Source organism: Bombyx mori, chromosome 5 (assembly GCF_030269925.1).
Source record: "Bombyx mori chromosome 5, ASM3026992v2".
NCBI lineage: Eukaryota > Metazoa > Arthropoda > Insecta > Lepidoptera > Bombycidae > Bombyx > Bombyx mori.
Genome location: NC_085111.1, coordinates 18,258,247 through 18,507,602, shown reverse-complemented (window position 1 = coordinate 18,507,602; position 249,356 = coordinate 18,258,247). Strand labels below are relative to the sequence as shown.

Sequence of the window (249,356 nt, the reverse complement as noted above, 5' to 3'; positions counted from 1 at the left end):
GGTTACGCTAATATTATGGTCTCTGGACCATCAGTTTAGGTAGGTTAAGAAAAAAAGTGAATTCCGCAGGATGGTGTCCCTGTGAGTACTACGTTCTACCGATAGCTGCCTGTTCTTTATGTTATTAAATCGGTGTTATTATGTGTAGTCTCATAAACAAAATAATGTTATTTTATTATTGTAGTGAAGAACTTGCATTTATATCTATTTTCATTATAAAGTATGCGCGGTGACTCAATCCGTCTTATTATTAATAATATACACACCTAGAATATATAAAACCGCGCTTGTATGAGCTAATACGGATGACTAGGCCAAAATGTATCTTGGCTGCAGGTTTTACGTCTTCAGTAACATCGTCACTATAATTTTACTAAATGGACTTGGATTATTAACAAATACTAGTTCAATTGATTTAAGTTTTTTCCATTTCTTCATTCATTTGTAAAACAAAGTCAAAACTGATTTAAAAATGCAACATCAAAGTGAAGGTTTTTTTTATGATTGAAAGAATAATGGTGGCCCGAGGTCTTTCCAGTTTCATCAGGACAGGTGGGCAAAGGCTCAGCTAGGAGGGGTGGGATTTGCTAACAACTGCCCGAGCGCCACCGAAGGAGACCTAACAACTCAAGAGCAATTGCTTCGCAAATGAATTGAAGTGAAGTGCTTCTGGCCTAATGAATAGGAGGTGTATTATAGGACCGAGCGGGCTAGTTTCGCAATCCTGTCTATTTCTGCCACGAAGCTTATAAATTATTATAGACACTGTACTATAAAATGCTTTAAAATTGTAAGATAATACCTAGTCAGGTCATAAATTCTGTCACATGTTTAATGTAAAATAATTGAAACAAGTTTATTCATTATGTAACCATTCATATACCAAAATGATCTTAACAAAACGTAGATTCTTATGACACTAAAGTTTATTCAAAATGACCTCCGTGATTTTGAATACAGGCCTTCAATCTGCGCGGCCAGTCGTCTATCGCAGCACGAACGAGGTCCATGTCAATATCGGCGGCTGCCTTAATCAAGGATGTCTTGAGTGACTCCAAATTGGGATGAGGCTTTGAGCACGTCTTTTCCTCCGAGTGTTGCCATATCTTGTAATCTAACGAATTCAAATCTGGACTGGAGGAGGGCCAGTCTTCGTGCCGGATGAAGTCGATTTCACGCGCCGCCTGCCAGTCTTGTGTGCTCTTCGCTCTATGAGCTGGCGCCGAATCTTATTGGAATACCCAGTGCCTGTTATTGAACATGGTATGAGAAACAGGTTCCACAAGGTTCGTCAGGACTGTATTTTGATACACCACTGCATTCGTTTTTACACCTTTCTCACAAAAATGTACCTCTGTTAAGCCCCAATAAGAAACTCCCAACCATACCATGAGCGAGGATGGAAAATGACCTCGTTGGACACGCGGAATACGGTTGCTCGCTTCTTCACTACTGTGTGTGTACAGCTTATCATTATGTTTGTTGTAGCTCTCTTCTATGGTATAAACTTTTTCATCCGAAAAAAGAATTTCCCGATATTTTTTTCCCGCGTACCGCTTCAACAAAGCGCGGCATCTCTTCAGTCTCAGGTCCATTAGACGAGCATTCAAACGATGTCCTGTTTTTCTTCGATATGCCCGAAGCCCTAAGTCTTCATTTAACACCCTTTTCACCGTGGTTCTGCTTAACCCCATCTGAAGGGCCAACAGTTTCTGCTTACGTTTGGGTTTCTTTGAATTCGCGCCTTCACAGCTTTTATCACTGCTGGAGTCCTAACAGACCGAGGGCGACCACTTCTTGACCTGTCATCTACACTAGAGTCTTCATTGTATCGTTTGATGGTACGATAAACGAATCTTTTGGTTATATTAAAATTTTTCAGTATGTTAAAAATTTGAATTGGCGCGTAACCGCAACGATGCAACGCAATAACTGCAACACGGTCTTCTTTAAGCGTCCACTCCATATTTAAAAATGAGTAAAATTCTAAAAGTATACATTTTTATTTTCATGAACAATTCGAAATTCGAATTCAATAACCTTTTTTATGGCCAGCATTCCAAAAGAAAAGTTTTTACTGTGTGACAATACTTATGACCTGACTAGTTATTAATGAACCCATACTAGGGATGAATAAGAACACGTTATTTTATAATGTTTCTAAAAATGTGCCACAGCGCTTTTTTTTTCTATTGCCCGTGTAGGCAGACGAGCATACGGCCCACCTGATGGTGAGTGGTTACCGTCACCCATGGATTTCAGCAATACCAAGGGCAGAGCCAAGCTGCTGCCTACCTACTTCAAATAACTTTAGATAAATTCACAACTGTTGCTTTTGTACCTACTTAACTGCCCAAGCGCCATTTTATATATTGAGCGGCAACATAATACTCGAAATGTGTGGAATATTCTCTATAATTCTAGGGATGTGGTATCGGCTATAAAAGCATTGCAGAGATGGCACGCAGCCAGTCAGTAATCGGAACTACTCGAAGCGAAACAGCGAACGGATCACCTGAAGCGAAGCGGAAGAAGCGAATTGAGAGTTTTAAAGTGTTTGTGAAGTATTTTAAGTGATCTAAGTGCTAATACAGTGTTAACTTGTAATTCGATAGAATTTTTTATTTATCCCGAACCCCAGCGCGTAACATTACTATATTATTTTCGACATTGCGAATATTTTACAGTCTTCGTGATCAACGGACGACTCCTCGCAGATTAGCCGTAAAAGCAGTATTAATTATCTCTGCGACTAACGAAAAACGAGGAAAATACTAATAAACATCATAGTATCTCTCTGTTGACATGGTGGTGATGTCAAGCCTTCCATTGTTCTTCTCTCCTACACTATTTTCTGTTTTACATGTCATCGGAAACTTTTCACTCTGCAATATACAAATAAATATTACCCATTTAATTAGTGTATCTAATAAATTAAAACAATTTACTGTTATCTACGTTGACAATTAATGCAAACAACTTAGGCAAAGAGGTTAAGAGATGAGTCATTCTAAATACCGATGCATGTATGTATTCAGATAATTAGTCTATATTATCTTATAGTCCAAAATATAAACAACAGGTGGAAAATAATTAATGTTTATAAATTCAATTTAAATTGGTTTTAAAAATACTTTACGATTTTATCACACATTTATAATTTAAAATTTCTGATGTTTCGATTGCTTTCCAGGACTGTATTACATGCGAAAACCTAAGAAAATACTGAATGTCTTTTTTTGTAACCACTCTTATCTGAAAATGATTGACGGATATTAAAGGATGGCGTGGACGTTTCAATGTAAAGAGTAAAAACAACTGTGAAGCACCAGTGAAGGATAGAAAGAAATAGCTGTTGGAATTAAGCAATGTCCATTGTTTGACCAGACTGATGGTTGGATAGATGCTGTGTGTCTGTGTGAGTGCACGCAGGAATGGGTCTGTATAGTGGTATCTAATGGTATTGTAATGATAGCACAGAAGATATTTGACAGTTGCTTGTACCGCACTTACGATATTTTGCTAAGCTCCGAATCCATTGGGATCGTTAGTCTACCAAATAATTGGACACTAAACGGCAACTTCAACTTCAACCTAATAATTACCAAATTTACTTATCAGGAAGGCGTAGCTAATTCGTTTGTTTCAGTCAGAAGGATCGCGTGGGATTCGCAATAGCTATGAGTAGTGTGACTCACGGACTAGGTTTGTTTCATTCTGTATTTACGTAACCGCATTCTATATGTGTTCGTTTTGTAAGCCATTTTATTAGCGTAACATAGTCTTATAGTAAGAGGTTACTTGAGAGTATGAGTCGTCGTGGTTCGATGGTTACAAATGCTACGGGATATCAGTGTAAGCAAAATGACCGACCTATCACGTGTTGACAAACAACCTTATGATTTTTAACTAGAATAAAACCGTGTAATTGTATGAAAGAAAATTAATAAATTATATAAAGTTAGTGGTGGTATGGCATTTTTACAAAGTTTACCTAAATTTGGAACAGTAAGAATCGTCAAAACTAAGTAAACCACACGCGATGCGATTTACCGGAGGCCGGAGCGTGTAAAATAATAAAATTGTGTAATTTTTTTTAATTGCACAGGCGACAGTAAACTTGTTAGTAAACTCTTTCGAACTACATCTTGTCAAAGTGTTTCAATTCGTCACCTTCAAATTTCAACTTATACCTCAAGTTGACAACATCTGTAAATGTGCCAATGTGCTTTTAATAACCAAATGATACATACAACTTTTATTTGTTTATTTTATTCATTGTAGAGATGGCTGAACGAGCTCATGGCCCACTTGCTCTAAAGTGGGTACTGGAGTCTACAGATAGCACTAATGGACCGATTGACCAACTTTACACACTATGTTTCTTAATGGATTTTTTCTTTATTGACTTTATAGGCAGACGAGCATACGGCCCACATTAGGGTAAGTGGTTATCGTCACTCGTGGACGTCAGCAATGCCAGGGGCAGAGCCAAGCCACTATCTACTATTGACTATTTATTATTTATTTACTACTTACAAAAATTATATTGTTCAAGTATACTATATTTGTTAAATTTATTAAATAAAAACTGTTGTGCATAATTAGCTAGGATTAAAGCCATTGCGATGTTTCATAAAGCGTGTTCGCGATACGCAGTCGTTGTCTGTGTGCTTAGTGCGAGTTTCTTAACGTTCTCGATAGCGTAAAAGTTAAGCCAATTTTGTATGCAGTTGGAACAGCGCCCCTAGCGGCAAACGTACGCAAACGATCCCATCCCATACAAATATGAGCTAACTTTTACGCTATCGAGAACGTTAAAAAACTCGCACTAAGCACACTGAAGTCTGTGAGGAATTTGCATTGATTGTTGGGAGCATGGATTACGGAAACATATATGGCATAGCTAAAATCACAAGGATGCTTCACTACACCATAATGAGTTGGAAACTTTGCATAGCAGTGAACGTTATGTAAATTTATTCATCTTCCTTGATCAATAATTAATTAAGTATAGAACTTGTCAGGCCATAAAATTAAATGATATTAAATAATTTACGATACGAATAGGTACCTAATTGAATTATTGTTCACTCAATGTTCCATACGATTGATAGAGATAGGTATAATATTAGGTTGTATGGGGTATTCACATTTTACTCCATTGAATTTTAATTTAAAAATTACTTCATAAAGGATAAAGGTATATTTTATTTTATTTAAAATCTCAGAGTATGCATAAAGGCGCTGCGTTGATTAAAATAAATAGACATCAGTTTCTTCACGTTACAGTAAGCATTTGTTTTTTTATTATCTATATTATTTTATTAAATTTTAAATTTATTCATTAATTTAATGTAAGAAATTAAAAATATGACAGATTCGAACGTACTTATTAGATCGTAACAGAGTCCGTAAACTTTCGTCTCGCAGAATATATTCAACCATATTCAACCTTACTGGTGGTAGGATCTCTTGTGAGTCCGCGCGGGTAGGTACCACCACCCTGCCTATTTCTGCCGTGAAGCAGCAATGCGCTTCGGTTTGAAAGGTGGGGCAGCCGTTGTAACTATACTTGAGACTTTAGAACTTCTATCTCAAGGTCGGTGGCGCATTTACGTCGTTGATGTCTATGGGCTCCAGTAACCATTTAACACCAGGTGGGCTGTGAGCCCGTCCAACTATAAGTAATAAAAAAAAACATTCCTATTCGCTGGTAGCTTACTTCAGCCACGCCCGGACGGGTAAGTAAGCTCATGGGCTCAAGCTGAGAGAATTTGCTAACAGTATTCAGCCATATTTTATGTTGTACATCTCCAAACGCGCGTGTGGGATTCTTTTCGTAGCTTCATGCACTTTTTTGCCTACTTATCCTGTGAACCTCGAGAGGATAGATAAGGTTCACCGAGCGTATAGGCAAGTTCACGAGTCCCAGCCTGGCGGTTTTGCTAACATTAGCCTTAGCAAGGGCAGTACTTCGCTGAATCTACCATCGAATCGGATTCACTACCCAATGAGAGCATCCGACAAAAACACAGTGGCTTGTGACTCCATGTATTTATAGACTAAATATGATCTACAAATGTGCCGTGCAATAATATCTCTATATATAAAAATGAATTGCTGTTCGTTAATCTCGCTGGTCGGACCAAATACGCTCCACTCTCAATACCTCAGTCCACGTTGCTATCCACACAGCCGAGGACAGGCAGGAATGGCGCAAGATGATGCAGGAGAAAGTGATTAGAGGAGGCCACGACCCTCAGCACTGAGGATTATCGACGCAAGGAGGAGGAGTCTCGCTAAAACTCGAGAACGGCTGGACCGATTTGGCTAATTTTGGTTTTGAATTAATCGTGGAAGTCCAGAGAAGGTTTAAAAGGTAGATAAATATGAAAATTCTCGGAATTAAATAAAGTTTAGGTCTTTTGTTTATCGATTGAGGCACTACGAAGTCTGCCGGGTCAGCTAGTTTTCAATGAGAATCATGGTATCACAGCAATTTTGTAATCGTAATTTTTCTACGCATTCCTTTTCGTTTTTAACTTTAGTTTTCGTCCGACAAGTCGAATTATTTTTCAGATTAAAATTTAGGTACATGTCGGAAGTGTTCCAGCGACTAACGAGTCATGCGTTCGTTTGTAGGGTTCTACTTACTCCACAGACGTCATTAATGTTGTGAGCGTTTTGTGCGGAATTGCTACCGCGACGGAATTCGCATTCTATAACTATTCGTGTTTTTTCGTGTCCATATTGAGGCAAAAGATACAAATCTAGTGAAAATAAATTAATAATCAATAAACAAATTACTAAATTGGAAAATAATTCTATATTTTTAAAATAAAATTTATTTTCAGCCACATACATTACGTTCCAAATGGCTAATTTTGTAAAACGGCTACTTCATAGGTAAATTATTATTAATACAATTTAAGCATGGAATATACGACGGTTAGAACGCGAGTCTACATTACACAGGTTATTTAAAAAGCGTGGGCAACACTCTATACTAAATAATACCAAATTAATAAAAATATCAAATGTAAAAGATTCGTTTTTATTGTTCTTTATAAATTATATTAACAATTAAGAGATGTTCGCGAGCGACATAATAATGGAACATGAACTTTTGTTGCTGACCTTTCATTTAAAATCGTTGTTGTACATTTACACAATCACATGAAAAAGATAACTTCGGCAGTCGGGTAACAACTTTTTTTATATACAAAAACATAGACTATATTTGTACAGCCATAAATTTATTAAATAAATATTAAAGTCTATGGCTGTTATTAAAACATTGTTCAACCAAAAATACACGATTTAAAATTGAAACGTTAGCAACACAGACCTAACTAATTACATTACAATAAAAACTTAACTAGTGTCCCTTTTTGGGTTTTGAAAGCTTCTCATATTTGCTCTTTGATGAGTACCAAAGGCCAAATGGAATGGCTAGGGACGGGAGGGTCATAACTGCGAATGCCGCCCAATCGAGGATGTGCGAGGAGAACTTTCTATCATAATCTTTGAAGGCTACGATGGCTCCCTCTCCTGGAGCACTGCTGATCGAATATTGGACCTGTAATTAGAGGAGTACAGTACAGATTTTTTTTATATAATAAATATAAAAATAATTGTCTTGGTTCGATATTATATGGATAACTTTAATTCTAATAACTATTTTGTTAACATATACAGAGCCACTCATGAGATTGTGACTGTGATTAAATATTGTGATACATAGCCATACCTAAGATAATATGTAAATTGCAGTTATGTGACTTATGTTTTATTCTCTAGGTGAAGCATTTTATCAAGTTATCTAAGTTAATGATAAAAAGCATAAACCTGAATTTCTATCCCACACAGAAAGTATGCGAACTGATCACAGGCCAGTGCACAATAATAGAGACTTTTTTCTTCTATTTCAAGTTATTATGTGTACTGATTTAATAATACCTTATAAGTATTCTATATGATGTACATTAATTCGGAAAAGAGCAAGCCCACAAGCTTCTTGCTGATACTTCTTATTGATTGAATAGAAAATTTAATTGATGATAAAGTCACATATAATGGGTGTCTTACTTTCCAAATTTAAACATGATATTTTTGCAACATAAATAAGGCAGGATGGTACTACTCACTTGTAGAAAGGTACAAAATTCACTAAATATAATTGTGGTGATTTTAGTGCACCAGTATAATACTCAAAGAAAACTGATGTCCTTTCTCCAATGAACCTTTTAGATACCTTTCATGACACCTACTAGATAAATGGTGATATAATAGGACCACAAACATGTAGCCTTGACTACGCCAAGATTGAGCCCACATATAAATAATTGTGCATTCATATTGAGTAATATGTCTATGCCGGAGTTTCAGTTGTGGAGCAGGTACCAAATTTTCTAAGCACATGCTTACTCAATTACATATCTAGGAATGATTTCAACAATGAAGAACCACATTCATTTCCAAATTCAATGTAATCAAAGCCAAACCCTTTTGTTTCTAGTACTACTGTGAGCTCTCATTGGTGCCACCACATTCTAAATTACAAGCAACCAAGCTTTAAAAATTGAAATGTAGGCTTTAAATACATTTAAGTTTACAGCCTCATGCCTATGGTGGGTGAATGGATTCACTATATATAAAATTCCAGTAATCTAGGTTGGGAGATTTTTAGCTACATAATGTAAAAGAATAATAGAAAGAAAAAAACTCACGTCTGTGGCGTCTTCGCTGGCTTTGTATGTGACTTCCGCCGAGCTGAAGTTGAAATAGCCGTACTTATTGGACCGGACAGTCACTACATGGGATACATTAGTTTGAGGTGCAATCCTATCGATTTCCGCGGTCAGTTGTCCGCCTACTACAGTAAACACGTCCGGATGGAAGCCGTTGTCCACGAGTTTCACTTCAACAGCCGGTGCGCTCCCAACATTGAACAATGTGTATTTTACTAGTATATCCATATTCTCTACTAAATATTTGTTTAGCACTTGTTTTGACACTAGTAGTCTTGCTAGCACGGGTTCATCATCCGCAGACACTGCGGCAGCGATGAAGAGTACAAAATATAACAGTTTCGCTGCCATTCTATCTGAAAATTGCAATAATTCAGTGAGATTGTTGTCTTCCGAGTTTTGCGGATATCTGTTTATTAATGAATAACAATGTAATGGATATGTATTAAATAAGAAACATTCCAGATATCTCAATATATTTTTTTAGTATATTTCATTTATCTTACCTTAGTTTGGATTAATTAATAAATATTCTAGTGAAGGATCGACGATCAGTTACAATCGCCAGCTGACAGAAAAAGTACGTGGCTGACGTTTCACTCCACGCGTTCAAAATCATTGCCAGATTTTACAATTGTACAGTTATGTTGCGTTCAGTCTTCAAAGTTACTTTCTTTTTTTCTGTAACAGTTGTATTCTCGTAATATGAATTGCAAGAAACCTCTACTAAAATTAATCATCAATTCGAATTTACTGAATAGTTTTATGTTTTAAATCCGTAATTGAAAACATCTTAGTACTGGATAAAAATTGACTTCAATAGAGAACGGAAAACGGAAATAATGCACTGGAACATTTCAACATTTTCAACCTATGTAACTCAACAGCAGTCTACTCTATGTTTCTCAATCAAGGTTGTCAAATGGTAATGTACGTGTTTTGTTTTCTTGGGAGTAGAGGATTTTTAAAATGGATTTTCAAGGGATATCTTAGCTTTTAATAAGCGGACAGAGTTTGATTTTAATTATCGCCTTAAATAAAACTGTAATTTGTATAAAAATTATGACAGATAAAGAAGATGTCGACAATAAACCTGAAAATGTTCCTATAGATGACGAAGCCCTAGAGAAGTACGTATTTCTATGTAGGTAAATAGTGTTGCATCAATCGATAATCCATTATTAATGGATAGCAGTGCGAGTATTAATATGAAATGAATTTCTTCACTGTCTGGTTTTATTGATCGGCTAGTAAACAATGGCACATCGAACTACTGGATTCCTTATGTTTTCAGGTTGGCTGTTGAAGAACTGATACGTGAAGCTGTTCAAGGCGCCGCTAGAGCTGAAATCGTTGGTCCGTCAGGTTGGGTTAAAGCCCCTCCTCAAAAAACCAACAAACGTTTTCTGGTGAATACCATAAGAAATGCAGTAGGATCCAATAAATATCATTTTAAGAGCCACCGCCGCTCTCATAAGTCTCCAACAAGAGAGAGACGTTCTGAATCTTCTATTCACAAAGATAAGTCAAAAAGAAAACGTTAAAATGGAGAGTTATGATATAGAAGAAGTTTTAAAAAATATATTTGATTGTAATGAAACAAACTGGAAACCAGCTGACAAAATACCCCTTCTAACCAAAGAAATAGAACTGTTAAAAATAGATTTAAAATCTTATTTGGAAACTTGTGAGTATAATGTAGATTCAGTTTTGGAGGAGAGTAAAATATTGTTTGTGGATAGTAAAGCCGTTGTTGATGAACTTGAAAAATGCAAGAAGGAAATAGAAGAGCACACAATGGCAGAAGTGCTCAAATCCATCGAAACCCATGACCAGATCACTAAAGAGTTGCAGCATGTTAATTTTGCACTGAACATTGTGTATGATGTTGGACAGTGTGGTAAACTTGTGAAGCAATTTGAAGAAGGAAGACAGGCACAAAGTTACACACGTGCTGTGGAGGCTGTGTATGATTTACTCCAATATATAGAGCTACCTGCTGAAGGTTTCAAATATTTAGATATATATGCTAACACAAAACATACAGCTCAACTTATACTGGATAAACTCCTGCAAGACCTGTATACAGAATGGACAAGACTTGTGTCATGGAATACTAAAGTCAGCTCAAAGAAATCAGTAGTTAAAATTACTTTGAAAATTGAAGATACACCATTTGTTATCGATGTGATAAGAGCATTGGATAAAAATAAAAATTTGAAAGAAAAAGTTAGTGAGTTCTCTCAGTTCTTGTATAAAGAAGTTCTACAGCCAATCATTTATAACGACTGTATAGTTTTCCCAGAAACTGAAGAGCTATTGACAGTAACAATAAATTACAAGCAAAATTATAAGCCTCCTTATGATCAAGTTATAGCCAACTTTAGGTTACTTTTCCATCACTTGAGTTCCAAATTGAAATTTGAATATGATAAGAATTGTAGTATTATGAAGTTGATTGGGAATGAAATTAGCGGACCGTTCAGTGAGCTGATCATGAAAGACTGTTTCATAGACACAATCCCAAATAATATTATAGATCTACAAACATATGGTAAAATTACTTCAGAGATAGAAAAATTTCAGCATTTCCTTTTCATTGTGAAGTTCTTTACAGAAGATATATCTATATTAAAATACATAGAAGATATAGATATCTTATTCTCAAAGAAATCTAGTGATCACTTCTTGAAGACAGCTAGAGACATAATGCTGAAAGACCTAAGTGTTTGTATGTCTATTGGTGTTGAGAATATTTCTGATGAAGAAGAATCAAGTGATGATTATGGAAAGGCAGCTGAAGCCTTGAGAATACTTGAAAAGACAATACCAAAGAGTTTATTCTACTTTCCGAGGTGTATGATATCAAAAACAGCTCAAGAGCTTCTAGATTTGATTTATGTCATAATGGAGCAAGCTGTGCAGTGTTCTGATGTAGTTTGTAAGAAATTATATCAGACCACCAGGTTAATATTTGAGCTCTATGATGCAGTGATGCCATATCACCATGAAAAATACTTGCAGACTATTCCTCAGTATGTTGGTAAGATGATAATAAAGACTACATTACACTCTATTATGACTATTACCTTTACCGACGTACGCTTTTTCTATAAATAATCTGTTTGTATGCTGACTAGCATTTTAATCAGATAAAGAGCATTTCAGAAAGAGTATAAATATATAATTAATTTCAACAGCATTATTCCACAACAACTGTATGTATCTTGCACACAATATGATGACCTTTGGTGATAAGTGGTTAACATTGATGGAGGGTCGAGACATCGATTATCCCATTGGCTTTGTTGATTTGGTTCAGAAGTTACGGGAACTGGGTTACAAGCACCTTACAATACATCTGCAGCAGCAGAGGAAACAAATCTTGGATAACATACGTTCTTCAGGTGAGCAATAAATTTGTACATATGCTAGTACAATTATGATACATGACAAACACAGCAAATGTGATGAATAGCAATACCTCATTTAATAAATATGAAACAACATGACATAGTGAAAGATTTTAAATTGGTGCTTTTTGTGCTTTCTCAACAGTTTGTGGTTTGTGGGTATCTCTTCATTGCTTTTACAGAAACATTTCAACATTTGTTGAACTTTATCAGAAAATATTATTTTAAAGATCTCAACTGCATGGTGGTCAAAGAAGTGTTAGGCTCCAATGCTGAGGCCGCTATCCGCCAGTGCTTGCGGCAACTACAGCTTTTGAAAAATGTGTGGATAGGAGTGTTCCCTATCAATGTCTTCACAAGGTACAGTCAGTCATTGTAATTTTTTATTGCATAGGTATTACAAGTTAATGTGTCCTAGTTACTATAATAAAAAAGTAAAAAAAGAGGTTGGTTAACATGCACACGGCCTGCTTAGACTTTTTGCTTATAATCTTCTGATTGAAGGTTGATGGCGACCCTAGTCAACATGTTCATCGAGGAACTCATTCACCGAGTGTGCACCGTCGAGGACATCTCAATGGAGATGGCGACACAGCTGACCGAGATATATACATTAGTAGTGCAAAAGGCACCACAATTGTTCCAGGTAACTAACATTAAATCAATTTGGGACTTGCAAATGTTATAAATTTTGATTGGAGACAAGCTTACTGCCACTTAATTTGTTTATTTGTCTTTAAAATAAAATTTGTTATAAGGTGAGCGTTTTGAAGACTGACAGTTAGTTACATATCAAGAATTTTGAAAATTTAAATTTAGTCATTTCTCTTTAAGTTTACTTCCAGCAATTGATATTCTGCCTTAAATAGTGTTCTAGTTCAGGGCTGACCAGGCAAAAGACGCATGTTTTATTCAGGAAATAGTATTGAATATAAATATGTAATTTGGTTAATAGAATTCTTTGTCAAAGCATTTAATCAATATTTGGTATAATTTATCTTTATTCTTGTAACATTCCATTCTGATATCATCATTGTTAAGTGAAGCTATCTTTTACTAATAGTATTTTTTTTTCTGCAGCCCTCTAGCTTTTATAGTGAATTTAATTAGCCCGCAAAGATATGTAGTTTGGACAGCCCTGTTCTAGTTAATTACATGATTACTTTGGCTGTTTCAATGTTCAAAGTTGTTTACATTTTTCGTTTGCAAGATGATATAGGCGATATTTGCTTAAGAAAGTTCTGGAAATAAAGTCAAATTCCTTGTTGTATTTTGCTGTTGAAGAACATTCGTACACAGAACAACTGTGCACCATTACATCAAGAGCTGAAATGCTATTTGGTTTAAGCGACTTTGCAGCTTTACAGGACAGCCATTTAGAGTTTAAAATTTGGGAAAAATATCGAAACAAAAACACTTCTTCAGCTATTTTAATGAAGTAAACTTAATTAAAATTCAATAAAATTCAAAACATCGGACTGTTAATGCTAAAACCAACAAAGATACATGTCTCGTATTTAGCGAAATCTCGTTTAAACCAAATAGTCTTTCACCCCTTTGATATCTGGTGCTTGTAAAAAAAAGGTGTATGCACCTAATTAACGATCCTCCTAAAATTTTGTTGCGATGAGCATCTGTAATCACCGCTTGAGTGCGCAAACTAAGCGCGATTGGGGGCTGCGATGCGCGCCCCTTCTCTCCGCCAGATCCCATTCGTTAATCTTATTTTTATTGCTTAAATGGGTAGACAAGCTCACAGCTCACCTGGTGTTAATTGGTTACTGGAACCCATAGAAATCTACAACGTAAATGCGCCACCCACCTTCAGATATAAGTTCTAAGGTCTCAGTATAGTTACAACGGCTGCCCTGCCCTTCAAACCGAAACGCATCACTGCTTCACGGCAGAAATAGGCAGGTCGGTGGTACCTACCCGTGCGGACTCACAAGAGGTCCTACCACCAGTAAAAAATCTACGCAATTACATTCTTTTCCTAACTATGTAGATTTAAAAACTGTGACAATAGTGTTTATTTACCTATAAGACTGCTTATAATTTTAGTAATCAAGTATAGCACTTTAACTACAGTATTTATGATGAGAGATCTCGATTTCCTAGTGGTGAAGTTTCACCACTTTTTTATCAGTTGATAAAAATTGTGCATAATACCTAAAAATATTTGATTCTGAATTTTGTGCTTGATCGAATCGATAAAATTATTTATGTCATTCTTAGGGAAATATTTTTTATCCGAATTTAACTTTCTGCGTACTTTTTAGAGTTCAACAGATATAGAAACTCACGTCAAATCCTGGATAAAGCTGCAGGAGCTAATCTTTGTCCTTGGAGGGTCTCTGAAGGATATCGACAACCACTGGAAGGATGGTACCGGTCCCTTGGCGGTCCACTTCAGAACCGAAGAGTTACGGAATCTAATTAAGGCTCTCTTCCAGAATACTCAGATTCGAGCCAACTTGCTGTCTAAAATAAAGTAAAATGTAACTATTGTGTTTAAATATAGGATTTAAAGGGGCGTGGTGGTTTTATTTTTTGATAATTGGGCCTCTCAATGTTTTTTTCCTACCTAATCTTTGGTAGCCTAAGGGGCTATTCCAACTACGCACGGTTTGTTAGGTGAGCTTACGTGGTCAACCTGGGAGGCCTGCTAACCCTAGCCCTAGCACCTGAAGCTAGCACCGGATCGGAATCGAGAAGATCCGGCGAAAATTTGTTGTGTCTTGGGTCCAGTGGTCAACTGGGTCCACTGGGTCCACTGGGTTGTGTCCATGTTTCATGTCGAACTCTTCGACGAGAACGGTGATCAGTGCTTGTAGTGCTTAAAAGCTTACTGAAAGTGGATCGGGAGGATCCGAAGGATGTGCTTAGGGCAATGGCGGCTTTGCCCCGTCGTCTGCTTGTTCAATGATGAAAGCGACTGATGTTTATAAAACCCAATAAGCCCAATGTATAATTATATTAAATATAACATGTATACTGATGAAATAATGTATACATTCACATACAACGTTCAAAATCTAATTTATAAGCCTTCACTTTTGGTGGAGGTTCTTTATTATTGTAGTTTTGGTGGAATACCGAATTTTGGTTGAGTTTTGTTGGCGGATTAAACTTTGACGTCTCTATTCAAAATAGTTCGATCTCTGTCTATCATGAACTTATTTTAATGTGTAGCTATAACTAGTTTCATTTGTATTGAAAAGCTTTAGTAAACGTGGTTGTTATTGTTGCTAATTAGTAGCCTCGAAATCTGCCGAAGTTTTTATCACTAGGTTCATGAACGTTTTTACAAAGCTTATCCCTACGGCAACCGTCAAATTGATGAGTGAGTCAAAATATGCACTTTCTTTAAAAATAATCAAGGTAACTGAAAACTGCACAATATTTGGCTTCTCGTTTAAATAAAGTAACAAGAAATAAAAAGACCTCTAAAAAAAGATCACGGAAATAATTACAATAATGCTAAGGGGTCCTACTGCATAAAGAGTATATTTTTCGAAGCGGTTTTCGAGATATTTCATTGCAAAGTACGGTACGAATTCCGTAAAATTGACCGATCCCTTAAACCTAGTTTTACAATCGGTGACTTTTAGGAGAATAGGAATACTGATATAGTGTGAATTATTTTCTTTTATTCTTTTAAGTTTTAACCAAATTTAAGTGTGGGCTAACACATGTAGCCACGTAACCTATTTAGTATTCGAATAAGTTCACGATTGTGTGAAATGGAAGAAAATGGGAGACAATAGGTTGCTAGAGCATTGTGAGCACTATACAAAAACTATTATATCAGTCGTCGTGGCCTAAAGGATAAGACGTCCGGTGCATTCGTATTGAGCGATGCACCGGTGTTCGAATCCCAGGCGGGTACCAATTTTTCTAATGAAATACGTACTCAACACATGTTCTCGATTAGCTTCCACGGTGAAGGAATAACATCGTGTAATAAAAATCAAACCCGCAAATTTTAATTTGCGTAATTACTGGTGGTAGGACCTCTGTGAGTCCGCGCGGGTAGGTACCACCACCCCGCCTATCTCTGCCGTGAAGCAGTAATGCGTTTCGGTTTGAAGGGTGGGGTAGCCGTTGTAACTATACCTGAGACCTTAGAACTTATATCTCAAAGTGGGTGGCGCATTTACGTCGTAGATGTTTATGGGCTCCAATAACTACTTAACACCAGGTGGGCTGTGAGCTCGTACACCCATCTAAGCAATAAATAAAAAAAACAATATGTGATTATAAGTTCGGGTTGTAAGAGCTGTCTGTTTTGGTTTGTCTGATAAATATTACGTACATTATTTATGGTCTGGGTTCAAAAATAAAAGTCGACTTTTTGGCGGAAACACGAGGAGTGAAGTTGTGTGATTAGTTTATTTTGTCTATTTAATGTTTGTTCGGATTTAAATGTGTAATAACGGTGCTTTATTGAATGTTTAGTATCTGCGAAAGTGAACAATGTGAGAAAATTAATTAAAGCCGCTGAATGTAGGTTCTCGTGATCCTCCAAAAAGTCCACTGAAAATCTCAGTAAACGACCACTATTCTATTGAGATTATATTTCATCCAATATCATATTTTTCTCATTCATTTCATTACATGCCATGCTTCATATTAATCAACGTCATTTCATTTCATAATATCATTTTTCATATAAAAAAGTTTTCATTAAAATAAAAATAAGACTTGACTTAAAGGTCTTAGTTACCAGGCCATAAAATCCCATAATAAAAGTCGACTTTTCGGCGGGAACGCGAGGAGTCAAGTTGTGTGATTTGTTTTATTTTGTCAATTTAGCGTTTCTTCAGGTTTAAATGTGTAATAGCGGTGGTTTATTAACTGTTTAATATCTGTGAAAGTGCACAAATGTGTGAAAATAAAACAAAGCCGCTGAACGTAACTCCTCGGGATCCTCCAAAGCGTCCACTAAAAAAATCTCAGTAAATGACCACTAGTTTACTGAGATTATATTTCATTTCATATCATCTCATCTCATTTCATTTCATTTCACCCCACTTGATTATTGTCTCAAATGAATCATCTTCATTTCATTTTACTCCACTTATCATTTTTCATAAAAATAAGAACATGAATTAAAATAAGACGACCTAAAGGTCTTAGTTACCAGGTCATAATCCCTCATCAAAACAAAAGTCGACAAAATATAACCTGAAATAAAAAAGTGCTTCGCGTTAAATACACTTGATTATTATAGATACAATTTGTTTTTTGATTGTGGTATGCTTGGAAATTTAATTAATATGTATGCAGCTAAATTTTTAATACACCGGCGAAGTCCTGTTTTCTTGTTGAATCGAGTTTCCATTACGACTAAGAAGAAAGTTCATGACCCAAGTGAAGAGGAGCTTTTACCAAGTAAATAAATACACAATCAATACATACTTTTTATAATATCAGTTTCATAATCATCTTTAATTAATATAACAGGATCAGGCATAATAAATAAAAATGAATTAACTCTGCATTCTAGACTTCTTACAGTCCTTTTGTATTAATCAAAAAAACTTTTTTTTTCAAGTTTTTAATTCTCAATATAAATAGAACATTAATTTTAATAAATAAATTAAATTATCAAAGATAACATTATAAGAAACTTCTCACTATTTAGTTAGGTTATAGAACATATTAGGGCAGTTGGCACAAATTATTAAATGTTTACATGATGCCGAAGTAACAATACTACTGGGGCCTATAAACAGATACCAATATAGAAGTGACTTTTCATTTTGAGATAAAGCTTAGGCAAAATAGATCAGAGTTTTTACTATGAAATGAAGTACATACTATGTATTTCTCTATGTCATAATCTACGCTTTACAGTTTTGAAGAAAAAGGGATAGGAAGTTGAATAATGGATGAATTTATTAAAACAACAAATATTTAACTTACTAAATGAAGAATGATTCCTATTACTACAGTAATATAATCCTATAGGATTGGAGGTTACTTTCATTCTGAATTTAATTAAACAACATGTAAGTTCCTGCTGAGACAGTAAATCGACTTTAAACTGTGTTGTGTGTCCCACAGTATTCCAGTATCCAATAAGCAAAAGTACAGACAGACGAGTCTATGTGTGGGGATTTGCTGAGACAGGTGCTCTGGGTATCCACCTCCCACGTGGCAAGAAAGGGAAAAAAAGTTACAAAAACAACTTCAAATTGGTTTGGCATCCAATGAGGTCTTCTTTTGCAGAGAGATTTGATGTAAGGACTTTTAACTTTAATTTACCAATACTTGTTTAAAAGAAAAATAAACAATTTCTAAAAAGTTGAGATAATTAAAACTACATTTTCACCATTTAATTAAGGGTTTTTGTCGTTATATTATTTCTGAGTTATTGAATACTTTGGTTATTGTAGTCAGTTGCTCATGACAACTGTAAAGTTAGAAACACTTTAAATACTACACATATATTTAAACTTCAGAATGTCTTTAACTTTTTTCATTGCTTAAATAGGTGGACAAGCTCACAGCCCACCAGGTGTTAAGTGGTTAACGAAACCCACAGACATCAACAATGTAAATGCTGCCATCCACCTTGAGATATGAATTTTAATGTCTCTGTTTTTAAAGTAATGTGGCTGCCTTACCTTCGAATTGAAACACATTACTGCTTCACAGCAGAAATAATTTGTTATGTTTATTATTGTGTAGGAATAGGCCTTTGAAAATTCTGGCTGTTATATAGCAGATAGATACTAGTGCTAAATATACAATTAGTGTAATCATATACAATTCTTACCACGACATATGCTTAACATTGCATCCTCTGTCCCTGTCCAGCAACTTAAACTACCTCTAATGGAAGCATTCAATGAAAGTGAAGGATCTGTCAAGTTTCCAGTAGTATATCAGGCCTATAACCTGAACAATATATAATTTACGTAGTAACTCAGATCTGGTTACTTGCAAAAATCACTAGACAATAGTATTAATGCTAAGTCTAATTTAGTAGATTTTAAGTATACGCTGTGCACGCTAATAAAATTCAATCTATTACATTAGATTTTTATTTTATATTCTTATATCATGTATAACATTAGCTGAATAATGAAAAACTGAATTTTCAGATAACAAACATAGCCTGTGGCTACGGTTTCACAGTAGCCTCAATAAAAACTTCAGAGCAGCACAAAGTTTTCGGTACCGGTATCAATACAGATTCCCAAATTGGATACCATTCACCACGACGAAATCATCCTTTGGAACTTCTGCTTAGCTATGCACCTATTTATATACCTTACAAGAGCTTGGAGTGTGAGGTTAGTAATAGTTTTATTTGCCGAAGATTTAGTGGTATCCATAGTGACTCAAACAACAATTTTGTAGTAATAAAAATAATAAGTATTCAGAAGGAAATGTTAAAGGATATTAAATAGAAGTAAGATCAGAAATGTTTTGATACTTTTTACCGATTCGCAGATTAAAGCAGTGGCAGCGGGACGTGCTCACACAATAATCCTGACCGACAAAGAAGGTGTCTATACATTAGGTAACAATGCATATGGTCAGTGCGGTAGGAAAGTAAATGTCAATGAAGAGTATAAAGGTAGTATGGTGACTCATAACATACAAAAGCTTGGAAAGGAAAGCATAATTGATGTATGCTGCGGACAAGATCATAGGTGAGTTTATTTAAATTTTTAAGTGCTTTGCTTTTAAGAGCTGAGATTTAGTATCGAGCCATGCGACTGAGCCGGTGTTCGAATCCCGCAAGCTGTTATAAATTTTTCTAATAAAATATGTACTTAACAAAAGTCCATGAATTACTTCCACAATGAAGGAGTAACATCTCGTAATAGAAATCAAACTCGGTTTATACTAACGTATTATTGGCGGTAGGATAGGTATTTGGGCTCACGAGGCATGCAGAAGGTTCCACCATCCTGCCTATTTCAGCCACGAACCAGTAATGCGTTTTGTTTTGAAGGGTATAGGAACTGTTGTACTTTAAAACTGAGCTTAAGAATTCATGTCTCAAGGTGTGTCCCGTACAGTATGTTTTATTACACAATGAAATTTGTCTGAATCAAAATTATGCCATCCATAAATTAATACATTCCAGTCTGTTCATAACAGAGTCTGGTAAAGTGTACGCGTGTGGGTGGGGAGCCGACGGTCAGACCGGACTGGGAAACTATGACAATCGATCCACTCCTACCGCTGTCATAGGCGATATCACCACGGAGAAGATTGTCAAAGTCGCTTCCACTGGAGATTGTGTTTTGGCTTTGAACAGTGAGTTTCAGACAATTTATCAGTATTATATTATGACTTAAGATGTAATATGGCTAAAGTAAATGAAATGTGATACTCCTTAATTTAATACAGGTAGGTACCACCACCTTGCCTATTTCTGTGAAGCAGCAATGCGTTTCGGTTTGATGGGTGGGGCAGCCTTTGTAGCTATACTTGAGACTTTAGAACTTATATATCAAGCTGGGTGGCGCATTTACGTTGTGTATGGAGTCTATGGACTCCAGTAACTACTTGACACCAGGTAGGCTGTGAGCTCGTCCATCCATCTAAGCAATAAATAAAAAAATAAAAAAATACATGACACATTTGTACATTAAATTAGGGTTTATAAAGCAAATATCCATATTCAATATTATAAATGCGATAGTGTTTGTTTATAGTGTTTGTTTTTTACATTTTCAACTCATGTATTGCAGAATGTCTAACTTACGGTGCTCATGTGAATTAGTTGCTGGAATCTCACAGTAATGATGAACGGCTGACAACTTTTAGTGTGAGGTCGGGCGAAGTCTCAATTGTGTGGTATTGTCCGTTGGCTACGCGGCAGCACTGTGCTCTATACTAGAGCGAGCTCACCTACTCGCCCTGTTTAAATTTGTAATTTTACTGATTTTATTTCTACTCCACATTTTTCGTAAAAGTTGCAGTTTTACAAAAAAAATATTAGATAAAATTCCTTTGATACGAGAACGCCGGGTATAAAATCCAATCTGTATAATAATAATAATAATATGTCTACAGACAAAGGAGAACTGTTCGGTTGGGGCAACTCTGAGTACGGGCAGATCCCGATGGCGACGACACAACACCAAGTCAACACGCCCTACGCGCTCCTCAACTTCACCAGGGGACTCGGCAGGATTGTGGACATCGCGGCGGGAGGATCCTTCTGCATGATCGTTAATGGTTGGAACTATAACATTTCTTTTGAAATTATACTTCTTTAGGCGTGTTATGAAAAATTGATGAGAGTGAAATTTTACAATGCGCGCGCACCGTGACACAAAATTAACCGAATGGAGTTGCCCACTAAATCGCTCATTACAATACGACCGACGTAACTTGGCGAGTCTGAATATAGCCGCAGGTGAACTTTCGCGCATGTACACTAGTAATAAAATGTGTTATTAGCATTCATTTTTTAGTAATATAAATGACAAAATTATCATTTAATATAATTCATACTAAATATTATTAAATTATTAACGTTAAATATTTATTATTAATTATTTATTAATAAAAAAAAAAAAGTAAATTTAATAAAAATAAAGTATAATTTCTTACGCGCGTACATAAGTACACGCACCCTTTTTAATTCATTGCGGATGTCTGTCTGTCAGAGTATATCGACAGACGAGTTTACGGCCCGCTTTATATTACCGTCGCGCTCGACATATTGAATGAAGAAACCGAGTACTGCTCTTTACACTGTGGTCCTAAACTGGAACGCATGACTGCTTCATAGCAGTAATAGGCAGGATAGTGGTGCTGGGAAAATAACATACATAATTAACAATGAACCGATATTTCTAAGCAAATTGATGTCCATGAACATTAGATTAATGAACCTAACCTAAACGTCAACCCGCTGAGTTTCTTGTCGGATCTTCTCAGCGGGTTGCGATTCCGATCCGGTAGTAGATTCATTCGCGAAGCAGTTACTATTGAGTTGTTAGATCTCTTTCAGAGGCGCTCGGGTAGCTGTTAGCAAATACTACCCCTCCTGGCTGAACCCTTGCTCGCCCGCCTGCCCTGGTAAAACTGGAAAGGCCTCCGGCCCACCAGTAATCTCTCAAACATAAAAAAACTAGGTTAATGTATCAGGTGAGAGAGGTGAGAAGGCAATCTCCTCCCGGTGAAGGTCACAGTGCGACCTGAGAGGATCGATGCTGCGCCGTACGCTACCGTCACTCCAGCACGTTGGGCCCGTGGTCCGCTCCCAACATCTGCAGACCGTTCAGTCCCACATACACAGCGCGCCCTCTAGGCGCGTGGAACTCGTAGAAGGGTCAGCACGGCCAGAAAAAAGCTATCGAGAGGGAGACTAGATTACACTTCGACTAGAGGAACTGAACTTGTTTTATAAAATATTTACTATTTTACTTCCTTTTCAATATCTTTCACAGACCAAGGAGATGTCTTTGTCTGGGGATTCGGTCTTCTAGGACTTGGACCAAACGTGCAGCACACGGCGACACCTAAACAAATACCACCAACATTGTTTGGCCGAAATGAATTCAACCCTGAGTGTGTGGTTAAAAAAATTTCCTGTGGAATCTCCCATCTCGCAGCTGTCACTAATAATGGTGATCTTTACATGTGGGGCAGGAATAGGCAAGGCTGCCTCGGTTTGGGCAATACAAATGATCAGCATTTTCCCTTAAAAGTGGCGATTGGTGCTCATGTACTTAAAGTGGCTTGTAGTGTGGACCATTCAGTTGCAGTTTGCAAACCGTTTGTTTAGTTAAGACAGTTCTAATTATTACCTAATTTAGCAATAAAATATTTAGTAAAATTCTTTTTGTTTTTATTGTATTACTAGCTGACGCGGCAGACTTCGTAGTGCCTTAATCGATAAAATATATAAGACCTAAGCTTTTGTATAAAATTAACTTAAAGCAATCAAAAGGGATCCGTCCGACGGGGGACACATCGAAGGATAAAAAAAATTGTTATTTTCATTTAATTCCGAGCATTTTCATATTTGTCTACCTTTTAAACCTTCTCTGGACTTCCACGAATAATTCAAGACCAAATTGGTCCAGCATTCTCGAGTATTAGCAAGATTAACGAACAGCAATTCATTTATATATATATATTAATCTAAAGTTTTTGAGAGCCTCTAAACATTTTTTGATAAATTACGATATCTTAGAGTAGTCTCTATTTGTGTCATAATAATTTGGATTCATTGTTAATATGCTGCAAATTATGAGCTCTAAATTAGATAATCTTTTGCATTCTTGTATCTTGATTAGTTCTTCAGTTCGTTTGTTGGTAATGTCTGTTTCAACTGAATAGTGAAATAATATTTTTTTACATAGTGAATTTCATGATCATTTAAGACACATGTATAGTTAAATTACAATTTCATTGTCAATGAAAGAATATGGTAAATTTAACTAACTTGTATTTCCAATCATAAATATTGCTGGTGCGCAGGGTAGTGAACATTTGGGTTTAAAGGGTAAGACTTAGGAGGCCTAGTAGTAACCGAGAGTTTATACATTATTTACATGATAAAAGACAGATTTTCACTACATATTATGTCCTCTTCTGTTTGCTCTAGTAATGAGTAAATGTATCTCTTTCTATGGGCTTTGGTCATCTTTTAAATACAGACAAAACACAGTGAAATTGAGTACTTTGAGTATGCTAGCCAGTGCAAGTTCAAGTCAGGGGTTTGGTGAATGTTGTTAGAAAAATTAGCTGAATGATCTTGAATCTATGAGTAATTTAATTTTATTAAGTTGATGTTATGTAAGTTTATAATAGTAAGTGTATTCCTTTTAATATTGCAATTATATACACTTAAGTAGAGTATTTATTTTGGTGTATTTATTCAATTTATGTTTCAATGCACCTACCATTATATTCTCTACATTACCTTTAGTTGACTGGTAGATAATGCCTAAGATATTAAGTTCGCTAATGCATACTGTAGTGTATTAGTGAGGGTACTTGTTCTCCTTTCAATAAAATAATTGCTAAGATTCGGTTGTACAAAGACAGAAACAGAATGAACTGATTTGTTACCCAACACATGTGCTTAAGTTCATAATTAAATAAGAAAACATAATGTATACAAATGCATAAATTGTATATTGTTTATTGTAAATTGTGTATTGTAAATTTATAGAAGATTTATGACCCATTTGAAAATAAAACAATTAGTTACTGTACATACACAATTTAAATTATACATTTTAATACAATATTCTTTAGAATTTATGATGCTATAATATTCAACCTTGCTTATCCAGATAATTACATACACTTTATTAATACTACAGTTTAGGTTTATGAATTCTAATTGACTATAGGCAATAGTGGCTGCAAAATAATTGGCCCTTTGTTCCATCTCAACATTAGTTTAACTATTAACACTTTCTTACATAATATTGTCCATTTAAAAAATTTATAGTATTGAACGAGAGAACTGGAAGCCCCCACATTCAATACCACAATGACTATTGCTTGCACTCATCATGAAATGTTTCTAATGTACGGAAGTCCCTCCACGCTGGTGGCAACAGAGATGTGTGATGTAAATGACAACTGCATCGTTTACATGGCTCACTGAAAAGGTTCACATAACTATGCAGCCAAGTCATGAATGACCTAACTGCTAGCTCTGGTAATGTCGGTGAGTAGAAGTGTAACATTGCTGCATGGGCATTTTCTGTTACTTTCCTAAATACATGGTGACGTGACTCTGTCCACAGGTCGAGGGTCTCTCCATAGCCTTTCACCATGACCCACTCCATCAATAAGCCCTTAAAAGCAACAACAGCTTTCAAAACGTGACTTAGGTTGATCTGTACAACTGCATTACTTGCAAATGGTCTTGATATGGTAATTTTCATATCGTTATAGGATCTGTCTATGTTGTTTATGACATTATCAACTTGTATAGGAGCAACATTGTGATTACTTTGTAGTTTGCCTCTTCTTTTCGTACTCCCAGAATTAATGTAAGACCTTTTGAGAGAGTTCTGACTCAGTAACGTATGAGCGAAGGAGCTGTATTCGTGAATCTTATCAGTCCATTTGTAGCTGTTAACCAACTGCGTGTACAATGTTTGCCTGTCTTGTGAGGTTTCTTGACTCAAATACGTGGTATTACCAAGATTCAGCGGAGCAGTGGGTATCGGGAGACCACTCACTGTCTGTTCCAAGTCCCTCAAGTTTATATTAACGTTGTTCAGTAGTTCTTGAAGTTCTAATAGAAATTTCTCCTTGCCGTCCTCGCCGTGGTCGGCGCGTAGTCCATTAGATAATGTTTCGAATACATGGCTGACGCTCGATCGTAGTGTCCGTAGTGAATTTAAAGCGGAATTTAATTGCTCTACGTTGATAGTTTGATTCATTTTGAAGACCTACAAGATCGTTTGAAAACCAAAAGTTTCTAGTAATTCAATCTGAAAACAAACAAACTTTTGTCGTAGATTAAACAACCTTCACGGTTGAAATGTAAATAATTGACATTGACAGTTGACATCAGCGCTATTTTTCAATATTTTTTCTATGGGATTTTAAGCTTGTAACCAAGATTTAAGTCATGTCTTATTTTAATTTACATTATTATTTTTATGAAAATTGATAATATGGAGTGAAACGAAATGAAATGAAATAAAGATGATTACTTTGAAACATTAACCAACTGTGATGAAATTAAGTGAAATGAGATGAGATGATATGAATGAAATATAATCTCAGTAAAATGGCGGTCAGTTACTGAGATTTTTTAGTGGACTTTTTGGAGGATCTCGAGAAGTTACATCAAGTGGCTTTGTTTCATTTTCCCACATTTGTGCACTTTCACAGATATTAAACAGTTAATAAACCACCATTATTACACATTTAAACACTAAATAGACAAAATAAAACAAATTACACAACTTCACTCTTCGCGTTCCCGCCAAAAAAGATTTCAAGATTTAGGCCATTAACCCAAGAGATTGATTGATTCAAGATTTAGTGTTCTGGCTAGGGGACCTTTAAGCCATTCTTTATTATTTATTTAACTAGTATTTTTAATTTACATTTTCTATTTTGTTAAACTATGAAAAATGACATGAAGCGAAATGAAGAACCGAAAAAGAGATGGGATGAAATGAAGTCTCAGTAAAATGGAGGTTATTTACTTATTCCTAAGAATGGTCTATAACCTTATTCAGTAATACGAGAGCCTGAGATATCAAGTCGATTATTTCAATTACAAAACATTTTGAAAGTCCTCGGTGGTGTTCTCTCACAGCTGAACAATGAAGTTGGCGTTGGTCAATCAAGTTGGTGTTGGTCACGAATAATTATTGGAATTGTTGTTTTTTTTTATTCCATGGAACACTGATCACCGCAGCGTGAGTTAGTAAAAGTATGATCAATACGAAATCCTTTTCAGTTTGCAAGTACTTTCTAATTAGAAAATGGAATTCGTGTAATTATAATTTCCCTCGCTTAAATGTCTAATTTAATCTCGCACTTATTATATCTACGAACGCTACGAATCTTGAAAAATTTAACACGATTAGTCGCTTAATAAACTTTGTGATCCCCCAAAGGTACGTACTGCTCTATCGATTTCTCTCGCGTAGCAAGCATACGTTTCGGTTTGAAGGGTGGGAGCAGCTGTTGCACACAATTAATAAACCTTGACCTCATGATTCAAGTTTCAATTCAGTATTCGCGCTTTAATATTTATGGTCTCCGGTAATTACTTAAGTTCACTTATCCACAGGTAGGCGATGTCTCTGTATGGGCTTACTATACGCCCCGCAATAAGAAATACACATACAGTGATTTATAGATACAAAGGAGGTTTATTTTCGTCTAATTTCTTCGTCGTTCTTTAATTTAGCTGTTGTTATTTTTCGTTTGCGCCTAATAAAATATATTATATTTGTTGTATAATAAAGTATGCTGTACCTACTATACAAATTAGTGTTTAGTAACAAAATCGCGTCAAATGTAAAATACTTTTTTTTTATTGCTAAGATGGTTGGACGAGCTCACAGCCCACCTGGTGTTAAATGGTTACTGGAGCCCATAAACATCTACGACGTAAATGCGCCACCCACCTTGAGATATAAGTTCTAAGGTCTCAAGTATAGTTACAACGGCTACCCCACCCTTCAAACCGAAACGCATTACTGCTTCACGGCAGAGATAGGCGGGGTGGTAGTAGTACCTACCCGCGCGGACTCATAGAGGTCCTACCACCAGTAATTACACATATTATAATTTGCGGGTTTGATTTTTATTACACGATTTTATTCCTTCACCGTGGAAGTCAATCGTGAACATTTGTTGAGTACGTATTTCATTAGAAAAATTGGTACCCGCCTGCGGGATTTGAACACCGGTGCATCGCTTCAACACGAATGCACCGGACGTCTTATCCTTTAGGCCACGACGTCTTGACCTATTGAATACCCATTAATCAAATACTCGTACCTATTGAAAATGTATAAATGCTTAAAAGCTTAGATGTTGAGTCCATCCATTTTATTGATAAAAATCGCTTATTAATGGAATCTTTAAATATTTAACTATGATCGAATAAATTCTAGATTTTAATCTGATGTTTTTGTCAGATTAAAATTTAGTAGTCATTTTTTGTAAAGAGTACGTAGGCATCAGGTATTTGCACAACCAAAATTAATAACGATATAAAATTATTTATTTACAACCAAATTTTTCATCTCGTTCCTCTTGTTCTTAAGAAAAATAATGACGGCTCTCATTCTTAATCAAGGGGGCAAGAAGGAAAATACGTCTCATCGCTTTTCAAGTAAAATTACAATTTTTCCTTGGACGTACCGTGAGAACAAAGCGTTCATTAGCCGACCCCTATCCCTACTTAGTATTCAGTTCAAACAATACTAATATTTCAGCTCGTCGCTGTAAAGATGTCAGATGGTACATTAAGAAAATCATTATTGATGTTAGAAAGTTTTGTTTAGGTACAATATAAATAAATAATATTATGAACGGGCGCCGGTCATTTCGCGATCGTTACAGTTTCCCCTGCGACTGTAGCGGTGATACCTTGGTATTAGCGCTACGTTCGGTCTTGGCTTATGTCGGCATAGGGTCTACCGTTCTAAGGAAGAACGAGATACGGTAAGTCAAATTAAATTGCAACATGTATACAAGGTTTTTGCTGACTACTTTTTTAGAAGAGAATAATTAGTATGGAGAATCTTTGTTAATTTTTTTAACTTTTATTGTTTTGATTTTTTACCTTAGGATCTTTGATAGGCAGATCAGCTTATTACTCATAAGCTTTTGCAAATTACAATGACGTCACTCACCATGAAACGTGAGGTGCAGTTCTCTATTTTATTGTCATTTAACCTTTTAAATTCATCTGAAAAATTTTACTTAATTTTAAGTTAATTACGAAAATTTATAAAATTTGTAAGTTTGTACTTTTAATACGGGAGTGTAAACTTTATCTGTGCTTTTCATTGTCGAAGTCTTTCGTGAACGCTTGTGAGGCTTCAATTAATAATTGAGAAAAAAATTGTTCATGCTTGGGTTTTAATTCCAATATAATTGCAACAATTAGGTACTTGTAACTTGTACATGTGTGCGGATCACGTCTTAAAGTAACTATATTTGTTATCGGTTTTTCTGAAATATCACAATAATGCATATTTATGTAATGTGAAGCACGATCAGGAGTATTCACGGTTAGCAGTGTATTAGCAATGTATTTAGGTTTTTTTATTGCTTAGCTGGGTAGACGAGCTCACAGCCCACCTGGTGTTAAGTGGTTACTGGAGCCCATAGACATCTGCAACGTAAATGCGCCACCCACCTTGAGATATAAGTTCTAAGGTCTCAAGTATAGTAATAACGGCTGCCCTACCCTTCAAACCGAAACGCATTACTGCTTCACGGCAGAAATAGGCAGGGCGGTGGTACCTACCCGTGCGGACTCTCAAGAGGTCCTTCCTACCATCAGTAAAAAAAGTTTTTAGCACATTGTTTTTAATCTGTTATAAACGATTATAGTTCAAGTCGGCCTTCCCGTTCCACACATCGGTCACTGTTTTCGTCAAGCTCGTCGAATGAAACAAAGGGCTTGACGTGCAATTTAACACACAGACAGCCTACTGAGTTGCTCGCTGGATATTCTCAGTGGGTCGCTATTCCGATCCGTGGTAGATTCAGCGAAGCACTGCTCTTGTTAGGACTAATGTTAACAATCTCACGCTGAGGCCGTGAGCGCACGTACATATCCAGTGAAGGCAGTATAACCCTATAACCCCTCAAGGTTATTGGCAGTATCAGGACAGAAAAAAGATGTGTGGTGTCGTGGGACACCGGATAGGGACGAAGTTTCTTATTATAAAAATATTAATTTTAAGTTCTATTCGAGGTATAAAGAAAATAATTATTTGGGTGTACATTTTTTATTATGATTTTTTTATTGATAAAAAAAAAACTACCTTACAAACTTATCAACTTTATTTTATTCACAATGATTTATAAAAAATATATAATAAAAATATGTTATTTTTTGTACGTTATTACAAAGTTAAGTCGTACACTGCGTGCATTACTAATAAAAATCTTACGTTACGGACGTTTTTTCCCAGTTAGGGTACCCCTCCGCATCGTCCCATAAGGAACTTCGTTCCAAAAATTAAAAAATAAAAACATGATGACAGGGCTGCTCGCTCGTATCTCGCATCACGGTCTGCGGTTCAATTCACAGCGTGACCTAATTTCGGATGATCGTGTCACGCGGCCGTGCGTATGACAAGCTGTGAATTCATCGTTGTTCAATTCGATTTGCGGTAGGCATTTTTTTAACGGGTAAATAATCGCCAATTTACTCCTTTATGAATATGTAGGCCAACGAACTGCAACATATTCATTTATAAGTAACACTGCCAAAATACTCTATTTGAGTATCTTGACTTCTAAAACGTACCAGATAGATGAAGTTTTAAATAGTAATAGATTGTATGATTAGGATCCTTCCAAATTGAATGCCTTCGAGTTTTTATCTGTGGCGTGTTTGTCATCAGAAACAATTATGAGGCAAATATCAATAAGAAACATACTGACTCGATCATCATTCATTGATCGGCAATCAAAACCAGATTGTGTGGAGTATTAACCAAGGTCATCAATCAATAGATCAACGGGGGTCAAAAATAAATAAAGTTGCTTTAAGTCGCGTGACATTTCTAAACTGTAAGAATTATTAACACGTTGTTGGAAAAAATAGGCCTCAAAGCATCATGGACTCGTAAGAGATGTTTACGTCGAGCTATCACGGACTGTTTCACGAAATCTGATCGCCATAAGCAGTAAGCGATACCTAAAGCGTTGTCACTGGACCAATCCAAAAAAATTTTTTTTTGTTTTAAATCAAGAAGTACAGAAATAGAAATATATTTTTGGGCAGACGAGCAGATTACTGTCTATTTTAAGGTAAGTAGCACAGCCAAGTCCATCCGTGCGATTCTGTAAGCGTTGTTTAACAAACTCGCACGTGAATTTGGTGTGAGTTTTCAAATTGGCATTCTGTAAATTTCATTGTAGTGCCGAATCTACACTAGCGCCCCTCGCGGGTGAATTGAACTAGCAAGCGTGAGTTTTTTTTACTAAAATGTATGAGTTGACGTTTGAAACGGCATTCTGTAGTGTAAATCACGTCGAATTTCGGCAAGAACTTCGCATCGCAAAATCATTTTATTTGTCAAATCAAAAGTTAGTGTTTTAAGTGTTTGTTGTGAGTGAGAATATACGAAAACGTTATAAACCGCTGTTAATTATTAAAAAAATACTATTAATTAACAAAATTGCACTTTAAAATAACTTTATTCTTCATCGATATTTTATGGAGCATATGTTTTTATTGAAAACATTGTTGAAAAGGCTGACGCTACGGATCAGCGTGAAATGCGTCGACAAGCCTACGAAATTCACAATTTATCACTTTTAACTTGAGATGACGACTATGTAAAAGTATAAAGAAAGTGTATAGATTGTCGAAGGATCATATGAACCAGTTAGGGTGTGAATTACACCCTTTGACGAAGACCACTAAAAGCCATTGAAAAGGACTTTCAACTCTTCTAAAGGTAGGTATTCTATGTGGTAAGATTTTGTCTATGTACAAAATAGGTACTTTAAAACATTATTAAAGTTTGCTCATTTGTTTATATCCAACTCTCCCATTATTGTAAAACAATACCACTAAACTAATCTACCAAAAATATCTTGAAAGAATACAAATTAGATTCTCTATTAACTATGTGTATTGTATAATGATTATTTCTTAGTTTCAGTTACTGTGCACCTTGTTTATTTGGGCAAATGAAGTTACCAAAAAAATCATAAAAGAAAATATAAGAACATATTTGTCCCAGATATCCCAGTGTATATCTGAGGTTGTGGAAGCTCTGAACAACCCAGCAACTATATATAAATATTTAAGATTCCCGCAGAATGCTCAAGAATGGCAAAAGTTGAAGGAAAACTGAAGAAAAAAGAAGAAGGTGGTTTAAACTAAATAAATATCTTTCTTCTTCATAAAAAAGTACCAATATTAATCTAATGCAAAATATTGCAGTTTTTGTAATAAAATTAAAATCACTTTGGTTGTTGGGTGTATTGATGGGACGTTGGTGGCCTTAAAAAGACCTGCTACCAATAAAAAATGGTTTTACTGTCACAAAGGCTATCATGCCAGAAAATGTACAATTTGTAAAGCCATTAATATTTTTCGAAATTCTGATGATATGTAATCCATAAACGAAATGTGTATTATGAACTATGTATTCAGATTGTATTCATTTCAGTTAAATTGAATTGTGTATATTGCTTTAAAGTTATTGTGAAATTTAGTATTTATATTAAATAAACTTTATTCAGTTATAAAAAAAACAAAATAAAATCTACTAAAGATTAGTCAATGACAGCAAGTAATGACCATTATAATTATTTAACATCTTTTCGGTCTTTCTGTATATGCTCAACGTTCCAACCTTACGAAACCTTTTGCTAATTTTTTTTCATTTCACCATCTAAATGGTTAGACGAGCTCACAGCCCACCTGGTGTTAAGTGGTTACTGGAGCCCTTGGACATCTACAACGTAAATGCGCCACCAACCTTGAGATATAAATTCAAAGGTCTCAGTATAGTTACAACGGCTGCGCCACCCTTCAAACCGAAACGCATTACTGCTTCAGAAATAGGCGATAATGCTATGCTAGCTAATACCTGCTAATAATGGCTAGCTAATGCTAATACGGAGAGAGATACTCCTGAAGCTTTGTAGCACCACCTTCATTCCACTGCCCATAACTCAGTGAAAAGAACAATAGTTCTGTTAGAGTAGATTCAGGTGTTTGCTGATCCATAGGGTGCCAATTTATCACCCTGATAAGGTAGCAAAAATAGCTGTTGCGTGTTGTGTTTTGCACAACATTTGCAATTGTGCAGAGCTGCCAGTTCCCATAATCTCAGACTATGAGATTACATTTACATTATGGTGGTCATGTTGAATTACTTTGTTAAATTCTACTAATTAGCTTACTTATAGTGTGAAGTAACTTCAAATATAAATTAATGATTTATAAAAATAGTTTTATTATAGTTTTATTCAATAGTTATATACAATAATTTTGAAATTTGTTTGCATCAGTAATATGTGGAAATACAGGTTTAAAATTCGTAGCTGCATATGCTAATTCCACCAACAGTTCATCCTTCTTGCAGACTGTTGACTATTTATTCCCCCATGGTTGTTTAAGTTATATATCCTGGTACTGTGTAATTTGTTGTAATTTGAGTACACTCTGCTTTTCATTGAAAAGTGGTGAAATAGCAGGTCAGGTGTTGAGGTGCTGAAAAAAATAAATTTATTTAAAAACAAGGTTAGTTAAAATACAATGTTTAGAATACATACAAGAAAAGGTTTTTATTAACAAGTAACAGCATTATGCACAAATCAATGTCCCTAATATGGTTGTTCAATGAATAGGTACTTTGACCTGAATAAACACCTAACAACCCAATCTCTTGACTAACATGAGACCTACTGTGGCTGGAGCTACTAGTAGTAGCATCACAATAAGTAGAAGTCACTTGCATTTAGTTAGGGGAGGATGACTGCAAAATAGGTGATTCTTGATGCAATGCTAAAAAGCCAATAAATATTAATTTTTAAAATGCAAGTTTTGTTTAGGTATTTATTTAAGATAATTAGGTATAACATACGTACCTGTATGTTTGGGATTGTTCCAATACTGATACATTTTCCGAGTTGGCAATAAATTCTCCTTACAATATTCTGATGATGTGGATTAGTATTTTCAATCTGTTGTAGTTCCTTAAATATAATTAAATAGGTTATGCCTAAATTTTGTTCATTTATTTTAAACGGAGTATGCAGCCTTTAGCCTACATAATGTCAGTTTAGTCAATACTCTGGAACTGCCTGCCACCCCTGTACCAATATGCACACCCTTTACCATAAATACAGTCACCTCTGCATCAATAAAAACATTCCAACAACATCAATCCAACTTGCAATACCTAAATTGTTAATGATTTGATTTATTTAATTCAATATATTTTTTTTGTTATTGGTGAATTTGAGATACAGATAAATTACCGATATTCCCTGTTAAAATAGAATATCAATAAAAACGTAGTAGATAGATTTATCATACATAAATAGATGTTAACATGTCCTAAATATCTCACCGGGAATGGATCATATCTGACAAGAGAATTTAGTTCCTATATTTTTTTAATATCCTTGTTCTCTTATTCAACATGTTGAGATACGATTAAACCTTTTGTTTCGCTAGCTTTTAATCCAAAACGTCTATCAATGCCTCTATTTGCACCAATGTCGGATGAGAAGAACGCTCGTTAAATCTGTTGGTAATATATTGAAATTTTAGATTAAAAAACAAATGGATGAACCATTGATAGCCTGAAAACTAACTTTTACTTACCTCATAATTTTTATTTAACGTTAAATTCACTCACAAAGTAACAAAAAAATTAGAAAAAGTAAAATAAAAACTTCCGACCGCTCAAGATTGTTTTGAAAACAATTAAAATTTTATTTTTTAATTCTGGTATTCGCTAGTGCACGCAAAGGAACTTAGCGTGCAGCCAGAAATTACAATTAATATCATAAATATATGACTTTTAATTTTCTTTTTAGTTAAATTAGATGTGGCTTTAACACCAAAGCTTAAATTCATAGTATTTTCTTACAGAATGCTTATAAATACAACGAAAAACTGAAACCGGTAAGCTTCGATTTACATTTGCGTGTTAACGGCTATCCCTAGTAGTAGTATAAACAAACTTCGTTGTCACTTCACTTCGCTCGAGGCAGGGTAATTAAGATTAGTGTTTACAGAATGCCAATTCAAGGTCATTCTATTTCGAATGCGAAGTGATGGAGAATTTCGTAGTGAGATGCGAGTTCTTGTTTGACTTTTAGAGAATCGCAAGGCATGTCTACTATACTTAGTCTGGCCATAAATACTGTTACAATTAAAAATAAACAAAATATTACATTTGAATTTGGAATCTGTCATTTTTATATGATTGCTCATTGAGTTTTCTCATTTTGGCGCCAATACATTGTACAATATTTTGCGATATTAAAATGGAGTGGGGTGATAAAGAGAACCGAATCGCTGTGATTGCATTACACAAAGTAGGTATGGAGCCAAATGCAATTTTTAAAACTCTCCATACGCTTGGTATTAGTAAAATGTTTGTGTACCGGGCTATTAATAGGTCCAATGAGACCTCCTCTGTTTGTGACAGAAAAAGAACTGGCCGTCCACGTAGTGTTCGTACGAAAAAGGTGGTCAAAGCAGCAAGGGAAAGAATTCGAAGAAATCTTGTTCGAAAGCAAAAGATTTTATCTCGGGAGATGAAGATACGGGAGATGAAGATACGGGGGAAGATACGGGAGATGAAGATAGGGGATGTTACGGGGTGGGATGATGGAGACTTTTTAAAAAAACACTTTTTACAGAAACTAAAAAATGTAATTTTATTATATGGAAGTACACGTTTTAGATAAGTGTCCACAACGAGGTTTCAAACCGATCTGCTTTACTGTAGTAACGGAAATGCTGACGAAACTTTTGATTTGCGTCATTACTTAGAATCGAAGTAAACAACTGAGGCTAGGTCAGCAGTTTACTTTATATTGACCATGTTGTAATCGAATATTATAACAGCACCTAGAACCATGTCGCGTATTTTAAAAGATAACTTAGGACTTGCAGCCTATAAGAGACGTACTGGTCATTTATTAACTGATAATTTAAAAGAAAATAGGGTGGTAAATTCGAAACAACTACTGAAGCGGTACGCAAAGGGAGGTCATAGAAAAAATTTGTTTACGGATGAGAAATTTTTTACAATTGAGCAACATTTTAACAAACAAAATGACCGTATTTATGCTCAAAGCTCTAAAGAAGCTTCCCAATTAGTCGACAAAGTGCAACGTGGGCACTATCCGATTTCACTGATGGTTTGGTGGGGTATTAGCTATGAAGGAGTGACTGGGCCATACTTTTGTGAAAAATGTATCAAAACATCGGCACAAGTGTATCAAGATACCATTCTTGAGAAGGTAGTGAAGCCCCTTAACAACACCATGTTCAATAATCAAGAATGGTCCTTCCAGCAAGACTCGGCGCCAGGTCATAAAGCTCGGTCTACGCAGTCTTGGTTGGAAACGAACGTTTCGGACTTCATCAGAGCTGAAGACTGGCCGTCGTCTAGTCCCGATCTTAATCCGCTGGATTATGATTTATGATCAGTTTTAGAGATTACGGCTTGCTCTAAGCGTCATGATAATTTGGAGTCCCTAAAACAATCCGTACGATTGGCAGTGAAAATTTTTCCCATGGAAAGAGTGCGTGCTTCTATTGATAACTGGCCTCAACGTTTAAAGGACTGTATTGCAGCCAAGGGAGACCACTTCGAATAAGCTTTTTATACTTTAAATTCTTTTATATTTATGTATTAAACTAACACACTGTAAAAGTAATAAATGTTATTTGCAATAGATTTTTTTTTCCGTTGTCTCAGTATTTATGGCAAGACTAGGTAGAATGATACCTTCATTATAGAATACAAATAATATTTTCACTAAATGTCAGAAGCTTGGCGGCAGTACCCATGTTGCACTACGTGGCTACATAACTTATCTAGTGTTGTAAAAAAGTATAAGTCTTATTATATTTATGGAGGTTATCGAAATAAAAAAAAATCTGTTGGGATGCAAGACCGTAAAATTGTAAAATAATCGATGCGTTTAAAATTAACTAAACTAATGCAGTTTCAAATCATTTAGAGAGATTTTATAATAAATACAATAATTTTAATTATTATTATTGAAACTCGAAGCAAATCCAATCGAAATTCTTAATAAATTATAGAATTTCCGCCTCGCGCGTCCAATGCGAGACTTAGATAAAATGTCTTTTAAAATTAGTTATTTTATTGTAATTTTCTCGTTGCTCGTGCTGAATGAAGGATATAATAATAATATAGGGATTACACCCGAGCACCTAAGACTTAAAGGCTATTTATTATGTTAGCCTTATTAAAATGCGACTCTAGCCTCATGTGTTACAAGGGAATGGCAACGGTTGTGATGTTTCTGGCCGGTAATATTTTATGGTGGACTGCGAGCTTGTCTTTGTGCGCACAAAAATGATTTGTTTTGTTGGTTTTTTTTTAAATTAATACAAGCGTTATGTAATGTAGGCGATGTGAATTCGCCGGCTGCCGAAATTATGCAGTCGTTTTTAAACTAATTTGAATAAGGAAATGTGGGAGTGCCTGGGAATCATCGTGCAGAGAATTTCAATTCGATAGACTGTCAGCATGTGTCAGAAATGGCTTCTAGAAGCCTATCTATTTATTTATTGAGGTTTTCTACTAAAGATTAATTAATAGCCGGTTTATTACATGTATACTTCCTCAATTATAAGCAAACACATGATTTACCAATTAAGAATGAAGGATGAATTGTATTGTAAGAAAGAACGTGGTATTGTCAAGTGTGATCAAAATCTAATTTAATTAAATTGATATAAAGTGTTTTTTAAATAAGGTAAGGCTTCAGAAGCGATTTTAAATCATCGTGACCTTGCTACTGATTCGGTGTGCCCTATAACCTCTGAAAGAATGTTATACATACTAGTATATTTTATTTAATATTATAATTATAACGTAATATACATAACATAGAAAATTTACAAAATGTTATTAAATCAACACGTATCAATAATAAGGATGCTTTAAACGAGATGACTTACTTCTTTCTATGGTATGAAAAAGGTTGAAGTGTATGCCTGTAGTAGGGATGAACTATACTATAGTAGTAGTATTGTAGTAGTGTAACACTGTTATATTATGTCCAAATGTTGACAGCACCTGCATTTAGAATTCTTTTGTTCTTGAATATATAAAAAAGCGTGCAACCAATAAAGCCACTCCAGTCACCGTCCTCGTCGAACCCGTCGATTGCGACGAGTGAATTAACCCATAAACACAGCTCACTGAGTTTCTCGCTGGATTTTCTCAGTGGGCCGCGTTTCCGGTCCGGTGGTAGATTCTGCGAAGCACTGCTCTTGCTACGCCCAGTGTTAGCAACACCTCCGGCTTGAGCCCCGTGAGCTCACCTACACGCAAGGAGAAGCTGAAATAGCTTCTCAAGGCTATCAGCATAGGTAGGAAAAAAAGCCGCTCATTCTGAAACCGTGCTTAATATTTGCAATAGATGTCTAGTCTACACATGTTTAAATAACTATTTATGAATGGTCATAATTCAAGTTGTTTAATAGTGCTCGATTTATACTATCGGTAAGTTTTAAATTATCATTTTGTCTGGTCTCTGTAGATTCTTGAGACTTATTGTGTATAATTAATAAATTAGTTAATTGTAGGGTTCCAATTGTCCCGTTATTCATGACTTTATTTTTGGTTGGAATACGCTCCGTGGATTGTGTTGACTTAGTACCAGACTTAGTACCGTCTAATTGTCACTTCACGCCAAGGAGCTGGAATATCCTCATTGGATCCCAGATCCCTAGGAAGCGTGGGTCAGAATCCACATTTTTTTAAATACGTATAATTCTTTATCACTATGTAATATTTCACCATCATCATTCGGTTACCTTGAATTCATTTATTCATATTTTATGTTGATTTTATATACTTTCATTTATTTATATTTTGTGTGTGTACGTGCTATATGCATTAAAGGTCTGAATTGATGCACTTATGTTTTTTTTATGGCGCCCTGGGAAACCTTATATTAAAGTTGAGTCTTATCTTCACCACTGTAACTTCAACACCGGTTGGTGTAACAGTCAATTATTCACTTTTACCCTTACAGTAGGATACACTACACCAGTAGGGCGGTATGGTGAAAGGCGGTGATGGAACAAACAAAAATTATTTCTCACAACACTCTCCATGGAACATAAAGTACCGAAGTATATCCGCAGATTCAAGCGGTTAGGTTCCAAACGACATATAATTCTTTCACTGTTCAAATCAGGTCGCATTTTATTTCATAGATCGTTTGCTCGAATTCAGTTAGTAAAACGTTACTGGCTGCTGGGGTTTATTACCGATATTATTTGTAGCCACTAAAACGGATATTGGATTTAGTTTTTTTCATAATAAATGCAATACGTTCTCTAAAACTGCAAAAGTTTTCATGAAACTAATATGCGAGCTAGAAACGAATGAAACTTTAAGCAAATAACTGTCGTGCGTTGCTCGTAAAATGCTTATTAGACGGGAACTGGGTTGAATTGCTTTGATCGCAGGCGCGGGTTCAGTCGCCTGTACAATTATAACGTTTTTCATTCTACATTCCTCTTGAAATGCGTGAATGAAGTTTTGAGAACGCAACTACGCGGAAAACATTTCAAAGTTCCACAGAAATTTTTAATGAAACGTGTGTGATGTGAGCGCGGGGGGCTAGTGCCGTTAATATCTCAGCAGGGCTGGGCGAGCTCCGACCGCGGCGAGATTACAGGGCGACGTCGCATCCCGCGGGGAGGCTGCACCGACCTTGAAACCCCTGCCCCGGTCATCTCCCGACACTTATCGACTCTTTAACCTGCCGTCAACCTCACATCTGAGGTTCGGTAACGAGCCATGAGATATTAAGTGATTATTTGAGCGTATCCTGAGGGGCAGGGCCGGTCCGGTCCGCGCACCTGCGCAGCGTGCTACGGGAGCGGGGGTGCGCGTGAGGGCGCGGGGAGCAGCGCAGGTGGGGTGGGGAGCGGCTGCGGGGTGGGGCGGCTCAGTCCCGCGCCTGGCGCTGCAAGGGCTGCACGTGTGTCGGCAGCCGTATGAGCGCGGCGGCGTGCTAGCGCAGCGAGCGCGGGTGTGGTATGCCCGCGCGGTGCCGCTATGGTGCCGATCCTGGCGGCCTTCGCGCTGCTGGCTCTGCTGCCCGGTGAGTGGCGTGCAACAGGCGACACGCGCCCCTCTTGTTTATACCATCGATTTTCCCTTGTGTTCTGAGCCGAGGTGTAGTGAGTGTATCCCGTGGGATAGCGCTGCATTAGCTGGAGCTAGACCTACTGGACAGACCGGAGATGGTGAGATGTATCGTATAGGCTCTTTTTCCAGCATGCCGACTTCAATAAATGAAGTTACTTTTGTTTTATGTTTTATACGGTTACTTCTCTCAATTCTCACATGTCGAAGCCATTTAAATCTATCTAAGAAACTATTTAAACTTTCCAACCAAATGGTCACAACCACGATAGTAAGTTTAATAAACATTCCAAATATAATCTGATTAAGGTAACAAGAGCATTTTCTAAACTTTCAAGTATAAAAACACGTGTGGGATCTCGGTTATCCTTCATGAAACATTTCGTTCATAGTAATAAAAACCTATAGAAAAAAGTCGAGATTTTACGAGGCTGCAGACGCCAGAGCGAGTCTTGCTTCGGCTCCGGTTTTATTGCTCCGGTATAAGATTGAAATTAACTAACGTATTTAGGGAGGATTGTTGCCGACTGCGCGAAATGGTGATGATTCGCTCGGAATGAGCTCTGAGACGAGGTGGGAGTTTTACGATCGAATCGAAAATATTGAAGAATCAGGGGTGTACTTAATCGCGTGTCTGGGGGTTTAGCACCTACACTTCGATTTGGTAAATTAGTTTTTTTTTAATTGCCTCTTGTATTAAATATGCTATAGGAAAACATTCAGTAGGTATCTTGATTTTCTGCAGGGTTTTAAGGATATTCACAATAATATGTATACAAAAAATCAAAAGGTTAAAAGCTAATTAAACCACAATTACATTTAAGCCTTGCGTTCAATTCAGTTATTTTACATTTCTTACGTGATCAGTATATAATATACCTATAAATACTGACTGTGATAGCGTTGTCATGTAAATTTTGAGTAAAAAAAAATTGTTATAAAAAAATCGATACTCATTCATTTGTCAAAATTCCAAAAAAGTCATAATTCTTGATATTTATATGTGTTAAAACCAGTATGCTAAATAAGTTTAGTTCAAAACATTTCACTCAGAATCGTTTAGGAGTATTTCTCTCTGTTGCTCGCCGCAGCTACCGTCGACGGTGGTGGAGTCAGCTTTCCGAGGCTTTTCTGTTCCCTTTGTCTTATATTGGACGTCTGCTGTATGTGAGGTGTGTCTTCGTTACATTAATCTTCGGTCGGTTCGGATTTCGGTCTTTTTATCCGCACCATAAAAGTTCGTAATGAACAAAAAAGAAAACAAACTTTAACAAAAGTATGAATTATGAATTATTTTACTAACTATAACTAAAATAAAATAATATCGAAACAATATCTTTAAAAAAAAAACAACACTAGTTTACTTAGAAAAATGAAACATTAAAAGAAACACTGACAAGATCTATCGTTCTACTAATCTCTCTACGTTTTTCTACTAATCTCTCTACAGTTTCTCTAATCTACGTTTATATCGCAATCTATATTTGCGTAAAGTTTTCGAGTGCTTAAAGTGCATTCACATTACTACACTTAAATGTTTTTGCAACAATTGTAAAGTAAATACTCTCAAAAGTTTTTTTTTCCAAATTAAAGACTCAAAAGTTTTTTTTCCAAATGAATTAAGGTGGAGTACTAGCAAGTCTCGATTGATGTTCCGATGGCCTCAGATAAAACAAAGGTCGCGCCTTTGTCTGGCTCGAATATAAACTCTTTGACCTTTTGACAGGAGAAGGTAGATAAAAAAATAGTTTTTTAACGTTGCTCCTTATATGTATACATCATAGACCTATATAGTAGGGACACGACATATTGTTCTATACGTACAATTGCTTATATAAATAGCATCCATTTTGAAGGCACATACATAAACATATATCTATCTCGTTCTTACTCAGCACTTTAACTCGCAGGAAAACAATATAACAGTATTTCAGTGCGTACATAAAAGGAAACATGAATATACGTAAATGTCTCCGTCTCCGTCTAATGAGGCCGAAAATCCGCCATGTTTAGCGCGCCAAATGTCATTGTCACGTCAGTTCGGCCGTCTGTTTTGGGTTGTACATTATTTATTGACTTTGATATCGATTTAATATGATTGCTTATATAAAATTTCTTATTTTATCATGCTTAAAACATACAAAAATAATAATTAAAACATATTTTATAGGATCTCAAGAAAGTCGATGCCCCAAAACTATTATCTATATATATTTAAATTCATTATGGAGCCCTCATCCGAAAAATCGGAAACCATTTTTCGGTCGGAATCTATTGATCATGACACTAATCATAAATACCTCTTTAAAATATGTCATCAAAACATATTTAGACATTCTGTTTAGATATTTCGGGAAAAAGGCTACCGACAAAATCTCTTCGGAACTATTTAAATAAAATAGTTTTATTCCGCAGTGAGTAAAACACTATTGTCAACTCGTTAAATATTTAATAATTAAGTTAATTTAGAGAGGAAGTCACAAGGAATGACGTTTGTAATTTTATTAACGAATAAATGTTCTGTAGGTGTTTTTTTTTTCACGCGGTCCCTTGATAAGTTTAAAATTTGAATCACTCTCAAGCGAAAGTGATTCAAATGGTGCGGCGCACCTTCCTTGGGGTGCGCTGCGGTAGTATGTTACGGACTTTAGAGTCAGCAAAACAATTAAAATAGATTGTAATAGTCTAAGAAAAACACGTACTCAAAATACGATAACATTTAGCATGCTAGAAATGGGCTGATGGCTTTGAACTACGCCATATCTTTATGTTTTGCGACAAACGACAACTTTATAAAATCAGTGTAGCAACTTTTAAAAATCATCATATCGTTTACTTGGCAAATTCGAAGGACGAACTCGTCTTAGATTTCACATAATATCTAAATCACATCATCTTTGCACATAACAATATACCTACTTACTTCCCATTAAAGTATAAATTCTACAAATAAATAATACTCAACAATACTTAAAATAAAATGAGCCAAGAACGTTTATCGATAAAACCTGATAACATTGAAATCTTTTGTACAGCACTAAAGCCGCCATGTTTTGTGGCCAGATGACGTCACACTGGCACGAAATTTTGGTTGACGTTTCATTTCCATAGGTTTCCTACTTCATTGGTATACATAACATTAAAATGTCTACAGATTGAACTACGTAGCAGATGCTACGTTTAGGATAAGCTTTAAGATAAGGATTCCGATTTTTTTATATTTTAAATTAATTTTTAGTTTTAGGTTATCTACGTAGAGAAATACTTGAAAGTATGTTTGAATGGTAACATTATATAGTTTTTCGAAAAATCATTAGTCTTTAAATTCAGATTTTACCATATTTTATTATGCCGACCTTTGTGGAACTTATTCTAGTATCATCATGACAGCTGAATGAATGTTGATTTTCGTTGTCGCATTTTAAACGCCATAAACCTAAGAGATAGATAGATGTGTATTATCTATGCCATAGACAACCATAGATTGTATGGTTGTCGCGAAGCAGTCGCGCTCTTTCGTTTGTGGGCGGAAGAGGCGCTGTACAATACAGTAGACAATTAATTTTTACAATAAAAAAAAACATGGCCGATCACTCAGAATATATAATTTGACCCTGATATCCTTTATAATTCAATAACTACGGGTAAGCAGCTGAAATGAAACCATTGTCCATGCGTCCACTTAAATACGTTAGCACTCGTGAGTGTATCTCTCTTTTTTTTTTCTTACCTAGATGATTAGTCTTGAGAGAATATTTCAGCGTAACCTTAACTAGTCGGTGAGCTCACGGAGCTCAAACCTGACGTCGTTGCTAACACTAACCCTAGCAAGAACCGTGTTTCGTAGAATCTACCAATGAATCGGAAACGCGACCCACTGAGAAGATCCGGCGAGAAACTCAGTGGGCTTGCATTTCCCATTACGTACACTAGATGAGATTTCAGACAGAAAACACGTAGCACACATTCGGCACAAAACGATCATGCCCAGTGCTACGAACAAGCGTAGAGCATGCGCCAGTTTATAAAAGCATGCAACAGCCGGAAACGGATCAGGCGATAACACGCATAATGCTACGCGCGTTATGCTCTACGCGGCGGCGTCGTCTCGCATGACAATTATTCCGAAATTCAGTTACGTGAGACGCGAACAGACACTCTACGAGCGTGCTACGAATACGCTACGATAACCCGATTAATACATGAATTATTAAATAGTTCCATAAAATTAATATTCTATTGGTGGTAGGACCTCTTGTGAGTCCGCGCGGGTGGGTACCACCACTCTGCCTATTTCTGCGGTGAAGCAGTAATGTGTTTCGGTTTGAAGGGTGGGGCAGCCGTTATAACTATACTTGAGACCTTAGAAATTATGTCTCAAGATGGGTGGCGCATCTACGTTATGGATGCCTATGGGCTCCAGTAACCACTTAACACCAGGTGGGCTGTGAGCTCGTCCACTCATCTAAGCAATATAAAAAAATCATAATATTAAATTAGCTTATTATTCCATATAATTGACTGTTTAATTCATTACGAAAAAACGACATTTCCAGTACTTTACAATGATTATTTTCACTAAACGAGATCATTGTCCGAGTCCTTATCAGCGAGAAAAAGCCCCAGAAAAAGTTTAACTAATTTAGTACAGTTTTTGTCGTTTCACTGGAGAATATTAAGATGTGGTCCCAATTCAATTGTCCGTACAAAGTTAATTGACGCTCCCCGGGGATTGCTTAAACGGACTCATTTATGTTTTATCTTTGTTTTTATGTGAGTATTATTATTGTATTGTTATAATAACTAGAGGTCCCGCAGTAGTCGAAATTCGACTATAATTAATTGGAATTGTAAGTTTGTACACTATTATGATTGTATTTTATACTTCTATAATCACAAATTTCGCCAAGACTACACTATAAAAATATTAACAAAGACAAACAATATTTACTCTATTCTCAATTGGACAACAGACGTCAAGAACAAAAGTTTGACAATAAATAGTATGCATGCGTGTGTGCGTCAAATACATGGTATGTAGTGTGTGTAATGTTTTCTTTATTGATTTAATATATCTTTTATGCATTATTTTAAAAAAATATTAGCATTGTGCACTTCTCTATATTCTCTATAAGTGTGGAAAATTTCATAGTCCTCCGTCCGCGCAATATTCGTAAAAAGGGATACAAAGTTTTTACTTCACGTATTAAATATATAGATTACGTTAAATGGTCGCTTTGTTACTTTACAGTCATCACAGCTGGTGCTTGTATGAGCCAATTTTGCATTCATTTTCATAGAAAGGGTTTGTCAGTTTTTTTGCCTAAAATTCAGTAGTTGACTAATTTCTTTTCTATTAAGAGCAGAAGATATAGTGGAGAACATATAGTTTCATGAAGGTTTTGAGATATAAGTGCTCAAATATAGGTGAAATTTCAGAGTATGTCTTGTCATACTATAAAAAACGTTGTGCTACATATAGACTATGAATTTTACGTATTTGGCAAGTAAAATTTTTGAATTTCTATATCACAGAACAGATTTGATGTTCGGTTGCGTTTATCGTTAAGAGATAACAAGAAAACGATTAGTAATTAATCAAATTGTAGTTTTTTATTTATTTTTCTTATAGCCCCTAGCGCAGGTGGCTCCTGCGTGTTTCTTACGAACCAGTTGTGGGGTTCGATACTGTGCACTTACTAGGTATACCGTTGTTTTTCAGTTTTTGGATAAAATAAATGGAAATAAGATTTATCTCTAAAGATTTCAATGTTTTGAGGAAGTTTTCGAGATAATTCCTTCATTTTTACCATCGCCCCTCCCGCCACGAGAGCAGAGTTCATACTATTTGGACTCGCTGTCTTTACATAGTAGACAGCGGTTTTTTTTTCTACCACTTACCGTCTGGCTCTGAAATGAATTCCACGGTGTTTCCCGAGCATCCTGAAATTTTCTTCATCAAACGTGGCTTGAAGAAAGACTTGAGCTGTAGGTGGCGTCTTCGCATTGCTAGCATTGTTGATGTCCATGAGCGACGGCGAACACTTACTAAATAGATAGGCAGGACCTACTTAGAAACTTACGCTCGTATTCACAAACTATTTTTGCTAAGAAGTAACTAACTTCCTGTATTAAAAATCAACAATTCAGCAATTAGATTAGTAAGAAAACTTACTGTTCAGCTTTTTTTTATTGCTTGGATGGGTGGACTAGCTCACAGCCCACCTGGTGTTAAGTGGTTACTGGAGCCCATAGACATCTACAACGTAAATGCGTCACACACCTTGAGATATGAGTTCTAAGGTCTCAGTATAGTTACAGCGGATGCCCCACTTTTCAAACCGAAACGCATTACTGCTTCACGGCAGAAATAGGCTGGGTGGTGGTACTTAACCGTGCAGGATCGCAAGAGGTCCTACCACCAGTAATCAGCTAATTTTAAGTGGTTATAAGGGTCCACAGCCATACCAAAGTGTCCACCTTAAGAAATGAGGTGCATTACAGATGCAAATATTGTGGACTTGCCAATTAATTCGTCAGTAAAAAGGTAGAGAAGAAAAGCTAATGATACCATAGATGAGTTGATGGACGGAATTAGCAGCAGCTACCGGACCTTTGACTCAGAAAATCAAAGCTAGAGACCGCTTTATGTGGAACGTTTATTTATAGCTTATTTTATCAATTTCAAATCCGATGACTAGCCGTCGTAATCACAAAACTGTAAAGTATTCAAAAAGTCTAAAAATTAAAAAAAAAATAGGCAATGGCGATTTATCCCTACAGTTTTAAATGTTATCGTGTTTTTTAAAGAACTGTATGTGACACTGGAAAGAAGAAAATAGGTGCGTGCAGTTTTTTTATATTTATAGATAATTTTCAGGATATTAGGCTATTATTATATTGTCATCAATCTTTGATACGTGTTGGAAACTTAAGGTTTGTCGGAAAAGCCACAATTATTAACACCATCGTCAGACATCGTAGGGGCGAATAGGGCGATCGAGCTAAGAGAAATATTGAGTACACCTATCACGTTTGTTGTCTTAGAACAATTTAGAAATCTTCTTTTGACGTTAGTAAACGAAAACGAATGACAGTTCTTAGGACGGAGGCACCGCTCTTCAAGAAGGCTGGTTAGTATGTGTGATGGCGTCTACGCGCCTCCATCGGCTAGGCTCTGTCGTAGCACGAAATTAGCCGAGTTCCGACGATACCGCGATCGTGCTGCCATCTCTCGGGAATCGTGCTGCGTTTCGTTTAGCTTCCAAACTAATGACCGTCTCCGACAAGTTAATAGGCCGGGTTGAAGTCGGTGGGTAAAACTTACACTTAAGGATTCTGTTACGGACCCAGGTACAGGTAAGTTTAATAAAGAAGTCGTGTTCAAACGATACGATGATTACCGTTATTTTTTTATTTTGTATCCGTAATCCCGCAATCAGTCTCAAAGGGTTTTCCTCGTGTCCGGTCCGCTGTGATTTATCATCGCGCTCCGAATACAGAGGCGGCTGGTTCAACGCCATTACACACGTCACACGATATTCGGTTGATAAATAGTTTTACAGCTGCGTTCGCTGTAATAAAAGTATCCGAGTCTTTTGAGAACTTTTGTAAAGTAATGTTCTTTTTACTTGCTGTTTGACCATCTGTATATTTCTTATTGCCTTGGTACACAGCCCACCAAGGTCATCAGCAATGCCTGAGTCGTAGGTAAGCGGTTGCTGAATGCTGAATTCTTGTCGCGTACTAGTTTTGTGCTAATATTCCGAATGATCGTTACCACATGGGCGACGCCATGCGCGTTCTGGTCTCCATCCAGTTTGATAACCACCAGGTGAGCCCTGGGTTTTTCAAACCGCCCAACAAGGAGTACTTGGTAGATTTTTCGAATTTCGCGAGCTGTAGGTATAATTAAAACTACTCTCTACTACCATTTTGCTTCGCGTTTGTTATTTCTGACACTTCGATTACAATACATGGTGCTACGCGCTGGGGTTCGGGGTATTTGCACTAAGAACAATTAAAACACTTCACTAACACTTTAAAATTCTCAATTCGCTTCTTCCGCTTCGCTTCAGGTGATCCGTTTGCTGTTTCGCTTCGAGTAGTTCCGATAACTAATTGACTGCGTGCCGTCTCTGTAACGCTTTTATAGTCGAGACGAAATCGCTAGAATTGTCGAGAATATTCCACAAAAGTCTAGTATTGTGTGTTTCCTCTATCTGACAATAGATGGCGCTGTACTTCTCGAGCGTTCTAGATGCTACTAGATCCTTCGATATTCATTCGCGATATTCATTCGACTATTCGGTAATAGATGGCGTTTCTCTTACCGGCGTAACAATAGTTACGTGTTCACGGACGACTAAGGTATTATTTGTTGATATTTGAATATCGTGCGTAAAATGACGTTACCGATTCACAGTAGACTCGATCTTGGTGTTTATTCGCATATTTACAAATTTTATTCATGTGATTATAGTTGTGTGAATCAAGCTATTTATTTATTTATTTAGACACACCGATTTAATTTATTAATTAATTTAATTATTTAGCTATGAAGAGATATTGATTGGCTTTAATTCTGCCTCTCCCGTCATTTGAAATTAGTGATAATTCTTGTAGAGTTTTTTTCGTCTGTTTAATTTCAGACATCTGATAGACTATGGTGTACCTTAACTAAACTAAAACCGTAATGTCTATAAAGCAATAGCGTCTAAGAATACTTTTAGATAAGAATAGATCTTTGCAATGTTTAAATTTCATGTAAAAAAGCATAAATATTTTTGAGTAAAACCTGGAAAAACTATTGTATTTTATTCAGTTTTCGCGAATCATGGACATAGTTAAAACAACTACGGTTTATTCTGTAATAATAATTAATTATAAATTATCTAACAGTTTATCACCCGCTTCGCTCATATCGCGAAGATGAAAACCAGAGTCAAAGAAATTGTCAGACTGACAATTTTCAGCCTCACACAGGTGAAGTTAAACGTAAAAACAATAGAAATAATCTATACTAATATTATAAAGGGGATGGATTTGTTTGTTTGTTTGTTTCGAATAGGCTCCGAAACTACTGAGCCGATTTGAAAAATTCTTCCACTGCTTAGGAGCAACAGTATCCCCGAGTGACATAGGCTATAATCTATTTTGAAAAAAATTAGGGATCTTTACTAAAACTCCAATAATGTAACCCAAGGTGTAAAAAATTACCTAAAATATTCTTTACATTGCGTGTCCTGCGATAACTATTGATGATAGAATAAAATAATGTACTACGACTTTGTAGAACTGATTATTGATTACAAAAAGTGTCGCGACAGCATATGTCTAACTATTGTAGTTATACGGCAATAAGTCTTTTTTTATTGAAAAAATAAAACAACGTCAAATATCGTTGAAAATTTTGTTAAAGACCCGAGCGGAGCCGGAGCGGGCCGCTAGTACAGAATAAAATTGTAGACAGTAGTTGGTTGGCATCACAAAAACTGTAAAGCGTTTGAATCGTCGGAAATAATATGGACATAGTAAAAAACGCGAGATTTAGCCGTAAAAGTAATTATTTTATTATACAAAAAAATTAATTACTATTTTACAGAATTTACAAATGTAATCTGTCATTTCGCGGGATTTGCAAACCGCGCCAGTTATTCCGCCATTACGCTCAACAGACCACAGTATATAAAACATTGACGGAAGTAGTTGAATCTCTGACAATGCTACGCCTCTATGCTTTTAATGTTTAATTAAAATTGCAATGTACTTATAGAACTACATGTTGTTTGTATTTAAATTTCAGTGGGTTTCGACGTACCTCGTACTTATCGATGTTCGGTTAAAAGACAAAGCTATTAGGAAACTCGTATTTAACATGAATTACGATTCGAATATACAACCTGTTTGTTACATTACTTTAAATGTCTATTTTATTAGTGAATTGAATAAGGTTTTTTCTCAGCGTTGTTATAGACAAAGGGATCCGAACAAAAAGAAAATACCAAAATGTTTATGACATAATTAATTGTCATTTTTTTTAATCTAAATTTATTTCATAAAAAATTTTGTTGTTTGGTATTTTTCGGACTCAGCTAAATTATAATATTTTTTTTTCTGTTGTCGACCGAGGAGACTGCCTTAGATTATTAAGTGAGTGTAATCAAGTATTGTGTTCAATAAAATAACAAAGCGCTTTTATAGAGTATTGACTGAAGTTGTTGCTCTTATCGTTTCAGTGGGAAAGTTTGAGTAGTAAGCTGACTAGGCAGAGGGTGGCTAGATTTGTCTACTCTTAATATCATAGGCGTTGTCTTCTTCAATACCGTTTACCGGGAATGCTCTATGACTAAAAATCGTTATAAAAATTCTTTAAATAATGTAAGTTATAAAATTAAATAATTGCTTTCTAGAGAAGATAACCATCATACTGCTTAGAGTTGTTTGGATCTACATCTACTACACTAATACAACGATAAAGAATCGAGTCAGGTAGCAATTACTTACTTAACAGAATAATAAATTGGAATCGCGGCCAAATGCTATAAAGAGCAACAGAACGTTTAAATTATATTAGTAACATAGACAATAATCAAGTTTTGTCTGAAAACCGCAAATTAACTGCATAACCAAATCAAACTCGGCCGAGCTTATTTATTTTGTGGCTGATTTTGTCGGAGCTGCGGCCTGGAGTTAATTGGTATTGACGCAGATTTATGTTTTGTTCCGTTAGTGGCTTTTCGGTTGAATCCCTTTACAAAATATAAAACAAAAAAAATAAATGTTCGATGACAAAGCATTTTTCTCGAACCTTCAAATGATGTTACGCCATTTTTGAATGTCACCACGGTTTAGTTGAAAAATGGCGCCAATTTCGTTCCAAGATGACGTATTGTGAGGCATGATCGGTTTTTTTTGCGGACAAAACGGCCATTACAGAGATATGTTTTCTAATAAAGTATGACAAATGTCTTAGATGTAATGGTGTAGTAAGGAGAACAAATTTGGGATCCATTTTTTTGTTGTTCATACTAGCGAGGGCTGTTCCAAGAATTTTCTAATTTAACCGACATATTTTAATTATACGTATAAGGGAGGTATCAAATTTACAACATTAACGAATTGACATGTCATTCGAGGCCAAAAGAGGCGACATGCTAAATTTAAAACCCAATCTAATATATAATATACACAAAAATTAGAATTTACCATGCATTGTGAGCGGTAGGCTCTGCCCTGGCTTTGCTGAAGTCCATGGGCGATGGTAACCACTCACCATGAGGTGGGCCGTATGCTCGTCTGCCTACAAGGGCAATAAAAAAAAATTGATGTGGAAATAGTTCGAATAATTATTAAATTATAGATTTAATTTCTATTTTAAATAATAGTAGTGTTTTAGATTTAGAATCTTCTGATGTATTGCGTTTACTATTACATTTTGTTATTGTCATTTTATTTTGTAAATCAAGAGCGCGCAATATGAAATATGCTTTAACCGCTTGAAAAAGCGATATGATAAAATAGACCTTCTAATAATTCAGGGGAGCACTGATTCAATCGTTCAATCATTCAACTTTTGACACATCGAGTGATATACGTTAGAACGGATGGAAAGAATTTTATCGGGAAATAAGATTAATAGCGTGAGACTTATTTAAATGTCCCACAGACGCAACCTACTGGGTTTCTCGCCGGATCTTCTCAGTGGGTCGCGATTCTGATCCGGTGGTAGATTCAGCGAAGCACAGCTCTTGCTAAGCCAAGTGTTGGCACCCCCTCTCAGGCTGAGCCCCACAAGCTCGTCTGTCAGCCCGGTGTAGCTGAAATAGCCCCTTGAAGCTACCGGCGATTAGGTAGGAAGAAAATATTCAGAGATGCTAAGCCTAACACTTAAAATTCACGATGATAATTTTGAAATTTGTTCGTTCTTTTTATTTTCTTCATGCTTCTTTCGATAAATAACAAGGAATGAAATCATGTTTCAGTAAAATAGTCGGAACTTACTGAGATTTTAGTTCCAAAAATGGAAGAATCCGAGATACCACATAAAGCGACTTTGACTTACCCACACTTGTTTACTTCCACATATGCTAAACGGTTAGTCAGCCATTCTTATTAAGCGTTTTGACCTTAAAAAACCATTCAATTAACAAAATAATACAGTTCATGCCGTTCTTCGTTTTCGTTTTCCTAAAAGCTATAGGTTCATAAAATTAAGTAAAGAAGTAGACACTGGTTAGCTTCATACTCAGATTTCGACGAACAACATCTCAGACACGTACGACCACGAAAACTAAAGCATTAGAAACGTCTGGCACAATATAATGACAATAAAAACGTGATATCAAACGGTCGAGTTGTTTAAATTATGAAAAACCGAAGAAAATACTATACGGGCGCCATATTTCTTCTATAAATTTCGAGAACATTGTTATAAATCATGGAACCTTTTAATTATCACTTCCAGGACCCAGTTTCAAGTTCCGTAAGGCTTTAATGTAAGGGATTATTATTTCACTCAAGTATCTATTCCAAACTTTGTATTGGAAGGCTCCATTATCTTCAAGTTATTGATGGCCCATCAGTTTTGGGTTTAGCTATCAATTCGACCTATATATTTCGATCCCTTTTGGACTGTCAACCCGGATCAATGAGTAAGGAGTTCATTTTTGAAATGTACCATATGCCCGTCACTGGATTTGAACCGAGGCTTGCCGAGAGCATATTTATGTATACTAATTATCATGTTACGGTGGTGGTATTTTATGTGAGGTTTTCACTACATTTTCAATATATCAAAACATGTTCTGTATTCTTAAAAACGCAAATATTAAATTTTTTTTTTAAGACACGTAGAAAACAAGATGTGCTTTTTTCGACTGAAATTGTCAAACAGTGGCTAAAGAGCTTCAACAAAATTCATCCCTCTGAAATGAAAGCATAAATTTCGCAATTGCCTCATAGCACAAAATTTTCAACATTGAACTGGCTACTTCATAGTAGTTCATAGCATGTATCTACATTGTTAATGTCACGGGGAATTGTTGCCTCTGTAAAGCTTACCTTGAGATGTTATTCTACTATCTTCCTTTCTTTGGGCTGCGGTGGCAACCCTCCCGCCTTATTTCCTGAGTTGTCAGTCTCAGATCTACCATTCCAAAGGAGCATTGATGTCGGAGAGGGCATCAATCGTAAAATATAAGTCATAAAAAACTTTAATATGAAACAAGTGAATTTCGATTATTATATCCAGCTTTTGTGCTTATATTATTATTAACATTTGCTTATAAATAAAAATAATTAAATTTCTAGAATAGATATACAAATATGCGCTTTTACTCGTATGTTCAATAGCGCGAAGGATAAGAATATAAGATATTCATTATAAAATTTGAATTTATGTACTTAAAATTTATTGATTTTTGTCGAATTCAATTGTTATTAATTGATTAGAGTAAATAAGCTGGATAGGTGTTAATATTGACGTGCTTTGAGCGATTGCCAGAGCCGGTAAACTCACTATTTCCATTCCATGAAATTGGTATCATTGATTTGCGATAGAAATAGGTAGGGTATGGACCTCACTCCCTACAATCTCACGACATGTGTTAATACTGGTGTTTAGGTTCCGAATTGCTCTTGCAATTAAGCGTTTTGTCCATTAGACTAAAATTGTTTTTTTTTTTCTTTATGTTTAATACACAAGTGTTCGAAATTGAAAACCTTTTGTTCCAAAGTTCACAAACGGTGTTAATGGAATTATTTTCATGTGTGTTTTGGCAACACCAGGCGGATTTCGTTTCACCTCAGCGGTTTGCTGTTGGTTACAGCGGATGCTCGAGAACTTGGCAACGACCGCGCCGGGTGTGGTATTAGTGACGGGTATCGAACAAAACTGTACATATGTGGCTTTTTATTAAAGTCGTTTCAGCTTCTGATTCTCTTTTCAATTAAATTTTGCTCGGTTTTTGGAAAAAAAGTAAAGTTTTTTAAAAATTAAAATGGTATCTTATTTTATACCTTTAAACGAGCAATTCTTGTATATATAATCTGAATCTCGGAAACGGCTCCAACGTCATTCATTCAACTTAGTATACAGGGGATTTCGGGGGCGATAAATCAATCTAGCTACTATTTATTTTCAGAAAATGTTGTTTTATTCGTGTTTTCAATAATCAACTTTATCGATAATCAACTTTATGACTCTTCCCGACATCTATTGGCGAATAATAATACTATTTTTCATCATTGAGAGCAACTAACTGCCTTAAAGACACAATAACACTAAAGCTATTTCAGCAGATGGCGTTGTTGAGCCACCCGAAGCCAATGAGTCTTTGGTTTTAGGCTAGACCAAGAAAATGAATTGTATATTTATATTATTTGTGTCTTTTTAACTCACGTGTTCACTTAAAAATGCCTAAACGATCTTGGAATATTTCATCATTTTATCAATATGTAATTCGTATTTAAATATAATTTCAAAAAACACAATTTACCAAAAAAAAAACCGAGCAAAGCTACTCGGTCACCGTCTAGTAATTTAATTAAATTAAAAAGGTCCAGCAAAACTTAATCACCTTCCGCTGAGATAATGAAATATTATATTTCATTGCTACATATTTCTTGAAATATTTTCTTAAAATAAAAACTTTCCATAAAATGACAACCTTGATTGGATAAATTCGGATTAAGGACGCTCCAATGCATGAAACACGACACAACAAATAAAACAAAGTCACAATTATTTCTCTTTGACAAATGGTGCCATTAGGCGATACAAATTTAATGGAAGTATTCAATATGACAAATAAAACGAATGAACAAGTAGATCGTTTTAAAATCATTTATCTCTTATTTGAAATGAAAACTTTTTTGACGCCGTTCTGATTTGAAAAGTGATACTAAAAAGAGACAAACTTATATGTACATCTAAGTGATTAATCGATTTCGCTCACTTATTGAGTTATATAGTATGAGTTAGAATCCTTTTGCAGGTTTCGCTAAAATGTGCAGTACACGTGCTTTTTATAGTTTTTTTTAGTGTAGATCAACAGATTCTCAAGGCTCATATAATGTTAGGTGTCATATGCGGAAATAGGTGTGTATACCTACGTGATTGCTACTGTACACTGTCACATGTCAAATATGTCATACATGTCAACTTGGTCACGGCGCATTTATTTGAAGCGGATATTGCGCGTAGGCACAGGAACATAATGCCGCCCACCTTGAGACGTGAGGCCGAAGAATAAAATGTTTGTGTCCATATCTCCCTTGAAACCACAAGAGCTGAATGCTTTAAAAAACGTTGCTTGTGATTGTCACTTAGCACAAATGAAATATCTTCCATGGGAAGGTGTTTTTACTCCACAGAAATTTGTGTTATGAACCTTGAGCGTTATGAGTTTAAATGAGCTACAGTCGCCATCAGACAAACGAATCGTAGACTCACCGGTCTTAGATAACGATGAAAATAAAAAATATTTTTAAGTCAACAACGTGAATTATTTATCAGCAGCGCAATCAGTAAAGATGCCGGACTAATAAAAAAAACGCTTCAGCGAAACAATTAATTGGAGCGCTCTTAAAAACCTTAATGAATGAAATCAAGTCCGGATTAATAAACATTCCCCATTGTCTAATTAAAGACTTTGACTTTGAATTCGCGAACTTTTCATAATTCCCATTCAATTTTATTCTCGCGGGAGCGAAGACTTCAATTCGAACAGTCTTATTTCTCTTGAGCCTCTCTCCTACGATTGTCATGTTCTTTAGTTGAGAGACAGCGAAATAACTTTTGTTCTTTTCTCATGGGTAATGCTGCGAAGAATATGACATTCTTAAAAGTGAAATTTCCTGTAAACTTCACTTCGGTTTTTATTAGCGGTAGACAGCGGCTTGACTCTGCCCCTGGCATTGCTGAAGTCCATGGGCGACGGTAACCACTCACTATCAGGTGGGCCGTGTGCTCGTCTGCCTACAAAGGCAATAAAAAAAAACTTAATTTTTTAATTTTTTTTTATTGCTTAGATGAGTGGACGAGCTCACAGCCCACTTGATGTTAAGTGGTTACTGGAGCCCATAGACATTTACAACGTAAATGCGCCGCCCACCTTGAGATATAAGTTGTAAGGTCTCGAGGATAGTTACAACGGCTGCCCCACCCTTCAAACCGAAACGCATTACTGCTTCACGGCAGAAATAGGCAGGGTGGTGGTACCTACCCGTACGGACTCACAAGAGGTCCTACCACCAGTAGACATGGCGGCGTGAATACAGTCAACTACTTCGAGGGCTCACGTCCCACTAGATATGAAGTAGTTATCGGAGCCCATAGACAACAATGTCAATGCTGCAGCCCGTATACCTATTACTATTAGAGTTTACAGTGAACCTGGGTCACATATACGTACATATTTTCTAATTAAGTGTTGGGAAGGTTTACCATATTGGAACATACTTGTGAACGCACTGTAGGCGATTAACTTGATTCCCGCACCGGTAATTGTGTTCGAAAAGAACCACTGGTTATGTGAACGACTTACGTACTATCGCTACGAAGCAATTGTGACGTCAGCTTCGTGCCTCAAAGGGAGAAAGCCGCCATCTAAATTCCATTCATGGAAGCATTCGAATTAATCACGTGATCAGATTTCTCGCATCGACGATCACTAGACGTGGTCCCGTGCTGACCTATTTCTTGTCGACACTTACCGTAGCTATAGAAGGCGATTGTGGCCCGCGGCGCCGCACGCTTGGATTTTCCACACTGAACACATACCATTTCAATTTCAGTTTATCTAAAAGTCGTATTTCTTCTTGCTTCGGTTTTCCCAATACTGAGGGTCGTGACCGCCTCCTCGCAACAACAGTTTATTCCGGATCATTCCACGCCATTTTCCTCTATCTGCCGCCGAGTGTAGAGCATCGTGAGCTTTGGTATCGAGGGTAGTGCGGATCTGGTCAGTTGTGTATGCGTATTTAAATAGAATAGTGGCGACGAGGACTTAGCAAGCGGGAGATCCGAAAACCTGGTGTGTGACCAATCTAAACTGCTACCTCTCTCGTGCCATGACAGTTAATTCATTTCGAAATACCCCGAAGAATACGGTGAAAATAATAAGTGATTATATTTTATGGACTGTTAGTGAATACTGATTTTGCTTCGCTGTAATTTTATAGATTGGAAGTTTATTTATAGCTTATATTTTTTGCTTAAATGGGAGCAGGCTCACGGCCCACCTGGTATTGACCAAAATTTAATCGACAAAAACTATCAGGTGTTGCAGGACACGACCCTATGACCTCTGGTTGGTTATAGGTTCCTGTATTTCATTGAAACACTTTTCAATTTACCTGTTCCTGGTATTTTGACTATTTCATGGATAAACTTCATAGAAGTCGATATGTTATTCGAATTATCACGGCTGACACGTACGTAATTGGTTACGACTCTATTATGAAATGTACGATTTCTAGAAGCATCGAATGATTCGGTGCGACACGTAATATTTACGAGTTTTCGCGTTCGCCATGAAAAGGGACTACGTTTTTATTTGGTATTCGGTAAATTTATATCACCAGCAATAAAGGGCTTAATACGAGTTAGTGAAGTGTGTATTTGTGAAATCTCATGTATGGTCTCATACAATTTGTGATCTGCATACGATAAAGATTTCCACTTGTGGAAGGTAGTGTTATTTTCCGGTATACGGTTTTCTAATAGCTGGAATTAAATGATGTAAAGTAGAGCTTGCTAATGACGAGTAGCCTAATATAATGATTGGTAGTGGGGTGAGTTTTAATGATTGGAGTGGTATGGTCCAGCGCGCCGTTTCCTATGAATCGGTAACGTAAAGCAATAGTGCTATCTGATAAACGGTTTGTAGTCTAAATTAAAAATGATCCTGTAAAAAGATATTGTCATACAAAAAGTACTAATTACCCTCGCGTTACGTAACGACGCGGCCATGAGTACAAGGAGCCGTTCATTCATTCATTCATTCGCTGGTTTGTAATTTGTTGAGTCTATATTAATTAGTTTCTCCCCGGAAGTCTGGCTGTTTCCACCGGCTTCAGGTGATTCACGTTTACTTATGTACATACATTACATTCTTTTATGTCGACATAAAAATTTTGGAATATAAATTTTTTAACATTATCTTATCGTATATAATGCTTCAGTGGCTTAATTCATATCGCTCGTACGAGAAGAAGCAGTTTTGATACTGCAAGTATAAGGGTTGCTAGTTTTTTTTTCGTAATTCGTAACACGATTGCACGGCAGTAAATTGCAGTACATGTAAGTGAACATTTAAAAGTGAAAAACTGCAGAACTATCACAAACATTATATTCATAATTTAAGGTATTAGACCTTTAAATATCTAAAAACTTTAGTAACAGAACCTTCCTTTCTCGCATACTCGGCAATTTCCATATATTTCACACAATGTACGAATGTTGGGTTTGAATCCGGTTCTTTGAAGTTGGCAACATTAATAGAATACCAAATGTAATGTACTCTCTTGTATAATATTGAATATTTCATGCAAATTGAGGTGTACCGGGAGCCCTGCCGCTCACAGGCTCAACCGACTAGTGCTACAGGACTATTTAAGAGAAACTAATCTACAAAATAATAGTTTCACGAAATAGAAGATTGGTTTTTAAACGATTGCAACTGTAATTTATTACTGAACGAAACTTTTCAAATTTAGATTATTAATTAAAACCTATAAAAAAAAAAAAATTCAAATCTAGATTATTAAAAAATGTGTGGTGTCTGGGACACCCGATAGGAACAAGTTTCTTATTATAAAAATATTATTTTAAGTTCTATTCGCGGTATAAACAAAATAAAACTGGAAGTTTCACAACAACCCACGGTCATTCTGTAACGTGCGAACTTATAGTGGTACACTTCATTCACGGTTGTTTGCATAAGAGTTAGTGTATTGCGCAAACGAACGCGCATATGTTATTTTTTGTACGTTATTGTATTTGTATACCCTGAAACGTGAGGCCGAAGTCACAAGGGTGTGGAATAGCGATTGTTCCACGCTTCAAAGTTGAATGTAAGATAGCTTAGCGGCAGATATGCGGCAGGCGATACCCAGCCGTGCGGGCTTGCAAAGCTCTGCCAGTAAACCGATCACTGTTTGCCGTTATATGGCCGATTCTTTAATTTCGTTATATCGAGTTCTAACTTCAGTCTGTATTTGCAAAGCAAGTTAAGTCGTTGAATGCAATGAGATTTTGACCTTATTTTTCGAAAGGGGTAATCTCGTTTTGTCTTCTTTGAGCTTTAGTAACTATTTAGGCACAAAGCTATTGGCTTGTTCCGAAATATAACCAATAAGAAGAACGGTTTTACGAAAATGAGGCACAGCTTAAACTGTTGGAATATGAGAACGCACCCATATTTATTATGTTGCCAGTACTGATTTTGTACCAATTATATTGGCTATACTTTTGTCTTGTCACTTCGTCTGTTCATGTACCTATGTAAAGTGTTTTTCTATATTATACGTGAGGCATTTTTTATTCAAGTTCAAGTTATTTATTATCAACCCAGTTCTTCCCATCATAAACGCTTCGGTGACCCCGCTCCAGAAGGCGGTCGATTTATGACTAATTAAACATCTATCTCGGCAACGACTTTAATGATTGTTTGATAAGCAAAATGTTAATTGGTGTTTACGTACGAACAGCTGCGAGACGTTCTGCTGCCTTCGGATTCGTTGTCGAGTTCCGAGAGACACGTACCAAAGTCCTTTTGTAAATTAGAACGTAGCTCTATTCAAATTGATTTAATTTCAGAATTGAACATTTGTAGAGCGAGTGCGTTGCCAAGCAGTTCGGTAACTACTTCATTGAATTAGTGATGTCCATCAAAATCCTCCTCCGTGCGTCGTATTCCTCAGTTCTGAGGGACGTGACCTTTACTGAGCACTTTTGTTAGAACTATGTTCCTCCATTCACTTCTGTCCTCCGCGCAGTGGATAGCGACATTGATGCTGGATTCCATCAAAATACATATATGTTTTCTTCGAAGCGAAGAAATGGTATATGATAGAGGAGTATGGAAGAAGAAAACATATTACGCCGACCCCAAGTGACTGGGAGAAGGGCAGGAGAATGATGATGTTTTTTTTGTAGCGCAGTAAAGGGATATTGGACAATTGACATGGATTACAGAGATCTCTGCAGTAATTGCCTAAAATTAAAATTACCAGTAAAAATAAGGCGGCAGGGATTTGGCTGTACCCCTTCAGGGGTTCACCGGTCATCACCAGGTGAGTCGCAAAAAAGGACCGATCCATAGTTTTGCAACTACAGACCGCAAGCACAATCCATTACGTAGTGAGCATTTCTCGAAACTTCCGATTTACCACCGTTTCCGTATCTCGTTCCATTAACAGAACGTTCACAAAACATCAAAGATAGATTGTTGCACACGATAACACGTTTGTATCGCGACAATAGTGATAAAAATCCCAAACGACCGATATTGAAACAACAGCCAGTAAACGGGAAGAAACACAAATTGTTTTATGTGAGACAAGGGGCGCATGGGAGCTCTTGGCATGGGGGGTGTGCCCTATGAATTTTAGTAGTTAATAAACGGTTATTGTGATTGTGATGTACTCATTTTTACTGTTGGTAGGACGTCTTGTGAGTCCGCACGGGTAGGTACCACCGTCCTGCCTATTTTTTATTTGGAGAGTGGGGCAACCGTTGTACTATAAAAACTGAGACTTTAGAACTTATGTCTCGAGGTGGGTGGTCGCATTTACGTCGTAGGTGCCTATAGGTTCTGGTAATCGCTTAAAATAAGGTGGGCCGTGAGCTCGACCACCCAACCGTCCAAGCAATAAAAAAGAAATTTAAAAAAAAACTAACAATATCTGAGATTAACTCTGTGTATTATGGATGGTCTTTTCGTCTGAAGATGAGCTGCAGTACTCTTGGTGTGTCTATGGGTTCTGGGGATCGGTGGGTAGCCAATTGGTCGTGTGTTCTTTTGCTATTCTATGTTTTTTAAATCTCCTATCATATAAGATTCGCGCGGCAACGTTTCATCATCCTTGCCCCACAACCTAATTTTCCAAGTACGTATTGTAGCAGTGGAAATAAATTGGATGTCGGCATGTTTACCGTTTGTCATCTGAAGCTTTGAGAACTTTTAATTTGTCTCGCCGACGAGTTGAATCGAACCTTCGTAAGCACGCTTTGAAACGTCAGTCTTTTGTGTACAAAGCGAACGGAATTTAGTTTTAAATGTCGTATGGTTTTGTTTTCTGGTAAACAAATCTCTCTTGTTTTGCTATTTTTTTATTTGGAATATAACTGATTTGACGGTGGCACCGGATATTGAAACCGAACAAAAGGAAATATAAGATAATACCTTGATAGTGAATTCAGCGGTTTTGTACTCAATCATGATTTTAAGTCATTCACATTGTCAATTTATTGTTGACTGGTTGTCATATGTTTACAGATGGTTTTTTGGTACTGGCACATTCTCCGGTCTTCTTTATAATTGCAAATGAAACGCATAAAGGAAAATAAATAATAATAAATAATACAACTAAAAAATAGAAAATAAATTTGAATTAAAAATAGTGTAAGGATAAATTATTTTATTGTAAAAAAAACGTGGGGTGCTTTTCGGGATTTTATCAAAATAACGATTCTACTCATATCTGTTCATAAAATATTTATAATTACTGATACCATGCACCCCATGCTTTTTTTTTACAATAAAACCATTTTTTCTTACACTATTTTTAATTCAAGCTTGTTAAAATTTATTTTCTATTTTTTAGTTGGATTTTATTTTATATTTATTGTTAGTTCTTTTAAACTATTATTTATTTTTATTTTTTTAGTTTCAACTATAAAAAAATTCAAAAATATTGAATTGTCATCGGTCCTTAATAAGTATACCAAATTTCGAGTTAATCCGACGTTTTGAAGAGGGTCCAAATCATGTTCAAAGATTTCGTTACAAACATACATATGTCTGAAGCTAATAAAAGCGCATTAAAATTAACAAATAATCCGGAATATAATAATACTCGTAGTAAAAAGCTCAACCCTATAAATTTTGCGGAAAATATGAGCTAAATCCTTATGTGACCGTCCAGCGGACAGAACTACCGACAAAGGGCTCACAAATTATGTAAGGAGAGCTCTCGTGGCGCTCTTGATGCCCTACCACGTACACGGAAAGGGTTTAGGGATGAAATGGGAAATGCTGATTTTATATTTGAAAGATTCTCATGTTTTGGATCGGTGAAGACTTATGAGCCGCATAATTGAATGCTGAATGCGTGGCCCAGTCTGAACTGCTGCAAGTTTCTTGTTTAAACATATCAAACGTTACATTGCAAGGCGAGAGGAACAATAGTATTTTTTTCTAGATAAAAGATGAGGGATATCAGTGTACAATTAAGTGGTGCTTTATATTTTTATTTTGGAATCTATAAGTATTACATATACTAAGTTTGGCATAATTCCTCTCTCGATGACGTAGGGCTATATGCAAAAATTGAAAAAACAGTTCACATCATTAACGCCGGAAGCTGATGATAACCGTGATCACAGAATGGAAACCGTGCTATATAAATCACGAACATTCAACTTGTGCAGAATTCATTACACGACGCAGTACCGTTCCTACAATGAGGCCTAAAATATTTTATTTAGCAAATACGTCGCTAGCGGGAAAACGGGTGTTTGAAGTGGTTGTTGCGAAGTGTAGTGTACATAACTGTCTGTTACTGTGTTATAAGAGAAATTCTCTACCAGCCAATAAAAGTCCTCACGAAATCGGTTCAGCTATTCCGGAGATTAGTCCCCGGATAAGCAAACAGGGCAGCGACAGCCAGACGACAAAAAAAAGCGTGTTTTTGTTTTGTTCAAATGCAAATACTACAAGCTTGGATAAGGCTTATGTTGAAGTTTACAGATAGATATGTGAATTTTATTGGTTGTACGCTATGTTAAAGCCCGTCTGGTGTAGTGGTAAGTGACATGGTCACTAAACAAAGGGGTCGCAGGCTCGAATCTCGCCAAGGGAAGATATTTGTATGATAAATATAAAATGTCTTTTCCAGGGTTAGGGATGTATATTAAGTATATGTATGTGTATAATAAAAATCTTACATTTATTTCCGTTATCTGGTACCTGTAACACAAGTTCTTTACGAACTTAGCACGGGACTAGTTAACGTGGCGTGATTGTTAGTAAATATTTATTTATTTTATGTTTTGTATCTTATGTTTATACGTTTGTTATCTATTAACAAACCAACAACCACAAAAAAATACATATTGATCGGCTTCAAGTTATGCTATTGTCGTATGTTACGGGTGCCGAAAACTCATGAAAAGCGAAAAAGATAACTTTTCACAAAGAGATTGACTCCGACTGGAAATAATATTCCGATATAAAAGTCACTGACCCTTTAATCGACGAGGATGTCTAAATCTATCTTTAATATTGAATATTTTTAATGTCGAAGCTATCTTTGGAAGCATGCTAATCACGTACAAATGACTGAATAGATTTGAATGAAATCTCCTACAAACATTATAACCTGGATTAAAATACACGATACTTTTATATCACAGTAAACCACACAATCCGGGCGACAACCAGTATGTGTGTCATAATAAATACGACAGTGAGTCCGTTGGTTCGTAATTTTACGTACCTACGGATGTAGAATCGGTAACATTTACTGGCATTTTATGGACCAACCAGAGAGCTACACAAGCGACTCTATCATGGAAAAATGCACTGTTCCTTTAGAAAAATAAGCATTACGCAGGTGAAACCACAGGCTATGTACCTATATATGGGCTGACCACAGGCGGGCCACGTATTGACATCTCATTTATAATATCAATAAAATGAAAATATATATTACTAGCTGTACCCGTCCGCTTCGCTGGGCATTTAAAATTAACATTATTATTTCTCACCCCCACAAAGATTCTCATCATTAACGCCCCTGCAACTAGTGTAGGGAGTCCAACACTTAGATAAATATTAGCCTATCCATCAATTATATGTATTTTCTACATGGATACCAAGTTTCAAGTCAATGGATGCATGGTTCAGTAGTTATAACGGAACATCCGTAAAAACCACTGTAGATTTATATATTAGTATAGAATATATATATTTGTACTCTATGTTTTCATAAACAATTCATACGATCGTGAGGAAACTTGGTAGAGTTGTTAGCGCTCCAGGGTAGATCTCTTTCAAGAAATCGACGCTTTTCATACAATTACAAAAAAATTAGATAAAAATAGACCAATTCTGTTCGGAATTATTAATAAAATACTTGTAGTAAAATATAAAGGGCTTAGAATAGCATCTCCCCATTTCGTCCCATGGGAGTCGCAAAACGCGATAAATGGCTTTACTGGACAACGGACAGCGTTCCCGAGTGTTGCCGCATATTGCTTACATATTCCTTATTAGTGTAACTAGGTTCTATGTCGCGAGTGTACACGAGCAGGTTCCGCGCCCTACATCTAGGCTTTTGAAGGGAGGGAGAGTTATATAGTGGTAGTGTGAGTTCGACCTCATGTCTCAAGAGGGAGGTAGCTTTGATGTCTTCACTTCTGGACGTCAAGTAGACGCGAGCTTGTCTAATCACCTACACTAATAAAATTAAAGCTGTAATTTACAAAGCGAGAAGGTATGAGGCTGCTTTTTTTTTTTTTTATTGTCCTTGTCGACTGACGATCATACGGCCCACCTGATGGTGAGTGGTTACCGTCGCCCAATGGACTTCAGCAATGCCAGGGGCAGAGCCAAGCCGCTGCCTACCAAATACTGCTAATCAAACATTTGTTAAACGATTGGCTCACCTTACCTATTGTTAATGCATTTATTCTCTACTAAAAGTAGAAAAATAAACTTTAGCTTCGCGTAAAAATATTTGTGAAGTAGCAACGAAATTTATTTTTCGATATTCCTGTTCCAATACCTATATAATATCACTTTGCGCTTGACATTTTTATGTGAGGACCGTAGATTGAAAATATATTATGTTTATGTGCGCTTAAATTTGACATAACTGTTATAGTCTGGCGGCATCTTACGCGCCTCGTAAATTCATATCGGATGTATACTCGGCTAGTAAAGAAGCGTTTTGATATTTTCGTGGATAAATAATGAATAATAAATTATAATTGCAAGTGTATTACGCGCATAGGCATTAGAAATAGCCTTTTTATTGCCCGTCTGGCGTTATGCTACCAGCGCTATGAACAGAGCACATAATCATTTTGAGAATTTCGCGCTTGCATCAGCTTTATCAGTTAAGAATTAAAAAGCTTTTAGTTCAGCATTCCGCTCTTCAAAATGGAAACAAAGGATGAATCAGTGGTTCCGTCATTCATCACTGATCAAGCGTACCCTTCAAACTTTTGAATAAATTGTTTCCGTACTTCGACGAGTCAAGGAACTTGAAACCGCCAAGTTATAAACACTCAAAATAACGCCAGACTCGGAACGACCGAACTTTCATTGTTTAACCGTAATCGACAAATTAGACAATCACTTACATCATTCCATTCATAAAGCTAAAAATGTTTTTTAAATTTAATTTAACTTAAATGGCTTGGAGGCATTTCAAAAGATGTTTGCCGTGAACGCAGCCGATAGGGGAAATGATTTATGTCGATATAAAATAAAATACCCCGTAAAAAATAGAACTAATTATCAAAGCCAAAAATTTCGTCAACCCTAGTAAGCTGTCATGTCAGGGAACCAGATTATTTAACAGAAAGGCCTACGTACCTGTTTTACCTAATAATTGTCTACTTTAATAGTTTTTCTATTTTTAATTCATAAATGTTTGGTATCTTAATGCAAGGATGTCGTTATACTCAAGTACTGGCATAAAAAAATGTCAAGTTGGGAAAAAAATGTACGTCGTCAATTTCAAATCTTCTGATCGATATCCTACAACTGTTTCGAGCTTTTTTCAAATGTAGGTACATTCTGCGTAGTTTACTTTTTAATTTTACTGAAATAGGGATTGCACAATAGTGAAAATAATATTTATTTATTTTTTTGGGGTATGTTATACAGCGTTACTACGGTTCTTAAATATTGTGAATGGACTCGCTATAAGGCCTCATTTAACCTCTTTTCGGCTTTACGGATAGTTTTGTAACACCCTGTATATAAAATAACAAGAGCGTCAAGTGAATTTGCCATCTTAAGTCGCGGATGGAGCACTGCTACCGCGCGAGAGACGCAAAACTCTAATTTCGATTGTTACTCATTTTTCTATAACCAAATTCGTTAACATGAATTACTTTATCATCTACCCAGCCCTCGGTCTCTAGCCATACAGATCAATGATTGGTTTCAAGGCCCCCTAAAATTGTGCTAATGCTTCTTTTTGAAATGCAATATCTCATCCCGCTTGTTGGGGGTGTCGGGTGGTATGCCTGAGTTGAACCCACTAAACAACCCCTCCCTCGCATTTCTACCCCTAGCTTCCTGTTGTCTTTTTGTAACTCGACAGCAGTAAATACAGGAGGGGATTATAATTTAGCACAGTAATGAGAATTAATTTTAAATGAAAATGTATAATCCAAAAATATTAACAAAGATTAATAGAATAAGATTTTTTTTTAAATAAGCTTCTAATGCTGATACTCAGAATGGTTTCTTATAATTGAATACGCCAACAACTATTCAATTCTGTGCTAGAAGCCATCGAAGGGTTTCCTAGATCTCTAACTCTGAACTTAGCAACCATGTCATGGTAAATATCTAGCTGTGCAGTGTCTGTCTCAAAGAACATGATCGCATCATTTCCCGTAATTGCCATAAAAGGTGGTTAACATTTTTTTTTATTGCCTAGATGTGTGGACGAGCTCACAGCCCACCTGGTGTTAAGTGGTTACTGGAACCCATAGACATCTACAACGTAAATGCACCACACACCTTGAGATATAAGTTCTAAGGTCTCAGTATAGTTACAACGGCTGCCCCGCCCTTCAAACCGAAACGCATTACTGCTTTACGGCAGGAATAAGCAGGGTGGCGGTACCTACCCGCGCGGACTCACAAGAGGTCCTACCGCCAGTAAACTTGTATAAACAACTAAGTCATCGGTGAGCATTGAGCTCGTAATGTTTGTTACATGATAGTTTTGTGTACGCTTATTATTATGTAGCCGGTTTTAAGTTTTATTTGTTTATTGCGTAGACGAGTGAACAGGTTCACGGCCCACCTCGTGTGAAGTGGTTACCCGAATCCAATGACGAACCGCAATGAAAATTGATAGACTATTCTATGTAGTATAAGTGTTTATCTAAGCGTCTTAACTCAAAAGTAAGTTGTTTGGAGTTTGTTTCGGGTTTTTTTAAGCACTTCAATTCATATCGATCGTGCCAGCCACGTCAGGAGACTTGCCCTTTCACCGGTAACCAGGTGGGCCGTGAGCTCGTCCAACCATCTATGCAATAAAAAAAATTAATAAAAGAAAGCTTTTTTACTTTTTTTTATTGCTTAGATGGGTGGACGAGCTCACAGCCCACCTGGTGTTAAGTGGTTACTGGAGCCCATAGACATCAACAACGTAAATGCGCCACCCACCTTGAGATACAAGTTCTAAGGTCTCAAGTGTAGTTACAATATTATAGATCAAGCTATTATAGATCTTAAAATTATCTCAAGTCTAAGGCGTGTCTACTCTACTGTAGTTTCGATGCCAATCGAAAGGCAAATCAGCTACAGCATCAAGTGCTATAAGAGATAATTCAACACAAATAAAATTTTACGTTTGTTTGACGAGCCCCTAACAACCCTTACTTGTTCGTGAAGATATTAAACATTGAGTACTATTGGATTTGTAGCGATAAAAGCTTTTTATGTCGCATTTATAACATTTGATATTTTCTAATGGGTTTCTTGTTTTGCAATCAAATTGTATTTTCCGTTTGAGATACAAATGGAGTTCAAATGTAGAAGAGTTTTGTTTTGTTTTATTTATATTATATAGTTACGTTTTATATATGTCTTTTATTTGTTGTATATATTTAGTTACACTATACATATGAGTAACGCCAACCTATGAAATTTCCTGAAGCATTCATTGGTTGACTGGAAGAGATTGTAATTCACTGTAATTTTAAGTTGAAAATGTTCTCACTCACTTTGTATATTGTCGTTTGGTGTAGTCAAGTGCCATAAATTGTTTTTTTTATGTTAATATGTTGAGTCGTATTCCCATAACTCTTTTGTTTGGCCAATGTAGTTTCATATAATTCTCCTGCTTTTCTCCCAGTCACTTGGGGTCGGGGCAACATGTTTTGTCCTTCCATACTCCTTTATCATATACCATTTCTTCGCTCACTCCCCTCTTACACATATCGTCATTCACGCAATCCATCCATTTCTTCTTCTACCTCTTCCTCTATATCCTTCATTTATAGTTAACACTTACCAATCTCATTTTCATTTCGTCTCATCACATTTCCATACCATCCCAAATGCGCATTTCTCAGCTTCTCTGTCACAGGTGCCACTTTCAGGCTTCCTCTAACACATTCATTCCGTATTCTATCCATTCTCGTTACTCCACACATCCATCGCAACATTTGCATCTCTGCTGCATGCAATCACCTTTCATCCGTCATTTTAGCGGTCAATTGAGAATTTGACAGTGTAAAAAATTATTAATCATATTAAAACTATAAGGTTTGTTGACGTAATTTTATAAATCGTATATAGCTTTGAGATTACCGAGATTTTCGAGGGATTTGTAATGTTAATTTTGCGAATAAGGCATTACCTATTAGTGCTGCAAACACATTAACCCCTTTATTAACCCGGTAATATTGTAGGTAATACGGAAGAGATGAATGCGACCTGCAAATAAGGACATTTATATTTTACGATCTTCAATATGGCCCTCGTAAAACGCGAATGAATTTATTTCGTGTTAGAATTATTCCTTACTATATTGTTCTCAAGGAATACTTCCAACGTTTTATAGCAGCTTGACAGAGACTCGTGTTTTTGAAATTAAAATGGAATAAGTAAGCGAGAAATTACTTCAATTTGTTTGTTCCATAAAACGTTCCAATTTATTTCTATAAGGAATTGTGCTAAGCGAAATTCTTCAGAGAGCAAGTCACCTCGGTTTTCAAAAGTGTCATGTCACACAACATTACTAATATCGGGAGAAGTTGTTAGTGAGCACGTGTCAAGTGCGTACTTAATAATAAAAAGTTACTGGCCTGCGGTCATTGAACCTAGGCATAGTCTTATTGTTTGATTGATCGCTCTTTGATTCTTTAGGCCATGACGACTTTAAATGTCACAGCCGCATAGTGAGTACATTTTTAAAGTTTCTAAGAAGAAGTCTAAAATGTAACAGCGTTATGTTATCGTCGTAACAATGTTAATATTTTTATAAAAAGCGTGTTGCGCAAAATAGGATTCTTTGAAACGGAAAAAAAATCCTTGAAATATTTGATTTAATGCGAGTTTGTCAAAGCAACCTTTTTCAACAAAGCGATTCTTTTGTAGCGCTTCACGCTGTACCAATGGAGTGTTTTATTTTCATAAATTTCCATTATGTCCATTCTGTTTTTTATTTACTTTAAACTCACAATACTTGAATAGTTCAATTTCGTGTTTTTCTTCTTACTATCTTAAAAAAAACAATATTTCTCATTGCAAACATTTTGTATTTTAATAGTCATACATTTTGTATTTTATTTTAATAGTTTAGTAGTCGTCGTGGCCTAATGGATAAGACGTCTGGTGCATAAGTGTTGAGGCGATGCACCGATGTTCGAATCTCGTAATAATAATATTGGTCAGTAATTAATATTCCTCAAATATTTATGACTTTATAAATTTCCTGAATCGTGTAAACTATGAAATTAGTTCACATGCTTGTACACTTTTTGTGAACTGATCTCAAACTATTAATTTTATCTATACTAATATTATAAAGAGGAAAGATTTGTTTGTTTGTCTCGAATAGGCTCCGAAACTACTGGACCGATTTGAAAAATTCTTTTTCCATTAGAAGCCGACATTGTCCCTGATGAACATAGGCTACTTTTTAAAAAAAAAAAAATTTTTTATTTTTTTTGTTTCATGTGTGTTTTAATGTTTCCGAAGCGAAGCGAGGGCGGGTCGCTAGTTCATTATAAAAAAAAGAACATAATACTCCTAACCTAAAAGTACACGTTATTATCCGCAACACGCTTCGTCAGATTACGGAAATAGAGTAATCAGCAACATGCTTCGTCAAAAAGTACAATACTTACTTTCAGCTACAAGCGTCGTCGTTTTGTGAACTTACAGTTCAGTATTGCCTGTACATCGTGTTGGGTTACCAAATAACCAAAATAAACCAAAACAAAAACCCAAATAACCTTTCCCTCGATATAATAATTCGCTTTTTATTCTACTAATTAATTAGCTCTGCCTTTATTGTTATCGATTTACTTATACAATAATAAGACTCGTACAACAAAAATGAAATGGTAAAAAAAAACAATGAAAAAAAAAAACACTGTGTGATTAGAAGAGTAACAAAATTAAAAAAATGTAAATTTGGGAACGTCGGCTGATGAAGGGGCGAGCTTTCGGGATCGATCGGCCGGTACAATGGCCCTTTTCGTCGCAAGCTTTGCAAGCTTTTGAATCATAGACTTGAAAGCATAAATGCTTTTGACGGATTTCTATTTAAAGCTTTCATTTTGTTTTAGATCACAATGGACTTTTAATTAAATAAATGCGTGCAAAAACGCTTACAAGTCTCAAATGATTATATGTATGTAAGCTTGTAGACTGCATGTTGTGTATGTACGTGGCCATAGAGTAAGATTATATATAAGAATGACATTGGCACTGACACACTCAGATAGAGAATTTGATCTTGACCGTGAAGTGATTTATGAAATATTGGAAGTAAAAAACCTTTAATTGTCGATTTTTGTATTTTTAGGTGAATAGATTCACAATGTGTAAATGTTTTTAGTGTTTAATTTTATAATAACAATAAACTTTTCTATTTTTAGATAAATCAAATTTGCGTTATTTACTCCAGTATGATCTAACATATTACATGTATATTGGTATTCTGTATGTATTCCCGAAAAACTAATTAAGTACTGTTGAAATGTACATTTTTTTTAATAGAAAAGCCCGGATTTTCGTACATTTCCTTCTGACTGTTGATTTTTTTTAAATTAGTAAATATGAAATGACTACTAGTGCTATTTAAATCCTTTTGAGACTTCGAAATAATATCGTAAGAAAGAAGTATTTGGCCAACAACTAATTAATTCGTATTTGTTAACGAGAGACGGCTATTCATTCATGAGACCCCCTCACAACCCTTCAACGCTGACAACCTTGTCAACACATCGAGTACATAAACAAAAGACGTTCCAAGATGTATGCACCTGCAGAGAATCCTGAATTATTCATACGACTGCATTGACTGAATCCCAAGTAGGATTAGATTTATACACTGAAAACCCGTGCTGTTTATCACTCATGTCTGTTTGCCTTCTCGTAACTTTTGTTTGGCTTTTGTCTGGTTAAAGTTAAAAGATTTACAATAGCTCACTTTGAGAAATGTCCGTGATTATAATATGTGGTATAACTTCTTGATGACGTAAAAACTCAAAATATTGAGAAAAGCTCAAATTCGAATCACAATGCAAGAAAATGTGGAAAAGGTAAAAAATAAATTTGCTAATTAATTTTATTTAAAAAAATGCGGTACGTAGAATTCGGATATATGATAACACACGTGAAATCCAATCCACATAATCGTTCATTTATATGAATTTAATTATTCATTCGAATTATGTACGATTTGGTGTTATGGTACCAGTACCAGAGTAACTTAACACCAAACAACTGGTTTACTGGTGGTAGAATGCTTAGTGAGTCCGCGCGAGTGGGTACCACCACCCTGCCTATTTCTGCCGTGAAGCAGTAATGCATTTCGGTTGAAGGGTGGGGCAGCCGTTGTAACTATACTGAGACCTTTAGAATTTATATCTCAAGGTGGGTGGTCGCATTTACTTTGTAGATATCTATGGGCTCCAGTAATCACTTAGTACCAGGAGGGTTTTGTCAGCTCGTCCACACACATAAGCAATAAATAAAAAAACGAATACAGTTATATTGTTTGTAAAGGTAGTTAGTTAATTGAAAATAAAACTTCGAACCCAAATCTCAAAGTTGACAGTGCCATAAATGCAGCCATAAGCACTTGATATATTTTTTTTTGTTTTTTATTGCTTAGGTGTGTGGACGAGCTCACAGCCCACCTGGTGTTAAGTGGTCACTGGAGCCCATAGACATCTACAGCGTAAATGCGCCACAAACCTTGAGATATAAGTTCTAAGGTCTCAGTATAGTTACAACGGCTGCCCTACCCGTTAAATCGAAACGCATTACTGCTTCATGGCAGAAATAGGCGGGGGGGTGGTACCTATCCGTGCGGACTCACAAGAGGTCCTATCACCAGTAAAGAAGTCCTACCACCAGTAAAGAGGAACCAGGAACCAGGAAAAGTTAGAAAACGTGGTACGTCTTGAACCTGTAACTCCTCGTACCCCGTTGTTATAATATGCGCGACGTCCTTTCATAGAAGTTAAAGCAAAGTATACTTGTACAGACAAGCGCTCCAACTCCACTCATCATCTATACGAATTCAAGAACCAAGTCGTTGGAAACGAATGAATCCGCCGTCGAGTTGAAACTTTTTCGACTTCAGTCGCTTTGATGTGACCGGAGAGGGTATTTTTATCGTTTTTGGCTTCTCAAGTGTTTGTTATTTATTGTTTTCGTTTTACGCTTATTTAAAACATGCATTAAATAAATCTTATACCTTTAAACGAGCAATTCTTGTATATTAATATATATATAATTTGAATCTCGGAAACGGCACCAACGATTTTCATAAAATTTAGTATACAGAGGATTTCGGGGGCGATAAATCGATCTAGCTACGATTTATTTTCAGAAAATGTTGTTTTATTCGTGTTTTCAATAATCAACTCTTCCCGACATCTATCGGCGAATAATAATACTATTTTTTTTTAATTGGGGGCAACTAGCCGCTTTAAAGATATAACAAGATGGCGTTATCAAAAAAAAAAAACAAGCAAAGTTCGGTCATCATCTAGTGAAATTCTAATTGTGATCAACCACAATCGATCTGATGTTATTCGATGATAGCTCATCTGACATTACGGATGGCATCGTGGCTGAAACGGGAGAAACAGGTCGGTGGGATGGCGGTTCGCATTAATAAAAGTTCTGAACAACAACATTCGAACTACCCAACAGTCTACCCAGTAATGACACGCAGTCACCAGTAGTTTCAGTAAATCCTTTCTGCGCGACCCAATTATATAAGCATGTGAAGCGATGTCAGCTACGTAACACATTTACGCTACTAACATCGCCGTAACAATACCTTTTGCTTTCTTCAATGTCAAACCGTATTGAATACGTCAACAAAAGCGAAGGGTAAGCGCACCCTCCCTTACCTTACAGCCCTAGGCCCTTGAGAGGGCGTTGTATCGCAGCCAGAGATCTGAGCGAGGCGACGAGATGAGTGATATCCTCCAGGCGGTTGCAGATGCTCACTGGAGCGATGCTGTATAATTTGATATTTATTTTGGAAAATATAAAGCGTGTCTTTCATACAAAAGGTGCGATACTGAAGAACTAATGCCACACTGAATAACTTTTGTATTTTTTAAATGTGTACGTACATGTTATGGAAATGAAAATTGATTTTGTATGTTTGATTGTCTCTTAGCGAACGATAATTCTCCATAATGGTTTTTTTTTGTAATGCAATTTGTGTTGTTTTAAATCGGCTTAGAACTAAAAACATTTCTTTGCTATAGCATGTACCAGGATATTTAACTATACCTTTGAATAACACGTTTGTGTCGGTTCGAGCCATTCTGTTTTATTGTCTTTTAATTTCTCGGTGCGTCATTCTGAATTACGCGTTCAAAGAAGAAATGAAATTGAATTTAGATTAAAACGGCTCTCGCTTAAAATTTTTTTTTTTTCAGGAAGCGACGAGGCTCTGTAGTTAATGTTTTTACTGTTTATTTTATTCCCATTTTCTGTGATCGTGGAAGTTGTGAAGTTTTGAAATTTCACAAATTGTAAAATAATTGGAATCCATTGAAATTACTTAACAGTTTTTGACGGGAGCGTGAGTAGCAAAATTGTATGAAATGTTTTGTGACTTCTCGGGTTTTTCCAAAAAGTCCCCTGCTGTCTCACTAAATTCTCACTCATTATATTGCGACATTATTTCATTTAATTTCAATTATCTATCTGATCACGTATCCATTAGATATTAATTATTTACAATTTCTAGATAAATCAACTGCATTTCATTTAAAACAACGACACACCGAAAATGAAAAAAAAGTAATACGTAACCTAAACGGAAATCAAAATTTATTCAATAATTATTGATCTGACAGTATCATGACTAATGGGTAATGACGAGAAACTTACAATGATGCTAAGGCGCGTCTCAATAAAAACGACAATTTCGAAATCGATTTGATTCCAATACAACTAGATCGAACGCAACAAAATTAATAGAAGAATCCAGAGGCCTTTTTTTTCTCAAGTTAGTTAAAAGAGCTTTCTTCTCCCGACCCTGAAAACATTTGAGTCATGATTTACGTTCGTACTTTCGCCTCCTAATTATAAAGTACTTAACCTGGAGAGCGTTCCTTTACATCTTCTGATATCAGAGGCCCGCGACAAACTTCGCCACCCCAACATTACTTTGCTCTTTTGAGTACTTTTTTATGTGCGTGTAAAGTACTATAGCGCTTTGGTGGAAGTTCCTTAAATTGTACGGTGCGGTGTGCTTAAGCGCGATGCAAGTTTGTGCGAATATGGGAATGCTATTAGGATTTTTTAAATGTGATTTATGTTTATGACTACCACGAGTAGTTAACACCGCCGATAACATTCGGTCATCGTTCTTGTCGAACGAGTAAATTAACCCACAGACACAGCCCACTGAGTTTCTCGCCGGATCTCCTCAGTGGGTCGCGTTTCCAATTCGGTGGTAGATTCTGCGAAGCACTGCGCTGGCTGGGGCAAGTGTTAGCAACGTCATCAGGTTTGAGTCCCGTGAGCTTAGCTACAAGTTCTGTAAATCTAGTATAACCCCTCGAGTTTACTAGAAAAGGTAAGGAAAAAAAACTACACCGCCTGTTGTTACCACGAAAGAGCAGCGGTTGCATCGGTGCGTGCGGATTGACCATAATTGTCTAAGCGATAAGCCGCCGACAGCTCGACTCGTCCCGTATAAGTTGTCAGAGTGAGGTAATAAAAAGTCAAATTCCATGTCTAAAATTCCTGTTTGACAGATTGCATTGCAGTATCTTGGAGTCTATCGAGTAACTTCATTTCTTTTTCTTCTGTAAGGGACTGCTCTAAGGAATAGTATACGTTGATACTGTCATGCCTTGTCTACAGTCGCATAACCGTCTTCATCATTTCCCTGCCCTTCTGTCAGTCACCTGGGGTCGGTCTACTTGTAAAAGGGCCTACTTTTAAAAACTTCTCTAATCCTGATAACAACGTACCTCTTCTGATGCAAAATAATGATGCGTTCTGATTTGGAGAGTAACGGTTGTTGCAATCAACGAAATTTATCATTGACAAACTCGAGACCTAAATATGCCAGCCACACATAAAAATGACCAGCAGATTGTATCATTTCATTATTCTCCTGCCTTTCTCCCAGTCACCTGGGATCGGTGCAACATGTTTTCTCCTCTATCATATACCATTTCTTCGCTCACTCCCCTCCTACACATATCGTCTTTCACGCAATCCATTCATATTATTTTTAGGTCTATCTCATCCTCTAAGTCTGTTCACATTCATAGTTAAAACTCTCTTATCAACCTCATTCAGTCGCATAGCCGTGACAATTAATATATATGACCCGCTAACCAGGTTGGTCGCATGAGCGTCTAACTCTACGAATGAGAGCGCTCAATGTAACGAAAAGGTTTCTGTGTGTTTCGTTTTTGTTCAAGAACGCGGAATCGAGTTGGAGACGATTCATTCATCGATAAGCAAAGGGATGAGTGATTTTGTCTTCGTAGCCTAACGCTGGCGGATTCAATTGTTACCCAGCGAGCGAATAATTTTCGATATATTTAAAAATGCATTGAATTGTGTACCGTTGGAAATCTGGAACTCTCGCTTGAAAGATACAAACGTAATGCCGTTGTCCCATGAGTGCGCTACCATCAGATTCCTTTGGGCATGGCTACAGAAGTTTACCCATTATTTATAATTGTTAATTATAAAGTATTGCCGCTTCTGTTTGAGGGGCGGGGCAGCTGTTGTAACTATACTGACACCTTATAACTTATATATCAATTTAGGTGCTTTTACGCTGTAAATGTCTATGGGTGACCACTTAATATCAGGTGGGGCATGAGCTCGTCTACCTAACTAAACAATAAAAAAAAAACAGCCTGGAGATCGTTCCTTTAGATCTTCTGATATCAGAGGCATATACCGTATACCAATAATAAGGATATGAATCCTATAACATCATCTTGCGAGATTGTATGTTGAATATAATTTATGCTATGTAGTATTCCAGTAGCAAGCCAATGTATATGAATGTTAAGTAATATATTAATTAATGTTGCAATTTAATTAATATCTCCGTTGTTATCAGATGCTGCGGGGCGATTCATTTATCAGCCCTTCATTTTGGAATCTTCATTACGAAATTTGTCTTAATTATTTATACTCTAACGATATAACATAGAGTAGGATACAATCTCTTATAGGCGATTAGGTATTGAATTAAATTGATTAGCGTGTGACGTTGAAGCAAAATTGTCAGTAAATATTTTTTTGATTACTTTTAATTAAACTGAATAAATTTGAGGTATTTAATATAATTATATTTTTATTATGATCGACTCTTCGTTTATTTACATATACCTACAATAATATACATATTTTGGCCCACTTAATGTTAAGCGGTTACCATAGTTGATACAGATACTGGGTTATTATTATATAATATATATATAATTATTATTAGTTATTATTATTATCCTATTTTTAATCTGGCACTCTGCGGGTTGATTTTAAGGCCTGCGCTAAAAATAGTATATAATAAGACTTTATTGCTGTTTTACTAACTAATAACTAACTTAATAAATTACTTAATAATAACTTAAATTTAAATCTAACTTATAATTAAGTATTCCGTTCGGCGTTCGGTGTGGTTTTCAAAACAGCTTGTCTCTCGACAAAAAATAGTACTAACGTTAGAAATAACTAAAAATAAATAGTACACATTGTTTATTGGTGTATAATAAATTACAAAATAAACCTTTGGATGCCAAGAGAATCCGCGCGAGTACAATAGTACGTGTGCTGTGGTTGCGAGGCCAGCGCTGTGTTCCGTGAAGTGAAGCTTCACGCTTCGTTTGAAGACAGACTGTCACAGCGCTGCTGAGTGCAGCTCATTTCCGAGCTTATAGAGAGAGCTTTTATAAAAAAGTTCACAGAAAAGCTTTTAATAACGTATATGTCATGAACCAAATTTTTTTTTTTTTTTTTTTTTTTTTTTTTATTGCTTAGATGGGTGGACGAGCTCACAGCCCACCTGGTGTTAAGTGGTTACTGGAGCCCATAGACATCCACAACGTAAATGCGCCACCCACCTTGAGATACAAGTTCTAAGGTCTCAAGTATAGTAACGACGGCTGCCCCACCCTTCAAACCGAAACGCATTACTGCTTCACGGCAGAAATAGGCAGGGTGGTGGTACCCACCCGCGTGGACTCACAAGAGGTCCTACCACCAGTAATTACGCAAATTATAATTTTGCGGGTTTCATTTTTATTACACGATGTTATTCCTTCACCGTGGAAGTCAATCGTGAACATTTGTTGAGTACGTATTTCATTTGAAAAATTGGTACCCGCCTGCGGGATTCGAACACCGGTGCATCGCTTCAACACGAATGCACCGGACGTCTTATCCGTTAGGCCACGACGACTACTATAATATAATTACTATAATATAAATATAATATAATTTTGATTAAAGCTTTTACCGTTTGATGTTGTCCTTATTTGTACAAAGCATTGTGACTAGCATTACAAGACACTATGAACACCGAGTCGATACTATCAAACGTTGCCATCACATAAATAGATAAGTATATATTTGAGGTATAAATAATAATCCTGTACTTATATAATATCCTAATCGCATTAATATAACAAAGCGTTAGATTTGCATTTTTTATGGATTGCTGAACAAGCTCTCGTCCCACATGGCGTTAAGTGGTTCTTGAAAAGTATAAGTAACATAACGCTGACACCTGGTGGTGGTACCTACCCGTGCGGACTCACAAGAGGTCCTGCCACCAGTAAGTATAGTTACAACGGTTTAGAATTTTGTCGTGGTGCCTGACGTAGTTCTAAGGTTTAGCAATGCGTAATTCATCGGAAAACCCGCGAAGACATGAGCCGATCCACTTCAATCGTTAAAAAAATCAATCCGAATTCATCTAAATCCCTGTCACGATGATGGATCGTTTGTTTGAAATTTCGCGAATATCATGTAACGATTTTATTCCCTTTTACACTGAAGTCGGTTAAATCGACGTCCGGTTAAAACGCTGTCATTCTCATTCAGCGCCCAAAGATGACTGATCGTTTTAACGTTTAAATATTATACTGGGAATCTTTTTACTGATGATTTGGGTTTTAAATAAAACAAATTTCAATGGATTCGTAATCTTGCGGTATCATGATTATCTCTCAAACGAGAGGATTTAGGTTTGTGATTTGGTATATATCATTGATATATTTTACAATTAATACGTGAAGCAAAAACTTTGTATCCCTTTTTACGAAAATTGCGCGGACAGAAGAGTATGAAATTTTCCACACTTATAGAGAATATAGAGAAGAAGTGCACAATGCTAATATTTTTTAAAAATAATGCATAAAAGATACATTAAATCAATAAAGAAAACATTACACACACTACATACCATGTATTTGACGCACACACGCATGCATACCTACTATTTATTGTCAAACTTTTGTTCTTGACGTCTGTGGTCAAATTGAGAATAGATTAAATATTGTTTGTCTTTATTAATATTTTTTATAGTGTAGTCTTGGCGAAATTTGTGATTAAAGAAGTATAAAATACAATCATAATAGTGTACAAACTTACAATTCCAATTATAGTCGAATTTCGACTACTGCGGGACCTCTAGTATTTTACAATTTTTTCAAAGCTGCGCAGTCTACGCGTAGAAAAAAGCAAGAATATGTCTTATAATATCTTTAACTTTACCACTTTTTTTTAAATTGCCATCAGTCAGTCAGAGCTAATCGTCAGCTAATACGTTTTTCATTCATTAAAAAAAGGCAATTTGTACAGTATATACATATAAAAACATTCAATAAGACATTAGAAACTAATTTAGAATTCCAGTAATCCATCAGATCACTTATTACTTTTAATACATTTTTGTTATTGCCCTTGTAGGCAGACGAGCATGCGGCTCACCCGATGGTGAGTAGTTACCGTCGCCTATGGACTCCAGCAATGCCGCTGCCTACCGCTACTAATACAATTAAAAGTATAATACAAATTAAAGCGTCGTAGCCTAAAGGATAAGATGTCCGGTGCATTCGTATCTTGCGATGCTGTGTTCGAATCCCGCAGGCGGGTACCAATTTACCCAATGAAATACGTACTTAACAAATGTTCAAGATTGACTTCAACGGTGAAGGAATAGCATTGTGTAATAAAAATCTACCCGCAAAAATTATAATTTGCATAATTATAGCTGGTAGGACCACCACCTTACCTATTTCTGCCGTGAAGCAGTAATGCGTTTCGGCTTGAAGGGTACGGCAGCCGTTGTAACCATACTGAGACCTTAGAACTCATATCTAACGATAGGCGGCGGCATTTACGTTGTAGGTGTCTATGGGCTCCAGCAATCACTTAATACCAGGTGGGTTGTGACCTCGTATACCCACATAAGCAATAAAAAAAAAAAAAATTATTTTACTGTTTAATCTCGTATTCTTTATTCCTTTATTAGTTCGCCGTGAGCACGAAAACTATAAACTATTCGAAACATCATATATATTACGAGTATTATATAGTGGTAATAATAAACGAGATTAAATCGTAAAAGTTATTTTAATTATGTCTACGACTCGCTGCCATTTTAGAATGTGCTAATTAAATTACTCTGAAATGTCCTTTATTGTTTGTCCTTTATTTGTGTTGATATAAATAACTGTTTTTTTTTTCTCACATGTTAATTTTATTCATTCGAAAATGATGATGTTGTTTGTTTTTTTACTGTTGGAAGGACCTTTTGTGAGTTCGCACGGGTAGGTGCCATCACCCTGCCTATTTCTGCCGTGAAGCAATGATGCGTTTCGGTTTGAAGGGTGAGGTAGCCGTTGACACTATACTGAGACCTTAGAAGGTGGGTGGCGCATTTACGTCATAGATGTCTATGGGCTCCAGTTACCACTTAACACCAGGTGGGCTGTGAGCTCACCCACCCATCTAAGCAATAAAAAAATAAAACATATTTCAAGTTCGAAAATGTTACCGGTATAGTTCCATTACAATAAGCAGAGCAATAAGAGTAGCAAATAAACCAAGGACCCTTCACCGCCCATTTAAAAAGATAAATTTCAACACGCAGCGTCTAGTTCAGGTAACTATGTCAATTGTAGTATGAGAGCGGAATGCAAGCTCAGTTACTGTAAGCTCACTGCAAAAATACATTACTACAGCTCCAACGCTACGGCGTAGAGTGCTACGGCGTAGCAGTTGTCGTGAACTAAAATATTTGAGTTCATGAATTTTAAATGTTCTGTTTTAATTTATTTTTTTCAGGTTTTGTTGGTACTTTTACATTATTTATTGAAGTAGACTTTTTTTTTAAATGTATATCGTGCGATCTATAGTAGACTGACCTAAAACAAAAAAACAAATTGTTGGGAAATCGCAGAAGCATTTTGTCGTTTACATGTTATTTAGCTGTTAGTATATCTGTATTTTATGAAATGTTTCCCTTAAACTTTTTTTTTTATGTTACGCTATTATATCACGTTTTGTACTAAATAGTCCTAATAAAAGAAATTGGTTATTGTTCCGTTAATTATTTAAATAAAACTTACCCGATATTTTTACATTGGACGAACTCAATTATCAATTAGCTCGTCCATCCATCTAAGCAATAAAAAAATAAAAATAGAAACGTAATTTTAAATATAAATTAAATACCAGTAGACGTAATCTCCACTGCAAAAAACACGAGACTTCAGTAGCCGCACGCGACTTAAGCACTGCATCTGTAATAACACAGTGTAAGTACACAATTTTTTTTTTTGTTTATAAAATTAGCCGGATACAAGTCCATTGGCCGTCTACATATTATAATACAATAATAAAGTTAATATTTACGAGATGTCATACAGTATACAAAATTATTAAATTCCCGGTTTTTTCTCAGGTTTTCATGTTATTTTTTCAGGTCAGATTTTTTCTACAGTCGCTGTAATAAATTTATATAGGCTCGGGAAGTACACAAACTAGAAAAGCGGTAATACCAGCTAAAAAAATCGAAACTGAAAAAAAAATATAGGCTCTTTCGTTTTGGAATACGGTTTGAATTTGAATGTAGTCGATACGAGACTAGAAACATTACATCCATAAATTCTTAATAGGTATACAGATTGCGAAAACTTTGAAATACAGCACGAGACGCTTAGATGAACAATTCTATGGGAACTTCATCACAGAAAACGGCCCGAGTCGAACGAAACCTTTTCTCGTAAAGAAATAGGTGTCATTTCTCATGGACGTACGCACATACAGCCTTACGGTTCTGTGTCAACTTCTTTATTGGTTCGATCAGAGGAATCGTCGGTCAACGGCGCAGTTCATCTATTTGACGGCACGTAACGTAATACTACAGTGTTGCTTCGTAATGAAAAATGGATGTTGTGTTGAATTAAGTAAGGATTCTTTTAATATGAAATGTCCTATGTAGTAGTTACCGTCCACTCTGCCGTGATCGCCACTAAATCTTTAAAGTTCACTGATTTGTATTTTTTTTTTTATTTATTTATTGGGTACCGACATCTTATACATCAGCACAGAACATTACAGGTAACAGGCAAGTTTTAAATATGAAATTCAAAGAAGAAACACTACAATCATTTATTCTTCCTTCTTGCTACAATAACTAATTTGATATTGATTGTTGCACACAAACGAACTAAAGTTCACTCGGGAAGCTTTATTCTGATCGCGTCTAAAGAAGCTTTTCTTCAAATCATAAAAATCTTTAGTCGGGTAATAGAAGGGCATACAACCTAGTGCCGCTTGGAGTGGGTTTGCAGGGACAGCCCGTAATGGGACGATTACGGCGCCATTCCCGCGAATACCGCGACGAGATTTTGTGAACACAGCGCTTTTACTACGACATTCGAGTTAATGGTTTTCTGGAAAAATCCTTATAATTTATCTTAAATGTATCAAGAATTATGTCTTTGAGCTTAATTGTCAGCATTTACGATTAGGTTATTTTTACTGCGTTGATGAGTAAATGAGAATACGGCCCACCGTGCTAAGTAGTGACCGGAAAATGCTACACATCTTGAGACATGAGGTTGAATTTGCAAGTTAATGGTAGAAAGATAATGTTACAATTGGATAGATTAGTTGAATCTCGCTTACGACATTTTAAAGATAAGCTTGCATATATACAAGTTTCGAACAATAACATTCAGACTATCGGCCTACCGATATCACTCGCTCGGTGGAAGATCTTCCATTTGTCGATAAACCTCAATCTATACATATAGATAAAATTAGAGTGTCTGTTTGTAATATTGAAGTAACCGCTTTTTACTACATGCAAATGAATATATATATACGGTACATACACCGAAATAACATTTTTTACAATTTTTGTCTGTCTGTCTGTTTGTTCCGGCTGATCTCTGGAACGGCTGGACCGATTTTGATGAAACTTTCACTAATAGGTAGCTGATGATATAAGAAGTAACTTAGGCTACTTTTTTTAGACTAGCTTCGCCCCGCAGCGTCACCCGCAGTTATTGTCGTAGCGCGCGCAACATGGCGGGCTTCGCCTATCAATAATAAAATTAAATGTTCCCGAAGCGAAGCGAGGGCGGGTCGCTAGTACTAAACGAAAGTCACATATTGCTTGTTCATTATTAATGAGCTCGTCAGATTTTCTAAGAAGAAAATTAAAGTGCGTTGTACTTTTAGGGTTCTGCGTTGGCTTTCACGATCGCTCGGTTGGTCCTGTCCTTTTTCATGCACCATTTCTGATCGAGTGGCACTTGGAGCAGGAATACGAAGCCACAACCATGCGTTCTGTCGTCACTGAACGTGAACAGCGGCTTTGGACGTAAATCAACGTTAGAACCAGACGGCAGTTAGGGAGAATTGTTTTTTTATCAAAACATATTTCTGAACGAATTATCTGATAATTAAATTATATGTATTAGTAAGGACATGTTCGGAAATAGTCTCTGTTCTCTACGCTCGAGTTATGTAAGCTATTAAAACCAATGCGTCGTACAAAAGTCATGTCAGAGAGTTACATCTTACGTGAGAATATCGCCTGATCGACAGACTATTAACTAGAATTGAACGCGTACTACAACAAAAAAACTTCCCAAATACCAGGTCTTTTACCCATAACAATAGCACCTAGCATGCCTGGATTACCTTCCTTCCTGCCTTACCATCTAAATGGTTTACCGTTCACTTTTACTTCTCTAATCATTGATTTTTTTCTATTGGTGTAGATGAGCCTAAGGTTAAGACATCGATTGAAATCAAGTTAATCTGTGAAATAAGCATCACAATATATCCATGTTTTATTTTTATTTTTTTATTGCTTAGGTGGGTGGACGAGCTCACAGTCCTCCTGGTGTTAAGTGGTTACTGGAGCCCATAGACATCTACAGCGTAAATGTGCCACTCACCTTGAGATAAGTTCTAAGGTCTCAGTATAGTAACAACGGCTGCCCCACTCTTCATACTGAAACGCATTATTGCTTCACGGCAAAAATAGGCAGGGTGGTGGTACCTACCCGTGCGGACTCACAAGAGGTCCTACCACCAGTGAGTGAAACGCAACTTAAAAAATAACTAACTCTACTCTTGAAACTCTTAGTACGGAAATTTATTTGTCTTTCTAGTTTCGGATTCGTTAACAGAAATTATCAAATAAAATCACTTTAGAAGAAACACAGCGTTTATGTTTCAGTATCAAACACGAAATCCAATCAGTCGATCGCGTGTCCCCGGCGGGGCTGGAAGCAACAGCCTGGGCGAGAGGGGGCGTTGCCATGGTAACGGACTACCTCGATTTCTGCCCTAGTTACAGCTCGAGCGTTGCAAGCCCAGAGCTTTGTACGAAGCTCTGTGTAACGGTGATCGTTTCGTGATTTTTTGTCGTTGATAGCTGAAAAGCCTTATTGATTCATTCTTATTATTTATTTGTGAAGTTGTCTTTAATAGATTTGGTTTTAGATTTGGATTTTATTTTTGTTATAAACTTGTTATGGATACTAGTTTCGTGGTATAGGTGAAAGTAATGGACGATCAGGTATTAGGTTGCCATTAGAACTCATAAACATAACAACGCGAATATGCCATTCAAAACTTTTGGTTACTCAATTATCTAAACCCAAGTTGGACTTGACTATGCAATATAGAGTCAGTCAAACAGTAGAGCAATCTGGGTGTGCTAGAAATGGTCTAGACGTATATTTTCAAATTGGTTTGTATTATAACTGTCATTTATTAAAATGTTAATTTGAATATTAATTTTTTAAAGATATTTTATTATTGTAATAGAATCTACCTATTTTATCACCTGTGAAGTCTTTTTTATTTAACTTTTTAGGAGCGCTCGCGGGATCAAATAGCATTTTTTTTAATACCCAGGATCATATCTTGACTGGCGTCGCAGGACGTGGACTGTGTGTTCGTTCACCAATTTAAGAAAAAAAAACATAAAGATCAAGATTTGAATATGTAATGAAGTTAACATCACCGAACCGACCAGATGTCACTCTGATATTGAAAATACCTGTTACAAGTTAGTTATTATTAATGATTATATCGTTGCGATCAATAAAATACTATAATACTAATACAATACTAGGAAACAGAGAAGGATTTTATCCACGGAGGACCACAATAAAAATCAACTAATTATAATTGTTAACTTTTAAAGTTGTAAGTCAGACTTTAAAGAATTTGTCAGACTTTAAAGCTAATATCTAAATTAATCAGGTACCCAATTCATTCGTTAATCGCCAATGATGCGAACTGCCAAACATCGCACAATAATACTAATACACATAGTACACTAATATTTACACATATCCCCCCACATGCGCTCATAAATAGAACTATAATTTATATAATATCTCAAGAGTTGAGTGCACCGTTGGCCAAAGGACGCCTCGAATCTTTTCCAGAGATAAGTGTCTAGACAGGCTCTTCTCCAGTTCCTTTGCCGTCAGTTTAATATCGTCCTCCCATCCTTTCACTGTCTATTACCAATGTGAAACCGTTTTACTCCATTCTTAGAAATGTTCACGAGTCCAGTCTATTTCCGAAATGTTTTTGTGTTTCATTGGAGTTGGTATTTTGGTTTTTGACTATGTAAAGAAGACCTTGCGCCTTTTTTTACTTTTCCTGGTGAAACTGGAAAGGCCTTAGGGCCATCAGTAATAATTCAATCATAAAAAAAGTAAATAAAAATGTGTTACTTTAAGTATATACCTTAGAAGTAGATACCTTAGTTACATGACTATATTTGTCGCTAGCTCTCTGGAAACTATTTTTCCATTAAGTACTTATTTATTTATGAAGGTATGAGTTGTAGTTCACCTGAGGCTTGGTGGTCATTTTGGGCTAATGTATATTGACCATTACCGGGGAATGCCTTCATGAAGGGTTCAGTTTATGGTTCGGTCGGGATTAATAGTTTGCATGAAATTCATGAAATATTACTGGTGTATTTATAAAATTTTTGTGGGATGTAGCTAGGGGTGTTTGTTTTAAATAGGCTGCCAACTGAAAATTTTTAATAATAATGTTTAAACTGAGCAGAACTTATTTACGAAAATAATATTGATTGATTGAAAAGGCCTGTTATTCAAGGTACAAAAATATTGTTAACAGAGTCCAAATAGGTGAATGACCGAATGACAGATATGACATTAATATTACTTTTACGATTTAATCTGACGACGGTTACTCACGGTCAGTTTTCCGTGACCACGAAAACTGTAGTGTTTAAGTCCTCGGAAATAATATCATAACGAGATTAAGCCGTAAAAGTTGTTCCAAAAAGTTCTGCTACTGGCGATAACCTTTGAAAATGCTAAATATATATAAGATCATAATAAAAAACCAATATACAGATATTAAACATATTAGAAAAGTTTGATTATTTCAGTAGAAGATTAAATAGTGTTATATTAGACGTATTTTTCATTGCTCCATAACCAGAATACATTGAGACGCCTCCTGCACTCTGTTCTCGTTAACATTATCAACAGCCGTGCGCAAATAAGAAGTTTAATTAGCTGACTCTAAGAGTCCAAGTGCGGTTGGTTTGTTTGAACAATGGATGTGGAACGCTCCTTTGTTTCCCGCTGGCACGTAGACATTCGAGATTGGAAAGACATAGACCAAACGACCAAATGTCGATGAAGCTGTAATTGAAGCCATGAAGGGTGAGACCAGAGTAGCCTAATTGCTATTTTGATAATACTAGTTTGAAAATGAGATAAAAAAAATCGGTTGTCTGTAAAGTCGGTTTACTGACGATAGTTGAACGTGACAACGTCATAAGAAAATACTGATGGAATGGTTTCATTTTTCAATTATCGCAATTGTCATTGCTATAAACAATTGACACCACATTCACTTTTCACTGAACTTCATACTTGACGAAAACATGTAAATGTATTATTGTATAGCAGCTGTCCACGCGGATGCATCGCTCACTCAAGTAGGAGAGAGACATATGTCGAAGCTGCCGAACACGGAGGCCGATTGTGCCTCTTTGTCGCTCGTTGCGCGCTCTCGCTTGCACTTCAAGCCTTAAATGGAACGCCTAAGAGCGAGGTAACGCCGCATGAGTCATATTTTTTCGTGCGTGCAGCCGGCTCAATCGAATTATAAGACGTTCGTCACGTCAAAACACATTCAGGTTTTATTTTTGTCTTATCAGAAATCGTCTGAAAAGGGAAGTATGTTTGCAAGTGCTTTACGATCGCTCTGTGTGCTTAGTACGAGTTTTTTAACGTTCTCGATAGCGTAAAAGTTAACTTATATTTGTATACAGTTGGAACAGCGCCCCTAGCGGCAAAAGTAGGCAAACGTATATTTCCACCTGCATACAAGTTTGAGTTAACTTTTACGCTATCGAGAACGTTAAAAATTTCGCACTAAGCACACAGTGGCCTGTTTGTTGGCAGTGAGAATGATTAAGGTAAATCGTTTGCTCTTTTAACAGCACAAGCTAATTCTAAGCTTGGATAGTCGTTTGATAATAACGATAGATCGAAAATGCTTTTAAAGTTTATTCTCGAGTTTTTTTATTGTTATTATATTGTTTCGGAAATTTCGATTACTTTACTGTTTTCGTGGTCTCGAGTAACTAGTTTAGCCGTATATTAAATTGTTAAAGTATTTTTGGTTTTGTTTAAAATTGAACAAAACACTATGATACTTCAAATTTAGGGGACAATTATATAAAACTAGTATTGGTTGTGGCTTTCCAAACCAAATACGTAGCACAGTGAGGGTTAAAGTCAGAATGAGCCGGTATTGAGTATTGGTAGCAGTAAATACAAGTCAAGATGTCGTTAGGACGTTTTAGGGAATAGGCCTTAGCTTAAATTTTGTGCTGTGATACTGAAAATATACACGAAACAGTAGGACGATCAGTTAGTTATAAGAAGAAACATAAACTGTCTATATCGGCTATTAAATTATAATAGTTTTATAAACAACAAAGCTTTAAATTCCATTAAAACAAATCCAATTTTTAAATAATAGTAGAAAGTGGTACATACTTATAAAAAAATCGGTGCATAACCAATAAAGTAACAACGCGCTTGAATTAATCCCAGCCAGTCCACTCGAAGCGTTAATATTACTGTCTGCAGCGCTGCAGCGCTTGCGTGGATTAGCCGTTATTGCTTGTCTAATGTAAGCAATAAAACTCGAGGCACAGGCCCCGGTCCTCGTACAGCCAGACGTTACAGTCTTTTGTGCAACTCATAACCTTAAAACTGAAGTGGCTGTTATGGATTAAGTGTCGTTAGACTTTATTTACGCTGTAAAATAAGTTGGACACAATATTTTTTTGGATTTGAATTTCAATCAGAAGAAATTGTCTGAAATACGATTTTTTTATTTTATTGTACTGATTAAGATATACAAAAAGATAATCCTTGGACGTATATTTTATATATATATTATATATTATACGTATATTGGTATCACAATAGAGTTTTTTTTTAATTAGAAAAATGCTAATAATAAAATCGCTGTAACAAATTTAAATGTTAATTCAAAACTTATTTTCTAACGATTTCTATATTATATAACATGAAATAAAAATCACAAAATCTAGACATCCAAACAGATTCTTAAACGATCTTAAGCAGTACACAATACGAACTAACAACCCATACGGAATACTAAAAGACGTTTATATAAAGTGAAATCGACTTAAGCGCCCGTCAACGTACGCCAGCGAAACGCCACTTCGCGCAATACAGAACGACCGTCCAATTCCGCTGAGCACATACTGAATTATCAGAACCGTCGACTGTGTGTAGTCGTGTACATACATACGACTCCCCTGTGTTACCGGAAATCCAGGGCTCAAACAAAGATAAGAAAGTTGCATTTGAATTTTGTTCTTCGACGGTACTTTATCGCTTTATATCGCGGTTGATGTTATCCTGACCTTAAAGAATAACAAAGGTTTTTGATTCGCGTTATATTCGTTTATTGTTTGATTTTTCGAAATAAATAAACTCATATTACAAGATGGCCGCTAATTCTAAAAATTAAGATGGCCGCTAAAATGTTAGCAGGCTTAAATGGTATACAATGATTCAGTTTCATAGATTTCGCGCGTAAAATTAAGCTCTCTTAAACGAATTTCTTAAATTTTTAAATAACTCTGGTGCCAATACGAAGCAAAGCTAATTAGATTGTCCCTGATCTGTATTAAATAGAATGAATGAGTAAGGTCAACGAATTGTGACAGTTTGTAAGTCAAGAGAAAATTTAAATGGGGAAACTGTTAGTACCCAATAAATATGGTGATCACACTATCTCAGATTCTATTGGAGTGCTATTAAAAAAAATATGATAAAATAATTATGTTCGGTAACTTGCGACAGCATTTAAAATGCCAAATAATTTTCCTGAAATTCTGTGTTATCTTCTGCACGATGGCAACACCCGCAAAACTCGTTTAGCTTAAGCTGTAAAAGCGCTAATCTCGCCACAGATTAGTGAGGTTACGCGCACCCTTCGAGGGATCCCGATACTATGCCAGATACGACCCTTGGAGTGATTTAGAGGTACCTTTTGTCTGTTTCAATTACACAACTTTAGAAACACAGTTTGTTGAATCTTGATTTGCTGTGGCCATTTCCGAAGTCAAACTTCTTTACGCCCCAATTGCTTTCATTTATATTTTAACCGCTTAAGAACAAGACCAGGATGCGGACCGCACATTGTGCTTATGAAAGAAATAAAGTGAGATATTCTATTGTCGGCTTTTTCTGGAAAAAAAAAAAAATTTTGAAAAAAATTAAACATTACTTACCATTTTTATATTTATTTGAATTGGGTTTTATTGTCGATGATAAATGAATAATAACAATCCGTGCTCTCAGTTTTAAAGACGAAGTTCGTTAGAAATGATTGATGAAGGGAAACGGAACAAATTTCAAATTCAGACGATTGTAAATCGAGAGCAGATGTCCCGAAGTTTCTCGGAGAACCGTTGCCGAAATACATTATTCTGTCAAGCCGTTACCCCAATAGGAGGGCCGTGATAAAAGATTTAACAATATGGATAGTGACGTAAGGAAGCTTACCTTGGAACTAATAAAAAATATTTATGTCCCACAGTAAACTATTAGGCGAAACTTCGTCTCATAGGACGGGCCGAATTCTTTCTATAAATCACCTGACTTTGTCAGCAGTAACCGAAAAATATATACTTGTCCTTTTTTATCCTAGTAATCTTGTGTTTGACCATCTCATTCTGGCTTCCATACATCAAGCGCTAAGAGTGGTAAGCCCCGAAAATGAGTGTTTATTGTTGGACTGGAGGAGATGTATTTCGGTTTCAATATGAACTTTATTGCTTTGGGTTAAGGCGGGAGGATGGAAAGTATATCCTCGGGTTCAGGTGGTCGGATGACCAGCTTATCTGGCCGTTATTCTTGCGGCAGATGTTCGTAGTTTGCGTGGTCTCTACACGGATTAGTCCGATTTGTCGTGAAAAATTCTGCAAGTTGAATACTGGAAATTTAGGGTGAATTGTAACGGAGAAAAATAGATACCTTTTAACGGACTTTAATAGAAAAAAAAATGTTATCATTTTACTGTAGAACACAAATAAGATGAATAAGAGGTAGATATGTGAAATGAAACTGATATATGACTTATAACTTGACAATTGCTTGATGCTACATCTCGGCTCTACACGTGTGAGTTAGGGACCATTCAATACGTAAGACATGGGACATGGTTTATAAAACCTCCAATATTGCTAAAATTATTAGGTTTTATGAAAATTAATTGTTTATTGGACAGACGGGTGACCCAAGTGTTAGTGATTACTAGAGTCCTTAGACATTGAAATGTGAATATCACCACAACTTTGATACATCTGGTCTAAGTCTAAATTGTATAGTACAACGCCGTTGAGGCCGAAATGGTCAGCCTGGTGATCAGCTACCAATTCGGGCATACAGTACACCCTAGCACCTGTATGTAAAATTGGAACCATTGCTAATCAATGAAATAGGGATGAAGTGATCATTTTTCATATACTTTACAAATTGGACTAATTAGGTTCTTGTTCTACCAGTGTCGGAGCAAGGTCCACACGAAAAACGTCTGCTGAACGCCCTGCTGGCGTCTTACAACACCCTGGAGCGTCCTGTGGCCAATGAGAGCGAGCCCCTAGAGGTACGCTTTGGGCTGACACTGCAACAAATCATAGATGTGGTAAGTGTTCATCTTTTGTGCAGTAGAAATGACGGGACTTGAGGTGTTCGCGTTTGATTGATTTACGGAGGCAATAGTGTGGTTGATAGAAGTGTCATTATTACTAGTAATGAACCAATACACTAATGTGTTTAACATGATGCTTACACTTACTAAGACCACAATCGTCCAAACACCGTTGAGCCTCAAGGGACAGACATCAAATTTGTAGTCAAAAGGTTGATTTTATCTTAAATGGCTTAGATAATTGAGCATTTCTCCAGTTAAATCAATTAAATCAAATATGCACATGAACAAAAACTATAACATTAAAATTTCATGTTTTCAGCGTGTTTTTAAATAAGTCAATATTAATATTTTTCATGTTCTCATCTATAAATCTCATCTACAACCTGTGTGTTAAATGTAATATTCTATTTTGATTAATGGTGTGTACAAATTGATATTATCTAAAGATTTTGTTTCGATCAGAACACGAGAAAGTTGACATGCGTGGACTCAAATAATATTGAGAGACTCTGTTTTTTTGCTTTCAAAATATTTTATCATTAAAGTTATGTTTTTTTTTTTTTTTGTAAATAAAAAGAAAAAATCTTTCATAATTTTATCGGTAAAACTAAATTCCATTAATAGCTACCAATAAAAAAAAAAGGAAAATCGGTTGGTAATCAGGTCATAATCAGTTTTGTCTTAATTCTAAACATATACCTATATGTCTAGGTTGAAACCCTAAAAACAAATTCGTATATACAGGAAGCCGTATTAAATATAATTTTGTTACTGACCTTGTGGCTTTGAGCGTTTTAAAGGACTAAGTGATATAATAACATCCATCCAACATGTATTATTCCATATGATATCATTAGAATTAAACTTGAATATAATTATCCTGCCCTTCTCCCAGTCACCTGGGGTCGGCGCAACATGTTTTCTCCTTCCATACTCTTCTATCATTTACCATTTCTTCGCTCACTCCCCTCTTAGCCAAATCATCTTTCACGCAATCCATCCATTTCTTCTGAGATCTACCTCTTTCTCTATATCCTTCCACATTCATAGTTAACATTCTCTTACCAACCTCATTTTCATTTCGTCTCATCACATGTCCATACCATCCCAAAGGCGCACTTCTCAGCTTCTCTGTCACAGGTGCCACTTTCACACTTCCTCTAACACATTCATTCCTTATTCTATCCATTCTCGTTACTCCACACATCCATAGCAACATTCGCATCTCTGCTGCATGCAATCGCAATAAACTCGAATATAATTGTTTATTAATAATGATTAATGAAATATTAATTTGTACAACCCATAGTGCCCTTATTCTGACGGAAAACAGAGTTTACTGATGAATCCTGAACTAACTCATGATTAACGGCGTTTTTCATTAATATTTACGTAGTTTTAAACATGGAATTTTTATTTCAAATTTTAAGAATATATTTTTTTATAGTTCTACCATCGAATTGTGAAAAACAAGAATTTGAATTTTTTGAAACCTCTACACCTACTTCTCCCTTAACATAGCTTTTCTTACCTGAATTGCGTTGTTGAGAACTTACCTTGGGCTTAAAATTATTATCCTACAAGTGTATTGGATTGACATTATTAATTTTATCCCACCTTTTCCAGAGTCCATAGACACCCACCGTATACATCTACCGCGTAAATGCCACCGTCCACCGTGAGATATAGTTCTAAGGTCTCTGTATAGTTACAGCGGCTGCCTCACCCTTCAAACCGAAACGCGTTACTGCTTCACGGCAGAAATAGTTAGGGCGGTGGTACCTACCCGTGCGGACTCACAAAAGGTCCTACCACTAGTTCAAGATGTCCTACCACCAGTACAAGAGGTCCTATCACCAGTCTGATTTTTATGTCCGGTATAGAGTGATATGCATTTTGGCTCCTTGATTCATGAACTGGCCGGTGGTGGTATCTTGATTTAATTTACATGCAAATAACTCAATAACCAGTGGCTGCGGTGTTAAGTGGCGCAAGTTTTACGATTCGGCAGCACGCGTCTCGGTTTACGAGCTTGAGGTCTCTTTACGACTGACGTTACTCAAACATTGACTGCATACGGTCTCGGATGTGGCATGTTTAATGGTGCGGGAAGCTTTTAAGTTTTGGAACAGTCTTGTCGGTTCAAATTTTTTGAATACAATAGAGTAGAAAGACTATTGACCGCGAAAGACAAAACAAACGTATTTAATGAAGTAATTAGCAACGTTTTATATTTTACTGGTGGTAGGAAATTTTGTGAGTCCGCGCGGGTAGGTACCACCACCCTGCCTATTTCTGTTGTGAAGCAGTAATGCGTTTCGGTTTGAAGGGTGGGGCAGCCGTTGTAACTATGCTCGAGACCTCAGAACTTATATCTCAAGGTGGGTGGCGCATTTACGTTGTTGATGTCTATGGGCTCCAGTAATCACTTAACATCAGGTGGGCTGTGAGCTCGTCCACCCATCTAAGCACTAAATAAAAAAAAACTTTCGAGTCAGTATCTTCATTGCTGAATGTCGTGTCTAGTTTGAAGTCTGTTCTCTGACCATACGTTACATTCTTCTCTACTTGCCTCGGCAGTCAGTGTTGCAGGTCTAGACACGTCGGTGAGTGATGCTATCAGTTTTGACCAACGGTTAAGTGATCGAGAATGTGGTCCTTTTCCATTTACATCGTCTATTACTATCAGCTTTTCGACATTGTTAGGTTTCTGCGAATAATTTATTCAAAGCAGTTAATTATACGCTGATAGCATATAGTAGACAGGCTAGTTATTGTGGGAAGCTCTTTGAGAATGGACAATTTTGTTCGGCGAGCAATCTACGGAATGCGAGTAAATTTAAGTGTGCACCCTTGGTATGCTTGTGCTTAAATGATCAGTAAATCAGCATAAATAATCATAAACAAAAAATATTGTATTTAAATAGAATATCATTTTTTTTACCGGTAGCTATATTTCGTGACGTCACGTTAGGAGACAAAAAACTTTGTATTAAAAATAAAATCCGGACGTTCAAACGAACATACGATACTACTCTTCAATAAATACATGTCAGTTTTCATCACACCGTGAGCTCATACGCCCTTCTATGTAAAAAAAAAAAAAATTAGGGCTTTCTCTTATCCAAAATTAAATTTATATCCAACATAAAAAAATATTTTTTTTTTTAAATCAGTACATACAATATCATAAGTATCGTTATATCGTTATGAACGTCCATATTAAAATAATCGTTCACAAAGATAACTATAAAAAATTGTAAACAATGCATCTCAAAAAAAAAAAACACAAAACAATTCGAGCCCAAACAACAAATCACTGTGAGGACGGTTAAAGAATGACTTCGGGACCGCTAAAACGTTGAGAGAGGAAAAAAATCGGTAGAGCGATCCAGGGCCGCAGTCGCGGAAATTGAAATGTCCGTGAAAAATCGCGTTCCGGGCGACGCGGACAAAAGTGCCGTTAGCAGAATCGAGACTGATAAAATACGAGTTAATTCAAACGTTTCCAAGTAAGTTCGGAAAATCCGTTTGAAATTTAACGGCGATTCAATGAATAGCGGGCACGTGTCAAGTCAATTATGTTTCAAAGTTGCTTTTGCACGTGTTCAAGAAGATGACGACTTACACAGGAACTCGCTGGCTGTGCTCTTACTCTATTCGTCGTTAAACCGCTCACTCGGCTGATGACTCAGATAAAATCTTACACATTTTTTTTATTTTTTATTTTTATTGCTTAGATGTGTGGACGAGCTCACAGCCCACCTGGTGTTAAGTGGTTACTGGAGCCCATAGAGACATCTACAACGTAAATGCGCCACACACTTTGAGATATAGTTCTAAGGTCTCAGTATAGTCACAACGGCTGCCCCACCCTTCAAACCGAAACGCATTACTGCTTCACGGCAGAAATAGGCGGGGCGGTGGTACCTACCCGTGCGGACTCACAAGAGGTCCTACCACCAGTAACATAGTACATATCTCTTCGGCTACCGAAAAAGAAATACTTAAACATAATAAATTCCAGAAACAGTTAAAATGGTGATTTTGTTACGCGCTGAGGTTCGGTATAAATGAATGTTCCACCGAAGTACACCTTAAAAACTGTATTAGCACTTAGAACATTTAAAACACTTCACAAACACTTTAAAATTCTTGATTCACTTCTACCGCTTCGCTTCAGATGATCCGTTCGCTGTTTCGCTTCGAGTAGTTTTGATTACTAACTGACTGCGTGCCATCTCTGCAACGCTTTTATAGTTGAGACGAAATCCCTAGAATCCTCGAGAATATTTCACAGAAGTCTAGTATTGTGTGTTTCCGCTATCTGACAATAGATGGCGTTGTACTTCTCGAGCGTTCTAAATGCTACTAGATCCTTCGATATTCGTTCGACCATTCGGCGATAGATGGCGTTACTCTTACCGGCGTAACAATATCAATCTAGATTTAGTATTACCTACAATAGTTTTGTCTTTCAAAAATGTATGCATATTTCGATGATGTTTCCTCGTTGGCTGTAACAATTCGTAGTAACAATAACAATGATGTCCTTTAAGTCACGTCCCCCAGCAAAACTTTTGTTATTCCCTAATAGTCAGATCGTGGACGGCTTGGATGCGGCTTTGAAACCAAACTTTGTCCCAGTGAAGTTGAAGCACACAAAGGAGGGTCGAGTCTTGACTATATCCAGTTTAGCGTCCGAGCTCTCCAAACGTTCAAATTTGACAGCATTGTAAACAAGAGCGCTGATCTACAAGATTGAGTGTCAGTGGTTCATAATGATTATGCAGTTTGGCCTAAGATTTGAGGTCGCGTTCTATTGCCATTGTCTGCATAGGCATAGAACAATTATGAATGTATCAGACTAGGCTATCTTTGCTTTTCGATCTAGAGTTGTAAGAAAATGTTAGTCGTATATCCCATCTATTAGTCTACGGAACCATAAGGATATGCGACCTCTATCTCCGAATGACTACTAATACACCCCCATCTATCTTCTTGACTATTTATGCCGATAAAATCATGTTCAGTTTTCATAAGTTGCATAATTTTCTATTTAAAATATCTCAGCTGCAATCACGTTTTGTTGTCTATGGGATCCGGCTTATTCTAAACGCAAGATGGTCTATCAGCTCGGCCGTGCCTCTGCGTTTGATGTGGTCGCAATAGTTAGTTGATCAATTCGAATAGTTACGTATAACTATTGTAAAAATATTTTCAGTCGCCATAAAATGTTTTAAATTATTATAAAAATGTCTCGATCTTTTGCTTGCACTTTAAACGCAACTTGAGTAAGTTTGAAGTCACTCAGACGTACAAGATGGAGCACTATTGGAATGGAAATGTCTATTCGAGTCTTCGCTAACTTTCGCTAATTCATTCTTGAGTGCTTCATTTTATTTACTCTTTTCAAAGTGTGGTTTTTATACATTTAGTAAAGGTTGTTGAATTAGATAACTTTTTTAAATATTTTTTCATATTATAATATACTAGGGTCTGGTATATAGATATATAATATTTTATAGGTAGATTGTACATCTATCAGAAACCAGATACCAAGAAATTAGCGAAGTACCACGCGAATTACAAAAATTAAAGTAATTAAATTAATTTTGAGGGTGTGTTTAGAGTTACTGCGCTCACACAGATAATTTGGAAACTCTGGGTCTTCCATGCTCTAAGGAATTGTTTGAAATGAATCTCATCATCTCGTTTTTACCATTGAGCCACTGTGCGTTTATCCACACTGCTTTTCCAAAGATATTTCTTGCTTTGGAATGCACTCGCTCCACGATGTTTCCAAAGCGCTATGACATGTCCTTCTTGAAATGAGGCATGCGGAGAGTACTCAGTGGTAGACAGCCCTTTGCATTACTGACGTCCACGGGCGACGGTATCTACTCACATCAGTATGCTCGTCTATCTATAAGGGCAATAAGAAGGAAAAAAGGGCGCTCAGCTGGCCCATAAGCTTGTTCAAAAATGTCGATACAATAAATAAAAAGTTAAGTGCAACAGCAGAGGAGAAGCTTCAGACTGATCACTTCCAGTCAACCTTGTATGATTTTCAGTACCTATATCAATAAATATTGTCCAACAGGGAACGTATACAAATTTTGTCATTACATTATTATAACATAGGTTAACACAATTAAAATTGAAACATAAAAATATGACAAAATTTGAAAGATTTATCGTAATATTTATTTTACAAACGCGTATAAAATCTTGAAAACGCCTCGTATAAATGTGTCTTTAATTATCGCTCGGTCCGGATAACAAGAAGGTAGAATAATTAAAGTAAGTCAGAAGGCGCGAAACGTATTTGCTTTTTCCATTAACTCCACAATAGAATACGACCCGGCTCGTAAAAAGGTAATAGGATTAAGAGGCATCGGAGACGATGTCTGCAACCGTAATTGTATATCGATCTAAGCGCTTACAAAATGTTTCGTTGATTTATTTTGTTTCTTTATTATTTGTAAATCGAGGCAGCTTATATTGTGTTTGTTTTCACACCGCTCAATCTTATCGGGCTAAAATTAATTGTTCCGAGTAAGGATTCATCAAGCAAACTCTGTCGTTCGTTGGCTGTAATAACTGTTTAACTGCTTCGACCGTACGATACTCTGTCACAAAGAGGATTATCCGAGACTAAAGATATCGCGGATGGATTAAATCGTGTCTGGGCCTCAGAGCTAATGCAGCAGCACACAAGCGTGTGTCTAGTCCTCGCAATTCATTGTTGATCTTATAAATATTTTTTCGTCCTTCCTTTCTTGCGTCGCCGCGCGTTCGTTTAACAAAATAAGGATGAGAAAAATCAAATCCTGACCACGAACGTCTGGCTAAACTTGGTAAGTTGTAGGAGCTGGGCCGGGCCCTTCGCCGTCCCGCCCCCCGCAATCGACACGGTAACTGTCGGCATTGTGAGCACTATTTTTGATTGCACCTATGAAATTATCGAATTTGAAAGCACGGGTTTCAGGAGGCGGGCGGGTCGAGGGTGCCTCCGCGGCAGAGCTGTCGCATGGAGTCTCGGTGTTGCGTTGTTGTACGATGATAGTCTGTGTCGGCGAGGGGCGAGCCGCCCGCGCGGGGACCTCGCCCCTCGCTCACCCCTCTGTGGTTTAGATCATCATACTGACTGCGCCCTTTCTGTTTTTGTTGACATCGTCTAACCCGGTAGGACGAGAAGAATCAACTACTTATAACCAATATATGGCTGTCATTGGTAAGTGTGACTAAACAGCGAAACTAAAATAACACTAAAAGTTCCTTCCTTTATGTTTCGACTCTGTTTCTCTACTTTCTTATTTGTTCTGTTTTTGACGTTACATTCTGTTTTCGAACTCTTTTGTCTCTTTTGTTTTAGTTTCTATCTTCTTATCTGTAATTTTTGTAATAAACGCATAGCGTTGGGAAATATGCGGCAGTGTTTGCATCGGTGTTGGGTGCCTTAAGAGAAGCTCGATCTGTAGTCTGGTCGGTAGTTAGATCCGTTAAAAGAAAACGCTTCAAAGTCATCTTCATTGAAATCTCCACATGAACGCATTTACAGTCGAGTAGATAACTGTCTGTTTGTACACAAACACCATAGCAAATAACTGTCGCTTAGTTCGCGATGCGTATGCTAACAATGTGTTCTAACGAATGACGTATAACAATTAATAAAATGATAAGAATAATTAATGCCAATTACACAGCATAAAGTGCAAATGCATTTGTAAATATTTGAATAAAGATTTCACGCACGAGAGAGTTAAATGTTGATCGAAATTGTTATCGGTTGTAACGCACTGTATATGATTGGTATATACTTGTACACTGTATATAATAAGATGATTGTGCACCACCCGACGCTGTTATGGTTTTGTTTATGCTGTGTCCGAGAATATAGGTGTTTTCATTCTCTGCATGGCCCTGGAATGCGATGGTAAATTATTTGATTACGAAAAATTTAATGAGTTAAACTTCACAGAAAACTTTATGCTAGATTGCCTGCAAACTAATAAAATATAAAAGTCAAAACTTTAATGATTCTTTTTTTAAATATTAAAAGTATAAATTTTTGTATTTTTAATATAATATTATCTCGTTTACATTTTTTGTGCGGTCCACACGAAGCACAGCCCTGTTTTTTTTTTTTTTTTTGTTATAGACACGTAAATAGTCCCGTTCTATTGAGTTTTATTTTGTAAATTGTATATTTTAAAACCGAAGTAGTTTTTCGTATTTGTTTTTAGTATTTTATTTGACATTTTTGTTTTTTTTATTTCAATTATATTAAAAAAGAAAACTTAATAAATAAGAAAGCTTAGTGTACATACTTATAAAAATTCAATAAAACAAAAAACAAAAAAAGAACTCAAAGTATGTTATCTAAGTTTATTTAAACAGTTAATTCTTTTAGCATTTACCAATATGGCAGCTTTATCTTACCCAAAAAGTAGTTCCCCCGAGAACCTTCAAAAGAGATACGGAAATTTAAATACATGTTTGACAATTCCCTGCAAGAAAATTCTAGAAACTAGATGTTATGTATAGGTGGTTATGTATTGTGCATAATGGCATAAGAAATGGTAACAGTTGGCATGTTTATTTAAGCATGATACGTGTGCATGTTCGTATGTGTCGTAATGCAGTTGTGTTTGTTTGTCGTTGTGTAGTTTCAATGTAAAACTATTTATGCTGTGTACAATAAACTGGGTATAGTAAAATACATATGTATTTATCAGTTAGCTTCAAATTTCGATACGAATGTCATGAACATTTTATATCGCGGTAACATACCTTTAAAATCAGTTACAAAATACCTAAGATGTCTAGTTTATTGTAAGTAGAGTAACATTTTTTAGTGAAGTACCTAGCGCTTAAGCTGAAGTATTTCAATATTTGTTGATTTCTCTTGAAATTGAAGCCTTTTAAAAATAAACAACATTGAAGTAATCTTTGTATTGTAAACAAACAAGGCTGAATTATTACATATTTTTAATGTAGAGTTTCTAATTCAATTTTTTTTGGAAGTCCACATTTTGCGATCATTCAAGTAGCAAAATTTCATCAATCATGTCTAAAATTTTACATTCAATAAAATAATTGTTTTTTCTCCGAAATATTTGCCGCGAGATGCGAAGATATTTTTTTAATAAAGGAAGCCATGTTACTAGCAATTTTTGAACCAATAAAAGCCGATTGTCATGTTAAACAAAAATAATAAAGGCGCATCTATGTTTTTAATACCTTTGGCGTGAATTCACATAATTGTTTTGAAATATTCATTAATTAAAAAATATTTTTTTATATTAATAATAATGTAATCTTTGCTGGATAGTAAGATAGCTAAAAAGGAATATTTTACATGTTTTTTCATGAACATAAAAAAAAAAAAAATTAGGTCTGTAGCATAGGTATAGAGGCCATGTTTTTACCGATTACTTCGGTTAAGTTTTGTGCGCTGTCATCACATACGTAAATTGCAACCACGCTTTAAGTTTCAATAGAATTCAATAAAAGGATGGACCGTTCTAACATCGTATTTGTAGCGAAGACAGTGTAACGTTCATAATAGCAAAGTTGTACGTTTAACTTTCGCAATATTACCGGGATAGGGGTACTAAGTTCGCGCTTCGTGAAGTTCAGGGTTGCCAGACTAAAAAACATTCAAGTCAATTGTGAGATTTTGAAACGACACTTGCAAATGGTATATAAGTTTGTTTTTAAATTTGGCTCGGTAGGTTATGAAGTCTCAATTTATTAGGAATAACTTCAAAGTGGCAAATAAGATTGTTTCGAAACAATAAATATGTTATTATATGTTATCGTCTGGGCTGGCAACATGCTCTTTTATAACACAATTTAGATTATGTAAGAGTATTTTTTTCCTTTTGTAATGAAAATAATATTTATGAGTAATAAATAATTGGCAAAATATGAATTTCTCATAATGCTTTGAAACACAAACTACTTCACAGGTGTGTTTGTGACCCGTTCGTGTCATGAGTGAGTCCTAAGTGAACGCTGTCAACGAGTGCTCACGGTTGGCGACCTGTTGGAAGTGGCATAGCTCCACGACTAATTTAACATGTAAAATCCGCCTATTCCAATCTTATACTCGCAAAGTACTGGACACAAATATCAATTATAATTCTTAGTATACCGTTTCGAGGCCTTGCCAGCATAAAAATTGATTAAGCTACATTTTCGGCTCTGGCAACCCTTCTCGTACAAACCTCGGTTATCGTGCAAGCTGCGTACATGAACGTTATTGTATTCGCCCTGTGTTTCTAGTAACCATATTGAAAGTTGTACAGTAGGTACTCACTACAAATGAATCATACTCATATCTAGTCGCAATGCACATTAATAGTCTCTTTCACGCGTGGAGTTTGTACTAATGAGAGAAAGAGACAATCATACTTTAATATTTTAATAGTAATGACTATCTTATTGTGATTTTGAATAGTGAATCATGAAAATATTGAATTGAATTATGGTATTTTGAATTTGGAATTATTTTGTTAGTTGAACGATTTCAATTAATGGCTACGAGGGGATTTTTTTCATTAGTTTCAATGGAATAATGTCAAAGGCCAAAATGTCATTTTTCCGCGAGTATTGAAATTAAATAATGTTTATTTTCATTGTGATATTTATGTAGATCAACTTTCAATATGGTGGCACATCTCTTTTTTCAGTACAAGCTTAGTGTTAATCACCTGATTGAACAGCTGATCTTACAAGAAACGATTGTGTCATAATTTCTAATTTATTTACGACGTAATGGGATGCCTTTTGTACAACAAATACCTAATATTCAATTACAGAATTTCTCTAAGTCTCGCATAATTAGGGCGAAACGAACATCTCAAACTAAATGTCATAGTTCAATAAGCCCTATTTGTAAGCATTCCAAGGATTTTTAATACACTTGAGAAAACAATATTCTTTTTCAACCGACCTCAAAAAAGGAGGAGGCTCTCAATTCGATTGTATGTTTTTTATTTATGTTTGTTACCTCATAACTTTTGACTGGGTGAATCGATTCTGATGATTCTTTTTTTATTAGAAAGCTGATACTTTCCGTGTGGTCCCATTTCAATTTAGTGCAGTTCTGATAATGGTATCCTTGAGAAAACCATATAAGTCTTAAATTTGCATTAAGTACGTGCGCGACAAATAGATGAATAACTCAATATCACGCCAACCGATTTCGATGATTATTGTTTTTACTGTATAATTTGTTTTGGAATATCTTTTTTTTATTTGAAGTCGGTTTTTGTTAAAGCATGTCTATTTACAATTATTTCCAGAAGTTGTTGATAGAAAAAGTAGGTATATTAATATTTTACAAAAGGCATACCCGTGGAATATAGTTGTATCTAAGCACACAAATTTTACAATTATAGTATAAACGATGTAGCTGCTTACGATTGGGTGTTATATTACCTTTAATATGAAACACGAGCACTGTTTTATTACCAAATATCACATATTACAATTCAATTCTCTTTGATTTATTACAAATATACTGTGTAAGAAGTACCTGTTTTGAGAAAATTATTGTTGAAAATACACAATCGTTGTAATTTTATTTACAAGTTGCAATATGTTGAAATGACAGCCAAAATATAAAAGGTATGCACAAATAATTGTGGATTTAAGTTTTTTCTGTGCTGCTGGAAGAGAAATCAAAGAGAAGTGAATTTCATTCACTTTCTATCCCATCCCATGTTTTTCCTATGTGATAATCACACTGAATGTGACAGGAATGGAATGACTACAACCTAAGGTGGAACGAGAGCGAGTACGGAGGCGTCAAGGACTTAAGGATAACACCGAACAAACTTTGGAAACCAGACGTTCTCATGTACAACAGGTATGTTTCAACTGGGATGGTAAGTGACAGAGCTATGGGATAGGATGGCTGGGATGGATTGGTTTGGTCAAGTTCAAGGAAGTTTGGGTTTCAGAATGAGATTGGAATGGATTGATTTTCCTTATTTGGTAATGGTTTGTCATCTATTGGGATGAGGTGATTGCGAAGAGAATGATTCTAATATGAAAATATGTATAATGCATAACAAAAGTGTTCCACGTTCAATGGCCCAAGTTAGAATTTTGGGTAGCAAAAATATATACGATACCACATTTATTTAAAACGAATTAAATATCTTTCATAAGGATACCTATGTCGATCGAGAATCAAATCCGTAGCTCATAGTTATCATACAAACTAACGACCCGAAAGTATGTATGCCACTTTGGATTACGCTTCTTAAGTTTTTTTTAATTGCTTTTGTAGGCAGACGAGCATACAGCCCACCTGATGGTAGGTGGTTACCGTCGCTCATGGACATCAGCAATGCCAGGGGCAGAGCTAAGCCGCTGCCTACAATGCCTGTTGGGAAATGGATGGTAAATGATCGCTGGTAATATTCTTTGCTAGAGTTGAAAAAAATCAGATACCTGAAATACTGCAATGTGGTGGTTGGGAGAAAGTACGTTTTGTGTGAAAGTATGCCTGTAGAAAAGTTGTTAAAACTTTGAGATGCGTTAGTTTTAGAATGAGTTTGGAATAAAGTGGAATTTATTTAGTGACATCTCACAAATATTAGTGGGGATCCTAATTCGTTGGGAGGATTGAAATCTCAGTGGTTACAATTGACCTTGAGATTATCTGCTTGCAGCTCGTTACTAGAATGGAGTTGATAAATGAGCATTAACTTCGTGGGAGGCATATCGTGATCCGGCACGGGCTTATCATCATAGTTATTTAAGTGACAAGGCAATTACATGGGAATGTTTCGGTAGGGCTGAGTGACTTTCAATTCTTCGACAGCAACATCAGAATTCTTTTTGTGTTACGAACAAATCGTTTTGTGTTTGGCCACGATTCTTACAATTCCGAGAATTCTATCTATATTTATTTAACAGCCTATTGTTGCGGAGGGGAATTGCGCAATTTAACGTTAATTAGGAAGTCCGGAGGGATTTCTTTTTCATCGCGAGGCTTGGGTGTCGTTTCTTTGATGTAAATTTTGTGAATGTGTAATGTGAGACGTCAAATTGTTTTCATGTAATTCGTTCTTGTTAATTCAACATCAGTATTCTGCAATATTGTTTATATTTAATTTGTGACAACGTTATTATGTTACTAAGTGATAGGTCAGTATGTATTATTTAGTATATAACTGTCACTAATGATGTTGTCTTAGAAATTATTATTTATTTGCCTTCACCGACAGAAGGGATTGGCGTAACCACACTAGTCGTCATTACATTGATAGTGTTAATTAATGAATACGGATTTTTTATTAACAGAATCAAACGCGTCCTTATGAGTCTAAAGCCAACAAAACATCAGATTCGTCTCGTAAACTTCTGTTGATGTTCCAAGTCATTAAAACGTCATCGGCGACAACGGTCGACACCCGTCAGCACTGATTTGAATAAACGCCCGGAGTTTAGGCATCGTTAGAATGTCATTATCCGAGCGTAGCGCGGGGCACCGATGTCTGATCGGCGGAATGTAATCTCAACATTTACAGTTTTTATTTTACTTTAACTGGCATTTTGTCTGGTCTACCTGCTCTTATCTGAGTCAAAAACATTCATTAGTTAATTGAAAGCAACGGACTGTAATAAGTAAAGAGCTTTAACGTTGTTTTAGTACAATTAAATTCAAATGAAATTGCCGCAATCTAATTATTTAGTCGGCTGAGTGTAGAGTACGTGTGACGACCGACACGATCTATCAGATTAGGCAGATTAGGCCTTCATGGTCTGAAGTTGCCTTAGGAAGCTGCCCTGACAGACCGTATAACTTAAAAATCCTCTTATGAAAGAAATTAAAATATCAATTGCATTAAAATAGTGTTCCTACTCAGAGCACGCATACATCATTATTTGACATAAGCAGAGAAGCATTCGACTCACCTTAGGCCAAGCTACCGCTTGTGGACATATATATAGTTACCAATGGAGGTCTTTATTTATGGAAAGGATGGCCTGAAGCTGTTTGCTTGTCGTGGAAAAAAGAACAAATGAAAAACTCGCATGATTTCCTTGAAGGGCCGCGTTTTATTGAAATATTAAATGTGCCCACATCTCTGTTATGTACATAAGTGTCAACATCATTACTCGTACGGGCGTTCTTATCGTTGTGGAATTGAACGCAATCTTCCCCGGAAAGGAAATATATACTTTTATGATCCGAAACTTGGTTGTGTCGTCGAATAAAACGTGTTTTTTTCTTCTGAGCGAAGACGTTATTGGCGGTGCTTAGTACTTGAGCGCAGATTTTTATTTTCATTGGTAAAGTTCATGGCATACATTACGGCGGGCGTGCCTCGACTGAATGTAGCTGTAACGGAATTCCTGTTGATTGTATTTTAGGGAAAATGCGGTTACTGAGAAATCTGAGGTATATAAGAACTTAATTTTTTCCGAATTCTAGCACCAAAGAAAAAAGAATGCAGTTCAGACTTAAATTTCCCTAATAAAAATAGATATCAGTAATGCGTATTGTGCTGTTTCCGCCGCCTCAAAACAAGATAATTTGATTTATTTATTTTATACTTCATTCCACACAGTTGTCAGGAAAGACGATATAAATTAAATGGGATAAAAAAAGTCATGTTTTCTGATACATGAGTTTTTTAAAGCAATTTAAAATCAGAATAAACACATATAATCGTGTGGGTACGTATATAGATTATATACACATATTATAATCGTGTAGGTACATAAGGTGTACAATAAAGCGGATTAAAAATATTGTAATTGTAATGATTGTTTCGAATAGTTGAAAACAATGACTAATATAGTTAATTCACTAAGTAGGGATAGGTTAATATCGTATTTTAGTGTCCGTTTTATTTATAATAATAACGACTGGAAGATGTATAAAATTAGAGGAATAGAGAGAGTAATAGAATATATAATAAACAGGTTATTTTCAGAATGTTATGCGGTTTATGTTATTAAATAACTTAATTTATAAAAAATAATTTATAGGTTGAGTTAGTTCATGCGATGTAAATTTTTTTTTTAAAGTATTCAGTGTATTCAGCGAGGAAACAGAGAATATAAATATTATTATTTTTAACTTTTTTTATGCTTAGGTGGGTAGACGAGCTCACAGCCCACCTGGAAGTGGTTACTGGAGCTCATAGACATCCACAACGTAAATGCGCCACCCACCATGAGATATAGGTTCTAAGGTCTCAGTATAGTTACAACGGCTGCCCAACAATTCAAACCGAAACGCATTACTGCTTCACGGCAGAAATAGGCGGGGTGGTGGTACCTACCCATACGAACTCACCTGTGGCTGTGAGCTCATCTACCCATACAAGTAATAAAAAAAAAAAAATTCATAAAGAAATATACTTTCATGTTATCATAATGTTCGTAAGAATTTATGTAGCAGAAACAGGTATATTTCATGAGACATGTTGTTTATCGTGATTTCGTTTCACAGCATCGCTTGGCAGTGGCCCAAGCCTCGTCATATCGCGGAGTGGCTGTTCACGTATCGCGGAGCATCGATGTTTGTGCGCCCTTGTTGATGCGCTTTTGAAAGTATCTCTTCCATACTGATGCAGTTCATTAACTTGTTCTCTTCTCGCTTCTCACTTAGGAGCCTGAGATTCGATATTTTGGACCTACTTGTGATCTTTCATAGCTTTGATAAGATGAGCGTCACGTGTGTCACATGAAATATTATAATTTGCGTATTTACTGGTGGTAGGACCTCTTGTGAGTCCGCGCGGGTGGGTACCACAACCCTGCCTATTTCTGCCGTGAAGCAGTAATGCGTTTCGGTTTAAAGGGTGGGGCAGCCGTTGTAACTATACTTGAGACCTTAGAACTTATATCTCAAGGTGGGTGGCGCATTTACGTTGTGGATGTCTATGGGCTCCAGTAACCACCTAACGCCAGGTGGGCTGTGAGCTCGTCCACCCAACTAAGCAATAAAAAAAATCCTTCTTCAAACGAGGCTTGTGGAGCGTACTTAACGGTAGGTAGCGGCTTGGGTCTGCCCCTGGCATTGCTGAAGTCCATGGGCGACGGTAACCACTCACCATCAGTGGGCCATATGCTCGTCTACCTACACGGGCAATAAAAAAAACTAATCTTACGCAGTTATCATAGCCTCATAACTAATGCTGCTGATCAACTTGATGTGAGATACAAGTGTCAATTACATTCATAATACCTCTATCCTACCATTCAAAAAACGATGAATTGCCGAGTCGTACATCGAGTGGGATATGTAATACGCTGTAAAATATGACCTGTCACTAGTACTAAGGGATTCTGAATTAAGCGGTTTGGTAGGAATAGAAAGAGAAAAATTAAGAACGGGTGCCTGATAAAAAAATTATCAGGAATCACTCGAGGAGACGAGAATCGGAATGGCCTGACAGGTTACCATTAATATCCCCTGAAGTTTTTTTCCTAAGAGCTACATTTTGAACTAATACTGCAAAATATCTTTTTCACTTCAGTAGCACTCTATTAAATTTATGTAATTGTTCAAGTTGGTTAGTAAAATAGCCAAATCGAAGTGCATTCGGTTATAAGATCTTCTGGGTTTTGAAAAACTAGATGATGACCGGTTTTTTTTTTGATAACGCCATCTTGTTGTGTCTTTAAAGCGGTTAGTTGCCCTCAATTAAGAAAAATAGTATTATTATTCGCCAATAGATGTCGGGAAGAGTTGATTATTGAAAACACGAATAAAACAACATTTTCTGAAAATAAATCGTAGCTAGATCGATTTATCGCCCCCGAAATCCCCTGTATACTAAATTTTATGAAAATCGATGGAGCCGTTTCCGAGATTCAGATTGTATACATATATATTAATATACAAGAATTACTCGTTTAAAGTTATAATAAGATAAAGAGCTTCATGTAAAAGCACAAAAAAACAATCACTAGTTTTTTTTCTGTATTCGCATGAATTGCATTAAATTTTGTTAAAGTTCCGACGCGCACCAAAACTTACTCTTAACACGCTAAAAAGACACGACTGAACAAAACCCACCGAAGGCATTTTCCATCGCACACAAAAAACAATCGGTGTGAATTCGAAAACCGCGTCCAAAACAAAACCGTAATTCCCTTAGCACGAATATTGATAGCTTTCACACCCTTCAATCCGTTGTTTGACTTCGCCCGACGGAGTGACAAGTCGTAATGCGGCTTCGTTGGCCGTCTGCCAGTCCTGTAGTCACATAGGCGGCCGGTCATGAATACTATATCGCAACAATACTTTGGTCCCAAAGTATTCTCAGAGAGCCGATTTCGGGCTGTTTCGGGCCTATTTTATTTGGTGCCGAAATAAAAAGTGTGAATGGATGTGATTCCGAGTGATTTTTTTAGTGATTTTATTCGGTTTGGGCGTAGGAGGAAATTATTTAATGAGTGAAATGGTTTAGGTTGGGGAGCGAGGTGAATTATTTAGGAGCAGAATGGAGTGATTTTTCCTTAAAAAAGCGACGTTGTTTATGTTAATCAGATCTTTTCCTCATACAATTAATTGGGCATAATTAGGCATTGTAAATTGTCAAGATTCTTAATGATATTTTGCGGAAAATATCATTTTGTTCTGATAGAATTCTATTTGAATTAATGTAATGCTAAATATAAAATTATTTACCTCAGTAGCCACTTAGTAGAAATAAATTCTAGGGCCTAACGATTACGTGCTGTGTTCTGTATTCATACTTCTTTTTATCGCATTCTTTCAGTTCATCATTGGATTTTGATTTTATTGTAAATATCCTCAGATGTTTAGGAATCGTTTATTAATTCTTAGTTTATATAACGTTTATGTAACTTAGTATATAACGATACGGTTCAAATATTCTTCTATGGAAATTTTCTGAGGTCATCGTGGCTTAAGGGATAAAACGGCTCATGTGTATACATCGTATCGAGCGGTACGGCTATGTCGATGTTCAAATACCCCAGGCAAGAGGTATGTTGTGTATATATTATGTATCTAATGACATGATATGAAAAATACATATATTACATATAATATGTAACTCGTGAATGACTTCCACAATGCAATATTAAAGTTTTGTAATAAAATTTAGTGCATAATATTTTTAAATACTTACAGGAAGTCTGAAAGTGGCACCTGAGACAGAGAAGTTGAGACGAAGCGACTATGAGGTTATTAGGAGAGATTTATTTATGAATGTAGAATGCTTTAGAGGAAAAGGTAGACTTAAGAAGAAATGGATGGATTGTGTGAAAGACGATATGTGTAAGAGGGGAGTGAACGAAGAAATAGTATATGATAGAGGGGTATGGAAGGAGAAAACATATTACGCCAACCCTAGGTGACTGGGAGAAGGGCAGGAAAATGATGATGATTTTTAAATACTGGTCGTAAGTAAGTAATGCGGCTAGCGCAGGTGACTAACACGAGACTTTTTATTTTGCCGCGAAGCAGTTACTAGTGCTTGTTTAATGCTTGGGGCAGAAGTTCTACAATACAATTGAGACACACATATATCAAAGTGGGTTGCGGCATTCACGTTATGATTTTCATGAGCGCCAGTGATCACTAAATATCAGCAGCGATGTGAGCATACGGCCCACCGAATGGTGAGTAGTTTCCGTCGTCGATGGACGCCAACAATGCCAGGGTCGCAGTCAAGTCGCTGCCTAGTGCTGAATAGTCTCCGTAAGCCTCGTTTGAAGAGAGACATATCATAGCTATCGGAGAAGGATCCCCATTAATTCAAAGGACTTCCAAGTAATGCTTCAAGAACTTCATGTTGTGATGTCGATGGTATCCAGTAACTACTTAACATCAAGTAGCGCTCACCCACGCCTTGCCTACATATTAACAAAAAATGTGTCAATGAAAGTGATGGTATCAGCGCGGGTTTAACAGAAACAGTATACCAATTTCAGAACTTTGAACGGTTCGAACTTAAATCCAAGAATAATTTCTTTGTAAATTGGTTAAATCTTTATTTCATACCATTGCTGTATTGTTCTAGAGTGTTCTAACATCGGATTTAACCGGTACAAAGCGGCTTACTCCAGTTTCTGTTGATTCAAAAGCCACCGAACGTCCCAGGCGGACATTTTTCGGACGGATCTTTAGACAAAATGTTTTTTAACTTTACTTGTCTTCTGATCATCGCTCACGATGTTATTTTCTATTACTGAAAATGCTATACTGAGATTTTAGAACTTATATCTCAAGGTGGGTGGCGCGTTTACGTTGTAGATGTCTATGGGCTCCAGTAACCACTTAAAACCAGGTGGGCTTTGAGCTCGTCCACCCATCTAAGCAAGTAAAAAAAAAACTGATAACTCCTCCTCCTCCTCGCGTCGTTTTCCTCATTACTGAGGGTCGTGACTCCCCCGCTGACTCAGTTTCTCCTGTACGATTTCCCTCCATCTGCTGCGATCCTTAGCTTCATGAAGGGCATTGTGGAAGTTGATGTCCAGAGAAGATCGTATTTGGTCCGACCATCTCGGAGGGCTGCGTCCTCTGGGACGTTTGCCATCTACCTTTCCTGTCACCATAAGCTGTTCAAGATTGTGACCCTCTGTACGAGCAATATGTCCGAAGAATTCCAGCACCCCACGGAGGCATATAGTGGAAAGTCTGGTTTTGACATGAAGCTCTCTCAGAATAGACACGTTGGTGCGAAAGGTCCATGGATCCAACTGATAACACAAAATGAAAATTCGAAGTAAAAAAAAACTATCCCAAAATTTAGTTGGTTGTTGTTCAGTTCAAGTTTGATTCGTTTTTTGGTGACGTCATTGATGTCTACACATACAAACAATTATATTTATATATAAAGATTTATATATAAAGAAATATTATAATTATATTTATATATAATTGTTTCTAGTATGGCAACAACACACTAACATGTGGCAACACTGGGCTGTGAGCTCGTCCACCCATCAAAGCAATGAAAAAAAATGTTAGACGTGTCAGCTGAAAACTTTAATTTTCAATGTTTTAATCGTATTTACTTCGTAATTATTTATTACAGTTTATATCTTCTACGTTTCCTGTCATTAATTTTTCGTAATTCAAGTATTGCATAATTGTTCTTGCCACAGATATACTATAATCCATGCTAATTAGCCGAGACGGAAGCTGGAAGTATTATTATTAAAGTAGAATGTATTCCGTGCTTCTGACGATATGCGCATGAAGTGTGTTCACGAATGTTCAAGATTGGCAGCCTGTAGGGGAGTTCCACCAGATTTGTGTGATTTATAACACACGTGCCAGCAACAGTTAATAAAATACAATAGTATAAAGCTTTTACTGCATAAATTATCGTTTGGAATATATTTGGTTTTAAAGAAAGTGTTTTGTTATATTTACGCAAACGAATTTTTATTATTATTTTTAGAAATTATACAAATATGTATTTTATTATATTAATCTTTTATATGGCCTAGTCAATAATTAATATTTTTTTATTTAAGTTTTCGAATATCACATATATATATTTATAAAAGAGTAACAATTGCTGATTTCAGTTTTTGAAACTTTAATAAATTATGTTTAATTTTGAAAGCCTCGTAAGTATTTCAATTCTTGGTTTATTTTTATTTATTTTTAACTAAAATTAAATACACTTAATTATTAATAGAAAATAATAAGATGTGACAGCACAGTAGGACATCGGCCCGAATGTGACGATTGGTGCTTCGACCGGATTATAACGTCATATGTGACGCCAGATTAACAATTAACTTTATGTTTTATTTACTTCAACATTAAGGAGATTTTCCGTTAATTAATCACATGATGTTATGATCTGGAATAAAAAAACAGAGTAACAATCGTTCGCGTGGAAAAACGTGTCCTACTCCGTGCTGCCGCAAAAATAAATAAATAATAAAAAATAAAACGTATATGGCACGCTAGTCGCTGATTTGAAACACCACTTGTCATCGCCTCGCCTATCAAACTTATTTTTTTACACTCTTGTTACACAAATATTTCAGTTTTTCATTATTTTCTTTGGAAAAACCGAAATGATGCATGTCTGATGGGGCGAGGCGATGACATCACATGCTGATAAAGATTTGTTTTTATTTTGGCTTGCCTTATCATCGGCAGCTCACTATACCTGTCCCAGATGAATCCGAAGCACTACAATAAAATAATTAAATAAACGAAAAGTAACTTTCATATAAAATAAGAGCTTTACTTTTTATTAAATATGCTTTTGATGTAGACATTTAAATAATTAAAATTTACGTTTAATGTTGTGTAAATAATAAATCAGTATGATCTAAATAAAAACGGAGTCGTCCACACTTATGCTTTCGCGCCAATTAGTTCGGATAAAAGCTAAAAAGTTAAAAATATAAAATTGTAAAATACAATTCTAACGAAACATAAAAAACTACTCAGATTAGCACTATGACTTCAGCTTTCTGGTAATGTCAAATTAAATGCGTAATTTCTTCTTTTTGGGGTATTGCCGGAGCAAGTAATCCAACGCTCTGACTTCTGCCGAAGGTTAAGAAACCGTTGCGATGTTATTCATTCTCATTCAACGTGCATTTCGAAATGTCGAGATCAGGATAGCTCAAACTGTTTGAAATTATTCTAAAAAAAAAACAATTAGAGATCATTTAAAAATACTACTCGGAAAAAGAATTAAATTGAAATTCCAAATTCTTACATATTATTTAAAGACTTTCTTTTGTTCAAACAAAAAATTGTTTGCCTTGATACCTAGTGCTGACGAGGGTTTTGACGGGACATACCAGACGAACGTGGTGGTCAGAAACAACGGCAGTTGTCTGTACGTGCCCCCGGGCATTTTCAAGAGCACATGCAAGATAGATATCACGTGGTTTCCCTTCGACGACCAACACTGTGATATGAAGTTTGGTAGCTGGACATATGATGGCAATCAGGTATAGAATAACATTGGACTGTACCTCTGCTAGCTACTGCTACATGGAAACTAGGATCTTCCTCGTCAGGTTTTTTTTTACTGCCGAAGTTACGAATTTGTTTTCGCGGCTAATTGGGCTTGTCCAATTAAAAATGTAAGTCGCGAAAATATAATGGTTTAGATTTTAAGCGCTTAGTAATAATATTATGCAAAAATTACAGAAAATGTGTTAGGAGAAATTGATAATAAAATTATGTCAAGAGTCATACACCTTAAGTGGATATAAACTATTGAATAGCCTGGCGAGTTTGTTTGTAAGCCTGTTTATTATTCAAACTTATACTCTTAGTTCAAACAAAGTAATCGACGAAGAAGATCTAAAAACTATCAACTGCTAAGCCGTTATGAAATAATTTAAAAGAGCTTAGCTTAAATAACAAATATTATAAATTATTTCATGTAGCAGCAGCTTATGTTATTACATTTTAAAGTTAAATAAAACTAGTATTATCCTATTAGTTTTTTTGAAGTAGCTTCCATACACGAGTAGGGCTGTAGGTGTAGGTGTTAGGGGGAATCAAGGGAACCATGTGAGAAAACCAGACGGATATTGTTTCATGATATCCCAAAAGTTTTGAACGTACTATTTTGCATGATGCAAAATTTGTCAACGAAGTGACCATACGATATTAAGAAAACAGACACGATACTAAACTATGCTGCCATACGAATTGCATTCACGTTTTGGTATCTCTATTTGTGTGAGGATGTAAGGGAATCACTCTGGAACACAGCAGCTTCGTAAGAATTGTAATAACAAATAAAACTTTCTATGTTTTGTTGCAACCATGTTCCGAAAATTTGAATTAAATGGTTATTAAATCTACGAATATATTAAATCATATTTAAGTATATTTAAATTTAATAATTTCACACAACAGGCAATGTGTTCATAGTCTTTGACGAGAGCTAGGTGGTTATTTCAGCCGTCATGAGAGCCTAAGATTGCGAGTTCATTGAACTATTACTTTTGTACGATATTCATTGTAGATTGCATCGATTCTATTTCTATGTCCGGAGCGGTTCCTTTACGCCCTGTGTTTTGCATGAGTCTTTGTTTATAAATCGTGTTAGAAGTTTGTTAGTTTTATTTATTATCGATTCTCGACTAATATTGAAAGTGTTTCCCGATACCAATCTAGTTTTGTAGCGTACTGCTTTAATTTAGAATATTTTTTATCAATTTTAAATTCCTTAACGTTATCTACCTCAGTAGAAAATCTAAAAAACACCCGTAGCATTGTAACAAACGTCCCGACAATGGATGCAGTGCAGGGTTCATAATATTTGCGAATCAGTGTAAGTAAATATACATAAACTAGATACATGCTTTCAGTATTATAAGAGATGGGTTTATTTTCCCTCATTTTGCATACTGTATTGTGAAATTGAACTTAAAGATTTACTCTATCACGGAGCTAATACGTAGATTTTTCCTATTTTGGTTAAATCACCAAGCATGTTGAATCATTAACTCAACTAAATTTTTGACTTCGATACAAGTACTTTCCGCTGTGTGCGGTCCAATGAGGTTTGCGTCTTGGCTTGAAGCTCACGAAAGGTTGACTGATCGACCGATCTTGGCTTGATAGAAGGATGTGTTGTAGGCCATCTTTCGTGAGATCCAAGTCAAATATGCGTGTAAATTATATAGTCACTTTATTAGCCTTGTCTTTTCATTTTATTTTACTATCTCTGGTATTAATATAACTCCAGTTTACAATTCTATTTCTGTCTTTTCGTTCTTTTTTAGACTTCTAGTTGCAACATTACTAGTTTTTTGTATTGTATCATAGTTCCCCTTCATCGTTGTTTTAGATCAGTCTATTTTCCATATGAAAGAGTCCAGTAATGTACAATATCTTGATATATGCTTCCATTTAGTGCTTGCTATTGTGCCACGTGTAGACTTGCACACAATCTTTGCATGTATTATATCGGTATATTGATTTTTATATTGACATTCGCAAACATATTTTTATTCAATATATATTTTATAATTTAATATCGTCTCACAAAGGTTTTGAAGGAGTAATCACACACACGAACGCCGTCTACAAAGGACTCTTCCCGGCGCCTCTAACTCACCTCTCTAGTGTTACGTCCGTGTAACTTTCTTGAATAATTTCACACGAAACTTCTGTCTCTGAGCTCATTATGATTCACGTGATAGTGTTTGTTCCAAACTAATCTAAGTTGAGTCTTACATATTAAGTTTTCATAATTCGTGTCTTAGTAACGACTTGGAGCAATGGTTATCGTCTAGAACTACGCAGATTGGGGTCAGACCATCTGTGTTAATTAATCGCGCTGTTTATTGTTTTGATGGTTCAAAATAAAAACCATTTAAGTATATGTAAGTACTAATGTTGAGAGGTGGGGAACACACACCCTACATGTATAGTATCAGCTAGCGCTAAGAGACGACCGCAGTTTTTTGACATTGTCATCGCCCGCTCTGGTACTTCGGGCTTGTTGGCTGTGGTGGTATCACACCGTACGTGTTCACAACAAATCCTGCCATGAGTATAACAGATAAGGCAATCCATTATATAAAAACAAAATGAGCAACAAAATATTTATGTAATTATAATGGAACCATTTTAAAAATCTCCAGTGAATTTAAAATCTTAAATAAAGAACATCAAGACAATTTTAAAGGCAAACACCCAGAAAATAGGGAAAATCGCGATAAAAACATTCCATGCTCCATCAAATTGTATTCTGTTTAAGCTTGTCCATTATTATTCTGTTGATTCAAAGGGTCCTCGTTCTGAAGTAGTGAACATCGGTAAGGGACCTCTCATTCTTGGGCGGATGTTACAAGCGATGGATGTCATTTTGTCAAGGCACTTCACTTTGCATAATTCGGACTAGAATTTCAGACGTAAATTTAGCGGATCCTTGTTTCGTCATAAGCCGACTTGTCGGAATGGTTGACGATTCCAAACACAAAGCTGAGTTACTTAATTGCTCTCGTGGTTTAGTTTCCGCTGATTCTATTATATAATTAGATACTCGCCTAACAGTTTTTGAACCGTCGTTAAGTTGGTAAATACCACATTAATGCTACCATAATCTTCATGATATTACCACGGGGCCAGTTTTTATTCATACGCTATCGATATGAAGGCGCAATTCTGAGATATAAGAGCTTATTCAGATTATACTAAAAGTCTTATATAGGCAAATTTAAGCCTTAACGCGAGTACTTATGTATGGTAATCTATTGATAGGTACATAACAAATGGTCGGGGATAAGCACACACGATCATCTGGCCTCGAAATAGGATTGTCCGTACTATGGAAACCAGAGACTGATATATGCACATATCTGCTTATATACGTTTAAATAAATGCTTATATCATATCACGGGGTGAAAGATTAGTTGGTTTAAGTGACAATTCGCTTAAAACGCGACATTTATCTTTGTAATTAAAGGTTTTATTCGGTATTAGTATCAACAATTCGGTGTATTTAATTGAACTACAACTATGTTTACCTTATTCAAATAGCTGAAGAAATTTTTTTGTTATGATATTTTTTCCAAATTTTAACCTTTAAATGGCTCACTTGTAAAGATGTAAAAATGTCGCTCAAGCCAAATAGCATTTCACCCCTCGATCTGAAACACACAGACAAAGATTACAACTCATTCTTCATACGAATGTTTGCTTTATGTGCGAAACTTTATTTTTTATTTATTTATTTAATATATTTTGCACACACAGCTGTTAGAAGAAACACGACAATAAGGATACAGAGTACAAGGCCACTAGTTATTTCATGTTGAAATCTCTTCCAGTAGGCCCGCAAAAGGAAAGAAGAATTAGGAACACAAACTTAGTGCATACAGTAAACATTACATATAATAATATATACATGTTACAAGATACAAAACTATATACATACATACAATTTTTTTAATTAAACATTTTTTTTCTTATTTTTCTTATTTAATCCATGCAAATACAACATTTTTTAATTAATCCATGCTTTCAAGACAACATCTTCTTTGCTCTTGTAGTTAGATATGATTCGCTTTGACTTTACAATCCTTAATTACTACACACGTAGATATTTTATTTCGAATTAAAACATGGCTGCATTTTTTTTTTACATTAAGTGTTTACATTTTGAAAATTCGTATGGCAGTTCCGTGAGATACAAGCATGAATGTCCTTTTAGTAGCGCACTGTGCCCGTGTGTCCACCCACCTGGAGGGCCGCATGTTTCCTGCATGATTCCCTATAGATATTTTAGTGCATTTGTTCTGGGCTCATCCTGTTTCCCCTGACAGCTGGACCTCATCTTGAAGGACGAAGCCGGTGGCGACCTATCAGATTTCATCACGAATGGAGAATGGTACTTAATAGGTAAGCCTTTTTTTTGCTTAAATGTGCGGACGAGCTCACAGCCCACCTGGCGTTAAGTGGTTACTGGAGCCCATAGACATCTACAACGTAAATGCGCCACCCACCTTGAGACATAAGTTCTAAGGTCTCAGGTATAGTCACAACGACTGCCCCACCCTTCAAACCGAAACGCATTATTGCGTCACGGCAGAAATAGGCAGGGTGGTGGTACCTACGCGCGCGAACTCACTAGAAGTCCTACCACCAGTAAAAGTCCAGTTTTCAGTCCAATAAACCAGTCTATATCGACGTTTGAAAGGAAAACGTGACTAAGCGACAATAACTGCTTTGTATATTAATGATAGGCAATAACCATATTCGATGCGCAAAAGAAATATATTTCTAGGTCTATTAAAATAATTTCAATACTACAGCTAGATTCGTTAAAATAGAACTTTTTTCAGGTATTTTAACATTAAATTAATCTACTGTAAAGTTCACGCATTGTCGCTTAGTCACGTTTGCCTTTCAAGCGTCGATGTATATTCTTAACTGTAACATGTAACTTCTAATTTTGTACTGTGATTATTATGATGGCTGTTTTAAGACGGTCCCGTTGCGTGAGTGTTTTATTTTCTGAGGTCATGTTTAGTACATCACGGATGCGTATATGGTGATGAGTGGTGTGTTCTAACCTCTTTTACATACGGTAGGTTTTTACATCTGATAAATCTGATATGGCGACCGCGTACCGTACTGCGCAGCGGGAGTAGACTTCCCATGAGGTGGATTGGCGAGCTATTAAAGTTAGTGGGATTCCGCTGGGCGGAAGCTGTGCAGGACCGGCTATTGCGGTGGATCTTGGGAGAGACCTATGTCCAGCAGTAGAAGTATGTGGACTGAAGATGAAAAAATCACATAAATAACAAAACGACAAAAAAAACTACTGATATGGTTCAAGTTGACACTAAGTCAAGAGTGGTTTCCCTAAAGCCAATTTAAAAAAAAGCGATATCTCGATGGATTTAGCGGTAGGCAGCGGCTTGGCTCTGCCCCTGCCATTGCTGACGTGCACGAGCGACGGTAACCATTTACCATCAGGTGGGCCGTAAGCTCGTTTCAACCCCATGCTAACTAAATAAGTCAAGATCTAAATAAAATGAATCTAAAACCCTACCTAAAATAGATCACGAATTGAGTAACCACATCTGACGTCCAAATTTAACCCCATCAAAAAAGATTAGTTTCCAAAAGTGATCCATTCTTAAAATAAAACAAATTGATATTCCTAAAAATGTGCTCTCGCCATAAACGTCCTGTTTGCCTTTGATATGTGAGATACCTTTTTCGCCCGGCCGTGTTTATTAAAGGGTGCACACGTTTGATCGGTTCTGAGCTCGACAGGCATCTTGCGCTATCAGCCTTGACACCGTTCACGTGTGGCTATAGCTAAAATTACTTTCCCCGTATATAACACACTTTTATACGTGTATTCAGGCTATATCATTATCATAAAGGTAACCAGTTTTATTCTATATTATACATTTTTACTGGTGGTTGGACCTCTAGTGATTCCGCGCGGGTAGGTACCACCACCCTGCCTATTTCTGCCGTGAAGCAGTAATACGTTTCGGTTTGAAGGGTGGGGCAGCCGTTGTAACTATATTGAGACCTTAGAACTTATATCTCATGGTAGGTGGCGGCATTTACGTTGTAGTTGTCTATGGGCTCCGGTGACCGCTTAACACCAGGTGGGCCGTGAGCTCGTCCACCAATCTAAGCAATAAAAAAAATATATTAATGTTATGTTTGTCCGTGGTACGCCGGAAACCTACAGAGGCAAAATAAGTACAGTCAGACCCTGACCAGCAAATTTGTTATAACAAAGATACTTGACTCTGACGGGGAATTGAAGTTACGTTATTTTTAGTAAGGCCACTGAGACGATCAAAAGTGAATCCGCATGTAGCTTTGTAACAAAGAGGTTTTCTTTTTAATTTTATATGCAGACAAGGTTTCGGTCCCACCAGAGTTAAAGGTGCCCAGAGATCACATTGACCATGTGCGGAAGCTACTGCCATCCCGGAGATTTGAAGTCGATATCTAGATTACTTTACAATTACTATAATATACACACTTCTACTCTTAAAACTGGAGCGCACGAGTTCTTTGCAACAGAAAAATGAATGTGGTATTTATATGGGATATTATTGTCTACGGATAAAATCTCTGCATTTCATTTCCCAGGAATGCCGGGCAAAAAGAACACAATTACATACGCTTGCTGCCCAGAGCCGTACGTGGACGTCACCTTCACCATCATGATCAGGAGGAGAACGCTGTACTACTTCTTCAATCTCATCGTGCCGTGCGTTCTGATATCCTCAATGGCGCTACTAGGCTTCACGCTACCACCAGATTCTGGGGAGAAATTGACACTCGGTCAGTATATTATATGGCCCTTGTATTAGCTGAAGTTCATAGAGGAGCGACTAATCAATGTTGAGATGACAAATTGAAAGTACTTATTGATGATCAAAATATGCGTTGTATAGGGACAATAATTTTTTGGTTAACACAAGAATGTTAAGTATAGATCCAGTGGTTCAGATACGATTTAAATCCTTACATTATTATAAAGCTATAGTAATGGTATATAGGAAATTGCCTACAGCAATAATAACGACTGACGAACACGACCGCTCTGACAAGAGCGATATGACAAAGAAAAAATGGTATAGAAGTAGGGAAGAAAAGCAAAATTTGCATTTGTAGTTAAATCGTTACCGAAGCCCATGCACGCCATAATGGACGGCTCTATAGAATATTGAGATGTGAAGCCGAAATTTTAATTACACTGAAAGGTATTTGTATTGCTTTTATAGAAGATTCCGCAGTGTGATATATTATTTGTCGTTTTATTCAATAAGACGGCTTGGTCGTTTTTCCTGCAAAGGCAAGAAGCTTTTTTTTTTGTTAAAGTAGTTTTATTGGAGGAATGCTATGAAGGTTTTATGAATTTTTAATTAGCGCTATTCAAGTTTTGTTTCTATGATTGATGGAGGTCGCTCTTCGCTAGGCTCGCACAAACAACGTGTAAAAAATTAATTTACGATCCACAAGAAAATTTATTCCAATTTGGTCATACGATTTTTTTTTGGTAAAATCAAAGATGAAATTAAAAAGTTAATCGTCTAGTTGATTTTTAGGAATACAAAATCCATTTTTGCACGTTTGCGTACTTAGTTTCGAGATGACGACCGATTTACTGAGATGCCTGTGTGAAATCGATGAGACTAAAGAAATCAACAGATTCATTATGTGAAATTTAATCTATGCAACCATTTGGTACCGTTTTCTGGATATAAATACCACTCTTTCGTACTCTGCAAGATTAATGTTGTAGTAAATTGTTATGCAATATAATTATATTCCACTATACTAACAAAAAAAATTAGCTTTCTATCTGTTCGCCTGTTAATAGGACTCAAATTTAAAGGCAGCCAGAATGTTAGAAATATCCAATAATATCGCAATTATATCGTGAAAAGCGTACAATAGCAATCGTTGAATATAATAGCCGCAATCTAAGTCAGAGATCTCAAGGCTCATTAGAAACACTTTACTGTTTAATTACAGCTAATAGACCCTCCGAACTGAATAAGAGCGTACTCAACATAAATGGCTAAGACTACAACAAATAAATTATCATTGTACGCCTGGCAAAATTTTGGATTTTCCCAATCTTATTTAATGGATTTTAGAGGTTCTTCAACATGGAATGTCTATTTAATTGTATCATTAATAAAGATTATTGCGTCTTTGAACGTAGCGTCCTTGCTAATGGTATGTTAGTGTCCATTTTAAGCAGCTTACCCAATGATAACCGTAGTATAGCAAAGTATTTATTCAACAAATTCTGTATCAGAACCAAAATGAAATTTTTTAACAGCAAACAATACTGTTCGTTTATTGAGAGAAGCAACAATGAAACTTTCATATCGCCACGGAAACGACGTGCGCAATAACAATATATCCAGAACGTTATATCAATGTTTGTGTGCTAGCTTAACTCCCCGAAGACTATACTTATAGGTATTGACCGGTCTAGATTTCTCTCCACGTTTCTGCCCTCATGCTGCCCAGAGTCGGCTCAAACTAAAATATTCTTCAATTTATTATATGATTTGGCTTAGTGTTCAGCTTACGACAACAGGTCTTCAACAAATTTAAGATCGCAGGTGGGTAATACTATTTATGCCGATAATGTGGGTAATAAACAACGGCTATTCTTCACTTCAAACTGGACATTATTGCTTTTAGAGATAAATAGAGACGTCTTATCACGAGTATTCATGATAGGAATTAGGGAGAGAAGTAGGAGGTCAGGTAGCTATGAACATAGAATTGAATCACTTGACAACGAGCTCGTTGATGAATGTTTTTGATTGCAGGAGTCACTATTCTACTGTCGCTGACGGTGTTTCTCAATCTGGTGGCAGAAACTCTGCCGCAGGTGTCCGATGCTATCCCCTTGTTAGGTACACTGCCCACCTCAGCCCCACCATTTATCTTCCATCCCGCTTTTTTTGTTGACTTCATTTCTACACAAACATATTTTGTTTCATCTTCTTTACCTGTTCACTCTTTTTCATTCTTCTTTTTATTTAATTTATTAAAAATATTTTAATACGTTACAAGGAGTAAACTATGTACTTTAAATTTAGATTAAAAATAACTGTTAAATGATTAGAGTCTTTATTAATTATGGCTAAAGTATGAAGTTGCTTTAAACGTTTCAAATCTGTTGTTGTACAGTTTACATTTTGGAATCGATTTCGCGATTTCGTTACACAAATTTCACTAATACAAATTAATGTTACGATATCTGTGATAGATTACACAATCAAAAAATTGTAGAGCATGATTTTATGTTTAATTTCTCCGCGTTTGAACACGTCTAGTGCGTATCAAAAAATGGAACTTATTCTTGACGAAAAAAAAAACTTTATTACACTTCAGCGCAACTCGGTGGTTTTGGAAAAAAAAACATTGTACATATCAGCTCCGATATGCGATTGAAGTTTATTTTTTAGTGCGATTTTTCTTAAATATAAAATACACAAAGGGCAAATAAACAAAAGCTACGCTTATAATATTGAACGCTTGTATGTAAATTTATACATATTTTTTATTTTAATTCGACAAAAATACAATAATAATACAACATAAATAATGTGCTTCAGGCACAGAACAGGCACTTAAGAACCTTAAGAATGGTCAACTTTTCAGTATTCGTTCCGGGAGCTTTAAATGATCTCGATTCTTGAGGAGTAAACTCCAATAAACTTTACAAATACGTACGACTAAAATCACTTTTACCTGTTTTTTGAGTAGTTTTAAGTGTTCATCTTGGCCATAAATGTCCGTCCAAACTATTAGAACATTGATACGAGATTAAACGATCAGGGAGACGTTCGAGATATTAAGAATTAAAAAATAAATCTTCTTCTATATATATCTATATAATATATAAAAATGAATTGCTGTTCGTTAGTCTCGCTAAAACTCGAGAACGGCTGGACCGATTTGGCTAATTTTGATCTTGAATTATTTGTGGAAGTCCAGAGAAGGTTTAAAAGGTTTAGAGAAATACGGGAGTGCTCGAAATTAAATAAAAATAACAATTTTGTTTTCCCTTTGATGTGTCCCCCGTCGGACGGATTCCTTTTGTTTGTTATAAGTTCATTTTATTCAAAAGTTTAGGTCTTTTATTTATCGATTGAGGCACTACGAAGTCTGTCGGGTCAGCTAGTATGTAATAAAGTTTTTTCACTGTGATCAAGAACCGCGTTAACTAGTCCAAAATGTGTTTTAATTTGAAGAATAGTGTTAAAATGGATCCCGAAGGTAAGTTCAAAATTTTTTGTAAATAAATGTCTGTATATTTCATTTATTAATGTATTGTTTGAAGCGTAATCGATTCCATGAGTGTTCAGTGTTTCGGTGTTATAAATGTGACTGCTTCATGATTTCATATTCTCGACTGAAAAAGCTGCGAAGTTAAGATACTTGGAGGGTGATGCAGATATTAAAAGCACAAAAACTAAATATGTACCCTTCCCGTGAAATTCAGTATTAAACAAAAGCCAGTAAAATCCTTCAACTAACTAGTTTGCATGTCTGTCCGATTTGTTCTGTTTATTATTTTCACTTGAGCCCCAACCGACTGCACACAGGAAGGATATGCCGAGGTGTAGCGAGACACCTTCATTAGGTCCAATGTTAGATTGTTCTGTTTTAGTTTCATAGAATATTATATTGATCTTTGCAGGTGTTACGATTCTCCTGTCGCAAACCGTTTTCTCTCTATTGGTGGGACACGTCATCACTAAAACATCAGAGGCTATCCCGCTAATAGGTGAGGAAGACGCGTATATGAAAATAATGTCGTTGACGAAAATTAAACTAATAAAGATAACTAAATAAAACGTAATAGATATTAAAAATATTGAATGCGATACGAGGAATATTTTATTAGAGGCTTGAATGATTTATACAAAAAAAAATATTCCTCTGAACATTCTTCAAACACCAGCTTAAGAAAGATCTTAATTAATACCCAAGTTTTTCGCTTGATCTCTTTGTTATAAATTAAAAACGAAAACTTTATAGATCTTCTACTTTTTTCTGTTTTCGATTTGCATTTTAGAGTCTCGCCATTTTCCGAAGAACTGCTATGCTTTACGGCTAATGTCGGCCCTATCGACACTTGAGTTAGAGCTATTGCACTTTGAAATTCAAGTTAGAAAATGCATAGCTGTTTTAAAACAGTACAAAAAGCTCAGAAGGTAATCATATTTTACTGGCGTTCGGTCTTCTTGTAATGTCTTAAGATATTCCTATGAATTTCCTTCGAAATTTCATTATAACTCCTTCTAAATTGGCTTGGGATCGTAGTACAAGCGACTACACTGGTGTCGGCTTGAAGCATGATTTATATCTACCAATAAATAAACGAGAATAATGCATATCTGTCCAGATTAAAAGAATTATACAATAATATAACATGTTAATGCTTGTAGTTTAAAGGACTGTTAAGTTAAACAAGTGTTTCACAAAGAGGATGCGGGTAGCTTCCAGCCTCCAAGTATCTCGTGAACTTTGATCTCGATCCGATCTGTTACAAACACTGTTATTGACTTGTTGAAACATTGTCAAAGGAATGCCGGTTTAAGGTAATTATACAAGCTTAATAACTGTGGTGTCGTGTGTTTATGGAATATACGCGCAACAGGATTGATGCCATTTTACTATTAGTATTTAGCATGACATTTCGAAGACTCGCTTGAGGTTTCGATATGTTTCCATAAGTATTGCCTCTATGTAGCATTATTTTGAATCAGAGCACTCATATGTTGCAACCCGGGATGTCTTGCGGCTCGTATTAAAACATTGCTTCGATGTGCCGAAGACATTGATTGCAATTTTGTATTCAGGGTTTTAATCTCCCAAAAAGTGATTTATTACTGCTGGGCAGGCAAGCTACAACCGGTGTTTGTGGGTACTGCAGCTCATGGAAATCATTATGTGAACACCGCTGACATTAAATTATAAGTTTAATTTTTTTTAATTATGTACGGTCCTAGGCTGTAAATCCATCCGGGCGTATACGTCATGCTGCATTTTTCATTCATTATTTTTGACCAACTCCTTTTAGCTTTCCTTCGAGTTGAATTCATCGTGCTTTAGTCCACATGGAGGCGTTAAAGTTGCAATGCTAATGCTCGAAATAAACCTTTTTTAGTTTGTTTCTGAAAGTCATGTAAAATATTCGTAATTGGTCGGTCACATGTCGCAGATCATCAGCAGTGTTTTTATGTTGGATGGTAGCGATTCGCTTGTCTGCCAGTGATAATTACAAAGATTTAGCGCAATCCAGTTCAGTTAGAATCGTACCCCATTTGTTACGCTATACGTCACTACGTTTAGGAAAACGTTCCTTTGAAAATATTTCTGTAAATATTAACTGAAAATGTAAAGTTATAGAATGAAGATTATGAAATACAATATCCATTTTATACCCAGATAACAATATATTTATTGAAAAAAAAAAATTGTTAATATTTCCCGTGTTTTCCTCATTAAGATATCAAAAGGTCGTATGCACAAAAATTGTATTCCAAAAAGGTTTAAAGGCTTAGTGATACTTGTTTTGACACACGACATTTTGATTTGATATAGCTGACTTTATAAGTCAATATGTGGTCAATATGCTTAGAATGGATGTTTGTGACAATACAATTTTCAGTATATAAATTAAATATATGACGCATGTTTGTAGTGTATTCATGCCTTATTTAATGTATGTACATATGTGTAGCATTAGTGTGATGGCATGTTTTAACTAAAATGCACACTGTGTCTTTTGTGTAAATTGTAAATTAGATTAACAAGCTTATGTTTTCAATAAATTTAAATAAGAAGAGTACTTAATTTCCTCCTTGCTTTTTCTTTAAATCATCCTTAGGATTAAGAAACTTATTAAATCCATAGCTTAAATAGTTCTATACCTAAATGAAGTAAAGTAATTCTCAAGTGCTTAATACATTTTTAATGTTATAAATAAACATTATTTTATTACCCGCAAAATTAAATATAACTTAACATTCTACATATTAAATTAATGTGATTTCAACTTAATCTTTTCATTTTCAACTTTTATTTTTTTTATTATTTATTACGGCTATTTGGCCTGGCTGTAAACGTTTTAATTGTTTCTGAATCAGAGAATATATACCTCATTTTTTTATTTAAATTCCCGGGAATAAAGCTTAAGAACACGGCCCCCAGGACGATTCTTGTAAGACTAATCGCCTTTGTTTTCCTCTCACAGAAACCGAACGTTTGCAGCCGTGTCAAAATGTCAAATTCCCGTTATTTTATTAATATTCATGGGTGTATTGAAACCATTCTCGAAACTGTAAAAATGGTAGTACTGGTCACTGGACTATAACATTAGCGATTAATAAACCAATATTATTTGCGCAATTGTGTGCAATAAAAGATCAACTGGCACAAGAGTTCGATGATTTCTTCGCTTCTTTGGTGTACATTGCGTGTTCACGAAAATTATAAGTTATAACTTTGTAAAATGATCAGTACTTATGTTTAACTTAGCAAATGATTTGTATTTTATTTATTTTGAGGTTGTATAGTAATTGCTGTTTAGGATTCGGGATTGGTTCTTTACATCCTGTGTGAAAGCAGTAATGTATATAAAATCCGTAATATGATGGCAGGTACATATTTCAACTGTATTATGTTCATGGTGGCCTCGTCTGTGGTGCTCACCGTTGTGGTGTTGAACTACCATCATCGAACGGCTGACATCCATGAGATGCCACAATGGGTAATTTTAGTGTTTATGGCCATTGTATGTATATTTAGTTTACGTAGAATTCCTATTTACTTGACGACGAATTCTCTTGACCCTTGAGACATTAATTGCTTCGCTTTTGCGGCAAAAATATAGAAGGTGGTCATACCTATGGCATTTATGAAAGTCTTTAATGTAGGGACAACAAACTGATGATGAATTGATGAATTTAAAATTTCCTGCTTAAAGTTTATAGAATTTAAAACGTTGTCATGTTCAAAAAATCCATAGCGGTGATTACCGTAGTGGTCTGTAGAGGACCTTTGACTGAACGGGTGATATTGCTGGGTAGACCGACAGCCCGAATGTTGTTGTTCTGAATGTGTATTTAGGCAAGCTTATCTTGAAAATGTCGCAAGCGAGATTCAAGCATCTGTCAAATATCTTGTGTTGTCTGATGGCTACCCGCCACAGATCCATTTTGACTTGACCTAACTTTCTGCTCGATGTCAATGTACACATATATTTTATCTACACTTTTTTTTATTCTCCTTGTAGGCAGACGAGCATACCTGATGATGAGTGGTTACCGTGGTCCATGGACTTCAGCAATGCCTGGGGCAGAGCCAAGCCGCTACCTACCGTTAAAGTTACCTTTTCAATTGCATATCATCTTTGTTCTGATTCACTTTATTTATTGGACAGATAAAGACTGTGTTCCTCCAATGGCTGCCCTGGATTCTGCGTATGTCCAGGCCGGGTAAGAAGATCACGAGGAAGACCATCATGATGTCCAACAGGATGCGAGAGTTGGAGCTAAAAGAGCGTTCGTCTAAGTCGCTGTTAGCCAACGTGCTGGATATAGACGACGACTTTAGACATGCCCCGCCCCCGCCCAACAGTACTGCTTCTACAGGCAACTTGGGGCCTGGGTGAGTATCTAGAGCTTTGAAAGGCGTTCCATACCACACATCCTTGTCCAGAGTCGAACCTATTATTTATTGAAGTGAAACTTCTTTATCGACGTAGGGAGGTAAAAATGTATGTAACGTTTTTCGGTTACGCGCCATCTTAATTTCTTCCGTTACGCGCCATGTTTATTTTATTTCTATTTAGTTTGTTATCAACCAATGTCGCCGCATGTAAATTCAAGAATTCCTGAATCGCGGTGACGAGATGTTACACAGTTGATAGACGTTCTCGTATTTCTTTTGCTAAATCATACCTACCTGGCGTCGGGATACCGTGATCATGCCGGCGGTTCCCCCGGGGTGCGGCTGCTCTATTGCACTGCGGAGTGGTTGACCCTTGCGACTATTTTTATATTTTATAAGTTTCACTTCTACTGTGTGTGACTTGCACAAAAACACACTTTTTTTATTGAGTGCTACGCCAGATACTCAAAACATAGCGGTCTAATACAATTTTTACGATTGTGTTGCAACAAAGTAAGCGGGTTCTTATTATTTAACCTATACATTAAATGTACAATTCAAAATGGCGAGACCAAATTCGCACAGATTTTGTTCTGCGGATACGCACATACCGTAATAACACTATGACGCTTCTAGTTTTAGCCGGTTGTGCTAGAGCGTTGGACTTGGACTTCTAAGGTGAATTTTTAAATTTTATTGTTGCTTATATGTGTGGACGAGCTCACAGCCCACCTCGTGCTAAGTGGTTACTGGAGTCCATAGACATCTACAACGTAAATGCGCCACCCACTTTGAAATATAAGTTCTAAGGTCTCAGTATTACAACGGCTGCCCCACACCCTTCAAGCCGAAACGCATTACTACTTCACGGCAGAAACAGGCGGAGTGGTGGTACCTACCCGCGCGGACTCACAAGAGGTCCTACCACCAGTAATTACGCAAATTATAATTTTGCGGATTTCATATTTATTACACGATGTCATTCCTTCACCGTGGACGTTAATCGTGAACATTTGTGGAGTGCGTATTTCATTAGAAAAATTGGTACCCGCCTGAGATTCGAACACCGGTGCATCGTTCAACACGAATGCACCGGACGTCTTATCCGTTAGGCCACGACGACTTCTTAATTTCTTAATGTGAACACGTTCTTTTATTCAGTTGCTCAATATTTAGAACGGACTTTCGGCGTTCGTTCGTCCGCCCTTCGACGATGGAGGACGTGGGCGGAGGGCTCAGTAGCCACCACAGGGAGCTGCATCTCATCCTGCGCGAACTCCAGTTCATCACAGCCAGGATGAAGAAGGCCGATGAGGAGGCCGAGCTGATCAGCGACTGGAAATTCGCTGCAATGGTAGTGGACAGGTGAATACTTCAAGATTGTTAGTAATTTAATTAAAAATACCCATTGTTGCGTGTCCATTGACGTGTTGCTTTACATTGCGGTTTAACGAAATGTAATAAAAAATTCTGCTCATGTAATGATTAATAGCTTATTGTCTATCAACACGGAGACTTTTCTTCTTTACTAGTTATTAGACGTATTTTATCTCGGATGTGGTCTCGCTTGAATCAGTCCCACGATCGAGAAGAATCGACCAGTAAAAAAACAACTTGTTATAGTTTTTTTGAAATATGTTTTAATTTTTTTTTATTGCTTAGATGGGTGGACGAGGTCACAGCCCACCTGGTATTAAGTGGTTACTGGAGCCCATAGACATTTACAACGTAAATGCGCTACCCACCCTGAGATATAAGTTCTAAGGTCTCAGTATAGCTACAACGGCTGCTTCGCCCTTCAAACCGAAACGCATTACTGCTTCACGGCAGAAAAAGGCAGGGTGGTGGTACCTACCCGTGCGGACTCACAAGAGGTCCTACTACCAGTAATAATGTACCAACCAGTAATGTTATTCCTTCACCGTGGAAGTCAATCGTTAACATTTCCTAAGTACGTTTTTCATTGGAAAAATTGGTACCCGCCGGCGTGATTCGAACACCGTTGTATCGTTAGTTATCGAATGCACCGGCCGTCTTATCCTTTAGGCCACGACGACTTCAAAATGTTATTTATCTCGCAGGTTTTGCTTGTTCGTGTTCACGTTGTTCACGATAATAGCGACGGTGGCCGTGCTGTTGTCGGCGCCGCATATCATCGTGCAGTGAGACGGTACCGTGCTCATGTGCATGCTCACTTATAGTATGAGAGAACTAATTTTAATCGAAATTAAGGTACTGTAATTTATATTAATTAATTTAATTTTAAACGCGTTGAAACGGACACGTGTCGCTAACATTGTCAGTAACTATGCGATTTGGGTACTGTTCCTCTGTGTAATCTAAACTATTTATTAAATTTCAAAAGGTTTCCTCTTCATGGGAGGAGGTTTCTTTAGACACTATAGTACCGATTACTAAGATTAATAAGTTTCAGTCATTGGAATAATTTAACCAAAATGGTTAGTCACTACAAGAGTGTGTTCGTCTATTTTTCTTTCAATATTGTCAGCAGATGAATGAGTTCAATAAACTGTAAAGAAACTTCGGAAGTTGGTCGGTAACGATAACTTAGCTAAGTGAGGGTACACTTGTCAGCACTCAACCGGGGTCGTTGGTATGCCGAAGCGAACCAGTAAAATAGTTTAGATTATGCCGTTCCGGTAATAGTTTGTTTAACGCAAGTTTTAACTTCCAGATAGCGTCTGTGTATATAGAACCTAAGTCGCAAGACGGTAAATGACATGGAAATACATTATATGTAACTAAAAAGAAATAATTAGTTAAGCCATATAAATGTTATTGTAAAACAATTGTGATGTTAATCTGATTAAATATTGAAATATGTAATTTATTAATTAATTAAAAAAAAAATGATAATATAAAAAGTTTTAAGATTCGATGGTGAAGTATTTGAAGCTGGTTTCGTCGTTGCGTCGAAGGCTTCTGAGATAAAAGCTGAAAAATCATTGAATTTACAGTCCACGAATTCACAACTTGCCCAAAAGCGATATAGGAATATAAAATCAAATTAAGGTTTGACAGTGTCAAAATTTAGGCCCGGATACAAATATTTTTTAGACATTGCGTGTGTTCAAGTTTTAAGCATATAAGCAAACGTTTTTGTTCCCACACGAGCCAAAATTTTAGCAAAATGTACCTAACTTTCCTGTAATTTTTTCCATTACGTGTGTGGTACAATGGTAGGTAAGAGCTGTCTATAATATTGAGAGACGTGTTGATAAAGAGATCACTTTTCATTTAGCGTAAGTGACATGTAACTAATAAAGGATCATCGGATTAGGAGCAAGATCAAGAATATAATATCTTAGGAACATCGGGAGTGTGCAGACTGGTTTTGGCACGCGATAAGGGTTTTTAATTCATTTTATTCATTTATAATTTTATGAATTCGTTCAAGGATTTGATACAAGGTAAAATTGGGTAGGTGAACCGTTTCTTCTATAGAATTGAGACTACTGCATGTCCTTGAGGTTACTACCTATTTTTGGGATTCCTAATGAGCTAGTTCGTGGAGTGACGTAACTAAAAACTTTGACTTTTCCACATGTAACAAATATACCAGCCCTTCTGACGTAATAATGTTGCCAGCCTTCAAATTGTCTGATTTGTTGATAAACGCGTTTTATTTTAATCTTTGGAATTGTGGGGAATTGATAAATAAACAATTTAATGGAACCAAACTTTTAAAAATATTTAGTGAGGTTGTGTCGAGATATTGACTTAAAATAATACATAAGAATAATAATACATATATTTAATAATTAGTGTAAAATAATGAGAATGAGAGATAACCGAAAAGTTTTTATCTAGTTTAATAATAATAAAAAAACGAATTGCTAATTATTGGAAAATAGCCACATTTAATCGATTTGTACTGTTATCGATTTCGTATGTCTTAGAATCAATGTTGTTTAGCAAGTTTTTATAGAGCACGACTTCGAACCTGTTAGCTCGTGTTTGATATCCCGTTAGGAGTATGTCGAGAGTGCCAACCTTATTGTCGTACGCATGTATTACTTCGGATGCAAAATTTAGGCTGTTACCAGCCCAGCGAGATCTAGTTGCGAGATATGAGGTACTGTAGTCCTAGAGCCCGCCAACTATTGGCAACTTGAAAAATACGAATACAAAATTATCTACTAACGAAACCAAATTACGGATTCTTCTCTCTCTTCCAATGCTCGCTTTAAGAAGAGATCTTTTAGAAACCGGACCGGCTCTATTAATGGCTAATAGTTACTATGGATTTATGAGTCAATTACGGTGAAACAAAAGCCGTAATACTCTGTCGTGTAAAAAATAATAATACGCTCATTAGATTATCTGTTAAATTTCGCACGGTACACCTTAGAACGCATATATTGTATTTTCGCCAACACGTGAACATTAAATAAAATCAATTGAAAAAAAAAGACTAATGAATATTTAGGTAAGTAAAGCATAAGTCACTTTCCGGTAGCTCACTAATTGTAATGTTCGGTAATCGTTCGAGACGATTGTGAAAAAACACCAGGAGGTATAGCTATATTCAAACAAAACATCTAAAAGAACCAAAAGTATAATTTTCAAAAACGTTAATAAAGATACTCAGGTATATTTCTTTATTTATTTTTAGACAACATTATGTTATCAGTTTTGATTTAAAAGAATATGAAATTATTTAAAAACATAATTGAAAAATTTCGTAATTTTAAATGCATAAACGTTATCATGGTGTTTCAAATCAAATTTAAGTTTTAGTGCGTTTATTCATATTTGTATTTGTTGGCGAAATTTCAAGTCGCCCCAAAACATATTTCTAAAGTAATTGTGCAGATTTTAGAACAGCAGGAATTAGTGAATTAGCTGTGCCTCTGAGGTTGCTGATGTCCATGATCAACGGAAACATTTTTACCTGAAAAAATTATACTGTTTCTCTACTGAATATTACAGACTCGAGTGATCACAAATATCGAAATATCGTAGTACAATATATTGTAGCAATGTAAAAATAGCATTACATATTACAAAATATATTATATAGATACATTAGTGTATGTATTAAAGTAATTAAAATAATAATCTTTCTCCGTTCTTCATTTTCATTCTATAGGTGTCGTGATAGTTTTAGTAAATGTGTCTCCTTTAGAAAAAAAAAAAACATTTAATATAAATCTAAGACCAAAAAAATAATTTAAAGTAAATCTAAATTTAATTAATTCAATTCAAGTAAATTAAATTCAAAACAAAATTGTTCAACTATCTACATTCTTTACGTTGCTTTATTTATGAATGGAAATGAACGAGGAATTGTATTTTAGACTCAAATTATGTAAAACGCAATTTATAAGTCTACAGTCTTACTGCCTCAACAAGTTTAATTTAACTCTGTGGTACTGAAATTGATGGTTCATGTTAAAATAATTTTATCATCATTCTCATACCACTAAACAGATATAAATTAACGATCAGCTAACGTTGCAATAAATAAAAATGGAAATTAATTAATTAGTGCCAAAACAAAACATACTTAGCGTTTATAAATCTATCTATAAATAAGTTGGTTTATAGGGGTATAAAATATAAATGATAAAAATAATGTATAAAATAATAATAAATTGAATTTTTATTACAATAAAACGAACTAGTTGATTTATATTAATTGAATATCGGATTGCGTGCACGGCCGATCAGCCATTTAATTGAAAAATAAAATTAAGTATATAAATAAAAGGTTGTGAAACGATTGTAGCATCCGTGTTAGCGATTCGATGTTTAAATATTAAATTTACAATAAATGAAAGTAGTTTGTCTACTTTTAAAATTATATTAGAAATAAATCGGAATTAATAAAGCATGCTTGGGACCGGTCTTACAATAAATTATTTGAAGCGAAATTGACAATTATTTCATTAATTTCTTACTTTAATTAAAACTCTTAAAATAGGGTATATTTATTGTCTTCTCAGTAAACCGTACACCTACGGGTTGGAAAAATAATACAAAAGCGAGATTTGACACATTTTTCCTAGACGTATTATATACTATTACGGTCAGTTTCAGGCCGAAACGTGAAGCATAAAAGAGGCGAATTAATTACGTTTTTTATCATTACATATTATGACATTTACTGTGGATATAATAACAAAAAAGGAATGAGTCGAATGTGCCCGCCATTTTGGAATGTTACTATCGTCACGTTGGTCAATTGACTTCGCATTACTAAATGCGCGCCATATTTAAATGTATTTTTCTATTTTGCTTCACTATTTAGCTTTGATACTGTTCTTTCAAAATTTCTTACTAAGTAATCTAGTTATTAAACCTATTAAATCACTTTGTAAAGCATATATCGGTATAAATTAATATCTTTTCAAACTCTTTGCGTGACGTGCACAATAGTTTTAAGATTTAAATCTGTTAACTGATTCTCCCAATTTTACACACCTTTTTGTAATTAACTGCACAGATGCGATTATTTCACATCAAATACTTGGCTTTGGCCTAGTATGCACATTCGAGAGCTATTGTAACTTAATAATATTAAAAGTACTTATGGATAATTAGTTTCTCTTGTGACCATTTACCAACTAATTACGCTTTATGGCAATGACCAGTTTTATTTCAGATGAAAAGTATTTCAAGACAAGATCAGTTTGTTGAGACTTGGGGTATTAAAAAAATCAGGGATACCACACAGGCGCTTTTGTCATATAATTTTGTATCCATTACAAACTAAAATCCTGAAATATTACGCAGATGTTTTGCTCTCGATTGTTTTTACGTAAATATGTTTCAACGTAATGATATGATTGAAATTTTTCCAATTATATTTCGATTTCCGATCAATGTAGCGTCACGCAAGAAGTTTCCAACAACACACCGCACAACAGTAACCTAATGCTTTAAACGTGAGACAGGTATTTTTAAATTTCATTGTGTAAGTACATTAAATGAAAAAAAAATCTCAAATTAATTAGTATTAATTAGAATCGTCAGTGTTTTACTATTGAATTTTATAATTTTAGATTTTAAGGTCGCGCTTTGTTTTATGTGAAAAATGCTGCCACACTGATAACAAATTATAATTTTTTTAATCACTGATCGTCAAATATTGTGCATCTCTGTTAATTATATTATACTAATAAGATTCCGACTCACTCTACTTGCTTCATCTTTATTCTCTTATCAAGCATTTTTCTATTCTAATGTATATTTCCTAAAACAATATAATCTTCTGAATTTAGACTAAAATCTAGTGCTTCAATATTACAAGTTTTGTCTGAAAATTTTCTTCCTTCATGCCAAAACGTTTTTTGATGTGTAAATAATTATTTCGGGAAATGGATTTTGGTTAAAATATTTTATTAGAATTGTTTATTACAATTCCATTTTTTTTGCAATGGAAATACGCAAAAAACAGATTATATTTTAAATTGTCTATTTATCGGCCATTCTGAATCTCACTGCCATGGCACTTTGAATTTTGATGTTTAAATTCTGTCATAATATAATCTTTGTGTTTATGAAAGTAAAAAAAAAACTCTTTTAGATTCATAGTACCTACATAACATTACATATACTTTTTATGAAACAATTAATTTATTGATCCACACTGTGTTCCTGCAGCTAAACAGTAGATAAAATCAATAATAAAATAAAATATGACTGCAAAGTAAATATTTAAATCGATTCTAATGTAAGTCTTAACTGAAAGCCTCCACGGAGGTTATGCATTAATAAATAAATTAAAACCTTAATGAATACATACATGGTGGTGTGAAAATGTAAAATATTGTATTTAAACGAGACGAGTGTAATAAAAGTGTTATTCGTTAATAAATTTATTATCGTAAGTAGTATTCGATTTGAATAAAAACTATTAAATAAATTAAAGCAATCTGATTTATATACGACAGCGTTTTATTTCTCTATGCCTTTTATTAATCCTGTAACTTTAACGTTATAATATAACGTTATATACTCTTCTTCTCAGTCATGTCACTCTTGACAGAGTGGTCGTGATTGTCATGTAGTGTTGGAAGGGGTGCATGGCAATCTTATCGTGGTTCCATAATGTTTACTTCCATGACGATTTTCTTGGGAAAGTAGTTGCAGTGGTTTCCCCTTGCCTTCTGCACCAGACTTATTGAGGTTATTTGAACCCCAAGGCCTCTGAAGCCTCTTCTAACCGCTGGCCAGGATTATGGTTATACCGCCACTACTCGGTCGCCGTTGCCTCGTCCGTTATCTAGCAGGAGGACCGCGGTAACACGAAGATACCGCCGCGGATGATGCGTTATCCGCGCGTGCAGGTGAGGTTGACAATTGGGGCCGGAAAGATTTTAAGTCCGCTCTCCCCGCGGAATAACGTTAATATAACGTTAACTAAAACGTTCTCTGGTTCCTCTTAATATAAAACATATACCTAGCTTACATGTACGTACATATTTTTCGATGAGTGGCTGACAACATGTGATAAATCAATCTTGCATAAAAAATATGCCATATTCGAGGTATGATATGTTTTGAGCATGCCTCGATTATTATTGCTACAACATATCCTGTTTACCTTTCTGCCGTGAAGCGATCATGAGTGATCATATGGCGTTTCAGAATTATATAAAAAAATATAGTGAACGCTCGCAATTGTAATTTTGTGACTATGAATTAATCTCCAACACTAAATAGAGACACGTGTAGAGAGCTATTCTCAAAGCAACCAGCTCTCATTATTAAGAATCTGAATCTGTACTTTTTAATTTTATTTTTATTGCCCTAGTAGGCAGACGTGCGAGCGTACGGCTCATCTGATGGTGAGTGGTTACCGTCGCCGATGGACTTCAGCAATGCCAGGGGCAGAGCTAAGCCGCTGCTGGTTTGAGATTACGAAAAACCCTAAATATTTGTTACGTGGGGCTGATCGAGAAAATTCCTTTATAGTATTGGTTAAGTTAGAGTCTTGACTACAAGACTAGACATGTTTGCTGTTGTAGGCTTAATATGCTCAGAATTAAATATGTAGTCCTAAATCCACTGCTTATAATTTCGTAATAAGCTTATTTACATTTCTGCTGAGGCTTAAATATTAATACTGATAAGATTGTTCTGAAGTAGACGAACGTTCTCTCTGCGGAAGCTTTTGAGGGAGTTTTCCTGGTGATTAACCTGGCTACTTTAATGAGCTTTTAATATTAGAATGATAGAGTCGCTTATTCATTTTTTAATATTTTCTTAACAATGGTGCAGTAAAAAGGATTTTTAATCAATCATCACTTCGGTAACAACACCTTCGCTGAACACTAAAGAATTAACGGTAGAATACAATAGACTCATTTTGGGTAACTAATAAAATGCCGCTTTAAAGGACACTTTTGCATTTTTCACGGTACGCAGTAGCAGTCATGTAATAAGCTCCATGAGTTCTGGTGATCTAGAGGCTTGGGCTCTCATTGGCCCATTGCCAATTAAATCATATTATTATTAGGTTTAAATAAAAGGGGAATGAAGCATGGTCTTCAATGGAACAAAACCCAAATGCCATTTTCTATGTCATTAGCTAAGTCATAAAGACGATTCGACTGATCGCCTACCGTTAATTGCTCTTTGCTTTATTATAAAGATATTACGTATTTCATAGTCGAAGACATATTTCGGTTTAGTATAATTAACGTAATGTGTTTTTATAACACACGCTTGCACAGGTTGTAGTTCGAGCTTCATATGATGTTCGTTGGTTATTAGAGTACAAAGATTTGACCGGTTAACTTCAAAGGTTTTGAGTCTTTTTTGTATTGGAAAAACGAAATCCCACTCAACAATCCACATAAACAGTGATGTAAGCTTTTTTCATTGCAGAAAAATGTAGTACTAATGAAGTCGTCGTGGCTTAAAGGATAAGGCGTCCGGTGCTTGAATTCCGCAGGCGGGTACCAATTTTTCTAACGAAATACGTACTTAATAAATGTTCTCGATTGACTTCCACGGTGAAGGAATAACATCGTGTAATAAAAAACAAACTCGCAAAATTATAATTTGCGTAATTACTGGTGGTGGGACTTCTTGTGAGTCCGCACGGGTAGGTACCATCACCCCGCTTATTTCTGCCGTGAAGCAGTAATGCGTTTCGGTTTGAAGGGTGGGGTAGCCGTTGTAACTATAGGTATACTGAGACTTTAGAACTCATATCTCAGGGGGTGGCGCATTTACGATGTAGATGTCTATGGGCTCCAGTAACCACTTAACATCAGGTGGGCTGTGAGCTCATCTCATCTAAGCAATAAAAAAAATGCGCTACCATCACGTGATACGGCAACCTTCGAAGTAACTAAAATAGTTTGAGCTTTGCAAACTTCTACCATGATTAAATAAATATTTCGAATTCTCTTCATCAATACATTCTACAAACAAAATCGCCTAGATCGTTCGATTTCACAATCAAGCAATCAAACATTGGCGCTGCATAAACCTTTAAATTAAAAGCAAATAAACCGGTAAATACGGCTCGTGTCCGGTCCAGTTGATTACGTCTAACCTCTGAAGCAGGGATGGCAAAACAACTGGGGATTACAAAATTGTGGGAAAATACCATTCACTGATTAGTATGGTTGGTAAATTGAAGTAAATTTACCATAAATTGAAGTAAATTTACCAACCATACTAATCAGTGAATGATCGATCGATCTATCGATTTGAAGAAGTCTAAGCTGTTCTTGCTTTAAAATCGAAGATGTCGATCATGTTTTAGGACTGAAATCAACACACATTGAATTGTGACTAGGAATTTCCAAAATAAATAATTTAAATCGATATTGTACAAGCTTTACTGGTGGTGAGACGCCTTGTGAGTCCGCACAGGTAGGTACCACCACCTTGCCTATTTCTGCCGTGAAGCAATAATGCGTTTCGGTGTCAAAGGCAGCCGTTGTATTGTAAAAATTCAGACCTTAAAACTCATATCTCAAGGTAGGAAAATGTCGTAAGCAAGATTCAGGCGTCTGTCAAATATCTCGTGTTCTGTGATGGCTACCCCCACAACTTTGTTAACATAACCACAGTTGTGCTATAAATAAGCAGCGGTTTGCGAGTACCAGTGTGAAGAAACTGTTTCCGTCGACGAATCGGGAATAAATTACCGCCCTGACGTGAACAGGATACTGATATGTAGAATAGAAGACGAACATAGACATATTCAGCTGAACACGCCTTGCGGCTTAGTGTATTCATATTTCATGAACCTCTGTGCATTGTGACGGTAATCATCCAGAATATTTTCCTAGTTGTTTTGCGATGAAAGATATCGCGCGTCCCTCGGTTTCATTAAAATGCAAGAAATATTAGAATATGTTTGGTTTGTATCGACCCTAGTAGTTAGAATTGAATAAATAGCGATGATTAATAATAATACTAGAACCCCGGAAACAATTATTTATATTCGGTGCTTATAAAGACAAATAACAATGAGCTGTATTAAAGAATTGGTTTCAAACATCAATTTAGTACATTATACACATATACTAGGATGAATATGTATAGTAAGTATCATGTATGATAAGTTGGATGACAGACCGCCTGCTCCAATTACCTCACAAAAAATAGTGAAGTTAAATGTTTCGATAGCATGCAAAGAGATTTCCTCCTCGCTTTTGAATTAATGAAACGGCCCAAGTCAAATTCGATGTCTCTGTTTAAATTATTTCTAAGATATTCTTAGAGCGAAGGCGTCAGGTGTGAATATATTGGGTGTTTGACGGTTTTCGTAGCAGGACCGGAAGTAGGATCGAGGATAAAGGTCGAACGCCCTCCGTTTTAGGAAAAAAGGTTTCGACATGTGATTTACAGAAAAAGGGTAAGCTATAGTAGCGTGTGACCTGATTTAAATTGTTCTAAAGGCCGGCTCACTCCTCATAATAATAATATAACTCTTTATTTGACCCCACATGTACAGAGCAAGCATATAAAACATATATTAAACGGTGACATAAATTGGCATACTGAAACTTATCAAGTTTTCGAATATATAGAATGAAAGACTATCGTATCATTCATACTCAGTGCTTCTTAGAAATACAGAGGACGGTGGACTGAAGACTGATTGGAATTAGGGGCAGTCTTTCACATCACTGAATGTTCGCAAATTTGGGACCAAACAAAAGGATTTTTGAAATAAAGTAAATCTCCTCCTAAATAGCCGAGCCTGAATCCGTCCCGCAGCGACATTATTGATCCCCCCACTCTCTAAATGGGTCTGCATTTTTCCCAATTTCGTCACCTTTCGCGATCGGGCGTGATTCTATTGAACGCTTCGCGCAGCCTGATCGTCGTTTTATGGTCTTTACAGCGCACCATGGGATATTTTATGAGCAGATATGACTTAAATGCTTACCGGGACTGGGAATTATCGTGATAAAATGAAATAAAGCGGTTTAAGGCTTGATTTTCGGTGATCACAAGCGGCGTAGAGTGACATTTAATAAAAATTATATGGTGACTATTATATTAGTCACTCTTTTTTCTGGTGATTTGGTGCATTATTATATATTAACTTTTTAGCATTCATATGTTGCGTATATATTATGTATTTCATTAACACGTATTACGTTATATATTATATTACGTTATATACTATGTAACACTATACTCCTATTTATTTTACTGCTATAAACAGCACTTAAAATTGCTTGTGTGAACCTTCGGTCCTTTTTGTGCTGTGTATACTTTAAGTAGGTGTCTCGTAGGCCGAATAAATCTCGGCGATTTACTTATCTTCTAGGAGACTCGAGGCCTTGTGGATAAATACCCGCTGCTTTTTAAATTAAGGGGTTAATGAGTTCTAATCCCATCTTTGTTCATTTAGGAGAAACTCAACAAGTAATTTCGAGCAAGCAGCCAGTCAAGATTCTAAGTGATGTGGGTAAATTCTGTTCTGGTGACTCTTGGTGTGATTAGCTGTGAGATAAAAGTGGTTATCTATACGAGAATGGGTTTCACCTGGCTCTCGCTGATTTACCTAAGGTTAACCGCTTCCCATTTATCGAATCCAAGTTAATCCCATAGTACCTAAAATACATACGAGATAAGAACGAGCTCACCCACATCAAATATCACTAACGTTTATATAGATATATTAATCCAACCGTGAATCGAACCCAAGTTACCTGTTATTATAGTAAGGGTAAATAACCAGAGGTCTATAAAACGATCCTAACTATTAAAAATGAGAATTTCACAGAATGGTTTGGGAACGTAATAAAATATCTTGTGAGAAATTTACACATTTCTTACTGGTAGTGGTAGGACGTCTTGTGAATCCGCACGGGTAGGTACTACCATCCTGCCCATTTTTGCCGTGAAGCAGTAATGCGTTTCGGTTTAAAGGGCGGGGCAGCCGTTGTACTGTTAAAGAGAACTTAGAACTCATGTCTCAAGGTGGCATTTATGTTGTAGATGTCTATGGGCTCCGATAACTACTTAACACTAGATGGGCCGTGAGTTCGTTCACCCATCTAAGCAATAAAAAAAAAATAAAAAAAATATTCCACATTTGGATGAAATAGAAATCCACTCTGCTTTAATTCATTTCCTCATTAATTCCTCTCCGCAATAACGCCTCACATAAAACGAGCCGAATGAATACTCGTCACCAAAAAAACTGGCCGAAACGTAAATTAGCGTTTATATTATTTAAAAGTTTTGAAATCCGGGAGAGCGAGCGCCGGCGACAAAACAGAGGCCATTAAATTTAATATTTTAACTGGTACTAGTTGGTCTCTTGACCCCATTACCTGGATTTCAGCGCTGCAACGGCTGCGTTTCAAACGTTTTAAAGTTAAACTTGAATTTTTATTGACAAATCTTAATAAATTGTATTATTTATTTTAATTAAATACACTTGTATATCGAATACATTTCGTACTTCGCGAATGACGGCTATTGATGCAATTTTCAGTCAAGAAAGTACATAAAAATTTGCTAAATTCCTATTGTAGTTTTGTAGTCCCAAATTGGTCGTATTGCCGGCTTTCTTGGAGCTAACTTGTAACGTATATAACGTAATGTTCACAGTATTGAAATCGAAAAGTGTTTTTATTAAAGTAAGTTATTTTTTTTAGACTACCATCGATTCTGAATTTGACCACTGAGAAGAATCGGCAAGAAGCAGAGACCATGCTTTTTTCCAAATATGTGTACATCATACTCAAAATGTGTGAATTATTATATATTTTGTACATAAATAAAGATGATTTGAACTAGAAGAAACAGGTCTGCATTACAGAGTACTGGTTGTCTATTCATGTGTTGCTGTATAGCGCAGTAATGTAAATCGAATTTAAATCTCAAAGTTTCAAATCCATTCATTTGAACTTACTCTGGATTTACTCTTAGACCTTACTCCTTGTGGCCTCTACTATTCAATCCTCTTAGTGTTTAACAAATTCTATGTACTTGTGAGAAAATGTTTTGATATTGGAGGTAGGCTGATAAAATGAAACATTCTTACCCTTTCCACAAACTTTTTCCAACAAAAATCACGACATAAAAAGGAAACACGTGACTCTATGCACAAGACTCTCTGGAGTGACAACGGATTACTTAGTTACGATCCTCGGTAACGAGGGACCGACTAGAAAAAGGACAAATCAATGCAGTAACTTGCCAAAGGGTGAAAACATTTTGTTGTGTTGTTAGAAATACTTTGTCGTTTACATTGTTATCTGTAAGCCGTGTGCAGACCTGCCCGGGATTTGCTCGAAGTTATTTTACATCAACAATATGCGCCTTTACTTCACTTAAAGATGATGTAACGAAAATTTTACTCAGATATTTAAAGTTGAATCAGAGCGTATGTTCACTAAAAATCGATTTTTTTTCTATTTAACAAGTTAAAGCGCGCAATTGTAATCGAAAAGTCATATCTTTCTTTTGCTGTATTCGGAGTTGCAATCCATTGATGCTCGGCTTTCTATGAAGCACGAGCTGCCTTAGATTTAGTTTCGGTCTCAAACAGGAAATTACTAAACGTATATTTATATAATTAATTTCGACCTAGCCACCACCACGACATTGCCTATTTTCACGCCGAAGTATTTATGCGCTTCGGTTTTAAGGTTGGGATGGGATATTGCTATACGATTGAGATATCACCTTTATGTATTGCATGCATTCATTTTTTTGTATACTGCCTTTGGTCATCAGATGGGTTGTAAAATAATCGACGCCACAGAGTCCGGATGACAACATTACAGTAAGCTGCATTTCAGCCGAAGTTGATGTAGGGATGTTGAGGATGTAGATGAAGGGCACAGGCGCGTGGAGCACTCCATCTCCGCACGCAGGCTGGTTAGAAGCTAATGAAAAGCTCTTACCGTCCAAGTGATAAACGCAGGTAACATTACCGATCTATCGAACGAGCCTGACCCGAATACCAATTAACTTAATGTTTTAATATTTTAGAGTGCACTCGACGGGGCAGATTCATTTTGTGTGTGGAGATCATTATTGAGAGTGATACCTTTTTAGGTCATTCTTTTTTCTCGTCTGCCGGAAGAGATATTGAATGGACGAGTTATTTGGCGTCGATATTTTATTAAAAAAAAAGATGAATTTTGTTTGTTTGTTAGCTTAACCTGCCGGTGAGAGTTTTACTTAAAGCCAGAAAATTTTACATAATGATATTGCATATAACTGTTGTTCCGAAGACACTGATCTCCTCAAAACTACCAATTGAGTACTGTATTATGTAGTAGAACTAATACTTTGCGTATATTGCATGATATTGTTAAAACTATTCAGAGCGGATAGCTCAAACGAGGCTGAAGTAATTTTCAATGAACCCTCGAACGAAGGCGCGTGCTCGATTTTTTTATTGCTTAAATGGGTGGACAAACTCACTCACAGCCCACCTGGTGTTAAGTGGTTACTAAAACCCATAGACGTATACAACGTTAATGCGCCATCGAATTTGAGACATAAGTTCTAAGGTCTCATTATAGTTACAGCGGCTGCCCCGCCCTTCAAACCAAAACACATTACTGCTTCACGGCAGAAAAAGGCAGGGTGGTGGTAACTACCTTTAAAATGGTGGTTTAAATAACTGATGATGCTTTAAAAACTTTGTTCCACAACACGTTCCTTCAAACAGCATTTACAAGTCACGGTAAGCAACAATAACCACGAATTCCACTCATTCGTAAACAGTACTGTCATTAGGCAGGTGACGCGTAAGTGGTATCGCGGAAGTTACTTACTATTCTCATATTACGACCAGCCGGGACACTCGCAATTACTTCGCCGAGATAATACGGAGCTCTCTCACACGAATCTTAAGCTTAATTAGGCTTTAGGCAGAAGGGAAACGGATGTGTCTTTTAAGCTTGTCACGGTCCGTAAATATGACTAAAACAGCGTCACATTTACTTTCATAGTTAATTTACCGAAAAATGCATCATTTTGAAATAAATACACGCTTCTTTAATGCTGTAGCTATAATATTCGAAACGTCAAATATTAAATCAAGATTATAGTCAGTACGGGGCTATGACTCACTGGAGCGCCTCGTGGTGCAAGGCATGGCACGTCACAAGGTGATGGCTTTATGATGGACCAGAATGAAACAGCAGTGGAATTAGGCATGACACTTATCCAAATATAAGGATGAGAGACTTACCGAACTATTATATGGCTGGGCCCAAAAGGCAAATGAAATGCGGGGAGACAGAAGATGGGTCGATGTTATAATGAACACTGCTGGAATAAGTTGGATGCATTTGGGCAAGGACAGGGAAAGGTCGATAAAGGACGGAGGAGGCTTTTACCCAAGAAGGGGCCATATAACAAAGAAAAAAGAAGAAATAACTAGTTTATAATCTGATGTATATTTGTACTGTTATGTGGAAATAAAGCTATAGCAATAATAATATTGTGGACCGATTAAATAAAAGCAGCGATAAATGATCCCGTCAAGGAGTGCACAAGAAAAGCCGCGGTGCGCGAGGAATGGTGACGTCTTGTGAAGTGCAATAGCATCCGACCCGACCACAACCGCTCTGCCAAGAGTAGAAACGACTAAGAAGAATATTCAAGTAAAATTATCATTAAAAGTTGTACGTAACGTCTCAAACTAGGTTTTATGTGTGTCAGAACGGGACCGAAACTTGCTTGAACCTCAAGGCTCTAAATGCCAAATATGTTTTTTTTTATTGCTTAGATGGGTGGATGAGCTCACAGTCCACCTGGTGTTAAGTGGTTGCTGGAGCCCATAGACCTACCACCAGTAATTACGCAAATTATAATTTTGCGGGTTTGGTTTTTATTACACGATGTTATTCCTTCACCGTGGAGGTCAATCGTGAACACTTGCTAAGTAAGTATTTCATTAGAAAAATTGGTACCCGCCTGCGCGATTCGAACACCGGTGCATCGCTAGATACGAATGCACCGGACGTCTTATCCTTTAGGCCATGCCGAGAACACGACGAACGTTTCGCTACTGTTTTCTGGAACGGCTTTCTCGCCCATAAAACCAAATTAATGCTTCATGACCCAAAAGTGTAATAAACACTAGTCCAGACTAGTGCACATGACCAGCATTTTGACCCAGGCCCTTGTGTCTGGATGCTCTGGCCTACTTGGGGACGTCAGAGTATTGATCAAATATCCTTAACAAAGACACTTCGACTGGGAATTGAAACTCGGATCTCCTGGTACAAGTATTCAGGGTAATGAAGAATTACACCAAATTGATAGTTATTATAGCTAGATATATTATGTACTTCATAACGTCTATCCACAATATACAAGTATGTACTTCATAACGTGTATCCACAACTTAATGTACCAAAGTATGGAATAAGCTGACGCTATTAGAATAGGACAACAATATGAAACGACCGAAACAATTCGGTGTGTAATATGACATTTTTATTCAGTCAAAAATAGGGTGACAATGATTATATATACATATTTTCTAATATTAAACGATTTTTAGTCTGCACATTGCACGCACGCGTTATCTAGCAAGAGTAAAGACTAATTTTTGTCTATCAGTTTTAATGCTCAAATTCTGATTCTATAAAACATAATTTTGTGACTTTTGATTTAGTGCGTTAAATGGCGATAAGCAAATTCTGAAGATTTCAGCCGCCTGTATGAGTTTCAATTGACAGCACTTTAAATCGAAATAGCGGCAAGATATTTATCACTCGTGTAGTGGAGACTAGGATATACTTGCATACTTATCTATCACAGTTGTACCAACCAATTTTACGTATTAAAATTGGAAACACGAAGTGGAAACACGAGTTCCACGAAACCATGTTTTAATCTTTTAAAATGATGGGAAGTACATTATTCCATAATGTTCATGTTTCCTTGTTAAAATTTCAAAACAGTACATGTTCCTACTCTATGAGCAAGAAGAGCATTTGTGATAAACTTTGAATTACGTTTCAAGGGTAGTAAAATCAGAAAATAATTTACGTGTAGTATTTAGCACAAAAATTATTCTATTTATCAACTTTTTTTTTAGTCTATGATTAAGAATTATTTTAATGAATAAAATCCTGCAGTGGCGTAGTAGTATCGTATAGGGCATATTTTTTTAGTATTTATTGAAGGATTTTTGGTTAGCCCGGTGGATTTTCAAGTTTTATCAGAACAGCAAAGGCTCGCCCAGGAGGGGTAGGATTACCTAACAGCTACCCGAGCACCTCCGAAGGAGACCTCCCATAGCACGTGTCAACCGATTTCATCTAACAATTTCTCATGCAAAAGTTAGTAAAAGAGGAACAGTGCGTTATCAATTGTTTGAAGAATATAATAAAATGTTTACATAATGTATGTATTTGCGTATCTGCAGGTGCACGTTGGAACCTTATCAAAAAGCTATGGATGCAAAGTATGCGACCAAACTAGACTTCAAGATTCAAGTGGTGTAGATATTTTAGGGTATTGCCACGTACCATCCGGCTATGGAATGAGCTCCCCTCCACGGTGTTTCCCGAGCGCTATGACATGTCCTTCTTCAAACGCGGCTTGTGGAGAGTATTAAGCGGTAGGCAGCGGCTTGGCTCTGCCCCTGGCATTGCTGAAGTCCATGGGCGACGGTAACCACTCACCATCAGGTGGGCCGTATGCCCGTCTGCCTACAAAGGCAATAAAAAATAAATAAAAAAAAAGGGTATTACATTTTTATAGTATAAAATAGCATTCGAAAAAAATGGTGTCAAAATTTTTGGTCACCGCTCCGCCAATGTTGCCAGTAGAATTTAAGTGAGCGTACCCATGCGGGGTTGCCAGCGTTTACGTATTCCAAGAACACATAACATTGCAGGGAAGGCAGAAGAGATATTATTTTTATATTGCATACTGGAATAGGTGAATTTGCTTAATAATCTCACGTTTATGACTACATTAGGATGAAGTTAAGGATTTTTGTACTTTTATCCTAAAACGGTTCCATTTGTTATTTCAAGGATGTTTTATGATAATAATGGTCTATGTTACGATATTTCGGTAAAAATAAAAACTTTTTTGGCTGTTTTTGTCGCGAAGCAATCTTCCCGTTCGGTCTATAACATTAATATCGAAAGATTAGCATTCGTAAGTCTCAAGGTTCGGGCATTTAATTGTGCAAAAATATAGTAAATATTAAAATATAATATAGTATGTCAAAATTAAAAGTTTCTTAGTCAAGCGGCTACAAAGAATAGAATGTAGGACACATTATTCTTCGGGATTTTCCCGGGGATGAGGTCCCGTTCTATCATTAATTAGTACGGGTACCGGCGATTTTCGGCGGGCACTGTGATACCGTAAGTTTAGTGTAGTCGGTGTGGTGGAGCTCGATGGGGTTTAGTCGGTAGTCGGTTCTGCGGGGCAAGTGCTTCGCGCGCCTTTTTCAAGGCGTAGTCTCCTGTGAGAAATTCGGGGAGGTGAAGGATCTCGGTCCTTCTCTTCTCCCCTTCTTCCACTCAGGAGGCGCCGGAGTCCGACATTACCCGGTCTGTTACCCCCCTCCACCGGGTATCGGTCAATGGATTCCCCAGCGTTAAAAAAAATCTGATGTTGCATAGTGAGATTTTTATTACTTTAAAGAAAGAGGATGATGTCAACTATTTCGAACTACTCCACGTTACCACTCCACTACAGAGCTTGCGCGTCCCATTTGTCAATCATTTTATGTCGTGTCTGTGATTGATTTACAGTGAAATTATTAAGTCTCTGAAATGCAGATCAAAATTTCTGGTGTTCTGGAGCGTATTTGCTCAGTTTGGTAAGTCTTACGAACTGTAAATACAGGCTGACGATTACTGAAACTAAAATTAATGTTTGAAGATTTTTTTATGTTCATTTAAATTTGATATAAAATAAATCATAATCTAACTCCAGTGTTACTTTGCAAATATGAATATGATATTATTATGATTATATAAATATTATTGTTCAGCTACTAAACCTATATAATATATTATTATCTTGATACTTATTGAATCCACTCTTTTCGGGGTTAAATCGCTTAACTGCTGTATGTTGAGCTCTCATCAAGATGAGTCTGGACTTATCTTTGGTGAGAACTATTCCCGAAAATATTGTCGCAACCGCCACTGTTAATGGTCGATCAAAATATCAAAATAGCTTTTATTATATTTGTAGTAATTTTTCAACCCACCACAAAAAAATCCTATTTAATAGTTGCGAACTAATATCATAATTATTTTCACAGCTCTAGAGATAAGCCTGTTTCTGATTATTGCGACCGGTGCGAAGTACCTGCCCGTTCAAATATTGTGAAACTTGCCACGGTCAAGATCACTCCGAGACTCAAACTCCTCTCATTCCGGGTATCAAAGAACTACTTGTACTTTAGCTTTGCAAGACCTGGCACTGATCTGGTTGAATTTGCTGAGCTCTACAATGAATATGAGGAATAGATATCTACACCCTCTGGTACTCTTCAAATGGAAATTATCGCAAAACTTAAGAAGACAAATCACGAAACTAATGAAAGATTAACTGAATAATCTCGTGATAGTTCTGTTCAATATCTAATAATTACAATATTTACAGATTTTAAGGAAGAATTAGCAGAACTACCGTAAAAGTGTTGAGAATAGTAAATCTGTGAACCTACAATAAATTTACTAAATTAGTTTTGCTGGGAATGCACCTATAATAAAACCCGCTTAAACAAGAGGGCATAATTCCGTAGCTTTAAACGCTGTACTTAACCACAGGACCGCCGGTTCCCAGTTTTGAATTCCCGTGCAATTTTGCTAAGTCCGTCTGCGCGTAAATTACATGACACCAAATTATTAGACAAAAGCTATATAGAGTGGATTTCTAGCTGCCGCAATGTGAGTTTGCTTACGAGCAGAACATGACTGGTCATTCACAAATGTGCTCACTTTTAGTCCGTTATGTGAATGTTTCTAACACTGAAACACTTCTCTTTTTCCACTGAAAATGGTGTTGGCGAATCAAAAACCATATTTAATTTGTTTTGCGTTGAAGTGAAATGTAGACTTTTTAAATGTTTATATTTTATATGTAAGCGATTATTAAAGTGCATTATTAAATATTTTGTTCGTTACAATATTCACTGTTTATTTAGGATGTCCGCACGGGTCAGTACCACCATCCTGCCTATTTCTGCTTTGAAGCAGCAAAGCGGTTCGGTTTGAAGTACTGTAAAAGCTGAGGCCTTGAACTCATATCTTGAGATGGGTGGCGGCATTTACGTTATAGATGCCTATGGGATCCAGTAACCAATTAAAACCCAGGTGGGCTGTGTGCTCGAGCGCACCTATAACATAAAAAAGTCTCTAGTACAATATAACTATTTATTTACTGTTCGTATTGTTTAAAAGCTACTGCAGCCTAAAATCCCTAAAATCGAAGTTGAGATTGCATTTCAATTTTTTATACATAGATTCTAATTCAATTAAGTTAAAAAGATTTAAATTAATTTGCCGATAAAACGATAAATAGTCTATGATCACATCAATAAAAAGTCATAGCCGTCTCAGTAAATGTGACATGTGTTTTGAAATCACTCAAAACGCACTGATTACATTCCGTTTGGTGGCGTGAAACTGTAAAAATGCCAAAAGCAAAATTGAAACGTACAAAAAATGGGTAAATGTAAAGAGTTTTGTTTGAACGCTCTCTGCTGTCGATGTTGCAAATGCTGCTTTCTCTGTGACTGCGTCAGACAGTGCTGGAGGAAGTGCACTCGATGTTGCAGAAAAGGAGATAGTGGCAGAAGAACGGTAGAGCAAGTAGAATACATTCGAGTGAAGAAGAGATACCGAAGGGGAGTTAAAGATGAATCTAACGAAAACGATGTGACAAATTCTGTGTGAACGAATAAAATTTATAAAATTTGTGATTTGGAGTTTCATTGAGGGTTCCGAAAATACAGACCGACACTTGATGGGCTGTCGGTAATTGTTCGGTAGACCGACAGTCAGAATAGCGTGGCTTGGTACCTAATTTGAATTAAAATATGTGCAAGCTTATCTTGTAAAAATGTCTTTAGCGCCATTCGGATTTTTACCAGACTTCTATTCTATAATAGCCGCTAAAGTTGGTAAGTAGTATTTTTTTTATCCTTCCCATCACTTCATACATGAAATCATAGTAGCGATACCTTCAACTTAATTTCTTACCTAAGTTTTAGCTGTTGTTATGTTCACGGAGAAGTGTTTCGGTTTGATGACAGGATTCCCGTTACACCAATGAAATTAACACTGATCTTACTATTAGGTAAACCCTCAGCACGTCGTCTATGGCAATTATAATACAAAATAATGTGAGCCGTCACGGGACGCCGGGCAGATGTGAAACATCGACATTATTTTGTAAAAGTAATGTGCAGAAAAGAACAGATTGTGATAGGAACTAAATATGTCATAATGATAAAATAAAATATTACGAAAAAATAATTTGTTTTCAAGTAAAACACAGTTTATGTGTACTGTAGTAAACAACACTGTATACACTACGGAGTATACACTATAGGTATCCGAGCTCAGTGTAGCGAGAGAGATGGCTTAACGCCGGATCGAGTGGGAGAGAATCGCACAGTCGAAAGCGCATGGCGACGCGTCGCCACGGCATGCGTCGCGTCACCACGGCATGCGTCGCCACGCCAGAAATCGGTTTTACGTGCGGCTATAGATGTTTCACATCAAAAAGTCAATCATTTGTCCAAAAACACATTTTCGTAAAACGCTTCCGAATATTAATTTCAAAAAGTTCGCTTAAGAATTTGACGTGATTTCTAGTTAACGGAAGATCGCTTCTCGTACAAAGTATCAAATATCACTAATTGTAATTATGCAAAAATATAAGTAGAACTTTTCGGGGAGCGTTCATTAGCGGAAGTTCTCGGCGATATGTAGCTTTCGTCTTTGGGTCCATTGATGTTGGATAATGTATGAGGTATTACTGTATGATTTATGTTATAAATTATTTTAAATCTTTCTGTGTCAATACCATGTATTTGTTTATTTGCGCTGAGAAGCTGTCTTGGATTTTAGTATATTATTTGTTTTTTTTGTTGGCCATTAGGAATCAATATTGGTATCTCATCCTACACGGTAAGTTTATCCTTATTATTTTGTTTTTTATTGCTTAGTTGGGTGGACGGGCTCACGGTCCACCTTGTGTTAATTGGTTACGGGAGCCCATAAGACTTCTACAACGTAAATGCCGCCACCCACCTTGAGACACCTACCACCTTACTGGTGGTAGGACCTCTTGTGAGTCCGCACGGGTAGGTACTACCATCCTGCCCTATTTCTGCCGTGAAGCAGTGCGTTTCAGTTTGAAGGGCAGGGCAGCCGTTGTAACTATACCATAGAGCTTATATCTCAAGGTGGGTGGCACATTTACGTTGTTAATGTCTATGGGCTCCAGTAACCACTTAACACCAGGTGGGCTGTGAGCTCGTCCACACATCTAAGCAATTAAAAAAAATACATGTGTTCTAAGGTCTCAGGTTCAGTTTAGTAATTATTATGTTTCTATGTTCTATTTATATTACATCCATACGGCCGACACACAACAGTTATTAAGCCGGTACAGAGTTGAGTTTGAGATATTGTTCGTGGCTTCGTCTGCCGCTCTGCCGGGAAGCCGCCGCAGTTCTTAGCTTCGGGAACTAAAGTTCAGGCCTGTTAATTTTTAATTAATATTTATAATCTAAAGTCTCTTTTGCCCGGAGATTTTTTTATACATAATTTCTGTCGTAGTAACTATTTTGACGTGACAACGTCTTATAATTCGATGGAGCCGGCTGCACGCACGAAAAAACATGACTCATGCGGCGTTACCTCGCTCTGAGGCGTTCCATTTAAGGCTTGAAGTGCAAGTGAGAGCGCGCAACGAGCGATAAAGAGGCACAATCGCCCTCCGCGTTCGGCAGCGTTCGACATCTGTCTCTCTCCTACTTGAGTGAGCGATAAATTATATTTATGCGTACAAATAAATGTAACTTGATCAATTCAATAATGATTTCCATTTACCTCCTTCTCTATATCACACGATTGCCTTGCTGATGTCCTTGGGCGATGGTAACCACTCACCCTCAAATGGGCTGCATGCTCTCATGTCTGCTTCCAACGGCAATAAAAAATAACAAGCTTTCAGGCGGTTTTAGCGGTTATGTAGTCTAGGTAGTAGGGCTAGGGCAGTCTAGGGCTAGTCTAGAGTTTATCCACAGTGCGTTTCCAGAGATCTTTTTTGCGACGTACTTTGGAATGAGCTTCCCTCCACGGTGTTTCCCGAGTGCTATAAGGAACGAGGCTTGTGGGGAGTACTTAACGGTAGGCAACGGCTTGGCTCTGCCCCTGGCATTGCTGAAGTTCATGGGCGACGGTAACCACTCACCATCGGCTGGGCCGTATGCTCTTCCATGGTAAGGGCCATAAAAAGAAATGTTTAGCGGCAGAAATAAGCAGAACGGTGGTACCTAGTTGTGCGGACTTGCATTACTGCCTACAACTACAGCAAACAAAATGTTTTATATGATTCAGAAGGTTGATATTGTTCGTATGATATAATGCAGGCCACGTACCGCAGTACGATGCTTCAGCTGTCTGTGTGATGGAAACGAGCTGGTCACGCGACACCGAGGAATGTTGGCGTGCTCTTTGCAATTGATAAATGCGCCCTAATTCTTGTTCAAGCATTGCTTTGATAAGGTTTAATGTATTCTTTTGTTGCTAATTCGTTACGTTGTGTTTTGTGTTTTCTTTAGTATTTTAATTAAATTGTATTTCATGGTTTTTAGTATTATTACGATAACGTGGTTCGTTTGCGGATTAGTAAATTTTAATTGTTATACTAATGGGCACGATGTTAGTTTTAATTAAGATTTAAAATACAGTCTGAAAAGACTAAAAGGTCTAAAAAGATTTAGGTAATATGTACTGCAATGATTCTGATTTGTTATGTGCATCAATAAATAACTAAATAAATAAAAGTCAGTATTTGTTAATTATATTTGGCAGCTGGGAAACATTTAGGCTTCTGTTATTTGCCTCTAACTACACTCTCTGAAGGCCCATAGTCACAGATGGTTAAGGACTATTGGGACTATTTATGTCGCGTATCAATTGTGTGTCCAATTGAAAAAGGACCATGTCCGTTATACAAATGAAATTTGAACTTTAAGGCTACGTCTTAAGGTGCTGTCGAGGGCTGATCTATGAGTGACTATGACGACATGGTCAAGTGGATCATGAGCATCTCAGTATAAATGTATTTGGCTATAATATAGCTTACAGATAGTGACCCGTTAAATTTGAGCTCCGTGATCTCATCTACTCGCCCGGTTACGCTGACATCACTTCTCAAGGCTATCAGCTTAGGTATAAAATAAAAAAGAAAAGATAGTGACATATTTTTTGGTTAAATGAACAGTTTTTGAACAGTTTTCAGCGAATCATGCAATATGTCAATTTGGATGACTTTGATTTTCAAATTGTCGGCTAAAATACTTTTACGGTTTAAGGTTGCGTTTATAATTTCCTACGTTTCTAATAATTTACAGTTTTCTTGGTGACGGACGGATAGTGTCATTTGGCAACATGTGTATACTGGCTAGCTACCGTCTAACTTACTATGTAATAAATAAATACTAGAGGTCCCACAGTAGTCGAAATTCGACTATACTTAAATTAATTGGAATTGTAAGTTTGTACACTATTATGATTGTATTTTATACTTCTTTAATCACAAATTTCGCCAAGACTACACTATAAAAAATATGATCAAAGACAAACAATATTTAATATCAATTTGACAACAGACATCAATAACAAAAGTTTGACAATAAATAGTATGCAGACGTGTGTGCGTCAAATACACGGTATGTAGTGTGTGTAATGTTTTCTTTATTGATTTAATGTATCTTTTACGTATTATTTAAAAAAAATATTAGCACTGTGCACTTCTTCTCTATATTCTCTATAAATGTGGAAAATGTCATACTCCTCCGTCCGCTCAAATTTCTTAAAAAGGGATACAAAGTTTTTGCTTCACGTATTAATATGTAGATAAAAATCGTAAAAGTAATTTTAATTATAGCTGCGACTTGTAAACTCTTAAAAGATACTAGATAGATGACGACTTTATCTTTAGAAATAAGTTGGATTATGATATTATACATAAAACATCCCACTACCAAAATATTAGAAGATACAACTAAAAACCAATCATAAAAGAATATAAAATTCCTTTTGAGAGATCACTAAATTGAAACGGTCATTCAAATACGGTTTTTGGAAAACACAAACGGTGACGTCATATGTGGTTAGCGGTTGTGTGTTAGTATTTGATAGTTAGCTTTGTCGCTTGCTTTGACTTCAAGCTATGTCAAACTAAACAACAGCTGCTTTAGAATTCTTTATTGTGCGTGGTCATTTAGAAAATTAAGAGCAGGCTTCTGTTAAGTCGCATATTATCGATTCCCTATAAAATATCTCATCGTAGATGCGAATGCCAATGCTCTAAGTCCTCAGGAGATCGTACCGACAATTTGCTCAGGCTACAAATCACGATTATTATTCCTTTAATGTTTCATACAGAACCGTTAGGGAGCAGCTGTCGTTTTTGAGTTTAGGGTTGCCGAGTTAATCGATAAAATCACAGGATTCCTTATGAAAATCGAAGGCTGAACAGAAGAAGCATCTATACGTTTTCCAGTTGTATGGCCTACTGCCTGATACCTGTATGGTAGGGGGTAGGATTGAGCGGACTTATTTGTAAGTCAGTATGTAATCTAATGCATCAGACATATCTAAGCTCAAACTTTATATTCAATTGTTACATATCTCTTAATTATATTTTTTTTTACACAAACGTATAAATATTGCAATCTAGCTATTATAAAGATTCAAATTCGTTTCCTTAGGATTTTTTGAAGTAATAACTTATTTAAAGCGCATAAAGTAAAGTTTTAAATATTGTTGTTGCAGATGATAGTAAAGTTGTAAGTGCTAGATTATAATTACAATCGTTTTATTCGAAAATTAAAAAATATATATTACATCTGCTAAAGTTGAAGGTTAATAAATATTGATATATGTATATGTAGAAAGGGAACGGAACGGTATGGATGGAGATTTCGTGTTAGAAAGTAAGAAAGACGGCGAATGAATGCGGAACACTTAGTTTTTTTTTTAAGCGAGAAGAGGGTAGTTTCCCTATGCGACGGTAGACAGACGCGATTTAACTCTGAAGACGTAAGACGTATATATTTTAGTTACATAGATTAAGACGAAATAATAATCAAGTTTGTGTGAAGTCATCAACCGTTTCACTGGCCCAACTTGAATATAAGCTGCACATATATGTACAGACAGACAGACAGACAGAGATATGTCAGTATGGCACGAGCGCATACCAGCAAAAGAGAGCGAGGTGCGTCCGATAAGCTGTTTATAGACCAGTGGTCGGAAGGCTATGTTAGTTTAGTCTGTTTACTCCTAACAATATACCATACATGAGTAATATGACTTATACTCATGAGATTATTGCTAATCTAATCAACGAAAAACCGGTATGCGTATAATAAAATTGTACATGGCATCACAATATCAAAATAAGTTCAATAAAAATTTGAAATGTTAGTTCCCGATATTTCTGAGACACGGTAACCCACAGGCCGGGTGCTCAAGTGAGCTTGGCAGACGTAAATCCAAGTCAAAACATTCAAGAAAACTCATACTCTGTAAATTTTACGAGACGATTTGAAAGGAAAGGTTTTACAATGTATTTTACGTTTTTGAATTTCCTTCCTATTTGAGGATACCACTTTTAAATATGTGTGTGATACTGTTATTTTTGCACGGATGTGTAAAGTGTGCACATCGGTGCTCACACTCGCGGCAGTCAATCTCATATCCGCGTTGTTTATTTTGACGTGTTCGCCTGGCCTAGTTAGCTAATCAGTTTTAGTGTTCAAATAGATAATAGAGAATAGTTGGAGTATAACAACTAACATTGGATCCAATGTTTTCCAATTAGCCGTCAAGTAAATAGGTCGATATATTTTCGTTTCTTAGAAACTCCTCGATTGAATCGTAAGAAGAATGTTCGTTTGATCTCTACCATTTCTGTATTTGTAGCGGTTTTCCTCTTTCTATTTCATGATAAAACTTGTTTGAGTTGAGTTTATAAAAAATAATAATGTTTAATATTGTGTGGCATTTACAAAAAGGTCTTTGTAGTATATCTATTGAACAAAAATGATTTTTATTTTGATTTTTTGCGTTTTATATTTCGTGTATTCGATTGATTGAATCTTTCAAAGACTGTTCACTGTTGTTGGCACTTCAATAAATACTTATGGTCGGACGAGCTCACAGCCCACCTAAGTAGTTAAGTGGTTACTTGAGATATAAGTTCTAAGGTCTCAGTATAGTTACAACGGCTGCTCCACCCTTCAAACCCAAACACATTACTGCTTCACGGCAGAAATAGGCAGGTTAGTGGTAACTACCCGCGCAGACTCACAAAAGGTTCTACCACCAGTAAGTACGCCAATTATAATTTTGCGGGTTTGATTTTTATTACACGATGTTATTCCTTCACCGTGGAAGTCAATCGTGAATTTTTGTTAAGTACGTATTTCATTAGAAAAATTGGTACCCGCCTGCGGGATTCGAACACCGGTGCATCGGTACATACGAATGTACTGAACGTCCTTATCCTTTGGGCCACAACGACTTCTATATTCTTCTAGCAACATTAATGCGTATACTGGGCGCGGTTCTTTCAACAAATACAATATGTTTTTTTTTATTATTTATATTTGGGTAACCATGGCAAAATGTAATGTGAAAATAAATAAAAATAATAATAATAAAATTAATACTTTAAAAATTAATAGCGCAACACTGCGTTCTCTACGAGCGTCTTATAGTTGAGTAGAAAACGTGCAGAAAAGAATAGAAATTAGAAGAAATATAATAAAATAACAAATTTATAGATTCTACAAAACTGAATTTCGCCATCCACCTTAACTATTTAAATAATATGTAGGACGGGAATAGCGTCCTTTGATTCGAATCACAACGCAAAAAGGCGTCGCGGCACAAACAGAGAGTCTGTGGCTGTCCGACAGAAGCACCCGCCGCCTGCGGACGTGCTCACCGACCACTCAATCGCCCGGCCATTGTTCGCCTGGTTTTATTGTTAGCCCGGCCTTTGTTCACCCGGCTTTTGTTCGTGGCACATCTGCCGACAAAGTGTGTTCCTGGAAGTGTTTGTTTTGTTTTGGTTTATTTTGTTGTTTCCTTTTTTTTTTGTTCTTTCTTTTTCCTGCAGTAATTGTGCCGCATCGCCACCTGTGTTCAATCGAACCGCTAAGTACCGAGAAGTTGGGGCCTCGCCGCAAGGCGAGTGTGTTTAAGACCCGGGACAGCCCCACCTGGGTCAGACATCATGGAAGCTTTATTTTCAGAATTCCTCCGACTTCGCCACCCAAAGCTCACTTCTGAGTTTCTGGCTTTCAAGGCCGATCACGCCGTGAGCCCTCTCGCGGATTCCGCCGTGCTCGTCGCTCCCGCGTCGTACACCGCAGCGTCCGCCATGCCTTTTTTTTTTTTTTTTTTTTTTTTTTTTTTTTTTTTTTTTTTTTTTTTTTTTTTTTTTTTTCGGGTAGAGGGCCGAACCTCCTACGAGGTCCCCGCGCAAAAGGGGCGCGCGGGGTATGTGAGACTCAACGATCTGCATGGTGTTGTGAGCAGACCGCGGGCCCAAGGATTTTAGAGCCCACCCACTAAACGACTCCTCTGCACTCTTACACCCGACGTCCGATCCCCTCCGAGGTCAGAACCCGGATGAGGTAGGGGGGCTACCGCGGTCAACACTACAACCAGACGGCGCGGCTCACCCCAAGGACGCCCAGCCGACGGAGCCTTCGAGGCGAATCGAAGGCTCTGAAACGTCGGCCGTCTCGGTACGGCAGCCCGTCGGGCCGCCCAGACGGTGCCGCTGGTGTCCCGGAATACCCCGCTGGACCAGAACCAGCCTGCCGGGTCGGGACGCGATACACCGTCGACCGGTCGCTCTATTCACTCCACGGCAGCGCGCTAGAGTGCTGGTAGCGCGCCGCGCGGCCTCACCCCCTCAGGTCGCCCCTTGACCTTCACCGGGGGGAGGCCGCCACCTACAGGGGCCGGGACGTACGGGCGTATTCCCGCCTCCGGCCCCCGGCTCGACGGCGACGGATCGGTGCGGAAAGGGAAGAGCTCTCCCTCTCTCGCTCCGCCGCCTCCTTCTGCGATATGGTGGACTCGCAGAAGTCGAGCATCGCCTTCCAGGACGCGTCGCTGCCGAGCATCGTAGCCACGACGCGCGGCAGCGAGAGGTCCTCTCCAATGACCGCGACGAGGGCGGCGCGTTGCTCGTCGAATCCAGAGCAACGCGCCAGCGTGTGTTCCGCTGTGTCTTCCTCGTCGCGGTCCGCGCAGTGGTGGCACTGCGCCGTCGGTTCCCTTCCGGCTATCTTGTGCAAGTACCGGCCGAAACAACCATGGCCGGTAAGCATCTGCGTTAGCCGGAAGGTGAGGCATCCGCGGTCGCGGCCCACCCAGTCCGCGAGAACCGGGCGGACCGCCTCGACGGTTCGGAGGCCGGCCGACGGGTCCGCCAAGCGGCGAGACCACGCCTCCAGCACGGACCGCCGAGAGTGGAGCCTCCGCGCTCGAACTACACCTTCGCCGGGGCGCCCTTCCCCCCTAGAGCGGAGGTCGCTACGCCACCTGTAATCGGCAGCGAGCGCCTCCGCCTCCAGGTCCCAGGGTGGCGCCCCGGCGAGCAAGCACGCCGCCTCGAAGGAGACGGTGCGGTATCCTCGGATCGCCCTGACCGCGATCGCACGCTGCGGACGTCGCAGAGCCGCGACGTTCTTGCGGGTCAGGGCGCGGCACCATACGGGAGCCCCGTATAGTGCCATCGACCGCACCACCCCCATGTAGAGGCGGCGCGCCACCTGATCGGGACCCCCGACGTTTGGAAGCAGCCGGCTCAGAGAGCCGGCCGTCGCCATCAGTCGAGGGCCCAACTTCTCAAAGTGAGCGCGGAAGTTCCACCGACTATCCAGTTCGAGGCCGAGGTACCGAAGACCGGTCACCCCAACCCCGACGCGGACGCCTCCGATCACGAGGTGGGCACCCACAGGCGGCGCTCGTCCCGGCCCGTGAAAAAGCAGGGCCTGGGTTTTATCGAGCGCCACCTCGAGCCCCAACCGTCGGATCCTAGTGACGACGTGTGCCACGCCTGCGCACGCCAGACGGGCAGACTCCCGGTAGTCCCTCCCCGGAGCCACGACCAACGTGTCGTCGGCGTAACATATTACGCTCAGCCCGGGGAGGGGACCCCGAATGACGCCCCGCAGGACCCAGTCGTAGCCGATGTTCCACAGCAGGGGGCCCAGGACAGACCCCTGCGGAACACCGCGCTCGACGGGGAAGCGGTACATCGTCCCACCGTGTCCGATGCACTGGATCGACCTGCCCTCGAGGTAGGAGCCAATCAGTCGGCGGAGGTATGCGGGGACGCCGTGATACTCCAGCGCCCCCGCAATCACCGACCAGGGCAGGGTGTTGAAGGCGTTCCTTACATCTAAGGATAGCGCCATCGCCACCCCGCCCCGGGATACGGCTTCGTCGGAGAGGGCCCGCACGCGCAGAATTGCGTCGATAGTCGAGCGGCCCTCTCTGAAGCCGTATTGCTCCGCCGAAAGATCGGGACCCGTCTCGGTCAGGTGCCGGACGATGCGGGCCGCGACGATCCTCTCGAGCATCTTGCCCGCTTCGTCCAGCAACACGATGGGGCGATAGCCCGCGGGTGAGTCCGCGGGGCGCCCGTCCTTCCGCAGAAGGACCAGTCTGCCCGTCTTCCATTTCGACGGGAACCGTCCCGACTCGAGGCACGCTTCGAAAAGCCCCCCGAGCCGGTCCCCTAGGGCCTCGAAGGCCAAGCTCCAGACCCGGCCGTGAACGCCGTCAGGGCCGGGGGCCGTGTCCTTCGCTCTCATTTTGGACACGGCCGCATGGATCTCCGCCCCCGTGATAGGGGGAGGGGGCTCCTCGGCAGCGGGAACGCTGGGGCGACGCGGAGGCGTGCCCCACGTGGCGTCCATCTGGGGGGGCTCAAAGTCTCCCCCCGCTGCTGGCGGGAAAAGCGCGGAAACTATTTCCCGCAGCTGCCGAGGCTGGAGCCGCTCGGTCACCGGGAGCGCCCACGGCTGCAGTTTCCTGCGAACCATCTTGTATGGGCGCCCCCAGGGATCTTCGTCGAGCGACTCCAGGAGAGTCTTCATGCTCTGCTTCTTGGCCTCGCCGATGGCCAGCTGCAACGCCGTCTGCTTTTGACGACAGTCAGCGTGCAGCCGGGCCGCCGTCTCCGCGAACGTTGCGTCGCGACTACGGCGGCGGCGGTGGCGTGCGCTCCGGCGGCGCGCCCTCACGCACTCCTCTCGGAGTCTTGCGATCTCGGGCGACCACCAGAATGCACCCCCACGTGGTGCTCGGGGGCCGACCCGGGGCATGGCGGCATCACAAATGTTTGCCATGGTGCCCCGGAACCAGTCGACCTCCGCATCCACGTCCGCGAGCCGCGCGGGTTTTGGCGCCCACGCAGCAACAGCGGCCGCCTCCATCAGCAACTCCTTGTTCATTCGTTTCAAGGCCCACCTGGGGAACGAACGGGGCGCACCTTGCGGGAGCTCTTCCTCACCGCGGGCGCCCGCGGAGCGTCCGCCATGCCTGCCGCTCCCGCGTCGCCTATACTAGTGGGTAAAACTGCTGCGTCGTCCGCCGTGGCCGCTGCTCCCCTGGCGCGATCATCCGCGGGTTCCGTAGGGTCCGACGGACGTCCTGCATCTGCCCGTAGGTCGCCTGCTCCCGAGCCTGCTGCCTTCTCGTCCTCCGACTCTGACTCAGACATGGAGGTCGACCTCGCCCCCGCCTCATCGACGGATGGATTCACCCTGGTACAAAAGGGTAAGAAGCGCGCTGCGGAGTCCCGAGCTCCCGCAGCCGCTAAAATTATTAAAGCCGCGAACGCGTCGCGCCCTCGCCCTCCGACTCCCGTCGCTCCCCCTGCCCGTGTCACACCGTCGCCGCGTCCAGTGGCACAAAATAAAACTCAGACCCCTCCCCCGGTAATCCTTCAAGAGAAGGCAGCTTGGGACCGAGTTTCCCTGGCCCTTCAGGCCAAAAAAATTAATTTTATCAGCGCCCGTAACCTCGCGAACGGGATTCAAATTAAGTTAACGACACCCGATGACCATAGGGCCCTCTCAAGCTACCTCCGAAAGGAGCGTATAAGTTTCCACACTTATACGCTTCAGGAGGAGCGTGAACTTCGCGCGGTCATACGCGGCATCCCAAAGGAATTAGATGCCGATCTCATCAAGGCCGACCTTCTAGAACAAGGTTTGCCGGTCAATTCCGTGCACCGCATGCACACAGGACGCGGGAGGGAGCCATACAATATGGTTCTCGTCGCTCTCCAGCCTACCCCCGAGGGCAAGCAAATTTTCAACGTACGAACAGTATGTAGGCTTTCCGGAATAACCGTCGAAACCCCCCATAAAAAAGGCACTCCGAGCCAGTGCCATAACTGTCAGTTGTACGGGCACTCTTCCCGTAATTGCCACGCGCGCTCCCGATGCGTCAAGTGTTTGGGCGATCACGCCACGAGCCTTTGCACTCGCGATCAAAAAACCGCTACGGAACCGCCTAGCTGCGTCCTGTGCCGAACACAGGGCCACCCCGCGAATTACCGTGGTTGCCCCCGAGCCCCTAAAATAAATCGCCGCGTCGCCCGCCAAAACCGCCTCCGAGCTTTCGGCCCAGACATCAAAGCCACGGCACCCTCTGTGCCGAAGGCTAAGCCTGCTTTCGTGCCGGCGTCGGTGCCCAGCGTCTCGGCCTGGGCTAAACCGTTGCCGTTCACGAACACGGCTACAACTCTCTCCCCCGCGACTTGTCCCACCCCCGCGATACGTCCCTCACCCGCGACTCGTCCCTCCCCCGCGACTTGCCCTCCGACCGCGTCCGACAATCTCGCTCTAGCGATCGACTTTTTTCAGTCGATCAACTTTGATCGCGTTAATGCTTTGGGCGACGCCATTCGCGCCGCCTCCACTGCACAACACTTCATCGCCGTTGTGCAAGAATACGCTGACGTATACGCGTCGTTAAATACGTACGTCCTCCCCTCACTCCGCCGGTAATCAATGGCGTACATAAGTAGAATCAAGCCCCTATCCGTAACGATAGGATTTTTTAACGCTTACGGTCTCGCAAATCAACGTGATCAGGTTTGTGATTTTTTGCGTGACCATCAAATTGACATCTTTTTGGTGCAGGAGACCCTGCTTAAGCCCGCGCGCCGCGACCCTAAAATCGCGAACTACAACATGGTTAGGAACGACAGGCTCACTGCTCGTGGTGGTGGTACCGTCATTTACTATAGAAGAGCCCTGCATTGCGTCCCACTCGACCCCCCCGCGCTTTCTAACATCGAAGCATCAGTATGCCGAATCTCACTGACTGGACACGCGCCGATCGTTATCGCGTCCGTTTATCTTCCACCGGATAAAATTGTTCTAAGTAGTGATATTGAGGCGCTGCTCGGCATGGGAAGCTCTGTCATTCTGGCGGGTGACCTAAATTGTAAACACGTCAGGTGGAACTCTCACACCTCAACCCCTAATGGCAGGCGCCTCGACGCGTTAGTCGATGATCTCGCCTTCGATATCGTCGCTCCGCTGACCCCGACTCACTACCCGCTAAATATCGCGCATCGCCCGGATATACTCGACATAGCGTTATTAAAAAACGTAACTCTGCGCTTAAATTCGATTGAAGTAGTTTCAGAGTTAGATTCAGACCATCGTCCCGTCATTATGAAGCTCGGTCGCGCTCCCGATTCCGTTCCCGTCACGAGGACTGTGGTGGATTGGCACACGCTGGGCATCAGCCTTGCTGAATCTGATCCACCATCGCTTCCGTTTAGTCCGGACTCTATCCCGTCTCCTCAGGATACCGCTGAAGCCATAGACATCGTAACGTCACACATCACCTCGACATTAGATAGGTCATCGAAGCAAGTTGTAGCGGAGGACTTCCTTCACCGCTTCAAATTGCCCGATGATATTAGGGAACTCCTTAGAGCTAAGAACGCCTCGATCCGTGCGTACGATAGGTATCCTACCGCGGAAAATCGTATTCGAATGCGTGCCCTACAACGCGACGTAAAGTCTCGCATCACCGAAGTCCGAGATGCCAGATGGTCTGATTTCTTAGAAGGACTCGCGCCCTCTCAAAGGTCTTACTACCGCTTAGCTCGTACTCTCAAATCGGATACGGTAGTAACTATGCCCCCTCTCGTAGGCCCCTCAGGCCGACTCGCGGCGTTCGATGATGACGAAAAAGCAGAGCTGCTGGCCGATACATTGCAAGCCCAGTGCATGCCCAGCATTCAATCCGCGGACCCTGTTCATGTAGAATTAGTAGACAGTGAGGTAGAACGCAGAGCCTCCTTGCCACCCTTGGACGCGTTACTGCCCGTCACCTCAATGGAAGTTAAAGACTTGATCAAAGACCTACGTCCTCGCAAGGCTCCCGGTTCCGACGGTATATCTAACCGCGTTATTAAACTTTTACCCGTCCAACTCATCGTGATGTTGGCATCTATTTTCAATGCCGCTATGGCTAACTGTATCTTTCCCACGGTGTGGAAAGAAGCGGACGTTATCGGCATACACAAACCCGGTAAACCAAAAAATAATCCGACGAGTTATCGCCCGATTAGCCTCCTCATGTCTCTAGGCAAACTGTATGAGCGTCTGCTCTACAAACGCCTCAGAGACTTCGTCTCATCCAAGGGCATTCTCATCGATGAACAATTCGGATTCCGTGCAAATCACTCATGCGTACAACAGGTGCACCGCCTCACGGAGCACATTCTTGTGGGACTTAATCGACCAAAACCGTTATACACGGGAGCTCTCTTCTTCGACGTCGCAAAAGCGTTCGACAAAGTCTGGCACAACGGTTTGATTTTCAAACTATTCAACATGGGCGTGCCGGATAGTCTCGTGCTCATCATACGGGACTTCTTGTCGAACCGCTCTTTTCGATATCGAGTAGAGGGAACCCGCTCCTCCCCGCGACCACTCACGGCTGGAGTGCCGCAAGGCTCCGTTCTCTCACCGCTCCTATTTAGTTTATTTATTAATGATATTCCCCGGTCGCCGCCGACCCAGCTAGCCTTATTCGCTGACGACACAACCGTTTACTACTCAAGTAGAAACAAGTCCCTAATCGCGAGTAAACTCCAGAGCGCAGCGTTAGCCCTCGGACAGTGGTTCCGAAAATGGCGCATAGTCATCAACCCGGCGAAAAGCACAGCAGTGTTATTTCAAAGGGGAAACTCACCGCTTATTTCCTCCCGCATTAGGAGGAGAAATATTACTCCCCCGATCACCCTCTTCGGCCAACCTATACCCTGGGTCAGGAAGGTTAAGTACCTGGGAGTCACCCTGGATGCATCTATGACATTCCGCCCACACATAAAAACAGTCCGCGACCGTGCCGCATTCATTCTCGGCAGACTCTATCCCATGATCTGTAAGCGGAGTAAAATGTCCCTTCGGAACAAGGTGACACTTTACAAAACTTGCATAAGGCCCATCATGACTTACGCGAGTGTGGTGTTCGCTCACGCGGCCCGCACACACATAGACACCCTCCAATCCCTACAATCCCGCTTTTGCAGGTTAGCCGTCGGGGCTCCGTGGTTCGTGAGGAACGTTGACCTACACGACGACCTGGGCCTTGAATCAATCCAGAAGTACATGAAGTCAGCGTCGGAACGGTACTTCGATAAGGCTATGCGTCATGATAATCGCCTTATCGTTGCCGCCGCTGACTACTCACCGAATCCTGATCATGCAGGAGCCAGTCACCGTCGACGCCCTAGACACGTCCTTACGGATCCATCAGATCCAATAACCTTTGCATTAGATGCCTTCAGCTCTAATACTAGGAGCAGGCTTAGGGATCCCAGTAACCGTACTCGTCGAACTCGACAAAGAGGTCGACGTGCAACCTAGCGCATGCATCAGCCCGCTGAGTTTCTCGCCGGATCTTCTCAGCGGGTCGCGATTCCGATCCGGTAGTAGATTCATTCGCGAAGCAATTGCTCTTGAGTTGTTAGGTCTCCTTCGGAGGCGCTCGGGCAGCTGTTAGCAAATCCCACCCCTCCTGGCTGAGCCTTTGCTCGCCCACCTGTCCTGGTGAAACTGGAAAGGCCTTCGGGCCACCAGTAATCTCTCAATCATAAAAAAAAAAAAGAGTCTGTGGCTACCAAGTGTGAGTGTTAGCGGTAGTTCATTGCAGTGCTGTTAAATAAGCACCCCAATAATTATAATCTTATCAAAATAAAAAAATATATGTTTGCGGTACCCTAATATATATAGTTTATTTTTTTTAAGGGATTTTATGACCTGGTAACTAGACCTTTAAGTCATGTCTTATTTTAAATTTCTTAATTTTATGAAAAATGATAATATGGAGTGAAGTGAAATAAAAATGAATAATTTGGGACATTAATCAACTGGGATGAAATAAAATGAGATGAGATTAGATGGGATGAAATATATAATCACAGTAAAATGGTGGTCATTTACTGAGATTTTTTCAGTGGACTTTTTGGAGGATCCCGAGAAGTTACGTCCAGCGGCTTTGTTTCATTTTCCAACATTTGTGCACTTTCATAGATATTAAACAGTTACTAAACCACCATCATTACACATTTGAACCCGAAGAAACACTAAGTAGACAAAATAAAACAAATCACACAACTTTACTCCACGCGCTTCCGTCAAAAACTCCATAATAAATAGAATTTAGACATCAATGTAATAAATAAATTTTGTGTCCTAAAATAATATTATACATTCGATAAATTTTATGAGTTTGCGTCACTATTGACAATAAAGAACAGAAATTTGCTCTTTCAAATTTAATCTATATATTAATACGTGAAGCAAAAACTTTGTATCCCTTTTTACGAAAATTGCGCAGATGGAGGAGTATGAAAGTTTCCACACTTATAGAGAATATAGAGAAGAAGTGCACAATGATAATATTTTTTAAAATAAAGCATAAAAGATACATTAAATCAATAAAGAAAACATTACACATACTACATACCATGTATTTGACGCACACATGCATGCATACTATTTATTGTCAAACTTTTGTTCTTGACGTCTGTTGTCAAATTGAGAATAGATTAAATATTGTTTGTCTTTATTAATATTTTTTTATTACACTATAATTGGCCTTGGCGAAATTTGTGTTTATAGAAGTAAAAATACAATCATAATAGTGTACAAATTTACAATTCCAATGAATTATAGTCGAATTTCGACTACTGCGGGACCTCTAGTTACTATTAATACGAAACTTCATGAGTGGACAAACGTCAAAACCGCCATCATAGCGTGCCGGTGTAGGAGCACAAGCAAGCTATTCACAATACAACTGTTCGAACGTTTTAATAACGATAATATTATGCTGTATCAGGAAAAATCAAGAACCAAAGTTTATTCCAAATTCGGATGGCAACTGTCAAAAATAACATTTTGACGTATTTGTGGATGATTTAACAGATAATTATTCCAGTTAGTAGGGGTGTACTCTGCTCCGGCGGCGGGTTGTCTTATCTTAGTAAGGGGATGATGGGATTATCTCAAACAAACATATTCAATGTAATATGCGGTACGAAATAGATATATCCGTGCGGACTCATATAACGCATTGCTATTAAACGTATTACTAGATAATGACCGAGCTTTGCTCGTTTTTTTTTTTTTTTTGATAACGCCATCTTGTTGTGTTTTTAAAGCGGTTAGTTGCTCTCAATTAAGAAAAATCCAATAGATGTCGGGAAGAGTTGATTTTTGAAAACACGAATAAAACAACATTTTCTGAAAATAAATCGTAGCTTGATCAATTTATCGCCCCCGAAATCTAAATTTTATGAAAATCGTTGGAGCCGTTTCCGAGATTCAGATTATATATATTATATATACAAGAATTGCTCGTTTAAAGGTATAAGATAGAAACATTTTTTTGGTATATCCTGCTAAATACAGGTTATTGGCATACGATACCATCTACTCAACTATTATCGTACAATGCACAAAAAAATAACAAGTTTAATAAATTTGAAGCAATAAAGAGGAATTAAAGACAGTTTAAGCGAGTTGCGGGCTTCGCGAATGAAATATTAAAACGGGCTACGAAAAATTCCCGTTCCAAATGGGTCGCTCGGGCGGCTTTATATCTCGGGCGGAATGAGCCGGAGAGAATAAAATCTCGAATGTTTAGCGACGGAACTTCGGTTGGCCGTTATTAGTTTCGCGGAGACGACGGGAGATTCGAACTCAAGGAACTGTACCCGCCCAGTCCCCGTATCTTAAAATTTGCGTAATTACTGGTGGTAGGACGTCTGTCCGCGAGGGTAGGCACCATCACTTTGCCTAATTCTTCCGTGAAGCAGTAATGCGTTTCGGTTTGAAGGGCGGGACAGCCGTTGTAACTATACTTCAGACCTTAGAACTGATATCTCAAGGTGGGTGGCGCATTTACTTCGTAGATATATATGGGCTCCAGTAACCGCTTAACACCAGGTGGCTGTAAGCTCGTCCACCCACCTAAGCAATAAAAAAGAAAACCTCCACAAGATTGGTGATTGGTTAGCTTTTCATGTTCATGACCTTCTCTGGTAAAGAACCCTGATATGATATCTTTGATAGCGTATTCTGGATGCTATGTAAAATGCACGACGAGCACTGATAATTCTTAATATGACTATAAAACCTATTCTGCTAACCTGAGGTGTGGTCCTCTCCTAATTATCTCGGGTTATTAACAGCATGTTCAGCTTGTTGTGAGTAATGCAAGTACAGTAATCATGATTTCTGACCGGATTATGTCTTAAAGTGAGTTGCATTCGCATTGTCATCTACCTATAGATAATAAAGATGATGGAGGAACTGGTTCCATGTTGTTTCAGTCATGATGAAGTCATTCTCTGGCCCCATCCTATTGCCCCTGTGTTTAACTTATTCGGGCAGGACGGTTTACACACTTAACATTTTCGGACAGCAACGGTTGTCGTTCTAGGGACTAAAATTACTCGCTCTGTAGAAAAAAATCCCTTAGTCCTTTCCCATGGCGCCAAAAGCCCATACAAACAATTACAATCAATTTGCAATTCTATTCGTAACCACAAATCAATGTGATGTTGGGATTAATTTGTGAAGGTCTCGGTACAGTTAGTACTGCAATCAGGATCGATACGACGACCCTCGGGAGCGAGGTCCGGAAGAGCTCCCGGAAGGGTCCAGGGACGGAAGAAGGGCTGCGTTGAGGGGGCGCTAAAAGGGTGGGCCAGTTTTAAGCGTTTGTTTCAGTGAAGTAGTTAGTTAATGCTTTGGTGAACGTAATAATTACACGTGTGTGGCTTTATGATGGGTTTTATTCCTATTCTTTTTCTTTACGTTTACAGTTTTTGTTATTACGAAAGTTAAAAAAACACCAAGCTGTTAACAACTGGATTTATAAGCCGTCAATTAAAATACAAAGTCCGTACCTGTACAACTAGAAGGACCACGATTCATTGATTCAGTTAAATTTCATCCGAACCCTTCAGCGGAGACGTAACCCAATATTGCCTATTGTATTAGCACCGAAGTGCTTTGAAGCTCTGCACTTAAAGTCTATTATCGCTTGGCGGTGGTTGTAGTTGTTAATATTCACTATTCGATATGAATATTGTATGAAGCTCAGTCATCACTAATTTTGGAAGTTCTATCGGTGGATTCGTTTATGGCAGAGGAGCCTTGTAGCTCTTACAATTGAGAGAGCGCGATTTGGAAAACATACAAAAGTTTTGAACTGTGTATTTACTAGCACCAGCCTTAGAAACAAAAGACCACTGGTATCTTGTGAGCCTGCACGGATAGGTATTATCACCCTCCCTATTTCTGCTGTGAAGCAGTATTGAGTTTCGCTTTGAAGCATGGAGAAACGTTTAAGACTGAGATTTAGATCTCATGTCTCAAGGTGGGTGACGGCAGTTAAGTCCGGACATCCATCCGTTATTGGGCTATCAACACTCAAGCTAGTTACTTAATTGTCCTCTTTATCTTTAGCATAAATTATGACATTTGCGTACTATGTTTGTTTTTTTTAATTATTGCTTAGACGAGAAGTAATTTGGGACTTAGCTAAGGACTTAACTTATTGCAGATAGAACTGGTGGTAGGAAGCCATTTGTTCTGGTTCAAGAGGTACGTTGACCATTACACTACACTAATATGACTTCGGCTTCATGTTTGAAGATGGATGGCGCCAATCATGTCGGGCTACGGTAACCTCATTATACTAGGTGAGCTGTGAGTTCGCTGATCGATATATTGCAATAACAACACGCGTGCAACTCACTCACTTCTACTATGCAGTAAAACTAAAATCTTCAGAAGTGTTCTATCGCATTCATGTTTATTACTTCAACCAAATTACTACTAAAAGTCTACATTTGAACCTAAAACCTAAAATATCCATCCTAAAAACATGGCCCAGTTTTAGTTTTGCTGTAATCGGGTAAAAATTCAGTGCCAGCCGCGAAGCCGTTCGGTCTGACTTATAAGCCTATTCAAAATATTCTCTATGGCGTATTAAAGCTTTTAAAAATATAATCCTTTCACGGAGGTCGACTTTCTATCCGGTGCTTTTAGCAACGATCCCGGTGCGTCTATTAAAGGGCCCATTACACTAGATAGCGGGGAATAAGGTTGGAGGGTGACGAGATATACAGCTTGCGCGATCTTTAGAGCTCATCTTGTGGAGCTATTTTATGTTCTTTTTTAATACGCTACTGTGCGATATTTTATTAAGCCTGTTGCGTAGATGGGTGACTGAGCTCACCACCCACCTGGTGCTAAGCGGTTACCAGAACTCAGGAACATCAGAACGTATCTTAATTGTATTGTTCAACCCGGAACGTATGACGACTTGACAGCAGAAACAAACCGGATGGTGGTACCTATCCACGTGGGCTCACAACATGCTTTGTTATTAGTAAACGTCAGTTGACGGTTGCACTACACGTATTTAATACTCAGAGAAGGTTACTGTCTGGTGGTCTGGTGGTCCTTTACCATACCCACGGGAAAAGTTATGGCGGTGCTACTCTCCAAACTGACACCAAATGACCAGTTTAATTTGTATGAAAAACAAAAAATATTAGAAATTGATTTTAACTTCCTTCTAATTATTATCAGATTGAACAAAGCTTTCCAAGTATATGGATATCATAATTTTAATGACAATATTCATCATCATTCTCCTGCCTTTCTGCCAGTCATTCGGGGTCGCCGCAACATGTTTTCTCCTTCCATATTCCTCTATCATATACCATTTCTTCGCTCACTTTTTTCACTCACTCAATATTATCACGGTAAAATCGGATTCGTCCGATGTTGAAACTGGAAGATGAGTAATGTCAAGAGTCCGTATATATCATACATGAATGCCGCCACTGATCGTGAGACATGAATGTTTTCGAGGGATGTATTGTTGGCAATATGTCGTTGTTTTCAATTTAGCAGTGTACGTCGTTGACAGAGGGTACAATTGTAAACAGAGAGGGCTTAGTCCCTGAAATATTCACAGTTTTCACCCGAACGAATCAATCTGGTAAAGGGACCCAGGTTGTACGAGGGTGACACAGGTGTATTATTGGAAATTAGGTCAATTTCTCTTTTGATATAATCTGTGTATAATAATCCCAACAAAATGAGATGAAAATCAAGATAATGTTTAGGTTATAAAGTACATATAGATAAGAAATTGATTGAATTGGCTTAAAATAAGTTTCATCTAGTTTAAAAATGAGTTTTTGTTTGTTCATAACTATAGCTTCGCACCAATATTCAACAATCGGGCGGGTTCAATTACATTTACCTACTATAAATTATGAATTGTGTTCACTTGTGGATTAGGTGTTTTCTTAGATAAAATATCATTTAGGCGACAATGAATTCAAACTTAAGGCAAAATTGCATTAGCTATGGACTAACTCATAAGACATTAACTAACACATAGACTTTTTTGTATTAGAAGATAATATTAAAGACAGTTAACAAACAATACATCATTTGTAAATAGCACGCAATAAAAGCATTAGTAAAAGAAGCGTTTTGTATCGGGACATGAAAGGGATTCTAATGAAGAAAACCATCTTGGACTAGGGCGACCATGTTACCATGTTCTGTTGATATCCAATGAGAATGTATTGTTTATATTTAGTTGTATGCGCTCACGTTTGCTAATGTCTACAAAACGGCTATTGTAATAATTAAAAAAAGATGTATAAATTCGATTTTCGAATGTTATGTTATTTAGCATCAAAGCTGTCATTGAACATATCCGTACTAAATAATACATACATACACATCAAATTTATTTCCGACCGATTACCCGAGTTTTTGTTCAAAAATAACAATGCGATTCACCTTAAGTAGCCTACTATAGTTATAACAAATTTGTGGGTGGAACCTACGATCCAATACTGTCAAATATGAATCTAGTTTCTATTACCCTACTTTCCTATTTCAGCTGTGAAGAACCAAAGCAGGCCGTAGGGCATATCTAGGGTCTAACTGAAAAGTTCAGAATACCCGAAGGAAAGCCAATTTATGATCCTTGTAAGATTTTAATTAGATTTAGATTCCCACTGGTGGGAATTTAGATTCCCATTTAATGGTGGTAGGACCTCTTGTGAGCCCGCGCCGGTAGGTACCAACACCCCGCATACTTCTGCCGTGAAGCGATAGTGCGTGTCAGTTTGAAGGGTGGGGACCGTTGTAACTATACGTGAGACCTTAGAACTTATATCTCAAGGTGGGTGGCGCATTAACGTTGTAGATGTCTATGGGCTCCAGTGACCACTTAACATCAGGTGAGCTCGTTTACCTATCTAAGAAAAAAAAATCCCTTAAATTGGAGTACATATTTGATGGAATTATTTTTTCAATGTTATCATCTAATGAAAGCAGCGGATTTAATGTTCGTAGACTAATGAGTCTATGGCAAATGTGCCATTAAATTATCAAAAGATTTGAAGGTAAAATCGACGGGGCAACGCAAAGCCACCGTCGCCCGAAACATGTCTTATTGTATCCTTCAGGGCCACTCTAGGTGCTTTAAGGCTCCTCAAGCACCGGTCACCGTCCTCGTTACCACGAAGTCGTCGATTATGACGAAGAGTTCGACGACCGAACTCGCCGGATCTTCTCAGTAGGTCGCTATTCCGATTTGGTGGTAAATTCTGCAAAGCACTGATCTTGCTAGGGCTAATATTATCAAATTCTTTTAGGTTGAGCCCGTGACTCACCAACCCGTCCGGGCGTAGCTGGAAAAGGTTACCGGCGAATAGGTAGGACACAAAAAACCGCAGGTTTCTTTCATATCTTTAATATCTGTCTAGTTACATAGGAATATGGAAGAGAGTAGTTTTATATCGCAAAAGAAAAGCCTATGAGATTCTCAAAAGCTTGTCACCTTAGTTTGAGTTTTCAATGCCCTTTTTGGCTAATCTTTATACAAATAACCTCGCGATCGGCTAATCATGACTTTACACAAGTTAGCCCCAGTTTTAAGTAAAGTAAATTTCTTTTGCCATTAAAATTTTCGCGTACCAATAAGCTTTGGTAAGTCTTTGAAGTGAGGAATAAAGCTGTGATTTTGGAATAAAGTTTACGATATTGTTTTATCGCGGTGTCTTTATTTATTCATGCTTTATTTACATTAATTTTCCGAATTTTTTGGATGATTTATATGAATAAAATCTAAATTATAATGTCCAATAGATATTTGGGTAGGGCGATAGAGCGTCTCGTGAGCTCGCAGCGGTTGGTACTGAAATAGTTTCAGCCTCGAAAAATATACAACAGATAAAAGCCTACAGTATTAGATAGATCTATACGATGCAAATGAACAGATCCCGTCATCAACAGGTTAGCAGTCGCACATTATATTTGACATCTTGATGTTAGATTGTACTGTGCGGGCGTATTTAATGCGGGCAAGACGAAATGCATCTCTTCAGTCAAGATATCAGATGACAAAAGAGTCGTCAGCTGTCTATCGATTGACAGCGCGTGGATGACTTGCTGCTGCTAGTATCTACAGGCGGTCATAATTAAATCATAGTCACCTTGGTCATGACGAAAAATCATCACCATCTCATCATCGTGATCATTTGTCTTAAAGTCAATAAGTAAAATTTATCAAAACTCAATTTAAATATGCAGTTGAAACAATAAAGGAGAATTAGTAAACATAAAGTTTATTGAAACTTTAACAAAATATGTATAAAAAAATAAGTATAAAATACCAAACCCAGCCTTCGCTTCTCCATCCAGTCTTCATGCAAACTGGAAAACTTTTCCCATTAAATAACAGCCGCGCGGAGTTTGTATTGAATGATGGCTAAAACACCCTTTTGCGTTGAGAAAATATATTTTAAAAATCGCTTACAAGTTTCCTGGCTACATAATGGTTGTCGTCGGCACACGTGCTCCTCGATCAACGTAGACATTAGCTTTAATGCTCAATACGGTTTTATCCCACTCTTTCAGTCAATATAATGAGTGTCTTTTAAGCCTTATTGTATTTTAAGAGCGACAGTGCCGTAGCGACATATGGCCGAATCTAGCAAAATTGTAAATCGTCCTAACAAAATTGTACAAAATTTTTCAAGACACTGAAGTGGGAATATCATTAATGTACCTAATTAAGGATAACTCAAAAGTCCTGGTTAGATCTTGACAGAATTTAAATGGGGCTACATAAGTATAATAGCATCAGTTTAAAAAAAAATTGTGAAAAATTCCGATTGCCTGGAAAATATGTCTGAGGCATCACACACAAAAAATACAGTCAAATTGAGAGCTTCGTCTTTTTTAAATCGGCTAAAATCAATTGAACTATCTCACACAATATACAATACAAATGAGAGGTGGCAAGAATGAAATACTGTGTTGTGTGTTTTTCATTTGTCACAGGAATCAAAAACAACAAAGTTTCTTATAGCACAATGGCTACGAGTTCTTAACAGTTTTCATTTATCATCGTATTGTTTGACCGAAACACACTTCAACTACTACTACTAAGATTCTATTATACATGACCATGTGAGGTCCTCATTCTGGAATACCTTCGTAGGGCACTTCATTTTTTTAATAAACAGAGTTGCGTATTACGTTTCTTTTTTTTCATTCCTAAGCTGATGGTCTTGAGAGAACATGTCAGCGTCACTGGGCAAGTAGGTGAGCTCACGGGGCTCAAACTTGACGTTGTTGCTAACACGAACCCTAGCGGGAGCCGTGCTTCGCAGAATCTACCGCCGGATCGGAAACGCGACTCAAACGCAAAACGCACTCAGAAGATCCGGCGAGAAACTCAGTGGGCTGTGTCTGCGGGTTAATTTACTCGCCGTGCCCTTCGTAGCAAGCGACGGGTTCTACGAGGACGATGACGTTTCAATGTACATATGTGACCAGCATTGGAGGCCCTTCTGATAAAGAGGCCTTTCCATTATTAATGTCTTCTAACTTAATAGTTAGGACTATGAAGATTATGAAGGAAACGAGAAAAGTACTCACAAATAATAACTACTGCTAGAATTCGGTTGGGAAACATCTCTCCCTCTCGGCCCGCCTCAGTCGCACGAAAACACTAAATAAGTTACCACGCTCAGTAAACATTGAAATAAACGGTTATTCTCGCTGTAGAGAAGTTTGATAGTCGCGAGTTAGCCAATTTAACTTTCCACCTGTCTGAAATAACGAAGTTTGAAACTACGTTAAATGGTTCACGATCAAAGAGAAAGAATAAACGTTTTGTTAATAGGCTTTTATTAGCTTCGTTAGTTATGTTAGTATGTATGTAACGGGATCATTTACCGTGATTTTGACCTCATTCAAAACGTCAGATTAACTTGGAATTTGTCGTACTTATCAAGGACCGATGACAATTCAATATTTTAAATAGTTAGATCCGTTATTTATACTTTTTGGCAGTCAAAACATAAATTCATTTGATCGTCTTCTTTTTTCACTTAGCAAATTGGAAACTTTTGTATTTCTATCTATATTAATAAATAATTTATAATCAATAATGCTACTTAAACTAAATAATGAAAAATAAATAGTAGTTTAAAAAATAAAATAAAAAAAGACGCTTTTATAAATAAATTTTTCAAAAAAATTGAAATTAAATTTATTGTTCATAAAGCATGGGGTGCTTTTTAAGATATTATCAAAATGATAATCCTTCTCACTCACTCATATCGGTCAATAAAATATTTAGAACAATTGACACCATGCATCCCACGCTTTTTTTTACAATCAATTTATTTTCTATTTTAAAGTTGGATTTTATAGAAAAGCGTGCTTTTTTGTTTTAGTTTAGTTTAGATGTAGTACTAGTATAGAACACATACCACTGTTGAGACAGTATTGTTTTATAAAGGCTTCTGAAACAATGTTCGGAAAACTTATTTTCTTGACTATATTTTGCTTTCCCAAGGGGCTTAACAATCAGCGACAAAGCGATGACTAAAGCGATCGATTGCGATCTACTTACATGGTGCGTCATGATAATGCAGAGGAGTTGACTATTCCACTGTTAGTAAGTTATAAGTGAAGGGATTGTTTGAAATTATACGATCGTATTTTTTATTTAATCATCGCAATTTTAACAGACCTCAAAAAAGAAGGAGGTTCTATGTCCGATGGTTTTTTATGTGCGTTCTTCGATTTCTATGTAATTTGTGGAATGATTACAAAAACAATTTTTCTTGGTTTGAAAGGTATGTGACTCTCAAGTCCCATTGTTATGTTTCATAGACGTATCTCGCTCTTGAAGTCGGTTTTAATTTTTCTTTTAATTACATGAAATTTGATTATTGATCAAAAATGATACGATTGTCATGACGTTACACAATTCATCCTCAGCTCGGATTCGTCGCTTTTAATGCAAATTGATCAAGCGACTATCACACAACAACGAAATATTGTTTGTTTTCGAAAGGAGATAGTTGGAATTTCTATGTTATTTTGTGGTAATGTTCAAGGACCATGGAGACGAATGGTGATTGGGAATACTAGTTCTTTTGAGTTTTGTAGATAGAAAAGGGTCATATGTTTTCCTGCTATATTGTTACACCGGTAAGAGTAACGCCATCTATTGCCGAATAGTTGAACGAATATCGAAGGACCTAGAAGCATCTATTAATCTCGAGAAGTACAACGCCATCTATTGACAGATAGCGGAAACCACGACTAGAGATGTGTGGAATATTCTCGATAATTCTAGGGATGAGATATCTGCTATAAAAGCGTTGTAGGGATGGCACGAAGTCAGTCAGTAATCGGAACTAATCGAAGCGAAACAGCGAACGGATTACCTGAAGCGAAGCGGAACAAGCGAGTTGAGAGTTTTAAAATGTTTGTTGAGTGTTTTAAAGTGTTTGTGAAGTGTTTAAGTGTTTTAAGTGTTGAATACAGTTTTTAAGTCGTACTTTGGTGAAATTTTATTTATCCTGAACCCCAGCGCGTAACAATATTTACCCAACCTGGTATTAAGTGGTTACTGGAGCCCATAGACATCTACGACGTAAATGCGCCACCCACCTTGAGATATAAGTTCTAAGATCTCAAGTATAGTTACAACGGCTGCCCCACCCTTCAAACCGAAACGCATTACTATTTCACGGTAGAAATAGGCAGGGTGGTGGTACCTACCCGCGTGGACTCACAAGAGGTCCTACCACCAGTAAATACCGGTGTCTCCCAACCTGATTTTGAGCGCTATACGACCAACTTGAATTCTACTATCGAGCTATTCCGAATGAAATATAAGTGCGTGCATTATTTCCTAAGTCTTACTCTTATTGATTTTTACGATTTTTGTGACGGCAGCGCCTATGCGCATCGTGACTTGGACGTTGACGTTTGAGGTTGAAGCACGTTTCATTGAATATTATCAAGGCCTAAAAGAGACAAATGCTTGGTATTTCATGGACTGAACTTCGCACCAATATCTTCATTCTTCAAGAACTCGGCATTAAGCAGCGTCTTTCGGCGCTCGTGCATGGGCGTGTACTCTAACTTTTTGGACATATCTCCTAACGAGGAAATTACTCCATAGAGCGCCTTGTCGTTCAGGGCAAAGTAGAAGGCACCAGACCGCGTGGAAGGTTTCCCATGCGATGGACCGACCAAGTCTAGTAGACAGTTGGCGGTTGTTTGCATGAGTGTACCAAGCTCACCATAAACTGGGAGGAGTGGCGATTACTCGTGAGGCGCATAACATCTGTACACAGCAATGATACTGAATGACGATCACGATCGCTTTGACAAGAGTGATACGACAAAGGAAAGATGTTCAGTGTTTTCATTTCGGTGCAGCGGTCTGTCAGGTTTACTTTGTTATAAGAAGTACATATCTAATATGTTTCGGTGTGAAGGCCCCCCAACCTTTGTTCTATGAAACTAGGACTTAGAACTTTTTTTTTATTGCTTACATGGGTGGACTAAGTCACAGTCCACCTGGTGTTAAGTGGTTACTGGAGCCCATAGACATCTGCGACGTAAATGCGACACCCACCTTGAGATATAAGTTGTAAGATCTCGGTATAGTTTCATCGGCTGTCCCACCGTTCAAACCAAAACGCATTACTGCTTCACGGCAGAACTCTTTGGCCATCATAGAAGTTATGCTATAAGTGCCTTTTTTCTGTTAGGTGACCGAATTTCCTATGAGCCTAGGGGGCATACGGGGCTAACTACGGTACGCTAACTCAATTGATTTTGTACCACAATTCTTTTTAATTTAATTTGAGAGACAAGTCCTCGTATCATCTGCTACTTATCGAACACGGACGCTCCCACATAGACATTTTCAGCGACTTCGGGATCTAGATTACACTTGCATCACTTAGATGCGATATCAAAGTTTCGATAAATTAGAGCAACGCCTGTTTTACCCTTCAGATCGCAGGCTCGGCCGGAGTGTTAAATAAACGATAATATAAACCAATGAAAGCACTCGTACATTCTGTAATTACATTTAAATTGAAACGTGACGAGCATCTCAAATCGAGTATTGGACGAGGAGCGCGGAGTTTTTAATTAATTTTACAATCACCGCTTTCTTTGTTTTTAATTTTATATAGAGTGTATGTAGAGCCAAAGTGTTTTAGACAAAACGACCACCAGATTCCATATAAGCACAGTCTGAATAGTATCACTATTTAAATAATGTATATCCATCTGGTGGTGTATTCATATCAAGTGAAAAAGTGAAAGGGAAAAAGTGAAAAATATTTTATCAAAATATACTCTGAGAGATCCCATTTTATTTACATGCTTTTATTAGCTTAGTATGTACTGATATTTGTTCGTAGTAGAATCTTTGAACGACATTTTAACGGACTTTAAGAATGATTGACTTCGAAATTTTCACACGCATTATATTATAGACTAATGACAATCTATACTAATATAAAAATCTACAGTGGTTTTTACGGATGTTCCGTTATAACTACTGAACCATCCGATTGACTTGAAACTTGGTATCCATGTAGAAAATACATGTACTTAATGGATAGGCTAATATTTAGGTATATGAGTGTTGCACTCCCTAATAATAATGACAATAAATAATAATGTTAATTCTAAATACCCAGCGAAGCGGGCGAATACGGCTAGTAAGTAGTACTATAATTTTATAACATCGCTATAAAATTCTGACTGATTATCAACAGGATAAAAAATAATAAAATTAATTGTTCGTTCGGTGTGCTTTTTAAGTGTGTTCTTCTAGTTTTTTTTATGTAAATAAATATGTATATTATTGTATCTAAAACGTGCTCAAGAACGACTTCTGCGAGGGCAATAAATGCCTTGCCACTTAATCACTCGTAATACAGTGAATACAGTGGCACGGGTGGGTAGGAACTAGTAGGAAGTTATGTGTTCTTTTTTTTTTAATTTTTTTTTTATTGCCTGTCTGGAAGTATTAAGCCGCGACTCTTAACTGATGAGACACGTGTCTCAAGCACGATGCGGCGTTGTGCTGCTGTGTAAAGTCTCTGGTGGCCGTTCAGATACCGATATATAAATAAATAATACTTTAAAGAAACTAACAAAATACGCTTTTATAGAAAATCCAACTAAAAATAGAAAATAATTAAAAATAGTGTAAGAAAAAATGATATCATTGTAAAAAAGCGTGGGGTGCATGGTATAAGTAGTTATAAATATTTTATGAACAGATATGAGAGGATTATTTTAATAATATTCTGAAAAGCACCCCACGCTTTTTTACAGTAAAATCCTTTTTTCTTACACATTTTTTTTCTATAACAGCGTATTTTGTTAGTTTTTTTAAACAATTATTCATTTTTCATTTTTTTGTTGAAATTAATTTTTAAAATTTTTTTATACATGTTGAATTGTCATCGATCCTTAATAAGTATACCAAATTTCGAGTTAATCCGACGTTTTGAAGGGGCTCAAAATTATGTTCAAAGATTCCGTTACAAACATACATACATACGTCTGAAGCTAATAAAAGCGTATTAAAAACAACAAGAAGAAAATATAATAACGTTCTATGTAACAAGATTTGAGTAGCTGAGTAGTAATACAGCATCATTCCACGTCAAGCTGTCAGTGGCATGTCAAATAGCTTGTTAGCGCTGTACACGCTACCCCACGTTGCAAGGAAATGCTGGGTATAACGAAAACCCCGAAGCGTCATGTATCTGGGCAGAGCCGACCTTGTTGTGGGGAACAAGGTCGCGAGGGGGTGCGTCGGCCGTTGTCATGGCAACCGTCCGGGCCACTGGCATCTCATTGCTTGATACCAAGAATTTAAACTCAAAACTTATGTGGCGATATTTTTATTTTTATTATTTGAAATATTTTTCTTCTAATATTAATCAGACTAGCGGATTTAGTGAGCATAAAAAGCATAAAAAGGCTTAGCCGGCTTTATCACGTGGAAAAGAATCGTAAGATTAAAAAGGGAAGGAATCTTAAATGCTTTTTTTATTGCTTGTGGACGAGCTCACAGCCCACCTGGTGTTAAGTGGTTACCGGACACCATAGACATCTACAACGTAAATACGCCACCACCTTGAGATAGAAGTTCTAAGGTCTCAGTATAGTTACAACGGCTGCCTCACCCTTTAAACCGAAACGCATTACTGCTTCACCGCTGAAATAGGCGGGGTGGTGGTACCTACCCGTGCGGACTCACAAGAGGTCCTACCAAATTATACTTTTGCGGATTTAATTGTTATTACACGATGTTATTCCTTCACCGTGGAAGTCAATCATGAACATTTGTTAAGTACGTAGGTAGTTCATGAGAAAAATTGGTACCCGCCTGCGGGATTCGAACACCGGGGCATCGCTACATACGAATGCACCGGACGTCTTATCCTTTAGGCCACGACGACGAAAAACTTTTTAAGGTATTTCCTACAAATTTTGCGGAGTACAACAGTATCGCGAGCTCGTCGGAGTCGGTACAATCATCTCGCAACATGAAGCCTCAGGGAAGTTACGCCTTTTAGTTTGAAGGCTGGTGTTCCAGCCCCTGTTGGGGCTACACGAGGAAAATCAGATTTCGAGATCATATCTCGAGCGTGGATGGCGACATTCGAGGTTCAGTAATTCAGTAATCACTTAACACCAAGCTTGCCGTGAGCCAGATTCCACATCTATCTATATATATAAAAATGAATTGCTGATTTGGCTAATTTTGGTCTTGAATTTCTGAAAGTCCAGAAAAGGTTTGAAATGATAAATATGAAAATGCTCAGAATTAAATAAAAATAACACTTTTATTTTTCCTTTGATGTGTCGAACGTATTCCTTTTGTTTGTTTTAAGTTTATTTTATACAAAAGTTTAAGTCTTTTATTTATCGATTGAGGCACTACGAAGTCCGCCGGGTCAGCTAGTCTACAATAACACAAAATATTAAAACCTACAATGAAATATCTTCTTCAACGTGAATGAAATATAGATTCGAATGAAATGGCCAATTGAAAACCGATTTCAACAAAATTTTGCATTCCCGCTACAAGATTTTATACGGCATATTGAATATTCACATCGTTACGACGAAAACGAATTCAGAAACTACTTATGTATTTTGTTAAAGAAAATTGATTCTAATATATTTTTAAAGTGTGGCTCAATAGATAAGAACTGTGTACTGTGTTATATCCACCCCATTTATGAACTACATGGATAGACAAGCTCACTGTCCGTCCGGTGGTAAGTGGGCACTGGAGGACATGGTTACGTGTATGTACGAGACACAGATTTGAATGTTCAATATCATAACAACCTTAATAAATGTGATAAGCCGAGGAAATGTTCGGTTTTTTGTCAAGTAAGTGAGTTGTGTGAGTTAATTGAATTATTAATTATTTGAGTCATAATAATTTTAGTTTTAAAGCAGAAAAAAACATAAATAGCAAGCAGCACTAAAGCTTAAATAAATAATATGTATTAGGCCAAAATTAAATAAACTAGAGGTCCCGCAATAGTCGAAATTCGACTATAATTAATTAGAATTGTAAGTTGATTATATTTTATACTTCTATAATCGCAAATTTCGCCAAGGCTACACTATAAAAAAATATTAATAAAGACAAATAATATTTAATCTATTCTCAATTTGACCACAGACGTCAAGAACAAAAGTTTGACAATGAATAGTATGCATGCGTGTGTGCGTCAAATACATGGTATGTAGTGTGTGTAATGTTTTCTTTATTGGTTTACTGTATCTTTTAAGCATTATTTTAAAAAAAATATTAGCATTGTGCACTTCTTCTCTATATTCTCTATAAGTGTGGAAAATTTCATACTCCTCCGTCCGCGCAATTTTCGTAAAAAGGGATACAAAGTTTTTGCTTCACGTATTAATATATAGATGATTTACCATCGGTACTAATACGCATGGATTTTTTCAAGCTGATAGGACGTTTTTTATATTATAACTAGCTGACCAGGCAGACTTTGTAGTGCCTCAATCGATAAATAAAAGACCTAAGCTTTTGTATAAAATAGACTTAAAACAAACAAAAGAATCCGTCCGACGGGGGACACATCAAAGGAAAAACAAAATTGTTATTTTTATTTAATTCCGAGCATTTTGATATTTATTCCTTATTATAAACCTTCTCTGGACGTCCACAAATAATTCAAGACCAAAATCAGCCAAATCGGTCCAGCCGTTCTCGAGTTTTAGCGAGACTAACGAAGAGCAATTCATTTTTATATATAAAGATAATATAGATGTTATAATATATTATAATGTATATAATTATTCATAATTTAATTTTTTATTATTTATATTTAATTAATTATATTGAAATATTCCGTATCTTACTATATTATATATAGACAGATCAGGCTAAAAAGAGCGTGATAAAACCACAAGCGTTGTCGACACGGAACAGTTGAGATACAGCTCGACCACATGTTCCGTCCTCTTACTGGAACGTTCGAGCTATGAAACTTTGCATTTTATTGATACGACGCATCGGGGAACAGTTCAGAGGTCGTTAGAGGCCCTTTTTGAACTTAGCTCTATTAGATTGCAGGTGCGGATCGAGACACTAAAATAAATTGAAAAATAGTTTTAATTTTTATACGTGTACCACTTACTGCCTGGCGCGGAGAGGCTACCGGAGAATATTGATATCATAATCTCAATGTCACCATTCGCTTTGAGACTTACTCTTTGAGGTTTTAGTCGTAATTTTATTGTAAAGCGCCGTATACGACGTATGGAGTCATTTCGCTCGTCTACACAATGAAAATAAAAGACATCTGGTAATTTTATATAATTACATAAAGTTGCTGTAGGAAACCGCATTCTGCCTTTCCAAAGTGTCTTAGGCATTATAGTTTCTATCCCCACGTCTTATATTGATTTGCAATTCGACCAAAGATTACACAAGAATTCGATTGAAATACGGTTTTTACTCTGTGGGATGCGTTTTCCGCAACATTTTTTTAATCGTCGCCGAAAAAGAAAGAATTTACAAGTATTATCGTTGATTTAGTTGAAGTTATTCATTGATGGAAACTTATTTCATATTCATTAATATACTGCAGAACATGGCAGCTCTTTAAGGAATAGTCTTATCAGGATCGCAGTACCTAAGTAGGTTAGATTAATTACATTTTAATTAAGGCACGGTTATGTTTCTGAACAGACCGTTTTGAGAAGTAGAACGTACGCTAAGTGGGGAGAGTGGTTGCTGGAGGAATTTGGCCTTTATCTGTGGAAGGTCTGCAGGAGAGAGTCACATCCGGGTTGCTACTAGTGCGGGTATCTGTACGATGATGGTCAGCACGCCCTGTAGCGTGCCCGCGCTGCGAGCACTCGCGGCGAGATCTTAACACGGTGCTGGGAAGTGACCTCTCCTTGCGGGCTGTCATCGTCGCATGTTAGAAGACCAGAGCTCCTGCGAGGCCAACGCCAGGTCATGACATTCTGTGAGTCTAAGGAGTGCGAAAGGGAGTGGGATCTCTCTTCGGCTGCTCAGCGCAGAATGCTGGGAGGACGGCGCGGGTGCTAGACCCCCGCTTAGCCCACGTAGGGGCTGTTGGGTGCCAAGTGTGGGAGCGTCCGGTACTCGACTGTTAGTCCGGTGGTGGGGCGGTGCAAGGTTGCTCCTGTGCGCTATCCACGGTATGTCTCCCAAGACGACGTCCTTCGGGATTTTCCTAACAGCAGGACGGGTACCGGTGAAGGCGGACTTTCAGCGTGCACTATGCGGTACCGTAGGCTTGGTCTAGTTGGTGTGGTGGAGCTCGATTGAAATGGGGGAAGATGTGAAAGGGGTGGTGGACATCAGCGGCAACATTATTGGCGCTGCTATATCGGCGCTCAAAGGCTTTCTTTTCTTCGAGTCGACATTAAATCAGAAAATGCCTACATCAATACATTTCACAATCCAATTTTATAATTTGGTATTTTAAATTCTAAAAGTCAGTCACAGATAAAATTGTAATTGTGTTTCGTTTGACACGCCAAAATTTCAAATAACTTATCCTCTAAGTCGATTGTAATTTCGACTGAAAAAGATTCTCGATAAAAACGAAAAAATGTCATTTCTAGTAGTTTCGCGACTGGATCCGGCCCAGTTAATAGGATAAGTTTGGATCGTCGTTCGATTCAGGAGTTGCTCTGCAAATAGTAACAAGAACATGTGGAAGGCTCTGTAATCGACGCTAGAACGAATGCCGACGCGAATTTACGAAAACTGCTTTTTGTTTGACGGCACCAGTTGGATCTGAGAGATTAGTGCTGTCATTCCGATTCAGGCACCCGTCGCGTGCTGACGTGCTCATCGACCGTTCGATTGCCCGACCTCGGTTCGGGGCACATCTGGCGTCCAAGTGTTTTTCTCGGAAGTGACTACCTGTGCTAATTGCGTCGCATCGCCATCTGTGAGCGGGCGGACCCCTAAATTCCAGGAATTCGTTCGGTAACTTAGTGGCCCGTTTGCAAGCGGACGGCTGTGTGCCGTAATTAATTGCGATTATTACAATTTTTGGGGCCTCGCCGTAAGGCGAGTGTGTTTTTAAAGTCCCGGGGCAGCCCCCCCTGGGCACTCGTCTATTATAATGGAGTCCACGGTCGATCTGTTTGCAGAATTTCTTCGCCTTAGGTACCCAACGCTATCGGCAGAATTTTTAGAATTCAAGACCCATCACGCAGCGAACTCGCCGGCGGTCTCTGTCGCTCCCGTCGCTCCTGCGTCGTCCATCGCGGCCTCCATCACGCCCGCCTATCCCGTGTCCCCGATACTCGCGCCCAAAACTTCTGCGTCGACCGTTGCAGCTTCCGCCTCAACCGTGCGTTCGTCGGCGACCTACGTTGCTTCCGTGCGTTCGTCCACAGCCTCCGTCGTGCCTGCGTCGTCCACTGCGCCCGCTAAAACACCCACCCGCAGGTCGCCCGCGCCCTCCTCATCCGATTCAGAGTCGGACATGGAGGTCGACCATTCCCCCGCCGCCACGACTGATGGATTCACAGTAGTCCAAAAAGGTAAAAAGCGCGCTGCGGAGGCCCGAGCTTCCGCGGCCGCTAAAGTAAGCAAAGCCGCGAACGCGTCGCGTCCCCGCCCTCCAACCCCCGTCGCTCCCGCTGTCCGTGCAACACCGTCGCCGCGTCCAGTGGCACAATCTAAAACTCAGACCCCTCCCCCGGTAATCCTTCAAGAGAAGGCAGCTTGGGACCGAGTTTCCCTGGCCCTTAAGGCCAAAAATATTAATTTTGTCAGCGCCCGTAATCTCGCTAACGGGATTCAAATAAAAGTAACGTCACCCGACGACCATAGGGCCCTCTCAAGTTACCTCCGAAAGGAGCGTATAAGCTTCCACACTTATACGCTCCAGGAGGAGCGCGAACTTCGCGTTGTCATACGTGGAATCCCGAAGGAGCTAGATGCTGATCTCGTCAAGGCTGATCTGATAGAACAAGGCCTACCAGTAAATTCCGTGCACCGCATGCACACCGGCCGCGGTAGGGAGCCATACAATATGGTTCTAGTCGCCCTCCAGCCTACCCCCGAGGGTAAGCACATTTTTAACATACGGACCGTCTGTAAGCTCTCCGGTATCGCCGTCGAAGTCCCCCATAAAAAAGGCACTCCTAGTCAGTGCCATAACTGCCAACTGTACGGGCACTCTTCCCGTAACTGTCACGCGCGCCCCCGATGTGTTAAGTGTTTGGGCGATCACGCCACGGCCCTCTGTACTCGCGACCAGAAAACCGCCACCGAACCACCTAGCTGCGTCCTGTGCCGAACACAGGGTCACCCCGCGAACTACCGTGGATGCCCCCGAGCTCCAAAAATAAATCGCCGCGTCGCCCGCCAAAACCGCCTCCGAGCTTCCCGCCCAGACATCAAAGTCTCAGTACCCTCTGTGCCGAAGGCTAAGCCTGCCTTCGTGCCGGCGCCGGTGCCCAGCGGCTCGGCCTGGGCTAAACCGTTGCCGTACACGAACACGGCTGCAGCTCCTCCCTCCGCGATTCGTCCCGCCCCCGCGATTCGTCCCTCCCCCGCGATCAGCACTCCGACCGCGTCCGATAATCTCGCTCTAGCGATCGACTTTTTTCAGTCGATCAACTTTGAGCGTGTTAACGCCTTGGGTGACGCCATTCGCGCCGCCTCTACTGCACAACACTTCATCGCTGTTGTGCAGGAATACGCTGACGTATACGCGTCGTTAAATACGTACGTCCTCCCCTCACTCCGCCGGTAATCAATGGCGTACATTAGTAGAATAAAGCCCTTATCCGTAACGATAGGATTTTTTAACGCTTACGGTCTCGCAAATCAACGTGATCAGGTTTGTGATTTTTTGCGTGACCATCAAATTGACATTTTTTTAGTGCAGGAGACCCTACTCAAGCCCGCGCGTCGCGACCCTAAAATCGCGAACTATAACATGGTTAGGAACGACAGGCTCACTGCTCGTGGTGGTGGTACCGTCATTTACTATAGAAGAGCCCTGCATTGCGTCCCGCTCGATCCTCCCGCGCTCGCTAACATCGAAGCATCAGTGTGCCGAATCTCACTGACGGGTCACGCGCCGATCGTTATCGCGTCCGTTTATCTTCCTCCGGATAAGATCGTTCTAAGCAGTGATATCGAGGCGCTACTTGGCATGGGAAGCTCTGTCATTCTGGCGGGCGACCTAAATTGTAAACACATCAGGTGGAACTCACATACCACAACCCCTAATGGCAGGCGGCTCGACGCGTTAGTCGATGATCTCGCCTTCGATATCATCGCTCCGCTAACCCCGACTCACTACCCGCTAAATATCGCGCATCGCCCGGATATACTCGACATAGCGTTATTAAAAAACGTTACTCTGCGCTTACACTCGATCGAAGTAGTTTCAGAGTTAGATTCAGACCACCGTCCCGTCATTTTGAAACTCGGTCGCGCTCCTGATTCCGTTCCCGTCACGAGGACAGTGGTGGATTGGCACACGCTGGGCATTAGCCTGGCTGAATCTGATCCACCATCGCTCCCGTTTAGCCCGGACTCTACCCCGTCTCCTCAGGATACCGCTGAAGCCATAGACATCTTAACGTCACACATCACCTCGACATTAGATAGGTCATCGAAGCAAGTTGTAGCGGAGGACTTCCTTCACCGCTTCAAATTGCCTGACGATATTAGGGAACTCCTTAGAGCTAAGAACGCCTCGATCCGCGCTTACGATAGGTATCCTACCGTGGAAAATCGTACTCGAATGCGTGCCCTACAACGCGACGTAAAGTCTCGCATCGCCGAAGTCCGAGATGCCAGATGGTCTGATTTCTTAGAAGGACTCGCGCCCTCTCAAAGGTCTTACTACAGCTTAGCTCGTACTCTCAAATCGGATACGGTAGTAGCTATGCCCCCCCTCGTAGGCCCCTCGGGCCGACTCGCGGCATTCGATGATGACGAAAAAGCAGAGCTGCTGGCCGATACATTGCAAACCCAGTGCACGCCCAGCACTCAATCCGTGGACCCTGTTCATGTAGAATTAGTAGACAGTGAGGTAGAACGTAGAGCCTCCTTGCCACCCTTGGATGCGTTACCACCCGTCACCCCGATGGAAGTTAAAGATTTGATCAAAGACCTACGTCCTCGCAAAGCTCCCGGTTCCGACGGTATATCTAACCGTGTTATTAAACTTTTACCCGTCCAACTCATCGTGATGTTGGCATCTATTTTTAATGCCGCTATGGCTAACTGTATCTTTCCCGCGGTGTGGAAAGAAGCGGACGTTATCGGCATACATAAACCCGGTAAACCAAAAAATCATCCGACGAGCTACCGCCCGATTAGCCTCCTCATGTCTCTAGGCAAACTGTATGAGCGTCTGCTCTACAAACGCCTCAGAGACTTCGTCTCATCAAAGGGCATTCTCATCGATGAACAATTCGGATTCCGTGCAAATCGCTCATGCGTACAACAGGTGCACCGCCTCACGGAGCACATTCTCGTGGGACTTAACCGACCAAAACCGATCTACACGGGAGCCCTCTTCTTCGACGTCGCAAATGCGTTCGACAAAGTCTGGCACAACGGTTTGATTTTCAAACTTTTCAACATGGGCGTACCGGATAGTCTCGTGCTCATCATACGGGACTTCTTGTCTAACCGCTCTTTTCGATATCGAGTAGAGGGAACCCGCTCCTCCCCGCGACCACTCACGGCTGGAGTCCCGCAAGGCTCCGTTCTTTCTCCGCTCCTATTTAGTTTATTTGTCAATGATATTCCCCGGTCGCCGCCGACCCAGCTAGCCTTATTCGCTGACGACACAACCGTTTACTACTCAAGTAGAAACAAGTCCCTAATCGCGAGTAAGCTCCAGAGTGCAGCGTTAACCCTCGGACAGTGGTTCCGAAAATGGCGCATAGACATCAACCCAGCGAAAAGCACAGCAGTGTTATTTCAAAGGGGAAACTCTCCGCTTATTTCCTCCCGCATTAGGAGGAGAAATATCACACCCCCGATCACCCTCTTCGGCCAACCTATACCCTGGACCAGGAAGGTCAAGTACCTGGGAGTAACCCTGGATGCATCCATGACATTCCGTCCGCATATAAAAACAGTCCGTGACCGTGCCGCATTTATTCTCGGTAGACTCTATCCCATGATCTGTAAGCGGAGTAAAATGTCCCTTCGGAACAAGGTGACACTTTACAAAACTTGCATAAGGCCCGTCATGACTTACGCGAGTGTGGTGTTCGCTCACGCGGCCCGCACACACATAGACACCCTCCAATCCCTGCAATCCCGCTTTTGCAGGTTAGCCGTCGGGGCTCCGTGGTTCGTGAGGAACGTCGACCTTCACGACGACCTGGGCCTCGAATCGATCCGCAAACACATGAAGTTAGTGTCGGAACGTTACTTCGATAAGGCTATGCGTCATGATAATCGCCTTATCGTTGCCGCCGCTGATTACTCCCCGAATCCTGATCACGCAGGAGCAAGTCACCGTCGTCGCCCTAGACACGTCCTTACGGATCCATCAGATCCAATAACTCTTGCATTAGATACCTTCAGCTCTAACACTAGGAGCAGGCTGAGGAACCTCGGTAACCGTACTCGTCGAACTCGACAAAGAGGTCGACGTGCAACCTAACCCATGCATCAGCCCGCTGAGTTTCTCGCCGGATCTTCTCAGTGGGTCGCGATTCCGATCCGGTAGTAGATTCATACGCGAAGCAATTGCTCTTGAGTTGTTAGGTCTCCTTCGGAGGCGCTCGGGCAGTTGTTAGCAAATCCCCCCCTCCTGGCTGAGCCTTTGCTCGCCCACCTGTCCTGGTGAAGCTGGAAAGGCCTCCGGGCCACCAGTAATCTTTCAATCATAAAAAAAAAAAAAAAAAAAAAAAAAAAAAAAATTAGTGCTGTTATGTGACGATGCTGATCGACGACCAACATGAATTGATCATCAAATAGCTCTTTGTAGCCGTTTTTATTGCTCCGCAGATTAAGTCAGGGCTTACGTGACGTTTGATGGTTTCCGGAACCTATGGTCATTACAGGGTGAATGCTGAACTCACCTTGAAGCAATAGAATGGAATCTTAATAATTATGAAACCGGTTTTCTAGTATACTAATGAAATCATTAAGTGGACCGTGAGCTTACTCGTCCGTTTACATGTCCTAAAAGCTCAATGCTACTTTGATTTGAAAATCTCTTGCTTGAACTACAAAAATTAAAAAAAATTATACTCAGAATAACTTATTTCACGACGCTACTTTTTATTATAATACCTGTATACAGAAACAGAAATGTGACTCTATCAAAATACGGGAGTGTTTCTTGAACGCTTCATTGAAACTAAATAAGTTTAATGTCAGTCGCAGGCACGTTTTTGTAGAGTTGACTCTATATTTATTCTTCGTCTATTCGCGGCACGTTTATCGCTATCACAATATAACAACAGAAGCAAAAGTAGGCCAACAGAGTTCCCATATGATTTATTTTATTTCAATTGTAGGCTAACGTGCATACGGCCTGCCTGATGGTAAGTAAATATTGACATGCATTGCTGTTAGCTGCTGAGGTATTTTCACAAATCTCATTTAAAAAGGAACGTCTCAACTGTCAGGAAACACTTGAACATACTGCGTATACCTTTTTTATTGGTGGTAGGATCTCTTGTGAGCCCGCGCGGGTGGGTACCACCACCCTACCTATTTTTGCCATGAAGCAGTAATGTGTATCAGTTTGAAGTGCGGGGTAGCCGTTGTAACTATACCTGAGATCTTAGAACTTATATCTCAAGGTGGATGGCGCATTTACGTTGTAGATGTCTATGGGCTCCAGTAACCACTAAACACCAGGTGAGCTATGAGCACGTCCAACCATCCAAGCAATAAAAAAAAACTCGTTTCATGACAGACACAAAAATCGCCACAAAAATATGTGAATGTCAATACAGATCTTTGAGCACTCGTTAGCTGATTACCAGTGGGTAAACCGCTCCACATTGTGCCATAGGCGCTTCCTGATTTATACCCTAGTCTTGCTTCGCAAACAAGCACTTTGCAAACTGCACAATAGTTTGGGCGCCCGCAAACAATGTCGTCTAGTTTCAGTACAAAACGTCCTGTGATTTGTACGAAAAGTTCTCGAGGCTATTATTATTGTTTACAAATTATTAAAGGCTGAAAATGAAAACCTGACATCTTGAAATTAGTTTTTTTTTTATTCCTTAGATGTGTGGACGAGCTCACAGCCCACCTGGTGTTAAGTGGTTACTGGAGCCCATAGACATCTACAACGTAAATGCGTCACCCACTTTGAGATATAAGTTCTAAGGTCTCAAGTATAGTTACAACGGCTGCCCCACCCTCAAATCGAAACGCATTATTGCTTCACGGCAGAAATAGGCAAGGTGGTCGTACCTACCCGCGCGGACTCACAAGAGGTCCTACCACCAGTAAAAGTGGTTAGTTATAGGAGCCTAGACACATTGCTGTTTTTTAATCGAAATTACGGATTCGCACGGGAATGAGTTTAGGACAGAAACAAAGAAACAGAAGATTCAACAGATATCCGCAAGTAATTTTTATTTTTTTATGATTGAAGGATTATTATTGCTGGCCCGGAGACCTTTCCTGTTTCACCAGGACAGGTGGGCAAGCGAATGCTCAGCCAGGAGGGGTGGGGTTTGCTAATAGCTGCCCGATCATCTCCAAAGGAGACCTATTAACTCAATAGCAGCTGTTTCGCGAAAGGATCTACTACCGTGCCGTGACGATTAATTATATAAGTTCTTAAAGTACATGCACACTATCGGTCCTGAATCTCCCTGCTCCTTATCACCGGTGATCACGAAAATCGAAAGTTGCGGAAAGAGATGACACCCCATTTTCTCATGTAGGACCTCTTGTGAGTCCGCACGGGTAGGTACCACCGCTCTGCCTATTTCTGCCGTGAAGCAGTAATGTGTTTCGGTTTGAATGGTGGGGCAGCCGATGTAACTATACTGAGACCTTAGAACTTATCTCAAGATGGGTGGCGCATTTACGTTGTAGATGTCTATGGCCTCCAGTAACCACTTAACACCAGGTGGACTGTGAGCTCGTCAACCCATCTAAGCAATAAAAAAAAACGTTATATACGTAAAAACAATAAATGAAAAGCTTCTCCTACGTTAATGCTAGTGTTGATTTTGCAAGCACAGATTATGTTTATTATAATTATGGGCTAAGTAGAGGTAACTATATAATAGTTTTACGGGGAAGTGTTTAAGAACTAGAAAGTTCAAAGCCGCATACTATCTCTTCCAATGAACAGCTGAACTGATTACTGTTCTGTAAGAATATATCCAAAAGTATAATAGAATCTTCTACGCGATAATAAAATCATTTCATACGATTCCTTTACGTTCCCAAATAAATCGTTCAGATTCAGTGTATCGTGCGAGCATTTAAGCTTATTTTTTACTGTCTGAAATTCAATTTTGTGGTTATGACGAGAACCTCCGCCCGTTGTTAGGGCTTATTTCAATATTTCTTTTCAAGGAAATTGAAAGTCTGAGCTTCGTAAAGTTTACGAGCGATTTTCTTTGAGGTGATAAAGCTCTTATTATTGGGGCTCGGGATTAATCGGGGCTTGCTGAAAAGATATATTTTATCTTTATTGTTATTGTTACGCGGTCGTACTTTAGCAAAAATACAATTCAGACTTATGTAGTTTTGTTATTATGTTAGTTTAGTTTGTAAGCAACAATTATGGAGAGGAGAAGAATTTCAGTTATGTATTCGGAAAAAAAAAGTACGAAGATATATGTTATGGTAATCATCACTAGTATTTGCTGTTGATACAGAGAGGATACCACAAAAGATACGGTTGATTCCACTTAAAGGAATGAGTGCAAGCGTGAAAATTGGAACTAGTGGTGGATTATCATAACGCATGTATTGATTCTTACTGTTCCTCGTATCTTTGTATCTTTTTTACTTCTGTATGCAAACAAGCATAATACCTTGATGGTGAATAATTACCATCACTCATGTAGGTTAGCAACGCCAGAGGTACATCCGAGGCATTGTCTATGAAAAACCATTACTTATATAGCAAAAAATCCATTCAGAAAGATAAGAATCGGTTTAAATATGTTTCGGTAAATACATCTACTGCTTCGTTTGGTGCAAAAGACCATTGTTAGGTATTTGCTGAGCTAGATGACAAACAATCTGTCGTGCCGCGCCACGATGCAAACAAACCATCCAACACATCAACGCACAAACTACAACAACAAAGTACATCCAAACAATTAATCCTCTTAAGGACTTCCTGTGAAGTTTCACTGTAACTGCAGTAATTTATCACGAAATTACAACGAGAAGAGCGTATGTAACATTTTGTCTTCATACAAAAATAATCCTTATTGTTTTACATCGAAAAATCGTTTTGCTTTCCATGAATGTACTGTACATTCGGTTTTGGATTCGGTCAGCGAAGATGTGTTTATTATCAAGTGTTGAGGACAGAAATATAGTTATCGTATTCACGGTTAGTTATCTTTAATGGCTAAAAAACATGTTTGTATAGGAAACAATTCTATATATTTTTCGATAATGACAATAAAGAGTTTCAATTTCATAATCTGAACACTTTATATTTGAAATAGAATTTAGGCTTCGACCTAGCAGTTTCATTTCCCTCTACTTAATGGTTGGCCTTAGGAACTATTTATTGCAAGTATGCGCGGACGGGTAAATGAGATGACAGTGTTCAACATGAAAGAACTTGCCAACACTAGCCCTAGCAAGAGCAGTATTTTGGTGAATCTACCACCGGGTCGGAATCGCGACAAATTGAGAAGATCCGGCAAGAAACTAAGTGCCTTGTATCTAGGGTTTGGTTGCACATCGAACTCTTCAACGACGAGAGCGGTGATCGGTGCTTGAAGAGCCTATAAGCATCTAGTGTGGATCGGGAGGATGCGATAAGGCATGATTTGGGCGACAGTGGCTTTATATTGCTCCGTTGGGTAAGTTGGATCTATAATTAGGGGCGGCCACGATAAGAGGATTCGCGGCTATGATGAGACGGTTAGGTATAGTGTCGGACCGCTTTTTTTAAGAAGCGTTTTGAATAGGTCTTCTGTTACTTACGCATTGATTCTAATTGGACGTTGTCGTGAAGATCAACATTCCTCATATACCACGGTGCTGCGACGGCTATCCTGAAAAAACGGGATTGGATTACCTGGAGAGAGTTTTTTTTGTGTGCGGGCCGCGTAAGCTAATATACACTGCACTTGCATAAGTCATGACGGAGCATAGTCCTTATTAGAACTCCATAGACACAAAAATAATTATAACAACTATATTGACGAATCAAACTCATTTGAAACTCTTTGTTTAATAAAACTCAATTGTTACTATTTATTAATGGGCATCAGATATTAAATCTTTCAGCCAATCATAATAGTTATGAGATTGCACTGTATTTTTTTGGTAGAATTTGTTGCAACTATACTATACAGCCAAATCAATTTCCTTTAAAATATTTACAAAGGTGTCATCGTAAGCGATTGAGAATATTTCAACTCTGACCAGTTAGTTCCGGACAATAAGTTAGCGGTGACGTACCGGCGACTGTGGTCCGTCGCGGCGTCGCGAGCAATAAATCCAAACCGGACGTGCACAAACAAAGTCTTGGAGCCGACCCAAGCAAGGTACGGACAGAAACGATAAACACACGTCTTATAGTGAAACAGTAAATTCCAATATAATAACCCCCTTCCTCAACAGAAAAATCTATAATGTAAATTATCTTGTGTACGCGCGAAAGCAATTAAATAGATTAATAGTTATAAATTACAATTATAACAAATATGTGGAACGGGGAATCTTTGCGCGCCTGCTCTTGAATGACTTATTATTACCTAGAGGATTTTATGGAAGAAAGTCAATAATTCAAAAAATCAATACTATCAGATAAGTCTAAGCAGATCCTTGAGCGAGTGCTATTCGAAGTTAAGTAAATAATGAGGCTAATAAATAAATGATTTCAACTTGTACCTTATTTATATAAGTAAATACTAAAACTTTACTGGTGGTAGGACCTCTTGTGAGTCCGCACGGGTAGGTACCACCGCCCCGCCTATTTCTGCCGTGAAGCAGTAATGCGTTTCGGTTTGAAGGGTGGGGCAGCCGTTGTAACTATACTGAGACCTTAGAACTTCTATCTCAAGGTGTGTGGCGCATTTACGTTGTAGATGTCTATGGGTTCCAGTAACCACTTAACACCGGGTGGGCTGTGAGCTCGTCCACACATCTAGGCAACAAAAAAAAAAAAAAAAACTTTATAGGTATCCTAAATAGAGTATTACAAAAATAACATTTTAATTAAAACTCATTTATTATTTCCATTGTAATGTTTCAATATTACACGGTCACTTGGCCCGCGATCGCTTTTTTGAAAAGTTAGAATTAATAGCCCCGGGATTAAGCTGTAATAACTTTAGTTATTTCTATGACTTGGGAAAACCGATGTAATATTATAAATAAAATTACCATGAAACCCAAACTAGGTAATCTTGGGGATCGTTGCCGACATCCTCGTGATCATTTGGGCAAACAATGCGGTTGATGTAATGTGTTGTTTTGTTGGTTTGATGTGTTGTGCTATTCTATGTCGACACAATACAACCATGTTGTCCTAAATACGCACGTTAGAACAGTATTTGTTTATCTCAAGGGTATACATATTGTTCTTAACAAAATCTTTTGCATTATGGATTTGGATCATTTCACTCTAATCAAAGTTGCTGAAAGATTTGGTTATGAATGAAATGCATTGTGTTGTAAAATACAGTATCAATCGAGATAAGTGAATCTATCTTATTTAAAAACTGTTAGACTGATTATAGCAACTACAACTTCTTTTATACAATTAAATGAAATTACTGCGAAGCAATCCATAAAATGTAGCTTTAATGTTCACAATTAATATTTTAGTTATTTTTACTTACATTACTAACATTAATTTATTTTACATAAATTACTTTTAACTAATATAAACTAATATTACCTATTATTATCCAGCCTAATAATAGGTGGCGCCAAAAACATGATTTGCATGATTTGCATAATAATTACAATACTTAATTAAATTATTAATGTTAATTAAAACATAATTCATTATTAATATTTATGGTTTATTAATATTTGATTATTTTGACAGTCATTTGTGTTTTTAAACAATAATATACCTAAACATTAAATTTCATATTCTGAACATTTTCACATCAAACAGTGTCTACTTAACGTCACATCTTCTCTCTCGCACAAAATTCATGTTAGATTTAGAGAAAATCAGGTTTTTTAGATCTGGATCTCGGTTTTACTCGGACTGTTGATTTCACCGAATTCCGGTGTGCAACAGTTGGCGTCAAAATGTCATTTTGAATTTTACTGTCGAAAAGTTTTGTCTTGCTAATGATAAATAAATAATAACATAGAATAAACTAAAAACGATATATAATATATCATGTTAATTATTGCCAATAGAGGCGTTTGCGCGCATAATATATACCTACAATAATATCGACTCGTATGAGCAAACGATACGACCTACCACTGGTAATGTGTGGCGTATTTTATAGTTTTTAGGTTGAACGTTGTGAATACCTTCAAAGCTCAAAGACTCCAAAATAAAGTGTCGCAACGAGAACCTCATTAGTCTCTCGAGCCCTTTAATGGCTAAGGCATGTTTAAAACACTTTCGACGGAAAATTCATCAATTCTGTTGTCAGTTTTTATTGACTTTCGTCTAATAATGGACCCGAAACGAGATGTAGTGTTAGAGATATTTTCAACACCAAGTCTTTGTTGCGTCGCGGAATGTTTCGGGCTAATTAAAAATAAACTTATTGTTATGTCGAATTAAGTAGCTTTAGTTTTTTGAAAATATGCAAAAACAAACCAGAGATTATCTTAAGTTTGTGACGTGGATACGTGCCCATGTAGCGTATAGTGTCTTATGAAAATTGTGTAGCAAGATTTAAGGTTGTATCAAGATATATATGAAAGTATTGTCATATATATCTATATAGTTACATGATATAAAAATAGAATATTAAAATTTGTGGATTCTGAATTAATTACCCACCGTTTTTTTTTAATGGATCGCATCGATAATTATAGCTTTTGTTTCTGCAGCTCTTATAGGCATTATTATTAATTTCTTAATTCTTGTTTAGGTATTGCTGGCATTGTATGGATTAGTACCACTGCCGAATCTATTATTGCCGAAAAGCATTCGCGGATCGTATTTTAAAAGGATGGCCTGCCATTCCATTACAATTGAGACTTCAATCTGCTCTAAGCTTTTGTAATTAAAAGTAATATAATATGTAAATAGGCGCGCATGGTGCAACAAGATCTGAATCGATGAAGTTGCTTGTTTAATTTGTTATTCTACATATTTTTTTTTAAATAATGCATAAAAGATACATTAAATCAATAAAGAAAACATTACACACACTACATACCATGTATTTGACGCACACACGCATACATGCTATTTATTGTCAAACTTTTGTTCTTGACGTCTGTTGTCAAATTGAGAATTGATTAAATATTGTTTGTCTTTATTAATATTTGTTATAGTGTAGCTTTGGCGAAATTTGTGATTATAGAAGTATAAAATACAATCATAATAGTGTACAAACTTAAAATTCCAATTAATTATAGTCGAATTTCGACTACTGCGGGACCTCTAGTTCTACATATTGGAAATACATTAAAACATCGTTTAATATTTATCTCGTAATATTTGTTTTTATATTATTTTTTATTGTTCCAGTTACTGGTGGTATGTGTCGAACTGATGATAGTAGAACCACAGAGCATGTCGTCTCTGGAGATTTGACCAACGAAAACGGATATTACAAGAAGCCATCTATTTCAAAATTTCATATTTGTGATGAACGAGTAACAGCAAATATCTCCGGCTGCAGAGTGAAGAGAAAGTTGCGTTATTAACATATTGCTTCTGTTTCACACAGCTGCTCTCATACCTCACACTGAGAGTTTTTCTCATAGAAGATTGTTTAAAAAAGTTTGTTTATTTATTGTGGGCACATTAAAATTTATTATCATGAAAACCTTTATTAGAAAAGATATAAAATACAAAATGAAAATAGGTTATTATATAGATTATTTCTTATATTATTATTAATCTTATTTTCTGTTATTAGCAAAGGAAATAAAGTGATAAAAATAACCACTTTCAGATAATGAGTAAGATTGGGAAATTCAAATTTAAAACTTAAACAATGATTACAAAAACTTTATTTTTATTGCTTAGATGGATGCACGAGCTCACAGCTCACCTGGTGTTAAGTGGTTACCGGAGCCCATAGACATCTACAACGTAAATGCACCACCCACCTTGAGATATAAGTTGTAAGGTCTCAGTATAGTTACCACGGCTGCCCCACCCTTCAAACCGAAACGCATTACTGCTTCACGGCCGAAATAGGCGAGGTGGTGGTACCTACCCGTGCGAACTAACAAGAGGTCCTACCACCCGTAAAAAGGCCATGACCCACCTTGAGACATGAGGTCGAATTATAATCGAACACAGTTGTGCCACGCTTCAAACCGGATCGCATGACTGTTTCGAAACATAAATACGTAATTTGTTCTTACTGTTCGGAGTACGCCCTTAATTACTGCCAGTAATTAGGTTCGCAAAGCAATGAATTATGTCAGACTGATTTTTATTACGATGTTATTCATTTATCCTGGAAATCGTTAGTGAGAGTAAATGTTAGATTTTGTTTGTAAATATGTAAAGGCTCATCTGGCATTAAGTTGTTATCTTGACCCTTTTTTTTTTATTGTTTAAATGCGTGGACGAGCTCACAGCCCACCTGGTGTTAAGTGGTTACTGGAGCCCATGGACATCCACAACGTAAATGCGACACCCACCTTGAGGTATGAAGTTCTAAGGTCTCAGTATAATTACAACGGCTGCACCACTCTTCAAACCGAAACGCGTTACTGCTTCGCGGCAGAAATAGGCAGAGTGGTGGTACCTCCCCGTGCGGACTCACAAGAGGTCCTACCACTAGTAATGACACAAATTATATGTAATTTTGCGGGTTTGAGTTTATTACACGATCTTATTACCTTCACCATGGAAGTCAGTCGCGAACATTTGTTAAGTACGTATTTCATTAGAAAAATCGGTACCCGGCTACCCGCCAGCGGGATTCGAACACCGGTGCATCGCTAGATACGAATGCACCGGATGTCTTGTTCTTTAGGCCACGACGACATGTCATATGTTTGAAAAAAGCATTGTAATTGTTGCTGGAAATGTTCCTCGAGGCTACACGCCGTATTTTTTATTTGTTTTGGCCGATCGTTGATTAAATAATATGTTTGGTACAGCCGTCCGAGACCCATGAAAGCTGTGAATCATTCTAAATCGTAATACTAAAATGAATAAACTAAAATCGAGATTAAACCTTTAAACTTTTAATCACAGCGAACCGTTTTATTTTTCAGACTATAAAACAATTTAGTGGGACACTTAAAAAGCGGCCCGTTTTAATGGTAATCGTAATTATTTTTAATGGGATATTCAGTGACGTTTCAACAAAGGCCCGCAGAGAGGTCGTAGTACTAACCCGACCCTAATAATAATATATTAACTGAATAATATGGGGGTTCATATTATGAAGATATAGTGGAGGAGATTAGATTGTATGTAATTAATGAATATCAGGCTACCTTATTTTGGAAACGGCAATTTTACTATCTTCGCGGTAAAATTTAAACATGACACGCTAATCCGTCTCAACGTTTGGATTCATCTTTTTTTTCTACTTATTTGCTGGTAGGCTAAGTGGCTATTCCAGCTTCTTGAGCTCACAAGCTCAACATGAGAGAATTTGCTATGACCAGGCCTGGCAAGAGCAGTGCTTCGCAGAATCTACCACAGGGTTAGAATCGCGACCCACTGAGATGATCCGGCAAGAAACTCAGTGGGTTGTGTTTATGGGGGATTCATTGAATGACGGAGCGTAGCAACATCCCATGCGCACACATAACGATTACAAACGGTAGTCGAGCAATACGCAACCAAACCCGTTAATTAAAACGTAACTGAGCCTGACAATCACGGGTAACGAAAATATATTGTAAGAAAATGGAACCAAAATGGAGGCCTAGTGATACCAGAAAATAGTGTACGCGTCCAGGAGCTTCGTGTGGCAGTCCTAGATGCGTATTTACAATTTGTTGGATCCTAGACGTACATCGGGGATCTAGGACACCTTTCTGGGCAAGTTCCGTATTTATCCCCGACAGGGAATCGATTGGTGTGACCAGATCCAATGCATGTCCCAAAAAAGTGACCGGCTATACCAAACTTTCTTAGCCGGAATCCAAACATGCCGTAATAGCAGCTATACTAGGTTGACTAATAATTTATGATAAAGCAGACAATTTTTAGTGAACTAAGGATTGAAAATGTGATTTCCTACTAAAGCCAAAATATTATCAGTAATCAAGATCAGAATTACGAGAATGAGTTGGGTTAGTTAGGTAGGTAATTAGGTGATGAGATACTAGTATGGATGGATGGTATGGAATAGCAATTTTATGAAGAATCAAGCGTCGCCTAAGGTCTGGTTCACTAACATGTTCAACAATCTTTAAAAAACAGTGCTAAGTGCTCTTGTTGGGTAGAACATTGGCTATTCAAATTCATTATCAAAGGCACTGGATTTGGATGCGTTTAAAACATTATGTCATCTCCTAGTGTAGACGAATATAAACAAACATATGACACTCGTGTTTATCTTTTGGTACAGAATAGATCGCTTGGAAAACAACCAAAGCCGTTCGTCCATTTAAACCCAGTATGATTGATCGACGGCCAAACAAAAAGGGTTTGTCAAAATACCCCCGGGCACCGAACTTTTATTTCGGGTACGACGAGGGCCGGCAGACTAATTAGTGTTTATTTTGTGGTAATTCGATCCTTGTTTCACAATTTTCGTACGTGAATTTGCCAGTTACGTGACATATTTAGGTAAGAGCGTCTTTTGATTGTTGGTGTGAGACGGATGAGTTCAGAACCGACCCGTCCCGAAAGCGAGCGTTATTAAAACAATCAATTTTAATTCAGCGATGCTTAATTTGCAATTTTACAAGCCTGATTAAGGATTTATGAAAAGTAAAATACCCTGGTAAGTGGTCATTTCTTTAATTGCAACCTGAAGTCATCGGAGTTGACACGGTATGATATAGTTGTCCGCATTAAGATAGCAGTTGTCCCTAAAAATCAGTTGAAGTAGTAATAGTTTCACGGTACAAACAGATTATGTTGTGTTCGAGTGAAGGACATAGTAATTCATCAATTGTCAATGTCTTGGAGACAGAAAGACAGAATTTAAATAAAAGTTCATGTTTATTGACCCTAATTAGGTTATTGGCCGTCAAAATTATAAGGGTTTCTCATTATTCGCATTAAATATAGACTTTTAAACACGTTTTTTTTTTGGTACGATTTCATTTAAAATGTTTTCACACAATACAGAGCTTATTCAGATTTAAACTTATTACATTATAACTATGGGAAAGTGGAACAAAAAGTTAGTTGAACAAAACTCAGTAAATATCTACCACATCACTACCGTAATTATTGAAGACTAGCTGACCCGGCAGACTTCGTAGTGCCTCAATCGATAAGTAAAAGACACGCCAAGGGGACACATCAAAGGAAAAACAAAATTGTTTGTTTTTATATAATTCCGAGCATTTTTATATTTTCTCACCATTTAAACTTTCTCTGGACTTCCACGAATAATTCAAGACCAAAATTAGCAAATCGGTCCAGCCGTTCTCGAGTTTTAGCGAGACTAACGAACAGCAATCCATTTTTATATATAGAGATTATATAGAATATTATAGAAAGCTAGGCTAAAAGATCGCGTAGCTAACAGTTACAAAGAACTTATATAATAAGCACCTAATCAATATAGCGTTACGACATCGGCGAAGTGAATGAAGGTTTTTGTGAATTGCGACTGTAATTACACTCTATAAACAAATAAAAACGTATTTAATTACCTCGAGAACGCAGATAAAAGGACCGACGACTTATTTTGTTAGTAAATGGCCCAAAATCTACTTAAATATTTTATTGAAATGCGAACTGCAGTAGTACGATGGTATATGTAGCTATCACTTGGATTAGTCGTAGCGGCAGTGTCGCGTCGACAATGAAAAGCCCGTACACGTCCAGCTTGGAGATGTTTGCTTTGTTGAGACGTTGAACAGTTTTCAAGAATAATTTCTGATCATCTGGTAAAAGATAGAGATGCATTTAGGCACGTTCGTATAGAAAGTCATCCAAAAAGCAAAGCTATATAAATATTACTGGTACGTAATAACTGGTGGTAGGACCTCTTGTGAGTCCGCATGAGTAGGTACCGCTATCCCGCCTATTTTAGCTCTGAAGAAGTAATGCGTTTCGGTTTGAAGGGTGGGGCAGCCGTTGTAACTATACTGAGACCTCAGAACTTAGATCTCAAGGTGGGTGGTGGAATTTACGTTGTAGATGTCTATAGGCTCCAGTAACCATTTAACACCAGATGGGCTGTGGGCTCGTCCAACCACATATGCAATAAAGAAGTGTGTTTCAACATCATATTTTTTTAATAAAAACCATTGATTATATTCACCAGAAAGAACAGATCTGACCAGAATTGAACAAATGGATTGAGTGTTGCTAGTTGCTGAATAGAAGCTCTGGCATGAAATCCCAATCAGGCTTTGGAGTATAATATTCCGAAGCAACCAGACGATCACGGCTATTAGCACCGAAAATGCTGCACTCTGGAATATAAGCAACGAATATCTATTTACGATCGATCAAAACACGTTTTTAATCCAATATAGCATTTTATTTGTTAATTGTAATGATATTCGTAAAATTATCATTATAGTCGGTTGCTCTTGGCAGAGCAGTCGTGGTCATGTGGATTTCTTGCTTATTAAAGTCTTGACAGATGTATTTTTACTGGCGGTAGGACCTCTTGTGAGTCCGCGCTGGTGGGTACCTCCACCCAGCCTATTTCTGCCGTGAAGCAGTAATGCGTTTCGGTTTGAAGGGCGCGGCAGCCGTTGTAACTATACTTGAGACCTTACAACTTATCTAAAGGTAGGTGGCGCATTTACGTTGTAGATGTCTAGGGGCTCCAGTAACCACTTAACACCAGGTGGGCTGTGAGCTCGTCCACCCATCTAGGCAATAAATAAAAAATTTATTATAAATATTATATTATATATATTCGTAAAATAAATGCAATTAAAACTTACGTAATTATCAGCGGGAGCTTTACACAATTCAATTACCGATTGAACGTAGATAAACACGTGAGCGAAGGTGTTAAGTGTGTGAAAAAGTATCTGTAACAAAATAATAAAACCAGTACTGGTAGTCATCGTCGAAGCCTAAACGGAAAGCCTCATCGTAGCGGTAAAATAAATAAATTAGCATTGTAATTAGTTTTAGATAAGACGTTTTGCTAAGGATTTTACAAGTTTTTTTTTTTGAGCTACACTGTTTATGACAAGATGATCTCACTTTACTGAAATAAATTATTATAATAGTAACATTAAATAATTTATACTCGTACCAATATTCGAAAAGCGTCCTTAAAATAATTATATGCTTCCGAAAATTTAAGGTAAGTCCTCCTTATGCCATTCCAATCAGGTTTCGATCCTTCCTCATCCATAGTTGCTTTAATCTCGTCTAATCGCAAAATCTCTTTATTTAACTCCTCAAGGTTATATCCAAGGAATTTTACTATAGAACTTGCATACACCAAGTTTAAGTCAAAAGAAATCACCCCCAAATCTGTTATTAGATCTAAATAACTTAAATAACCCAATGACCAATGGAAGTGGATGTACATAATCAGTCTAACAATAATCAGTCCTATAATCAAAACTATACTGTAATATTTGACTTTTTGCATAATCTTTTTGCATGGTACAAAAGTCTTGATAGCTTGCAGCTTGAGGTAAAGCAGCACGTTCAAGTGGGAAAGTCTAATGCTGACGTAGGCATTAGCAACAAACCCGAGAGAGAAAAGAATAGCATCAAAATATTTAGTTATTAATAACGTAGTACTGAATCCTTCAAACGTTCCGATTTTGCTTGCGGTGAGAATGCGATAAACACAGATTGAGAAGAACACGATCGCCCCAGCAGCCGATAAGATGTTACAGAACAAACTATTTGGTGTTATATACCCGTCTTTGATTGTATATTTGGGAGACAAATAGATTGTTTGGATAAAATTGAGCGGTCTCAACATATCTTGCAGGTCAGTGTCTACATTGTTGTAGAGGAGTACCTCACAACGGTTTGAGTCCTTTTTGTACGGCATTATTAATGTGACTAATTCTAAATATCTAAAGATCAATAATAATCCCAATTACTGTAATGGTGTTGTTCTATCCATTTGTTTGTTGTTAGTAATTACGTAAAAAGAAAAAGTTTAATGTTATCCACGGCTAGATCTTTTTTTTTTTTTTTATAAACTCATATATGCTGCAGTTACAGTTTTCTTGTTGATTTTATAGCCGAAATTGTTTTAATATGAGTGTCATGACATACCTAGAGACAATGAGCTTCGATCAATTGAATTTTAGCATCTATAATACCTTACAAATTGAATGGCGTAGCACGAGTCGCATGCACGGCATGGCTATTTCGCTACACAAATCGGCTGGATTTTTCACCAATTTAAATACCTAATTATTATAAAAATAAAATTACGCCACTCTACATTTTCTACCATAGATGCCGTAGGCAAATGAGATAGCTCAATATTTAAAGGTTAAGTCTAATGTGGGCATCTCAAACTTTTTCTAAAACCGGTTTCTAGTTTCGGTTCCAACTCCTTAAGAACCATATAAAATCGCATATTACGCAAAACCGCAATTTGCAGTCAAGCTTTAATCAAGACAATAATAATATCAGAACGCTGTTGTTATAATTCAAATCATAATATTTATTCTAGAAATTAACATAAAAGGGCCTTATTATTTCTAAATAACTGTACATTGTTACCCGAACATTGGGCCCTTGAAAATCTTTTGTTTCGTTGGTCTCTATTCTTTAACTCCAAGGGCTGGTCTCATATATTTCGTAACAGCGAAGGGGTAAGATTCTACGCCTACGTCATATCCATTGCCATTAACAGCGATGTTAGGCTAGCGAATACGCTTTAATTTTATGATGCTTAGGGTCTACTTTTTCTAGACACAATCTGCAACTCACGCTATCAGGTAAGTTATTGTGATAGTGCTCTTCATAATTAAAATGCTATGTGCTATTGGGAATATATCCACATTCTACTTCGTATGGTATAGTTCTGGTGTCATTAACCTTTTTTTTTAATGAAATTATAAGGGAAAAATTTGAAATTATCTCTTTTAACCACATTATCGAAATTATCTACAGAATTAAATAAATCAACCATCATATATTGTTTCATAAAAATGAAAGCAAAGACACCAGTCGTAACTAGTCATAACAAAATAATCAATCCCACATTTATATTTATATTGATGACGGGTTCAAACTATAAGAACTCCATTAGAGTAATTGTCTTTTTAGGCAGTCATATCTAAAATGTCATCAAGGAGGGTATTATATCGTGCTGAGGTACTCCTTAGTAACAATGTTGACGCTCACGTACAAGACATGTTGAAACCGCTAAATTTTTTTCAATTTATCCTTTTCTTTCCCAAATATACAATCAGAGATGGGTATATAACACCGAATAGCTTGATCCGTAATATCTGGTCAGCTACAGGGGCGTTCGTGTTTATCTCGATCTGTGTTTTCCGCATTCTAACTATGAACAAAATCGCAGTATACGACACATTCACAACAATGCTGTTGATCAGTAAATATTTTGATGTCGCACTTTACTGTATCGGCTTTATTGTCAACACTTACGTCAACATCGCCTATTCTAATGTGAATGTGCTTCTCTATCTCAAGTTGCAGACCATCAAAACATTCATACCGCGTAATAATGAGATTATGAAAAATGTCAAATGGTACAGCGTAATATTGATAATTGTATTATTTTGCGGTACACTGGCAATGTTTTCGTTTTTCCATTTGTCGTTTAGTTATTTTAATATCTTTGATCTTACAACGGATCTGGCGGTGTTTTCTTTTGACCTGAACTTGGTTTATGCATGCTCTGTACTGAACTTCCTTGCGCAAAGCCTTGATGAGTTGAATAAGGAGATTTGGCGGTTGGGTAACGCTAAAGTAACTGTGTGTAAGGATGGATCAAAGCCGGATTGGAATGGAATCAATCTTACATATATTAATGTTTTGGATGCATATAATTATTTTAAAGAAGCCTTTAGACTGCTGGTAAGGACGCAATCTCTTTTATCTATAAATTTTAGGCTAACAACTATAAGGCAGTAAATTTACTGGAAGTAGTGCGCATGACGAGGCTGCGGCCATGTAGCATAATCTTGGCTATTAGCGCGTAGTAGTCACACGTTCTCGTTTAAAGAGCGGGAGAGCCGTTTCTGCCATACAATTCAGACTTAGACCTCAAAGTGATTCGTGACGTTAATGTAATAGTCTCAACAGCTTTTCATAACCAAAACCTGGCTTAACAGCATAACGCGAGGATTGTGGAGAGTATTAAACGGTATGCAACGGCTTGGCTCTGTCCCTGGCATTGCTGAAGTCCATGGGCGACGGTAACCACTCACCATCAGGTGGGCCGTATACTCGTCTGCCTATACGGGCATTAAAATAAAAAATAACAAAATATTAATTACTAGCGGCCCAGCTCCGGCTCCGCTCGGATCTTTAACAAAACATTTCAACGATATTTGACGATGTTTTATTTTTTAAATAAAAAAACGCTTATTGCGACATAACTATAAAAGTTAGACATATGCTGTTGCGGCATTTTTTGTAAATAATGATGTATTCTACAAAGTCGTAGTACATTATTTTATGTATGAATAGTTTCCGCAGGGCACGCGATTTAAAAAATATTTTAGGTAATTTTTTACACCTTGGGTTACATTATTATAATTTTAGTAAAGATCCCTAATTTTTTTCAAAAAAGATTATATCCTACGTCACTCAGGAGTAGTGTAGCTTTCAAACAGTGAAAGAATTTTTCAAATCGGTTGAGTAGTTTCGGAGCCTATTCAATACAAAAAAACAAACAAATCTTTCGTCTTTATAATATTAGTATAGATAATATTGTCTAGTCAGATAAATTATAATTATTAGAAGCCACTAACATGAAATCGTTGAATTTTATTTCAGATATTCTTCCATACTTTTAAAACGTTAACGCACATGTTTATTTATATTCAATCAATCATTGAATTGTGCAAAAAATTTTATCCCGGCGACGATTATGTAAGTTACATTTGATTTTTTTTTACTTAGCTACCAAAACTAGTTATAGCGGATAGCTTCTTTACCACAAATGGTCTTAATATATATACTTTAGTGACTCTGATTACTACAGAGCCTGTTTCCATTCCTAGTTCACAATTTTGTTAAGATTTTTTATATTCAGGCTTAGGCTTTTTGGTTTACGTAGTCATTGAATGAAACACGTTGGCCCCAGAGGAAGCTATAGATGACATAACTAAATGCCAACTGGAATGATGGTTTATTGCAATCGAATACTTAAAGCCCCAACCGGTATCTAATGCTTTAAGCCCCTGTAACGATAGATAGATAAGCACCTTTGCGATATCTTTCAGCAGGACGCAATCACAGTGGGAGCAGTGGTCGGCGTGTGGTTTTTCAGGAATATCACTCTTCAGTGTTTGGTCGGGGTTTCATGTCAGAACTTCTACTCCGCAACTAGTAACACTGAGTCGATTTGTGCGGTTCAGGTCGGATCTATTGTTTCTGGTGAGTTTGGTTAATGGGTTTCAAAGAAAACTGGCTTCTCAGAAGTGAGCAGATCAATTGAAACTTGCCCGAAGTTCAGTTGTTCCTGGAATGCACACGAATTACACGGTGTGTCATAAAACTCAATTGTGCTTATAAAACAGCTGTCCCGCCACTCGGAAATACGCCTAATAGGAACTACCTTGAGGCAGAAACAGATTATACTGTACTTACTAGCGCAGGCGCACAAGACACCCCACTACGAGTATTTATGAGAGTATATTATTATTGCTGGCTTAATACTGGTGGTAGGACCTCTTCTGAGTCTGCACCACCCTGCCTATTTCGGGGGTACGTGGCCACGACAACCTTTTTTTTATTGCCCTTGTAAGCAGACGAGCATACATCCACCTGATGGTGAATGGTTACCGTCGCCCATAGGCGTCAGCAATGCCAGGGGTAGAGCCAAGCCGTTGCCTACCGAGAACTATTGATAACGTCAGAAATACTAAAATGACATTAAAAACGTGAGATTATACCGTAAAAGTAATTTTAATTGTATTAACGATTTTCAATCGCCATTTCAGATGAGCACAAACTATTCCTGAAGGCTGTTCGGCGTCTGAACAACGTGGTATTTTACAAGTGGAGCATGTACGGTATGTTTATTGTTGATGCGACATTACCGCGGCGATTGATAGAACTCATTGCCACGTATACCGTCGTGTTCCTACAGTTCGCATTTAAATGAAAACCCTTAAAGAACTTTAGGCGCTATACATTTTGTTTCTCTGCAGTAGTTTATATGCAAGGCTGTCTGAATACTCGTGTCGAGCGATCATAACTAAGTATCTCCATGTTTAAATCCTCGGTCAGATAAAAAAGATGTGTGGTGTCATGGGACACCGGATAGGAACGAAGTTCCTTATTATAAAAATATTAATTTTAAGTTCTATTCGAGGTATAAAGAAAATAATTATTCGGGTATACATTTTTTAATATGATTTTTTTAATGATAAAAAAAAACTTCTTTACAAAGTTATCAACTTTATTTTATTCACAATGATTTATAAAAAATATATAATAATAATAATATACAAAGAAACAGCTATTTATATGAATAATAATAATTAAGCCTAATTATGTTCTATCTGAGAAATAATAATAACCGTCATCACGTAGACTACACATAAATAATAAAAATCTTACGTTACGGACGTTGTTTCCCGATTAGGGTACCCCTCCGCATCGCCCCATAAGGAACTTCGTTCCAAAAAAAAAATCTATGGAAATATATACTGGAAACCTGTCCACCCATGATGCCCTTTCACTATCCCATGTGAGATTAATTTTTAACTGGCAGCAAGGCATTTTTGAGTAGGTACATGGGCAGGTATCCCCACCCTGCTTATTTCTGCCGCAATTTAGTAATGCATTTTCGGTTTGAAGGATCGGGCAGCCGTTGTACTGTAAAATTGAGACTTAGAACTCATGTCTCAAAGCGGGTGGTGGCATTAGTATTTGTTGATGTTTATGGACTCTAGTACCCACTAAGCTCACGGTAGGTTACGACCTCGTCCGAACCATTAATAAAAAAAAAGAAGTATGTCTAATTACCTACTAGCGAGAAGACGTACTGTAGGCGATTCCGATAGAGGCACCCGTCACGTGCGGACGTGCTCATCGTCCACTCGATCGCCCGGTCTTTGTTCGCCCGGCTTTTGTTAGCCCGGCCATTGTTCGCGCGGCCTGTGATCGTGATACATCTGCCGACCAAGTGTTTTTCCTGGAAGCTTTTATTTGTTTCGTTTTAGTTATTTTTGTGTTCGTGATACATTTGCCGACAAAGTGGTTTCCTGCAAGTATTTATTTGTTTTGTTTCTTTTTGTTATTTCTGATTTGTTTTGCTTTTTCTTTGTCCTGTAGTAATCGCGCCGCATTGCCACCTGTGTTCAATAGAACCGCTCAGGTCCGAGAAGTTGGGGCCTCGCCGCAAGGCGAGTGTTTTCAAGACCCGGGGCCGCCCCACCTGGGTACTCAGCGATCATGGACGCTGTATTCGCGGAATTCCTCCGACTTCACCACCCACAGCTCGCCTCAGAGTTTCTGGCCTTCAAGGCCAATCACACTGCGAGCCCTCTCGAGGACTCCGCCGCGCTCGCTGCTCCTGCGTCGCCTGTACCTGCGTGCAAAGCTTCTGCATTGAGCAACGCAGCCTCCGTCGTGCCTGCCGCTCCCGTGTCGCCTATACTGGCGAGTAAAGCTGCTGCGTCGTCCGCTGTGACCATCGTTTCAGCTGAGCGATCATCCGCGGCCTCCGTCGCGCCCTCTAAAACACCTACACTTGCTTGTAGGTCGCCTGCACCCGCCTCCTCGTGCTCCGACTCTGACTCGGACATGGAGGTTGACCTCGCCCCCGCCTCATCGACGGATGGATTCACCCTGGTACAGAAGGGTAAGAAGCGTGCCGCGGAGTCCCGAGCTCCCGCGGCCGCTAAAATTAGCAAAGCCGCGAACGCGTCGCGCCCCCGCCCTCAGACTCCCGTTGCGCCCCCAGCCCGTGCCACTCCGTCGCCGCGTCCGGTGGCACAAAATAAAACCCAGACCCCTCCCCCGGTTATCCTTCAGGAGAAGGCAGCTTGGGATCGAGTTTGCCTGGCCCTTAAGGCCAAAAATATAAATTTCACGAATGCCCGTAACCTCGCGAACGGCATTCAAATTAAGGTTCAAACACCCGACGACCATAGGGCCCTCTCTTCTTACCTCCGTAAGGAACGTATAAGTTTCCATACGTATACGCTCCAGGAGGACCGCGAACTCCGCGTTGTAATACGCGGAATCCCTAAAGAGTTAGATGTAGAGCTCGTCAAGGCCGATCTGTTAGAACAGGGCTTTCCAGTGAATTCTGTGCACCGTATGCACACCGGTCGCGGTAGGGAGCCATATAATATGGTTCTAGTCACCCTCGAGCCTACCCCCGAGGGTAAGAAAATCTTCAACACACAGGCCGTCTGTAGGCTCTCCGGTATCGCCGTCGAAGCCCCCCATAAAAAAGGCACTCCTAGCCAGTGCCATAACTGTCAACTGTACGGGCACTCTTCCCGTAACTGTCACGCGCGCCCCCGATGTGTTAAGTGTTTGGGCGATCACGCCACGGCCCTCTGCGCTCGCGACCAAAAAACCGCGACGGAACCGCCTAGCTGCGTCCTGTGTCAAACACAGGGTCACCCCGCAAATTACCGCGGATGCCCCCGAGCCCCGAAAATAAATCGCCGCGTCGCCCGCCAAAACCGCCTCCGAGCTTCCGGCCCAGACATCAAAGCCTCGGCACCCTCTGTGTCGCAGGCTAAGCCAGCGTTCGTTCCGGCGCCGGTGCCCAGTGTCTCGGCCTGGGCGAAACCGCTGCCGTATATGAACACGGCTACAATTCCCTCCTCCGCGATTCGTCCCGCCCCCGCGACTCGTCCCACCCACGCGACTCGTCCCGCCCCCGCGACTCGTCCCTCTCCCGCGACTTGCCCTCCGACCGCGTCCGAAAATCTCGCTTTAGCGATCGACTTCTTTCAGTCGATCAACTTTGAGCGCGTTAACGCTTTGGGCGACGCCATTCGCGCTGCCTCCACTGCACAACACTTTATCGCCGTTGTGCAAGAATACGCCGACGTATACGCGTCATTAAATACGTACGTCCTCCCCTCACTCCGCCGGTAATCAATGGCGTATATAAGTAGAGTAAAGCCCCTATCCGTAACGATAGGATTTTTTAACGCTTACGGTCTCGCAAATCAACGTAATCAGGTTTCTGACTTTTTGCGTGACCATCAAATTGATATATTTTTAGTGCAGGAGACCCTACTTAAGCCCGCGCGCCGTGACCCTAAAATCGCGAACTATAACATGGTCAGGAACGACAGGCTCTCTGCTCGTGGTGGTGGTACCGTCATTTACTATAGAAGAGCCCTGCATTGCGTCCCGCTCGATCCTCCCGCGCTCGCTAATATCGAAGCATCAGTGTGCCGAATCTCACTGACGGGACACGCGCCGATCGTTATCGCGTCCGTTTATCTTCCACCGGATAAGATCGTTCTAAGCAGTGATATCGAGGCGCTGCTCAGCATGGGGAGCTCTGTCATTCTGGCGGGTGACCTAAATTGTAAACACATCAGGTGGAACTCACACACCACAACCCCGAATGGCAGGCGGCTTGACGCGTTAGTCGATGATCTCGCCTTCGATATCGTCGCTCCGCTAACCCCGACTCACTACCCGCTAAATATCGCACATCGACCGGATATACTCGACATAGCGTTATTAAAAAACGTAACTCTGCGCTTACACTCGATCGAAGTCGTTTCAGAGTTAGATTCAGACCACCGTCCCGTCGTTATGAAGCTCGGTCGCGCTCCCGATTCCGTTCCCGTCACGAGGACTGTGGTGGATTGGCACACGCTGGGCGTCAGCCTGGCTGAATCTGATCCACCATCGCTCCCGTTTAGCCCGGACTCTACCCCGTCTCCTCAGGATACCGCTGAAGCCATAGACATCTTAACGTCACACATCACCTCGACATTAGATAGGTCATCGAAACAAGTTTTAGCGGAGGACTTCCTTCACCGCTTCAAATTGTCCGACGATATTAGGGAGCTCCTAAGAGCTAAGAACGCCTCAATACGCGCCTACGACAGGTATCCTACCGCGGAAAATCGTATTCGAATGCGTGCCCTACAACGCGACGTAAAGTCTCGCATCGCCGAAGTCCGAGATGCCAGATGGTCTGATTTCTTAGAAGGACTCGCGCCCTCCCAAAGGTCTTACTACCGCTTAGCTCGTACTCTCAAATCGGATACGGTAGTAACTATGCCCCCCCTCGTAGGCCCCTCAGGCCGACTCGCGGCGTTCGATGATGATGAAAAAGCAGAGCTGCTGGCCGATACATTGCAAACCCAGTGTACGCCCAGCACTCAATCCGTGGACCCTGTTCATGTAGAATTAGTAGACAGTGAGGTAGAACGCAGAGCCTCCTTGCCACCCTCGGATGCGTTACCACCCGTCACCCCGATGGAAGTTAAAGACTTGATCAAAGACCTACGTCCTCGCAAGGCTCCCGGTTCCGACGGTATATCCAACCGCGTTATTAAACTTCTACCCGTCCAACTCATCGTGATGTTGGCATCTATTTTCAATGCCGCTATGGCGAACTGTATCTTTCCCGCGGTGTGGAAAGAAGCGGACGTTATCGGCATACATAAACCCGGTAAACCAAAAAATCATCCGACGAGCTACCGCCCGATCAGCCTCCTCATGTCTCTAGGCAAACTGTATGAGCGTCTGCTCTACAAACGCCTCAGAGACTTCGTCTCATCCAAGGGCATTCTCATCGATGAACAATTCGGATTCCGTACAAATCACTCATGCGTTCAACAGGTGCACCGCCTCACGGAGCACATTCTTGTGGGGCTTAATCGACCAAAACCGTTATACACGGGAGCTCTCTTCTTCGACGTCGCAAAAGCGTTCGACAAAGTCTGGCACAACGGTTTGATTTTCAAACTATTCAACATGGGCGTGCCGGATAGTCTCGTGCTCATCATACGGGACTTCTTGTCGAACCGCTCTTTTCGATATCGAGTCGAGGGAACCCGCTCCTCCCCACGACCTCTCACAGCTGGAGTCCCGCAAGGCTCTGTCCTCTCACCCCTCCTATTTAGTTTATTCGTTAACGATATTCCCCGGTCGCCGCCGACCCATTTAGCTTTATTCGCCGACGACACGACTGTTTACTATTCCAGTAGAAACAAGTCCCTAATCGCGAAGAAGCTTCAGAGCGCAGCCCTAGCCCTAGGACAGTGGTTCCGAAAATGGCGCATAGACATCAACCCAGCGAAAAGTACTGCGGTGCTATTTCAGAGGGGAAGCTCCACACGGATTTCCTCCCGTATTAGGAGGAGGAATCTCACACCCCCGATTACTCTCTTTAGTCAATCCATACCCTGGGCCAGGAAGGTCAAGTACCTGGGCGTTACCCTGGATGCATCGATGACATTCCGCCCGCATATAAAATCAGTCCGTGACCGTGCCGCGTTTATTCTCGGTAGACTCTACCCCATGATCTGTAAGCGGAGTAAAATGTCCCTTCGGAACAAGGTGACACTTTACAAAACTTGCATAAGGCCCGTCATGACTTACGCGAGTGTGGTGTTCGCTCACGCGGCCCGCACACACATAGACACCCTTCAATCTCTACAATCCCGCTTTTGCAGGTTAGCCGTCGGAGCTCCGTGGTTCGTGAGGAACGTTGATCTACACGACGACCTGGGCCTCGAATCTATACAGAAATACATGAAGTCAGCGTCGGAACGGTACTTCGATAAGGCTATGCGTCATGATAATCGCCTTATCGTAGCCGCCGCTGACTACTCCCCGAATCCTGATCATGCAGGAGCCAGTCACCGTCGACGCCCTAGACATGTCCTTACGGATCCATCAGATCCAATAACCTTTGCATTAGACGCCTTCAGCTCTAACACTAGGAGCAGGCTTAGGGACCTCGGTAACCGTACTCGTCGAACTCGACAAAGAGTTCGCCGTGCAACCTAACCCATGAATCAGCTCGCTGAGTTTCTCGCCGGATCTTCTCAGCGGGTCGCGATTCCGATCCGGTAGTAGATTCATTCGCGAAGCAGCTACTCTTGAGTTGTTAGGTCTCCTTCGGAGGCGCTCGGGTAGCTGTTAGCAAATCCCACCCCTCCTGGCTGAGCCTTTGCTCGCCCACCTGTCCTGGTGAAACTGGAAAGGCCTCCGGGCCACCAGTAATGCTTCAATCATAAAAAAAAAAAAAAAAAAAAAAAAGTACTGTAGGCATGCTAGGGAGCAGTGATATTTCTCGGTTTGTAAGCTAGTACAGCTGGTACAAAATACTGTTAAGACCTTATTATATCGCCTTGTTTAAAGACACTCTTAATAAAATTGTATCGTTTCTTATTAAAAAAATATACAATTTGTTGCTAACATATCAAAGGATTTTATTTGTTAATCCCGGTGGCGTACGATACGAAGATACATCCACAAACCAGAACCACTACTATCGGTGTCGTTTTCATTAGTCCGATTTATCTTCGTATCAAATAACTCACTAAATTCTCATTTTAAGTACTGATGACTCTCTAAAGGTTGCTTTTGTAAGATAAATCTGGCAATCGAGAATTGGACTTTATGCCGCAAGGTAGCATTCAGCATTGATGAGCTCCGGCACACTGAACTCAATGACCTATTTCTCATCCATGCATAGCAGCTGGTTGTCAAAATTTGGTCACTACTGAGCACATTGTCGAAGTGACATTTTTCACGATCACGATAACCTTATGGTTACCTAATCTACCTTCCTAATGACCCTTAATGACCATTGATGACCCGAAAAAATACATGGGTTTGAAGTTGAATTGATCACCTTGCAGATCTTGGTTAGGGAACTTGTCTACTATTTCACGTAGTCCAGATTCAGTTCGTGATCAGTCAGTATTTAATTTAAATATAATTATCGTTAATCGACTTATGGGTGGCCTTGTTTTATTTATTGCTTAGATGGGTGGACGAGCTCTCGGCCCACCTGGTGCTCAGTGGTCACCGGACCCCATAAACACTTACGACGTAAATACCGCCACCCACCTCGAAACATATGTTCTAAGGTCTTTTACAAAACAACAGCTGCCCCACCCTTCAAACCAAAACGCATTACTGTTTCACGGCAGAAATAGGGGCGGTCATACCTACCCGTGCGAACTCACAAGACCTCCTACCACCAGTTCTCATCTTATGTGTCTTTTTAATTGCGGAAGACTGGTATACTACCTTGCAGTTTTGTTTGGTATTTGGGATCTCGGTATACCTGCACTTGCCTGTGTATTTTGGGTATCCTTATAACAAGAGACCTAGACCAAGGATAGTTCTACTAACTATCCGGACATTCTCGTATTAGTTAAAATCGAAACATATTCAACCCTTAAGCTTAATAGAAATCTATTGAGATGCCAAAGCTTTAACACCGAAAGTACATGGAGGCATACATATTCTTGTACAACAGGAGCTTATTCAAAATCAATTTCATGGGAGCAAGCTTTGACATTGCTTAAATTAAATAATAAATCAGCTTCCCTCCGGTGACATCTGGCGGCGCGACGCGATTAAAGCAATTTTAATCTCTCGTTAGCTGAAAGAAAAACAAAACCATAAATCAAGTTATATAAGATGGAGCGTTTCCGTTCATCAAATTAAATAGTGGAATGAAGCCCCGGTCTTGGAATATCCGCAGCGTCTATCCTTCATCTCTTTGAGTCTTAGCAGTAGGCAGTGATTTGGTGATACTTTTAGTGACAGGAATACTGATTTTGATGACTAATGCAATTGACACAACCTAAGCACGGATCGGAATATCCGCAGCGTCTATCTTTCCTCTCTTGGAGTCTTAGCAGTAGGCAGTGATTTGGTGATACTTTTAGTGACAGGAATACTGATTTTGTTGACTAATACTGTCAATTGAAACCTAAGTACGGCGTACTAGAAGTTGTAGCAGTCTGAACAATAAGACGACCGGTGTATTCATATCGATTGAAGTGACTAGGCCGGTGTTTAAATCCCGAATGCAAGTAATAAACGGAATTGAATCTATTGCTCGACTGTCCTCTCCTTCTACGATACGTTGTTGTTGTGTTAGATATCAGTAATTGGTCTATTTTTTATTTTTATTGCTTAGATGGGTGGACGAGCTCAAAGCCCACCTGGTGTTAAGTGGTTAGCGGAGCCCATATACAAGTAGGTACAAAGTAAATGCGACACCCACCTTCAGATACAAGTTCTAAGGCCTCAGTATAGTTACAACGGCTGCCCCACCTCTCAAACCGAAACGCATTACTGCTTCACTGCAGAAATAGGCAGGGTGATGGTACTTACCCGTGCGGACCCACAAGAGGTCTTGCCACCAGTAATTACGCAAATTATAATTTTGCAGGGTTGATTTTTATTACATGATTCCTTCACCGTGGAAGTCAATCGTGAACATTTGTTAAGTACGTATTACATATTAGAAAAATTGGTACCCGCCTGCGGTATTCGAACACCGTTACATCGCTAGATACGAATGCACCGGACGTCTTATCCTTTAGGCCGCGACGACTTCTTCTATAGTGTTTTTAAAATAATGACGTCAGCGTTGCTGATGCCATTCTCTTCATTATTATCATTGCATTCCATAGCGATAGTAATTAAAACTTACTTTTTCAAACAATTCTTTTTAATTTCAAGTGTACAATAATAACCACAAAAAGCTCCACACTGTTCGGCTGCTCGAGTCGGAATGTGTTGTGTGTCAAAACTAGCTCATATTCGTTTGGGGCTAGAAAGTTCTTGAGTGGCGATCGCGTACCGGAAGACGGTAGGCCTCCCAAAAGATGGACTGATGACCTATTGAGGTTCGCGGCGATCCACTGGATGCAGGCAGCGCAGGACTGATGTTTGTGGCGAGGCTTGTGGGAGGCCTATATCTTGTAGTGGACGTATGAAGTCTGATAGAATAGAAAAACTTTTTTAGCAGAACTGTGGGGTAGTTTGTTCATAATTTTTTCTTAATACCGTCTTAAACAATTGTTGACTAGCGTTGGACTTCTCACCAACAATTTTAGCATTGAGGAAACAGTCAACTTTAATTAATCTTAGTTAATTAATTAAATGACAGTATTGCACCTCTATAATTATATTATTGAAGTTTTAGTCTGCAATATATGTGGCCCGTCCAATGTCACTACATTCCTTAGTTCTTTTGCTAGCGAAAGCTCGACCGATTCATGGAAATAAATGGTAATGCAACTAAAAAGTAATTAATGTTGGTGCACTTTGAAAAGAGAAATCAAAGTCGCGAGTATCCGTTTCCATTAAGCTTCAAGCGCTCTACGACTGTGTAATTGCTTTCAATTAAGAAAAATACGCTATTTAAACTTTCTTCAGAAGGATGTTTTTGCAAACTTTAATTTTTTCGCCTTCATGACGATTCCATCATGAACTCGCTATTTCTTCTCATTTAAACTTTCTTCTCGTTTCTATGAGCAAATGAGCAAATAAATCTTCTCATTATTTGAAAGTTTGATAACGCGAACGATTCGAAGTTACCATCTTACGGAATCCCCGAGGGTCTCTGCAAGTGGATCGCTAGCTTTTTGGATGGGCGGAGCATCACGGTCGTTGTAGACGGTGACTTTTCTGAAACCATGACCATTAACGCTGGCGTTCCACAAGGTTCGGTGCTCTCCCCCACGCTTTTCATCCTGTATATCAATGACATGCTGTCTATTGATGGCATGCATTGCTATGCAGATGACAGCACGGGGGACGGCTTGGCTCTGCCCCTGGCATTGCTGAAGTCCATGGGCAACGGTAACCACTCACCATCAGGTGGGCCGTATGCCCGTCTGCCTACAAAGGCAATAAAAAAAAAACAAAAAACAAAAAAAAAAACGCAAACTTAATGGTGCTCTAGCCAGAATTTTTTAACAGGGATTTCTTATATTCTTAAGAGCCTAAGTTTATTATGAGTATAGTAATTGAAGAGGTGATATGTAAAATAGGCCGTAAAAAAAGATCACATACTGAAGTCCCCGTGGCGCAGTGGATAAGGCACCTAATGTATTTGTATCAAGCGATACGCCCATACTAGTGTTCAAATTCTGGTAGCAGGTAAACAATTTTAATGAAATTCTTGGCTCATGTTCATGATTGATTTCTATGATGGAGGTATAATTTTGTATAATAAAAATAAAGACCACAAAAAACTATTTTTTGCGTAATTACTGGTGGTAGAGCGTCTGGTGAGCCCTTAGATAGGTGCATATTGCCTCACCCTACCTATTTCTGCCTTGAAGCAGTAATGCGTTTTGGTTTGAAGTGGTTGGCCGTTATACTGTAAAATCGAGACCTATATATATTTTTTTTATTGTTTAGATGGGTGGACGAGCTCACAGCCCACCTGGTGTTAAGTGGTTACTGGAGCCCATAAACATCTACAAAGTAAATGCGCCACCCATCTTGAGATATAAGTTCTAAGATCTCAGTATAGTTACTCAGTATAGTACAACGGCTGCCCTACCCTTCAGACCGAAACGCATTACTGCTTCACGGCAGAAATAGGTAAGGTGGTCGTATCTACCCGTAAGGACTCACTAGAGGCCCTATCACCAGTAAAATAAGAGAGTAAGAGAAGAAGAAGAGAAGTAAAAAGTCTCAAGTTGATGGCGATTTCGTTGTTCATGTTTATGGATTCCGGTAACTATGTACATAAAACTAGGTGGGCTGTGGGATCGTCCATCTATCTAAGATATAATAAAATAATTCGGCAATTTATTACTAATTTATGAAATGTATTAATGTCAGCTTATAACGAATTATTAAAATAATCCCAGTTTAAGGTGTATTTTATAAATTAAGTATAACGATGTAAAATATATTTCATTGCTGCTATATCGACTGACAGCTTTTGGAAAAACTTGGTGGTTGCCCGGCGACGTCTCTGCCGCTCCGCCCGCATGCATGCCCCTCCAAGACCCACGAGTAGAGTAAATAGGGATGTGTGCGTTATAAGCTCCATTTTACGCGAATGCGGCTTTCAAGCGTTCTCTTAAGATAAAAGGTTCGCCTATTTCACTATATTCCTCGTGTTTTCGGTTCAACTATGAACTAGCTACTTTTACTTGTAATTGTATCCCGAAACGTTATCAACAAGGCCTTGTTAGCTTCATTGTTAGTTTGGCATTACTTTGACCCAGTTACGACGTCGACGAAAATCACGTGAAAGTATCAAATTTAAAGCATCGACTCCACTCCATCAAATGGGGTTTTAGGTCTTCGGGCGTGTCGTAAATTGGGAATTTGTCTTCAATATGTGTAAATAGGAAGACGAAGGCTTCTTCTTCTTTTCAATCGTGTCACTCTTGACGGAGTGCTCGTGATTGTCTTATAGTATTGGAGGGGGCAAACTTGACGTTCTCACTATGTCCCGCCATTTTTCCTTGCTCGAGGTCACCCTACTCCCAGTATTTTTAATTAAGTCAGTCCACTGCATAGGCGATACTGATTTCTAAAACCAACTAAATTCTGATGTATGACAGGGAGACAAAGTGTCGAACCTAGATGAAGTGGTACTTCATACTGGGAGAAGTAGAAATAAAAATATTCTTAATCATTACGTGTGAGACTCATACGCATAAAATAACCGGAATGTCCCGTCATCTCTTTTTACTATCATAAAGAAAGCTCTCCGAGCTCAGGAAGTTTATAAGTTTCGGCCTAGCGCCATCCGGTTCTGCAATAACACACAATCTACTCCAAAATGTTTCTTGAGCTTTATATTAAGTATTATTAATAATGCGAAGTTCATGTTACGATGTCCACGGGTTTCTATAGCTTTAGCAATTAATCTTGCCACCATGTTTGAACTTTTTTAATCAAGGCAACCAACACCCAACCTCTACACACGAGTCGTAACCACATAAAAATTGCAATGAAAATAGTCCAAGGAAATATTCCTTGAACTATTTTCGCAATCTTGACAACGTCCTTCATACTTTTCATCCCATTAAAAGTAGAGGGGCTTGAAATATCCCGCTTGATTAGTTGCGACCGTCAGACCCGGGAGCACGTGACTAGAATGATTTTAATAATAACTCAGTATTCGGAGAGCGCGTCGAGGACATCAGAAAGAGATGTCAGTATCGAGTGCACTTGTAACTTGGATACAGCTAAAAGTAAGTATTGTACTTTTTGACGAAGCATGTTGCTGATAACTCTATTTCTGTAATCTGACGAAGCGTGTTGCGGATAATAACATGTACTTTTAGGCTATTTAGGAATATTATGTTTTTTTTTTATAATAAAGTACAAGTTAAGAGTTGGGCGACTTGGATACAGGGTGTTATGTTATATTATGTTTCTTGTTGAGTTTTATAGTTTTCGAATAAGTTTGCAAAATTGTTGATTAACAAACTTTTGTGAAGCCTACTTTTTGCGACAAATGCCTTTTTAGTTTTCGTTTTTGGCTTTAAGTGAACTACTAGCGGCCGGCAGAGCATATTTCCATGTTGCATTTCTATTTAGCTGACAGTTTTCTGACGGCTTCATATTGTCCGTATTTGGGAACTGGATTATTGGCTGGACTGGAACTGGACTTACCAAATCCAGGAATTGGATTCCAGGAATTGGTAAGTCAGGGTAAGAATTAATAGAAGTAGTAAGTTATAAGAATACTACTGCTGCAGACAGATAGACTAATGGAATAGTAACAATAGCAGATATATATGGCCAGCTTTTGCACATCTGTGTCTCCGGCAGAGCATATTTTCATGTTGCATTTCTATTTAGCTGACAGTTTTCTGACGGCTTCACCTCGTCCGTATTTGGAAACTGGATTATTGGCTGGACTGGAACTGGACTTACCAATTCCAGGAATTGGATTCCAGGAATTGGTAAGTCAGGGTAAGAATTAATAGAAGTAGTAAGTTATTAGAATACTACTGCTGCAGACAGATAGACTAATGGAATAGTAACAATAGTAGATATAGATGGCCAGCTTTTGCACATCTGTGTCTCCTATTCAAAAGCTGATTATACTTCTGTGACTTATTTTCGTTTTATTCACTTTTAATTCAATTAAAATTAAGTTAAGAACGATAATAGAAAAACGTTTTTAATATCGACACCAGAGATGAATGAGTGATTGATGAATGATTTTTAATAGTGACACATTTGAATCGGTATGCAACATTTCATGTGTATGTTGCTATCCACTGATCTCGAATAAAAGAAAAGCTTATGCTTACTGTCAAAATGCATTGAAATTGAACTAATATGGAAAAAAATTAGCTTCGTAGAATAAGAGAGGAAGTTGTCCTAATTTAGCTTGCAAGGTTTTATGAACTTAAAACAATAAACAAACATAGTAAGGTTTAAAAGCTTGTTAAATGAAAAACTTGCAATATATTCTTAAACGTTTGTCCGAGTAATATATATACAAAAACTGTTTGGCTGTCTGTATAACGGAAGCAATATTTCACGAGACGAGCTTCAGCTTATTTAACAACCCGTCCAGGACAGAGTCAAGTCGGAGTAAGAGCGGTTTATTTTCATATCAAATAACCGCAGCTTTTCGTTAAAGGGGCCGCTTGAATTTTTATTGTGTAATTTAAGAAACTGCGTTCTTTTTGGATTCAAACCGCAAGTGAAATTGTTTTCTTATTCGAGCCATAGTCGTAACACTAATTGATTATTCAGCTTTTGGGCTAACGAGATCGGCATGTAACATGAGGTTTTTAGAAGCGTAGCTTATTGTGGATGTCCATGTAGGTACCTGTGACTAAAACTAAAAATTCAAAATACATGGATAGCTCAAAATATGTTAAGCCTCCACCACAACTTTCGAATTCACGAGAAACTAATTCAAAAACACATCCAATTCGAAACTCGGAATATCAAAACGCGAACTGAATTACAAAATGTACTAAACAAACCCATAAAGGCGATTGTCCGAATTAGGTTCGGAAGACCTTACCCTTAAATTTAATGGCATAAAGTTGATTTTCACTTTTCCGCAAGCGCCAAAACCGACATTAATGTTCTAATTTCGTGAAAATTTCGGTGGCAAATTGATTCGGACGTCAAAAACATGTCGCTTTCGTTGAAAAGGGATAGGGTACCGATTTGTTTTCGAACTATGCTTAATTTGTTACGCGGTCGTAACAGAAATTCTTCGTCTGTTTCTTATTACTAATAAAATTCCCTGATATGTATTTTTCCTTGTTTGAAACATTTTACGGAATGTATTTTATTACTAACGAAGATGCTGATAATCTCATACTGGTGGTAGGACCACTTGTGAGTCCGCGCGGGTAGGTATCACCACTCCGCCTATTTCTGCCGTGAAGCAGTAATGCGTTTCGTTTTAAAGGGTGGGGCAGCCGTTGTAACTGTACTTGATATCTTAGAACTTATATCTCAGGGTGGATGGCGCATTTGCGTTGTGGATGTCTATGGGCTCCACTAGCCACTTAACACCAGGTGGACTGTGAGCTCGTCCACCCGTGTAAGCAATAAAAAAAAACAAAAAAAAACATTTGAAGCGAAACAGGTTATAACTCCAAGATAGAATAGATAATATGCATTTTATAATGTATTTCATGGTTTTTTGACTCTTAACCAGAAAGTTGATTCATAAAGTAAAATTTATAAACACCGGTTTTAAATACCGCCTTTATTTGGCCCTTTAAGTAGCTAAATCCCAAAAAATCACAAAAAATTGCATTATATGTTAGAATGAGCAATGACAGAATGGATTTATTCCGTCTTAGTTATTCGTCACTGTATGAATATTGGTTTTTTTAAGTTATACTTCTTTAGGCGCGTTATGAAAAATTGATGAGAGTGAAATTTTACGATGCGCGCGCACCGTGACACAAAATTAACAGAATGAAGTTGCCCATTAAATCGCTCATTACAATAAGACCGACGTAACTTGGCGAGTCTGAATATAGCCGCAGGTGAACTTTCGCGCATGTACACTCGTAAAAAAAGTGTTATTAGCATTCATTTTTTAGTTATATAAATGACAAAATTATTATTTAATATAATTCATACTAAATATTATTAAATTATTAACGTTAAATATTTATTATTAATTATTTAATATTTAAAGAAATATATTAATAAAAATAAAGTATAACTTCTTACGCGCGTACAGAAGTACACGCACTCTTTTTATTTTCTCCCGCTGGTGGAAGGATATTGTTTATGCATAAACTTCTGTCGCGAACGCATTTTAATTATTGCACTATGGCATGGTCGCTAAGTACGCGCGATATTTGTTTTGTACGACAAGGGGCGCTTATAATAATTTGTTTAATCAATTTTCAGTACCATCAGTGAGTTTTCCATGCCAATAAAATTTTGTTCATGGCGTAACAGCCAGTAAATGAATGTCGAAACAGTGCCAAAACCACTTGTGGGCTTCATCATAATTCAGTAGCCATAGCTATTGTCGGGAAGCCTTAAGTGGATGAACCGTAATTGTTATATACTTTAAGCTCAATTTGGCGGTTAGGCTCCTGGCATTTCAATGTTATATAATCTCAATCACAAGAGATCTTCGTTCTGACAGGACGGCCAGTTTATGAATATTGTCTGTTTTGTTTTGTGGAATGTTGTCTGAATTTTGGTCAAGTGTCTATACGACGTAGTGACAAGTTTTTAATTCTTTAATTCTTTAATCACATAGCATTTGGTTTATACAATATATACCGTTAATTATTTTAATAGATGAGAACTCAACGTAGTCAATTAATCTGTAATCATATTTGTGAGATCGGTCGAAGTTGTAAGCTGTCCGCTGAGTTTTTCGCCGGATTTTCACAGCGGGTCGCGATTCCGATCCGGTAGTAGTATTCGCGAAGCAACTGCCCTTGATTTGTTTGGTCTCCTTCAGAAGCACTCGGACAGCTGTAAGGAAATCGCTTCTCTCCTGACTGAGCCTTCACTCGTCCACCTGTCCTGGTGAAACTGTAAAGGCCTCCGGGCCACCAGTAATTCTTCATTAAAAAAAAAAGGCTGTAAGTATTGCAATAAGAGCTAGATGTTGTTACAAATTTGCTAAAACATCCAACAGGCTTAACCAGTGAATATAAAGAACATCCAGAAATTTGTAGATAGGTCATCTCATCCAATCATCAAACGCTACAAAGATAAAATGTCAAAAATATCCAATCACGTTCATTGTAGTTTAACTTGTTGCTACGTACTGGCCTCTTGCCAACCTTGTACAATATAAATCCGTTCGCGGCTTTGAGGGTACACGGATATACAGTTTATGTAACCTCAGGAGCCATGAAATTATTTATATCCTCCTACTTGGGCGAGACGATCAATGCATGTCGGCGTATTGCCAATAATGGCCCAAATTTCGCACTCATCACCGACTTTTGTACTGTATTTTGGGATAGTATGTATTTTTGCAGCTCATATTTACAACTTATGTGAGCAATGATTGGTTTTAACTGATTTTTCAATATTTTTTTATTGCTTAGATGGGTGGACGAGCTCACAGACCGCCTGGTGCTAAGTGGCTACCGGAACCTATAGACATCTAAAACGTAAATGCCGCCACCTGCTTTGAGATATAAGTTCTAAGGTCTCAGTATAGTTACAACGGCTGCCCCACCCTTCAAACCGAAACGCAATACTGCTTTACTGCAGAAATAGGCAGGTTGGTGATACCTACCCGTGCGGACTCACAAGAGGTCCTATCACCAGTAATTATGCAAATTATAATTTTGCGGGTTTGATTTTTATACACGATGCTATTCCTTCATCATGGAAGTCAATCGTGAACATTTGTTGAGTACGTATTTCATTAGAAAAATTGGTACCCGCCTGAGATTCGAACACCGGTACATCGCTCAACACGAATGCACCGAACGTCTTATCCTTTAGGCCATTAGCTTTTATGTTATTAAACAGAGCATTTTGGTCGCCGTGGCCGAAACCGGCTTAGAACCATGATGATGATAAATCTACAGTTTAGATCTTTTGGCCCCAAAATATCCTTCAACTCCGTCACCACAGATTCGACGGTGTTTTCTTCGAGTATTCGCTCTCAACCATCCACTTTAAGGTTACTTAACCATTAAGAAAGTTTATCGACAACAAAAAGAATTTCCGATTTCTCGAGTTTACGTGGAGAGTGGAATTGTTGGTTGGTTTGTCTTTAAGTAGTTCTTTCGTTGCTTTTATCAATGGAAGCTTTTACTCTTGCAGTTATTTTTTTTTAAAATATATTTTCGTGAACACCCTCACCGCAATGAACATCATATGAATTTTGTGATTTTGAAAACACGTCCCTATGATATATGTACTTGAAAAATCAAGTGAGTTATGCTAGTTTATCAACGTATATCTTGTAACTTAATAAGAGGTAAAGAAAAAACAGTTTGTACCACTTGCTCCTCGGTTGTGTTTGACAAACTATACTTTTTTTGTGCAGTAGCAATGGCACTTTAGAGATTCCAATATATTTTTTGGATTAGTCTAATATTTTTTAATGTTATTTAACCTATTCAAATCAACACATGTATAGTTTATGTTGTCTATGAAGGAATAATTCGGCATTCGTCTTTTTTATTTGATTCCTTTTTATTGCTTAGACAAAAAGCAACAATTCACAAACAGCTCTCATACAAAATTAATAAATTTTACAAGTTTTATCCTATAATACCTATGAGAGTTACTAATGGATGTAAAAAATGACTGAGATAATGTATTGGTACATACATACATACAAAAAACGTATTGGTACGTTCTTAAATGAATTTATCTGTAGGCTAACTTGGTCAGGAACATTTTCATTTAAGTGTCTTCTGAATACAAACATATTAACTATATTCTCGTTACAGCAGAAGGGTACGGGGCTGCTTCGACAAAGGCAGCTAATTAATATTTCGATAGCACAGATTCTGTACTCCACGTTATTAGTAAGCAATAAGGACGGGGCTTCGTAGAAGCGGAGAGAATTCATCTATAATATATTATTACGTGAAGCAAAAACTTTGTACCCCTTTTTACGAAAATTGCGCGGACGAAGGAGTATGAAATTTCTCACACTTATAGAGAACATAGAGAAGAAGTGCAGAACTGTAATATTTTTTTTATTTTGTGCAATAAAAATACATTGAATCAATAAAGAAAACATTATACACACTACCATGTATTTGACACAACACATACGTATAAATATACTCTTTGTGTATTGTCAATTGTGAAACTTTTGTTATTCTTTAGAATATGTGGTCAAATTGAGAATAGATTAACATTGTTTGTCTTTAATATTATTTATTTATAGTGTAGTTTTGGCGAAATTTTTATTATTATAGAAGTATAATAGTGCTTGACAATAGAACCATAATGATGTTTAAACTTTTAATTTCAATTAATTTTAGTCGAATTTCGACTACTGCGGGGACTACTATATGGGACTAATTGATCATACGAGAGACTTTATTTAATATTAGCGATGGGAGGATTAGGTATAGGAACCAATAGGTCATTTCGCTACAGTTCGTTCGACAGTTAACAAATTTCATGAAGTGAGTCTTGATAGCCACTAATGAGGGGTATGATTAAGGACGAGGAGAGCTATTGTAGGTCGCGCATGTGAATATTTCATTCCAAGTGTCTCCCCCAAATTATTCGTATCAACTTGATCCAATCTTATCGAACCCGGCCATGTTTCGCTGTAAATTGTTAAATTCGCGAAAATAGCACCTGCTTTTAAAATTCTTATATTTTATAAAGAAAAACAAGTTTTTTTTTATTGCTGAGATTTGTGGACGAGTTCACAGCCCACCTGGTGTTAAGTGGTTACTGGAGCCCATAGACATCTATAACGTAAATGCTCTCATTATTGTCACAACTGCTACCCCACCCTTCAAACCGAAACGCATTACTGCTTCACGGCAGAAATAGGCGGGGCGGTGGTACCTATCCGCGCGGACTCACAAGAGGTCCTACCACCAGTAGAAAAGAAGAAGAAACCAGTAGAAGTACAAACAAACGACTATGTGAGGTTTTATGTCAATCCAGTATACCAAATGTCAACTCAATTATTAATAAAATATACAATTATGAAATTTTGGTAGGCAGCGGCTTGGCTCTGCCCCTGGCATTGCTGAAGTCCATGGGCGACGGTAACCACTCACCATCAGGTGGGCCGTGTGCTCCTCTGTCTACAAGGGCAATAAAAAAAGTATTAGTCGCTATAGCCCGCTTACATTCGTGCACAAACTTCGTCCTACACAGCATTCAATTTTGAACAAGCAGTATAATGAAGAAAATGTACAAGGGAAACGGATATTTTGTTTGGAAAATAGAAAATTATTTTGCATCGTTGTTAATGTTTTCAAAAACATTCCAAAGCTGCTGAATGATGCTTCAATATTATTAAAATGATTTCACAATATGAGCTTCTTAGCCTCCACGTTTCGAAATATGCTTTCATCGATAGAAATATTAATAAGATTGTAAAAGTTGTTCTTCTTTGAATTTTAACGAATACAAATAACAAATTATAAAAACTAGAGGTCCCGCAGTAGTCGAAATTCGACTATAATTAATTGGAATTGTAAGTTTGTATACTATTATGATTGCATTTTATACTTCTATAATCACAAATTTCGCCAAGACTACACTATAAAAAATATTAACAAAGACAAACAATATTTAATCCATTCTCAATTTGACAACATACGTCAAGAACAAAAGTTTGACAATAAATAGTATGCATGCGTGTGTGCATCAAATACATGGTATGTAGTGTTTGTAATGTTTACTTTATTGATTTAATGTTTCTTTTATGCATTATTTTAAAAAAATATTAGCATTGTGCACTTCTTCTCTATATTCTCTATAAGTGTAGAAAATTTCATACTCCTCCGTCCGCGCAATTTTCGTAAAAAGGGATACAAAATTTTTGCTTCAGGTATTAATATATAGATACACTTATTATATCTGATCTTGCACATATTTTTCATTTCATTATTTTACTTTTTCTCTTGTTGCCCAGATATAACTCAATATACGGCACAATCCATGCTATATTTCGATTTTGGCTTACAGTTTCATCACGGGTCACCCAACAACCCTGCTTGGATGATGTAAGCCTATGATTGGATTTCGGGACAGGACCGGACTTTCTCATTAAAAATGAAAATGTTGATCGTCAACTGCCTCTAAGTGGACTACCTATTTTGTGTTCCGAGTAACAGACATAGAGATGCTAAATAATATTTCATGACATAAGGATTTATAAACAAGGCGTTTCCCATTTGCTGGGATTGGCTTTATTGCTTAGATAGGTGGATGAGCTCATAGTCCACCTAGTGTTGAGTGGTTACTGGACCCCATAGACATCTACAAAGTAAATGCGCTACCCACCTTGAGATATAAGTTCTAAAGTCTCAAGTGTAGTTACAACGACTACTCCGCACTTCAAACCGAAACGCATTACTGCTTTACAGCAGAAATAGGCTAGGTGGTGGTACCTACCCGCACGGACTCACAAAAGGTCCTACCACCAGTAAAATTCGTGGTTGGACATCAATTTTTTTTGTAAATTTGTACTTGCATGTCTTTTATAGCCTTTGTAGACAGAATTTACTAGAAAGTATTACACTACCCATAGTTTTAGCATAGATAATTCTGGATAAAAATATAATTACACGGGCACAATTAAAATGTGAAACTTTAAAGTTAAAACAAATACGCAGCGAGTTTCACGGGAAACGCGTTAGTTTCCATTAAATTATATAGGGGTTGGAACTTCACAGAGATGAGCCCAAGCTGACGGCACACAGTAACTTGTACCTACTGTTTATTGTGTTCCCTGGGAATTATTTAACTTTTGGTATCATCCTTGAATGTAATTAAAACTGTTTTTATGTTTCAATATCAGGTTTTTATAGCAATGTACAGTTATGTGTTTACAGCGAGCTTAGTATCTTCCGTGTGCGAAGAGAAGTAAGCATCATTAATTTTTATATGCTATTACAGTATTTTGAACGATTAGAAAGTCGTTCCAAATTTTCCAAAAGAAATTTTTCCGAATTCGTTCTTCGCGATCATGTCAAGTTTTAATTGGAAAAATAGTTTTGATTATGCTTGTAACTAATAAAAAAATACCGTTGGAATAATATTTGTAAAATTGTATTTTTATAAATACTTTGCAATGGCAATCAGCTTTTCATAAATAAGAAAATGAATTTAATAAAAACAATGACAGTTTTCGCGAATGTTTGCTGACAGTAGAACCGTCATGGTGTAATCCTTCGACTTAGTCTAAAATACGTTCATATTGTGGTACCTGCAGACATTTTCATAGCCATTAAGTGCTACTCGTAAGAATACTACTAAATACTGCTAAAGAAGATATTCATTATTAAGATCAGGATATTTTTATTTTACTAGGGGTCTATATAATTAGTCTACTATAATTAATTGAAATTATAAGTTTAAAGTATAGTTCTATTGTCAAAGATTATACTTTTTTAATATTAAAGACAAACAATATTAATCTATTCTTAATTTGACATAGACTGTAACAATAAACAAAAGAGTATTTATGCGTGTGTGTGCCAAATACATGGTAGTGAGTGTAATGCTCTTTATTGATTTAATATATATTTTTAAGCATAATTAAAAAATAAATAATAAGCCTTCTGCACTCCTTCTGTATATTCTCGATAAGTGAAGAATCTGTTTTTTAGCGTTTATCTGAATTTTGTCCGGTTTTAAAATCGTTGGAAACTCTCAAAATGCAATTCATGTGCAGCCGTAGAACTTAAAAATCTTAATGTAAAGAGATTTTCGATGTAGGTTTTCGATGGACAGACAAGGAATATAATACTATCATTCAAGTTGAAGTGAACTGTCCCGCTTATCTGCGAGAGGATCTTGAGTAGGGCTCCGACAGCCCTCGACTCTTGCTCTCCGCATCTTTGGAAAACTTTATGATGCTCAATTAACAGTTATCGTTTTTTTTTTTTTGTGAAAATTACCTTTTTTTAGTGAAGTGTGTATACTTATATATTATAGCAAAGCATAGCATAGTATTAGCATAGCATTTAGTATATAACATAATTAATAGGTGTAATCTCGTATGTCTCTCTAATAAGGCGGACCACCCAGAAACATAGGCTTCTTCATAACTGTAAACTAGTATTAAATTGATTATTAAGCATGGAATACACGCAAAAAGACGTTTTCCTTTAACACCTCCCAAAGTACAATATTACATTAGCTGTGACGGGTATTGTTTGGTTGTGGCGTCTGAATTTTTTTCTCTCTCTTGTGATAAGCCCTTTGAGGAATACGCAAGTACCGAAAGGTACCACGGTAATTCAATATATGAAAAACAGAGTACCAATTGTAAACGTCACTGGATTACATAAAAATTTGGCATAGAGTAATTAAGTAATTATTGTCTAATTAAAATATACAAGTTACACATATGGGATATTACAGCTACGCGTGTCCAAAGAATGAATGCAGGGCTGTATTTATTAGAGGCATAGCTTTCGAGAGGTCCTTAGAGCTTCACTAGGAGGGGTGAGCTTACTCGAGGGTTCAGCTGAATGGCGGTGGTGTGCTTGCAACTGCTCGGGCGCCTCCGAGGGAGGCTTAACAGCTCGTAAAGTTTGCGATAGTATTCGCCGAGTAACTTAGCGGGCTAATATGATGGGCTAAATGCCGTGTCGAAAACTTCGACGAGTATCTATTAGCGTCCAACAGTGCCAAAATTTGATTCAAGTTCAGTGCTGTCCACTTTTACGACACACTTTGTCTGTCCTTTTAGATTTCCATTTTCCAATTTTACAGAAGACACCTAAAATCATATCACAATCAAGATATTGTAAACTTAACGATGTTATGTAGATACAAACATTCGATAAACAAAGTGAATGACGACATTCATGTCATGTCTATATGCCTAAATTACTTTAAAAACTGAGACCTTAGAACTTAGACCTCGAGGTAGGTGGCGGCATTTACGTCATAGGTGTCTGTAGGCTCTGTTGACCACATAACATCAGGTGGGCCGTAAGGTCGTCCATTCACCAAAGCAATAAAATACAAAAAATCAACAAATGATCTCTTGACAACTTTTTTACAGGTGGGTCGTGAGCTATTTGACCCATAAACGCTAAAAAAGCAATACAGAGAGTATGTTCCGTAGCAATCGCGTAAAACAACAGGAAAAGGGGACTCTTAATGTCCAAGGACAACACTTACTTACGTAGTCCCATTTGCTATGTTTCATTAAGTGTTTCTCTTGGGCTTAGAACTATGGAGTGGTTTGTTTAGGTGATTAATGATGTAGAATTTTATTATCGTGTAGAAAATCTTTGATACACACACGACGCAGTTATATCATGCGTGATAATTGCGCAAGGAGCTCCAAGATTGAAACTAAGCGTATATCAGTTTTAATTTTTCTAAAAGCACGTGAAATGTGCTCATAGTGGCGTAGCTCGTAGGCTCTAGTTGACATCGCCATTTTACTTATTTCGACAAGACAGAGGTATGCCACTATTCTAGATCATTCCCTAAGCCAAAAGACTGATAATTCAAATATCGAATCTTTTATGAACTATTTTTTACTATTTATCAAAGATTCAAGTGTTGTTATGACTATTTTAAGACTTATTCAAGTTAATTTATCGATCCAAAGCAAACAAATGTTGTCGTATATATTGGTGTCGCAAGCAACCGTTCTGATTTTCAGCCTAAAGTGGCTTTTATGTCAAGGTATAAAACTTCTCTGCTTCTCAGAAAGTTTACATCTAAGCGTCCAACACTAACTAGCAAGTCTAATTATCAAATTTAATTCAATTAATATTAAAATGTGCCCATTAACCCATAATAACCCAACATATTAAACCAGTTATTGCATGAATTGAACGCCATGTGCATAATTAAATTCGTCGGAACACTGGACTGGTACGTGTGTTCATTCAGACGGAATCTATCCATTATCTATTGTTTGAAGATTCAAGGTAGTTATGAATCTTTCAAATATGGTTGGTTAGCTTGTCGATTTCAAGTCTAATCTCTATATATAAAAATGAATTGCTGTTCGTTAGTCTCGCTAAAATTCGAGAACGGCTGGACCGATTTGGCTAATTTTGGTCTTGAATTATTTGTGGAAATCCAGTGAAGGTTTAAAAGGTAAATAAATATGAAAATGCTTATATAAATATAAATATGCACGTCAGCCTACAAGGGCAATAAAAAAAAAATGCTCGGATTAAAAATAAAAACAAACAATTTTGTTTTTCCTTTGATGTTGTTTGTTTTAAGTTTATTTTATACAAAATTTTAAGCCTTTTATTTATCGATTGAGGCACTATGAAATCCGCCGGGTCAGCTAGCTTATAATGAAATTCTTTCTAAGGTACAAGAACTGTGAAGCGAAGGATTTTATAGGTTATAACTGTGGTCTATGTACTCCTTCAACAAGACTAGAAATAGCAGTTAGGACTAGCCAAGTCAATAATAAAAAGACGTTTTTATTCTACTGATTTCTCGGCAGCCACTATTCCGATATCTGTTTTCTACTCGTAAAATATTTTAGGAAAGTGAAAAAAATCCTAAACATTGTCTGTATATTTTCATATATTTAGTATTATTTCTATTGGGTACTTGTGAAAGCGGTGCCTGAAGGGGCTTTCGCATGAGTTGTTTTCGTCAATTTTCTTCGTTTTTTGCGTGTCCCAGATATAATTGAAACTAAACTTATGATTTGAACCTTGCCATTACGAGAATTTCCAACGATTGAATACTTAAGTTTTCGTGGACGACTGGTCATTCACTCTGCTATCAGTCCTTCATTCGTGTGTGGTCTTTTAACTTTTTTTTATGAATCTTGCTTAGCTCCTTTTGCTGGGCTATTTTTCTGGGCTAGTGATCTTCACAAATGTCTGTCTGTGTCACTTGACGCTGATATGAATATTTAATGTTGGTGAAATCTTTTATATATTTTTTCTGTGCGTGTGTTTGTCACTGAACTCCTCCTAAGCGGCTGGACCGATTTTAATGAAATTTTCTGTGTATCTTCAGGTGGATTCGAGAATGGTTTACATTTACAAATCAGCCCGGCAGATGGCGCTGCCGTCGGTATCTAGGTATTTTTTCTTTCCTAGAAATAATTTATATGGTAAAACAACGTTTGCCGGCCAGCTAGTATAATATAAGACTGACAGGTTAATAGTATATCTGAACGTAGTTCAGCTATATCTGAACACTTCCATGTCTCAGGTGGTTCTAGTTGATCTTTAGCACTCTTCATCAATTTATATCCATAATAATTACTGACACTGTTAACTCAACTACTCTCAAAACTGAACCGACGGTCTTGACGTCAGATAATTTGAGCAAAAAAAGTTTCATCACAAAGTGAACATGTAATACCACAGAGAGATAAACCATTAAAAGTTTATTTAAAAATTAACACAGTTAAAAGTTCGCGGGGGCTTCGTGATGTAATGAATATGGAGGCTAAATTTGTAAAATTTACTTTTCGGAACTAATTCGGCTATTTGACCTCATATTTCATAAAAATGATTTTTATTTACTGAAAAATAAATAATTTAATACAATCGTTTTAAATTATGTAACGATAGTATTTGCTAGACAAGAAAACAGAAGCGTACATACCTCGAGTATTCCTCAATTATCATCTAATTTTTCTTTAATCTTAATGGCGCTAGGGCGTATTGTAGGTCTGCACGTGTGAGCACCGTTATCCTGCCCACTGCTGCCGTAAAGCAGTAAATGTTTGAAGAGTGAGTTTGGTCATTATAAAATACAATTGAGACTCCGAAAGCAAGATTCCGATGATCATTCGGGGCAGAGCTCCGATCTCTACCAAAATCTTTAAATGGAAAATTTCAATTATTTCTTTTATTAACGTATTTAGGTTAACCAGTGCTCGTCAAATGATTTCGAACATTGTCATTGACATTCCAATATCCATTCCATTTGTCTATAACTAGTCAGGTAATAAGTATTGTCACACAGTAAAAACTTTTTTTTTAGAATGCTGGCCACAAAAAAGTTTATTGAATTCGAATTTCGAATTGTTCATGAAAATAAAAATGTATACTTTTAGAATTTTACTCATTTTTAAATATGGAGTGGACGCTTAAATAAGACCGTGTTGCAGTTATTGCGTTGCATCGTTGCGGTTACGCGCTAATTCAAATTTTTAACATACTGAAAATTTTTAATATAACCAAAAGATTCGTTTATCGTACCATCAAACGATACAATGAAGACTCTAGTGTAGATGACAGGTCAAGAAGTGGTCGCCCTCAGTCTGTTAGGACTCCAGCAGTGATAAAAGCTGTGAAGGCGCGAATTCAAAGAAATCCCAAACGTAGGCAGAAACTGTTGGTCCTTCAGATGGGGTTAAGCAGAACCACGGTGAAAACGGTGTTAAATGAAGACTTAGGGCTTCGGGCATATCGAAGAAAAACAGGACATCGTTTGAATGCTCGTCTAATGGACCTGAGACTAAAGAGATGCCGCGCTTTGTTGAAGCGGTACGCGGGAAAAAAATATCGGGAAATTCTTTTTTCGGATGAAAAATTTTTTACCGTAGAAGAGAGCTACAACAAACAAAATGATAAGGTGTACGCACACAGTAGTGAAGAAGCGAGCAACCGTATTCCGCGTGTCCAACGAGGTCATTTTCCATCCTCGCCCATGGTATGGTTGGGAGTTTTTTATTGGAGCTTAACAGAGGTACATTTTTGTGAGAAAGGTGTAAAAATGAATGCAGTTGTGTATCAAAATACAGTCCTGACGAACCTTGTGGAACCTGTTTCTCATACCATGTTCAATAACAGGCACTGGGTATTCCAACAAGATTCGGCGCCAGCTCATAGAGCGAAGAGCACACAAGACTGGCTGGCGGCGCGTGAAATCGACTTCATCCGGCACGAAGACTGGCCCTCCTCCAGTCCAGATTTGAATCCGTTAGATTACAAAATATGGCTACACTTGGAGGAAAAGGCGTGCTCAAAGCCTCATCCCAATTTGGAGTCACTCAAGACATCCTTGATTAAGGCAGCCGCCGATATTGACATGGACCTCGTTCGTGCTGCGATAGACGACTGGCCGCGCAGATTGAAGACCTGTATTCAAAATCACGGAGGTCATTTTGAATAAACTTTAGTGTCATAAGAATCTTTTTTTTTTTTTTTTTTTTATTGCCCTTGTAGGCAGACGAGCATACGGCCCACCTGATGGTGAGTGGTTACCGTCGCCCATGGACTTCAGCAATGCCAGGGGCAGAGCCAAGCCGCTGCCTACTGCTTAATACTCTCCACAAGCCTCGTTTGAAGAAGGACATGTCATAGCGCTCAGGAAACACCGTGGAGGGGAGCTCATTCCATAGCCGGATGGTATGTGGCAAAAAAGATCTCTGGAAACGCACTGTGGATGACCGCAGAGGCTCCAGGTAGTATGGATGAACTCTACTCCGGTGGCGGGCGGTGCGATGGTAAAAACGAGATGCCGGTATCATCTCGAACAATTCCTCAGAGCACTCCCCATGGAACATACGGTACAAAATACAGAGGGAACCGAAGTCCCTCCGCAGACCCAGAGGCTCCAAACGATCCGTGAGAATGGGATTATCGACAATCCGAACGGCCCTCCTCTGTATGGAGTCAAATGGAAGAAGCTGGTATTTGGGAGCCCCGGCCCAGAGATGGGAGCAGTACTCCACGCGAGGCCGGACTTGTGCTTTATAAAGCAAAAGCCTTTGTCCAGGCGTGAAGTACCGCTTCGCTCTGTTGAGGACTCCCAGCATTTTGGACGCCAACTTGGCTTTGCCTTCCAAATGACTCCGAAACTGGACATCGCTCGAAATGTCGACCCCAAGTATCCCAATACTCTCGGAAGGTTGCAGGGATACTCCTTGGAATTGCGGCGCCATGACAAAGGGGTCCTTCTTCGCAGTGAACGCGCAAACTTGTGTCTTTATCGGGTTGAATTGAACCAAGTTCAATTCACCCCATTCGGAGACTCGCCCCAGAGAGTTCTCCACTTCAGACACAAGTTTTGATCGTCTCTCTTGCACCGCGCTCCGAGAGAGACTCTGATGGCCGATATATCGCGCATCACCCGTGCTGTCATCCGCATAGCAATGCATGCCATCAATAGACAGCATGTCATTGATATACAGGATGAAAAGCGTGGGGGAGAGCACCGAACCTTGTGGAACGCCAGCGTTAATGGTCATGGTATCAGAACAGTCACCGTCTACAACGACCGTGATGTTCCGCCCATCCAAAAAGCTAGCGATCCACTTGCAGAGACCCTCGGGGATTCCGTAAGATGGTAGCTTCGATAGAAGTGCCCTATGCCAGACCCTGTCGAAGGCCTTCGCGATATCAAGGCTCACAGCAAGAGCCTCGCCCTTGCTCTCCAAGGCTTCAGCCCACCTGTGAGTAAGGTATACAAGAAGATCGCCAGCTGAGCGACCGTGACGGAAACCGTACTGTCGGTCACTGATCAGCTGGCGATCCTCAAGATACTTCAGGAGTTGTGTATTTATTATTCGCTCCATCACCTTGGAAAGCAAGGAAGTTATCGCGATAGGCCTATAGCTCGACGGGTCCGACCGGTCACCCTTCTTGGGGATAGGGTGGACGTGGGCGGTCTTCCATGAAGACGGAACCCTGTTAGCGCAATAAGAGAGGCGATACAAACGCGTTAGCGCAGGTGTCAGCTCAGGGGCGCACGTTTTCAGAACCACTGCGGGGATGCCATCTGGCCCACTCGACTTATGGACGTCCAGGAGTCGGAGCTCCCGCCTAACTGCACACTGTGTGAAGCAGATATCCGGCAGGGAGCTATCACACTGGGGGATGTTCGGTGGAGTGGCACCCCCGTCGTCCACAGTCGAGTTCGAGGCGAAGAGTTTGACCAGAAGGTCAGCCTTCTCTTTCGCGCTGTGGGCCAGAGTGTCATCGGACTTGCGCAGTGGTGGGAGACTAGACCTGCAAAAGTTTCCTTCTGCAGCTTTGGCGAGCGACCCAAAAGCACGGCTCCCGGAGGGATAACTCTTTAATCGCTCGCCAACTCTAGCAACGTGCTCCGACTTCGCCTTGGCAATTATCTTCTTGTAGGACCTGGAAGCGGCGTTATATTTCCGCCTTTCCCCTGAGATGTTAGGATCCCGACGTCTCCTGGCATTATCCCATGCCACGTATGCGGACCGCTTGAGGTGTGCAGCATCCCTACTGGCATTGTTATACCAGGGTCTGCTGCGACCCCCAACGGGCACTTCAGAGGAGGGAATAAACAATTCCATCCCCCGGAGCACCACGTCTTTAAGACGGTCCGCACAGACGTCAGGATCAGCAGAGGAAAAGCAGAACCGCCCCCATGGGTAGGATGCGTAAAATTCACGCAATCCATCCCAATCTGCTGACATATACCGCCAAACTCTACGATACCCGGTCGTCCTTCGACGACCGGGACGAGAGAGTGGTACGGCAGCACGAATAAGGCAGTGATCAGACGATCCTAGCGGAGCGTCGACCACCACACTGTATCCGGCCGGATCTGTGGTCAGCAGAAGGTCCAACAAAGAAGGCTCGTGCCCCTCGATATCTGGGACACGGGTGGGCTGTGTCACCAGCTGGGAGAAGCCGTAGGCCAAGCCGTAGGCCAAGGCCGTAGCTATGTTTTGTTAAGTTCATTTTGGTATATGAATGGTTACATAATGAATAAACTTATTTCAATTATTTTACATTAAACATGTGACAGAATTTATGACCTGACTAGGTATATTCGTATTTGTTTTGTTATGACTATTTTCAAGGCTTCTATTTTCTGATTTTCTGAAGACACTATACAAAACAAAACAGTAAAAAAAGAAAGTCGGTTGGCAAACAGAGGAATAACGAAAAAGAGGTTTTGTCTTCGACTGTTTATATGTATAAATTATATCAGGAGCTATTATATTATATTATATATTATAATGAGCGAAACGAAATACAACAATGAAGGGATTTTAATGAAAGGTATAGTGATGTACTGGATTAATGATCTTAAGGTATCTCAAGGCGTCGTGAGTTCGCACGGGTAGGCTACCTTCCTAAAGTTCCTTCCGTTGTAAAACTCAGAGTTTTTCGTCCGATAATCGATTGCGCAGCTTTGAAGTTGCAAATCAACGGAACGCTTAACGCCAGAAATCCGTCGAAGCCGTTTCATTTTAAATTTGTAAAAAACTTAGAAAATAGGTCAGTCTTATCTGCAAAACGTTGACCTCTAGCTGAGAAGGCCCAGTTAGCAGCTAAACACCGGATTAGTCTACTAACCCGCTCGCTTGAAGATGTAATTCAGACCGCGCACTCCCCAACAAGAAGTGTTCAGACTAGGAACCCGTTTAAAAAAATGATAGGTTTTTTTTTTAATTTGTAACTTTGAAAAGAAAACTAACAAATCAATATCATCAATAAAACAGTTAGTGCATGATTTTGTTTCATGGTAAATAGCAAATGCCATATTTCCGGCTTTTTCGGACTTAAAAAACACACACACTCATTTTATAAGTAAAACATTACAAAAATTAAACAAAGCCTGTTTGGTTATGTTTAAAAAATATATTCAAAATTATTATTTCGAAACGATTTGAGATAGAATATCGCCGCAGTAGTTCCTTGCGTTCTCGCTACAAGGAGGTTAAAACATGAATGTAATATAATTTTGAAAGCCTTTTTTTTTTTTATTGCCTTTGTAGGCAGACGAGCGTACGGCCCACCTGATGGTAAGTGGTTACCGTCGCCCATGGACTTCAGCAATTCCAGGAGCAGAGCCAAGCCGCTGCCTACTGCTTAATACTCTCCACAAGCCTCGTTTGAAGAAGGACATGTCATAGCGTTCGGGAAACACCGTGGAGGGGAGCTCATTCCATAGCCGGATGGTACGTGGCAAAAAAGACCTCTGGAAACGCACTGTGGATGACCGCAGTGGCTCCAGGTAGTATGGATGAACTCTACTCCGGTGGCGGGCGGTGCGATGGTAAAAACGAGACGTTGGTATCATCTCGAACAATTCCTCAGAGCACTCCCCATGGAACATGCGGTACAAAATACAGAGGGACCCGAAGTCCCTCCGCAGACCCAGAGGCTCCAAGCGGCAAGCAAGCCTTGTTTTCGACACTAGCTTCTCCTCCAAAATAAGAGGATTATCGTGTTTTTAATCTTGACCGATGAATACTTCAAAGTAATACGTCATTAGCTACTTCCTTAGTTTTTCGTTTTTCCTCAAGCGGACACATTAGCCGCATTAGCCGAGAGATTAGAGCGTTGTTGGCTCCTCATTACCGGATCGTTACCTTCGGCACATAAATGGTTACATTTAATGACAACTACGCGCATTTGGCAAAAGCGGAGAATATTTTCTAGAGGACTAGTAGTAGTTTGTTAGTGTACATAAATAAAAAAGCTTACGGATTTTATGTGATAAAAGCCTGTGGCAATTCACAGGCTAGGCGTAACACGGCGCCTGTGTAGTACTTTTGATGCTGTCTACGTTTATCTGCTTTCGTAGGGTGCTGGAATTCTTCAGACATATTGCTCGTAAAGAGGGTCACAATTTAGAACAGCTGATGGTGACCGGAAAGGTGGATGGCAAACGTTCCAGAGGATGCAGTCCCACGAGATGGTCGAACCAAATACGATCTTCTCTGAACATTAACTTCTACAATGCCCTTCATGAAGCTAAGGATCGCAGCAGATGGAGGGAAATTGTACGGGAGAAATTGATGGAGCGGGGGAGTCACGACCCTCAGTAATGAGGAAAACGATGCGAGGAGTAGGACGTTTATCTGGAAATGAAGCCCGCACTGATTTATTGTTTGAAGGGAATCAGTATAACTCATCCGTACGACACTTTGTATAATAAACGCCCCGACCGTTTTTGGTATATCTTATGTAAAATCAACCGACTTTTAAGTCCAAATGCAACAAAAAACGTGAGGAGGTTGCAATTTAAATTTTCATTATGGATGGATGAGCGTGGTTAAATTATGGCAAGTTATAACCGGAACCGATAAACAGCTTCATATTGGACGGCAAGTCTGGTTCGGGACATGGTGGCTCCTATCCGCACGAACATACATTACGCACTTAGCATGTGGTATTTCTGCGTGAATTTTTTTAACTCGTGATTTTTTTTGACAGACGTCGTGGCCTAAAGGATAAGACGTCCGGTGCATTCGTGTTGAGCCATGCACCGGTGTTACAATTTCAGGCGGGTACCAATTTTTCTAATGGAATACGTACTCAACAAATGTTCACGATTAACTTCCACGGTGAAGGAATAACATCGTGTATAAAAATCAAACCCGCAATATTATAATTTGCGTAATTACTGGTGGTAGGACCTCTTGTGGGTCCGCCCGGGTAGATACCACTACCCTGCCTACTTCTGCCGTGAAGCAGTAATGCGTTTCAGTTTGAAGGGTGGGGCAGCCGTTGTAACTATACTTGAGACCTTAGAACTTATATCTCAAGGTAGGTGGCGCATTTACGTTGTAGATATCTATGGGCTCCAGTAACCACTTAACACCAGGTGGGCTGTGAGCTCGTCCACCCATCTAAGCAATAAAAACAAATCGTAGCCCGATATAGGCACATCGCTCGTTACGAATACACCTAGAATTTTTAATTGATTATCATTCTCCTGCCCTTCTCCGAGTCACCTGGAGGTCGACGCAACATGTTTTCTCCTTCCATACTCCTCTATCATATACCATTTCCTCGCTCGCTCACCTCTTACACATATCTTCTTTCACGCAATCCATCCATTTCTTCCTAAGTCTACCTCTTCCTCTAATTTCAATTAGATCTAATTAAAATGTTTGCACAGTTCTTACTTCCGTTATTGTATTTCACAGTATAATTTTTATTTAATGTTTTTGCTCGGTTTTCCTCATTTTTCACGAAAAAGCAACGAATTAGGGGTCTTATTTCAGAAGAAGTTGCTCTCAAAGAGCAAAGTCAGCCGAGAACCGATCCCAGCGTAATGACGTGAAACAGGAGTGTAACGTTTACAAACCTCTCGTAATTTCGATACTTGTTTAGAGCAAACGGAATGAAAAAAAAATATAACGTGGAGGAGGCATTTTTTTTTATTGCTTAGATGAGTGGACGAGCTCCTCGCCCACCTGGTGTTAAGTGGTTACTGGAGCTTATAGACATTCACAACGTAAATGCGCTACCCACCTTGAGATACAAGTTCTAAGGTCTCAAGTATAGTTACAACAGCTGCCCTACCTTTCAAACCGAAACGCATTACTGCTTCACGGCAGAAATAGGCAGGGTGGTGGTACCCACCCGTGCGGACTCACAAGAGGTCCTACCACCAGTAAAAAGGCATTTTTTTATTGCTTAGTCAGTTGGACGAGGTCACGGCTCGCCTGATGTTATGTGGTCACCGGAGCCCATGTGGACACCTATGAAGTAAATGCCGCCACCTACCTCGAGACAAGTTCTGAGGTCATTTACAGTACAACGCCTGCACCACCCTTCAAACTGAAATGCATTACTGCTTCACGACCGAAATAGGTGGTGTTCTGGAACCTACCCCTGGGAACTCACAAGACGTCCTACCACTAGTAAAAATTTTATAGTGTAAACAGTTTTTCAATAAGACACTTCATTAGTTTAACAGTCCAACGAAATCGCTTTACTTAACGTCAAAATTTTCTTTTGTAATTTTATTTGAACAAGAGGTCCTACCACCAGTAATATTTAATCTATTCTCAATTTGACAACAGACGTCAAGAACAAAAGTTTGACAATAAATAGTATGCATGCGCGTGTGCGTCAAATACATGGTAGTGTGTGTAATGTTTTCTTTATTGGTTTTAATGTATCTTATATGCATTATTTAAAAAAAAATTTAGCATTGTGCACTTTTTCTCTATATTCTCTATAAGTGTGGAAAATTTCATACTCCTCCGTCCGCGCAATTTTCGTAAAAAGGGATACAAAGTTTTTGCTTCACGTATTAATATAAAGATTATGACAAAATAAAACACGTGTTTAAAAAACAAATCCATTTACATAACATTGAATAAAAGCATACGATTATCTCAGCTCGGCTTTTCGGTCCTTGAATAACTTGAACACGTTATTTAAAAATAAAATAATTTCTTAAACTTTCTCGTGGCCACTTAAGCCGACCCTTACTAAATTAAGATGTGTCTGCACAAAAAACCCTATTAATATAAATCTCAAGTTAACATAATCCAGGGGCTAAGGAATTTAATTTAGACGGTTTATTATGGCCCGATAACGGTAGGGTTGTCTTAAAGCGACCGGCGCCCGCCATTTTGCGAGTTCCGCCATTTTGTGAACGTAAATTATTTTGTTCAGAATTATAATTTAGGAGTTTGATCCGATTTCTAAAATAATTATCAATTTGATTTCACTAGTTATTTTTTTTTTCCAATAATATTTCTACAGTTACTGTTGATCAGTGTTTCGTAATGATAGTTCTTCGTTTAATACAAATTCAGAGATATCAGTCGCCGTAGCTATTTCTCAGCCTTTGATGTAAAATTTTATTTGTAATATTTTACCATAATCTATAATTGAGTTTGGGGAGATTTTATGGGATTCGTGCTGCCGTCCTTGTTGTTGTTGTTAGGAATAAAGGATTTACTGGTGGCTCGGAGGTCTTTCCAGATTCACCAGTTCAGATGGGCGAGCACGGGCTCAGCCAGGAGGAGTGGGATTTGCTAACAGCCACCCGAGTGTCTCCAAAGGAGACGTAACAACTCAAGAGCAGCTGCTTCGCGAATTCATCTACTACCGGATTGGAATCACGACACGCTGAGCAGATCTGGCGAGGAACTAAATTGCAAGTCGAACTCTTTACCGAGTTTGACAAGTACGGTTACCAGGGTCCCTAAGTTTGCTCCTAGTGCTACGGCTGCACGCATCTAATAACAGTATTAGTCGATCAGATGGATTCGTAAGGACGTGACGTGCTTTCCTTATGATAGATTCGATAGATTAATATGCATCATAACACCACGTTATTGGTTAACCAATCCATAACTGTTTTTTCCGATAAAATAATTCCATTCTTAATTACGTATGATTTTAAAATTCACCTACCATTTCGTTCGTGGAACATTAATTAATTCAGATAGCCGATGTCGAAATCGCGTAGCACGATGTCATTACCGGTATTTCTGTGTTCATGCATCGCGACATTTGTGAGGTTTTTAATCTCTGCCTTTGTGATTTTAACTTTTTAACGTTGTTATATATCGAGGTAATATTTACGGTTATTTCTTTAGTCAAGAAATAACAAGGCGATATTGAGATTTTTTTTTTAATTGCATCTATGGATGGACCAGCTCACAGCTCACTTGGTGTTAAGTGGTTACCGGAGCCCATAGACATCTTCAACGTAAATGCCGCCACCCACCTTGAGATATGAGTTCTAAGGTCTCAGTATAGTTATAACGGTTGCCCCACCCTTCAGACCGATTAATTTATGTTGAATGCTTAGTGACGAGAGCAAACGTGGAGAAAGCAGGGTTGACCGAAAGTTTTACAAGTGTTCGACTAATAATCACTGACATCTAAAGATATAAATTTATTTCTTGTATTATACTTACCACAGTTCTTCTCTGTAGGCAGCTGTTTGATTATACCTCTGCTATTGCCGTAGTCCATCCTTTCCGAGACTCTTTCTGCTGTGAAATAATCAAAATTTACAATTTAATTTGTAGATAGGTTTTTGTACTAATAAGGATAACTAAGGACATTCGTGTATATAAGGGCTTGATTACAGGTGGCTTAAAAATACGTAACAAGGCGTAATCTCCTTAAAACAATCTCTTTGATATGAACCGGATAAAAACATGTTCGATTTCACACATTTACATGTTTGTGAAACCTTAATACCTATATCCTTTTGAGTTATAGTTATCTCTTGTTCGAGCCCCCACCCAGATCGCTCGGATGCTGTAACTCAGACAATAACGTAACACAAATAAAATATCCCCTAATGTTACTTTCAATAATACGACAAATGTTTTTTCATATCGACAAAGTCAAAATTTTATAATATATGGAGACGTCACGTACTGTTTTATAGAATCAAGACGCTGCTTTTTTAAGACCTTTTTTTTCAATTTTATTTCAACGCTTGGTGGTCGACCTCAAAGCCTATCCAAGTGGCTACAGGAGTCCATAGGCATCACAACGTTGACCATCTGCCGTAGAATGTAATAAAAAAGCAGCTCTTCCGCTATCCATACCTCAGAAAGTCATGAGTATTTTGTGGCAAATCATAGCAGGACGATGGCACTTAAGAATATTAACAAATGCTCACAGATAACTTGATATATTGTTTCTTAAAAAATACTTGTTTTGCTGTAAAATGGACCTCTGATATGAGCAGTGGAAACAACATTTGGGGTTGATTCTAACAATGTCTTTATTGTATTTGTCAACGTCTTTATTAACTGTTTGGAAATATGAAACAAAAAAAATCGTCGGTATTAACAGCTCTAAAGTATATTTCTTCAACAGTCACGTTCTTCGTCCTATTTCAGAAGCAAACAATGATATTAGGCGGACATAAGGTAAAACGGATAAATCGTAGTCGACCGATAAAGCACATAGTTTTCACAAATACGCATATTCCTCGGGTATTTTCTAAGAAAATTTGTGTATTTGTGAATTCTGGTAACGGTCCAGTTATAAGGACCTACGTATCAAGACATTCCGTTTTAAAATTTATTTAATTAAAGATTGTGGACACAGTGCGGAGAATAATTCAAATACTCTTATCCTGGTTTAACACACGTCACCAAGGATTAATAAAACTGACTTTGGTAAAGCAATGAACATAATCACCTCGCAGCTCGAGAGATGTTACACGAAAGAGGGCTCGACGAAGTAAACTTGTCCTTTTATAATAATAAGGTGTCGTTTCTCGAATATTCTGCATGCCAGAGATGTGAAAAGTTTGTCGTCGAATAATCGATACAAAATCGCACAATCACGACATGCAGTGTCGAGTAACCGAACTTATTGGGTGTGTATTAAAAAATAAGGTATCGAGTTCTCTACACTGCGCCACGTACAAACGCTAGATGGCGTTGCCAGTAATTTAGAAAATGGTTTAATTAACGAAAATGAAATATTCTGGCGTCACACGTATAATGAGCCCACCAGAATGTCCATGCTGCTGCCTATGTCTGCTGCGAAGCAGTCTTCTGTTTTGGTTGTAAAGGAATACTTGTTACTGTTCACGCATCTGAATTGCTGAGGATTTGGATCCGTGGAATCATTGTATCTGTATTTTGTTATTAGTATATTTATGTTGATATTATTGTATAAATTTTCGCGACCAATTATTACTTGTCCGCGGAAAAAATAAACAGTGTTTCTGACTCCTACGAAATTAGTTGTGTCTGGTTATTATGCGGAATTTCTTATTTTTTTCACAGTTTTGTTCGTTAATTTTTGTTTTTCCCATATTTTATTGAAGTTCTTAGTTTATAAGGCTAACTTTAAAGATAAAATCGCATCAGTTCCGTCTGTATTACTTATCGAGCTGTGTGTGACGCTAGAAACGTGTGCGGTTGCTATTGGATAAAAATATTGTTCCCTGATCCCACTATCCTATAAAACTATAAGATTGCCAATTCAAAATACACACGCCAACTGGTATCTCAAAAAGTAAACAGCTTTTAATTTAACCGCATCTGACGAAGCGTGTTGTGGATAATAATGTTTAAAAAAAGTGTTATTCATTATTGATAAAAATATAGGTAGAGTCAGATTTAACCGAATACAGTCCTCAAGTCCAAAAGAAAATCAAAGTTCAAGTACGGCATATCTATTCATCCGCGGATATCGCACCGTCTCCTTCGAGGCGGCGTGTGTTTTGGCGGGGACGCCGCCATGGGAGCTGGAGGCGGAGTCGCTCGCTGCCGACTATCGGTGGCGCAGCGAGCTTCGTGCTCGGGGCGTGGCGCGTGTCCCCGAGAGTGAGCTGCGGGCGCGGAAGGCCCATTCTCGGCGGTCCGTGCTCGAGTCGTGGTCGAGGCGATTGGCCAACCCCACGTGGGGGCTACGGACCGTCGAGGCGGTTTACCCGGTCTTTGATGACTGGGTGAATCGTGGCGAGGGACGTCTCACCTTTCGTCTGGTGCAGGTGCTGACCGGGCACGGATGCTTCGGGAAGTACCTGCGCCGGATAGGGGCTGAGCCGACGACGAGGTGTCACCATTGTGGACACGACCTGGACACGGCGGAGCATACGCTCGCTGTCTGCCCCGCTTGGGAGGTGCAGCGCCATGTCCTGGTCGCAAAGATAGGACCTGACTTGTCGCTGCCTGGCGTCGTGGCGTCGATGCTTGGCAGCGATGAGTCATGGAAGGCTATGCTCGACTTCTGCGAGTGCACCATCTCGCAGAAGGAGGCGGCGGGGCGAGTGAGGGAAAGCTCTCCTCACTACGCAGAAACCCGCCGCCGCCGAGCAGGGGGTCGGGACCGGGGTCGTATCCGTGACCTGGCCCCCTAAGAGCTAGGGGTCCCACCCGTTTTGTGCGGGGAGGGACCCAGACGAGGGGTGGCGTGCTCTGCACGCTCACCCGCAATAGGAAGCCGGGTGATGGTAGACCGCGTTCCCCCGACCGCTCTGGGGGAAGGTGTAACGCGGCGCCATCAAAGCGGGCTCTTGGCCCGCTGAACGAGGGAACCGGTGGTCGTTTCGCTGGCGGCCACCGGTCCGGCGTCCGTGGGACGGTGGGATGGATGTAATGTGCTCTGCGTCAACCCTGTCCCGCCGTTTCAATAGCCCCGACTGGGCTCCGGCCCGGTCCGAGGTAGGGCGCCGGTTGTGAGCGGCAGGAGTTTTTAGTGAGGTTCAACTCCCACATACCCCACCTGCCGCGCGGGTGGGGATCCGGCGATTTTCTACTGTGAAAAAAAAAAAAAAAAAAAAAAACGGCATATCTATTGCCGCTAAAGTTACTCATACGAAAAAAATAGTGCTGTTTTAATCATGATCATTCATGTTACGATTTAAATGATTTCCTGCAGCCAACTACATTGGTCGAACAAAGAGCTCTTCCGTCTGTAAGTATAAATTAATAATATCACAACTGGGAAAAATACAATTATTTTACTATATTAATAATGGTCGATGTTCCACACGCCGTTAAGTGGAGGCGCTCATAGGCAAGGTGAATCGGCTTGATATAATTGAAAGCCCAGTTGCATTTTGTAACGGTTGTTCCACCCTTCAAACCTAAACTCATGACTATGTTGCAGCAAAACACGACATAATATGAGGTCCATTCGTATGGTCCATATACGCCTAAACATTAAGAAAAGTAACTTTCAGAACATTAAAATTTTGTGACTCATCGCAATAAATAATCTACAGCCGTGTGTAACAAGATGTGACAACGTGCGAGACATTGCGATCTTCAAACACGGTCGTAAATTACAGACGAAACTACTTCTGAGTCATAGAGAATTGTATATTTATTCTGTAACTATAAAACATAGTGACATAGCAGCGGTGTCGAAATCAAATGAGTGAATAATGTATAGAATAACCAAAGAGGTTACAAGATATTAGGTCGAAATTTAGCTTTAGTGTAATAGTTTTCGACTTGGCCTTTAGCACTCGCAGTTCAAAACCATTACGTTGGCGCAGATAGATACATCTGATGTTCAGTTGCTGTGGCCCAAACTCTTTTCAGGCGCCTTTTCTAGAATTCATATTTCGAATCATCTCTCAAAGCGAGGGCGGCATTTTTATAAATACATTTGAAATTATTGAATCAACAACTATGCTCTGATGTATTAAGCAAAGAAATGTAACACAAACTCACCGAGTGTGCAATTAGTGAACATGGAAAAATAAACAGCATCATGAATATCCAAATATACGCTCAAGCGAACCGAAAAGTCCTCCACGAACGCGCCATGCAAATTCAGTCTCTGTATGATACAATCTCAATGTCGCGCCTACAAAAAGACTCTGCTGTCACCTTAATAAACGATTGCCAGCTTTAACTACATCGGAATAAAAACGAAAACAGCGCACAGGCCGTCAGGTCACCGAAGCGTCAGGAAAACTCATGAAAAGATATTGTTCGTCGAAAAACCGCCAACGAACTTGAGTTTTGAATTATTGTGTCGTACGCTGCGGCTGTGAATGAACGCTACTACCCTGGAATTAAACCTGATCTCAAATAAGGAATGTTTGTCAAATATCAAGCTTACAGCCCACTTGTTATTAAGCAGGTAAAGGCAAGTAGAAGAGCGCGTAAACGAAGAGTTATCCTCAAAGCAAACAGCTAGTGAAGATAGGTTGATAGGTACATTCTGGTTTAGGATTTCACAGACTCTTACTGTGCATTGCCAGACAGTAGCTGACCGTCAGATTGCCCATATGCTTCTTTGCATTCGAAGGCAATAAAAATTGACAACAGTAGAAGGGGTATAATAAATAACAAGTGGCTTCCCAGCTGCCTTTGCGTTAGTTTACGGGTTTTACTTAATGAATCCATAAAAATTATATGTATTTATTATGTATTATTGTATAAATTAGGATAGTGACATTTTTATCTACTAATTCTTGACTACAGTTGAAAGGTCCCTTAATTACG

At 38.3% G+C, this 249,356-nt stretch overlaps 7 protein-coding genes and 7 long non-coding RNA genes across 28 annotated transcripts; 8 read left to right on the top strand and 6 right to left on the bottom strand.

Moving 5' to 3' along the window:
* Nucleotides 1–7,042: 7,042 nt before the first annotated feature.
* Nucleotides 7,043–9,319, bottom strand: LOC732862 (signal sequence receptor beta subunit; the record flags this gene model as incomplete). The annotated part of the gene is given in 3 exon segments (NM_001046867.1): nt 7,043–7,582; nt 8,733–9,109; nt 9,260–9,319. Coding segments are annotated over 2 exon segments (573 nt in total). The 3' UTR covers nt 7,043–7,381.
* An 89-nt stretch (nt 9,320–9,408) lies between these two features.
* LOC101738562 (centromere/kinetochore protein zw10 homolog) lies at nt 9,409–14,699 on the top strand. 5 transcript variants are annotated; one of them, XM_062668837.1, is made up of 6 exons: nt 9,409–9,678; nt 10,048–11,796; nt 11,954–12,160; nt 12,397–12,526; nt 12,671–12,812; nt 14,446–14,699. In XM_062668837.1, the coding sequence occupies exons 2-6, from the start codon at nt 10,299–10,301 to the stop codon at nt 14,659–14,661; spliced, it is 2,193 nt and encodes a 730-aa protein (XP_062524821.1). In that variant the 5' UTR covers nt 9,409–9,678; nt 10,048–10,298; the 3' UTR covers nt 14,662–14,699. The 5 variants fall into 5 exon arrangements, with proteins under 5 accessions (XP_062524821.1, XP_062524820.1, XP_012543906.1 ...); XM_062668836.1 differs by having other exon boundaries at nt 9,572–9,683; XM_012688452.4 differs by having other exon boundaries at nt 9,647–9,897.
* On the bottom strand, nt 14,444–15,604 carry LOC134198966 (uncharacterized). Its single transcript, XR_009973273.1, has 2 exons — nt 15,263–15,604; nt 14,444–14,647 (listed from the first exon to the last, which is right to left on the bottom strand). It is a non-coding gene; the product is annotated as an uncharacterized LOC134198966 (long non-coding RNA).
* A 1,699-nt stretch (nt 15,605–17,303) lies between these two features.
* Nucleotides 17,304–22,982, top strand: LOC101738696 (RCC1-like G exchanging factor-like protein). Its single transcript, XM_004923819.4, has 7 exons — nt 17,304–17,560; nt 18,236–18,411; nt 19,279–19,470; nt 19,631–19,833; nt 20,274–20,446; nt 21,209–21,373; nt 22,594–22,982. The coding sequence occupies exons 1-7, from the start codon at nt 17,425–17,427 to the stop codon at nt 22,929–22,931; spliced, it is 1,383 nt and encodes a 460-aa protein (XP_004923876.1). The 5' UTR covers nt 17,304–17,424; the 3' UTR covers nt 22,932–22,982.
* A 1,286-nt stretch (nt 22,983–24,268) lies between these two features.
* LOC101738836 (mediator of RNA polymerase II transcription subunit 27) lies at nt 24,269–25,675 on the bottom strand. The gene has a single exon (XM_004923820.5). The coding sequence runs from the start codon at nt 25,555–25,557 to the stop codon at nt 24,658–24,660; it is 900 nt and encodes a 299-aa protein (XP_004923877.1). The 5' UTR covers nt 25,558–25,675; the 3' UTR covers nt 24,269–24,657.
* A 4,616-nt stretch (nt 25,676–30,291) lies between these two features.
* LOC119628563 (uncharacterized) lies at nt 30,292–32,798 on the top strand. The gene is made up of 2 exons (XR_005244736.2): nt 30,292–31,293; nt 31,495–32,798. It is a non-coding gene; the product is annotated as an uncharacterized LOC119628563 (long non-coding RNA).
* LOC119628562 (uncharacterized) lies at nt 32,782–34,581 on the bottom strand. The gene is made up of 5 exons (XR_005244735.2): nt 34,182–34,581; nt 33,925–34,101; nt 33,440–33,547; nt 33,222–33,356; nt 32,782–33,062 (listed from the first exon to the last, which is right to left on the bottom strand). It is a non-coding gene; the product is annotated as an uncharacterized LOC119628562 (long non-coding RNA).
* Nucleotides 34,582–39,522: 4,941 nt separating this feature from the next.
* nAChRa6 (nicotinic acetylcholine receptor subunit alpha 6) lies at nt 39,523–135,769 on the top strand. Of its 11 annotated transcripts, none has more exons than XM_038010783.2 (13): nt 39,523–39,691; nt 91,054–91,193; nt 98,018–98,062; nt 102,974–103,083; nt 112,967–113,147; nt 117,490–117,565; nt 119,792–119,986; nt 121,999–122,085; nt 123,879–123,965; nt 126,847–126,956; nt 127,629–127,855; nt 129,035–129,223; nt 129,940–135,769. In XM_038010783.2, the coding sequence occupies exons 1-13, from the start codon at nt 39,646–39,648 to the stop codon at nt 130,022–130,024; spliced, it is 1,578 nt and encodes a 525-aa protein (XP_037866711.1). In that variant the 5' UTR covers nt 39,523–39,645; the 3' UTR covers nt 130,025–135,769.
* Nucleotides 135,770–135,907: 138 nt separating this feature from the next.
* Nucleotides 135,908–142,117, top strand: LOC134198838 (uncharacterized). The gene is made up of 2 exons (XR_009973086.1): nt 135,908–136,173; nt 141,970–142,117. It is a non-coding gene; the product is annotated as an uncharacterized LOC134198838 (long non-coding RNA).
* A 5,883-nt stretch (nt 142,118–148,000) lies between these two features.
* LOC101738968 (uncharacterized) lies at nt 148,001–150,245 on the top strand. Its single transcript, XR_209656.5, has 2 exons — nt 148,001–148,130; nt 148,581–150,245. It is a non-coding gene; the product is annotated as an uncharacterized LOC101738968 (long non-coding RNA).
* Nucleotides 150,246–196,495: 46,250 nt separating this feature from the next.
* Nucleotides 196,496–198,280, top strand: LOC134198993 (uncharacterized). The gene is made up of 2 exons (XR_009973303.1): nt 196,496–196,692; nt 197,918–198,280. It is a non-coding gene; the product is annotated as an uncharacterized LOC134198993 (long non-coding RNA).
* Nucleotides 198,281–202,270: 3,990 nt separating this feature from the next.
* On the bottom strand, nt 202,271–203,873 carry LOC119628533 (uncharacterized). Its single transcript, XM_062668500.1, has 3 exons — nt 203,772–203,873; nt 202,815–202,968; nt 202,271–202,434 (listed from the first exon to the last, which is right to left on the bottom strand). The coding sequence occupies exons 1-3, from the start codon at nt 203,871–203,873 to the stop codon at nt 202,271–202,273; spliced, it is 420 nt and encodes a 139-aa protein (XP_062524484.1).
* A 2,135-nt stretch (nt 203,874–206,008) lies between these two features.
* LOC134198857 (uncharacterized) lies at nt 206,009–208,799 on the top strand. Its single transcript, XM_062668499.1, has 2 exons — nt 206,009–206,183; nt 208,636–208,799. Exons 1-2 carry the CDS (start codon nt 206,009–206,011, stop codon nt 208,797–208,799), a joined length of 339 nt encoding a protein of 112 aa, XP_062524483.1.
* Nucleotides 208,800–232,925: 24,126 nt separating this feature from the next.
* Nucleotides 232,926–234,602, bottom strand: LOC134198992 (uncharacterized). Its single transcript, XR_009973302.1, has 2 exons — nt 234,335–234,602; nt 232,926–233,816 (listed from the first exon to the last, which is right to left on the bottom strand). It is a non-coding gene; the product is annotated as an uncharacterized LOC134198992 (long non-coding RNA).
* Between the last annotated feature and the right edge of the window lie 14,754 nt (nt 234,603–249,356).

Coding starts and splice junctions, on each gene's coding strand:
- LOC101738562 (XM_062668837.1), top strand. CDS start 10,299: ATGGAGAGTTATGATATAGAAGAAGTTTTAAAAAATATATTTGATTGT. Junction 12,161..12,396: donor GGATAACATACGTTCTTCAG/GTGAGCAATAAA, acceptor ATTATTTTAAAG/ATCTCAACTGCATGGTGGTC. Junction 12,527..12,670: donor CCTATCAATGTCTTCACAAG/GTACAGTCAGTC, acceptor TTCTGATTGAAG/GTTGATGGCGACCCTAGTCA.
- nAChRa6 (XM_038010783.2), top strand. CDS start 39,646: ATGGTGCCGATCCTGGCGGCCTTCGCGCTGCTGGCTCTGCTGCCCG. Junction 117,566..119,791: donor TGGAGAATGGTACTTAATAG/GTAAGCCTTTTT, acceptor TTCATTTCCCAG/GAATGCCGGGCAAAAAGAAC. Junction 126,957..127,628: donor TCCATGAGATGCCACAATGG/GTAATTTTAGTG, acceptor TTTATTGGACAG/ATAAAGACTGTGTTCCTCCA.
- LOC101738696 (XM_004923819.4), top strand. CDS start 17,425: ATGCTTGGAAATTTAATTAATATGTATGCAGCTAAATTTTTAATACAC. Junction 18,412..19,278: donor CTTTTGCAGAGAGATTTGAT/GTAAGGACTTTT, acceptor CTGAATTTTCAG/ATAACAAACATAGCCTGTGG. Junction 21,374..22,593: donor CTTCTGCATGATCGTTAATG/GTTGGAACTATA, acceptor TATCTTTCACAG/ACCAAGGAGATGTCTTTGTC.
- LOC119628533 (XM_062668500.1), bottom strand. CDS start 203,873: ATGGATGAGGAAGGATCGAAACCTGATTGGAATGGCATAAGGAGGACT. Junction 202,969..203,771: donor AGGACGCTTTTCGAATATTG/GTACGAGTATAA, acceptor CTTATATTCCAG/AGTGCAGCATTTTCGGTGCT. Junction 202,435..202,814: donor GGTCAGATCTGTTCTTTCTG/GTGAATATAATC, acceptor ATCTTTTACCAG/ATGATCAGAAATTATTCTTG.
- LOC134198857 (XM_062668499.1), top strand. CDS start 206,009: ATGAACAAAATCGCAGTATACGACACATTCACAACAATGCTGTTGATC. Junction 206,184..208,635: donor CATCAAAACATTCATACCGC/GTAATAATGAGA, acceptor TCGCCATTTCAG/ATGAGCACAAACTATTCCTG.
- LOC101738836 (XM_004923820.5), bottom strand. CDS start 25,557: ATGAATCAAACTATCAACGTAGAGCAATTAAATTCCGCTTTAAATTCA.